The following is a 243,793-nucleotide window of genomic DNA, read 5'->3' as shown; positions in this document are numbered from 1 at the left end:
GAGCAAGGCGCAGACTTGGTAGCTCTCTCTCTCTCTCTCTCTCTCTCTCTCTCTCTCTCTCTCCGCCCCGCGGCCTCCTCTCCACCCCCCCCAAAAAAATCCCCGGGTATTTTTTTTTTGGTGGTTGTTGTTGTTGGCAAAATCGGATCCTCAGCTGCTAAACGAATAGCGGCTTGCGAGGGAGGGGGGCTGCTGTGGGCGGCAGAAGAGCGGCTGGTGCATCCGAGGCGTTGTTCGCTCGCTCGCCTCCTTTCTGTTGAACCTCCTCCTCCTCCTCCTCCTCCTCCCGGGTCTAGATCGGAGTTGCTGGTTTGCGCGGGCATGAGCCAGGATGGCCGTTCGTGGGGTTGGTCTCTGCCCTCGCGTGGAGGGCTTGCAAGCGCCTTAATTCCGCCTCCCCACCCCCATCCGTGGGATTTTCCTCGGGGTTGCTAGGAGCTGCGCTTAAAACTCGGAATCGCCCGGCTGCAAGCCAAGAGAGGGGAGTTGGCGCGGGCGAGAAAGCCGAGCCAAGCCAAGCCTGCCTTGCCTGCCCGAATTGCGAGCTTCCCTTCTTCGCCTTTTTTTGCGTCGGGCATCGGGAGCGAGCCAAACCTCGGGATTTTCCCTCCTCCCGCCTTTAGACGGCTGCCTTTTTAGTCTGCCTCCCCGCCTGGTCGGGATCCCCAAAGGCCGAGAGGCTCCGATTGGGGGGAAAGGGCTGGGCTGGGCTGGGCTGGGCTGGGGTGGGGGTGGGAACGCGTAGAAGAGAAGATCGCCCCCAGTCGTTGGCTTTGGGGGGGTCCTCGGAAGCTGGGGGGCAGAAAGATGGAGGCGGTGATCGAGAAGGAATGCAGCGCCCTTGGGGGGCTCTTCCAGACCACCATCAGTGATATGAAGGTAAGGGGGCCGGCGGGGCGGGGGGGGCACCGGATAAGGGGGGACGCGGTGTGTGTGTGTGTGTGTGTGTGAAAGAATAGCCCCTCGAACCCCGCCGCCTTTTGCAAACCTGCGCAGGAGAACGGCTCTCCTTCGTCCCACCTGACTCGAGGAAGTGGCTGGCTGGCTGGGTGGGTCGCTAAGCAGGCAGCGAAGCGCCAAATGGCTCGTTCCCAGCGCACGGAGGGAGCCCTGCCTTGCCCCGACCAGGGCCTTGGTTGGGCTCCAGGGGTGCCTCCCGGTGGCACCCCGTTTCCCTGCTGCTGGCCCAGGATTTCCCTGGTCTGCTGGAGTGCTGAATAAATGGCCTTTTCGAGCCGAAAGGGCGCAGCCAAAAGCCTCTGGCATCCCGAGAAAGAAAGCGTTTCGAGTCTGTGTATTGGTTATTTATTTATTTTTTAAGAGTTACACCTCCTCTCCGTCGCTCTGCTTTAATCTGGATCGAAGGGAAGGTTCGGCAACGTCGGGTGTGAACATCGTATTTACGCATTGTTCAAATGCTCGCGCTGCCCTTCCCGATGTCACGATAAAAGACGTGAGATACTGCAAAGGCATACGTTAGAAATGGATGTATTTTAACATGGCCCGAGTTTTCCGACGGTTTGACAATGGAACTTCCATAGTCGGTGGCAAGATACCTTTGGAGAATCAACTGTTGGGAGACTTAATGGAGCCAGGGCCGTTGGTTTTATGACTCCCTTTTCCACGCTTTGGGAATACCGTAAAAAGAATTAGGATGGGGTTTGCTGTGATAAATCATGCCAGTGCCCAGATGTTTTTTTGGGGGGAAAAAGACAACCTGAGTCCTTTCATGGTATGTGCTGGTTTTGTATAAAAGACGCTGGCCTGGTTTTTTTTTGTATAAGTGGCTGGCTGAGAAGTTATTCATGGAAATAGTTTTTTAGATAGTGAGAACCCAGGAAAGTCTGTCTGGGGTGACACTGAATCACTTGTTTTCTCTCTGCCTGGGTTGTGATTGTGGGGGGAAAAAATGAAAGGAGGGCACAATGAGAACACCATTGAATGAAAGGTAGGATAATAAAAAGCTAACAAATTAAAATTAAAACCAGGTGTTTTTTTAAAAAAGCTTTTTCCCAAGAGGCTGATGGAAAAAATGGTCTGTGGTCTTTCCTGCCCCAGTTCTGCTTGATTCTAGTGGACAACTTAAGTGCCCTCATTCTTATGCTGTCCTATTTGTCCACTCACCTAAATGAAATCCCTTAGTTCCTTTTGGCCAGTACTTAGACACAGCTGGACAGTGTGAGCCCAGAATTGCAGTAAAGGAAGTCACTTCAGCCATAAAATGCAATAAGTGTGACTTGTTCCCAGTGCTGTCCACAGTGAAGCCCAGTCACATTGGGCTCAAGGCTCACAGTTACCTGGCTTTTAGTTGTGAAGGGGGAAGAACCACATAGGCGAGGTGTGTTACGCATTTAAACTTTTGTGCATCTCCCTTTAAAGGCACATGAAAGATCTCTGAGCATTTGGCAAGCTGTGCCAGCCCAAGTAAACTGTAGGGAGCAAGAAGGGACAAGTAATAGTGATATAAAACAATTCCATATGGTCATGTATGTGTGGCAATACAAGGTCCATGATAGTGCCAGCTTCTGTTCAAATCCCTACGGATTAGTATAGCAAGGTTTTGTTTGCCAGGCTGCAGATCCTTAATATTTAAAACTAACTTGCATCCATTGAGGTCGAGGTGGGGTTGCAGAAATAATTCCCAGTTATTTCAGCTGAATTGCACAACTGAAAAGCTGAGATTGCAGTTGGAGAAAATGTGGAGTTTTTTTTTCTTTTTAAAAAAAGGGAAGCATGAAGCTGAAGAAATAAATAGTCAAAATTCAACTGACGGTGGCATTTTTGAATACTTAGAAGTACAGCTTTTAATAGCATGGAAGATGGATTCTTTTTATTTTCTCTCTCTGCTTCTTTTGGCAACCCCCCCTCCAGGATTTTGGAAGTGCATTGATTGGTTGAGTGGGAAGAGTCCCCATGAGCAGTGTTAATCAGACAGTGGGCCTAATTCCACTGTTTTCTTTTTTTTTAAAAAAAAAAGAACCTTTAAAACTGGATTCTTTTGTACTGCCATCTGAGCAGGTCTCTGCAGATGTTAACAGTGCTGCTTGCTTCCATAATGAATGGGAGGAAAAGTATGTCAGGAGTCTTGTCATAATGAACTCTTTGTGGTGTGGCTGAATCCCAGATCTCTCTTTGTTGAACGGCATGTAAAATCTCTGGGGAAGGAGGTCCAGAGCAAAACCTGTAATCATTTTCATTAAGTCCATTTCAGCTATGGAATTGCTTTAACAGATGCCTTCTTCCGCCAGATGGACTATAAGTAGGCAATGCTAAAAGCCGGAGCTTTTTATTCCCTTTCTTAAACAGGAAGCAACATCAGTTTGGGAAAATCTTGTTCTGTGGCTACTTGCAATTGATAGTGTGTACACCTGGAACGCCTCCACACCTGGGAGCATGTGTTTACTTATTTACTGAGGTCTGGTAACAGAAATAAATTGGAGCTACAGTAACGGAGTGCCATTTTGATCTGCATTTGTTAGGGGGAAAATTCATGGAGAAGTCAAGATTTTTGATCTGTTTTTAATCTTGTGATGTCATTTTTAGACAATATTTGCTGATACACTCCAGAAGGGGGAGCTGTGCTAGGCTCTTAGCAATTGCAGATCAGAACAGTCCTGTGGCTCCTTAAAGACAAGCAAATTTGCCACCCCATATAAACTTTTCTGGACTAGAAGTTGCCTTCTCAAATGCCCAGCCCTTTTGCTAAAGCAGGCCGTTTCCAACACATAGATCCAGCCCTACTGACTTTGCTAATTGGGGGCATGAGCAGGGCTTATTTTGGCTGTAATCCCTTGCACATATATTTGAGAGTAAGAATCATTAAATCCAGTGGGGTTTGCTTATCAGTACATGTGACACAGGAGTGAAGGACTTGACCTTTTTTTCCAGACACAGAAAAAAAAAAGAGAGAAAAAAAAGTGGATGGGTAATGGGTCAGATAATCGTACAAAAGTATTTTGAAAAGGCTGTGTGTCTGGCAATAGATTATTAGCAGGCAAATAGAAACAAAATGCAGACTCACTAGGATGCATGCTTGAACTGATGAGAGAACTTAAGATAAGATGTTTCTTTCCATGGCAGTATCAGCATTGCTTTGTTTTAACTAAATGGCTGTATGGAATTGCACAATTCTAACAAAAACCTGACATATCTGGTTTTCTATTGTCAGGCAGAGTTAGCAGGCAGCTCCTTCCTTCCCCCTCAAGCCCACTTGACCCAATCTGTTTTCAGTGAGGGCAGTCCTTTTGCTGAAATAAACATGGGCCTCTTGGATGCACTTTAAATATTTCAGAATGTAGCTTTAAATATTTGCAGGTATCCGTTCCGCCTGACGGATTGAAAACCAAAGAACCTCTAGTATTACCTGTCACAGGATACCTGTGGGGTGTAGCTTTGACAAGTCAAGGCAAGGACAAATCCTGTTGAACACCGTGTCCTGTCCAAGCTTGTTGGACATGGTTTTAACTCCTCCAGTTGAGTTATCACCTTTGCGAAATAATGGATAGATTTATCTTTGTGCAGAACAGAGGCCTCCAAACTTAAATGGCAGTAGCATGTTAATTAGGCCCTCAAAAGACTTCAGTGTCTTAAAAATTCTGATTTGTTACACTGTCCTTCTCAGTTGAAGTATTGATTTGGGTATTGGTGCCCTTTTTATCTTTTTTCTGGTACTAAAAATCTGCCAGCTGTCCACATTCTAAGTTTTCTGTTTTGGTAACAGTCTTCAGATTTCATTTTTAACCTTTCCTATTGATCCTAAATACTGACAGGTTAAGCCAGTGCTTCTCAACCTTGGCAATTTTAAGATGTGTGGACTTCAACTCCCAGCCTTATTTTCTGGGGCATTCTGGGAATTGAGGTCCACACATCTTAACAATTGATATGTTTGAGACGCACTGTGGTAAGCTGTTTTAAGATGCACAAGAAAATGTGGACAATATTTTAGCTAAAGAACCTCTGATAATTCTACTTGCTACTCACTGAATATTCTAATTTTATTGAAACAAAAAGTTTGGAAACTTTAAACATAATTTCAGATGTTACAGATCTTAAAGTAGTTTTTAGTTTAGATTAAACTAAACATTCCCTCTTTTCACAAGCTTTGTAATAGCAAATGACACTTCCAGGATTAAAAATGTCAACTATATACATATATGTACTGTGTTGAGTGAACCATCCATATATAATTTATTCAACAAGCCATGCTAGAACATGGTTGAATGTGTTGTGCAAGCTTAGGTTGAGTGCCAGCTGAAGAACTGCATTGATTATGGATTTATATGATCTGAAGAAAATCCAGAGTATTGAAAAGTAGCTACTGTCTGAAAACTTGGCAGAAATTTCATGCTCTTCTTTAAAAAACAACAACACACACCTTGAAATAATTCAAGGTTGCAGTACATTGAACTGGGATCCCCTGAACATAGAAATATACAGGTCATATGGTGTAAAGTTGTGGTAAAAATTGTCACTGAGTACATAAATTGCTGACCTCTTACGGGCACTCTAGTTCAGGCATGTGAAACTGCTGGCCCGCGGGCCGGATGCGTCACTCCGAAACTGCGCCCACCCCATTGCCGGCAATGGGGAAAAACTCGCGATATGTTGTGCGACATCGCGAATTTGACATGCCTGCTCTAGTTGGATCCCATTGCAACTTTTTTTTAAGTGTGTGAGAAAATGCTGCTTTCAATGTTTTAAACTCAACCTAGTCTCATTTTCCCAAGTTTATGTTGGATCAGGGTCAAAAGAATTCTCCCCAACATATGCAAAATCACCAAATAAGGGAAGTTTTATAGCCCAATGTGTTTTAAACATCTTTTCTTCCAAAGGCTATTTTAAGGAATAGAAAAAAGGGTTTTAGCCTGAGGGGGTAACCACTAATAAGATAAAAATGATTTGCGTCCACTCCTACATTCACTGAAAGGCAAGAGAACTTTTCACTGTGTGAATACAAAAATGTGGTTAATATTTTGTTGCCTGTCTTGTCTGCTTAACATTATGTTAGCCTATAGTTAAAGAAATAATAATTCTGGTGATAGTTACTCTGTCCTAACTCCCTTAATTAGGGTTCGTATGGGCAGGTGCATCAAAGATTGATAACTGGTTCCAACCAAATGCCCCAAAGCTGCTTTTCCAAAAGGCAAGTGGACTTTCTTGGGGTTTTTTTTCTTTTCGTTTTGCTTCTCATCCAAGAAGCTTCTTCAGTTCTGAAGTGAAGAAATGTCTTGGATGAGAAACCAAACATTTTCAAAGAAAAAAACCAAGAAAGTCCACGTGCCTTTTGGAAAAGCACCTTTGGACAACCGTGATTGAGAATCTCCATAGACATCCTAACCAAAAGTTTATGATTTTGCTTGGTGGATTCTTCTAAGCATTTGAGAACCCAGTGGTAAAAACCCACCCGTGTCCCTGTTAACACATAGTAATATTGGGAACAATGGCTCAGTCTCCATTCTTGCCTTGAGCCATATATTCTAAAGTGCATTACTTGCAACTCTGTTTTTTCTTTAAGGGTAGGGTTGAGGGGCCTTTTTACTATTTTTATTTTGTTTGAGGTCATTTTTACCTTCAACAGTCTTTTGTCTGTCTTAGCTAAATAGACCCTGATCACTGAAAAAGTATTCACTGGAATATTTTCCCCTTTGCCACTGAATGCTATTAGAACATCATTTATTTATTTATTTATTTATTTTTATTTTAATTCCATTTATATCCCGCCCTTCTCCGAAGACTCAGGGCGGCTTACAAGCTTAGCAGTAGCCTTCATTCTATGTATATGCCTGCTTATTAGGGCTTTCACACACCCCCCCCAAGCGGCATTATTATAAGAACATAGCATGGTGGTTTAATGATGAAGACTCCTGCTTCCCACTTGGAAAGTTGAGAGTTCAATCCTAGGTGATGGCAGGTATTTCTCTGCACACAAAGAACAAATTTCTGCTGTGAACTCCACATAGGCATCAGGAAGGGTATCCGGCCAGCTCAGCTCAAGTACCCTGACGCTCCCCCAAATTAAGGGATTACATGGTCGTAAATGGGGAGTTTATATATAAAAATATGAATGTACAACTAGTTCCAGAGTGAAGTTTTAATTTCATTTATTACATTAAATGAAACAATCTAACATGCGGTAGGCCAGTATAAAAACCCCTTTACGTTGGTAAATTAAATATGGACAGCTCTGCAATTTAAATTTTGGCTCCTATCATCACTGTGGAGTTCTTACCACAGGGATTGTAAAGGTACATCTTGACCCACTCAGCAGAAATTTATGGAGCCTTCTTTAGAAAAGTGGGATCATTGATGCTTATCTCCCTGGATAGATTACAAAATCATTTCTAAAATTCTGGATCTCCATTGGTCTATATATAGAGACATTGTCTTGAGAGCGAGAAAATTTAGGGCAGTAGTGAGTCTTCCCAAGAATAGCCATGCGCTCAAAATAACTCCAGGAGCTCAGCATATAATCTTTTTGAGAAACCCACAAAGCATTCCAGAATAACATCAGTTATCTGTAGGCCCAAAATTGGCATTTATGACTCCAGTATCAGGAAAGCACTGGATCAAATAGAGGTCCATGGGGCGTAGCTGGACAAAATCTATTGCTCACTCAGAAGAACATTAATGGTTATCTTAAGCACTGGATGAATCTCCATATGTCTGGATGAATACTCCACAGAATTGAATTTTGTGAATTGAAAGTGGAACTTTTTAAGCTCAATGAACATTGCACTTATCTGCCAGAGAACAAAACACAGTTCTTCACATTAAGATGCTCATGTTAGCTGCTAAGGATGACACAGAAAGACTTTTTGTCTGTGTCAGGATCTGTACTACTTTCCACTGTTGAGAGCTCTGCAGTACCAGTATTAGGGTATCTGTTCATCCACATGCAGTGGACCATCAGCCAGACAAAGATCTCAACATAAAAGCAACATAAAAGCAATCCATAAGAAGATGACTTTGATATTTTGAAACAGCCATGTCAAAGCCTGAATTGAGACCCCATGAAAGGGTGGGATCAGGGTCCCAAATGAGCTGTTCATGCCAGAACTCAAACGTGGAAGCAGATCATCACCATGGAGGAATGGATTAAAATTCAAACCAGAGACATGAATCTTCCCAATTACAAAAAAGTGTTTGCTTATCTAGTTATTACAGCAAAAGGTGGTGAACTCAGCCTGAATTTAAAGGGATTATTACCCGTTCACACTAACATGCTGTATTTTGGATGACTTGGTTTAAGAAAAAAAAAGCAACAAACAGAATTTCCGTTCATCTGGTTAACCTCTGGTAACTATAGTGGCAGAGAAAAACAAAATCTTGAAAGGGGGCAAATACTTTTTTGCGGAGCTGCAGTTATTCTCTTCTCAAACCCGTATTTTTCTTTGTTAATGCTTACTTTGGAAAAAGCTACTCTGAACACAGCAACACTTATTTTATTTATTTTATTTTATTTTAATTCCATTTATATCCCACCCTTCTCCGAAGACCCAGGGCGGCTTACAAGCTTAGCAGTAGCCTTCATTCTATGTATATGCCTGCTTATTAGGGCTTTCACACACACCCCAAGCGGCATTATTACAAAGTCAGCTTAATTGCCCCCAACAATCTGGGTCCTCATTTTACCTACCTGGGAAGGATGGAAGGCTGAGTCAACCTTGAGCCTGGTGGGACTCGAACCTGCACTAATTGCAGGCAGCTGGTGTTACTTAAGGAGGCTTGTGGACTTCAGCTCCCAGAATTCCTCAGCCAGGCACGCTTAGTATGAAACATTCAGCCTTTGCTGCATTGCAGGTAGTCCCTGACTTACAATTCATCGCTTAGTGACCATTCAGAGTTACAACAGATTCCCCCAAAGATGGTTACAACACGGATTTGAAGTTCCAATGGCCATCTCACCACCCCCACCCCTGCAGTCACTGAATCTTATTCTGGGTGCTTGGCAGTCAGCCTGCATTTACTGCTATTTGCAGCGTTTCATAGTCACTGACCAAGATTTATAGGTTGTTGGGGGGGTTTTTGCCACAAACCACCATTTACTTCCAGTTTCTGGCAGAAAATGTTGATTATGGACAATGGGTTTGCTTAACGACTGTGGCATTTGCATTGGGACCGCCACATTTTCTTTATGACCTCTGCAGTTACTTAATGACTGCTGCAAAAAAATGTTGTAAAATCAGGTCTGTCAGACCTGTTTTAACTATTGGCACAAATTATGTCTGTAATTCTGGGCTCATTTATAAGTTATAAGTCAAGGACTCCCAGTAGTTGTTATTCACAGAATCTGCAGCGTGATTTTTCACACACAGTTTATGTTCTGTTAGTATAATTATGATGCTTATAATAGTGGATGTGTTGTGTGTGTGGGGGTGTCGTCCTATATACCATTTAATTTTTAATAGCACAGAGAAACAGACACACGTATAATATATAGAGAGAGAGCAGTTGCATTTTAACAATTCACACTTTGATTTTATCACATTACATTGACCTGTCCTTATTTCTTTATTCTGCAGTTCTTTCCTCCTCCTCCTCCTCCTGGAGGAGATTTTTTTTTTTTTGCCAGCACATTGTATTGATTCAAAATACAGCTGATTGTTCACTTGTTTGTTTGTAATTATGTGCAACCAACTGGTGTTCCTTGTTCTGCATTTCTTCGCCACTATAAACAGCTGCAGTATGTTTCTTTTCAGGCTTGGAAAGAGGGGAGGAGGGGGGGGGGAAAACACCCTTCTGATTTCTCTCCTCTGATCTTGAGTGTTGATCTTGGAAACAATCAACTGAGCAGCTGTCGCACATCAGGGTTTCTTTAAACCAATGGCATTGCTGAGTAAACGGGGTTAGCTATTTTTAGATATTCGGGCAGTTGCTGTGGATGGAGGAGGCATACTCCCTAAGGAACAGAAGACAACTTCCAGAGCAAAATCTTCCCTTCTTTGCATCATGTTCTAGAACAGGGGTGGGCAACTGTGGCAATTTTACGACCTGTGGACTTCAACTCCCAGAATTCCTGGGAATCCTGCTAGGGATGCTAGTTGAGGGATTCTGGGAGTTGAAGCCCACAGGTTATAAAGTTGCCATAGTTACACACAAACACACACACGCGCGTACACACACAGACGATCTAGAAATATGGGTTTAGTTCAGCTACTATTCTACAGTCATTGTTAGCAGCTCAGGCCATTGCAACAGCTTTCGGAAATAAAGGCAGTCCTGGATTTACGGCCACAATTGGGACTAGAATTTGTTAAGTGAGTCGTGCCAGATTTTATGACCTTTTTGTGCCACAGTTTGTCACACTCGTTAAGTGAATCACCCAGTTGTTCAGTGAGTCCAGTTTGCCCCATTGACTTGGCTTGTCAGAGGTTGCCTGGGAAGTATGCAAGATTGGAAAATGCTGTTCTTAAAAGGATTTTCTTCGCTGCCGAGTCCAACATTATACCCCAAAAGAGTTTTACGCAATGAGTTTTTGCAAGGAATTCCTTGTCAATTGCTATGGGAATATATATTAGCCTTTGATAATGTTTGTGTAGTTGTACACATAGGGAAATTAATGCATGGAAAGAGGGATGCTTGATCAGATATAAGCTCTTTAATGTTGCATTGTGGCTCTGGAGGGCTCTAAAACAACTTATCTGAAGTCAGTTAAATGCATCGTACAATCATAAGACATGGCATCAGAAGCCCAGTGTTTTTTAACTTTTTTAGGATAATGGCAGAAGGATGACCCAAGTTTAGTAGCTTAAAATTATAGGTGATATAGCTAATGTTGAAAATTTTTGCATCTCTTCATCAAGCTGGATCATACCAGGATAAAATCTGTTAAAGCAAGTACTTATCAAGGAAGGCAGGCCAGATGTATTAATTAGATATTTTTAGATATTCAGGAGCTCAGCAGAGCATATGCGATGTTTCATTTTCCTAGTTTCTGCTACATCAACCCTGTGAGTCACAAATCATGGGACGTTTCATTTAATGACCAAAAGGAAAGCGAGGTTGTAAGCCGGTCATGGTCCCGTGATTTTCCAGTTGGCAGCTGCAGCACTTGTAGTCCCCAATTGAGGACTGCTTGTATAAGCCAACACATTATATTGTTGTCAGTAACATCATTGAAATTTCATGGATGGGCATTTTGCCAAATTGTTAAGAACTCTGCTTCACCTTGTGATTCCCCCCCACTCCTCAAATTGATAACTAGATGGAAAGGCATTGCGAATCGGAATTTCGTGAAAAGACAGATGGTTTAAAACAGGGGTCCCGAAACCCTGGGCTGCGGCCTACTACTGGGCCTGGCTTATTCGAATTGGGCTGTCCAAGTATTAACCTTGCTCAATAGTAGTAACTGTGAGAGGGATCTCGGAGTCTTAGTAGACAATCACTTCAATATGAGCCAGCAGTGTGCTGCAGCTGCCAAAAAAGCCAACACAGTGCTAGGCTGCATTAACAGAGGGATAGAATCAAGATCAACTGAAGTACTAATACCACTTTACAATGCTTTGGTAAGGCCACACCTGGAATACTGCATCCAGGTTTGGTCACCACGATGTAAAAAAGATGTCGAGACTCTAGAAAGGGTACAGAGAAGAGCAACCAAGATGATTAGGGGGCTGGAGGCTAAAACATATAGGGAACGGTTGCTGGAATTGGGTATGTGTAGTTTAATGAAGAGAAGGGTGAGGGGTGACATGATAGCAGTGTTCCAATATCTCAGGGGCTGCCCCAAAGAAGAGGGAGTCAAGCTATTCTCCAAAGCACCTGAAAGCAGGACAAGAAGCAACGGATGGAAACTAGTCAAGGAGAGAAGCAACCTAGAACTAAGGAGAAACTTCCTGACAGTTAGAACAATTAACCAGTGGAACAACCTGCCTCCAGAGGTGGTGAATGCTCCAACACTGGAGGTTTTTAAGAAGAGACTTGACAGCCATTTGCCTGAAATGGTATAGGGTTTCCTGCCTTAGCAAGGGGTTGGACTAGATGACCTCCAAGGTCCCTTCCAACTTTATATATTATTATTATTATTATCATTAAGTGGCTGACTGGAATGCACACACAGTTCAATTTGTGTGGGTCGGCCGCCGGCCCGCCAGTTGCATGACCCAGTTCCCCTCTCCCTTCAGCCTGCCTGCCAAGCCACAAAAGGTTGGGGGCTGCTGGTTTTAGAAGAACCATGAGAGTGGCAAATCTTTTACAGATTGGAATTTGCTCTTTGCTTTCTGTTCTGCAAGTGGCCTTTCCCCTCATTGATTGAATGAAATATTTATGCAACAAATGTCATGCAACAAAGTAAACCCATTTCTTAATCAGTGAGCAATGCACAAGTTGATGTATCTCTGTGGGCAAAGTTCTTCTGTACAACATTTTCATATGTTCAGTTTAGGTTACAAAGGTTCAAATCACCCTGCATGGTAGATTTTTCTTTGAGCAACAAGATGCTGCTTCTTAGCTGATTCATACTGGCTGGGGATTTCTGGGAGTTGAAGTCCATATCTTAAAGTTGCTGAGGTTGAGAAACGCTGGTACAGGTAATCCTTGACTTAAGACCATAATTGAGCCCAAAGTTTCCATTGGTAAGTGAAACATTTGTTAAATGACTTCCGTGCCATAGTTTTTAAGTGAATCACTGCAGTTGTTCAGTTAGTAACACGGTTGTTAAGTGAATCTGGCTTTCCCATTGATTTTGCTTGTCAGTTGGTCACACAAGGTGATCACATGCCCCCAGGATGCTGCAACTTATAAATATGAGTCAGTTGCCAAGTGTGTGAATTTTGATCATGAGAGCATGGGGACGCTGCAGCGGTCGTAAGTGTGAAAAAATAAACAATATGACTGGTTGTTTAGTGACTGTTTGAAGCTATAACGGACCTCCCAAAAGATACTTACAACTCAATTCTGAAGTTCTGGTAGCTACCCCCCATCATACGTATGGCCGTTTGCAGCATCCTGTAGTCACATGACTGATTTATGAGGGTTTTGGCCCAAGGTGGCATTTACAGGTTTTGGCAAAAATGGCCCATAGTGAACAATGGATTTGCTTAACAACCACTGCAAAACATCATAATATCGAGTTGGTCATAGGGGTGACCACATTTACAACAGTCAATGTATGACTGTAATGGGCAGGCCGTAAATCTAGGAGTACCTGGAATACATTGGAGGAAGAGGGAAGAATTGCAAATAGTCAGGTGTTAAGTAACTATAATTTTCCTTCCCAAAATTGGAAGCTATAAAGGCAGAAAAACAATTGAGGGGAGGCTTGGGTAGTATGCATGGAAACAGCTTGTTCTGCAGGAAAAATGAGTGTGCTGCTTGTGCAAACAAATAAACTTTTATTTATTTAAAATACCACCCCCCCACCCCCGCTCAGTGAATCACATGGGCAGATTTGCCCTGAGATGATCTGTCTGATTTGTGATTTCTACCCCACCTAGAGCAGATGCCTATTTAAGATAATTGTTTCTACAGCTGCAATCCACAACACATTGCCAACTCATGCAATTCTGATATCCCACTGAGGATAGCTGGCAAAAGTATAAAAAGAGGGGCTCTTTCCTTAGCATCTCTAATAAAGGAGAATATTCGTAGCTCAGGGCTGACACGCTCTCTGAGCTTGCTTGTTTTCTTGCAGAGCTTTCGTCGTTCCAGATCAGCGTAGATCGCGCAAGTCGAGCTGCATGTGTGCATGCTGGCCCACCATTCGTGCAAGGGCTGTGTGCACATACATGTGTGTGTGCCAGCCCTCGGCTTGTGCAGCCCAGTTCCCCTTACCCCCTCCCCCAGCTGGCCCAGGCCAACAATCAAGTAAACGGCCAAAGAGCCAACAGTAAACAGTCCAACCAAAGAATCTCTTAAGACCAACACTGACAGGCAAGTCGCTAGAATGGAAACTGACAGCAAACTGCATCCCATACCAGCACTGATCATGTTACCTAGTTTGGGTAATGAAAGGTCTGCAAGAAAACAAGCAAGCTCAGAGAGCAGCAAGGACCCCTTAGCATTTCTAAATAGAAGCCATATTTTAGGGGTGTGTATAATTCAGCTAGTAGGGACGTGGTGGCTCAGTGGGTTAGGACGCTGAGCTTGTCGATCAGAAGGTCGGCAGTTTGGCGGGTCGAATCCCGAGTGCCACGTAACAGAGTGAGCGCCTGTTACTTGTCCCAGCTTCTGCCAACCTAGCAGTTCGAAAGCACGTAAAAATGCAAGTAGAAAAGTAGGGACCACTACGGTGGGAAGGTAACAGCCTTCCATGCACCTTTGGCGTCTAGTCATGCCGGCCACATGACCACGGAGACGTCCTCGGACAAGCGCTGGCTCTTCGGCTTTGAAACGGAGATGAGCACCGGCCCCTAGAGTCGGAAACGACTAGCACGCATGTGCGGGGGAACCTTTACCTTTACCTTTTTATAATTCAGCTGTGGGAAGCTTTTCTTTTCCTAATTTCAGATAGCAAAGCAATTTTCTTCTCTGCTCACGAAAGAATGTGCAAGAAATTCGTGGTCAGAAAAGGCCAGGCACGAGATTAGTGCTCATGTCTTTTTGAGTCATAAAGTTTTCCTTTAAATCTCTTTTATTCCACAGTTAGGACAAACAAGCCAGAAAAATGCATTTAGGGCAACTGTATCTTTGGAGATATTGTTGCAACTCCAATTGTATATCAGCTAAATACAGTTGATTTAATTTAATCAAGGTTGTGTAAATTCAAGACTAATTGAATCATAGCAATTAACCTGAATTAGTTATCTCTCAATCATCCACACGGGATGAATTCATCTCCATTTTAACCTGTTTGGTTGCTTTAATAGCTTATGGCTAATAAGAATTTTTTGATCTTTAAATTTAATACAGAGGGATAGAAAATAAGTAAATTATTGTAGGGTAATTTATTTGGAGTAAAAGATTGTGATGTGCATAACAGCATAGCTGATAGGTTTAGAAAACAAAGTGGGGGGAAAAAAAGCAACATTCTACATACATCTACAGTTCTAGTACAACTAACTGAAATAAGAGCCTTCTTTTAACCTAATTAGGATGGTATGTTTTTTAAACCTTGGTATTTACAATGTGATAATATTCCTTGACATTAGGATTATGCTAGTGCAACCATTCTCAAATTGGTGTTCTTCAGAAAGTTTTCATTTAGCATATTTAAATAAGATTGTTTTCTTAATGACGAATGTCAATATTCCTTTGGTTTTAGACATGTTTCTTCCTGTTTCAGAAGAAGATGACTTGAGTAGTACTTAATCAAAATACAGGTTAGGGGTGAAAAACCTGAGCCCATCAAATGTTTGGTGGCAATAGGTAGCATTGCCCTTTTCATTTGTTATTTTGTTCGAGGTTGAGTTTTGAATCACCTGACATTTGAGTCATCTGATTTTGGTTTGAGAGAGAATAATTGCTATATTAGGTTGCATGTGTTATTTCCACCTGGATTTTCTTTCTCAAGTGAACATAATGAAAATGCATGTTAACTATGAAGAGAAGCAGAAAATTGCATTGTAGTATAATGAATAAGAGATTAATCTTCTGTTTGATTGATTGGAAGAATTATCACAGCCAGTTGGCACTTGTTAAGTGAAGGGGATAAAACAAAGAATCATAAAGCTGGAAAGACCTTGGAGGTCTTCTAGTCCAGCCCCCTACTCAAGGCGACATCCTTTTGCCATTGCACTCAAAAATTTTTTTAAAAAAAACTCCAGGGATGGAGCACCCACAGCTCCAGGAGGCAAGCAACTCCATTGATTAATTGTTCTCACTATTAGGAAATTTCTCCTTAGTTCTAAGTTGGATCTCTCTTTAACAAGTTTTCACCCATTACTTCTTGTCCCACCCTCTGGTGCTTTGGAGCATAAGTCAATCCCCTCATCTCTGTGACAGCTTCTCGAGTACTGGATGATATTGTTAAGCGAATGGGAGGATGTTGCAATAGATTTGTAAGAATCTAGGTTTTCCTTTTTTTGCCTGGAAGAAAATGTCTATACACCTACATTGATACCTACAAAGCCCCCTCTTCATTATGTATGCTAAGTGTGCGGTTGACATAGTTGTCCAGTTTATGAGCAGCAGAGCAAATAAGGATGCTGTGGGTGCACTTAATGTGATCCTCTGATGTTGCTGAACCTGTGGTACATTGGTTTAAGTTCTTGAGCTACAACAGGCCTGGTCAAGGTCCTAGTTTACCTCCCATCATGAAACTCAATGGGATGATCTTGGTCATCCACTCAGCTCAGCTCAATGAGTTGATGATAGGAAGCAAGGTTGGAGAAGTCTATGTGTGTTGCCTTGACTGTCAGGTAGAAAGGCAGGTTATAAATCTGAGGATTAAATAAGTAATTAGGTAAAGGATTAGACTAAATGTTATGAAATCTAATACAGTGAAAACATAGGCAAACGCTTCATGTTGTGTTAAGAAACAAAAACAGGAAGAAAAAAAAAGCCCTGACAAATGAAGTGGATGGTTTCGAAGCTCAGTGAAAATGCACCAGAGAGAGACAAGAAATCTGATAATGCCTGAATGAATTGCTGTTTTGTTTGGTGCTTGTGCTGTAAGAGGTGAGGCTGAGGCCAGAGAAGGGAGTCTTTGCCTGCTTCTTGGTACTTCAAAATCATCAACAGTTGACAGATCTTTTGCTCAGCCCAGAGTTGCTCCGATCTGGTTTCATGATTATCCAGAAGTGACTGATCCTTGACAGAATAGTGTCTCTGTTTAATGGGTCTTGCAGTGTCTCCTGGGAAAAGCGGAATGATTCAGGTGTTGTCAAATTGCCCCAGAGCAATTGCAGCCTTCTGTCAAAACCAAATCAGAGTTGGGCTGAGTTTGAGGGGAAAGGGGATTAGGAGGCTGGGAGTGGGGTTAGGAATTGACTTGCCCTCGTTGCATTTGCTCCAGACGTTGTGGTTCAAAATTTGGGTGTGGGGGAAAGAATTGTGGTTCATACTTAGAAGAATGCATTATTTTATTTATTTGATTTTTTATCCTCTTTATTATTGTTTACAAATAGCTCAGGATGGGGAACATACATAATATTCCTTCCACCTAGTTTCCCCACAACAACAGTCCTGTGAGGTGGGTTGGGCCTAGAAAAAATGACTGGTCCAAACTCACCGTCTCCTGGTGATTGGTCCAAAGTCACCAGGTCAGCTTTCATGCCCGAAGTGGGACTAGAACTCACTGTCTCCTGGTGATTGGCCTAAAGTGACCCATTCAGCTTTCATGCCTGAGGCAGAACTAAAATTCACTGTCTCCTGGTGATGGGCCTAAAGTCACCCAGCCAGCTTTTATGCCTAAGGCGGAACTAAAATTCATTGTCTCCTGGTGATGGGCCTAAAGTCACCCAGCCGGCTTTCATGCCTAAAACGAGACTAGAACTCACCGTCTCCTGGTGATTGGTCTAAAGTCACCCAGTCGGCTTTCATGCCTGAGGCGGAACTAAAATTCACTGTCTCCTGGTAATGGGCCTAGCCGACTTTCATGCCTAAAACGGGACTAGAACTCACCGTCTCCTGGTGATTGGTCTAAAGTCACCCAGCCGGCTTTCATGCATAAAACGGGACTAGAACTCACCGTCTCCTGGTGATTGGCCTAAAGTCACCCAGTCAGCTTTCATGCCTGAGGCGGAAATAAAATTCACTGTCTCCTGGTAATGGGCCTAAAGTCACCCAGCCGGCTTTCATGCCTAAAACGGGACTAGAACTCACCCTCTCCTGGTGATTGGCCCAAATTCACCTAGCCAGCTTTTATGCCTAAGGCCTGGAATAGAACTCAGTCTCCTGGTTCCTAGGCCCATAATGTTAATACTAGACCAAACTTATTCTTTCTGTCTCAAATATACCAAATAATTTTGTTTTATATGTTGAGTAACATTTAACAAAGTTGGTTAACATATAACAAGGTCTGGCTCTAGAGCCAGGCCTCTATAATGAGTTTTTCATAGTGTAATTAAATGAAGCTCCATAGAAATAATGCACTTTTTCCAAAAATTTCACTCTGTTTCCACAGCTCCTGGTGTGATATTTTTCTCCACACATTATTATAATTTCTGCAAATTTCACATCTCTTTGTACTAGAAAGCAAACGACTATGCAAGTAGGCCAGTGGGGGTTAAACTGAGGATAATTTGTCATTGCTTGTTTGTGAGTTGGGGATCCCGTTTGGGGCTGCTGCTGAGACACTTGCGCAAAACAACAGTCTGCTTTTTTGTGGGGATACTGCAATAAAATTATTTGAAAATTATTTGAGGGGTAATTGGGTCAAACAGCTTAACACTCACTCATATATACCTTTTCCTGTGTTGCTCTTTGCTGCCAGTTTAAAAATGCCACTATTAAAAATGCCACTATTAAAAATTTGTGAATACAGGTAGTTCTCGACTTATGACCGTAATTGAACCCCACAATTTTGCTCATAAGTTGGGATGTTGTAAAGCAGGTCATCACATGACAGTGTCCAATTTTATGACTTTTTGGGGGCGCCTAAAGTGAATGTAGTCATTAGCTGAACCCATTTTTATGAGGTAGTTTTTGTTGGAAACCAGAAGTAAATGTTTATTTCCATCATCAACATTGTAAATCATGGTCATGTGACTACAGGATGCTGCAAATGGCCATAAATGCAGGCAGGTTGCCAAGCACCCAAAATGCAATCATGTGACCTGGTGAGAGCAGGGACCCAGATATTTAAACTTCAAATCTGGGTTGTAAGTAATGTTTTTGAGATTGCTAAGCCAACCGGTCATAAACTGAGGACAACCTGTATCTGTATGTTTGAGAATTGGATGTCTTTCCATTATGGCTGATGATGGATTTAAAATTCCATTTAACCAGGTTCTAGCTTGGTTAGAATGAATTTTAACAATTTTCAGTTGGTGGTGTGCTGGTGTGTGAATACACTGTTTGCCCCAACCCCTTTGTAAAGTTAAAGAGAAATGGTTATTCCTAAGTAGCCTCCATTTTTATCTACTTACAGTCAAGATTAGTGTATGAATTTGATAGAAAGAAATTATTCTGTGCTGATATAAACTTGTTTTTCATCCTGGGTATTTTAAGAACAACATGATCAATATTATCTGTGTGTTTGTTTATTGCCACTGTGTATTTCTCTCTCTTTCTCTCTCTCTCTCTCTCTCTTTTGTAAATTTGCTTAACTTTTCAGAAATGGGGGGATTATTTGTAGTGATCAAAGTTTTGTCCTTTTTCTCTTCCAGGGAAGTTACCCAATTTGGGAAGATTTCATAAATAAAGCGGGGAAACTCCAGTCTCAACTTAGGTAAGCTATCCTTGTATACTGGCACGGGCAGTTTCATGTGGTAGCAGGGCCAACCTCACTGTTAAAAAAAATGGGTCTTCAAAAGTTGTAGACGTTTGTGAGCCTTAATTTGCAAGCAAAGCAGTGGAATTGGCTGTGCAAAGTTAGTTTGGGAACGGCAAGGCAGAAACATGTTCAACAATGGATTTAGTTTTAACACACTTTTAGTATTGTATTATTGGGCATAATTATTTAATTCTTTTTAATCTCTTTTTTAACTTTTGTATTTATATTTTGATATTTATTGCCCTGTACACCGCCCTGAGTCCTTCGGGAGAAGGGCGGTATAAAAATTTAATTATTATTATTATTATTATTATTATTATTATTATTATTAATAATAATAATAATAATAATAATAATAATAATAATAATAATAATAATGAAGTAGACTCCTAAAGTACCACAAAACTTGAAGTATTCTTTTTTTAGCCGTTATTTTAGAGAAAACAGGACAGGTGGTGGGTGGAATAAGGCTACTATGAATTGATTTATCCAATTTTAATGTTTATTGTTTTTAATATTTTTGACCTTTTTTTATATCGTTTTATCATGTAAGCTGCCCTAAGTTGCTTGTTAGTGAGATGGGTTGCATATAGATTTGATAAATAAATTTTATTTGCTATTACATTCTAGGGCAGGGGTGTCAAACTCAATTTCACTGAGGGCCGCATCAGCATGGCGGTTTCCCTCAGGGGGCCGGGTGGGTGTGGCCTGGGTGGGCATGGCCTACTGGGTGGGTGTGGCTAGAGTGCGTATGGCCTACTGGGTGGGCGTGGCCAGCTCTACATCGTTGGCATCAAGGGTGCCTATGGGGGCCTGGGCAGGAGCGGGACAGATCTGAGGGTCTCTGGCAGGAGGAGGGTCTCTGGGCCAGGGCCAAGGCAGTGGGGGCTGTTCCCTCCCTGTTTCCAGGATGGCTTCGCGGGCCACACGAAACCACTTCGCGGGCCGGATCCGGCCCCCGGGCCTTGTGTTTGACACGTCTGTTCTAGGGGCATGCTCCAGATGCAACAGAGTAGGTAACTTGGGGACTGAATATGGCCACAAAATTGATCATTCGTATCATATATCAGTGTTTGTACCTTTTTAATTTTTGATTATCAGGCTTTCTCTTAAGAAGGCCGTGTTAGTTTTCTTTAATCTGTTGCATTAGCCCAGGGGTAGGCAACCTTGGCTCTTTTATGACTCGTGGACTTCAACTCCCAGAATTCCTGAGCCAGCCATGCTGAGGGAAAAGGGAGAGTTTCCAAGCTGAGCCATGCTGGCTCAGGAATTCTGGGAGGTTGAAATCCACGAGTCATAAAAGAGCCAAGGTTGCCTACCCCTGCATTAGCCTAAGGGGCTTAACCAATTTTCTAAGCATGGATTGTTTAACCATGCCTTGCTAACTAAACCACAGTTAACATGCTTAGACATTTATTGTCACTGTCTAAGATATCCATTCATTGTAGTTTATTAACTACATTGCATTTAACATACGAAAGCATTTTGTAAAAGCTGAGCAGGCAGACACCGCAGAAAGGAATTTAAAAGATTTTACATCTGAGTAATGCTGACTGGTTGGGTTTAAAATTAAAGGTATTTAAATTGACAGTCTAAGTTAAAGGAAAATGTTATAAAGCTAATAGAAGAGAATATTTTATCTCAGGGTTGAACTGCGGGGTACATGGTACTCTTTGAACCTGATCGTTTTTTGTAGACATTTCATTACCCAAGTAGACAATATCATCAGTGCACTGATGATGTTGCCTAGTTGAGTAATGAAACATCTGCAAGAAAACAAGCTTAGAGAATACCAGAATCCCACAATGATAAAGCTTCTAGGCATATTGATCCTTGTTTGATGCATGTAATGCCTTACAGAATCTTTTTGTATCTTAATTGTCAGTAAAACTGATCTTTTTCCCAGCTGGCCACTGGGAACTAAAAATTAGAGAGGAATGAATTATGCAGTTAGTGAATAACAGGCATATCTGCCTTATATCCTGTTTTTATGAGGATTTAAATGCTTTAACACCAAAAAAGGAAAGGAAAAGAAACCGGTGGCAAAATCTGGAATATTACTTGCTCCCTGGAATTTATTTTCCCTAGCCAAAAAATCTAAAAGAGTTGGACGAAGCCATGCAGACTGGTTAGTGCAGGAATCAGAATGGAAAACTTCCAGACATATGACTCCGCCAGCCTCTTGTGAAGAAGAAGCTACTGTTAAATTATTCTTTCACTTATTTTTTTTTAATGTTGGAAAACTACTAATTCTGTCTGGGAAAGTGTAACTTTATTTAGAACGAGTGGTCGAGAATGCTAATGGAACAACTTTAATTGATGTGAGAAGCCAGTTGTTTCTACTAATAAAGGATTACATGTGAGAAATAGTTATGGATTGGCAGCTATTTTAGAGGGAGGGAAAGAACATGGGAGCTAACGTAAAGTAGTAGTTAACTTATTCTATCAGGCTAACCAAGGTTTCTAGTTCATCATCAGTCTTGGGAACTTTGGTCTAGTCCTTTTGCTCAATTGACCTCACAGAGTTACTGTGCTCGTTATCATTAACTCATATGGGTATGTGTAGTTTAATGAAGAGAAGGGTGACATGATAGCAGTGTTCCAATATCTCAGGGGCTGCCACAAAGAAGAGGGAGCCAAGTTATTCTCCAAAGCACCTGAAAACAGGACAAGAAGCAATGGATGGAAACTAGTCAAGGAGAGAAGCAACCTAGAACTAAGGAGAAACTTCCTGACAGTTAGAACAATCAACCAGTGGAACAACCTACCTCCAGAGGTGGTGAATGCTCCAACACTGGAAGATTTAAGAAGAGACTGGACAGTCATTTGTCTGAAATGGTATAGGGTTTCCTGCCTGAGCAGGGGGTTGGACTAGATGACCTCCAAGGTCCCTTCCAACTTCTTCTTCTTCTTCTTCTTCTTCTTCTTCTTCTTCTTCTTCTTCTTCTTCTTCTTCTTCTTCTTCTTCTTCTTCTTCTTCTTATTATTATTATTATTATTATTATTATTATTATTATTATTATTATTTGGGGAAGCTTGGAAATTGAAGAGGACCACAAAGATTGCATGTCTATGAAGATTCTCAAACATCCAGGACATGGTTGTCCCAAAGGTGCTTTTTCCAAAAGGCAACTGGATGTTCTTGGTTTTTTTCTTTGAAAATGTTTCGCTTCTCATCCAAGAAGCTTCTTCAGAACTGTTCTTCAGAACTAAAGAAGCTTCTTGGATAAGAAGTGAAATGTTTTCAAGAAAATCCAGTTGCCTTTTGGAAAAAGCACGTCTGGGACAAGAAGATGGCATGTTTTTTTTCTACACCTACTTTTTTCCTCTCCAAATAGTCTCCAGGACTTTGTAATTCTTGGCAACATTTTTGGAATTGGTTTATCCTTGCCTTCTCCTTGGAATTACAACTAAGCAATTGACCTGAAGTCACCGACTGACTGGCTTTGAGCCTAAGGCAGGGCTAGAACTCACAGTCTCCTGGTTTCTAGCCAATTCTTTAACCACATCACCAAACTGGCTCTCCTTTTTTTAAAACTTGTACTACAGAGCAAAAAGAACACGTGGCTGTGAGAAAAGAGAACTAGGAGAAGGAGAAGCCAAACTTGTGATTTACAGGCTGAGTAAAAGAAGCTTCTTTAGTTCTGAAGAACAGTTCTGAAGAAGCTTCTTGGATGAGAAGAGAAACATTTTCAAAGAAAAAAACCAAAAACTGAGGTTTTTACTGGAAAAGAGTTATTTGGTTTGGGTGTGCTCTTTGCTGAAAAAAAGAAAGCAAATAGCGATTAGTATACTTGTAGTATAGTTACAGTAGTTTGCTGTGGTGACAAGTTGTAAAGGGGAACCTGTAAAATTGAAATGAAAGTCCGTGACAGAAATGAAGCCACAAGAATTTCCTCTTGCTAAAGGAAGATTTGATACCAATTGAAGCACACTAATTTTATGAATCCTCTGGTTATATCCAGGATTGTATAATCATTACTGGCATGGGTTCACATATAATTGATGGTTGGGGGAAATATGCTGACTGTAAACTGCTTAGAGAGTGCTATAAAGCACTCTGAAGTGGTATATAAGTCTTAAGTGCTATTGCTATTCTGAGCTATCATGAGCTTGTTAGGTTTGACGTTAGTGTGTTCTTGGCCTGAGCAAAGATCCAGGGTCAAAAGAGAAAATGTGATTTTGTGTGTGTGATTTTGTGTGTGTGTGTGTGTGTGCATGTGTGTGTGTGTGCATGGGGCACACACATCGCACCTGTTGAAAAAACTTTCAGAAGCTTCCTGTTTCTGTACTGGCACAGCTGCTTAGTACAGAGTTCCCCAACCTTGTGGACCAGCAAGGGGGGGGGAGGAGTGAGCAGCAGGCATGCACACAGGTGCATCTCCATTTGCACGAGCGGCAGGAGTGTGCATGGATACAATTGCCCGTTGCTCACACCAGTGGGGATGCACGCTCACCCGCCACTTCCACATCCTGGTTCCGAATGGCTCAAAGCCCAGAAGTCGGCCGCTTAGTATGTATTCTTGGCTTTAGTTTAGTTTAGTTTAGTTTTATTGGATTTTTATACCGCCCTTCTCCCGAAGGACTCAGGGCGGTGAACAGGGCATATAATAAAAATACAAAAATACAAAAGTTAAAAAAAGAATTAAATTAATGCCCAAAATAAAACAATAGGAATATACAAATAATTAAAACCCTAAATTGACTCCCCATCAGGCCAGGCCAGCTTGTTCGAATAAGTGAGTCTTTAACCCGCGCCGGAAGGAGCGGAGATCCGGTGCCATCCGGAGCTCAACCGGCAGTTGATTCCACAGAGCCGGGGTGCCCACAGAGAAGGCCCTCCCCCTGGGGGCCACCAGCCGGCATTCTCTGACCGGAGGCACCCTGAGGAGGCCCTCTCTGTGGGAACGCACAGGGCGGAGGGGAGTTGATGCCGGCAGCAGGTGGTCCCCGAGGTAGAAGCATTGTTCAAGATGCACCTAACAGGTGCTTCCTGTGCATCACAAAATCATTTTTTACTTCTTGAATCCCTATTGCTGTACTTCTGCAACCTGTTAGATAAGCTGAACCATAACTCTGTTTTGTTATGCTTGAAGTAACTCTCTTTATTTGCAATTGCCTATTCTAGTTCATTTAAAAAAAAACCATCATAATAAAATCATGGTTTACTATCACTCATGAAGCTGATCCAAGCTGTAAAATGAGAAAAGCAGACATATATTGGTTAACTTCCCTTTATTCCTCAAGTTGGAGATAAGGCACTTAAAATAGCACCAAAGTTAAGCTTGCTAGCAGCTGTAAAATCTTTAGTTTTTTTTTTACTGATTTCAGGATTTTGGATTTCTTTTTTGCTTCCACCTGCTGGGTGCGTTTTCTTTTTAATTCTTCCCCAAAGTCATGCCCCAGATTCCTTAAAATTTATATTTGAACATGCAATTAATTTAAGACAAAGAGAAGAAATAGTTCAGCGTTTTTAAGTTTTAAAGATGAACAGAGACCTACTTACTCACCAAATGCCTACTATATTTAGGGAGTGTCCTTTATGTCTTATTCAAGAGAGAATCTGGGTAGCTGCTACAAAAGGGGATCATGTGACCCTGGGACACATCACATGACTATGGGGATGCTGCAGTGGTCATAAGTGTGAAAAATGGTCATAAGTCACTTTTTGCAGTGCCGTTGTAATTTCGAACAGTCAGTAAGCAAACTTGTAAGTCGAGGACTATCTGTATATGTCACTATTTTGTATCCATTTTGGGAGAGGCTAGTTTAGTTTTGTTTTTAACCCCGCCTAGTAATCTGCTGAATCCTAATTTTACATCTGAAGCAGGCCACTGTGAGTTTAGTTTAGTTTAGTTTTAGTTTTATTAGATTTCTATACCGCCCTTCTCCCTAGGGACTCAGGGCGGTTCACAGGGCATATATAAATAACAATACAAAAGTTAAAAGGAAATTAAACCAGTGCCCAGTTAAAACAACAATAATAAATACTAAAAATCAATTTAAAAACCCATATTCCCCCATCAGGCCAGACCATATGCTATGACTTATCACAGTTTCCATATGCTATGACTTATCACAAACTGAACACAGCCTGAGTTAAGATTGTTAAAACCATCTTAAAATACTTAACTCGGGACATGTCAGTGATGACTTACTTTTCCTGCTCACTAGCATCATTGTAATACATCAACATGTACTTTGACACAGGCTTCCTTGGACAGATGCATGATTCAGAGGTTTTATGGATATCCTGTTTCCCTTCTGATTTCCATCTATTCCAGAAGGAGTTTTGTTGGACTGTTTTCATGATGGGTGGTTCTCTAGGATTTATTTTGCATTTCGATGTTCCTCGTGATATTCAATATTGTGTTGCCTCGGGAAGTTGTAGAGGACATCTAAAGTGCTCTAACTTAAATGAAAAGAAGCTCCTCCCCCAGCTCATTTACAGAATATGAAGCTTCTTGACCAAAAAGATTGCTTGATCTGCCAGATTGGTCATCTAAGATGTAACCCTCTTACAAAGGTGAAATGTTCTGCAACTGACTCATGAGACAAGCCTGGGTAAACTCAGTGTAAATGTAAAATTTCCATTTGTAAAATATAAGCTCATCAAAGAGATCCCGAAGGTGCTTTTCCAGGAGGCAAAAAGACATTTCATTTCTCATCCAAGAAGCTTCTTCAACTCTTGACTGGATGGTGGGGAATGGAAGGGTTTATACTAGATTCCTGCAAGGAGTATAAATCCTTCCATTCCTCACCATTCAGTCAGAGCTGAAGAAGCTTCTTGGATGAGAAATGAAATGTCTTTTTTAAAAAACAACAACAACAAACCAAGGAAGTCCAGTTGCCTCATGAAAAAGCATTTTTGGGATAACTATGCCTGGAAGACTGAGAATCTCCATAGACATCATTAAAGAGCACTCCAACCTAGAACCGAGGAGGAGTTTGCTAACAGTGAGAACAATTAATCTGTTGACTCCAGACGTTCTGGGTGCTCCATCACTGGAGCTTTTCAAGAAGAGACTGGACAATTATTTTTCTAGGATTGTATAGGGTCTCTTGCCATGGCAGGGGATTGGATGGAAGGCCTCCAATCTCCCTTCCAGCCCTATTGGGCGATGTTCTAAATAGTCTTTTGGATTGATCTGCTCCCAAATCCTTGTAGGTCAGGTGTCTGCCACTTGTTTGATTGAAACAGATAGATATTTGTATGTTTCTGTTTACCTTGCTGTTATCTAAAATAAGACAATAGTACATCTTTTATGTAGTAGCAAGATTTGATAAGGCAAAGATGTACCCTGAATACAGAATATTTTTGTTTCCAGAAGGGAAACAGTCTTATGAATCTTAGATTGATAGAGTTGGAAGGGGCCATTTAGGACATTAATAGTCCAGGCCACTCCAGGTAAGCATCTTCAACTGATGATTATCTAACTTCCAGTGGGGCACATTGAGCAAAGGAGAGCCTTTTGGGTCATGGCATTTGCTGTTAGCATTCTAGTTTTTAATCATTTAAACCCATGATTTTATGGCATTCTCTTTGGAATGTCAAGATCAAGTCTCGACTAATCCCTGGCAATGACATATTTCCTACGGTTAAAAATATTATATCCAGCTCATCTTTGGATGGGATAACTACACTAAGCCATGATATACTAAATTAGCCTCAGTAGGCAGAGTTTACACAATGCTGAGTGCCAGCTATGGCTTATAAACCAGAAAGGTTGGGTTGTCATAACACACTGGGCCCCAGTGAGCATAGACTGCCTTTGTAAATCCCCGTAGGTTTTGCTGAGCTACCACTTAAAACTTAGCTTGTTGAATAAATCCCATATAGCTAGATAGGTTTATAATACTAAGCTATGAAGCGTGTTTCACTAAGTGCACCAGTGGGGTTTGCATAGCAGAGTAAGTCAAAAGCAAATGAATCACATACTTCAGTGTAATGTGCAAACCCAGTCAATAAAGTTTGCACTTTTGAGCATCTGGTCTATTCTTTTTTAATTATACAGGTAGTCCTTGACTTACAATTACAATTTGGACTGGAATGTCAGTCGCTAAGCAGTGTGGTTGTTAAATGAAGCATCCTATGACTGGCTCTGATTTTATAATCATTTTTACTGCAGTCATTATGAGAATCAGTCATTAAATGAATCTGACTTTCCCAATTGACTTCGCTTGTCAAAAGACTGCTGGGAAGGTCGCAAATCATGTGACTGAAAGTCACTGTGTGTGTGTGTGCATGTGTGTCTATGTATAGGGTTTTCCTATTTGAACAGGGGTTTGGACTAGAACAGAGGTCCCCAACCTTTGGGGCACCAGGGACCGGTTCCGTGGAGAGAGGTTTTTCCGTGGACCAGAGGGGGCGTGGTTTTGTGTGTTGCCTGCATCCCACAGATGGGGCTTTGCTTGTTTGTGCAGACTGGTTGCTGGCATGCCGCGGCCTGGTACCGGTCCACGGACTGGGGGTTGGGGACCCCTGGACTAGAAGACCTCCAAGGTCCCTTCCAATCCTATTATTCTATGTTCTGGCTGTCATAAAAGTGAGCTAATTGCCAAGTTCCTGAATTGTGATCATGTGACTGTGTGGGGTATATGCGACACATCACAACATTGAGGACGGATTGTATGTCACTTTTTCCAAGACTATTGTAACTTTGAACTGTCATTAACAAATGGCCATAACTGGAGGACTCCCTTTACTACTGTATCTCTTACGGCAAAGTTTTAGAGATTAAAGAAATACAGGTAGTCCTTGACTCACGACCACAATTGAACCCAAAATTTATGTTGCGAAGTGAGAAATTTGCTCAGTGAGTTTTGCCCTGTTTTATGACTGCCCTGTTTGTTGTGAATCACTGCAGTTGTTAAATTAGTAACTCAGTTCTTAAGTGAATCTGGCTTTGTTTTTTCAAAAATGGATCACAGGACCCTGGGATCCTGCAACTGTCACGAACCATTTGTCGAGCATCCGAGTGTAAGTCAGATGACCAGGGGGATGCTGCAACGATCATAAATGTGAAAAATGTTCGTAAGTTCATTTTTTTCAGTGCCGTTGTAACTTCCAATGGTCACGAAACGGACTGTTCGAAGAAAAGGACTGACTACCTGTACTTTCCACTATTACTTATTGTCCCTTTGAAGAGCAAATAAGGGGGGAAATGAGATTGAGAAGATCATTGCCATTTCTTTGTTCCACATACAAGCTGCCTTTTTACCGTCGAATAGTATTTTTCTTTTTCTTGCGTAGTGACCCAAATAGACTGCAACAATCTGTTTCTAATATTACTCTGGTCTGTTTGTATTCTAGGACGACGGTTGTAGCCGCAGCTGCCTTCCTGGATGCCTTTCAGAAAGTAGCAGACATGGCAACCAATACACGTGGTAAGCAGATGTGTCTTTCTTTTTTTTTTTTTACCTCAGTGTGTACGTGGTCTGCCAAACCTGTAGGTGCTGTCTCACCCTTCTGGTTTTTTTTTTAAATTTGGCTATTGGAACCAATGGCGTATCTGTTAAGACATCTGTGAATATTCAGTTTTCCCTCCCCGAGCGTGAATATGTGGCACTGGCTTGAAAGAATATAAGCCAGAAACCTGTCACTGAAACTTGTTTGGTGTGAATAACAGGCGTGTGGTTTCATTGGCCATCTGAATAAGCTATTGTGGCTTGAAACAAAAGGGCTGCTTCAGTTTATTGGAAGAGAAATTTATTGGGGCAGATGAAGTCTTGAGTCTTGATTTTTCGAAAGAGTTGGGAGGAAAGCCACCAATCTGTTAAACGAGGCGCAGTGTAGATATATATCCTGAATATTTGTTTTCTGAGGTTTTCGCGGGTGCCTGTATGTGGATCCTTGGTTTTTCGGGTTTTTCCCCGCGTAGAATTAAAGGTGTAGGCGCAACGTTTCGACGGAATCCCATCCGTCATCATCAGGCTTCTGCTTCCTTCTTCTGGGAGAAGCATGTGGCTGTTTGTTCCTCTTTTTTAAACTGCCAGAGGGGGTGTGTTCTGTGGAGGTGTGCTCTGATTGGGTAGGGGACCAAGTGTGTTCTGATTGGGTGGGAGTGTGTTTTGAATGGTGGGTGTGTTCTGATTGGGTGGGGGTGTGTTCTGAGTGGATGGGCTGGTCTCAGCTGCCAGCTCCAGACCTGAGCTGGTGAGTTGTGCTGCTTTTGTTCGGCTTCGTGTTTGTGGTGGTGCCATGTTTTTATAGTGGGTGTCAGTTTGTTTATTGTGTGGTTTGGAGGGGTTTAAAGTGGCTGATGTTGCAGCTGTTGCAGCTGTAGTTAGGTTTCTGTTTTGTGGTTGTGTGTCTTTATCGTTGTGGGTTCGGATTTGCTTTTTGAATGGTTGTGTGGTGGTGATGTCATGTGATGTTATCATGAGTTTGGGTCTGGTATCATTCTTGGTGGTTGGGCTTCGTCTGTCAATCAAGGCGGGTTTCCAAATGGCTGGTAGACGAGAGGTATCATCTCGTTTATTCATGCTGTGGGGGCGTTTTTCTATCTCAATGGCTTCTCTGATTATTCTGTTGTTAAAATGTTCAATTTTGGCGATAGTTTTGGTTTTTTTAAAATCAATTTCATGTCCCGTGGCTTCAAAGTGTTGGACCAGGGATGAAGTTTGTTCTCCTTTTCTGAGTGAGTTTTTGTGCTCTTCAATGCGTGCACTTATTCTTCTGTTGGTTTGTCCGATGTATGTGGTGGGGCAGGTGGTGCATGGGATTTCGTATACTCCTTGGTTTTCTAACCCAATTATGTCCTTGGGGTTTCTTAGGATGGTGGATATTTTTCTGTCTGTGTAGAATGCTGTTTTGATGTTGTGTTTTTGGAGGACCTTGCTGATTCTGTCTGTGGTCCCTTTTAAGTATGGGAGGAGGGCTTTGCCATTTTCTTGTTCTCTGTCTTGGGTTTTTGTGGGTGTCTCTCTTCGGATTAAGTTGGTAATCGTGTTTCTTTGGAATCCATTGGCTGTTAGTACATTAGTGAGAGTGTGTAGTTCGGTTTTTAGGTGTTGTTCGTCAGCTAGGTGTTTTGTTCTGGAGATGAGTGTCTTGGCTACGGAGTTGATCTGTGCTGGGTGGTGGTGTGAGAGTGCGTTCAGATAGCGGTTTGTGTGTGTTTTTTTATGGTAGATAGTGTGTCCTAGGGAGCCGTTGGATTTCTTGTAGACTAAGACATCAAGGAAGGGAAGTTGATTGTTAGCTTCTGTTTCCATGGTGAATTGTATTTTGGGGTGTAGGCTATTGAGGTGTATGAGGAAGTCATCCAGTTTTTCTTTGCCGTGTGGCCAGATTACGAAGGTGTCATCTACGTATCTGAGCCAGAGTTTGGGTTTGTGGTTGGATTTTTCTATTGAAACCCTCGCTCTAGAAAAATCCAACCACAAACCCAAACTCTGGCTCAGATACGTAGATGACACCTTCGTAATCTGGCCACACGACAAAGAAAAACTGGATGACTTCCTCATACACCTCAATAGCCTACACCCCAAAATACAATTCACCATGGAAACAGAAGCTAACAATCAACTTCCCTTCCTTGATGTCTTAGTCTACAAGAAATCCAACGGCTCCCTAGGACACACTATCTACCATAAAAAAACACACACAAACCGCTATCTGAACGCACTCTCACACCACCACCCAGCACAGATCAACTCCGTAGCCAAGACACTCATCTCCAGAACAAAACACCTAGCTGACGAACAACACCTAAAAACCGAACTACACACTCTCACTAATGTACTAACAGCCAATGGATTCCAAAGAAACACGATTACCAACTTAATCCGAAGAGAGACACCCACAAAAACCCAAGACAGAGAACAAGAAAATGGCAAAGCCCTCCTCCCATACTTAAAAGGGACCACAGACAGAATCAGCAAGGTCCTCCAAAAACACAACATCAAAACAGCATTCTACACAGACAGAAAAATATCCACCATCCTAAGAAACCCCAAGGACATAATTGGGTTAGAAAACCAAGGAGTATACGAAATCCCATGCACCACCTGCCCCACCACATACATCGGACAAACCAACAGAAGAATAAGTGCACGCATTGAAGAGCACAAAAACTCACTCAGAAAAGGAGAACAAACTTCATCCCTGGTCCAACACTTTGAAGCCACGGGACATGAAATTGATTTTAAAAAAACCAAAACTATCGCCAAAATTGAACATTTTAACAACAGAATAATCAGAGAAGCCATTGAGATAGAAAAACGCCCCCACAGCATGAATAAACGAGATGATACCTCTCGTCTACCAGCCATTTGGAAACCCGCCTTGATTGACAGACGAAGCCCAACCACCAAGAATGATACCAGACCCAAACTCATGATAACATCACATGACATCACCACCACACAACCATTCAAAAAGCAAATCCGAACCCACAACGATAAAGACACACAACCACAAAACAGAAACCTAACTACAGCTGCAACAGCTGCAACATCAGCCACTTTAAACCCCTCCAAACCACACAATAAACAAACTGACACCCACTATAAAAACATGGCACCACCACAAACACGAAGCCGAACAAAAGCAGCACAACTCACCAGCTCAGGTCTGGAGCTGGCAGCTGAGACCAGCCCATCCACTCAGAACACACCCCCACCCAATCAGAACACACCCACCATTCAAAACACACTCCCACCCAATCAGAACACACTTGGTCCCCTACCCAATCAGAGCACACCTCCACAGAACACACCCCCTCTGGCAGTTTAAAAAAGAGGAACAAACAGCCACATGCTTCTCCCAGAAGAAGGAAGCAGAAGCCTGATGATGACGGATGGGATTCCGTCGAAACGTTGCGCCTACACCTTTAATTCTACGCGGGGAAAAACCCGAAAAACCAAGGATCCATATCCTGAATATATATATATATATATATATATATATATATATATATATATATATATATATATATATATATATATATATATATATATATATATATATATATATATATATATATATCTCTTTGGTAGAATTGAAGGTGTAGGAGCGACGTTTTGACAATTTTTGGTAGAATTGAAGGTGTAGGAGCGACGTTTTGACGGAATCCCATCCGTCATCCTCAGGCTGCTGGCTTCAGCTTCCTTCTTCTGGGAGAAGCATGTGGAAGCATATATATATTTGTATTCAGAATTTGCCCGTACTGCTGTGGAAATTGTGGGAAAATGCAGCTCCTCAGGTCTTCTCCACAGTATTCTTGCTAAGCAAAATGTCTGGAGAAGAAAGGAATAGAAACGAACGTGATTCATTTGCCATAGTCTTTCGAAGAATCAGGGACCAGGCATGCCTTGAAATGCATAAAGCTGTGAAGGAACTTGTGCAGGACACAATTTTTAGATGTTGGTTTCTGTCGCCAATGCACAAAGACATTTTTATGGCCAAGGGCCACTCAGGACTTTGTTTCTGGGAGCTACAATGTGGGTGGAGCTATTTTTTCAGCAATAGGAATGTTGTCGTTTTGATGTGCCTCTTTTTATTATTTATTTATTTATTATCTGGATTTATATACCGCCCCTCTCCCGAAGGACTCGGGGCGGTGTACAGGGCAATTAAAACACTATATACAACACATAATATACAAAAATTAAAATAAATTAAACCAAGTATTTATTTATTATTTTATTACATTTATATCCCGCCCTTCTCCGAAGACTCAGGGCGGCTTACAAGCTTAGCAGTAGCCTTCATTCTATGTATATGCCTGCTTATTAGGGCTTTCACACACACACCCAAGCGGCATTATTACAAAGTCAGCTTAATTGCCCCCAACAATCTGGGTCCTCATTTTACCTACCTCGGAAGGATGGAAGGCTGAGTCAACCTTGAGCCTGGTGTGATGCGAACCTGCACTAATTGCAGGCAGCTGGTGTTACTTAAGGAGGCATTAGCCCACTGCTCCACCAAGGCTCTCAACAATAAAACACGTTCTAAAATTTAAAATTTAAAATCTAAAATCCCAGTCCCTCAGTCCAGGCCGGCAAGTTCAAATAGCCAAGTCTTCAGGTCGCGGCGAAAAGAGCGAAGGTCGGGAGCCATCCGGAGCTCAACAGGGAGTTGATTCCAGAGGGCAGGCGCGCCTACAGAGAATGCTCTCCCCCTGGGGGCCGCCAGTCGACATTCCCTGACCGACGGCACCCTCAGGAGGCCCTCTCTGTGGGAGCGCACAGGACGATGGGAAGTTAACGCTGGCAAAAGGTGCTCCCGTAAATAACCCGGACCCATGCCATTTAGGGCTTTATAGGTCATCACCAGCACTTTGAATCTCACCAGGAAGACAACTGGAAGCCAATGCAGCTCGCGGAGTAGAGGTGTTACATGGGAGTATCGGGAGACCCCCATCACAACTCACGCGGCCGCATTCTGCACTAGCTGGAGCCTCCGAGTGGTATTCAAGGGCAGCCCCATGTAGAGAACGTTGCAGTAGTCTATCCAAGAGGTCACGAGTGCATGAGTGACTGTGCGTAGGGCATCTCGGTCCAAATAGGGCCGCAACTGGCGCACCAGGCGAACCTGGGCAAAAGCCTCCCCCCCCCGGTCACAGCTCCTATATGGTCTTCTAAACTGAGCTGTGAATCAAGGAGGACACCCAAGTTGTGAGCCCTATCTACGGGGGGTAACACCTCACCCCCTATAGATAAAGATGGAATAGAGTGGACAACCCGAGATGCCGGTATGCACAGCCACTCGGTCTTGTCGGGATTTAGACAAAGCCTGTTCCTCACCATCCAGACCCTCACTGCCTCCAGGCAACGGGACATCACGTCGAGGGCATCACTGGGTTGATCTGGGGTGGAAATAAAAAGCTGGGCATCATCAGCGTACTGATGATACCCCACCCCAAAACCACGAATGATCTCACCCAGCGGCTTCATATTTTTAGAGCCTACACTGCAGTTTCCCTCTGTTTCATAGTTCATCACAGCAAAAAAAAAAAAAAAAGAGTTCTTCCCTGAGGGGGAAAATGTTGTGACAGTGATGAAACTTGTAGCTGTGATAGATTGTGCTGCCTTAATAAGACAGAGGTAGAGAGGCAAGCAGGCAAAAGGTCCAGAAGAGGAAGGCTTCAAATCTGATTTTGGAAAGAAGCAGATAACGGGTGAGAAGGCGGCAGACGGACAGGGGCGCATCGGTAAAGCAGAGAACGTAACCGTAATTTAAAACTATAATGCAGATTTTCCAGCTGCTGGAGGTCTATAGCAGTGATGGTGAACCTTTTAGAGACTGAGTGCCCAAACTGCAACCCAAAACCCACTTACGTATTGTCGGGTGCTGGGTGGGCGTGGCCCATTGGGTGGGCGTGGCCCATTGGGTGGGCGTGGCTGCAGTGGTAACGGCAGACTGGGCGGGACTAAAAAGTTCAATCAATTCCAACTTTGCGAGATCTTTTTTTTCCCTACAAGAAGTTGAAAATGATTGATTGATTCTTTTTTTTCTTTTGCACACAGCGGCGGAGGCCTAAAGCGAAAAGGGTTTATAAAACCCAGCTGAAGGCCTAGGTCTGGGACGACGGTGTGCGTGCCCACAGAGAGGGCTCTGCGTGCCACCTGTGGCACGCGTGCCGTAGGTTCACCACCACGGGTCTATAGAAAAGCCTTATGGTGCTTCATGGGAGGAGATGGGGCCGAGATGCCACCCCAGTGTTTGGAGGAGGGGGTTTAAGGGTGGGGTTGGTAACTAGAGGTCCCTGAGAGGTATGCTACTCCTATTCCCGTTCTAATTCTCCCTAGGATATATGTATTTATTCCTAGTATTTCTGTGTCATTCTATTGTAGTAGGCTCCATGTAGTGCATAAATAGAGATGAAATATATTACAGTAGTGCTAATCAGCAGAAATGGATCAGAAAGGAAAGCTAAGATCTGTCAAACAGTCTTTCTCGCAGCCAAAGTCTTACCTCTTTCCAGAAACTCTAGAAGAAGGCAAATATTGTTATGTGGGGCAGTTTATTCCATAGAGGGCCATGATGTGGACCGCTGTTGAGATGACCCTGGTCCAAGAGCCCTATACAGGTAGTCCTCGACTTACAACAGTTCATTTAGTGACTGTTCGGAGTTAACAACGGTACTGAAAAAAATGACTCATGACCATTTTTCATACTTGTGACCCAAAATTCAAACACTTGGCAACTGACTCACATTTACAGTTGCAGTGTCCTGGGGTCATGCGGTCACCTTTTGTGACCTTTTGACGACCAAAGTCGATGGGGAAGCCAGATTCACTTAACAGCCGTGTTACTAACTTAACAACTGTAAGATTTCCCCAGATTTTAGAGGAAGGGAAAGGCAATCTCGCATATGAGAAAGTAAGCAATGCTCTGCTGGATTGGACCTCCTGCCCATCTAATCCAGCAGTCTGCTCTCACCGTGACCAACCAACTACACAGGAAGGCCTACTAGTCTCCCAGCAGATCCCACTGACTTCCAAGAATTTTACTTTTTTAAAGTAAATCACGTATAGTCAAGGCTATGGTCTTCCCAGTTGCAATGTATGGCTGTGAAAGTTGGACCATAAGAATTGAGGCCTTTGAACTATGGTGCTGGAGAAGACTCCTGGGAGTCCCTTGGACTGCAAGGCAGTCAAACTGGTCAGTCCTAGAGGAGATCAACCCTGACTGCTCTTTAGAAGGCCAGATCCTGAAGCTAAAACTCAAATACTTTGGCCACCTAATGAGAAGGAAGGACTCACTGGAGAAGAGCCTAATGCTGGGAAAGGTTGAGGGCAAGAGAAGAAGGGGATGACGGAGAATGAGGTGGCTGAATGGAGTCACTGAAGCAGTAGGCGTGAGCCTAAATGGACTCCAGCAGATGGTAGAGGACAGGAAGGCCTGGAGGAACGTTGTCCATCGGGTCACGATGGGTCGGACACAACTTCCCAACTAACGACAACAAAAGTAAATCAACTTGGTAGCCAGCACCACATTTTATGGTAAAATCTCTTGGAAAGACTTAAGGTTAAGAATAACCTAATGTTGCATTACGTGTTTGAGGCACTGCCTTCCTTCCTTCCTTCCTTCCTTCCTTCCTTCCTTCCTTCCTTCCTTCCTCCCTCCCTCCCTCCCTCCCTCCCTCCCTCCCTCCCTACCTACCTACCTACCTACCTACCTAAAAGCTCCTGTAGCTACTTGCCAGAACTTTAGCTACAGGCTTTTCGTATAGTATTATTTTTAGGTTTATCTGCTTATGTTTCAAAATGGGAAAGGATGTACGTAATGCACCTCTCAGAGGGTAAGTGCATTTGAAGCTGACTCACCAGCACTACTTAATTGATCCCATCCAATATGAGATCCACTGGAAATGCCTATTCATTGCAGTCCTGTCATTTGGCTTTTATTGTGGGTAGGGTGGTTTTCTCCAGTCCTTCTAGTGCCTTGCAGATCTTTTGAGACTACACGTCCCAAACTTTCATACTGGCTAGGAATTCCGGAAGATGCCTTGCCATAAATGTGGAAGGTTGTACCCATTGGGCAAATACGAATGAAGGATTTTGAGTGTCTTCATCATCAAGAAAAGGTTGTGGCAGACCCTTGATGCATTCCTTTGCTAATTAACAAAGCGTGACCTTTTGTTTATCTTAAGGTGCTATATTTCAAATCCATGTGTTACGTTTGTTTTACAACATTCTTTCTAAGGTTGATATAACTACTATTTAGCGCCACCACTGGTTTGTTTGCCCCTTTGGAAGTGGGTGGCCTTCGCAGATCAGCAATCTAAAATGTATTTTCAAAGGCTGCATCTCATAGATCTGTGGTGGCAAACCTATGGCACGCGTGCCACAGGTGGCACGCAGAGCCCTCTCTGTGGGCACTCGCGCCATCGCCCCAGTCCTAGGCCTTCAGCTGGGTTTTATAAAACCTTTTCGCTTTAGGCCTCCACCGCCATGTGCAAAAAAAAAAAAGTTCAATCAATCAATCAATTTCAACTCACAGGAAAAAAGATCTTGCAAACTTGGAATTGATTGATTGAACTTTTTCGTCCCACCCAGTCTGCCGTTACCACTATGGCCACGCCCACCCAGTGGGCCATGCCCACTCAATGGGCCACACCCACCTGACACCTGACAATATATAAGTGGGTTTTGGGTTGCAGTTTGGGCACTCGGTCTATAAAAGGTTCGCCATCACTGTCATAGATTCTCCTTTCAAATATGTAAATATGCTTTTTCTGGAAATGTAAATAATACACAATTGATACTAATTCTGGGAGTGTCAAATTAGGTTCAAGTTTTACGTAGCCCAGGGGTGTCAAACTCGCAACGTCACCTGACGTGTCGCGACATATTGCGACTGTTTTTCCATTGCCGGCAATGGGGTTGGCGCGGTTTTGGCATGACACGCACCCTGTCCGCGGGCTGGCAGTTTGACACCCCTGACCTAGCCTGTTAAAAAGAAGGGCAAGAATAACTGTGGCCATTTTCTTTCAGAGACAAGAATATTTCTTCCTAGAAAAAGTTCTCAGTTTAAGCTGATAAAAAACAGCCGTCATTTTGTGCCTGTTACTTCTGACTCAGCTGTAACATTCTTTGATTTTCACTTAACGTGATAAGAGAACCCAATTTCTGTGGTTTAAAAATTGGCTTAGGGCTTAGTATGACATAACCAAGCTGGTTGTGCTTAGCCAGCAATTACAGTTAAAACATATCTGGCTTAATAGGATGATGTGCCCCATTGTTACATTGCACAGTAATTGCTGCATATTTCATGCATATTACCAGCAGCACATTTCAAGATTTCAGTGATGTAACATATTTGTCTGTTTTTCTTGTAAAAACAGTGTTGTCTGTCACATGATCACGTTGATCTCTCCTGTTGGTCTCCCATTCAAGTAACAATCAGGTCCACCTTGCTTAGCTTTTAGAGGTCATTCAGTGTTAGCTACATGCTATCATCTAGTAAGTGACATGTATGTAACTTATACTATGTATGATGTATGTGTACTTCAGTGTTTTTTGGGTTGTGGATAGGTACACTGAGGAAAAATTAGCCAAGTCAAGTTGTGCATACTATAAAACTATTTTACCAGAATTTGATGTAACCGATCACATGCTACAGATTAAATGTCCTCTGCAATTTATGTCATGGGCAAAACAGCATCATTCCGCCGATTACACAAATTATATTATTTGCATCAGCTTGCTTCCTTGTGTTGATGATGCCATCAAGTAAATTATGTGCATCCCATCTGCTTTTTGATTTGATTTGATTTGAAGACTTTCTTGAATAATAGCCGTACCTCCTTTGCATTCATCTGATAAATCGAGCTTCGCTTTGCATTTTCGTATATAGGCAGTCCTTGATTTACAACTGTAAAGGAACCTGCCCATCACGGTTGTAAATTGTGACAGTCATGAAATGGGTGGGTCACAACTTTTTATCCCCATAGTTAAGTGAACCAATGGTTCATAATGGGGACAGCCTTGCTCAAAACCGGAAGTAAGTGCCAGTATTTAGCAAAACTGTTGTAAAATGTAGGCACATGATGCTGGAAATATCTGTAATTGTGGCTGTGTTGCAGAGTGCCCAGTGTTTGGTCACATGACCACCCATCATCTATTGCAGACATGTCAAACACAAGGCCCGGGGGCCGGATCCGGCCCGCGAAGTGGTTTCATGTGGCCCATGAAGCCATCCTGGAAACAATGAGGGAACGGCCCCCACTGCCTTGGCCCAGAGACCCTCCTTCTTCTCAGAGACCCTCAGATCTGTCCCACTCCTGCCCAGGCCCCCATAGGAACCCTTGATGCGAACGATGTAGAGCTGGCCATGCCCACCCAGTAGGCCATACACACTCTAGCCACGCCCACCCAGTAGGCCACGCCCACCCTGGCCATACCCACCCGGCCCCCTGAGGGCAACCGCAATGCTGATGCGGCCCTCAATGAAATTGAGTTTGACACCCCTGATCTATTGGAACATTGAATCTGGGTCATAAGTAGCCCCAAAGTAAATCAGTCAAAACATTGAATAGTTGCTTAGTGACTAATCATACATACATCGAGGACCTTTTGTGGTTTATTTAAATTTGTAACCCTCTTTCTTATAAATAGATTCCACTTGTGGGTAATGGTAATGACATAATATGAGCAACAAGCCCATTCCAAAATACTGAAAACTACAAAAGAAAAAAGGGAAGATTCTCTTACTGCAGTTCCTCAAACGCTAATTTTTCCACGGTATTTTTGCTTGTTTGAGTTTCTGCTAATTTCTTCCTAAGTAATGTTTTAATTTTTATCCCTAATATTTTGCAGTTGCCATTGAGAACCTCTTTGTGTTGTGTATAATCTGCCTTCTGCTAGAAACAAGTCAAAAATCTGCCCTGGGTTTTAGCTTCATATGCATCCTGTATGGTCCTGGTTTCCATAACAATTTGTCTATGAATTCTTCAAAAAGTGAGGTCCAGACACAATTTTAATGTGAGATTTATGCTTACGTTTCATTTCTTTACAGTTCTGTAGCATGCCATTTCCAGTGAGTTTCTTCACATAGGATGATGGTTCCTGTAGTGATGACTATCTAGGAATAGGTTATTATTAAGATAATTGGGTATAATGATTTTAACTTCATATATGCTGCTTTTTATTAAGTTTATTCCTGGAGGAAATGCATTATGTTATGCATGACACAAGCTTAAGTACCAAAGATTCTGTTTGCTTTGCTTTGCTTTGTTTTGCTTTGCTGGAATAGACAAATAAATTAAGCTGTCTTCTTATCCCAAATATAATGGCTTTAAGGAGGCATAGTTGCCGCAAGTGCAAATTTTTGGACAAAGCTCTTGCTTTGGTGGAATTTGGGTTTATAAAACAGCACTGCAATGATAAAACTTCCTCTTTCAGTTAGTTCTCTCATCAAAAAGCTTTAGCCGTCTGCTCAGATGTTGATATGGTGGCCTTATTTATTTATTTTTATTTTAATTCCATTTATATCCCGCCCTTCTCCGAAGACTCAGGGCGGCTTACAAGCTTAGCAGTAGCCTTCATTCTATTAGAAGACATCGTTTTGGCCTGGGAACCATTTTGTCATTTCCTGTCCAGCCTGAAGAAACTTTGGAGGGGGAATCAGTTTTGAAGTTTTGAGAATTCGGTTTTGGAATTTCTAGATCGGGGCTTTCTGACTTTGGCAAGTTTAAGACGTGTGAATAAGATGGGTGAACTTCAGCTCCCAGAATTCCGCAGGTAGCCATGCTGGCTGGGGAATTGTGGGAGTTGGAAGTCCACACATTTTAAACTTGCCAAGGTGGGAATAAAGCCCTGGTCTAGAGGGAGGTTTTAAAAGTGAGAAATTGGTGCCCTAAACCTTACAGAGGCTTTAAGACCTTGTTAATACCTCAAAGGGACGCAGTGGCTCAGTGGGTTAGGACGCTGAGCTTGTCGATCAGAAGGTCGGCAGTTTGGCGGGTCGAATCCCGAGTGCCGCATAGCAGTTACTCGTCCCAGCTTCTGCCAACCTAGCAGTTCGAAAGCACGTAAAAATGCAAGTAGAAAAATAGGGACCACTACGGTGGGAAGGTAACAGCATTCCGTGCGCCTTTGGCGTCTAGTCATGCCGGCCACATGACCACGGAGACGTCCTCGGACAAGCGCTGGCTGGCTCTTCGGCTTTGAAACGGAGATGAGCACCGCCCCCTGGAAACGACTAGCACGCATGTGCGGGGGAACCTTTACCTTTACCTTTTAATAAACCCTCAGATCAGCTGGTTTTGTTTTTTTTTGTTAAAAATATTCAGGCACTCACTTTACCTGTGACTTAATTTTTAATTGGATTTATATCTATCTCTTCAGGGTTCAGAGCAGCTTACATGGGGCATGGGGTTCTCTCATTTTATCTCCATTACAAAAAACTGTGAGTAACCTGGACTCATCCAGCTAACTCCATAGTTGAATGGGATTTGAAGCAGTCCAAGTCCTAAGGCGTTATTAACACCTGTATCACATTGTCTTGCCTTACTTTTCATACCTCCAGGCTCCAAAGTGGTGACGGGTACCATAATCAGTTTGGTAATGACTCATTCCTGCCTTAAATAAGACTTAATTTCCAAGTTGTTACCTGCTCTAGGGAACACCCCTTGGCACTCATCCACTGCATTGCATCCTTGTGTAGGATTTCAAAGGGCAGTGCAACAATACTCCCACAAAATGACATGGAAATACTGTCTGTGTTTACAAGGTGTGGTGTATTTGACTTGCATGGAAGCATTCATTTTCTGTGAGTAGTTTAAACAAAATTGCTGACTTACTCTTGCCTAATGCAAAAGAGAGGGATACATTGCAAATTTTATTTTGAAACCCTAATGAGCGGAGAGCTCTCTTGAACGTTGCTTATTGTAGTTACTGGAAGTTGCAATCTATTTTAGGGCCCAGCCAATCCTGCTGAGAAAAGTGTTTTATTCTTGACAGTCAGCAGGAGACCTCATGAGCTGTTCATCAGCTTTTATGAGCATTATTATTAGCAAGAAACAAAATGGCTGTATACAATAATCCTGTATACATTTATTATTAAAAGGTAACATGACCAAACTACTATTACGATCCATGTTTTATGTCTTCACCACATCTGAAGTTACCTGGTATGGCAATAAAACATTTGTAAGCTCAAAATCTGAGTTGGTGGGCTCAACAAAACGTGTCCTAGCTCTCTTCTCTTTTAACACACCTCTTAATTTCGTCGTAGACACAGAGCAATTTTAGAAATGTGTGCGCAGTAGAATTTCTGATTTGATGAATTCTTCTCCATCCCAACCATATCTTTTTTTTTTGGTCCAGTTTATCCAGTGGGCTTTGTTTCTTAGGATTTGCGAAGGAGAAAAAGGTAGTGTAAAGAAAAATACCAGTACCTTTCTTTGGGGATACTTTTCCAAGTTTAATCAAGTCATGATATCAGTTGGGTTAGCAGCCTATTTCAGGGTACAAGCTTTATTTTTGTTGTAAAGAAAAAAAATGACCATAGAGGTAACCTATATAGATCAAATCTGCCTTCACCCTATATCCAAAGACCATGGTGGACCACCACCCCATTCATTGATCAGTACTGCCCAACGTGGTGCTGGAGAATCTTGTTGTTCAGTCGCTAATTTATGTCTGACTCTTTGTGACTCCATGGATCACAGCACGTCAGCCCCTTCCCCTGTATTCCACTGTCTCCTGGAGTTTGCCCAAATTCATGTTCATTGCGTCCATGACACTATCTAATCATCTCATTCTCCGCCATCCCCTTCTCCTTTTGCCTTCCCTCTTTCTCAACGTCAAGGGTTTTTTTCCGCAAGGAGTCCTCTCTTCTCATTAGGTAGCCAAAAGTATTTGAGCATCAGCGTCAGTCTGTATCCTTCCAAAGACCTGCCTTAACTGCCTGCATAAAATGTATATGATTTATTTCCATTGTTCTCCCTGCCCTGACTTGTTTTTTCACTTACCCAGTGAAGACCTTTAAGCAATGAAGACCATGTGAGCATTGAAAGCGTGTGAAAGGATTGAACCCATGTTCTGTTGAACCATAGTATTATGTCTCGGGCTGTTGGGGGCAGAGCATACAATGCCTTAGGTTCTTGTTCAGTTTAGGCCAGACATGTCAAACACAAGGCCCGGGGGCCAGATCCGGCCCGCGAAGTGGTTTCATGTGGCCCGCGAAGCCATCCTGGAAACAGGGAACGGCCCCCACTGCCTTGGCCCTGGCCCAGAGACCCTCAGATCTGTCCCACTCCTGCCCAGGCCCTCATAGGCACCCTTGATGTGAATGATGTAGAGCTGGCCATGCCCACCCAGTAGGCCATATGCACTTTAGCCACGCCCACCCAGTAGGCCACGCCCACCCTGGCCATACCCACCTGGCCCCCTGAGGGCAACCGCAATGCGGATGCGGCCCTCAATGAAATTGAGTTTGACACCTCTGGTTTAGGCCTTGGTTCAGTCAGAACTGAAGTTGATATTCTTTTGATTGGCTGTATTAAATATTCATGCAGAAGAAGCTTGGAAGATACATTAAGGACCATTGTTTCCTCTGCTACTTCCGTTTTGCCCCCTTCCTGTGTTTCCAGGAGTTTGAATTTATGAGACTGATGCGAAGATTATTTCAAAGCGGAGTACTCCCTCCAGGATGGACAATTGATCTTCAAAGAACAATTGTTAACAAATCCTTTGATACTCCCTTTGGTGTTTGTATTTTTCCTCCCTGTTTTTCATTACAGCATGCCTTTTGTTTTCTTTAGCTTTTTATTCTGTATTATTGAGAAGTAGAATTAGACAGGGTCTCTTAACCTCTCCGTGAATCACCCCAAGAAAAGTAGACAACCGTGCTCAGCAGATGATGATCAAGGTGTGTGTGTGTGTGTGTGTGTGTGTGTGTACTTAACTATTTAATGTTCCCTGCACTCCTTCATAATATGTTGAACAACTTTGCACTGCACATGTTTATTGTTGCAAAGAGTTTATGTACTTTTTTTGGGAAAGGATCTTCGATTCCTTTCTTGGATGAATGACTGATCAAGTTGTGAGAGTAGACTTTGATGCCCAGAGTAACTTCACGTCTGAAAAGTAAATCTGATATAAAGTTGAATTTGAAAACCATTTCAGAATTGCAATGGTGCTGAAACTTGTGAATTAGAGTACATGGATCTGTACCATATGCCAGCTTGACTTTTTTTTACATATAGAATCTGCAGTATAGAATCTCTAAATCTCTAAAGGGAAAATTAGAATTCTAGTACCCGTCTAATTTATTGTAACTTACGTTCATAATGATTTATACAGGTAGTCCTTAACGATCCTTTGTTTAATGACCATTCAAAATTACAATGGCACTAAAATTACTTAAGAGCAGTCCTCAGAGTTACGACTGTTGGAGCGGCCCCACTGTCATGTTACCAAAATTTGGATGCCTGGCAACTGGTGTGTGTTTATGATGATTGCAGCATCCCTAGGTCATGTGATTGCCATTTGCAACCCTAGAATCAGGGGTAGGCAACCTTGGCTCTTTTATGACTCGTGGACTTCAACTCCCAGAATTCCTGAGCCAGCCATGCTGAGGGGAAAGGGAGAGGTTTCCAAGCTGAGCCATGCTGGCTCAGGAATTCTGGGAGTTGAAGTCCACGAGTCATAAAAGAGCCAAGGTTGCCTACGCCTGGCTTAGGGAAAAACTAACTCACCTTCTCAAATAAATTATATTTTAAGCTAACATTGTGGTCTCGTTCCCCTTACATACAGTTTCAACAACTACTCTTTCCTGCAAGATCTTGAATTGTCCAGTAATGAGCATTTACCTAAATTTGATAAATATTTTTTTTTACAGTATCTTGGATGAGGACCCCACACCCACCTAATCTAGTAGCATGGGAACACCTCCCTGGAAAGCATCACTTAACATAACCCAATAATTAAAAAATGAGCGATCTTAAACATGTATATTTCTGCACTGGAAAAGGTTTGGTTCAATGAATGAACAGTTTATAAAACCCTGCCCAGCTTTTCTTTTCTCTTTGTTTGCTGACAATGACTGTTTAATTTGATCTTCTTGTAGGAGAAGGAATTAAAGAATGAAAGAAAATCAGGGTATTTCATCTTCAGTTACAATTGGAATCCAGTGACTTGCATTTTCGGCTGAAAAAAAATGTGTATTAATCTTAATTAGTGGGGGAGGAAGCTACCCACAACATTACAGGCATGCTGTCTATTCTTATTCATTGATTATTATTTTTACTTTAACTGAGACTAGAACTAGCTGAGTTCATACAGTCCCAATTAATACAGCCCAGGAGCTTTTCCTGGGAGGATATTTCCAGTTCAATAGGTTAAATAGTCACTATGGTAACCAACATGGATGTTTTTTTTCTTCTGTGGACCTTTAAAAACATATTACAGAAACAAACTCCAACTTTCTTCTTTGGCAGCCTTGAATTCTTCAAAAAGATTGTATTAAGTAAAGGTGTATATTGCAGAAACAAAAATCTGGAAAAATTTTGTTGGAAAAATACTATTTTGTATTAAAGCAATGGGATGCAGATTTGTGCTAGTTGAAATGAAAAGAATGTGCAGGGCAGATTACTAGTATACGTAAATCAGACATAAATGTAGGAGAAAAGCAGGCAGAATTGGGGGAGGAGTGAAACATGTCATCAGCTTAGAGTTGTTGAGCTCCCACAAGTGGGCCAAATCCAGTCCCTCCTGCATTCCATTGACTTTACCTGGTGCTAATTTAGTGTTGATCTTTAGTTGACAAGATTCTAGCCTTATAGGCTTGAATAAATCTTGTATGCTGCAATCTAGTGGATAATTCTGATTCTTTGCACCTGACAATAAATATCCTGATGTCCTTCAGATATTTTAGACCAAAAACTCATGCCACCTCAAATTGTCTGCCATAATTCCTTTATTTGCAGTAATCTCTATTGGTTTCTCTTGAGATGTTGACTAGGTTCAATGGCTTGCAAGGTTTTAAACTTGCATGAATCTAGCCATTGTGGTTTACAGGTAGTCCTCAACTTACAACTGTTTTTGAGCCTAGAATTCTGATCGTTAAGCAGGTCAGCTGGTGACCCTGCCCAATTTTACAACCTTACATGTGGTGGTTCTTGAAAAAGCAGTGGTCATAAGTTAAAAGTGGTGGTCATTAAGCAAATCCATTGTTGGAAGTAAATGCTAATTTGTGGCCAAAACCCGGCATAAATTGCAGTCACGTGACCTTAGGATGCTGCCATGACTGTAAATGTGGGTCAGTTGTTGAGCGTCCAAACTGCAGTCATGTGACTACTGGAGGGGGTGGAGTCAGAAATTCAAACGTGGATTGTAGGTAGCCCTGGGAAGGCCTGTCATAACTTCAACTGGTCACTAAACTAAACAATTGGTCATAAGTTAAGGGCTACATATATAAACCTTTTTTTATTGTAGTCTGCAAACTCAGTCAAATGTGGCATAGTCAATACAGGAGTTGACTGAAGCAGGCTTAATGTGACCTGACAGCACGTTATGTATGATGTTTAGAGACTTGGATTGGGACTGAGGATAACTAGGTTCACGTCTGCTCTTAGCCACAGATGCTTAATGAATTATTTTCCCATCCTAGCCTTATAACATACGTGAAGAGTCTCTTTTCTTTGAGCTTTTGGAGAAATGCGAGAGATAGTGACGATGATAAATACCAATAATAGAGATGGCAATGGGATAATCTAGTCATTCCTGGCCAGTATATTCAATCCATTGCCAGCTAATCTTTTTTTCTTAAGATTAAGGTGACGGTAAATTTTTTGCCTGTAATGCGTGGTGCTTATTTAGAATAGAATAGAATAGAATAGAGTAGAGTAGAGTAGAGTAGAGTAGGAAGGGACCTTGGAGGTCTTCTAGTCCAGCCCCCTGCTGAAACAGGAGAACCTATACCATCTCAGACAAGTGACTGTCTAGCCCCGTGGTGGCGAACCTATGGCATGCATTCCACAGGTGGCACACAGAGCCCTCTCTGTGGGCACGCGCGCTGTCGCCCCAGTCCTAGGCGTTCAGCTGGGTTTTATAAAACCTTTTCGCTTTAGGACTCCTCCATGTGCAAAAAAAAAAAAGGTTCAATCAATCAATTTCAACTTCTCGTGGTAAAAAGAAGATCTTGCAAAGTTGGAATTGATTGATTGAACTTTTTAGTCCCACCCAGTCTACTGTTACCACCACAGCTGCACCCACCCAATGGGCCACACCCACCTGGCACCTGACGATGCATAAGTAGGTTTTGGGTTGCAGTTTGGGCACTCGGTCTCTAAAAGGTTCACCATCACTGGTCTAGCCTCTTTTTAAAAAATCTTCAGTGATGGAGCGCCCATGATTTCTGGAGGCAAGCTGTTCCACTGGTTAATTGTCTTCACAGTTAGGAAGTTACTCCTTAATTCCAGGTTGCTTCTCTCTTTGATCAGTTTCCAACCATTGTTTCTTGTCCTTCCCTCTGGTGCTTTGGTGAATAATGTGATCCCCCCTTCTTTGTGGCAGCCCCTCAAATACTGGAATACTGCTATCATGTCTTCCCTATTTCTTCTTTTCTTTACACTAGCCAAACCCAAGTCCTGCAGCCGTTCTTCATATGTTTTAGTCTACAGGCCTTGGATCATCTTAGTTGCTCTTCTCTGAATTTTTTCCAAACTCTCAACCTCCTTTTTGTGATTTGGTGACCAAAATTGGCTGCAGTATTCCAGGTGTGGTCTCACTAGGGTTTTATAAAGCCGTACTAATACCTCGCGTGATCTTGATTCTATGCCTCTGCTTATGCAACCCAGGATTGTATTAGATTTAAATTTGGAAATTTATCCAATTGAAGCTGCCTGAATTACTTGATTTATTCTATTCTCTTTAATCCTGAGCTGTGCCCTTTTTTCAGATTTCTTAATCAAAATGTTTGTGACAGACTCGGGCCCTTGTTTATGTCAGGAAGATGGAAAGATTGGAGCTTTGTCAGCATTTCACCGACTAGACAGACGGGACACTGCAAAAGAGGAACTCTGCCCAGCACTTGGAAAGGAAATCTTGTGCTTTGGTTTAGGATATTCTCCTCCGCCCCCCCCCCCCACGCCTGGGACCCATTGCAACATTCCCTAGATAATCATTTGCATAAATAGGGCCTAGCTGCATGAATCCAGTTGAGCTGTTTTCAATTCCCTTGATGGTGATGGCCCAAAGTGCACCATTAGCAGTCATTTTCTGAAGCTTGCAAGCTAAACAAAGGGTCATGCTTTGCATTTAGAGATAAAAACGCTTTGTGTAAAAAATACCTTGTGATTAAAAGCAGCTTTCTGCTTTTCCCCCCTCTCCCCTCCCCCCCCCATTTCTCTTGCATAGGTCATGTCTCTTTTAGTTTAAGACTTATATTTCAGGAACTTTCTCTCGCAGCTAATATTTTAAAATCCTGCTTACCTTCCTGGTCTTACCAACCCTTTTTTTTCAAAGTGGGAGGTTTCCTGCTATCCTAAAACAAATCTTCAAGGGATGAAGATGGGTGGAAGTTGAAAGGAAACCAAAACCTGCATTTAGGAAAGAGTAAAATTGCCAGCTTTTTGAAATGCTTGAATTTTACTTCTGACCTTAAAAAAAAGATTGGGGGGGGGGTTTGTGTGGGATCTCAATTTCTAAAATGTTTACAATTAGGGCTATTTTCCCCAAAGAAAGCAGGGCTTTGTTACTTTCAAGTCTTGTTTCCCCATCAATTTTTATGCGCCAGAAATCAGGTAATGGGTGCCATGGCAACAGTAATTGATGCAACCAAACTGGAGAAAGTTTTCTTTTCATAAATCTGACACATGGGGTAGCAACGGTTGCCAAAAACATGTATTTGCTAATTATTAAAGGAAAACAGCGTGTTTGTTGTAGTTTCATTCTTACTTCTCAGCAGTTAGTGTCCATGTTGTCTGCAATTCTTAAGGCAGTATACAGATATTAAATAGCCCTTTATTTCATAGTTAAATCTGTCATTTGGGCATCTGACGGTGGTGAATGCCGTATTCTTCCTTTTATTGATTTGGGGTTCCGTAGGAGATGACCAGGCTGAGTCAAATGCGTCAATAGTCATGAAGCTCTGAGCTCCCAGAAGAGATCTAAGTCCAGCCCACCTTAAATTCCTTCTTATCTCCCGCTCATTTCCCTTGACTGTTAGTTGGCCAGATTCTTGCAGAGAGCTTAAGCTTACAATAAATCTTTATACTCCTTGAACTGCCTGAATCTCCTGATTTCCCTAGTGCTGGACAAGTTCCCTGTATTTAATGGATACCATAGAGTTGTAGGCTTGCAAAAGAAGGTTAGAAAAACACTCTGTTTCTGCATTTTCTACATTGCATGATTTTATACACCACTGCCAAGAATCTGCCTCCATTCCAGGCTAAAAATCCCCCAAATTGCTGCAGAGGCTTTGGGTAAGTGGCCTATTGTGGCTACATAAAGATTTTGGCTGTCCTTCTTTATACATGTAGTCCTCAACTTAACAACCTTTTGTTTAGTGACCGTTTGAAGTTACAACGGCACTGGAAAAAAGGGACTCATGACTGTTTTTCACACACGACCATCGCAGCATCCTCACAGTCATGTGATCAAAATACTGGCTTGTATTTATGATGGTTGCTTGGTAACTGGCTTGTACTTATGACGGTTGCAGTGTCCAGGGTTATGTGATCCCCTTTAGCGACCTTCTGACAGTGAGGAGGCCAGATTCACTTATCAACCGTGTTACTAACTTAACAACTGCAGCGATTCACTTAGCAATTGTGGCAAGAAAGGTCGTAAAATGGGGCAAAACGCACCTAACTGTCTCGCTTAGCAACAGAAAGTTGAGGACTGCCTGTACCTTTTCCAGCTTTTCAATTTTTTCCTGATCTTCCTTCTTTCCTTTCTTTTTCTTTTTTTTTTTTTAAAAAAAATCTGCATCAAGCTTCATCACTGATTTTAGGTCAAGGAGCTTGAATCAACAATTTTGTAAGGAAGAAGCAAATATTTCAAGGAATTGTACAAAGGAAAAAGATGCAGCCAAATGAAGCATAAATGCCGGCCAGATTTCATTCATATATGCACACAAAAATCCCTCTTTTAAAAAATCCCCCTCCCTTTTTTTTGAAATCAATTCTTGGCGCAGCCTCTGATTTGTGATGCAAATGAAACCATAAAAATTGAATTGGATGGGCAAAGCCATTTTGCATCCTTCTGCCTGCACTATTTGCGTGCAAAATAAGGTCAGGGATATAAGAAGTCCTAAGATGATGGGTTTGGGAAGCTTCACTTAATGGTTGGCACATCAAAAGCAGCTTTGTTTAATCCTTGAACACAATGGCCAGTGGCACTGATTTTCTTGCTTAGGCATTTCCGTCTCTTGTGATGCTATCTTCCTTCCAAAGCTACTCTTGAGCCCTGCTCTCTGATGTTCCCATTATCCCTGGAGGATTAAGGTCTCTGTATATTTTAACACATTCCTGTTGTGGAAAAAGTCTTGCTCAGCAGCTGAGGTTTGTTCCATGCATGTGGCAAGCCAGCTAGCAAGGTTTATCACTGTGGAACACTTTACTCATGATGTGTTCCTTATTTGTATGCTCAGCTGCATCGTATGCACTCTTTATTTTTCTGTGCACCAGGTTTTTCACGAGCCAGTTATTTATCTCGCTGTTTGGTAGCAACAATCAACGTGTCACAACAAGGCTTCCCCTCTGTAGCCACCTTTTCTTCTCCTTTCCTTCCTTTCATTCTTCCCCTCCTTTCTCTCTCCCCCCCCCCTCTTCTCTCCCCTCCCTTCCCCTCCCCTCTCCTTGCTATTGGTTTCTTGCATTACCTGTACTCTGATGACTGGAGCATTTTCAAATACTGAAGGTGGACTGCATTGCATTGTCTATACAAGCCCTGTTTTCATTTTCACAGGCCAACGGGCTTTTCCTCCGAGCCAAAAGATACATTGCAGAAAAATCTCAAGACAATTAGCTTTTATGGTTATTTTTTTTTTCAGATGCTACCTCTGATTGATGAGGATTGGATTCCAAAAGTTGAGGAATGTTTTTATGCCAGCGTCATGGATTTGGCGCATGGGCAAGCAGAATATTTTTGTGTGATTGAATTGTTGCTTGAAAAGTTCAATACAAACATTGCTGCCTTCTGCATTATTAAAAATATATTTGTTTTTTTAAAAAAAGTAATTATTTCCACATGAAGCAAATAAGCAGGGCTTTATGGTTCATGACCGGAGAAAATGATTTTAAGGTACATTTCATCATTGTATTGATCTTTGCAGCGATCAGCGTAGAAAGCCTTGGCTGTTTCATGTATTCAGGATATCTACACTGACTGTATATTGGAAGATCATAGAATTCATGTTTGCTCAAAGCTCCATTATGAGAAGGTTAAGTAAGAGAGCTAAGGGATCTAGTTTAAACTTCAATAAGTAGAGTTTTTAATTTCCTCTGTGTGAAATCAGTTCTTCATTAATTTTAAAGCGGCACACTGCAGCAACAGATTAGCTCACTACAGAATTCCATTTATATAGGTCAGCCATGTGAAATTCCCATTTTATGAGACCCAAATCCCATTGATGAATGAAGATTATTTAAAATATTCGCAGTTGTCGACTAATATGGATTGATGAGTGCCTGTTTTCAACGGTAGGGCCAACATCCTGTTAAAAATAAAAGGGCATTAATTTGTAACCAGCTGGCGTCTCCCTGGGTAACTGGCAGCGGGCAATGGAAGCTGCTTCTCTTTGCAATGATGGTGTTTGGAAAGATTTTCCTCAGCTCATATCGCAGCACCTCTTTCTAAGCAAAATGGGGGGGGGAGAAATTTGCATTATTCCCTGCTGCGAGTGTCTGTGCTTAGGGACTGGTTACTATAGAAACTAATATTGAAGAACTGACTGGGAGTTCATCCTTGGAGTTTGTCTGAGCTGATTTCACAGTATGGTGCAATCCAGTGTGTTGTGATTCCTGCCCACCCTCGTTTCTTTTCCAACAGGAAGGAAACACCACACGATATTTGACTTTCGCGATAGAGGCACCAAAGAGATTGCTGGCGGGAAAGAAGAAATGGCAAGACAAATGAATGACAGCCCTTTGATTGAGATTAATTTTGGTGCGAAATAAATGGATACATGCAAACCCCTGGGCTTCACTGAAAAAGTTGTGAATCCTCTGTGAATTCAAGGGTGTAGGGAGGGGTGTTATCCACCCCTTTTCTGACTCTTGCCCTCAACAGAGAAGAAGAACAGATGGGATACAAAAAAAACAGTATTCCTATTTGAGGCAAGACAATAGATGAGCCGTGGTTGCGCGGTGGTTAGAATGCAGTATTGCAGGCAGACTCTGCCCACTGTCGGGAGTTCTATCCTGACGGGCTCAAGGTTGGTTCAGCCTTCCATCTTTCCAAAGTCAGTAAAATGAGAACCGAGATTATTGGGGGCAAGATGCTGCTTAGAGAGGCTGTAAAGCAGTGTGAAGCGGTATATAAATCTAAGTGCTCTTGCTAAATGCTATCTTCCCTTGGCTGTATATTCTTCATTCTTCTGCCGATTGAGGGCCCATCATGTGGGTTTGCATTTTTTTGCCTTGTGACATCTCAATAAATGATGCATACATATATGTCTGGGAAAGAGAACAACATAGATAGAATTGGTCCTCTCTCTTGCCCCCCTCCCCCCCAGGAAGTTATATTGGACTTTGACAATGCTGTCATTGATATCCAGACTACATATTCTCCTTATTTGGGTCATTCAGAATAGCACAAAAAGGACAGTGTTGTCCGTCTGCTCAGCTCACAAGCAGCAAACTGAGTGCTGTTATTTGATTTTGAGTTCTGATGATTATTTTTTATATAAGTACCAACTTTTGGTCGATTATGAATGAACTATACATTCATTAAAACATAAAGGTTTTGCAAACAGATGAGTTTTTTAGTCTGGGGATTTGGGGAGAGACACTTGGCTTACTTGTATATATTGACTGAAAATTGTTATGTTAACAGGAAATCCTTTTCTCCCTCTTTTCTGATGGAATTTGGGTATAGTGTGGGTCTCCTCTTGAAGGATGATTGAAACACACCCTCATTTTATAGGTGAAATGCTCATGCATTTCACCATCTGCAGTTCCTACTTACAGTGGTCCCTCGGTACTCATAGTTAATTGTTTCTGGGAGGCGTGATGTATACATAGCACATTTGTCCCATAAGGAATAATGTAGTGAGTCACAAGGCAACCAAGTTCTAGCTTGAGTACCAAACAGACAGTGACTACCAGGACAAAATGTTTGCATCAAAAATGCGTTGAGAACCAAATTTGATGAGTTCCAAAGCAGTTGAGTACCAAGGTACCACTGTATTCAGCTATGGGTTGTGTTGCAGTGTCGTCTACAATAGAAAAAGGTGTTATTCCATCAAACTGAATTCTGAGTTTCTGTGCATTTCACACTTGGGCAGGGGCATGTCTCTGAGAGTACACTGTTGACTTTAGTTAGGCCAACTGAAAATAAAATTTCAAAATAAATTGTGCATAAGAAACGGATGACACAGATAATCATAGACTGGGGAATAAGACGAGGATAGCTGGAGGCATCTGTGGTGACGAGGGTTCACTTTCCAGCTGCACCTGTAAGAATGTGCATGAAGTATCCTTACACATTGCAATTACCAGTTGTACGACTAATAGTCCTGTGGGGGTGGGGGGAAAGAATTGTTCAGTAAATCTACTAGCGGATAACTCAGGCTTAGATGTTGTCTGTTTGTGCCAGTAGATATGATGCCACCGTGATCCTTGCAGTGAGGAGGACTAACTATAATTCTAAAAGCACATCTTGTGGTTAGCTTTTTAGTGAGCAGAAGTTTTTCTGAGCAATTAACAGATGAGAAGATAAGAATGCTGCTTAAGTTGACAGCTTGCTGCAAATAGTTGTTTCGGTTAGTTCTTCCTGAACTTGGAAGACTGTTGGGGTTTCTGGGTTCTTTTGCAGTCTCCTCTTAATAATGGTCTTTTAAATACCCCAATAGCCAGAATAGACTCTTAAGATTCTGCTAACAGATAGTCCTCAGTTTACAACCAGAATTAGGACCAGAACTTTTGTTACTAAGCAAGGTAGTTTGTTAAGTGAGTTGCTTGTCATGATTGTTAAGCAAATCGCTGCAGTTGTTAAGTCAATCACAGAGTCGTTAATTCCCAAAGATTTTGCCTGTCGGGAGCCAGCTGGGAAGGTCACAAATGGCCATCACATGACCCTGGGATGCTGCAATTCTTGTAAATACATGCCAAATGCCTGGACTTTGATCATGTGACCTTGGGGATGCTGCAGTGGTCATAAGTGTGAGAGAGCCTGTTATAAGTCCCTTTTTTCAGTGCCATTGTAACACTGAATGGTTGCTAAATGAAAGTCTAGGGAGATTCTCAATCATCCAGGTCATGGTTGTCCCAAAGGTGCTTTTCCAGGAGGCAGCTAGAGTTTCTTGTTTTTCTTCGAAGACGTTTCGCTTCTCATCCAAGAAGCTTCTTCAGCTCTGACTAGATGACGGGGAACGGAAAGATTTATACTCCTTGCAGACAGCTGGTCATTTGCATTCTTTTAGAGAGTCATAGAGGCCACTTGGAGGTATACCTGTGTCCTCAGGGTCATTTGAGTAGTGCAAATGGGTGTGGAGCCTTTTTGACTGCAGGATGTTTTCTCCCCTGTGTCCCTTCACTGTTGAAGACAGGCACAGGCTGTTGGGGATGAGTCTGTGTTGTCTGAATCATACTGAAGCACAAATGTTTCCTGTTGTCTGCAATGTTTTCTGGAAATCCGTTCACACTTACCATTCAAACGACGCTAAATGAATGTTTGTGAGTCGAGGATTACTTGGGAATCAATGGATGGATTTCATAAAAGTGGTGTGGTTCTTGCCCTACATATGAAAATTATACATGGTCTGCTTAAATGGTTGCATCATCCCCATTAACAGAAACATACTGCATCCAGTTTTGGTCACCACACGTTACAAAAGAGATGTTGAGACTTTGGAAGGTGCAAAGAGCAGCAACTGTGGTAACTAAAGGCCTGGAGACTAAAATATAGGAAGAACGGCTGCAGGATTTGGGAATGGCCAGTCTAGCGAAAAGGACTAGGTGGGACATGATAGCAGTGTTCCAGTATTTGAGAGGCTGCCACAAGGAGGAGGGGGTCAATTATTTTCCAAAGCACCAGAAGGCAAGACAAGAAACAACGGATGGAAACTAATCGAGGAGAGAAGCAACCTAGAACCAAGGAGAAATTTCCTAACAGTGGGAACAATTAACCAGTGGAATGACTTGTCTTCAGAGGTTGTGGGTGCTCCATCACTGGAGGTTGTTAAGAAGAGACTGGACAGTCACTTGTCTAGAATGGTTTAGGGCAGGGGTGTCAAACTCAATTTCATTGAGGGCCGCATCAGCATTGTGGTTGCCCTCAGGGGGCCGGGTGGGTGTGGCCTGGCTGGGTGTGGCCTACTGGGTGGGCGTGGCTAGAGTGCATGTGGCCTACTGGGTGGGCGTGGCCAGCTTTACATCGTTCGCATCAAGGGTGCCTATGAGGGCCTGGGCAGGAGTGGGACAGATCTGAGGGTCTCTGGCAGAAGGAGGGTCTCTGGGCCAGGGCCAAGGCAGTGGGGGCCGTTCCCTCACTGTTTCCAGGATGGCTTAGCGGGCCACATGAAACCACTTCGCGGGCCGGATCCGGCCCCCGGGCCTTGTGTTTGACATGTCTGGTTTAGGGTCTCCTGCTGGAGCAGGGGGCTAGACTAGAAGACCTCCAAGGTCCCTTCCAACTCGATTCTGATTGAAAATGGTAATCTCTTGAAGGTCTTTAAGTCTTTGTATGTGGAACCTAGTGGCTCAGTTAACACATGACGCTAGACCACAGTTTGTTTTAACTATGCTTTCTTGAGTAAATCACAGAGATTGAATTCACACAACATTCTGAAAATGAAACAAAATCCGATGAGGTGAATAAATTACTAAAAGATTGCCCAGTTTCATGGTGTGTGTGCATTTTGTCTAGACAATAAATTGAAGGCTTTATTTTTTTCCTTTTTGTTTTGAGAAAGTAGGTTGGGAAACCTATTAATTTGCTCTGTTTATTTTTGATGCATTTAGGTTCCACCGCATGGATTCTGTGGGTGGCTAACAAAATATGTTCTTTACTTTGTTGTTCCTTCTCATCCCTTCAGAAACCACCAGAAAGCTTTAGCAAATCCATTTGGCAACTCATAAAATGTAATTTCAGATATCAGCAGAAAACATTGAGCGAATCCCACCATATGTTTGGGGGGGGGGAACGATCTGTATCTGTTTTGGGACATGTTGATTAGATCAAGGAGAAGTTGTAGAAAATTCATCTACTTATTAGGCTGGAAGCAAATAACATTGGAAAATTAAAACTGCGTGGTTGAAGCAGGATATTCAATATTTCTACTCTCTGAATAGGATTTACAGATAGTCCTCAACTTACAACGGCACTGGGAAAAAGGGACTTACAATCATTTTCCACATTGTATTTGTGGAACTGTTTATGTCGTCTTCATTGAAACTAGTCTTCAAATTTCATGTAATCTCTGAACAAGATAGATATGTCTATTGTCCTTTTAATTGTGCATGTGAATGGATGGAATCTAGTCTCTATTTTACCCCTCATTTAAAAAAAAAAACCTGACGTTCTTTCTAATACATTCAAAACCTAAACCAAATTTAGGTTGAAATTTTACAAGTGGACCCCAACTTACAGCCACAATTGGGACGAGAATTTTCATTGCTAACCAAGGAGGTTGTTAAGGGAGTCATGGCTGATTTTATGAGCTTTTTTTGCCACAGTTGTTAAGCAAATCACTGCAGTTCTTAAGTGCATCATGTGATCATCAAGTGAATTCAGCTTCCCCCATTTACTTGGTTTATCAGAAGTCAGCTGGGAAGGTTGTGGATAGTGATCACATGACTCCAGGATGCTTCAACCCTCATAAATCTATGCCAAGATCAGGGGTAGGCAACCTTGGCTCTTTTATGACTCGTGGACTTCAACTCCCAGAATTCCTGAGCCAGCATAGCTCCCAGAATTCCTGAGCTGGCTCAGGAATTCTGGGAGTTGAAGTCCACGAGTCATAAAAGAGCCAAGGTTGCCTACCCCTGGCCAAGATGCTAGGCGACCAAAATGTTGATCGCATGATATTGGGGCTGGTGCATGGTTATCAATGTGGAGACCAGTTATAGAACACTTTTAATGTTCACTAAACTAAAGGTTGCAAGTCAAGGACTGTCTGTCCAGAAGCTGTTTTTATAAGCCATCAGTAAGCAAACTTTCCGAAGATGGGGATAATTACAGATAGTCCTCAATTTACAACAGTTCACTTAGTGATAGTTCAAAGTTACAGTGGCACTGAAAAAAAATAGCAATAGCAGTTAGACTTATTATACCGGTCCCTTCCAACTTATTATTATTACCAGTGCTTTTTTTGTAAAAGAAAAAGGTGCCGGAACTCGCACATGTCATACTGCTAAGCTTGTAAGCTGCCTTGAATCTTCGGAGAAGGGCGGGATATAAATGGAATTAAAATTTAAAAAAATTAAAAAAAAAAATCCACCCGCCTTGCCTACCCTACAAGGTTCCATCCAAAAAAGGTGCCGGAACTCCGTTCTGAGCGTTCTATGAGAAAAAAAAGCCCTGATTATTATTATTATTATTATTATTATTATTATTATTATTATTATTATTATTATTATTATTATTATTATTATTATTACCACTTCACAGTGCTTTACAGCCCTCTCTAAGTGGTTTAGAGAGTCAGCATATGGCCCCCAACAAGCTGGGTCCTCATTTTACTATAACCATGGAAAGGACGGAAGGCTGAGTCAACCTTGAGCCGATGAGGATCAAACTGCCGAAATGCTGGCAGCTGGCAGTCGGCAGCCTGCAAAACTCCATTCTAACCACTGTGCCATCATGGCTCATAAGTGACTTAATAACCATTCTTCACAGTTATGACTGTTGCAGCATCCCCTTGGTCATGTGATTTACATTTACATGCATGACCACAGACTCACATTTATGACAGTTGCAGTGTCCCGGGGTCACGTGATCACCTTTTATGACCTTCTGACAAGAAAAGTCAAGGGGGAAACCAGATTCACTTAACAACCGTGTTACTAATTTAACAACCGCAGTGATTCTCTTAACAAATGTGGGAAGAAAAGTCATAAAATGGGGCAAAACTCACTTAACAAATTTCTCACTTAGCAACGCACATTCTGGGCTCAATTGTCATTGGAAATCGAGGACTACCCGTATTCTGGTATTACTAATTTGGTTTCTCTTAGCAATGGATATGATATCACTTGTAGCAGCATTCAGTCAACACATTAAGCCAGAGAAGCCACAGGGTGACATAAGCTTTGGGAAACTAATGCGGTGCGTGAACCCAGCTATTTATGGTTTAGTCAATAAGCAGTGGTTTAAAAAAATCCAGGTGGTGTTTTGTATTCCTGAGACATTTTATTTTTGCAGTTAGAAATATGAATGGTTGAGAAAAGAGGGTTGTTTTTATTGTTAAGTTATTGTCTTTGTTTTTCCCTGAGTCAGTTGAGGCATGCAGTCATTAATCAAAGAACACTGCAGTATCACAAAACAAAATATATTAGCAGCACAAAGAAGAGAGAAGAAGATAGTACAAAGGCCGCTCTGGTAATGCAGCTGAAACTGCATAATGCAGAAACTGATTTAACATCTTTAGCACAAATTAGACCGCGCTGTTGAGTTTGCTAAGTAGCTGGTTGATGGCATGCAGAGATGGTCAGGTAGAATCCTCATTCAACTTGTGTATGACATGTCAAGGGCTCTACCATCCAGACTGAAGGCCAAAGACAAATTAAATTTATTAGATGGAATTAAAAATAAAATTAAGCTAAATGAAACACAGAACCCTCCATTTATTTAATAATTCTCCCTTGCTAGTCATGCTGGAAGTTATAATTTGGTGGAAACATATAGTGACTATGAGCTCTTTCCAGGCTTGTGAGGGGTACACGGTCACTCATATTGTAGATTACTGTTTCTCAATTTTGGCACCTTTTAAGGTATATCAACTTCAATTCTCAGAATTTACTAGCTAGCTTTGGGAATTCCGGAAGTTGAAGTTCACATCTTAAAAGTTGCCAAGTTTGAGAAACACTGTTGTAGAACCTGGCACCTGGGCATAGAATCATCATTACTTTCAGTATTGTTACCAAAATGCAACACAGCTATTTAAAAACTCAAGTAGGGAGAATATTAGAAGGTGTGAATGAACACAAGTGTTGTTATTCTTGTAACTAAAACTTGTTGGGAAGCTGTTTGCATGCCTTGCATGTCTTCCAAGAATTTTAACAATTTCTGAATTTACAATTTCGAGGAACACCCATTAAGTCTTTGCCTTGGCACATCTGATTTACAGAATTCCTGCTATAAAAGGATTTCAACTCGAACTGTTTCTCCTGTGTGTTGGCACAACTCTGGTTTGCTGTTGTGTGGCATTGCGTAGCTTCTTGATTGCCTCCTACTTGGTTGCCTACTACAAGAAAGGTGACGTGGTATGGTTTAAACCTTGGAGACTTCTTGACAATACCTCTTGGCATTTGTAACTGTTCAGGGTAATTGTTCCTCTAAGATGAAATTCATTGGAACTGAATTGCCAATTACTTCTCCCAAGAATTCTCAGAGGTAAAGTTGGATGTGGAAGGGAGATTTTGCTGTTGAACCTCCTGGTCAGTTTTGCAATTTTGGAGCTTCCTTAAGAAAACAGTTTAAATGTTGCATAGGATAAATGCAAACAATTTGGTATATTGTCAAGGAAAGATCTGGAATGCTTGAAAGTATTGATTTAGCACCAAATGGAAACAACTGTCTCCAGTTTTACTGTTATTTTATAGTATAGGAAAATAATCTTCTTGCCTGTGAAAGCAAGGTTTTTTTGTTTCTTTAAACTATACTATTAGAAGCAACTAAATCTGCATTTTTCAATATTTTGAGAGCATGCAGTTCTTTAAAATAGCAATGAAATGACAATACTTGAAATAGCACAAAGTTGTTTTTATGTGCGGAGCATTTAGAATGGGAGATTCTCAGTCATCCAGGTCATGGTTGTCTGGAAAAAGAATGGTAAAAGAATGTAAATGACCAGCTGTCTGCAAGGAATATAAATCTTTCCATTCCCCACTATCCAGTCAGAGCTGAAGAAACTTCTTGGAAATATCTTCAAAGAAAAACAAGAAACTCCAGGTGCCTCCTGAAAAAAACACCTTTGGGTCTTCTGGAAAAGAGAATCTCTAGGTGGTCCTGGACTTACGACTGGCTACTTAGCAAACATTTGAAGTTACAATGGATTTTTAAAAAGCTACTTATCCATCTGTGAAGTTTATTTATTTAGCGCATGGCATATCATACATCATATTATATCATAATCATCCGTGGGTTTCTAACTGCGGCACACACACACACACACACACACATATACCCCCCCCCCGGGTCACGTGATCACATTTGGAGCACTTAGCAACCGGCTCACATTTACAAGTAGTCCTTGATTTACTTCACTTAGTGACTGTTCAAAGTTACAACAGCACTGAAAAAAGTGACCATCTCTCACACTTGCAACCATTGCAGCCATTCCTATAGTCACGTGATTTACATTTGGATGCTTGGCTACTGACTCACATTTATGACGGTTACAGTGTCACGGGGTCATGTGATCACCTTTTGTGACGAGCAAAGTGACTGGAGAAGCCAGATTCTCTTAACAAAGGTGTTACTGATTTAACAACTGCAGTGATTCACTTAACAACTCTGGCAAGAAAGGTTGTGAAATGGGGCAAAACTCACTTAACAAATTTCTCACTTAGCCACGTAAATTTGGGGCTCAATTGTGGTCGTAAGTTTAATTCCATTTAATTCCATTTATATCCTGCCCTTCTCCGAAGACTCAGGGCGGCTTACAAGCTTAGCAGTAGCCTTCATTCTATGTATATGCCTGCTTGTTAGGGCTTTCACACACACCCCAAGCGGCATTATTACAAAGTCAGCTTAATTGCCCCCAACAATCTGGGTTGAGGACTACTAGTACAATGTCCCATAATCATGTAACCACAATTTGCAACACTTTTGCAGAAAATTTGGGGGGGGGAAGAGAACATCTATCGGATAGGCTGGATTTGCTTAACTATGTCTTTTGCTGAATGACCAATTTTACAACTGTTTTTGCGGCAGTCATAAAACAAGTCACCATGCTCATTAAGTGAATCGTGTGGTCGTTAAGCGAACCAGATGATTAAGCAAAGCCAGCCTATCTGATAGGAGAGATGTGTGTGAAAACGAACTTAAGTGGGCAACCATGGCTACTTTGCGACCTATGGACTTCAACTCCCAGAATCCCTTAAGTCAGCAGGCCATAAAGTTGCCCTAGTTGCCTGAGCTAGAGTGCTGGAGGACTGTGGCAGCTATAGCAACCTCGGCCTTAAAACAGCGGATCCGAATTCTCAGTTTCCCAGGACCTGGTGCATATGTTCTCTTGAAAAAGGAGCTTGTCAGCTGCTTTTTCCCCAAAAGTTATTTAACTTCCCATTTTAGAATGCAGAGCTGGGATTTCTTGATGGCTCCCACCATCCTGTTGCCATGAGGTCTCCGATCAGCCAACATCAACTAGGTGCTGCCAAACAGCCCGGCTGTCTTCCCCTTTACCTTTCTTTCATTTTGGCCATGGAGAAGCCATGGCAGTTGTTTTGGTAGCCTAGGGCAGGAAGAGAAATAGGATGAGCAGCTGGCTCCCTTTATGCTTCCTCACATTCCTCCTTCCTGTCTCCTTCCTATCATTAGTTGCTGTACCAGGAAGGGTGGGTGTGGGTGTGGGTGGGTGTGGACGTGGATGCAGGTTGTGTCCTTATTGATGCTTTGCATAGTTGGTTAAAAACATGGAAGGAAGGAGGGGAGAACAGATAGCGATGGAAAACTGGATTTTTACAGCTGTGCCCATAAAAGCTTGGAGCTGTGTTGTAAGGAGGAGGAGGAGGAGGAGATGGTGTGGAAACAATGCTCTATTAAATAGTATTTTGTATTAAATATTTGGTGTAAGAAATTTACTTGCTTGCTTTGAATAATGGGGTGCAATTGGTAACTTCTAAAGAACGCTTACGATTCTACAATTCTTTTATCTCTGTAGGAACACAAATGATTTTCAAAATGCATTACAATATATTTTTTTTTAAAAAAATAAATAAATCCAAAACTAGAAATGGATTTTAAGTGGATTCATATGCTTGGTCCTATTGAGTTCTCTGCAGTTACTAATACATTAAAAAGGTTTTCTTGCCATTTTTTTCCATTATCATGGATGTTAACAGTTTAGTGACACTTTGAGGTTACAATGGCACTGAAAAAAGTGATTTATGATTGTTTTTCACGCTTACGACTGTTACAGCATCCCCATGATCAGGTGATCAAAATTCGGAGACTTGGCAACTGGCATGTATTTATGATGGTTGCAGTGTCCCGGGATCATGTGACAAGCAAAGTCAATGAGGGTGCACATGCTCACTGCCTGTTTCCATGGCCCATTTCCAAATCCCTCACAGCCCACAAGTTGGGGATCCCTGTCTTAGGCTATCTACAACTGTGTGTGTGAGGGGTGCCTATGAAGACTTCCTGTTGCATGAAATTGTTTTACCGCTTAGTTCAGGGGTGTCAAACTCAATTTTATTGAGGGCCGCATCAGCATTGCGGTTGCCCTCAGGGGGCCGGGTGGGTGTGGCCTGGGTGGGCGTGGCCTACTGGGTGGGCATGGCTAAAGTGCGTATGGCCTACTGGGTGGGCGTGGCCAGCTCTACATCGTTCGCATCTAGGGTGCCTATGGGGGCCTGGGCAGGAGTGAGACAGATCTGAGGGTCTCTGGGCCAGGGCCAAGGCAGTGGGGGCCGTTCCCTCACTGTATCCAGGATGGCTTCGCGGGCCACATGAAACCACTTTGCGGGCCGGATCTGGCCCCCGGGCCTTGTGTTTGACATGTCTGGCTTAGTTGGTGACAAGTACAATATAGTGTCCGTACTGGATCTGAAGCACCATGCCAACTTTTGAATCAAAATCCTTCTAGATGGGATACAAACATAAGAAGCCGCCTTGCGCTGTCATTTCTTCAATTTGCATAGTCAGCTAATAGTGGCCATAGCGGAAAGTAGAACTCTATTCCACATACAAAACATAATGTTTCATCCCTGCACTGTAGGCCGTCTTTGCAGACTTTTGAGAAAAAAACTAAGATCCTACCGTTTCCTTGACGTCATGCATCAGTAATTTGGGATTAGGGTTTTCCACTCCTATTCATCAAAAATTCTGGAGAGGAAAAAGAGAGCAATCTGACACTGTTGTGTGTGTGCTTTAGTCCATGCTTCCTTCCAGGAGGCAGTTGACCTCTTGTCATCTCTAGGTATTGTGCTAATAAGGTGTCTTTTGTGACGTCGCTCCAAGCTTTTAAGTATTCCTGCTTTTAGTAAAGTGATGGGTAGAATTATCAGGAGACATATGGCCTCTCCAGATAAATAAGTGGAATTGGTAAGTGAGCGAGGAGCCACGAAGACTGTGTGTAACTAATAATTCAGCTATCATGTTAAATTATACCTGGTGAATAATTTTGAAAATGACAGGGAGAAATGGTAATCTGTTGTTTAAATTAACACACTATTGTGCAGATGAATAGGTACATGTGCCAAGATGAAACTGTAATTAGTGCTCTAAACTGAACCTTGTATTTTTCAAGTGTCTCCAACATAGTCTGGAAAGAAAAGCCAGTACGGGAACTAAAATCTGATTAGATGGAGGGAATAACAGATCTGATCTTGTGTTTAAAGAATGGAAGACAGAACAACAAATAAAGAATCAAATTTCTCTGTGATCCCTCCATTGGAGACTACAAAACAGATCAACTTAGCCATGGTCTGTTTTTAAACCGTACAAATGTAGAATTTGCAAGCAGCATGATTTCATCTCCGGCCTGTTCCCATCAGCCTGATTTTAATGTCTTGTGTAGTCTTAATCTCAGTTAAAAATTGGGTAAAAAAACAAATAGGACAAACCTAAGCTTATGCTAGGGATGCGGTGGCTCAGTGGGTTAGGACGCTGAGCTTGTCGATCAGAAGGTCGGCAGTTTGGCGGGTCGAATCCCGAGTGCCGCGTAACAGAGTGAGCGCCTGTTACTCGTCCAAGCTTCTGCCAACCTAGCAGTTCGAAAGCACTTAAAAATGCAAGTAGAAAAATAGGGACCACTATGGTGGGAAGGTAACAGCGTTCCGTGCGCCTTTGGCGTCTAGTCATGCCAGCCACATGACCACGGAGACATCCTCGGACAAGCGCTGGCTCTTCGGCTTTGAAACGGAGATGAGCACCGGCCCCTAGAGTCGGAAACGACTAGCACGCATGTGCGGGGGAACCTTTACCTTTACCTTTACTTTAAGCTTATGCTGAATTTAATACTTCTTTGGGGAGCACAAATAGTCCTCGATTTACGACCAATTGCTTAGCAACCATTTCAAGTTAAAACAGACCTACCAAAAGCAGTCCAATTTTGAAGTTAACAGTAGCTGCACACGCACACAAACGCACGTATCATGTGATCGCGTTTTGGGCGGTTGGCAACTGGCTTACCTGTAAGGAGGCTTACACCACCTCACAGTTATATGACTTGCGATTTTTGACTTCTTTTTTTGTTGCCAGTTTCCAGAGTTTACTTCTGGTTATTTGCCAAAAAAACACACACACAAACCCATTGAGTAAAATTGATTGATTTAACAGCTGAAGTATGTACTTAATAGCTGCTGTGTTCACTCAACAGTCATGGTGTTTGCTTAATGAGGTGAGCCGTTTAACGACTGCACCAATTTACAACCGGGCTCAGTTGCAGTTGTAACTTGAGGACTACTTTTTATCTGCCTTATCTTTATGATTCCACCTGGGGCTGCACCCTTTTAGCATAATACACAGACAGTCCTCAGACTTACAACAGTTCATTTAGTGACCATTTGAAGTTACAACAGCATTGAGAAAAGTGACTTGACTGCTTTTTCCACTTGTGACCGTTGCAGCACTCCCATGGTCATGTGATCAAAATTCAGATGCTTGGCCACCGTCTCATATTTATGACAGTGTCAGTGTCCTGGGGTCTCCTTTTGCAACCTTCTGACAAGCAAAGTCAACGGGCAAGCCAGATTCACTTAAAAAACCGGTGTACGTCTGCCTCGCTTAGCGACGGAAACTTTGGACTCAATTGTGGTCGTATGTAGTTTCATTGGACAGTAGAAGATTCCTTCTGTGCACATTCCCTCCATCATTTTCATGTCCGTTTATGGACATCTCTATCATCACTGTTCAATATCGCTGCTCTTTCAAAGGAGATTCAACTCCATTCTGTCTTTTTTAACAGGAATTTGCGCAGGTGATTAAAGCTTAAAATGATCTCCCTTTTAATGAATGGGATTCCTTGGATATAATCTATATTTAACTGTTGGAGTAATGTTGGGATGTCTTTCTGGACAAGAATAAACAACTGTTGCATACTTGACAAATAACAGCTGAAGGAGGCCAGCAGGCCCCTTGTGGTATTCTAATAGGCCACCAATGCTTATTCTACTCTAAGCATTAGTGACGCGCACAAAAAGACTATGGACAAATGGTTGTGGGAATACCAAACATAGTACTTCAAACAGCAACAGGTTCTCATCAAGTAGCTAGTCAATTGTTACTTTAACTGGTGGGTTAAATTAAGCTTCAGTGGGCAGCTGTGGACTAGTTAGTTCATATGCTTTATCCACAAGCTACTTATTCATTAGTACAGCTGGAAATTAAAAATACGGACACCCATTGCAGAAAGCTATTTTAAACTATCTAGAAATTTGTATTTTGTATTTTTCTACCCACGGTCATCTCAGGGACTCTGTAACATTTGATATCTCTTAGAATAAACTGATTTCATCTGAATATTAGGTATCTGTGTAATTCGAATAAGAATTTATCCAACCTTCCCATTCTTTTTTTTCCTTTTGAGTCTGCAGAATTGGCGTTTTTAAATTTATTTTACATTTATACCCTGTTCTTGTGTCTTGATAGTTAATAATAGTTACATGGCAGTTAACAATAGTTAGAATGCCCGTAACATAAAATTAGAATGTTAAAATAAAATCATCCATTAAAAGCAATAAACTGATGGAATGATTTCATTCTCTATAGCAGGGGTGTCAAACTGCTGGCCCGCAGGCCGGACACGTCATCTGGAAGCCACGCCCACCCCATTGCCAGCAATGGCAAAACCATCCCGATACATTGTGCGACGTCACATGGCGTCGCGAGTTTGACATGTCTGCTCTATAGGATCTCTGAGACAATTATGTTTCTAAAACATATAATGTAGCAAATAAGGCAGAGCAAAAAATATGAATAAAATGGTTTTGACTTTCCTTCATTGCAGATATAAATATAAATTCACATTAGAAAATTCACATTCGGAAATGTGTAAAATAGATAAAATTAAACTTTTATTTTAAGTTTACAACATAACTAAATTATACTGTTATCTACCATTTTTTCTAATTGTCACATCCATGTCATAATTTCAATTTTCTGTCATACAAAAAGTTAAAGGGGGTTTCCAGTCAGCATTAAAATTAATATCTTTCTTTAACGAGAAAGAGAGAGAGAGAGAAACTTGTATTCTGGAAATTATGGTCCCAACATATCTACAGGCCACCAAGTTAGAGAAATGACTTTCCAGAAGGATCTTCACAGTCAAGATAATTGGCACTATCAAGATAGGGAACAAGCATCTTTATCATTTATCATTCTACATTGTAGAACTGTTCAGAGGGTTAACCAGCCTGGGAACAGGTGTATCTGTTTTCGGCATTTCTGCTTTGAATCTGGTAGGGGATATTCAAAGAATTGGCATGGAGAGATCTTACCACACCCCTGGAGAGCAGATGGTGGTAAACTTCGTTTCTGATGAGGCTGCAGGGGAATTGGGTTAATTGAGGATTAAACAGATCTCTTTGCCTAATTAACAGCCAAAAGATATTATTGCTGATTTGTGTCATAATATTGTATCTGGATGCCAAGTTCCATCTTTGTAATTAAATTTATATCCTGCCTTTCCTCTAGGGCACTCAAGACAGGGCCCTCCCCACGTTATCTACACAAAAAACGGTCTTGAAAGATAAATTATGTGTAAAGAGGACTACTGACTGACTCAAGGTTACCATTAAGCTGAAAGTCAACTTTAAATTTGACTTTGGGTTTCACCAGAGAGCTAATTGTCTAGTACATTAGCCTCAGACACTTTTAAGTTGTTTGGAGGTGTTATGTATAGATAACTTAAGTGCAAGATTTATGACTGGGTAATGTCTTCCTTAGAATTAATCAAGCAGCATAAAAGGATTTGCAAATATTTGAGTTTTCCAGAACCCTCCACTATGCAAGATTTTACAAAGAGGGATAAAGCAGAAGCAAAAGTCCTAACAATTCAAAATATGAATTTTGGGTTTTGTTTTAATGAGTCAACACAGGACCTACCAAGGCATTTATAAATGTGACAAAACTACTCTGGATTAATATGAACCATTTTAGATTGGAATGTAGGGATCCTGATGTATATTTCTGAAAACCAATATGCTTGGACAAGTGTGGATATAAAAAAGTTAAAATTTGATGAGAATCCATCACACAGCTGGAACTGGGCAGAGCCACGCCTAGTAACATGTTCAACTTGTAGGAACCATGAACTCTTGATGGCCTGCAGATTGTGGTCCTGTTCTTTGAAGAAACCACAGCCTCATGATGAGGCAGATATGATACAATCCCAGAATTGGTAGACTTCTGGGGTTTATTTGAATCATTGATAAACAGACCACAGCTTAGCAACACAGGTAATCCTCATTCACCAACTGCAATTGTGTTGGCAACTCTTGTCACTAAGCAATATGGTCATAAAGTGAAATGTAACTGCAACCAACTTATGTCAGTTCTGTGGTCATTTTGCCAATGAGCACATAAAAGTCATGTGAACACAACTTGTGAGTTTCTGCTGGCTTCCCCACTGACTTTGCATGTCGGAAGCCAGCTATGAAGCTTCATCACTTCAGTCCTGAAGTCAGCAAAATTCCATTGAAGCCACCAGAAATTTGTTTATAGAGAAGAGATGGGCTATGGGAAGAAGAGGTCATTAGTTGTATATTAAGAGAAAGTGATAAGTTACTAAAATTGTTTAAATTTGTTGTGATGGAAGAGGGAAATATTTTTTTATGTAATTGTTTTTTCTTTATTATTTGTTTTCCATTTTTCTGGGTTTTTTAATTTCTGCACCTCCCCATATTTTTTTATATTTAAAATATTTTTTGTTAAGATTACAATTAAAAAAAAGCAAAAACTAATATAAACTATAGAAAATACACGACTAAAGAAGAAAAATGAAAAGTGCAGAAAAATTTAAAAAACAAAAGAAAAAAAATAACAGTCCTCCTTCATCACGACAAGTACCAACAATTTTGGCAACGTACCACCATCCCTTAATATACTGTAGAACAAACGCTATCTTCCCATATTTCATTTGCTTCAGTATCTTTTAATAATATTCTCAACTTTGATTTCTTTTTGTTTTCTTTGTCTCCTCTCAGCAAATCCTTCAAAATTTTACTGATCTATTTTGTAAATCCAGTTTAAAAGAAAGTTATCCAAATCACTCTTCTGATTTAATTTTTGTATGTCTGTATGCATTTTTAATTATCCAGATATCAATCGATTTCATTTGTACATTCAGTATGTCATCTTTTGCATATCATTCTTGAAGCTTGCCATATTTACATGTATATTCAAATCAATTTCAGTTTAATTCGGTATAGCTTGTTTTTCTTCTGTAATAGCATTTGCATAGCATCCAGCTATAATGTTAGACATTCTTAAAATTACTTTCTAAGTCCATAATTCACAAATCTCCATAAAAACATCTGGTGTTAAGAGTGTTTTGCTCCATTCCGTACTAAATTGTTTAATTTGAGTCTTTTTTTAATTGTAATATTTAGTTTCTTCTGGTTCCCTCTACTGTCCAACATACAAAATCCCATCTTACCATGTTATTTTTCTAAAAAAACTAAAGCAAACACAGTTTCCCATGGGAAGGATTCTTATATTTAATTACAAACTCGTATTCCTTTTTTAACTTTCCAGAACCAACACTTTAAGCATTCTTTTGCTGTTTCTTTCAAAAATGCTATTCATCTAAATCCTGAAACTCATACTTAAAGCTTCGTTCATCAAGGAGCAGAATGCAATAAAAGCTTGCCATTCCAGAAGTTCTCAATATTTTAAAAACAGTAAAAATTCCAAAGGTGATTAAAAAATGAGGCTCAGTTCAGCTTTTTGTCCATAAAAAGGCTATATTATGACTGAGCTAAAACATGGTATCGCTCGGCTCCCAGCCGTCGACTCAGAAGCTGATTACAAAAATTTCAGTTTCTGTGGCCTGCTTATGAGGAGTGGGTGCATGTGGATTATTTCACACTATCCACTTTCTCCGGAGGGATTTTATTGGCCAGAATCCAGCATCTGACTGCGGTTGTACTTAGACAAGGAAATCTAGTTCTCCGTGGCCACACTGGAAGTCCCCCTGCAACTTTTTTTTCTTTTTAGTTTGTTTTTATTGTAGTAATAATTTTTGACAAAATTACCACTTTAAAAAAAAGAAAACTGGCTATGGGGGATCACAGATCGTGATCAAGTGACTGTGGGATCCTGCGATTGTGCCCCAATTTCCAAGCCCTTGCATGGTGACTGTGGGGACACTGCAGCGGCTGTAACTTTGAGGATCAGTTGTAAGTTTTCTCCAGCACTGTCGTAACTTTCAGCAGTCTCTGAATGAGTGGTTAAGTCCTTGACTTAACAAACATTCGTTTAGTGATTGTTCGAAGCTACAGTGGCACAGAAAAATGGGACTTAACGATTGTTTCTAACGGCCGTTGCAGTATCCCCACGGTCACATGATCAAAATTCAGATGCTTGGCAACTGGTTCATATTTATGACGGTTGCAGGTTCCCGGAGGCCATGTGATCACCCTTCGCAACCTTCCGACGAGCAAAGTCAATTGTGAAGCCAGATTGACTTAACAACCATGTTACTAACTACACAACTGCAGTGATTCACTTAACTGTGGCAAGAAAGGTTGTAAAACTCACTTAACTCTCTTAAGAACAGAAATTTTGGGCTCAGTTGCAGTCGTAAGCTGAGGACCACTGTACTTGGAATTACAAAGTTAGCCTTACAATTTGCTTTGGAATTGGTTCACTTAAGGTTCACACGTGCACGAACGGCATGTCTGCACAGGAATTCATCTTGGTGCAGAGGTCATGCTAATCTTGTGCGCACCATTCCAGTTTTTGCATATGTACTGTACTACCAGAGCTGCATGTTGGAGAGGATTAACAATACCCTTAGTGCAGACATGTCAAAGACAAGGCCCGGGGGCCGGATCCGGCCCGCGAAGTGGTTTCATGTGGCCCGCGAAGCCATCCTGGAAACAGTGAGGGAACGGCCCCCATTGTCTTGGCCCTGGCCCAGAGACCCTCCTTCTGCCAGAGACCCTCAGATCTGTCCCACTCCTGCCCGGGCCCCCATAGGCACCCTTAATGCAAACGATGTAGAGCTGGCCACGCCTACCCACTAGGCCATATGCACTCTAGCCACGCCCACCCAGTAGGCCACGCCCACCCAGGCGACACCCCCCCGGCCCTCTGAGGGCAACCGCAATGCAGATGCGGCCCTCAATGAAATTGAGTTTAACACCCCTGCCTTAGTGGATTGCATCACATTTCCAAGTTCCTTTAGGAAATGTAGCTCCTGCTCCAATGCTAGATATTATTTTCCCATACCATCTGCACTTTTATGCTTAGCGGGAGTCAAAAAGAAATTCTGTATATAGGGCAATGTTCATATTCAGCAAATCCAATCAGAACAGTGTTTCTTCTCTGCAGATTAAATCCCTTTTTGAGAGGGGGCTGCATTGAAGATTGACTTGGGCCCCTTGCAGACCGAGAGCTGTTGATATTAGCAATCAGGAGACTTTGTATGGCAAATTACGCCTTCTCCTCAATCTTTTTTTTCTTTCTGTGTGTTGTGTTGTAAAAAGAAACAAGTGCTCTAAGCCTACAAATGGAAGACTGTGATACGATGCTCCAATTACCAGGTGCTGGTAAAAGAAAGGATTTAAAAAAAAAGGTTAAAAAAAAACACTCTTGCGAGTCGCTGTGTCAGTTTTTCGAAATAAAAAGGACAGGTTATAACACAGGGGTCAACAGTATGGTACCTAGCCATGGCAGGATGTCATAATATGCCTATTTGACAATTGCAAATCTTAACCAAAACATTAGAATGTAATCACCTTAAAATAATTGGGAGTCTCATGAGATCAACAACATTTTACAACCATGTGTATTTCTGAATTAGGGCTATATTGTTGGATAGAGTGTTAGAAACATGAAAATTCTGCCTGGAGGAATGAAATGCAAAGATGCGTGAAAGGCTAATTTAGACTTGTCCGCAACTGTGTACAGCCATCAACACACACCTACTCGGTGAAAGGGTTGATGGGTAAATATAAGTTGCCAATGGGACTACGCTCAAACCTCCCAAATCCTAACTGAGCATTCTGTGGAGGTGCACATCGTACGTGCTGATTGGTTGATCTGACTTCCTATTCTGTGCTTTACTGTTTGAGCGCCCCCTAGCCAAAACGTTACATTTGCAGAAATATTATGGAATCACCTATGCCAGGGGTCCCAAACCCCCAGTCCCTGGACCGGTACCGGTCCGCACAAACAAGCAAAGCCCTATCCTTGGGATGCAGGCAGCACACAAAACCACGCACCCTCCGGTCCATGGGAAATTTTTTTTCCACGGAACTGGTCCCTGGTGCCCAAAAGGTTGGGGACCTCTGACCTATGCAATCATTCTGGAGCAGGGGTGTCAAACTCAATTTCATTGAGGGCCGCATCAACATTGCGGTTGCCCTCAGAGGGCCGGGCGGGTGTCGCCTGGGTGGGTGTGGCCTACTGGGTGGGCATGGCTAGAGTGCGTATGGCCTACTGCAGGGGTGTCAAACTCAATTTCATTGAGGGCTGCATCAGCATTGTGGTTGCCCGCAGGGGGCCGGGTGGGTATGGCCAGGGTGGGCGTGGCTAGCATGCATATGGCCTACTGGGTGGGCGTGGCCAGCTCTACATCATTCGCATCAAGGGTGCCTATGGGGGCCTGGGCAGGAGTGGGACAGATCTGAGGGTCTCTGGCAGAAGGAGGGTCTCTCGACCAGGGCCAAGGCAATGGGGGCCGTTCCCTCACTGTTTCCAGGATGGCTTCGCGGGCCACATGAAACCACTTCGCGGGCCGGATCCGGGCCTTCTGTTTGACGTCTGTTCTGGAGTAACATGCACTATGGAGAAGTCTGCTCAACCCTTAAGGTTGCTCCCTTATTATTAGTGGCCATTTCAAAACCTCTGGATACAGATAGACCTCAACTTACGACCAAAATTAAGCCCAAAATTTCTGTTGCTAAGTGAGACATTTGTTGTAAATTTTTATGACCTTTCTTGCTACAGTTGTTAAGTGAATCACTGCAGTTGTTAATTTGTTGTTAAGTGAATCTGGCTTTCCCATTGACGTTGCTTGTCAGAAGGTTGCAGATGGTGATCACATATGACCCCGGGACACTGCAGCTGTCATAAATATGAGTCCGTTGTTAATCATCCAAATTTTAATCGCAGGACTATGGGGACACAGCAATGGTCATAAGTGGGAAAAACAGTAATAAGTCACTTTTTTCAGAGCATTCGTAACTTTGATCAGTCACTAAACAAACTGCTGTAAGTCGAGGACTACCTGTATTAAAGTTCCATTGTGTTTGCTGAGAATAACTTTATGATCAGTCCTCAAACTTAATGACTGCCACAGCTTTCACACAATCATTTGTGTGCTTCACAGCCAGCTTCCAAAGAGCAGAATCAGTGGAGAAGCTGGCAGTAAAATTGCAAGTCATGGTCATGAGATGTCTCACTTAGTATCTGTGGGTGATTCACTTAATGACTACAGCAAAAGTGAGTGTCAAGGTCACATGATATCTTAATTGTTTAGCAACAGGGTTGTCAGTCCCAAATGTCATTAAGCGAGGACTGTCTCTAAAAGTGGTGTCAAAGTCATAATGATTAAAAAATAATTATGAAAAAGATAAACGGTTTTTTGGGAAAGGCTTCAACTCTAATTTGAATATGGGAATCTTTCTCTGTTTGTTTTAGATGCCATACATTCTCATAAAAATACAAAGATTGCCGTGCTTATCCAGAAAAGAAGAATAAATCCCAAATCTTCCTAGATGAGATTTCTGTTTAATTGTGTACTGACAAACCAAATAACATTAGCAAGTGTAGGACCTTATCTTACGTGTATTCCTAGCATATACTTTTTATATTTCTGGTTGCAGGGACGGGTTTGTCTTGGTTTTCAACTATTCAATTTATTTTTTGGCAGTCAGGTTCACATTTCACACTAACTAGTGCTTTGTTGTGCCAACTATAATTACTTGGGAGTCTTGTGTTCCATTAAGCCATAAGCTGTATGTTTTATAGTCCATAATGTTTGAGTTCACACATGTCAGACTAAAACCAGACCAAAAGCATCATGTGCAAACTAGGTCAAAAGATACTAAGCACATTTCTTCAAACAGCCATTTTAATTCAGTAACATGTTATTAAATTTATAGCGGCATTAACATGCTGAGGCTTTATTTTATATATATACATATATACATCAAGATATAGGTAAAGGTAAAGGTTCCCCCGCACATGCGTGCTAGTCGTTTCCGACTCTAGGGGCTGGTGCTCATCTCCGTTTCAAAGCCGAAGAGCCAGCGCTTGTCCGAGGACATCTCCATGGTCATGTGGCCAGCATGACTAGACGCCAAAGGTGCATGGAATGCTGTTACCTTCCCACCGTAGTGGTCCCTATTTTTCTACTTGCATTTTTACGTGCTTTCGAACTGCTAGGTTGGCAGAAGCTGGGACGAGTAACAGGCGCTCACACTCTGTTCAGATTTGGTGCTTTGGATATTTTTTAAAAGCTTCTGTTTTGTTCTCCAAATCTTCTTCCCTCCAGGAGAGGAGAGAAATGTGATTTTCTGACTCTCCTTCATGGTAAATTAGCAATAATCCTTTTGGGCTATATGATTGCTGTGCTTTTATCAGTAAAGTTGCATATTGATGGTTTTCTTTTTCCCAGAGAAGCTGTTTAGTGATGGAATCTAAACAGTCACTGGAATGTCATCTGTCTTAGAATAGTAAAGAGCGTTGTAGTGTTTCCTTTATCAACAGCATATTAGCGTACAAATCTTCCAAGAAGCTAATTAGTGTTACCATTGACCACCTTCAGTCATCCATATGGTAGAGATGAGCAGTTTAAGGCCCTCTGACCTCTTTTTGTGACCATCTGAGTATCTTTCTGTCCTGATGGCTACACATCAGTGACCTAATTTCCTGCTGTTTTGTGGTGAGCCACAGATTTCATATCTGATTTAAAACCAGCATATCGCAGTTAAGAAAAACTCCTGTGGAAAATATTGTCTCTTTGACTATCCCTAAATGTTAAATACCGCCTTTCTCTAGAGCACAGGGGGGCAACTATGGCCCCTTTACAATCTGTGGTCTTCAAGTCCCAGAATTCCTGAGCCTCTTGGCTCAGGAATTCTGGGAGTTGAAGTCCACAGGTCATAAAGGGCGCATAGTTGCCCATTCCAGCTCCAGAGCAGAGGTCCCCAACCTTTTGGGCGCCAGGGACTGGTTACGTGGAGAGTTTTTTTAGCACAGGGCTTTTCAACCTTTGTACCACTTTTAGGATACGGCAACATCCGAGTACCACCAGTCGCCTAGCTCCTGCCATCTCTTGCTTAGGCTTGTGCGGTGCTGCCACCGGTTCAGCTCATTCCCCTCCCCCGCTACCACTTTTCTAGGATGGTGGCGTACCACCTGCCAGGTGCCAATGTACCACAGGTGGTACCCGTACCACTGGTTGAAAAGCCCTGTTTTAGCGGACCGGAAGGGGCATGGTTTTGTGTGCTTCCTGCATCCTACTGATGGGGCTTTGCTTGTTTGTGCAGACCGGTTCCTGGCATCTAGAGGATGATTGCTCTGACCTCCATTTAGGAAATCCATACAAGGTGGAATGCAAGCAAGGCCACATTAAGTGGAGGCACTGTGGCTCATGGACTTTAGTACAAAATTTCTTTTTATGTGCTCTTGTCTACACCTTCTCCTTTCACGTGCAACTTCCCCCATGTGAAGGTAGCTTTAAGAATAATCTTTCACTTAATCTGCAATTGATATTTTAAAAATCATTATAGAATGCAATTCAAATTCTTCATTATAGTGTACAGTCACCATTTTATGGCTTATGGGCAGGTATGCTTGATATCAAATCAGTGTAAGTTCTCTAGGGGTTGGGAGGCACCAGTGTTGCTGCTATTTAAATTAAAGTCAGCTTTTATTCAGTGTCAACATGACACAGCAATATAGCTATGTAAATCTTGGTTGATTTCAAGTTTCTGTAAGCTGGTTCCCTCCAGTTATTTTGGCATTACTCTTCTGAGAAGTCTCAGGTCTCATGCTTAACAGCCAGTTGGGAATTATGGAACTTGTCCTAATACATCTGGAGTCGCCAAGAGTGGGAAGCTGAGGTGCCCAACCTGAATGTTCAGTTTTTAATTTTTTTAATTATAAACTGCCTAGATCTTTTCTATATGAATAGCCAATGCAATTTCTTACAAAGCAGATGAGACTCCATTTTTTACTAAGGAGAAACTCATTCTGGCTCTTTAATCACTAAATGCAGATGTATTTAGCAGGAGGAGGGTGCATTAGTGATGTACTATATACTTTGTTTTATATCGCTCTGTTGTTCAAACTTTACTTAAAACAGTATTTTTGTTTCAATGCACTAGTATGGTATACAGGGCAGTCCTTGACTTACAACCATTGTTTAGTGACTGTTCAAAATTACAGCAGCCATGAAAAAAATGTCTTATGACTGATTTTCACACTTAACAACCTTTGGTAGCATCCCCAAGGTCACCTGATCAAACTTCGTGCCTGGCAACAGGCAAGTATTTATGACAGTTAATCATAATCATAATAGTAAAGTTGGAAGGGACCTTGGAGGTCATTTAGTCCAACCCCCTGCTCAGGCAGGAGACCTATACCAGGGGTGTCAAACTCAATTTCACTGAGGGCCGCATCAGCATTGCGGTTGCCCTCAGGGGGCCGGGTGGGTGTGGTCTGGGTGGGCGTGGCTAGAGTGTGTATGGCCTACTGGGTGGGCGTGGCTAGAGTGCGTATGGCCTACTGGGTGGGCATGGCCAGCTCTACATCGTTAGCATCAAGGGTGCCTATGGGTGCCTGGGCAGGAGTGGGACAGATCTGAGGGTCTCTGGCAGAAGGAGGGTCTCTGGGCCAGGGCCAAGGCAGTGGGGGCCGTTCCCTCACTGTTTCCAGGATGGCTTCGCGGGCCACATGAAACCACTTCGCGGGCCAGATCCGGCCCCCGGGCCTTGTGTTTGACATGTCTGCCCTCTACCATTTCAGACAAATGGCTATCTAGTCTCTTCTTAAAAACTTCCAGTGTTGGAGCATTCACAGCTTCAGTTGCAGTGTCCTGAAGTAATGTGTTCACTGTTTATAATCTTCCCAGCTGACTGGACAAGCAGAGTCAATAGGGGAAGCCCAATTTGTTTCACACCTGCATAAGTCACTGAAGGACAGCAGCGATTTGCTTACAACTGTGGCAGTAATGTCTTGCTCGACATAGAAATGTTGGGCCACTGGCAGTCAAAAGTTGAGGATTACATGTAGTGCAGGAATTCTGGGAGTTGAAGTCCTCAAGTCTTAAAGTTGCCAAGGGTGAGGATCCTTGACTTAGTGGATAGGTTGTTGAATTAGGATTAAGAAGATCTGGATTTCTTCAGCCTTTGAAGTTCTCTGAAGGACTTAGAATCAGTTATTACTCTCAGGCCAGCCTACCAAACAGGGTTGTTGGGGGGAACAAACTGAGGAAGGAAAGGCAGAATATACACCTAAAAAAGCAGTTAAATTAAAATCTTACCCCAGACGTTGGAGGAATATTTGGAGATTTGATATAATGAAGCAGCTACCTACACCAGTGGTTCTCAACCTTTTCTTCAACACGGACCCCCTTTAAATACCTTTTGTGGCTACGAATCATGGCCACAGTCCCCGTCCCTCCCCAAGACTTTTCAAGATTTAAAGCACTAGACTGCACTAAATATTTGCAGACCCCTGGGGTGACATCACGACCCATCAGGGGTCTGCAGACCACAGGTTGAGAACCATCAAATATTAACTCCAATCCATTGGTTAAACCTGAATCTGTTTTTAAGTTTTAAGGCAGTCATCTTTAAATGATGAGACCACCTGCTTTTGGGCTTCTGGTTTTTATGAGTGATGAAGCAGGTTATTTGCTGCCTGAGATAAATAATAGCAGGCTGCTTTCCAATTGGTGGAGAACCAAAACCTATTTTATCATTGGCAATAGGACAACATCTCCTTGTGCACCTCCAGATGCTAAATCTGGTCAGAGCTACATCCTGAGTGTCTTACTCAATTAACAAAAACAAAAAACAAAAACCATTTCCAGCTATCAAATGGTAGATTTAGTCCTTCTGATACACCGTTAATTGCAATTGAACATTTGGGCAAACAACCATATTTGAAACAGGACTTCAGTCTTCCTATAAACGTGGGCTCCATTTCTGCGCAGGTTCTTTGATTTTAAACGAAAAAGGCACTCTCCTTCAAATTCCAAGGAAGCATTTACCCTTTGTGGATATCTATTTACTTGCTAGATTTATATCTCACCTTTTATGCAGGAGTTCAAAGCATCGTGTATGTCAGAACTGGGCATGTTACGCCCGTGGGCCACATCCAGCTCATGAGCTGTTTGAGAGCAGGCAATGTTGGCAGCAGGGAGCAGGGCATTGATGGTGATGGTGGGTCATCGGGGCAGGGCATCAGTGGCCCTTCCCAACAGTCCCAGTTTCTCATGTGGCCCCTTGGGAAAATTAATTGCCCATCCCTGATGTATTGGATTCCCTCCTGTCATTTTTTACCCATAGCAACCCAGTTTGGTAAGTTGGGTTGAGAGATGGAGACTGGCCCCAAAGTCATACATGGAGCCTCCATGGCTGAAGTGGGTTTGAACCTAGATCTCCCTCTATTACACTGTACAGGTAGTCCTCGACTTACAATCCGATGCTTCACAACCATTAGTTATGACCAACTTCCCAGGGCTATTTAGACCTGGATTCAAAGTTAATGAGGGCTGCTTCCCCCCCCCCCCACACACACACATCCCCCCAGGTCTTATGATTGTATTTTGGACATTCAGTAGCCAGCCTGTGTTTATGACCGTTTACGAATTCTGTGGTTATGGCTGTGATTTGCAACTTTTTTTTTCTGGAAATCATCATTTACTTCTGGTTTCTAGCAAACAAATAAACAAAACAACCCCACCCATTGGGTACAATGGATTCGCTTTACAACCATTGCAAAATTCGTGAAATCAGGTGGGGTCGTGTAGTGAATCACTTAACAACCAGCATGAGTTAGTGATACTAATTCTGGGATCAGTTACATAAGTTGAGGACTACCGTATCCCTTTGCTTGACCAACTGAAGGTTTTATAGACCTTTGGAAATAGATTTTGAAATTTGTTTTCTTCCTGGTCAATATCATATCCTTTTCTTCTGGTATGCAGTCTTTGTTAATGGCTACAACTAGACAATTCAGAAATGTCCTTGACTAGCACTGATGAGGTAACCTAGTTTGGGAGTGAAATGTCTGCAAGAAAACAACCAAACTCGGAGAGCACCAAGGACCCCCCCCCCCGATTGTCCTTATCAAACTTATATTAAACTTTTAAAATTGCTTTAAATAATGGTATGTCCTTTCCTATTTTGGTGTTGAGTATGGAATTTGTTTATCATTCTAACCAGTTTTCCCAAAGCTTTAAATTAAAATACAAATATTTGCCTTGAAGCTCTCTCTGAATGTATGAAAGGGAATACTCTCTGTGTGTGTATATGTATTGAAAAGACAAGAACTTGAGTCCCTGATCTATCCCTTTACACAAACACAAGTCTTGTGTGCTGCATTTTTCCCCCCTCTGTACCCATTTAATTTCTTCTGACAAAACCTCCCCTGTTAATCCATTTTTGGGAAGAAACCCTTCTTTTTCCACCAGCACAAATGTGAAAGAAGAGAAATGAAGCTGTGTCCTCTGCTTTGAAATGCTTTAAAGAAAGATTTGGCTGTAATAGGCCGTTTTAAGTTCCATACACATGGATAGTGCATTCTTGCCTCAGCTCCAAGCCATAGATACATTGAAAGTGCCCTCTATTTATTTCATTAAAAAGGAAGCTGCCCATGAGATGTGCTGATTGTGACTGTGCTCCCTTAGTTTTCATTCACAGTGTTTTTGTGTGTTTTTTCCACCGAAAGAATAAATCTGGTCTGTTTTGCCCTATAATATGTAGTCAGTTCTTTATATGGGCTGAGATTTGAGGGCATGGATTCCTATTTTGGACCCAGTGGGGGATTGTTATCAGACTTACTGCATTTTTTTAGAATTCCTTCCTTCCTTCCTTCCTTCCTTCCTTCCTTCCTTCCTTCCTTCCTTCCTTCCTTCCTTCCTGCCTGCCTGCCTGCCTGCCTTCCTTCCTTCCTTCCTTCCTTCCTTCCTTCCTTCCTTCCTTCCTTCCTTCCTTCCTTCCTTCCTTCCTCCCTTCCTCCCTTCCTCCCTCCCTCCCTCCCTCCCTCCCAAAATATAGCATTTGCTCTCAGATGGCTATTACCTACTTTGCAAAGGCTGATAAATGTTTATAGCCCCCAGATGTCTTGGCTGAAAAATGGAAAGGAGTTAAATATGCATTTGAGACCTGAGCTTGAAAAACTGGAGTTGTTTAAACAGAGTTCTTCAGAAACCTGTTCTTCCTCTCCCCCCCCCCCCCCGGCCTTCCTCCCAGGTTTCTGAAGAACTCTGTTTAAAACAAGTCCAGTTGTTTCCCCGTATTAAATTGTAGATTTTAACTCTTTGGAACACAGATGTCTTCTGGTCTATAAGGCACGGCACATAACTGGTGAGATTCATAACATAATATTTTTCCAGAATGGTATAAGATCTGCTGCCATCGGTGGGGGGTTGGACTAGAAGACCTCCAAGGCCCCTTCCAACCCTATTATTCTATCTTCTAGAATAGATTCTGGTTGAAAAACAAGCAACCATCCCACAATCATTTCCTCAGGGTCTACAAATTCACCCTGGTTAAACCAGGGATTCAGAACAATCTAGGGCAGGGGTGTCAAACTGCCGGCCCGCGGGCCGCACGCGTCACAAGGAAACCACACCCACCCATTGCTGGCAATGGGGAAAAAGCTCCGATACGTCGCGAGACGTCACATGACGTCACGGGTTTGACATGTCTGATCTAGGGCATGAAACCCTAAATTGAATCTGTCCTGTTCTTTAACCAGGACCCAGTCCTTACAGGGAACCTTTTTCTTTTTGTTCCTTTAAAATTGGAACAAGAGTCACTGACTTCCTCTTTCGAGATGTGAAAGAGGAAAAGAAAGAATGGCACGCTCAAGCCTTATAATGGGGTTATTCATATTACAGTGGAAAACATTTCAAAACATGTTTGAAATGGCCTTTTATCCAGCAGGCTTTTTCCTTAAAGTAGCATATGTTTTGTTTTGTTCTCTTCCCGACAATTAAACGTTCCTTTTAGCTTTTCTGTATTATTCCTCTGACTCTCTATTGTTCAAATCGGTATGATCTATTTTTCATTACCCAGATTTCATTTATTAAAAATATATATACTTGTGGGGGTTCCCATAATTCAGCAGTTGTAAGTCTTCTCCCGCTATATAGAAAGAGGGAGGAAATGATAGATCTAGGTACGGCAATCTGCCTTGCACGAAATGCTTCAGAAGCCCACGGGGCAGTTGCATAGCTACTGAACTACCCATCAACATTAATACTGATCTTTTGTTATTTGTGCTGCTGCTTGTTAACATCTTTGTATTTTTCTTGGGCAAAACCTTTCTAGCAGCAGCTGTCATTTTGTATAGGAAGACAGGAAGAATGAAATCTGGTGTACAAGGTTTGACTTCTCCCTTTCTTCTTTCTCTTAAGGATTCAACCCCCAAACACAATATCCCCTTTAAAACAAGCGATTTTTCAACAGAAGTCTTTGTCTGTGAGCATGTGGAATATGTAGGTTCACTCAAAGTCTTGTCAGAAATATGTGCCCTGGTTCTGTATAAGATATTGCCTATCGTGTATTTTAAATTTTCAAAAGCTACAATTTGGCGTTTTCTTAAAAAAATTAAGTACCCAGTGTGTAAAATTCCCAGTTATCTATAGCGTTCCCTTTGGAAAAAGGATTTCCACAATATTTGATAAGTTTTGCTTTGTTGACTTTTGTTTTTAAAACAGAAACTTTACCACAACTGTAGGCATTTTTCTGATGTCTTGTGAATAAAACCCTTTATAATATTGGCATATTTTTACAGTAAAAATAATGCTGCCAGTGGTTTTCAATTTCTGTTCTCTCTTCTCTCAAGATGCAACGTCAGATGAAGCTTGGCGGGGGGGGGGGGGAAACAATGGAACAGATTTCCTACAGAAATGTATTTTGTTTGAGAAACAAAGTGATGCCCACTTAAGGGAGTTGAGGGGAAGAATATGTTTGAAACAAATGATTACTCTGTTTTCTGCCTTAGTTTGACATACTTTTAATGTTTCTTGAATATACTGGGATAACAGTGCCCAGACCTGTTGAACTGATTGCTGCGGCTTATATGCCACTGAATAAAAAAAACAAAACAACAATACCACAAGTGATTTACAAACGTACACAAGAATTAAAAATAAGTGAACTCAGAAACCCAAGGTAATTCACCTTCCTTCTGCTGCAGCAAAAATCCTATGTGAAAGGGTGAAGATGATCGCATTGCTTTGCTCTGCTGCACATAGAGATCACAAATTCATTTTTAAAAGCGTTGTTAAAAATTCTTAGCGGTACTATTTTGGGACAGATTAGCAGTTTCTTGTATGGGGAACAAATTCCATATTTCTGTTGCCTTGATGATTTCCACAGGAAAAACAGAGCTGTTTTTTTAAAAAAATACTCTATTATATGTATGCAGTATGTATTGAAGTCAAACTGGGATATTTTTAGTGGTTTGGAGCAAAATTGTGGCCTTTTTGTTTTTGCTAGGTGGAAATGCTTGAAACACAGGCTTTATGGTGTTTGCCTTCCCCCCCCCCCAGAGGGTGAGAAATTTCTTCTACATCTGCTTAGTCTATTTTAAGACTTACTCTAGTTTTCCTTGTGTTTTCTTGTACTTTATGTCTGAAGATTGCCAGAAATATTCTTGATTTCCAAAAATTGTATTCAGAGGAGTTCCAGAGATATAAAGTAGGTTGGGAATACAAGCAAAGCTCTGAAGTAAGTTGTATTACTTTGATCTGAAGACTGAATTTAATAGAGTAACAGAATAACACGGGTGGAAGGGACCTAAGAAATCTTCTTGTCTAACCCTCTACTCAGGCAGGAAACTTTATACCATTTCAGATAAATTGTCCAATCTCTTCTTGAAAACTTCCAGTGTTAAAAGCACCCACAATTTCTGGAGGCAAATCTTTCCACTGATTAAGTGTCAGGAAGTTTCTCCTTAGTTCTAGGTTGCTTCTCTCCTTGATTAGTTTCCATCCGTTGCTTCTTGTCCTGCCTTGCGGTGCTTTGGAGAATAGCTGGACTCCCTCTTCTTTGTGGCAGCCCTTGAGATATTGGAACACTGCTATTATCTCACCCTTCTCCTTCTTTTAATTAAATTAGACGTACCCAATTGCTGCAACTGTTCTTCAGTACAACACCTTCTCTTTTGCAGCAAGGTTGACGGAGTGTGCTCTTGAGCAGTTTTGAGTATATCCAGCTGACTGAAATATTCTAAGGAAATAGATTTCTTGTTAAAGCCCATGCAAGAATTTCATGGATGTTTGACTTTACGCTCCAGTGGTGATAATTAGATATGTGACCCATTTTTATTCTGCTGCCTCGTAGGGATACATAGCCTCATTACAAACAGTGATGAGCGAAGTGAGGGGAGAAACGAGTTGCATTTTCTGCTCTGAGGGGTTTTTTTCCTTTCTTTTTTTTAAGAAGGTGCTTCAAAGAGCTTCAGAAAGCTTCAAACCTGCATTATATTTCCAAGTAACTGTTTCCAAAAAAAACCAAAAAACCTTCATGGAATGCGATCCGTTGAGATGGACATAAGAATATTTTATTGTGGAAAAGTAGTCTGCTGCATAGAACCCACTCGTATGTCCACAGTGTCTGGATTTATTGTCTAATTCAATTCAGTTCTGCATGAGAGAACCCTTACACTATGAAAGCTGTGTGCCTCAATTTCCAAATGTTGGTAACGAGAACAGAAAAGTACTTGATAAGTTATCACTGGAAGGAATGTTAAGATCGGGCCGCTATACTAGTTTTAGTTTCTCAATTTTATTATTATGATCCACTTTATTTGACAAAAAATAAAAGCGTATTTAAAACGCAGTAGTCTAGAAACTATTATGGGCGGCCAAAATAAACATAGTGGATATTTATGACATAGATATAATAAACCATGATGGATGTCTGTACTCCCATCAATCACAGTCACATGACTGGCGGTGTGTGTGTGTGGTGTGTGTGCATGCGTGCGCGCGCTTTGCTGGAACTATGGAAACAGGTTGTAAGTACCCTCGGAGAGGTCCATTGTAATTTTGAACGCTCATTACACAACTGGTCATAAGTTCAGTAATAGCTGTATACCAGACTCTGTTGAATACATCTTTCTACATTTGAACAGGCATGTTATTGTCAGGACTCTTCATTCAGAAAAGTGTTTAGACATTACACTGCACTAAATGGGCCATGCATTTCAATTCCCCTCAATCTTTACAGGTAGTACTTGCCTTAGGATCACAATTGAGCCCCAAATTTCTGTTGCTAAGCAAGACATTCAAGTGAGTTTTGTCCCAGTTTACAACTTCCCTTGCCAAATTGTAAAGTGATTCTGGCTTCCCCGTTGACTTTATTTGTCCGAAGGTCGCAAAAGGTGATCACATGACCCCAGGATACCACAACAATCATAAATATGAGTCAGTTGCCCAGCATTTGAATTTTGATCACTTGATTATGGGGATGCTGCAGTACCCTTAAGTGTGAAAGATGGTCATAAGCCATTTTTTTTAATGACGTAAGTTTGAACAGTCACTAAATAGTTGTAAGTTAAAAACTATCTGTATTGCTAAGTAACCACAACTGTACTGTTAGATTACACAGTGTATATGTATGTGATACTATATTAAATATATATTATATATATATATTATATTATTATATATATTATATTATATTATTATATTATATTATATTATATTATTATATTATAATATAATATAATATAATATATTATATTATATTATTATATTATATTATATTATATTATTATATTATATTATTATATTATATTATATTATATTATATTATATTATATTATATTATATTATATTATATTATATTATATTATATTATATTATATTATATTATATTATATTATATTATATTATATTATTATTATATTCACATAAACCTGTACTGTTGGATGAAATATGTAAGTGATGTATATTCTTTCCCTCCTTTTTATAAATTTCATTTCATTTCATTTATTGGATTTCTATACCGCCCTTCTCCCTAGGGACTCAGGGCGGTTCACAGGGCATATATAAATAGGTATAAATAGGTATACAAAATTTATATAAATAAAACATCGTTTAAAAAAAGATAATAAAAACCAACTTAGGAAACAAAAAAAAGCTCTCAGTACGTTTTATAAGGGAGCTCAGTTTGTGTCAAATGTAGGAGCCCGAAAGAAGATTTTTACTTCCTACTCTCAGAGCAATTGTTTTAATAATCCAAGTAGAATTCTACCCCCATCCCCCCACTTTTGTAGTCAAATGTGAACTGTCCTCAGTGCCATTTTTGGCTGCATGGGCCAAAAATGAATTGGAAGTGAGCTTGGAAAAAAATCTTTTTCAACACTCTCTTCAGTGCAGAATTTGCCTTGACAGAAATTATGGGGAGGACAGAAAGAATGTGTAAAGCTGTGCTTCCTGTTTTGTTTACAGAAAAAAGATTTTGTTTCTTAAAACTTGTGAGTGTTCTATAAGGGACAAACGAATCCATATAGTAGATGAAATGACCACCTGCTTCTTTAACAATGTTTTATCTTTGGTCTGCAGAACATTCTTGGTCTCCGGGATAGAACCAGCATAAAGGGGTAACTCCACCATCCCCTGACTTACCACACTTCTAAATGGTAGTGCAAAACGGGCAGTAGATTAAGAGAACATCCAAGCGTTTCAAGATTGAGGTGCAAATTATTTTGCACATTGTTTTTTCATTCCCAGTCAGACATTGGTTGTCACAATGCAGTATACAATGAAGGAAAGAGCAACCACACCCAATTGAGGTCAGTACATGCAAGTGAAAGGAAGGACTTCCTTGACAAAACAGGAAGAAATCTTAAGCCCTGATTTTGGCATAAAAGAGGTGCAGTTAACTCTTTCCTGTCATCTTCCATGCTGTATACTAGTAATCCTCCAAATTTTAAAAGGAAGAAAACTTCATGGGATTTCAGAAATCCTTATTACTAAGGTTCTGAATTCTCTGTTGTATACTGAGTTTGTGGAAACAGAACCTTGCTCTTTGTGATGGGTTCCGAATCATCCCATTGTTTTCGCAAAATAATAATAGTAATAATAGAGTTGGAAGGGACCTTGGAGGTCTTCTAGTCCAACACCCTGCTCAGCCTGGAAACCCTATACTATTTCAAACCAATGGTTGTCCAGTCTCTTTTTAAAAACTTCCAGTGTCGGAGCATTCACAGCTTCTGGAGGCAGGTTGTTCCACTGGTTAATTGTTCTAACTGTCAGGAAGTTTCTCCTTAGTTCTAGGTTGCTTCTCTCTTTGGTTAGTTTCCATCCGTTGCTTCTTGTCCTGCTTTCAGGCGCTTTGGAGAATAGCTTGACTCCCTCTTCTTTGGTGCAGCCCCTGAGATATTGGAACACTGCTATCCTGTCACCCCTAGTCCTTCTCTTCATTAAACTAGACCAGGGGTAGGCAACTTTGGCTCTTTTATGACTTGTGGACTTCAACTCCCAGAATTCCTGAGTCAGCTGACTCAGGAATTCTGGGAGTTGAAGTCCACGAGTCATAAAAGAGCCGAGGTTGCCTACCCCTGAACTAGAGATACCCAATTCCAGCAACCGTTCCTTATATGTTTTAGCCTCCAGCCCCCTAATTCATCTTTGTTGCTCTTCTCTGTGCTCTTTCTAGAGTGTCAACATCCTTTTTTACATCATGGTGTTCAAAACTGATGCAGTATTCCAAGTGTAGCCTTACCAAGGCATTGTAAAGTGGCATTCATACTTCACGTGATCTTGATTTTATCCTTCTGTTAATGTAGCCTAACACTGTGTTAGCTTTTTTGGCAGCTGCAGCATAGTGCTGCCTCATATTTAAGTGATTGTCCACTAGGACTCTAGAGATCCCTCTCACAGTTACTACTATTGAGGAGTACTACTACTACTACTACTTACTACTGTTAAACAATGCTTGACTCAGATGTTTCTGTTGATATGGTACTGGGTTGAATGTATGAAAGGTGTTGCCTCAAAGAGGACTGGATATGTTAATCCAGAGTTTGTTTTAAGATAGTTATGGATTTCTTGCTTGCTTTGTCTCCTATATGATATCGTATGAGTTGGCTGAAATAGTTTGTCATAAGACATCACAAGACCATTGATCATTCTCTTTTAAAAAAAACAACCAGTACAAATTAGTAATTAAGAAAACTAACTCATTGTATTTGGGTGTATCTATAGATGGTGCTTGTCTAAGGGATTTTAAAGGTGGAGTCTTTGTTGATTTAAAGTTGTACCATTTGGGGTGGGGTTTTTTGCTGCCCTTACAGGTAGCCTCAGCCTTTGACTGTAACTGAGCCCAGTCATAAGTTGTTGTTGGTAGTTAAGTGGGTCACCATGTGACCACACCGGATTTTACATACTTTTTTTTTGTGCTGGTCTGAAAGCAAATCCATTTTATCCAATGGGCAGTTTTTGCAAGAAATCAAAAGTAAATACCAGAAATGGGCAAAAACTGGCAAAAATCACAGTCATGTGATGGTTGGACGCTGCAAAAAGCTGCAGAGAGTTACCCTGTTGTTCAGCACCTGAAATGCAGTCACATGATCATGTGGGGTATGTGGCCATTGGAGGTTAGAAAGTGGGTCATAAGTACCTTTTGGGGCGGTCCACCATAACTTTGAAAGGTTGCTAATTGACCAGTCATTAAGTGAGAACTACTTGTAATCTTGATTGCTCTCTCTTTACTGAAAGAGGTTTGCTTGAATTTGTGACATGCACTCTGCGTAGCTCAAATTCCATATTTTGACCTATGCATTTTGTTCTATAGCTGTGTCAAGCTGGCTGGGGAATTCTGGGAGTTGAAGTCCACATATCTTAAAGTGGCTAACGTTGAGAAACACTGCTGTCCCCAATTAGCTACATAAGCTCTGAACCTCTGTCAAATCCTTCTACATCCTATTAACTTCCAGATGCATCTGATTGCAAGTTCCCTCATCTCGGCCAGCATAATAATTGGGTGTGCTGGCTGGGGCTGATGTGAATTGTATCTTGTCCACATCTGGAGAATGCCAATTTGGGAAAGGCTCCTCTTTAATCATTCTGTGTCCTAAGATGTGTTTTAAATGAAAGGGAAAATGAAACTTGGGTGGTTCAAAGGCAAGTAAAAATGAACAAGATGTCAAAGATCTGTTCAAGGATTTGCTGTCTGGAAGCATCATGTAGCAAAACCAATATGGCTTTTGTCCTTCACTTTGTGCGGAATGTGACGGGTGGAAAGCCACCTGTTTAGAAGGCCACAAGTCTGCACAGCAGATGTTTTCTGCATTCCTGCTTACAAATTGCAGAAATTTTACAGCAGAGTTCCTTTCTGGTATTCACCTTCTGTTTTTACAATGATAAGAAGGACTGATTAAAATATAGTATTTTTTTAGAAACCTATTAGAACTGACTTTACGTTTGTGGACAATCTGTTGATTCAGCATTGTTTTGCAAAAAACAAAACAAAAACCCAAGCAAACAAACCTCTATCAGTGGAATTTCCAAGTCTTTTTTGCCAACTGGTATCCTTTTGTTGTTGTTGTTGTTAGTTGCGAAGTCATGTCTGACCCATCGCGACCCTATGGACAATGTTCCTCCAGGCCTTCCTGTCCTCTACCATCTTCTGGAGTCCATCTAGGCTCACACCTACTGCTTCAGTGACTCCATCCAGCCACCTCATTCTCCGTCATCCCTTTCTTCTATTGCCTTCAATCTTTCCCAGCATTAGGCTCTTCTCCAGTGAGTCCTTCCTTCTCATTAGGTGGCCAAAGTATTTGAGTTTTAGCTTCAGGATCTGGCCTTCTAAAGAGCAGTCAGGGTTGATCTCCTCTAGGACTGACCGGTTTGATCGCCTTGCAGTCCAAGGGACTCGCAGGAGTCTTCTCCAGCACCAGAGTTCAAAGGCTTCAATTCTTTGGCACTCAGCCTTTCTTATGGTCCAGCTTTCACTGCCATACATTGCAACTGGGAAGACCATAGCCTTGACTATACGCACTTTTGTTGACAGGGTGATGTCTCTGCTTTTTAGTGTGCTGTCTAGATTTGCCATGGCTTTCCTCCCCAGGAGCAAGCGTCTTTTAATTTCTTGGCTACAGTCCCCATCTGCAGTGATCTTGGAGCCCAGGAAAATAAAATCTGTCACTACCTCCATTTCTTCCCCATCTATTTGCCAGGAATTGAGAGGGCCGGATGCCATGATCTTGGTATCCTTTTAATGAGAGCTAATTTGGTGTTTTGGAATGGTTAAGAGACAGAGCTTGCTTAAAGGAGAACTGGTTGTCTCCTAGTATTACGTGGTGTTTTTCTAGCAGCATTGTGCAAAATTGAGTACTGAAATGTGATAGCTGAGGCATATTTCTTATGCCTAGCTTACAGGTAGTCCTCGACTTACAACTGGTTGCTTAGCAACTGTTCACAGTATGGTAGATCTCCCAGAGGAGACTTATGACCAAGTTCCAACAGCTGCCTTCCCATGTTCACGTGGCTATATTTGGGACACTTGCCAACTGACCCACATTTGTGCTCCCTTCCAGTGTATAGTGGGTCACATAGCCACGTTTTACTATGGTTTTGCCAAAACTTTACTTCCATTTTTTTTCAGCAAAACTCCCTATTGTGAACAATGTATTCACTTAGTGACTATGGTTTCACTTAACAACCATGGTGATTTGCTTAACAATTACCGCAAAAGTTGTAAAATTGGATCAGAATGGTGACAACCCGCTTTACGACCATCGTTGCTTATGGACCATAATGGGCAGGCTTCATTACAATCATAAGTCAAGGACTACCTGTATTTATTTATTTATTAAATTTGTTTGGCCCATGTGCTCTTCCTGATTTGTCCAGAGCAAAGTGTCCTATCTGCCATTTATCTTTTATTTTGATATGAGGCCATCTGAAAGAAATTTTACTTGCGTTGAATTTGTGTAAGTCAAGGACTGTGCATTTTTTTGGGAGGAGGGGGCGGGCTATCCCCCAAAACACCTGGCCAAGGTGACAGCTTGACTGGGCTGGATTTCATTTACATTTATTCAAATGAAATATTGTTAATATTAATAATCTTGGGCATACTGGATTTCATTTCATTCCCCTCCGCCCCCCCCCCCCCTTGACGTGCTAAAATGTACAGCTCGCTAGGAATGTTTGGGAGTCTAGGTCTTGAAGGTTACACTGGATAACATTTGGCCTGCTAGTAAGCCTGGAATTGTATGGCCCTGATGTAAATAATGAATTAAAAACTGTGTTTATGCAGTGAAGATATATCTTAAGTAGGAAAAAAAAGTATTTGAACCCAGATTGTTGGGGGCAATTAAGCTGACTTTGTAATAATGCCGCTTGGGGTGTGTGTGTGAAAGCCCTAATAAGCAGGCATATACATAGAATGAAGGCTACTGCTAAGCTTGTAAGCCACCCTGAGTCTTCGGAGAAGGGCGGGATATAAATGGAATTAAAATAAAATAAAAATAAATAAATAAAATTTCTCATCCAAGAAGCTTTTTCAGCTCTGACTGGATGGTGGGGAATGGAAGGATTTATATTCCTTGCAGAGAGACGGTCATTTGCATTCTTTTAGAGAGTCGTTGAAGCCACTTGGAGGTTTACCTGCATCCTCAGGGTCACGTGGGCAGTGCAAATGGGTGTGTGGAGCCATTTTGGCTGCAGGATGTTTTCTGCCCTGTGTCCCTTCACTCTTGAAGACAGGTGCAGGCTGCTGGGAAGGAGTCTGCGTTGTCGTCCCCCGGCTGGCGACTTCCAGATAGATATGCTGGACACCATCTCTACAAATTTCCAGCCAACCTGGCCATGAGGTCCAGCACTTCTGGAGGACATCAACTCATAGACTCATCCCACAGTCTTAGTGCTTTGGAGGTGATTCCGTGTCCCAAGAAAGGCATGGCTAAATCAAAGCGGTTTTCTTCACTACTGCATAAGTAGGATAAGTAGGATATTCCAAACCCTGGAGGGGAGACATTAATAGAATGTCTGTGTCCCCTCTCCACCCGTTCTTTTTGATGTGGTAATAAGGGGGAGTAATTGAAATGTGTCGATACATGCAGGATGGTTTCTGGTTTTGCTGGGGGCGGGGGACATTTTCTGCAAAGGGGCAGGGGGAGTGATGATGTCCCAGTAATTGTAGCTAAATGAACATGGGCCGGATGGCTCTCAGCAGGCTGAACCTAATTTGTCACAGCTGTCCGGGCGATCATGTCAGTTGGATGCCTTCAGGAGTCATTGGCTGGAAACCCTGTTAACATTTATTGAGATGGAATATTTGCTGAGCCCGCGATTTGCATTGGGGGCAGCTTCCCCTTCCCTAATTGCCTGCTCTGTTTGTGTGTGCCAGTGGATTTAATAGGCTGCAACTACATACTGCCGGAGCTTAATGGATGCAGTCAATGGCCTCTTCTATTTGTAGGAGATTTTTTTCACCCATTTTTACCAGGGGATGAAAGGAGTCCAACAGGACATTGCTAGCACCAGAGCACACAAGGCTGAATTGACCTCCTGAATTAGGCAACCTAGATAACCTTCTAATAAAGTACAGGCATTATTTTTTGCTTTGACTGGGTTCACTGATCAGATGGATCCACAAACCACAGTTTACAAATCACAGAGGCTGCATTCACGAAATCTGCTAAACAGGTAGTCCTCGAGTTATGACTGTGTAATAGAGCCTGCCTGACACAGTCATAACTTGCGACAGTCGTAAAAACAGATCGGTCATGTGAATCTGCAGTTGTTCAGCGAATCCGTGGTGGTTAAGTAAACCAATGGTTCACTAGGGCGTGATTTTGTTGAAAACAGGAAGAAAACACCAGTGAAATACAATCGTGTGACTTTGGGACACGGCCAACAGCTGTAAATGCTGTCTGGTTGCTTCAGATTCCACTGGGAAACTTTGCATTGGACTAGAAGTCACTTACCTATCTAAACCAAGGGTCTTCAAACTCGGCCCTTTTATGACACATGGACTTCAACTCCCAGAATTCCTCAGCCAGCATGGCTGGCTGAGGAATTCTGGGAGTTGAAGTCCATGAGTCATAAGAGGGTCAAGTTTGAAGACCCCTGATCTAAACCAACAGCTGACTCTTAGAAAGGTCAACAGGAAGGAAGTTAATGGTTGACTTTTAGTTCCCAAGACTGCCTTAGCTATATTACGGTAAGAGGGTTAAATCTTTTAGCATATTTCAGGTGTTTTGGTTTGTGTCTCCCATCATTCTTAGCTGTTTTTTTCAGGAATGAGAAGATACAATACCAGGCATATTTGCAGGATTGGCTGATCTGCTTGACACAAAAGATAAAAGTCATCCTGAAAACCATGGTGGGGTGGAGAATTAAACTTTGCACCTTTGGCATCTTCAGGCTGTGCTCTCTCTCACTACTCAGTGCTTTTCTCAAATTCCCAAACTCTTGTGTTTTTGAAGGCACAGCTATTTTGCCTTGAGAAGTAAACCAGGATACCATTCAGAAAGGAAAGTATGTGATAGAATCTGAATCGCCGTTCTGCCATTGTGTGTTTTAAGTCATCTTTTGTGTGTCCTAGCAACATTTGTTGTCTTCATAATTTGGACCTTGCAACACCTAAATTATTTTCCCTTGGAGAAGTTGCCTTTTAGGTCTCCATATCAATTACCGCTTTCAAGAAGGCATTCTGTGAACACTTAACTCATTCAGTTCCATTGAAGTTGGAGACTCTCACGTTTTCAGGTGAAGAACAGCCTTAGATGTCTGCTCCTAAACATCAGCATGGAAAAATGATAAAACATGCATCATGACATCTAGCATAAACTCCTCCCCTTTTAATTTCAGTTATGAATAGAATATAGCTCTTGCCTTTTGTTGTCATATGGAAATCCACAGCCTTAAGCTGTGAAAAAAGAAAATGGAGCCATTATTTCACATTTGGGCTATTTTGCCTGTCAGTTGTCTAATTCACAGGTAGGCAACCTTGGCTCTTTTATGACTCGTGGACTTCAGCTCCCAGAATTCCTGAGCCAGCTGGCTCAGGAATTCTGGGAGCTGAAGTCCACGAGTCATAAAAGAGCCAAGGTTGCCTACCCCTGGTCTAATTGCTCCGGGCCAGTTATTTGGGATGACAAAGTGGTAATTAAGGGTAGTTTCTTCACTTATTAGAAAGGTCATTTGAATTATTAACAATTCAATCAGATCGATATATGTTGGACTTGTATAGGTAGTCCTTGACTTATTGAGTCCAAAATTTCCATTGCTACGCAAGATAGTTAAGTGAATTTTGCCTCATTTTACGTCCTAAATTGCCACATTTTTAAAGTGAACCACTGCAGTAGTTAAGTTAGTAACACAAGTCAGTGTGGTTTCATCATTGACTTTTCTTGTCAGAAGGTCACAAAAAATCAGCACATAACCCTGGAATACTGCAACCATCATAAATACATGCCAGTTGCCAAGCATTCAAATTTTGAATACGTGACCACAGGGATGCCGCAAAGCTTATAAGTGTGAAAAATGATCGTGTTACTTTTTTCAGTGCCATTGTAACTTTGAATGGTCACTAAATGAATGGTTGTAAATCGAGGACATCCTGTATTAAGATACTCCTTTAAGTAAATACCTTTTGGATTTGAACAAAATACAGATATAACTGAGCTACTCTAGACCAGGGGTCGGCAACCTCGGCTCTTTTATGACTCGTGGACTTCAACTCCCAGAATTCCTGAGCCAGCTATGCTGGCTCAGGAATTCTGGGAGTTGAAGTCCACGAGTCATAAAAGAGCCGAGGTTGCCGACCCCTGCTCTAGATCAAACCTGGAGTTCCACCAAAAAATTTTTTTTTTTTGAAATCCTTCTGAAGGATTTGGAATCCAAGTGGCTCTTTCATGAGCCTTGGAGCATTATGGAAAGGCAGATCTGCACACTTCGTTATTTTTAGTTTTCCGGTAGAATACCGTGGAAAGAATGTAATGAGAGATGGATAAACTTTCTAACCACAGGGAGCGATTCATCTTGCATTGCATTCTCCGTTTGCAGTGCTTTGGTGAAAGGCTTCTTATTTTGCCTTTTGCTGCATGTATCATTTAAGCCAGATCTAAAGTACAGATATTTGCTTTAAAGTAATTACTTTTAGCCAGAATTTAAAGGAGAGTAGCTCCAAATTTCCTGCATCTATTAAAGCAAAATTGAAGAGGCTTAATTCTTTGAAAATGGTAAATCATGCTTGAAAAAATTAACACTGTTTTATCATGGTAGTAAATTTGGGAACATAACACGGCCAGCTTTCCAAAATCTCTTTTGACTTGATGCCTGAGTTTTGCTGGATAGTTTCTGGTCCATTCCAGATCAAACTGGGTTATTTTTTTTTAAAAAAATAATTTTGAGTTGCTGAACTAAATCATGTTACTTTTAAATAATGATTTGCTGAGAAAGTGAACAGGATCCCCTTTTAAGCTGATTTGAGCTCCTGAAGGAAAAACTGACATAAATCTAACACAGTGAGATAACTTTAGTAAGGGAAGGTGCTTTAATCTCAGATTAAAACTCTGAGTCATTTCACTTATTGATTGATTGAAGCTGTCCAAAGCCCCTTATTTTTAAGTGAGGGTGTCTTACTCTAATTTCCGGTACAGATTATTCTCTAGTTTAATTTCCCTTGAGAACCTGTGCATCTTGCCTGTTTAAAATTGTGTGTGAAAACCCATCAGCACTAAAGTGAGCATAACCACCCTATGGGGACTTTTTCCTCCTATTACTTATTACTTACATTGTCACCAGTGGATTCTAATGGGCTGTTAAAGAGGCTTCTCAGTTTACATAACAATGCAATTTTTCATAACGGAGGACCTAGCCTGATGAAGCTGGAGCGTTCATATTCTTTCTTGAATTGCTTCTATTTTTCAAACAGATAAATGGGGAAGGAGTTGTGCTCTGTGACCTTAGATGATTCAAGAACTATTGTCTAAAATTGATTTAACTATGAATAATAATAATAATAATTAATAATAATAATAATAATAATAATAATAATAATAATAATAATAATAATAATAATAATAGAATAACAGAGTTGGAAGGGATCTTGGAGGTCTTCTAGTCCAGGGGTGTCAAACTCAATTTCACTGAGGGCCGCATCAGCATTGCGGTTGCCCTCAGGGGGCTGGGTGGGCGTGGCCTACTGGGTGGGCGTGGCTAGAGTGCGTATGGCCTACTGGATGGGCGTGGCCAGCTCTACATCGTTGGCATCAAGGGTGCCTATGGGGGCCTGGGCAGGAGTGGGATAGATCTGAGGGTCTCTGGCAGGAGGAGGGTCTCTGGGCCAGGGCCAAGGCAGTGGGGGCCGTTCCCTCACTGTTTCCAGGATGGCTTCGCGGGTCGCATGAAACCACTTTGCGGGCCGGATCCGGCCCCTGGGCCTTGTGTTTGACATGTCTGTTCTAGTCCAACCCCTGCTCAAGCAGGAGACCCTGGCCTATACCATTTCAGACAAATAGCTGTCCAGTCTCTTCTTAAAAGCCTCCAGTGTTGGAGCACCCACAACTTCTGGAGGCAGGCGGTTGCACTGATTAATTGTTCTCACTGTCAGGAAATTTCTCCTTAGTTCTAGGTTGCTTCTCTCCTCTGTTAGTTTCCACCCATTGTTTCTTGTCCTGCCTTTGGGTGCTTTGGAAAATAAAACCTGAGGGAATAATGATGAAATGCAAGAAGGCGATTGAGGATTCTCTATAGCAGCAAAACTTTAGAGAGTTGGTCCTATATGTCACTATAGAGATGGTTTTGGATTTTTGGGTGAAGAAAACATCTGGAAGTATGCACGAGGTGAAATTCAGTTGAAATACATTAACTTTTCCCAATCAGGCATGGAAATAGTTGGAGCTTTATTTCCAGGTTTCCAGAGATTTAACCTGCTCAGTTTATTTTATATTTGTTTATAATATTTATTTGCATGTAGCCCACCTTTATTATTTTTTACAAATAACTCAAGAACAACAAACATATCCATTCACAATGTAAACATATCCATATCCAGCATACCTATTTTGCCACAACAACTGTGAGGTGAGTTGGGCTGACAGAGAGTTATTGGCCCAAAGTCACCCAACTGGCTTTCTTGACAAAGGTAGGACTTGAATTCATGGCCTCCTGCTTTCTAGCTTGATGCCTTATCAAGTAGACCAAACCGGCTCTCAAGAGGAATGTTTTATATTGTGAATGGAGAGTTGGAGAACTAAATATGGTGGTGTTGTTTTTTAATGTATAGATGTAGCCTCGGAAAAATGCATTGACCTATGAGTTTGTTTGTTATATTAAACAGAATGTAATTACCGGTAGTCCTCAACTTACGACCACAATTGAGCCCAAAATTTCTACTGTTAAGTGAGTTATGCCCCGTTTTATGATGTTTCATGCCACAGTTAAGTGAATCATTGCACTTGGTAACTTGGTTGTTAAGTGAATCTGGCTTCCTCATTGACTTCGCTTGTCAGAAGGTCACCAAAGGGGATCACGTGATCCTGGGATTCTACAAACCTCATAAATATGATTCAGTTGCCAAGTGTCTGATTTTGATCACCTGACCATGGAGTTGCTGTAACGGTTGTGTGAAAAACGGTCATAAGTCACCTTTTTCAATGAAGTTGTAACTTTGAATGGTCACTAAACGAACTGCTGTAAGTCGAGGACTACCTGTATGTAAATGGGCTCTATTTCCCTAATGTGTGTTCGTGTTCTGAACTTGTCTGTTTCTGCACCAAGGAGACTTAAAAGAAATGAAACCTGCATTTAAAACTATTATCTGGCTTATTATTTTTCCTGGCAGATGCTTCCAAGATATTGCCATGGTTTCTCTTTTTTCTTTTTCTTTTGTTATTATACGGGGGAAAAAAGAATGAATAATTATATAAAATCTAACAATTCCATCAAGTGGCTGACAGGCCATTAAAAAGCTGCTCTCAGTGATAAGGATTGTTAAGTAATTTTAATATGTTGGGTTATTAGGTGGGAATGTATTTTTCTCTGGTAGGGATTATCTAAGGTAGATTTCATTCTCATTATGAGTTGGCCAGTTGCTGGATGATAAAACAGTGCATTGAAACATAGAAGATTCTAGTGTTTATTTCAATTATTCCTGTTTGGAAAGTTTTGGGGGCTAGAAAAGGGCTCTGGGTGAAGCAAAAGAAAGCTGCTTTCCCCACAGAAGCTGCAGATGTTATTAAATAAGGTGCACCAATATTCAGATTCAGTTTTAAGTATTTTGTAAACGCAATAGAAAATTTAAGAGCAAGAACATCTGTTTTTTTTCTTCTTCATTCCCTCAGTCTGGTTCCAAGTAACTTCTGTTTTTAAGGTGGGATGCATCAGATGTATTTTGAGTTTGCTTCCTGCCTGCCCTGAAGCTCCCTACCAGAACCTTCTAGAAGAGGAAGTATCTGGAGCTTTATATGTTTTTTTTTCCTGGCTGAAATATTGTGGACTTGGTTGGGAAGTAGCTGTTTAGTATTTTTGTACAGGAAGGGAATTGAACTTCTCATTTGGGGTGAACTTTAGCTGACAAGGGTGGAGCCTTCCTTGCATAAGATTTGGAGCTGAGGGCAAAGTTCAATCACGTTTCTGTCATATAAATTTTAGATTTTGATTGACTCGAATTGGGAGTGGTGGGCTGGTTGGATTTTGTGGGTGGGAAGAGAATTCAGAAAGAGGAAAGAGAATTCAAATTGAGGAGTCCTTGGTGCTCTCTGAGCCTGGTTGTTTTGTTGCAGACATTTCATTACCCAAATTAGGTAACATCGAGGACTGATAACGTTACCTAGTTCAGGTAATGAAACATCTGCAGGGAAACAGCCAAGCTCAGAGAGCACCACGGACTCCTCATTTCAACCCCGAGCTATAATGCAGGTAGTCCTCAACTTAGGACAGTTCATCTAGTTCAAAGTTCAAAGTTACAATGGCACTGGGGAAAAAACAACTTATGACCGTTTTTTCACACTTAACAAACACTGTTGCATCCCCATGCTTACGTGATCAAAATTCAGACACTTGGCAACTGACTCATATTTATGACGGTTGTTGCAGTGTCTGTCCTGTGGTCATGTGACCACCTTTCGAGACCTTCTGACAAGCAACGTCAGTGGGGAAACCAGATCCACTTTACAATCATGTTACCAACTTTAGCAACTGCAGTTATTGACTGTGGCAAGAAAGATTTGTAAAATGGGGCAAAATTCCACTTAACAGAAATTTTGGGTTCCATCGCGGTCGTAAGTCAAGGACTACCTGTATTCTCCTTTATGAGAATGGAGATTATTTTGCTTGATTCTCTGAAAGACACAGTGAAGTTAAATTTTCTTCAAACCCAATAGTGGAACTGAGCCCGGTCAAATTTGGCCTTGTTGATCACTTTTGGAGCTGCCTGTTATCACTCAGCTGTTCTCAGAAGAAGTCTCCCAACCCAACTGTCCAAAGGTCTGACCTTGCCATATTTTGCAAGGCCATCCGAGATCTCTACAATCAGCATGCAGTGACAGTGAAAAATGGAAGCATATTAGAAGTGTCTAATTGAATTTTTGCATTACAGAGACGTGGTGATTTAGAGGGTGGCAAATTGCCTGCTGCACTGCCTTTGACCACAATAATAGTTGGTGGTGAGCTTAAGGATGCTGATATGAACATCTAGTAGGCTCCCTAGTTTGGTCTTTAAAGATGTCCTACAGAGCTTGAAAATGTAAAGATTTAGAGAAGTAGCAGGATCAGGTTGAATCTCTTAGCGGTTTATAGTATACGTCAGGGGTAGGCAACCTTGGCTCTTTTATGACTTGCGGACTTCAACTCCCAGAATTCCTGAGCCAGCCATGCTGAGGGGAAAGGGAGAGGTTTCCAAGCTGAGCCATGCTGGCTCAGGAATTCTGGGAGTTGAAGTCCACAAGTCATAAAAGAGCCAAGGTCGCCTACCCTTGGTATAGGCAAGTCCTCAGTTTACAACAGTTCATTTAGTGACCATTCAAAGTTACAACGGCACCGGAAAAAGTGATTTATGACCATTTTTCACACTTATGAGCATTGCAACATCCTCATTGTCATGTGATTTTACATTCAGATGCTTGAGAATTGGTTCATATTTATGATAGCTGCACGTGATTCCCTTTTGAGGTCTTCTGACAAGCAAAGTCGATGGGGAAGCCAGATTTACTTAACAACCACGTTCCTAACTTAACAACTGCCGTGATTCACTTAACAGACGTGGCAAGAAAAGTCGTAAAATGGGGGCAAAGCTCACTTAACAAATTTCTCCCTTAGCAACATACATTTTGGGCTGAGTTGTGGCCAATAGAAGGAAAGCAGTGGGTTGCAGAAGAAATCTCTTTGAGATGCCTCCTCCCTGTCCCCTCCCTTGCATTTTGGAAGATTTATAGGTCTTGAGTTTACAGAAGCTTAGTACACATTTTCACCTTAACTAATTGAAACAAGCAGAGAAAATTAATTGGTGGAGAAATCATCCGTTTGCTGCTGATTTTGGTCTATGGAGAGGCCATCAAGATATGGCTTGGGAGAACTTTAGTTATTCGTCCTGTGGTTGCCTTCTCCATTGCAGTTTCTCCATTAAAGCAGGTAGATAGACTTTGTGTTCTCCAAATTTCCCTTTTATGTCTGAAAGTGGATGTCCCAAGTCTTGATTTTGGTTATTTTTGTTAGAAAGATTCAGGCTTCTGTACAGGCAGTAAGTGGCTCTCATACGTATGAATTGAACCCAAAAGAAATTGATGGATCAGCAATGAACTTTACTTTCTGCTCTCACTTGGGGGTTGTGCATTCAAATTAATAAGGCATGGAATAAATTTGGAGAATCTGCTTCAGGAATAATGCAGCCTTCCCCGGGGCACTCTAGGTGCATTAAAATTGCTCCAACAGCATAGGAATTACAGTCCCCAGGTATCATGACAGGCAAAGCCATTATAATGCTCCAGAACAAGGCTGTTGAAGATGGAGAATGCTCTTCTTAAGCTGGGAGCAGATAATACAATTTACTGCCAGCGCCTGTAATGTAGTGTCGCTCTTTTCCAACCTTGTTAGAATGTAAACTCTAGGACTGTGAAAGTCGAGAGAGTAAATTATATAGCACTTCTTAGTGCTAGAGGCGTTTCCAAAGCAAATTCTTCCTTCTGTAAACAAAGATGCTTATTTTTTATAAATGTGGGTCAATGCGTGGAGAAGACCACGATCAGGGATGATAGCAGTGTTCCAATTTTTGAGGCGCTGCCACATAGACGAGGGGGACAAACTGTGTTCAAAGCACCATATTTTGACCTATGCATTTTGTTCTATAGCTGTGTCAAGCTGGCTGGGGAATTCTGGGAGTTGAAGTCCACAAGTCTGTTGAGGACACCCTGGTCTAGGGTACCTTCTGCTTGTGCAGGGGGTTGGACTGGAAGATTTTCCCAGGTCCCTCCCAATTCTCTATTATTCTGTTATTTTCCTTTGATGTAACCTTGCTGGATATTGGCCTTCACTAAACGTTAGAGGCCTCTGTGATCCCTTTAATAAACCTGCTGTTGTTGTCTGGGTTTAAATTAGTCTTGATGACACCAGACCATGTAAACAGCTAACATTTCTTTTTGGAGGAATGATTGCACTTAATTACTTCAGGAATCCATCCAAATCTTGATTTACTGCACATGTCCTTAAAATAAATAAATAAATAAATAAATAAATCTGAAGAGCGTTTTGTTGCTTCTTTCTCCTCTCCTAAAGTCCTTCTTTAGGGGAACAATTTATCAATTGCTGTTTGGAGTTGCAGGCTGGAAGAGTACGCAAGAGTACATATTTATTTATTTATTTATTTATTTATTTATTTTATTTTGTTATATTTATATACCGCCCTTTCCCGAAGGACTCAGGGCGGTTTACAGGGTGATTAAAACAAAAAATACAAAAGTTAAAAACAGATTAAAAAAAAATTACATCCGTCCCTGAACAAATAAAACCCCAGTTAAAATTAAAATTAAAATTCTCAGCCTGGGCCAGAGAGCTCGAAGAACCAGGTCTTCAGGCCCCGGCGGAACGAATGGAGGTCGGGGGCAGTCCTCAGCTCCACTGGCAGCTGGTTCCAAAGGGCGGCCGCACCCACAGAGAAGGCCCTATCCCTGGGTGTCGTCTGCCGGCAATCTCTTACCAGCGGTACCCTGAGAAGACCCTCATATGCAACTCAGCAATGATTCCTGCCTGAATGCTGTAGTAGCAGTTCTTTCTCTACTGCCATATAACATAACAACAGGGCTTTTTTTCCTCACAGAACACTCAGAACGGCATTCCAGCACCTTTTTTTTGGCAAAAAAACAAAAAAAAAAACCTCCCTGCATTGGCTTTAGGAGTAGGCAATCTTGGCTCTTGTTTGTGACTTTTTTATGGACTTCAACTCCCAGAAATCCTGAGGCAGCCACGCTGAGGGGAAAGAGAGAGGTTTCCAAGCTGAGCCATGCTGGCTCAGGAATTCTGGGAGTTGAAGTCCTTGAGTCATAAAAGAGCCAAGGTTGCCTACTCTGCACTAGAGGAGGACATTAAAATTATTCACAAGGTTACTTCTTTAGGAACTAAACTTTTAGAATCTAAAACAGCTAATTCAAAAAAGTCAACAGGAAAGAACCTCACATTTTTCATCTGCTTCTGTCTTTTGGAAGGTAAAATTAGATAACAAAATAATCTTATTTCCTATGTTAACATCTCTGCAATGAAATCAATAAAGGTAACAGGAAAGAAATGAGAAACATTTTTCTCAATGTAATATGTCTAATTTAGCTGATGCTAGAAAAAAATAGTATCTTTTGTACACTCTTGAAAACTATTTTGAATCTATAACCATCTATTACAACTAAACCTCTTTAAATTAAACAATTCTTAAGAATGAAATATTCTTAATTTGGACTTTACTTTTACTGTTTGGACTGTTGTGTGTTTTGAAAAATAGATTATTTAGAATCTAGTTATGTTGCACTTCAGTCTTTAAATAATTAACCTAGTATATACATAACAATATATGATGTTTTCCATGGTGAGCTTAACATCAGTAACAACCTTTATTAAAAAGGCTAAAATAATTTCTGGTGGTATTATCTGTACATTAAAATTTTGTTTAGTCACAATCTTTCAAAAGATGTTGCATATGTGCATAAGTGCAGTCAGTAGCATACGCCTTTTTAAAAACATCAAACATGCAAAGAAACAAAAATAAGTCCAAAATATCTGTATTACATCCAGAAATGCCAACTTTGCAACCAATATTTCTCATCCATAACAATGGCACCCTAAGGATACCTGCATACATGCAAATGCTTCTCTGGGATCAGTAACGCAGCAGGGATTGCTTTTCCCTTCCAGTAACAGATTGCTGGGAAATACCAAACATGGCCTTGAGAATTCCAATGTTTGTTACAAATTTTTCTGGATGTGGTTGGAAAGAGGCTGTTTGGCGCCGGAGACCACTGCTACAAGAAACACAGCTCTGGGTTGGGGTTCAGAGCAGCTCCGGGTGGAGGTTTAGCACGGGCCACAGCATGGCAACTGCGGGGAGGGGAATCCTCACGGCGGCCGTGGGGAATCCCCGTGGCATGTGGCTCCCAGCCGCAGGGGCCGGGGTGCAAAGGACAGGCGGCGATGCCGTAGCAAGACACCGGCATTGCTCCCAGTGACAGCACCTCTGAGTTCCGGCACCTTTTTTTTTAAAGAAAAAAAAGCACTGCATAACAGTATTCAGTTCTTGAAGCATGGACCAGAAATGGGTTGAAAGTGGGTTGAATTGATTATGGTGCATCTTCCCCTCACTAAAGAAACCTTTTGTGGTGCAGTTGCCCTTCAGATTGTTGCATGCAAGATGTGTTGCTGGGTGATGAATAAAAATTATGCCAATGCAAAATCTATTCTAAGGCAACCAATTAAGTGGCTGCTCTTTTCATTCCCAGCCTGCAGAGCCATCATCTGCAAGCCAGACCATCTCAAACAAAAGGGAAAGGTTGTTTCAGGGATATTTTGCCCATGTTGCATGATCTACTTAGGTGGAACTTTTCACTAGTTTTGAACGAGCCCATATTTACACTATGGATAGGTATAAATAATGAGTAGTATTATTTCCATGAAACCTTAAGATCCTGTTATCGTAGTAAATCAGTCAGGGAGAAGAGCAACCTAGAACTAAGGAAAAAATGTCCCGACAGTTAGAACAATTAATCAGTGGAACAACCTGCCTCCAGAAGCTGCGAATGCTCCAACAGTGGAAGTTTTAAAGAAGAGACTGGACAGTCATTTGTCTGAAATGGTATGGGGTTTCCTGCCTAAGCAGGGGGTTGGACTAGAAGATCTCCAAGGTCCCTTCCAACTCTGTTGTTGTTGTCTTTGGTAGTCCTTGCTTTACAACCAGAATTACTATTGCTAAGCAAGGCAGTGAGTCACATCCAATTTTATGACCCGGTTGGTAAGTGAGTCACTACAGTTGTTAAATAAATCATATGGGTGTTAAGCCGATCTAGCTTCTCTTCCCCCCCCCCCCCCATTTACCTGGCTTGTCAGAAGGTCACACATGGCAATCACATGTCACCCAGGACACTGCAACCGTCATAAATACATGCCAGCTGCCAAAGGCCTGAGTTTTGATCACATGACTATGAGGATGTTGCCCTGGTTGTAAGTGTGAGGACCAGATCTTTTTAGTGCTGTCATAACTTCAAATGGCCACTAAATGAATGGTTTTAAGTTGAGGACTATCTGTGCAATGTTTTCATCATGGTTTATGGTTCAGTTTACAACATTGATTAGCATGCAGTTGCTCAGGAGAAGGAAAGAAAGGAAGATCTTGGAAGATAGGAGGGAATGGTGTAGGACACGGGTCTTCAAACTTGACCCTTTTATGACTTGTGGACTTCAACTCTCAGAATTCCTCAGCCAGGCACGATGACTGAGGAATTCTGTGAGTTGAAGTCCACCAGTCATAAAAGGGCCAGGTTTGAAGACCCCTGGTGTAGGACATCAACGGAGAGAAGAGAGATGGAGAGGTCAGGGGATGAGCAAATCAGTGGGATGTGCCAGGCTGGGACTGCTAGAGAAAGAGAAGAGATGATACCCACCAGCTTGCCTTTCTTTCATTTTAGCCTTGTGATGCAGTTCAGACTTCCCCAACAACCTTTCTGGCTTTGGGGACTGGCAGGGATGGTTCTGAACGAGCAGCAGGCATGTGTGTACATGCACCTCCATTTGTGCGAGTGGCAGGACAAATGGAGCGTGCATGTATGCGCTCTTGCCCGCCACTTCCACGGCCTGGTCCCCAAAAGGCTCAAGGTGCAGTAGTGGGCTGTGGCTCGGGGGTTGGGGACCCCTGGTCCAGGCAATTGTACAACCAGGAATACTAGATGTATATTGTAAGGTTTCATTAATAGACTCTTGCAAGTCTGAAAAGCACCACTTCCTTCATTCACTTCCTTACTCTCATGAAGACTAGATCCCCTCTGAAACACCTGTTTCCCTTCATACTCAAATTTTGTTTATCAGCCCATTGTCTGTGCTTTAGTTTCTTCAGGGACATTCCCAAATACCATTATATCTCAGCTGTCCAGAACGGCTCTGCTTTCTTTTGCATACAGAGCACAGAGCAAAACAGCTCCCATGTTGTTCCAGGCCTTGACTAAAATGTGTGTTTCGGTTCAGATGAGCATAATCTAAAACCAGCTGTACTAGGCACTGATCACGGCGTGCCCAAAACCTTTTTGCAATATTTAGAACTCAAAGCAACTCTGTTTTCTTTACTTTTTTGCTCAAGGATTACATAGAACAGAGGTCCCCAACCTTTGGGCACCAGGGACCGGTTCCGTGGAGAGAGGTTTTTCCACGGACCAGAGGGGGCATGGTTTTGTGTGCTGCCTGCATCCCGCAGATGAGGCCTTGCTTGTTTGTGCAGACCGGTTGCTGGTATGCCGCGGCCCGGTAGTGGTCTACAGACCGGGGGTTGGGTACCCCTGACAGAACAAATGAACAAAACTGTGAGTTTTTTTTAAAACTAATTTATTACAAAATGTAAGAAATAATGAGTCTTCTTTTTTTGTGGGGGGACACGAACATACAATTATAAAAACTCAACAAAAACAGTACAGGTAGTCCTCAATTTACGACCACAATTGAGCCCAAGATTTCTGTTGCTAAGTGAGATGCTTGTTCAGTGAGTTTCGCCCCATTTTACAAACCTTTCTTGCCACAGTGAAGTGAATCGCTGCAGTTGTTTTAAGTTAGTAACATGGTTGTTAAGTGAATCTGGCTTCCCTATTGATTTTATTTATTTATTTATTTATTTATTTATTTGTTTGTTTGTTGAATTTATATACCGCCCTATTCCCGAAGGACTTAGAGCGGTTCACAGGGCAATTAAAACAATACAAAAAAGAATAAAATAGAATTAAATTTTGCTTGTCAGAAGGTTGCAAAAGGTGCCCACATGACCCGACGACACGGCAACTGTCATAAATATGAGTCAGCTGCCAGCCATCTCAACTTTGATCACATGACCATGGGGATGCAAAGACAGTTGCGTGAAAAACGGTCATAAGTCACTTTCAGGGCCGTTGTAACTTGGTCACTAAATGAATGGTTGTAAATTGAGGACTACCTGCACAGCGTGGGTTCATATCCATGAAGAAAACTTTTCATCCTAATGTAGAAGCATGCTGCATTGGCCTTGGCCATCATTAAACAGGAAGCTTCAAGAAAGTGAGGCAACCTAGTTTGTATTAAATTTATCAAAACCATGCAGAGGTCCAGAGAGTGCACTCTGTAATGCTCAACTAACAAAGCAGCTTAGATTTTGCATTTATGGAATTGAACCTGAAAGAGTGTTATTAGTGATAACTATGTGAAGCACACAGCATGTGTATCTTGCTGATGTCATGTCTAGGTCTGTCCTTCACAGCAGTAGAATCCAAAATGGTGCCTCATAGTCTGAACGTGTGGTTTTATAACTGCCACTTTCCCCATCTTACTCTGCTTGTCCCCGCCAAAAGCAGCAGGGATAAATCCAATGTCTACTGTTTTACTGGCTAATGGTAGAGAATGCCTTTAAAATACACAACGTATAGGCCAAGCAAGGAATTTAAAAAGCTACTTGTGATTTTGTGAACATTTGAAACGTTGCAACTTGTCCGGTTTCTAGGTTCTTAGCTTGGAATACTTTAGAATTTTCCAAACTTAAAAAAAAACCATTGGGGCATATCCCCAATTAGTTCCTTGGAAGCTCTTTAATGTTCCTTAATTTTTAGCACGAGGATGTTGCATTTCATTGAGATAACATGCGTTTCATGCCTGCAAATGCTCTTTTTCTCCCACGTAGGACAACTGGAACTGTATTACAGGTAGTCCTTGACTTACAGCCATCCATTTAGCGATTGTTCGTAGTCAATTGGACTAGAAAAAGTGACATGGCAACTGTCATGTATTTATGATGGGTAGCAACATCCCAGAGTCACGTCATCACACTTGTGACCTTCCCAGCTACGTAGCTTTTGACAATCAAAATCAACGAGGGAAGCTGAATTTACTTAACGACTGCATGATTCACTTAACAAATCACAGCAGAATGACTGTGATTTACTTGATAATTGTGGCAAAAAGGATGTAGAATGAAGCACGAGTCACTTAACTGCTTTGCTTAGCAGCGGAAATTCTGGTCCTAATTATCATCTTAAGTTGAGGACTTACTTACATTTATTTGATTCCACATCTTTAATAAATCAAGAAATAAATGGTGGTCTTACACATGGAGTCATGAAGATTTTAAGCAAGAACAGAACGTATGTCAGATGTGCTGAACAGGTTGAGGTTGAGCACTAAACCAGAGTTCTCCATAATAATAGTTAGCTAATTCTAAATACCAGGTGAATCCTTCAAACCCCTTTCCTTCAGTTCTGCAGTCCGAATTTTGAGCAACCTCCTCTCAGTGCCAAGATCAAAAACCCTTTTATTGTAGATTGGAAGTTCCTTTTAGTCTTATTACAGTAATGGACAGTTTATTGGCAAGAGGTAACAAGCCATTGTATAATTCTCCCAGAAAATGGTTTATGAGGTCTGTTAAGCATGTGCCAAAAGATTGAAGCTTGGCTTTTTTTTTTCGCCCTCGTGATGAATTTGTTTCCTGAATCATTAATTGGCTGGAGCAAATTTTAGGTCATCTTGACCTAGAATGTTCCCAAATTACCTAATAATACAACATGCTGGCTTTAATAGGAAGAGGGGGAAAAAAAGAAAGTCAGCAATCATTAAATATTGTGGCATTGATTCAGTCAGAGCTAATACGATCCTGATTTTCTCTATCAAGAAAGAATTGATAGAAGTGAATATTTGTAGCTCAGGATTAAGCTGTGGGGTCCTTGGTGCTCTCTGAGCTTGGTGGTTTTCTTGCAGATACTTCATTACCAAAGTAGGTAGCGTCATCAGTGCTATCATGCTATCATTCATTAACTACTTTGTTAATGAAACATCTGCAAGTAAACCATCAAGCTCAAGAGAGCATCAAGGACACCAAAGGAAGGAGTCTTGGTTGAGCTTCTCATTGAACGTCCTAAAGGTAAAGGTTCCCCCGCACATGCGTGCTAGTTGTTTCCGACTCTAGGGGTCGGTGCTCATCTCTGTTTCAAAGCCGAAGAGCCAGCGCTTGTCCAAGGACGTCTCCGTGGTCATGTGGCCGGCATGACTAGATGCCAAAGGTGCACGGAAGGCTGTTACCTTCCCACTGTAGCGGTCCCTATTTTTCTACTTGCATTTTTACGTGCTTTCGAACTGCTAGGTTGGCAGAAGCTGGGACGAGTAACAGCCGCTCACTCTGCTATGCGGCACTCGGGATTCGACCTGCCAAACTGCCGATCTTCTGATCGAGAAGCTCAGCGTCCTAACCCACTGAGCCACCGCATCCCTTATTGAACGTCCTACAGGCAGACAAAGTTGATTCTCCACCTGGAGGTTGGTAACCTGGTACATCCCCTGTCACCACAGAATGTCTGCAGCTGTTCTCTCTTGGCCTTCCCATACCGGTAGTGGCAACAGAATGGAAGGGAATTTATATCAGCCCTTGGCAACCATTTTACAGAAAATAAAAGTACAAAACAAAACAAAACAAAAAAACCAGTCACTGAAATGGGAAAAGGGAGGGGGGAGAACCCTCACTTCCTGCTGGATCTCTTATTCCTTTCATAGACTTGGGCTTTCCCCATTGCAAATCCTGGGTCCATTTTAATGGGAGGAAGTGCATAATAAATACATAAGTAGACATGCACACGGTTGTGTTTTGGGTTCCCCTTTCATAGCAAAGCTGTCAAGCCATAGATGCCGAGAATTTAAGCTCCTTTAACACTGTCTTTTATCTCCATGCAATATTTATAAGGAAGAGTCATGTAGACTGGGCATGGCTGTTAAAACAAAAGTGCTTGTGTTTGAAACACATTCATGGATAGAAATGCCAAGTGTTGGGGAAATGTTTAGGGATCCAGTAATAACGTAAGTGGGAGGGAAGGAAGGAAAATTGGTATTCACTGTAATCTCTTTTTTTTCCTGTTGAGTCTGCATGTTTTCAGATGATACTTATTTTGTGTTTAAGGGTTGCATCCTGTTTCTATTGTCTGACTCTTTTTCCTGCACTTAACTTGCTAAGAAGATGGGAGAGAGAGAGAGAGGAAGAGAATGAGTGGTAAAGGATGGAGAGGCAGAAGGAAACAAATGAATCCTCCTTGGCTGTGGCCTTTTATTGCTTAACTATTTGAAGCTTCTGGTGTTAAGCTGTAAATAACTAAAGCAACAAAGCAAAAGAATACCATACATTCTTTGACAATGCAGTTGACTCTGCCTTCGTTCTTGTATGTGCATATCCTGCAAATACGACCCTTTGAAATCAGTGGGGTTGTTCTAAGCAAATAAGATGGAGAATTACTCTTTTAGTGTTAGCGTTTAGGGCAGATTAAAGAATGTTTGATGGTTAGCCAGGAGTGACAGCAACTTTGCAGGATGCTTTTATCTGCCTGTCTATCTGATTTCTATAGCTGCCCATCTCATCAAACAACAACAATTTCCCATCAGTTGCCAGTTTCCTAGGTGAAAATGCATCAAAGTGCATCCCAGGAGTATCCAAACATTTGGGACTGGGGACATAAGTACAAGGGTGAGGATACATGGTTAGTGGAGCCATTTGCAAAAAAAACGGTTGCTTCAGGAGATATTCATAAAAATGGGTGCCAGGTTAGATGTAACCAATCAGAAAGCATTTGTTAGTCTGGTGGACTAATCTCAACCTTATCTCAAGATATTCTACAATCTCCATGGAATTTTTGAGGTGCTCATGGACATTCCTCTAATAAAATGTGATGCTAGAACTTAATGGCTTGTTTTGCAGCGGTCTTTCTTTCTTTCTTTCTTTCTTTCTTTCTTTCTTTCTTTCTTTCTTTCTTTCTTTCTTTCTTCTTCCTTCCTTCCTTCCTTCCTTCCTTCCTTCCTTCCTTCCTTCCTTCCTTCCTTCTTCTTCTTTCTTTCTTTCTTTCTTTCTTTCTTTCTTTCTTTCTTTCTTTCTTTCTTTCTTTCTTTCTTTCTTTCTTTCTTTTTTTCTTCCCCTACAATAAAATGATCAGAGTTTCAGCTGATAAATGTGTAAACATACATTTATTCTGTCCCAATTTGAAAACTATATTTTGAATGCACTGTGAGAAGCTGTCTTGATACAACTCATTGTCCCAGCCAAAAGTAAATCATCTGGTTCCTTTGAAATATTTCAGGCTATATCTCCATGAAACCCCAGCTAGAATCTTCAGAAACATGGACATTGTAGCTCAAAATAACCATACTTCACTAGGTTGTCTACTCTTGATCAACACTAAGTGGCTCTTAAGATTGGATATTCTCCTACCCCCAATCCATAGAGATTAAATGTGAGATGCCTTCAACAAAATGAATAGTGTGTTCATCAGATCGAGTTGTGCAATTCTTATTTAGAAATGGCATCAATGAAATAAAAGAGATTGTGTCAAGCATGATACCAATATACCAGTATTTGAGGGGCTGCCACAAAGATGAGGGGATCACGTTATTCTCCAAAGCAGCAGAGGGCAGGACAAGAAACAATGGTTGGAAACTGAACAAAGAGAGAACCAACCTAGAATTAAGGAGAAACTTCCTGACAGTGAGGACAATTAACCAGTGGAACAGCTTGCTTCCAGAAATTGTGGGTGCTCCATCACTGGAGGTTGTTAAGAAGAAGCTAGACAGTCACTTGTCTGAGATGGTATAGGTTCTCCTGCTTAAGCGGGGGGATGGACTAGAAGACCTCCAAGGTCCCTTCCAACTCTATTCTATTCTAAGATGAACATGGCAGAAAGACATGTCCACACTGCCTTTCAAAACTAGCCAAGGCCCTACCACTTAATTTGGCATAGCCAAATACATCTGCATATTTTGGCCAAATGCCCGAATTTTGAATATGTGACCTTGGTGCTGTAAGTGTGAAAAACAGTCCTAAGTCATTTTTTTCAGTATCACTGTAACTTAGAACGGTCACTAAACCAATGGTTATAAGTCAAGGATTATATCGGTATAGGAAACATTCAGATTTTCTTGATGATACCCTTATAAAGGCATTCTAATTAATAGCCTGCAAATCAAAACTTCTACTGAAGCTTGAGTGTTAATTGTACTTTCTTGTTTAATGATAAGGCACATTGCCTCCCTGTGCCCCAAAATATATTATAAAATAGTCCAAATTTCACGGAATGTCATGTGAAAAATGTCCAAAGCTCCTCACCAATCTCATCATTCTTCCTTCTCATCCCCCTTCATCACTATCCTTTTTTAATTAATTGAATTGTAAATGTTAATTTTAGTTTGCTGTAGGTCCATGGCTGCTGCCTTCTCAGCCTCTAGATTAATTTCAGCTTTACTGAAAATCTAAAATTATTTAGAGATACCAGCAGAGACTCCTCAAGTCTCCTAGAGTCTGAAGTCACCCATCGGTGAAAAAATGAGAACAGGTTCGTGAGGGTGAAAGAAAAAGCATATAAAATTCCTAGGATTCTCAGAAAAAAAAGGAGCGCCCACCTGTAGATAGGAAGGAAATCACGATACTTCTGTGGCATTCTTCAGTGACGCTACATTAACTTTAATGGCATTGCAATTTTTCATAGTTAACATGAAGACAAGGCTCGGGTAAAAACGAAATGCACCTGGTTCAAAGGTGTATAAAACGGAGTCAGAGAAAAAATGTGTCAGTGGCTGGACTATTTTCAATCATAGTCCTATTTCTGTCTGGTGCTTATCATAAACAAGGGTTGGATTGTCTTGGTTATGATCTGATCTTCTTCAAGGAAGTCTTACCTTTTCCCCACTGATTCAGCAAGGCAGTTCTTGCTAAGTTCTCATGTCCTTTAGAACAGCACCATCTACCGTTGACGTCTATGTTTACGAGCAATCAAATTTACAGTTTCTTGACTGTACAGGAAGCTGGAGTTGTGAATTGGTTTCTGAATGAGAAGGAGTCACACTTTGTATCCATCACATAAACAAGGAGCAACTAAGGCAGGGGTGTCAAACTGCCAGCCCATGGGCCGGTTGCATCATGCAACCGGCAATGCAAAAAAAAAAAAAAAAAAAAAAAGTCACGACATGTCACGTGACTAGTTTGACACCCGTGAACTAAGGGATTAGATATATAGTGACTCTATGAAGACTAATCTAATTTCTCTCAGTTCCTGTTTTATGTTCTTGATAGTTGACAAGTTTAGAATGCTTAGGCTTCATCATCATAATTTGATGTGGGTTACAAAGATTTGCGTAGCATTTTGTGTGCTCAATAGTCGGACTGAAAGATATTGGCTCTCTTTTCTGTCAGAGTTTATTCGTGATTATTGTGGTTCTCAAAACACTTGCTTAACTGGGCATTTTAGAACAATTTATATGGATAGTTTGCAGCTCAGGACTCTATAAATTATTAAAATGTTAACACCTTTAAGAAGTCCCCTGATTTTATCTTCCAAATGTGATATATAACTTTCAAAAATATTATCTCACAGTCTCCCAATTTCTAGCGTGGCCTTTAACCATTACAGCAAATTGGTTGTCGTGTCTTAAAAACTCTTTCATTCTACTTTATTTCCAGTTCCATATACATCAAAATGTATTTCCTTTTAGGCTGATTCTGTGCTCCCCAGTTATCAGTCTTGGCAGGATCCAAGAATTTGTATAACGATATTATGAATTTCTGTAGCACCTCCATACGGTTTGATCAGGTTCTTGAACCCCAATGCTTCATACCCTCAGTCTGATGTGTGTTTTGCTTATTTTCTTTGCCAGAATGAACGTGTGATGCAGGTTTTTGTAAGTAAGGCTGTTTTTGTTTTTTACTTTTTCAGGTGCTACCAGAGAAATTGGCTCTGCTTTAACCAGAATGTGTATGCGACATCGAAGCATTGAGTCCAAGCTCAGGCAGTTTTTCAAGGTGAGTTATGCATGTTGCCAGCTGACAATCTGGAGTTTCATTAGATTCTGGATGGCATTCAAAATTTAATTGGTATTCAAGTCTCTTTCATTCAGGACCATATTAATCTGTTTACTGGGGCTGACTTCTAGTTAACCTCCAAATTTTTGTTGCTGGGAACACCCTTTCACTTTCTCTTACTGTACAAATTGGGCTTTGTAAAAGGGAAAAATGTAACGCTCCATTGTGAGAAGTTAGGCTTGCTTGCTCTGTATTTTCAAAGTAGTAATTCCTTTTTCAGACATTATTGTAACTCAGCAGTGAGTGAAGAATGGCAAAATGCATGATTTCCATATTTGAGAACATTGATTAGTGTTCCAAAAACATTTTTCCCCCTCTCTGGGCTTATTTCTGGTAACTCTTGAGTAAATTGGGGAGTTGTTCTTGCGTGATGATTAAGAGGTTGAGTAAAAAATTAGGGAAGTATTGCAGCAAATCTAAATTGTGCTTCGTTGTCACAAAAGCAAGGATGCACAGATTGAACCTCTCTAGAGTTTTTGGATTTGGCTTGTATCCTTCTTGCAGAGATGCCACAAAACTGTCATTTTTTTTTAACGTAGCAGATGGGGAAAATTATCAGATAATGGCAAATCATAATATTAACTACAAGTAATTGAATTTAGATTACATGCCTGTGTAATTAAATCAGATTTAGCGTTTGATTTGTCCTGGTAATTTCTTTGTCCTGAGCATTCCTATTTGCAAACCCACCACTGACAGGTTAAGTGTGTTCTTTGCTCACCACTTTTGCATTGAGTGGCCTTGGGCTAAACCAGTATTTTTCAACCTTGGCAACTTTTAAGATGTCTGGACTTCAACTCCCAGAATCCCCCAGCCTCTCAGTCTCAGACAGGCTGTCATTTACTCCATAGGCAGCCTTGAGGCAATACGTGAATCCTTTCTTACAGAATTGCTAAGCCTGATTTATGCGGCTGTGATTGAATTGGACTGAGGTTTTTCTGACTTCTGGACTTTTGGTTCGTGCGTGGGAAAAGCATGCCCTTAAAAGGCTTAGAGGGAGATGCAGATTGGTTCTTCTCCTGCAGGATTTGATTCCTCTTTGTGTTTTCTCAACAAAATTAGTGCTTTAATTGACTGTCTGATAAACCCACTTCAAGAGCAGATGGAAGAATGGAAGAAAGTGGCCAATCAGCTGGACAAAGACCATGCAAAAGGTAGTTACATGCAAGCGGGACTGGGCTGCGGTGTGGGGCAGAATTTGTAGAATAATATGAATAGAGAGCATAGGCAATAGCCTTAAAAAAACCAGAAGGATGTCAGCCCAATAAAACAACCAGATTAAGAAACCAACAGCATAGGCTATCTGAGAAACCGGCTCACCCAATGGGATTAGCCCACCCTACTCATACCAATATAGGGACGCGGTGGCTCACTGGGTTAGGACGCTGAGCTTGTCGATCAGAAGATCGGCAGTTTGGCGGGTCAAATCCTGAGTGCCACGTAGCAGAGTGAGCACCTGTTACTCATCCCAGCTTCTGCCAACCTAGCTGTTCGAAAGCACGTAAAAATGCAAGTAGAAAAATAGGGACCACTACGGTGGGAAGGTAACAGCGTTCTGTGCGCCTTTGGCATCTAGTCATGCCGGCCACATGACCAAGGAGACGTCCTCGGACAAACGCTGGCTCTTCGGCTTTGAAACGGAGATGAGCACCGGCCCCTAGAGTTGAAAACAACTAGCACGCATATGTGGGGGAACCTTTACCTTTACCTTACTCATACCAATAGGGGCATGCTGCAGTAACCGTCAGCCAAAGAATTTTAGCTGGCAGAGTCCATAAGTAGAGCTTTTTCTGCCATAGCTCCCCCCCAAAAAAATATCCTACCCCTTGAGGTTAGATCTGCTCCTATCCTTCTGGCCTTCTGAAAGACCTTGAAAACATCGCTGTGCCAACTTACCTGGGACCCCAGTGGGGGGGTGTAGTACATTGGAGGTGGCTGATTCACTACACACTACACTTTGTCAAGATGGGCAGCATTCAAGATAGGTAGATAGGTAGGTAGCCAGATAACTAGATAGACAGTCAGACGTACACCTTGACTTGCGACCACAGTTCAGCCCCAAATTTATGTTGCTAAGCGAGATAGTCGTTAAGTGAGGTTTTCCCCCATTTAATGACTTTTCTTGCCACAGTTGTTAAATGAACCACTGCAATTGTTAAATTAGTTAACGTGGCTGTAAAGTGAATCTGGCTTGCTCTTGTCAGAAGGTCACAATAAGTCATCCACATGATTCCAGGACAGTGCAACTGCCATAAATATGAACCAGTTGCTAAGCATCCAAATTTTGTTCACGGGACCACACAGGTTGTCAAAGTTCCAACTGATGAACCCAACTGAGTAAGCACCAACAAGACGATCCAATCTCTTTTTATGCAAAACTTTATTGAGTACATCATTTTGGCACAAATGAAAGCAAAACCAACTCTTGATATTTCCCGCTCAAACCACTATAATTAAAATATAGAATCCTCCCTCCCCTTGTTAGTGTAGGTCACACTGTCCAATCAAGTCTTGAAATACTGTTATGGGAAAGTGTCTCTGTGAGCTGGCAATGCCTGTTGAAACGTTTTTGGTTCCCACGGCTTGTTGTTAGGAACCTGCGTTCCGCTTCCCTCTCTCCTCCCCCCTAGCGTGTTGACAAGCTGAGAAGCAGTAATGGTGGCAACATCATGCGAGCGCTTCGAGCTTGTCACAGGTGCTGCTATAGTCATATAAGTGAAAAACAGCCATAAGTCACTTTTTTCAGCACCGTTGTAACTTTGAACGGTCATTCAACAAATGGTTTTAAGTCGAAGACTACCTATATAGAGATGTCAGAACTACTTTGATCATAACAGCTAGTCCAGGGGTAGGCCACCTTGGCTCTTTTATGACTCGTGGACTTCAACTCCCAGAATTCCTGAGCCAGCCATGCTGAGGGGAAAGGGAAAGGTTTCCAAGCTGAGTCATGCCGGCTCAGGAATTCTGGGAGTTGAAGTCCACGAGTCATAAAGGAGCCAAGATTGCCTACCTCTGGGCAACAGAATCTTGCAAGTCTGAATGTCCTTCTCTCCTCCCTCACATTCTCTCCTTGTGAACGAAGGAGGGGCTTGGCTAATACATTTTCTCAAATTCTTTTCTTGACCCCGCTTTTCTTCCCCCCCTGCAGCTTTTCTTCCTGTGTCCTTCAAGGCTATTTGCTGTTTCCCCTACAGGCTGTTAAAATCTGCCTGCTGAGGAGTTTGTTCCTTTCAGACAATGGCTCCCACAATGTTAACAGCAACATTCCCTAAACAGTTATTGCTGAGGCAAGACTTCAGCTGTCTCAGAACACGGAACAATAGTCTTCATATACAAGAAGGCACATTCCTGCAGGATATTAAGAAAATTTTTTCCTAACAATAGAAACTGTTTTAACAATCCAGCCAGTTGCCTGGTGCTGGGCAGGAGAACTTGAAACCCTGATATTGTCCCCAAATCCTTTTTTTTTTTGCAGCAGAAGATCAAAGGTGACATTTAATGAGATGGGAAGCAGATAAAAATTACAGTGTAGGCCTTAAAATGTACCCTGTAAGAATGTCATATTTCAAGTAGCAAACCTTTCAAAACTTCCCTAAAAATACTCGCCACTCACATATTGACAAGTTACACTCAAATTGTGGCCTTTAGCATCACAATAATTGGTCCACCATCTCTCTTATATCTATAAGGTAAGGTTCCCCCGCACATGCGTGCTAGTCGTTTCCGACTCTAGGGGCCGGTGCTCATCTCCGTTTCAAAGCCAAAGAGCCAGCGCTTGTCCGAGGACGTCTCCGTGGGCATGTGGCCGGCATGACTAGATGCCAAAGGGGCACGGAACACTGTTACCTTCCCACCGTAGTGGACCCTATTTTTCTACTTGCATTTTTACGTGCTTTTGAACTGCTAGGTTGGCAGAAGCTGGGACAAGTAACAGGCGCTCATTCTGTTACGCACACTTGGGATTCGACCCGCCAAACTGCCGACCTTCTGATCGACAAGCTCAGCATCCTAACCCACTGAGCCACTGCGTCCCTTCTTATATCTATATATCTATCTATATCTAGGTGTAGATATAAGAAAGGCACAAAAGGTCTTCCTTTAAAAATTGGATAGACATTTGCTGTAGATGCTTTAACCTGGATTCCTACACTGAGCAGTGAGTTACCCTCCATGGTCTTAACATTTTCAACATTATGATAATGCACAATAGTTTCTGTTGATAATGTGATGGCCTTTTAAAAAAGCAAACAGATTTTGCTCTGATCACCCAGTTTACGATTTATCCTCTTCTATATGCTGTATTTACGCACATGCTCTATACCAGAGCTCCCCAAACATTCTGGGTTGGTAGCGCGGAGGGAAAGGGAGGAGCAGGAAAGTGTATGTGCACATGCGCACGTGAATGCACAAAATGGAGACACGCAGGGTGGTGGCGCTAGCGCCCATGTTCATGCGCAAGCGGGCTGCACGCACCCACGGCGGTGCTGGCACCCACGTGCATGGACAGCCATTCTGGTGGTCCACAGGCCACCGACCGGTATTGGGTCACGGCCCACAGGCTGGGGACCCCTGCTGTGTACGTACACACACACACACACACACACACACACACACACACACACACACACACACATCTGGCTTTTTAAGCATCTGCTGAGATGAATGAAGTCTCGAGTCCGTTTTGTAATAAAATTGTCAGTATCTAAAGTGGCACAAAATATTGCTTGATTTGTCCTATATTTTGTTTTTGGGTACAGGAGGATAGGTATACATTCAAACTGCTGGTCAAAAAGGGCCCTGCTTGTTCCAGATCATAAATTGATTAGTACCGTGACCTTATTCTTCTATATAAAAAAGGAAGGCATGGCAATCTGTTGCAATTGCTAAGAATCCCTTCTGTGATTACTTATGACTCCCTGTAACCTCAGTTGAGGGACACAGTGGCTCAGTGGGTTAGGACGGTCGGCAGTTTGGCAGATCGAATCCCGAGTGCCGCGTAACAGACTGAGCGCCTGTTACTCGTCCCAGCTTCTGAGATGAGCACCGGCCCCTAGAGTCAGAAACGACTAGCACGCATGTGCGGGGGAACCTTTACCTTTACCTTTTAACCTCAGTTGATTATGTTTTCCTATTCTTTCTTGACCTTTGTTTGTGCAAACTATTAAATGCATTAGGGCCTTAAAATGAAAGTTGCTCAAGCTTCAATCTCGTATAAGCTTACCTTGGCATAAGCCCACTGAATTCAGCACAGCTTATGCTTTTGCAGTACTACTATTAAAATTCTTCTCCAACATTGCAAATTTGTGTTTCTAGCACCATTGCCCATCAAATATGTTTATATACAATCTCTCTCTTGCTCTCACTCTCTTCATAGAATACAAAAAAGCACGCCAGGAAATAAAAAAGAAATCTTCAGATACCCTGAAGCTTCAGAAGAAAGCAAAGAAAGGTATGGTTCTCTCATTTTTCCTTCACTGTCTTGATAGAGACCTGATCAGAAGGTTCCACTTTTATCCCGAAGCAAAAAGTTGCAAAACTATGACTCCATATAGCTGTTGAGCTGGCTTTCAGTTCCTCATCTGTGATCAACCCTGAGTGACATCCTTTGTTGAACTTGCTAGACAGAACTATTGCTTCTCAGTGGAATGCAAAATTGGACAAAAAGCTGGTTCCACTTAATTCCAGAGCCACCCTTATTAGTACATTTCAATTTAGTGGAATTAGATTATGGAAGTACACACCTTCTTAAAAAAATGAGAATAAACAAACAAGTAAATAAATCAAGTTTACTGCTCCAGAGACGTTGAAGAGATAAGTCTAGGACTGCCGGAGGCCCGAAAATGAACACAGACATGGTTTTTTTAATACCAATTTAATTTTCATCCGCATTTCTGGGACCATAGGAGTGCTTCTTGCAACATCAAAGGCATGTTGTTTATTCAAAATTGAAAGCTGTATTTGTATATTATGATTTCTTAATTAGAATAGAAATGCTACTGAGAAATAATAAGTTAGAAAATTATGGGGACATACTCCTACTCCAAGTATGTAAACTTGGTTGGATAATTCTTCCCTTCTGTTTCAAGAAATTGGTGAGTCTGTGAAATAGGACACAACATTTTGCTCACAAGAAAAGGAAAGAAGAGTTCTCTTCTTCAAGTAACACGTACATTTTAGTATTTAAACGCTCCCATCGGGAGCCCCAAAGTGATTGGCTTGCGAGTTTTAACTGCGAAGTTACAGAATACAGAATATCCGTAGTTGGAAGGGACTTTGGAGGTCTTCTGATCCAATCCCCTGCTCAGTCAGGAGACCCTATACCATTCCTGTCCAATGTCTTCTTAAAAATCTCTTGTGATGGAGCATCCACAACTTCTGGAGGCAAGCTATTCTACTGACTAATTGTTCTCACTGATAGAAAATTTCTCCTTAGTTCTAAGTTGGGTATCTCTTTGTTAAGTTTCCATGTGTTACTTTTTGTCCTGTCCTTAGGTGCTTAGGTGCTTTGGATTAACTGCCTCTTCTTTTAGTTTACTGACGTAGCTTTTGAGAATCTTCTTGTGATTGCAGAGGGATCAAAATATAATATAAACAAACAGATAACAGCTTCTTTTTGCAAAATTAATCAATCTGTTGAAAATCACAAGTGTTGGACAGCAGTAGGAAAATTACTGGAATGCAACAGTTATGCTGACTGCCACATAGTATGGCCAGAAACCCATTTATACGTTTAACAAGATTTTTACACTTCCCCAATTGATCTCTGAATGCTTATAAGCCATGGTGGTGTAGTACTTAGACTGCAGTATTGCAGGCTAGTTCTGCTGACTGCCAGCTCTCTGCAGTTTGGCAGTTTGATCCTCATTGGCTCAAGGCAAACTCAGCCTTCCACCCTTCCGAGTTCGATAAAATGAGGACCCAGATTGTTGGGGGCAAGATGATAACTCTGTAAACCTCTTAGAGAGGGCTGTAAAGCACTGTGAAGCGGTATATAAGTCTTAAGTGTATTGCTATCAAAGCAAAATCTTCATATAACAGTGCTACATAATAAAAGCAACTGTTCATCCTTGCAAGGCATTCAGATTGTTAAAAGACAAGTTTAAAATTTTTGAGTTGACTCTAAAATCAGAAGTGAGGGTACCAGCTGAAACTTTGGGGTTGATGTACTGGTAAAATCCTTTTGGTGTTCCATTTTTAGATTGTGCTATTCCTATGGTCAATGCTTTTGGATTGCTGGGAATTTATTTGACCTGGGCAGAATTCAGTGTGGTTAAGGCAGTAGAACTGCAAGAAATCCTTGCTTAACAACCATCCATTCAGCAACTATTCAAAGTTACAACAGCACTGAGAAAAGTGACTTATGACTGTCCTGGGATTTAAGACCATTGTAATATCTCCATGATCCAGCGCTTGGGAATTGTTGTGCATTTACAATATTATTGCACCATCCTGCAGTCACAGGGTCACTATTTGCAACCTTCCTAGCCCGTTTCCAATAAGCAAAATCAATGCAGAAGCCATTTAAGGCCTCATGCCATGGCCACGTGATGCCTCGCTTAACGACTACAGCAAAAAAAGGTTGTAAAATCAAGTATGGTCACATAATGACACAGCAGCAGATTTTGTGTTCCCTATTGTGGTGGTAAGTTGAAAATTACCTGTAATTCACGCAGATGTTTTAACATTTTTTCATCAGTTAAACCACAAATACCTTTTAATGATGGGAGTTAGTGCCTTGGTTTGAAGTCAGTTTTTCCACTGAAAACCCTGCTGTTCTACGTTCAGCTGCCGGAAGATGGCTTGTACAGTGAAAAACTACTCTGAGGTTATTGGGTAGGGAGAAGAATTTCCATATCTCCTACTGCAGGCTGAATATATGTGGTTCTCTGAAAGTTGCTGACCTAGCAGCCTCCAGAATCCTTACAATCAATCATGCTTGTGGATGCTCCTAAGAGCTGCAGTTTAAAATCATCTCGAGGGCCGCAGTTTGCACGCTTCTGATTTTGATACTATTTTGAATCCAGTTCTGTAAGTGTTAAGCCCATCCTGAACTGTTTAAGCCAGGGGTCTCCAACCTTGGCAGCTTTAAGACTTGTGGACTCAGAATTCCTCAGCCAGCGGCTGTCAAAATATTTCAGTTATATCTTTACTTTTTAAATCAGTTATATCTGTAAAGGTTTATTAGTAGAACATTAAGTCTTTGCTTTTGCTTGAAATTGAGAAGGTAAAAAGTATGAATAAATGACTGCAGTGTTGAATTTTGTGAAGTCCAAAACTACAGTATGTTAAGGTTTTTTTTTTAAACAGTATTGTTTGGGTCCTGATGTAGGATTAGTTCTAGCGCAGTGTTTTTTAAACTTGGCAATTTTGATGAATGGACTTCAACTCCCAGAATTGAAGTCCACACATCTTAAAAGTTGCCAAGTTTAAAAAACACTGCGCTAGAATCTTGTTTGAACAGAAAGTACATGCTGGCAGTCCTCAATTTATGTCCACAATTGGGAGCAGAATTTCTGTTGCTATGCACGGTGGTTGTAAGCAAGTCGCACTTGATTTTATGGCCTTTTGGTGTTGTTAAATGAATCACGGCAGTTGTTAAAAGTGAATCACATGATCATTAAGCCACTGCTGCTTTCCCAGCTGCAGAGGAAAGCTTTGCTGGCTGAGGAATTCTGGGAGTTGAAGTCCACGAGTCTTAAAGTTACCAAGGTTGAGGATCCCTGGTTTAAGCCACAACGGATAGAATATGGCAATGAAAACAGGAAGAGTATTACTTCACGATTACAGCGATAGAGGTAGTCCTCGGCTTAACGACCACAATTGAGCCCAAAATTCCTGTTGCTAAGCAAGACCATTGTTGAGTGAGTTTTGCTCCATTTTAGGACCTTTCCTGCCACAGTTGTTAAGTGAGTCACTGCAGTTGTTGAAGTTAACTAACATGGTTGTGAAGTGAATCTGGCTTCCCCATTGACTGTACTTGTCCAAAGGTTGCAAAAGGTGATCACATGACCCCAGGATACTGCAGCCGTCATAAATATGAGTGATTTGCCAAGCGCTTGAATTTTGATCACCTGATTATGGAGATGCTGCAACGGTCAGGTGAAAAACGGTCAAAAGTCACTATTCAGTGCCATTGTCACTTCAAATGGTCCCTAAACAAACAGTCAAGGTCTACTTGTATCAGCCTTCTGAGAGTGGAGCAGAACTTCTTGGAACTGAATTATCTTGTAGCTTTTCCAGATAAGCCTCGGTTAGGCTGAGCCTGCCCTAAGTAAGAGGTAAAAGTTTCTTTGGGCCAAGCTTGACCTGTGGTTACTGGATGAATGCGTCACTTTTATTGCAACAGGTCAGAATTATTTTGTCCTTGCCGTCTTCTAGTCTACAGTATTAGAATTTCCTGCTAATATTGCTTTTAATGATTAATCTGCTAATCTGCTCTTCCCCTTTGTAGATTTAACAAAGTCAGCGGTTTATTGGAAATTAAACATTCCAATGTTCTGCCTTTGCAGCCCATGTTCACCTCTCTTAACCTAAACTTTAAAACTTCACACTAAAAAGGTCTCTCCATTCATTCAATTTGGTTTTAGCTTAAACCAGTAGGCAACCTTGGCTCTTTTATGACTTGTGGAGTTCAACTCCCAGAATTCCTGAGCCAGCATGGCTCAGCTTGGAAACCTCTTCCTTTCCCCTCAACATGGCTAGCTCAGGAATTCTGGGAGTTGAAATCCACGAGTTATAAAAGAGCCATGGTTGCCTACCTATAGCTTAAACTCAGGATAATATACAGTTGCAAGAAAAAGTATGTGAACCCTTTGGGATTATGTGGAGTTTTGCATGAATTGGCCATAAAATGCGCTCTAAACATCATGTAAGTCACAACAATAGAAAAACACAGTCTGCTTAAAATAATACTACACAAACATTAGCTGTTGTCATGTTTTAATTGAACATAAGATGGAAACATTCACAGTGCAGGGTGGAAAAAGTATGTGAACCCCTAGCCCAGGGGTCAGCAACCTGAAACAGTGAAAGAGCCACTCGGAACCGGTTCCCTCACAAAAGGGAAGGTATGCTAAGTTTTTTTTTAAACAGTATTGTTTGGGTCCTGATGTAGGATTAGTTCTAGAGCAGTGTTTTTTAAACTTGGCAACTTTGATGAATGGACTTCAGCTCCCAGAATTGAAGTCTACACATCTTAAAAGTTGCCAAGTTTGAAAAACACTGCGCTAGAATCTTGTTTGAACAGAAAGTACATGCTGGCAGTCCTCAATTTACGTCCACAATTGGGAGCAGAATTTCTGTTGCTATGCACGGTGGTTGTAAGTGACTAGCACTTGATTTTATGGCCTTTTGGTGTTGTTAAATGAATCACAGCAGTCGTTAAAAGCAAATCACGTGATCATTAAGCCATTGCTGCTTTCGCAATTGCAGGGGTCTTCAAACTTGGCCCTTTTATGACTTGTGGACTTCCAACTCCCAGGCACGCTGGCTGAGGAATTCTGGGAGTTGAAGTCCACAAGTCATAAAAGGGCCAAGTTTGAAGACCCCTACCCTATTGATTTTTTTTGTTGAAAGGCAGCTGAGAAGATTTCAAATGGGGATCAGATGAGCCCAGGGTGCAGCAACCATGATAAATACATGCTAGTTGCCAAACACCCAAATTCTGATCACGTGATTGTGGGGATGGTGCAACGGTTATAAGCATGAGGGCCAGTTGTAAGTAACTTTTTTCAGTGTCATTGTTACTTCAAATGGTCACTAAACAAATGGTTGTAAGTCAAGGACTACCTGTAATATATTGAAACTAGCACAAAATCTAGCGTAGGCAAGTTCAGCGCTGTAGATCTAAAATCACATTTTGAGAAGAATTTTCAAATGTTTAGTTGTAACTTTCTTCTCTCGTATGCATTTTCCCCCCACCCCAATTAGTTTTTAGGTCAGCTGCTGAACTAGACTTTTTTTAATGGTGGGCAATTATAGTATCCCCTCCTATCAAAAATGGGTATCCATTTTGGATGTTATTGACAGATGCAAAGAGGGTTATAAATGGGGAGTTATTTTACTTTCTGGCAAAGCATTTCCAAAAGTCTTCAACAGAAAGCATCTCACTGGGAAAATATATTGTCCATGGCAAAGTTCTTTTTCTCGGTGGGCAATTCAAAAACAACATCTGGAAGTACTTGTAGCTAAAAATGAGCAACCTCTTTAAAACCCTTTAAAGAAGAAATTAATTTGGGGGAGGAAGGAAAAAAAAGAGGGAATCTAAGTCACTGCAATGAATACCACTGCATACCACCTATCACAGCTTAAAAAGCAGTTGGTGAAGATGGCATTGTGAATCAAAAACAACAAAAAGAAGCATCAGTGTCTGTGGCATCAATTCTTCACAAGCTTCAGTAAAGAAAAAAGCAGGCAAACAAAGTGAAAGTGAAAATGCAATACAGGCACTCCTGGGCTTATGATCAGTTGCTTAGCAACCATCAAAGTTATGATGGACACTGGCAAAGGTACTTAAGACCCAGTTTTAAAATTCTGCCTCCCCGGTCATGTGACATTTTGGGTGCTAGGCAGCTGACCCCCATTTACAGCCGTTTACAGAGTCCCTCAGTCACATGGCTGCAATTTATGACATTTTTGCCCAAACCCAGCATTTCCAGTTTTTGGCAAAAAAATATACCCCGCAGCGAACAATGGTTTCATTTAACCACTTCAGTTAACCATTTAATGACTACGATTAAGAAAAGATAAAATCGGATCAGTCGTGTGATGACCCACTTTGCAACCATCACGACTTACAAATATAATTGGTAGGCTCCATTGCGGTTGTAAATCAAGGACCACTTATCTGTTAGATTTAAGCCTGGTTTTTTCTAGATCTGTAAAAATATAGTTATGGCAGATTTGCAGTCAACTTCGGAAACTATTTCAGCTGTTCCAAGAATACAAAACACGTGGGATAAATTTTTTAAAAAATCGCACACACAATACAGAGAGAAGTGTCTGGTCAGCTCCAGTTTTGTTGGTTTAGCGCCGATGAATTGTTATCAATGAGTTTGAACAAAATTGCTTGGAGTAGAAGTGGCAATATTGAGCCCAGAAAGCAAACGATATCCACAGCAGCAGGCATCGCTAATATATGTAATAATTGTGTTGGGATGCAATTGCTGCATAGTACGTTATTTTAATCTCGATTGCCTTTTGTATTCTTCATTTATTTGGGGGGAAAAATTGGCTGCTTATTATATGCAAGAACCCTAGATGGCCAAGAAACATTCGTAAATCATAAAAAGAAAAGATGAAAACTCCTTTAACACAACATCAGGGAGAGACAGTTCCATTTTGTAGGTACAGCTACAGAAAAGCTTGGCCAGAAGATCATATTTAATAGAGGGGACCTAGAGTGATCCCACCCTATCTAATCCAATTGGGATGGGTTGATCTCTTCTGGAAGTGGTGACTGCACAAGTAACCTGGCTATAAAGGGGATATTGAATGGCAGTCGGATAAAAGCCAGGAACCCATGCAGGTCACACAGCATGGATAAAACACAGGCAAACTACTGAAGCATGCGGAATAATAGTATTTATAATCCAATTTACCTAGAGGATAGAAGTTTGAGAAAGCGGTTTGATGGCTGTTTTCAACCCGACTTATTGAAGATTTAATACAATCCTTTGTTTTCCCTTTTCTGTTTCTAGTCTCCTTTCCTATTTCTTTAACTATAATTTTTTTGAACCAGGCAGGTCTTGTGCCAAATGGCAAGGTTCAATTTGTTACCCAACATTTGCGAATCCATTTCATGAGATTATTTTCAAATTCTAACTTAGGACATTTGGACTTAGCTTGGCTGGTATTTTCTGGTTCTCTTGGACATTGGCGGGGGGGGGGGGAGGAGGAGAAGAGCCAGAATGTGTGAACAGACAAAAAAAGAGGATCATCTTGAGTCATGATTTTAAGGATCAGAATATGGGTTTTTTTATGGTTCCTGTTCCAATTCATCAAGATGAATCAGGTTTAGTTGACACATAAAAAGCTGAAGGACCATCACCACCCCATGACTCGTAACTCAGAAAAAGACTTATGCAAAAGATTTTGTTGGAAAAATGGAGCTGGGATCAGTGTGTTTCTCTTCAAGCTTAGAATGATGATTGAACCCTTGGAGTGCTGGAACGCTGGTTTTGACTTCTTTTATTTTCCTTTTTTTTTGTGTGTGTCAATTTTTGCATCCTGCTATTTCCCATCATGCTCAGCTTTCTTGACAGCAGAGGCACTGGGTAAGTTTCACCCTGCACTCTTCCTGGTGGCTGGTTGGGGTCATTCTGGCGGTGGTCACTTTATGGTACTAGTGCAGTGATAGTGAACCTTTTGGGCTCGGCGGGTAAGAAACACAGACACACACACACACACACACACACACACACACCCTGAACAAAGGAGAAACAGTTTTCTATCTATCCCCCCACTGTCCTGGCCATGCTGAACAGCAGCACTTGGCAGCAGTGCCAAGTCTGGACCTGAAGTGGAGTCACCGCTGCCCTGATGCCACTCAAAAGACTGCCTCACGCCATTCTCCAGGATCTGTCACATGCCACTTACCTTCAGGCCATGTTCTCTGTCCCTTGACAGCCCCCCTGTGGCACACCTGTGGCTGCTCCAGCTTGCACGAGGCCTTTTCCTTTAAGCAGCTGCAGAGAATGCTCTTCTGTGACCTCTCCCAAAAACTGCATGAAAGCATGCCCCCCCCCCCATTCTTACACAATTTTGGGAGGCTCCAGAGGGCACACACAAAACACCCACGAGACCACAGCCCTCTCATGCAACTTTCAGCAGATCTGGAGGTTGCGCAAGAGCATACCTCATTCTCAAGCCACCTCCGTACCGTCCAAAAAGCACACAAGAACGGGATGCGTCTTTCAGAATAGTTGTCAGGTGAATGCTGGTGTGTCACCCCAAAGAAGGGTGCTGCTAAACGACAGAAATTCTGTCCTCAATTGTGATTGTAAATCAAGGGCTATTTGTAATGGGTTTGTGAGCATATATGTCCCACAAACCGTATGCAGTGTATCCGTTTCTTCTAGAACAAATATATACATCAAATTAGATTATGAGTCAGGCATTTTTATCTGTTGCCCCTGAATGGTTTGACATATCTCTCCTCTTCCTTCTGTTGGCATTCTGAATGGCTTCTCTCAGAGGTAATGGAGAAGTAATGGATACGTATAAGTGATTTGGTATACGTGCAAAGTAACTGGTATAGATATATGCTGTATCCTAACCTTACCCTAGGCAAGGAGATCCATTAAATTCTGGGAATATGCTGCATATTGATAAAAGAAAAACTTAGTCGTGAAATTTGACAGGAAGAACTTTGACTGAGCCAGCCACATATATAGATGGAAAGCTAGGATTTTTGCTTCCAACAACTATTGCAAGTCTCCCTCATCCTTAGGTAATTGATAACGCTGATATTAAATACTGTAAGAACCTGAAATTGATGGTTTCTTAAATTTCATCCTGATAGTTGGAAATTGATTGAACCACAGACTTGAAACTCCTGTACATCTAAGCTCCTACTTACTTACATTCATATGGTATCTCGCAGGACTTAACTGGAGAGTTTGGGCCTGAATTAGTATTTTTAAGTATATATCTCCAACATGCACAGTTGCACTTGAATAGCCAGATAACTCTAGTCCAGCCTCAGTTTAGTTGTTCGTTTCTTTGAAATTCAGCTAACAATTGATGTAACTTTGGTGGATCTTAAAAATTGCAAGCAACCTTCAGTAGAGATTGAATAAGTCTGCAGGAAATGGCATTCCCATCATCGGTGATTCTTTGAACAATTGTGGTTAGTGGTAGCTGAGTGACTTTGAGCCCCATCACCTAGGACAAGGGTAGGCAACCTTGGCTCTTTTATGACTCGTGGACTTCAACTCCCAGAATTCCTGAGCCAGCATGGCTCAGCTTGGAAACCTCTCCCTTTCCCCTCAGCATGGCTGGCTCAGGAATTCTGGGAGTTGAAGTCCACGAGTCATAAAAGAGCCAAGGTTGCCTACCCCTGTCCTAGGCAAACCGTTCCTTGACAGGAAACTGAGACATGATTGGTGATTGATTCAGCCTATCAAAAGGGCTCTTATTCTAAGGTGTAATCAAGCTTGTTCTTGGTTGGTGGCTTTCATGGTGGAAATCAAGGCTTTAACAGTTGCTACATACGGTCCCTTCAGCTTCTTGAATTAATTATGCTTCTTGATAGTTCTAAGAGTGTGATGATTTAAGATGCAAAAACAGTAATATTTGGAAGAGCCAGGAGGGAGAAAAGAATTGTTGGTATAAAGGAAGTGAAGTTACACATGTAGATTCAGAGATTATATTCCTATAACAAACTTCAAGTATTTATGGAATAAGCCCACTTCCAAGGTTTGCACAATGCGCTATTTAAATTAACCTAGTTTCTTGAGTGAGTTTACATATTAAACCTCTAAAAGTCATAACCAAAATTAACTCCAATCAAGCTTAGCTTGTTGTGCAAATTTAATTACTGAGTGTTTATTTGACCTGGTTAAACATGTGTAAATGCAGACAACAGGGTATCTGGGCTTCAGAATATTAATCCTTGTAATCCTTCATTTCTTGGAACTATATTTTTTATCCATATTATTCTACAGCTGAAACCTCATGGAACATTTTTGTTTAGCCGCATGTAAAACCTGCTGCATTTTTAATCCACAGACTCAACCTCACACTAAGCCCTCTGAACCATCTCACAACTTTAGTTTGTCTTCTTTTGCAGTGCCCTCCACATCTCATAATATCTTTTTTTTTGGGTTAATACCTTTGCCTTCCATTGTTTAGCTAGGATTTAGATACAGTATTAACAAATATAATCTGGAAATTAAATATAAACTTCGTAAGATGCTATTAGCATATTAGAATAATATAAAATGTCATTCTAATACTCTTAAATAATGCTGAAAGGGTATTTGACAGGAGATAAACACTATTCATACATTGGAGATACAAATATTTGCTTTCTTTGAAATGTTGCCACTTAAACTGAATTCGTTTACCTGTTTATTGAAATGTGTTTTTCTTGTTAAGATTCTTTTCCTCTTTGTCAAAAATCTGCAATAAGTCAGGACACAGGTACACATAAACAGGTGGATAAGCACACACTTGTAACACACACCAACTTTTTCAAATTTTGCTTCTAAAGTGCGAGTGACTTAAATTGGGGGTGGCTAGCATTTGTTTTTTAGAATGTGTATGGCCTCTGTCTTATCTCTGGAAAGACCATAAATCCTTTCAGAGTTGTTGCATAACCTTCATATAGGTCAGCTACAATGGCACTGAAGAAAGTGCCCCCCAAGCCACAGCCAAGCAAGACACCTGCCTGCCTTCCCGGCAGCACTCTTCCTCTTGTCTGAGGTTTTCATTGTTATGAGCATTTCTGTTGAAGATTGACAGTGGGGGTGAGGTGGGGGGTGTTTGGTTTTTATTTCCCCCCCTCTGCTGGGTAGTTGCAGCAGGTTTTGGTCACTTCACATGACTCTGGGACACTGTGACCATCATAAATATGAATCAGTTGCCAAGCATCTGAATGTAAATCACAAGACCCTGGAGATGCTGCAACATTCCAGCTGATCGGTGCTTTTTCTGGGCTTAGCAGAAGCGCCAGGATTAGTGCCGAGCTCCAGCTGGAGCCTGGCGCTGATCCTGGCGTTTCCACTGAGCCCTGACAGCCCCGAAGAAGCACAGATCCTGGTGCTTCCGCTGAGCCCTGACAGCTCTGCAGCTCCAGCCATCTTTCGCTCAGGCTTGTGCAGTGCTGCCACCGGTTCAGCTCATTCCCTTCCTCCACTACCACTTTTAGGATGGTCGCGTACCACCTGCCAGGTGCCAGTGTACCACAGGTGGTACCCGTACCACTGGTTGAAAAGCCCTGGTGTAAATGCTTTGTGTGCAGAATATAGCAAATTAATTTTGCAGCATTTCTACTTAAATGGAAAAAAGGCACAAGTAATGGGGAAAATTAGAAAACCTGGGAAGACAGTGTAGGTCAAAATAAAAAGCATTTCTAGGAAAGAAGGATAAAGTAGAACACAGCTTTCCATATTAAACAAAACATTTTGCCTTGCCTTCTTTGACTCAGCATTGCTCTGTATCAAATTCATAATGCACCACAAAACAACCTGCAGTCTCTCTCATAACTGTATTGCAGAAGACAACTCCTATTGTCCATCTTCGTAAAAGAACATAAAATCTGATGTGCTGAATGAAATCAAAAGTCTATCCAGAAGATGTATTGCATTCTAGCGTTTCTCTATCTGCTTGGGAGCTTTTCATAAGCACCAGCTGCTGAAATTTTTCTCCATTAAGTAGTATTGATGGTCCTAGGGCAGGGATCTTCAAACTTGGCCCTTTTATGACTTGTGGAGTTCAGCTTGCCTGGCTGAGGAATTCTGGGAGTTGAAATCTACAAGTCATAAAAGGGCCAAGTTTGAAGACCCCTGCCCTAGGGCCTTGATCCCAAAGGAAGCATGTAATCATCATGACTGATCACCAATGTTAGTGGTCTTTCAATTCCACCTTAAAGTTACCTAAATTGGCTAACTAAGAATGTGCTGTCTTTGATTGTGTCTTACATAAAGCGTGCTGCTATCTTTAATACTAATGCTGTTCTGCTTTATTGAGTCACTCTCATTTCTAAAATTATAAAGAAGGAAAGTAAAACTTTTGTATCCAATTTTATTGTGCCCTAATCTTTTCATTTAAGAAAGCCCTAAACAGCTACTCCACATCAAGGCTCCCCTGAATTGAGTTGGAAAACCACCATCAAATGTCAAAATAGATAAAATATTTATCATTTGATTGGGAGCTATGCAAGGTTGGTTGGAAGATTGGCAGCTGTATAGATGTTATAAACCAACATATAAATAGATTTTGTTTTTGATTGTTGCCTGAAAGGCAAATTTTAACCTTTTTAAACATCTACATGCCATCATTTGAATAAAAATACAAGAAAGCTTTGTGTATACAGTTGCATTAGAATCCTGCTTTAAGTTAAAGGTGAAATTCATTGCTGTTGATTTAGACAAGGTTACGTTGGTTGATTTTGATGTGACAGCCAATCACTTGAGGTGCACACACGTACGTTGCCATTGTTGTGAGTTTGGCTGCATGGAAGAAAATGGTCCAAATATTTACAGATTATATTGACAATTGTTTGGCACTGAAACAACTTTTGTTTTTCCTCTGTTATGAATAGGTAGAGGAGACATCCAGCCCCAGCTGGACAGTGCACTGCAGGATGTGAATGATAAATATCTTCTTCTTGAAGAAACAGAGAAACAGGCTGTTAGAAAAGCACTGATTGAAGAACGTGGCCGATTCTGTTCATTTATTTCTATGCTGCGTCCTGTAATTGTGAGTTCCATTCCCAACACTTTTATTGCTCCTGTATCTTTGAAAGAAAGTGAAGTATTTCTACAGTAACATATTGTATTTCCAATTCCTGTTTTTTAAAGTATCCATAATACTTCTCCCCTCGCATACACAGTTATGCACAAAAAGAGTGCGACAAGATAAGATAGATAGTACACATAAAACAATACGCAATATACTGTAAACAAGAGAATAACAGAATTGGAAAGGACCTTGGAGGTCATCTAGTCCAACCCCCTGCTCAGGCAGGAAACTCTATAGCATTTCAGACAAATGGCTGGCCAGTCTCTTCTTAAAAACTTCCAGTGTTGGAACATTCACAGCTTCTGGAGGCAGGTTGTTCCCCTGATTAATTGTTCTAACTGTCAGGAAATTTCTCCTTAGTTCTAGGTTGCTTCTCTCCTTGACTAGTTTCCATCTGTTGCTTCTTGTCCTGCCTTCAGGTGCTTTGGAGAATAGGTTGACTCCCTCTTCTTTGTGGCAACCCCTGAGATATTGGAAGACTGCTATCATGTCATCCCTAGTCCTTCTTTTCATTAAACTAGACACCTCCATTTCCAGCAACCACCTTTTATATATGATTTAGCCTCCAGCAACCTTTATGTGATTTAGCCTCCAGTCCCCTAATCATCTTTGTTGCTCTTTTCTGCACTCTTTCTAGAGTCTCAACATCCTGTTTACATTGTGGCGACCAAAACTGGATGCAGTATTCCCAGTGTGGTCTTACCAAGGCTTTATAAAGTGGTATCGTGAAGATTTTCATGACTTTCATAAAAATATTTGAAAGAGCGTTGCATAACTCTGCTGGTCCATATTCTGAAGAGTCACTACTGTGAAGATCCCCTTTTTCACACACACTTTGAAAGGGGGTTTTCTGAAGAATATTATAAAGATCTTCTGAAGAATTGTATGGCTGGATTTGATGATCAAGATGCAATTAACACAATTATGTGCAGAGATGAGAAGCATCACTTAATGGTTCAAAGTATTTTTTTCTTTTCTGTACAGTTGATGTACAGTACAAGTAGATTCTTATTTCAGAATATTTCTTGAATTCATTGGAACTTCAAGTAGACATATGTAGGTGTACGTAATAAAAGAATGACATACAAAATTGGTGAGCATGAGGTTCTTGCACAGTTCAATAAGATAATGTCCTACCTTTGTAGATCAATTTAAGGACATGCAGTGAAAGTTCAACCCTTAAAACACCTTTCCATTCATTCATTTTGGTTTTATTTTATTTACCTGGCCCTTTCGATTCCCTGCGCACCCTTAGATTTATTTATTCCATATTTTCTGTGCAACCTTTCATTCTAAATATTCTCAGGCAAGGTAACAAATACATGAAAAGTAAGTAGCTAGTTAAGAATTGCAAATAATCAAGAGGCATTGAAAGCTGGGAATTTTTAAAATTAGTTACTTGGCACTGATAACAGCAAATTAGATGACAGTCAACGCTTCTAGGACAGAATTCTCATCATCTGTTTTCATTTCTCTCTCATCTACCTCCCTCTTCCAGAACAAGAAGTAATTCCTGTTGTGCATCAAGGTGTCCTGAGAAATTAGTAGAAAAATAGAATAGTTATTTGGTATGGCGGAAGTGAGAGACTTAACCACTTAGTTCTTCTCTTTGCTTAGCTAGCTCATCTGGGAATGAATCCATTCTGTCAAAGATCCTTGTAAATTAGATCTCAATACTTTAAATATGTATCTTATGGAGGGAAGAGATGTAACTAAGCTGTGTGCTATTAAACTATGCCAGGGCTTTGTTACTATATGTAAATAAAAAGAAGGGCACAATGGCTCTGCGGTTAAAGACGCTGAGCTTGTGAACTGGAAAGTTGACACCCCAGGTTTGAGACCTGGTTGTCATCTGACAGAGTGAGTGCCCGTCCCTTGAGGCAGCTCCTGCCCACCTAGTTCGAAAGCATGCCAATGCGAGTAGATAAATAGGTACCACTTCAGTGGGAAGGGAACGGCTTTTTGTGTGCCTTGATGTATAGTCAGGCTAAGTACATGACCACGGAAGTGTCTTTGGACAGTGCTGGCTCCTTCTGCTAGGAAATGGAGATGAGAACCACCCTCTAGAGTCAAACATGACTGGCCAGGAGAAACCTTTACTTTTATATGTAAATGAAATTACCTCTTGCTTTCTTCCTCCTTCCCCAAACCAACAAATTTGAGAAATAAACCTCCCCAAATTCATATACTTAAAAGGTAAAGGTTCCCCCGCACATGCGTGCTAGTCGTTTCCAACTCTAGGGGCCAGTGCTCATCTCCATTTCAAAGCCCAAGAGCCAGCGCTTGTCCGAGAACATCTCCGTGGTCATGTGGCCAGCATGACTAGATGCCAAAGGCGCACAGAACGCTGTTACCTTCCCACTGTAGTGGTCCCTATTTTTCTACTTGCGTTTTTACGTGCTTTCGAACTGCTAGGTTGGCAGAAGCTGGGACGAGTAACAGGCGCTCACTCTGTTACGCGGCACTCAGGATTCGACCCGCCAAACTCCTGCTAGCGTGTTTTAAGGTACACCTCAGGGTTGTGAGAATAAAGTATTGGGAGAAACATAGATCCACCCTTCTGTATTTCCATGTTGTGGTAAGGCTACCCTCAGTTGACAGAACTCAATACACCACAAATTTGACTCGATAAGCAATACCAGATTCTGTATTTTAAAAAAAAAACACAATCTTGCAGGAAGAAGAAATATCAATGCTAGGAGAAATAACTCATCTACAGACCATATCAGAAGATCTGAAAAGCCTTACCATGGACCCACACAAGCTGCCATCATCAAGTGAACAGGTACACTTGTTTATTGGGACTCCTGACTCAAAAATAGTAAGGTGCTCCTCCATTTACAACCATTTATTTAGTGACCATTGCAATGGCACTGAAAAAAAGTGACTTATGGTCATTTTTCTCACTTATGACCGTTGCAGCATCCCCATGGTCACACTTCAGATGCTTGGCAACTGGCATGTATTTACGACAATTGCAGTGTCTTGAGGTCTTGGGAACACCTATTGTGATCTTCTGACAAGCAAAGCCAATGGGGAAGCCAGATTCACTTAACCGTCTTACTAACTTAACACCTGTAGTGATTCACTTAACAACAGTGGCAGGAAAAGTTGTAAAATGGGACAAAGTTCATTGAACAGTTGTCTTGCTTAGTAACAAAAAAAAGCGTGCTCCTTCTTTTCATTCATTTGGGGGATTAGGCGGAAACAAAAATCTCAGTCAATACACCCTCAGAGATACTACGTCGTTTGATTTTTGCAAGAAGAACTGGAGTATTGGAGCAGGTTTTTTGAATGCAGTAAGTTGGTTTTGAAGCAGAGGTTGTGTTATAGGTTTCATATAACATACAAGAGAGCCAGTTTGATATAATGGTTAAGGCGGGAGTGTTAAAACTGCTGGCCTGTGGGCCGGATGCATCATCCGGAAGCCGCGCCCACCCCATTGCCGGCAATGGCAAAACCGTCACGATACGTTGTGCGACGTCACGTGACGTCACGAGTTTGACATGTTTGGGTTAAGGCATCGGGCTAGAAACTGAGAGAAGGTGAGTTTTAGTCCCACCTTCGGCACAAGGTCAACTGGGTGATTTTGGGCCAGTCACACACATTTAGCCCTAGGAAGGAGGCAATAGCAAACCACCAAAACCAAAATCTTGCCAATAATACTGCAGGGATTAATTTAGGGCAGTGATGGCGAACCTTTTGAGACTTGAGTGCCCAAACTGCAACCCAAAACCCACTTATGTATCATCGGGCCAGGTGGGTGTGACCCTTTGGGTGGGTGTGGCCAACTGGGTGGGCATGGCCCATTGGGTGGGCATGGCTGCAGTGGTAACAGCAGACTGGGTGGGACTAAAAGGTTCAACCAATGAATTCCAACTTTGCGAGAACTTTTTTCCCCCGCGAGAAGTTGAAATTGATTGATTGATTGAACCTTTTTTTTTTACATGGCGGTGGAGGCCTAAAGCAAAAAGGGTTTATAAAACCCAGCTGAAGGCCTAGGACTGGGGCGATGGCACATGTGCCCACAGAGAGGGCTCTGCGTGCCACCTAGGTTTGCCACCACAGGTTTAGGCCATCACCACAAATCAAAATTAACTCAAGAATTCATTCAGTAATTGCCTAGTGAGAAAGAGAGCTCATCTCGGTCCATAGTCCATTGTTTTCATTGGAAGATGTGAACACATAGTTTGGATGCTGTTCTGGCATACTGTATAACAAATTTGTCTTGGTTTTTATTTCATCTAAATATTGGGTGTATTTATCAAAGACTTTAAAATACTTATTCAGGGATGCACAGTTGAATGTTGCAATGCATAATCTATGGGCCAGTTATGACCTCTTTTATTCTGTTCACTCAATTATCAATGTTCTGTAATGTGCTTAGTACTGTGTTGTCTCTGATGTTTTTTAGAATGTTTTCTTTATTTTGCATCCCTGAAAATCCAACCCTCACTTATTTTATAATTAAGCAGTACTCGGAATAACCCAAGACATACTGATAGTTTCCTTTGGTTCATAGATTATATTACATTGCTATCAGAGAAGTGGCTAATTATTATTAGCAAAGAGCAATGTTTCTCAATCGTGGCAATTTGAAGAGAGGTTGTTTTCCATGGACCGGAGGGGAGGTGGTTTCATGTGGTGCCTGCATCCCACGGATGGGGCTTCGCTTGTTTGCATGGCCCAGTTTCTGGCATGCCACGGACTGGTGCTGGTCCACGGACTGGGGGTTGGAGACCCCTGAGTTAGAAGACCCCGAACCAGCCTTTTAAAATCATTCTTGATCTTTCATGGCGGTTTTTGTTTTTTCTCAGGTAATTCTCGATTTGAAAGGTTCCGATTATGGCTGGTCCTATCAGACTCCTCCTTCTTCTCCCAGTACCACTATGTCCAGAAAATCCAGTGTGTGCAGGTAAGTGTGGTACACAGTGTTTTTAAGATTTTAAATTTGGGCCAGGAAAACCCAACCTCGCATCTGTTCTTAATGGAACTCATTGTGTGTTCGTTACCCTCTCAGCCACCCAACTTTGCTTATCGGGGAGATGGACAAATTCAATAAACGAATAAAAAATAAACTTCAACTGTATGGGAATTTAATTAGGGGTGAACCCCATGTACATTTCCTTCAGCAAACAGGGTGGTAGGAAAAAACAGGATAAAATGCAGTAAATAAAATGAAATAATCCTGTTTCTTAAGGAGCCTTTTTAGTGTGTTCTATTTGAATTTGAACTTAGAACAGGGGTGTCAAACTGCCGGCCTCTGGGCCGGTTGCATCATGTGGAGGCCATGCCCACCCCAGCTCTGGCAATACAAAAAAAGTCACAATACGTTGCAACACGTCACATGACGCAGCAAGTTTGACACCTGTGACTTAGAACATTCAGCAAGTCTGAAGCCATCTTTTTGGAACTGATTGAGCCATCGTTTCTGCTGACTTTTGTCAACTTTTCCATTATTCATTTGTGGCACTGAAATTAGTTGGGCTTCCAACATTGCAGTCCCTGTGTCCTGACCCAGATCGTGTAGGTAGATGCAGGCAACAGTAAAGTCTTTTATTGCACTGCTAAACCACGACAGACGGCCCTCTGGGGGTTTGATAAACCTCCACCCCACTTTTTCCCCAAAACCAGCAACCCACCATCAAGTGTAACTCAGTCCCACCAGCTGAGTCCCAATAGTCACTGGAAGCAAACCCCTCAAACAGGAAGAAAGGCGAAGTCCACAAATCCAGTGCAGACGTTGCAGAAGCAAAGTCCATAAGCCCCAAGCAGAGTCGGAGTCTGCAAAGCAAGATATGCAAATCCAGAGGCTGAAACCTGAGTTGGAGGCTAGAAGTCAAAGTTTCCCACAGTCAGGGAAGAGTGCCAAGACAAGCAGTTGTTCCCAATGTTCCCTGGCCTCTGGTTAAATCAGCCCAAGCTAGGCGTTCCTTGCGAGGAAGGGTGGGGCGGCCTCCTCATGAGCAGCCTCACAGACCACCTCTGAGCTTCCCTCCGCTCCACCCTCCGTGCCCTCAGATCGGGTGGGGAAGGCAGCTGTTCCTTTTTCAGAGGGGATTTGTTGTCTCTCATCACCGTTGCCTGTCTGCAGTTGATCTTCCCCTGTGTCTGAAGTTAGGCAGCTCCCCAGCCGGTCAACCAGTTTCCCCCAATGCTGGAAGGGCCTGGGACAGCATCATCCTTAGCCCTTGGACTCTCCAGACGTTCTAGGGGAGATGTGCCATCCCCGTCAGATGGTCCTGGTTCCAACTCCGTCTCCGAACCAGGATCCATCATGGGCATGATACCCTAGTACCGTGGTGGCGAACCTATGGCACGGGTGCCACAGGTGGCATGCAGAACCCTCTCTGTGGGCACGCGCGCCGTCGCCCCAGACCTAGGCCTTCAGCTGGATTTTATAAAACCTTTTTGCTTTAGGCCTCCGCCGCTGTGTGCAAAAAAAAAAAAGGTTCAATCAATTTCAACTTCTCGCAGGAAAAAAAAGATCTCAAAAAGTTGGGATTGAATGAACTTTTTAGTCCCACCCAATCTGCCGTTATCACCGCAGCCACGCCCACCCAATGGGCCACGCCCACCCAATGGGCCACACCCACCCAATGGGCCACACCTACCCAATGGCCACATCTACCCGGAACCCAACGATAACATAAGTGGGTTTTGGGTTGCAGTTTGGGCACTCAGTCTCTAAAAGGTTTGCCATCACTGCCCTAGTACTTAGCATTTTAGAATCCCGAGGTGTCTCCAAATCTGGTTGACTGTTCATTAGAATTCTGTTGATTTGCCCCTCATGTTGGAGTGACTCAGAAGGCGTATGGTTGAGGATTCTAATGCTTCAAAGAATTTTACCAAAAGCGGCTTGAGAAAATTAAAAGGCATCTTTCAATCGAGTCGGTTCACTGTTTAATTGAGGATTCAGAGTCTGCTCTTCCTTGCCCTGCTTTCCTGCCCTTGGACACTTAAGGTGGAATAAAAGCACGAGAACTAATTATGAAGGAACTTTTAATTGCCTAGCAGATTAAAGTATCCGAGGGCATCAAACGTCTCTCAAAACGGTTGGGATAAAAGTTGTTTGCTGTTAAGATGCAATAGCTGTGAACTGTTCAGCACTGTTTTTAATACGTTAGTTTTGTGTGTCTTGGAACGCTGAGATGCCTTTTCAACCTCCTGCAAGAAACTGTTTTTCTCTTGGCTAAAACAGTTGACCGCATGCACACCTAATTCCTCGCTTCTCCCCAGGTGTATTGAAACCGTACTTTTCTCCTTTTCTCCAGCAAAAGGGAAAAACTTCCTGCTGTCTCTTCTGTCCTTTCCTTTCTCCCTAGCCCCGAAGCTCTCACGTTATTATCACTTTTATTTTACAATGTTTGCCTTCTAAATCACATAGATTGGAGGTGCTCTGGCATCCCTGGCATGAGAGAGAGCAGTTCATTTTGCATTTCCTTGCAAAGCTAGCTGTCCGTGCATGCCTTTGTATAGTATCTATATCCAAGAGATCTATAGATATTTATGTTGATGGCAGGAAACACGGGCTTTTAAAAAATGCAGTATCCTGAAACGTAAAAGGAAAATGGCAGACTGAAAGTCTACGGGAAGTCTAATGGCCAAAGTAGGCAAGATGATGGTGTTGCAAGGGGATGTGTGGTGTTGGCAGTGGCTACATAAGCCACGTTGCTCCTTCCCCTTTCAGACTGGCCCTCCAAGAGGCTGCCGTTAACACCTTAAAATAAATCCGTAACAGTTTCCACTTATCTGCCATTCACTTGTGTTATCTGAGTATTGGAGTCAACAAGATTAAAAGCAGGGGTTTCAAGGTTTTGAGAAGGCCCCCTGCAGACATCCCTGGAAGTCTTGTCAAGGAGTCAAGAGTCTTGTCAAATTGTTGGGCCAACCGCCGGGAGAATCCCAGGAGTACTAAAACCTTTTAGAGCATCATCGACGGCACACTGGGCCGTCCTTGAGAGGTGTGTGAACTGGGTGGCCAATAATGGCCCAAGACAATCAACTCTTCCACGCCATCGGTGGGCAGCTTAAAATTTATACTATAAATGGGGTTTGTCTGTTCTGGTGACAAGCTGGTAGATGAGATGAAGGAGTTCAGGAAGGCAATTGAGGATTCTGAGTAAGGGAATGAGAATAAAATACATTTGATCCCTTACACTAGGGATAGGCAACCTTGGCTCTTTTATGACTCGTGGACTTCAACTCTCAGAATTCCTGAGCCAGCCATGCTAGCTCAGGAATTCTGGGAGTTGAAGTCCATGAGTCATAAAAGAGCCAAGGTTGCCTACCCCTGATCTACATGAATTCCACAGTCTGTGATAGATCCTTTGCATCATTCACCTTGATTTTACTGAGACTTGCATAGGAGAACTATCCTGCTGATTGTTCTGAGTATAGATATTTCCTGGAAGGGCTACCAATTGAAATTTCCACCTGCCTGTGAAATATTTTATTTTATTTATTTATTTAATTTAATTTGTATACCGCCCTTCTCCCGAAGGACTCAGGGCAGTGTACAGGGCAATAAATACCAAAAATACAAAATACAAAAGTTAAAAACAAATTAAACAATTGTGCCCGAATACAATAAGTTAATTAAAACAGTAATTAAAACCCCAAACCCATCAGGCCAGGCCGGCTTGTTCAAATAAATAAGTTTTTAGATCACGTCGGAAGTAGCGCAGGTTTTGAAGAAGAACCAAATTGTGCAGGCAGTCTTCAACTTACAACCCCTCATTTAGTGACCATTCAGAGTTAAGCGACTTACGACTTATGACCATAACAGCATCCCCATGATCACATGATCAAAATTCGGACACTTGGCAACTGGATCATATTGATGACGTTTGCAATCTCCCAGGATCATGTGATCCCCTCTTGTGACCTTCTGACAAGTCAGTGGGGAAGCCAGATTCACTTTAACAACTGCGATGATTCGCTTATCAACTCTGGCCAGAAAGGTCGTAAAATGGGGCAAAACTCACTTCACAAATTGCCTTGCTTACCGATGGAAATTTTGAGTGCAATCGTCCTATGCCGAGGACTACCTGTATTGCAGCATTCCTCAACTTTGGTACCTTTTAAGCTGTGTGGATTTTTAATTGTGTGCACTTAGCTTAGAGCAAGGGTAGGCCACCTTGGCTCTTTTATGACTCGTGGACTTCAACTCCCAGAATTCCTGAGCCAGCACGGCCCAGCTTGGAAACCTCTCCCTTTCCCCTCAGCGTGGCTGGCTGAGGAATTCTGGGAGTTGAAGTCCGCGAGTCATAAAAGAGCCAAGGTTGCCTATCCCTGGCTTAGAAACACCCGGGTTGAAAAACGCCACTGAACACCACTAGCTAGAAAGAAAATTGTTCACTTCCACTGCTAGCTATTCCCCTGGAAGAAAATTCTGAGACATCCCAGGCAACCACATAGGGATTATTATTTTTAGGTCCGGTTGTAGATTAGAATACGAGCATCACCCCCTGATTTGCCATTTTCTGTCTGGTTACTAAGGATACTGCAGCAAACTTATGGCTTAAAACTACTACTTCTGGTTTCACCATCTTATGATTTGCGCATGCCTAGCCGGGGATCCATGGGACGTTAATTGTATTGTGCCGGTTTTTCTCCCTACCTACCCCTTTCTTTTTGTCTTGTTTCGTTCCCCTCCTCCCGCCCCCTCCCCCCCACTTGCCCCCATTCTCTTCCTTTGTATCTCACAGCAGTCTGAACAGTGTAAACAGTAGTGACTCCCGGTCAAGTGGCTCGCATTCTCACTCACCCAGTTCACACTATCGCTACCGCAGCTCCAATCTGCCTCAGCAGGCACCAATGAGGCTCTCCAGCGTCTCCTCGCACGACTCTGGATTCATGTCCCAGGACGCTTTTCAGTCCAAGTCGCCGTCCCCGATGCCGCCCGAACCCTCCAACCAGGTATGTCTTCGAAACCCGTGTGGTGGGGACGGTGTTGCCTTATCTGGTAATGCCTGTGGGAGAAAGGAACCCTAACTTCAGAGACCCCAGGAGTCCCTACCCCGTGGTTCCCACATTCTGTAGTCAAAGTTAAGTTGGTTATCCGTTTGCTTCATTCTGATTCTCCTTCCCTCATTGAGAACTGTATCTACGTTTTGGCTTAGAAAGTCTTATTATCCCCTCCTACAGCTTAGGAGAGTTAGCTGAAATTAGCTGGTAGTTGATAAAGAGAAGCCTAGAACAAGTCGTGTCTCCCGAAGGGAATCTGTCTCATCCAATCAAAATAGAGAGCCCTTTTATGTCTTTTAACACAGAGGTTCCCCAGCCTTTTGGGCACCAGGGACCGGTTCCGTGGAGAAAGGTTTTTCCACGGACCAGAGAGTGCATGGTTTTGTGTGCTGCCTGCATCCCACAAATGGGGCTTTGCTTGTTTGTGTGGACTGGTTGCTAGCTTGCCACGGACCTGTACCGGTCTACGGACCGGGGATTGGGGACCCCTGTTTTAACATACCACATTTTGTAATAACCTTGAAGACAGACGTAGCAAAATTGGATATGCAAGCAACTAGAATAGAAGATTCAGGACAAGTAACAGCTGCTTGTCAAGATTTCCTAGTGCAACACACACTCAAACTTAGATTTCATATTGCACCCAAATTCTTACAAATTGTCTTAATCCAAGTTCCCTGATTTCAAGAACTGGCATTACATTAGTATGTTGGGTTTGTCTGAGGCCATCTTAATTGCTATAGGCAGGAATGAACAACCTGTGGCATGTGAATGAACTATTACTACAGTTCTCAGCAGTCTTAGCCATTACAGACAAAGGTACATGGATTTCTAGCTCAGTATGAGCTTATCAATATCTATGCTACAGGTAGTCCTCGACTTACAACACTTTGTTTAGTGACCGTTCAAAGTTACAACAGCACTGAAAAAAGTGACTTGTGACCATTTTGCACACTGAGGACTCCTGCGGCATCCCCATGGTCATGTGTTCAAAATTTGGTTGCTTGACAACTGACACATATTTATGACCGTTGCCATGGCCCAGGGTCACGTGATCACCTTTGCGATTTTCTGCTGAGCAAAATCAATCTGGAAGCCAAATTCACTTAACAGCCGTGTCCGTAACTTAACAGCTGCAGCGATTCACTAAATAACTGTGGCAAAGAAAGGCCGTAAAGTGAGCAAAACTCACTTAACAACTGTCTCACTTAGCAACAGAAATTTTGGGCTCAGTTGTGGTCGTATGTCGAGGACTACCCTGCAGTGGCTTATCCGTCTCTGATAAGAGAATATTGAGAAATAATCGTTTTCAGAATTGTGCAAGCTTGAAGCCAGGAGCATTTGCAAGAGTTTGACAAAAGCTACGTTCGACACCAACAACCCTCTCTTTTGGATGTGCGTGTGAGTGACATCATGATGCATATGTCAAAAGGCGAGGGTTTTGTGTCACTGTACGAAGACCCTGTTTTCCTCCTTCAGCCCCCTGGAGATAACTGCTTCTTGTGGGCCCACGTTTGCCTTTAATGCTATGTGTAATCTCTGAAAGTCTTGAAATCTTTTAACTCTTGGTTCTTAAAAATAGCTACCCAAGAGAAATTTTGCTGCAATAGAATAGGGAAATTATTAACAGTGAATAATTGTAGTAATGGTTTATTGAGTCTAACTTCACCTAGATGCAAAATTATATTAAACTAAGACCTGTCTGGTACTGGCAGTTACCTGTCGTATTTTAATTGACACGTGCATAGTCTACACAAGACACCTTATAAGTAAGCTTGCAGAGATCGTCAGCATAATTGAAGCATGCAGACAAAAGTATATTTTTCCTCCCTTAGTATTGCGTTCGAAGTCCTGCTGGTTAGACAGCGCTAACTAACTTGGTTGACAGATTTCTCCAGAAGCTGTTCATTGTGCGCAATTTGTGTTATAACCAACTGACAAGCCGTAACTTTGCAGTTTGTGTATTGAAGGGCTAAGTGTGACAAAGAAATAGTCGTGCAATGCCATATGTTGTATTTGAAAGCAAAATATTGTCTCTAACAGAAACACTGTGGTGAAAACCGCCTCCCACCCACCTGCCTTTATGATGCTTTTTATGTATTTTTAATGTCTCGTTCTCTGTTGCTGAGGGACAAAAGAATGCATTCCACAGGTCTCGCAGCTCTTCCAAAGAGTGGAAGAAGAGGGTTTTTTTCATGTTACATTTCAAAATTATCCCCTATTATTGGGCACTTTTGAGGTGTTGTTTAGACTGTAAGAAAAAGGTTGATTGACTCAAAGAGGAATAAGTATTTCTGTCCGTTAGTGTATTTGTATGAAATCCAAGCAATTGTATGGGGGGAAGAAGGCCAGGTGAGAATTTGCTTCCTGTGTCCTTCCGTAGTTGAAGCCATAGTCTGTATATGTGAATAGTACCCCTTCCTTCCTTCCTTCCTTCCTTCCTTCCTTCCTTCCTTCCTTCCTTCCTTCCTTCCTTCCTTCCTTCCTTCCTTCCTTCCTTCCTTCCTTCCTTCCTTCCTTCCTTCCTTCCTTCCTTCCTTCCTTCCTTGTAGGATCCTGTGATTTGCTCTTCCCACAATAAACAAGACAGTCCACGAACTGAGCTGTAGCTACTTGCCAAGACTTTAGCTACATGCTTTTCATCTACTAGAATTCTCAAGTTCACCTGCCTATGTTTCAAAATGGGAAGGAGTGTCTAATGTGCCTTCCCAGAGGGTTTAAGTTTGACTTAACCCTAAGTTCTGGCTTAGCGCTTGAATGAAAAACCATTAGGAAGTCCAAATGTTGAAGGTTAGATTAGATTGCAGAGTTTCAAAAAAAAAACCAACAACCCCAAAAACCAAACCCAAGTGAATTGGCAACCTCCTTGTACATAGTTACTAAACATACAATATGGAGGTTGCATGTAGTCATCAGGAATTCAACTGAAAACTTGAAGAAAATTTCATTTAGAGATGGCTTTGATCAGGCGTTGGGTGCATCGTTCAAAGATTAATTTGTAGAGTAATTTGGTGTACCCCTGAGCAGACTTTTAAGATGTGCTCTGAGTGAATAGCAAGATATTTCAGAAATGGAAACCTGGTTTCGTCTTGTGCTACTGGAGTACTTCACCCCTCAGTCTCTTTCAAGAATCGTCATTATCAAGTAAATTGATGTAGTGTTAGCCTTGACCTGTCCTGCTTCCTCCTTACGGTTCTGCCCAGCATAGATCTTCAAAGCTAAAGGTGACCTTCAGCCTGGTCAGAGCTGGGTTTGCCTGCCTGCCTATCCCGTATGGTACCCTTGGAATAAGTCATTCCCACCTTGAAGCATTTGAAGCAGCCCTACAAACTCTGCAATCGTGTCAGCTTTTGCTCTGAAGGGTTGCTTTGCTCTTTCTGCGGGGGTAACTGGCTCATGCCTGTTCCTTGCTTTCATCCATAGTGAGAGGGACCTTTGCTGTGGTCTAGAACAAGGTGTGCTGTTGGAAGCAAGAACAGGGAGTCTCACCTGTAGAAGATTGATCAGTGGAAGGAAGTGAGCATCCTTCTTGGTCCTTCAGCGGGAAGGCAGTGTTGGAGATACTCACATCTTGCACGTTTTGTTTGTGATTTCGTGAAATGATATGGCACCTTCCCCGAGGTGTTGCCTTCCAGTTGTATCAAGATGACAAGTCCCCAAATCTGCAGCCAGGACATCCAACTCGTCCTCCAGCCCTTTGGGAGGTCATTAAGCTGATCCGCTACGCTGCGAAGAATCTACCATGTAGAACCCATTGCTTTGGTCCCTCCGCACTCTTAAAAAAACTTATAATCGTGTTTAATGCTTAAGATTTCTTTTTTTTCCCCCCTAACACTCTGCTTTTCTTCTCTGTATGTTTTCGTCCTTTGCTTTTTTTGTTTTGTTTTTGTTTTTAATTTGTTTCATTGGCTTGTCTTTCTTCCCTTTTTCTTCCTTTTCTCTGTTGGTTTTGGCTTTTTCTTTATTTTTTTGAACCCCAGCAGAATTCGTCCAGCTCGGCCTCTTCTGAAGCCTCTGAAACCTGCCAGTCAGTGAGTGAGTGCAGCTCCCCCACCTCTGTCAGTTCAGGCTCCACCATGGCGGCTTGGGCCTCCACAGAAAAGGTGAAAAAGACTTAATTCTCGAAGATTTCGTGATTTGGTTTTTCCAGGCTCTGTAATATTCACAACTGCCAAGAGTAAGAAGCTGTAGATGAGAATGGAAAACGTCCAGCTTCTCTCTTTTTTAAAAAAAAAAAACACAACAAAACAAGTTTATTTGTTTTTTCAGTTAAAATCTACATATTTAGAAAGCTTCATGATGACTGGGTAATCAGAGATTCAGTAACAGAGTTTTCAGTACATAATTCAGGTTACATTATCAAAACATCCTTCTCAGTTTCCCTTCACATTTCATACAACCAGTTTAAACTAATAAATTTCTAGAAATAGCATGGTCTGTTGAAAAAATTGTCAATTCAATTTCATTGAGATAATCTATGTCCTGTTATTAAAGTTTACCTAATTTTAATTTTAATTATATTATTCAAATTTAGCCTTTAACATCCCAAATAATATTCACAACCCAAATTTCCCTTATTTCATTACAGCAAAAACTATAGCATCTAAAATGTACACAGTGGCTGAATAGCTATGTTCTACCTAATCACCACAGAAAAGGTGAAAAAGACTTATCCTGAAGACTTCATGATTTGGTTTTTCCAGGCTCTGTAATATTCACAACTTCCACAAGAGTAAAAAGCTGTAGATGAGAATGGAAAATGTCCAGGTTCTCTTGAAAGGTTGAACAGACTTGTGAATGAAGCCATGGTAAAAGCTGACCTTGATGTTGGCTTTTAAGCTTTGCCAAAGAAGTTCCCCCAGTTCAGATTCAGTTAAGGAGCTTTTCCAGATGTCCCCAGTGCAGGTGGTACTTGACTTACAAAATGTTGACCATTTTGAAGTTACAACGGCACTGGAAAAAGTGACTTACGACCTTTTTTCACAGTTAAAATCCCCACGGTCACGTGATTTACTCTTGCATGCTTGACAGCTTGACTCACATTTATGACGGTTGCAAAGACCCAGAGTCATATGATCCCCTTTTGTCACCTTCTGACAAGCAAAGTCAATGGAGAAAGCAGACTCACTTAAACAGCCGTGTTAACAAATGGGGTGAGAAAAGTCATAAATTGGGGCAAAACTCACCAAATTTCTCACTTAGGAACATAAGTTTGGGGCTCAGTTGTTGTAAGTCAGGGACTACCTGTAGTGGCAGCCATGTCCTAAAGTGAACACAATTAAGGCTTGGGAGACAGAAATTAATGTTTTCCAAGGCACTTGAAAAGACTTCTGTAGCATGTAGGGATATTGTTATGAGTACCTTTCTGTCCAAAAATCTTACCTTTTGAGAAATAAAACAGTAAGAAAATGTCCTTTTTCTAAAGAGGGAGGCCCAAATCTGGAGAAAATAGACTTTTACCATCTCAGAATGTAAATTCCAATTGTCCATTTTTCCAAATTCACCTGGAAAAGCCAGATCCTTTTGGCAGGTGTACATATATCTGCCCAGCATCCTAGAGGTCAAAGTGAGGGAGGGGACTGGTGGGGTCCATACTCATGAGCAATTTCCTCTTCCATTCCTCCTGTCGTTTCGTTTCGTTTTGTCTTGTCCGCAAACAAGTCATTTTCTGAAGCTGAGCTACTGGAAGAAATGAAATACATGGATATCCTGAGCTATCAGGCCCAGGAAGAATAGCCTTATATTTTACAGCAGTATGTCAAATGTGGATTTATATTAGGATATGTTGCTTCTGATAGTACCTGTATCACAGATTGATAGATAACTACTTTGCATACAGTAGTCTCTGAACCTGTGGCATTCTCAATTGTTTAAAAACCAGTACCAGGCAGTCAAAGGGATAATACAGGTAATCCTCATTTAAGTGACCTTCCCGGTTACAAAAGTGATGAAAAAGTAACTTTGCAAATAATCCTCACGTTTACAACTCTCATAGGACTGTAAAATAAAGAAGAGTTGATTGTAAAATTGTGATGTTTCGCTTAACAAACCAAGTTGACAGAACAATTAATCAGTGGAACAACCTGCCTCCAGATGTTGTTAGTGCTCCAACGCTGGAAGTTTTTAAGGAGAGATTGGACAACCATTTGTCTGAAATGGTATAGGGTTTTCTGCCTGAGCAGGGGGTTGGACTAGATGACCTCCAAGGTCCCTTCCAACTCTGTCATTCCTTTAAGAACTTGACCAGAGAGGATCTTTATTCTTTTTGTTGAATGATGCTCCTGAGGGTGTTCTCATTCACAAAAAGAGCACAGCCTTTCACTGCCACGTGTCTCCTCACACCGAGTTACGAAGTGCTCCTGCCTCTGGGGCACAGCTGCGGTCCAACGATTCAGCTCCTGAAAAATGATCTTGTTTGTTCTTGTTCTGGTTCTCTCTTCCAGAACATGGTTGCCTAAGTTGAGTGTCATTAACAAAGCATGAGCAAGCACCGGGTTGCGGGTGTTGACTAGCCAAAGGGACTAGAACCATTGAGAGCATTTCCCCTTCCTTTCTCCCAGCAATGCATGCCTGTTTCACTTTGTGCTCCCCCATATTTGGACCTATTTATATTAATTTCTCTCCTTTTTTCCCCTTTTCTTTTTTTATTGTTCTTTTTGTTTGTTTCCAGTTGTCTAATGGGTATTATCACTGTAGTTTACCCAGTGGCTCATCTTTAGCCCCCGTTGGTGTGGGTTCTTTCCCTCATATTCCGTCTGTGTCTCACGCATGGACCCGGGCCACCTCCTCCACCCTCCTTCCAGACTACGTTCATTATTACACCATTGGGCCAGGCATGTTACCATCATCTCAGATTCCTAGTTGGAAGGTTTGTGTTTCTTTTCGTTCCTGTTAGAGTCTCTCCTTGTCATGCCTCACAACCCCCACCCCACCCCTTGCAAGAAATTGCTTCTCAATTCTTAACTTAATTCCGGGTGGACCTTTGCTGCCTTCAGCTCTCATCTCCCATTCTGAGTTCTTGATCTGGTGGTGGAATTCTTCTCCTCCGTCCTGCTTTTCCAGTAATTAAAAAAAAGCTATTGTTTGGATCAGTGGTCTCCAAACCTGGCAACGTTTAAGACTTGTGGACTTCAACTCCCAAAATTCGCCAGCCGGCATGGGTCTGAGGAATTCTGGGAGTTGGAAGTCCACAAATCTTAAAATTGCCAAGTTTGGAGACCCCTAGTTTTGGATGAACATGCTCCCAGCTTTGTAATCTATGCAACCCTTTGACTTTTCAGATGGTTTATGAAGTGTAGCGGTTGGTATTTGCAAATGGGATTTACATATAATTAATAATGTATTTATTTTGTATCTTGCCTTCATTATTTTTACAAATGACTCATTTTCCCCACATCAACAATCCTGTGAGGTGGATTGGGCTGAGAAAGAGTGACATCATCCAACTGGCTTTTCATGTCTAAAGCGGGACTAGAATTCACAGTCTCCCACTTTCTAGCCCAATGCCTTACCTGCCTATGTGGGTTACCGATACTATAAAGCACAATCTGTGTTCCTTTTCTTTCAGCAGTGATCCCACTAGTAAATCCTTTAAAAGTCCTCCCAAAAACCTGTCCATGATTTCATCATTCCTGGAGACTTTTGTTAGGTTACTTCTGTGGGTGCAGAGTTTTTATTGCCAAATCTCATTCTTCATGGGAATCACATTCAGAACATCTTGCTGGTATCAAATGTCATGAGAAACTGGCCATTGTAAATCACTTTTGCAATAGAGTTGGTATCTAAAGATACTTTTAAGTTTTGAGAAAGCATGAGGAAAAACAACATGATTTCTGGGAGTAGGAAATACAGAGGGAACTGCTCCGGAAACTCCAGAGGAACATTTGCTAGGAATATTGGGACTCTAGCTTCCAGGTTAGCCAAGTTGCTTAGGAATTCTGGGAAATGTAGCTTAGGAATTCTGGGAAATGTAGTCCCAACTAAAAGACTTTCTCTGAAATATGAAAAAACAGAGAACTAGAAAACAATGGTTGCAGAAACTGAGTATTTTTATTTTATTTTATTTTAATTCCATTTATATCCCGCCCTTCTCCGAAGACTCAGGGCGGCTTACAAGCTTAGCAGTAGCCTTCATTCTATGTATATGCCTGCTTATTAGGGCTTTCACAGACCCCCCACAAGCGGCATTATTACAAAGTCAGCTTAATTGCCCCCCACAATCTGGGTCCTCATTTTACCTACCTCGGAAGGATGGAAGGCTGAGTCAACCTTGAGCCTGGTGGGACTCGAACCTGCACTAATTGCAGGCAGCTGGTGTTACTTAAGGAGGCATTAGCCCACTGCTCCACCAAGGCTCCTATGAGTGTGTCTAGTTTAATGAAAAGAAGGACTAGGGGTGACATGATAGCAGCGTTCCAATATTTGAGGGGTTCCCACAAAGAAAGAGGGGGCCAACCTATGCTCCAGGGCACCTGAAGGCAGGACAAGAAGCAATGGTTGGAAACTAAGGAGAGAAGCAACCTAAAACTAAGGAGAAATTTCCTGACAGAACAATTAACCAGTGGAACCACTTGCCTCCAGAATTTGTGGGTGCTCCAGCATTGGAGGCATTTAAGAAGATATTGGTCAGAAATGGTATTGGTATCCCCTGCTTGAGCAGGGGGTTGGACTAGAAGACCTCAGAGATCCCTTCCAACTCTGTTACTCTATTATTCTGTTTATTTTAAAGGGGAAAAACGGTTTTTTACACCAAGGCACTCCTCAAAAAACCCCACAAGTTTTAAATGTGGACATTTGCCTCTAGATTCAAACCTACCCTGGAAGTGGCCATCAGATATTGAAAAACGGGGGGGGGGGGAGGAACTCATTGCACTTTTGAATTGAAAACCCCTCCACCTAAATAGTGTAAATATTCATTGGCAAAACACTTTTTTAAAGCTTCCTATACACCATTTATGCATACATGGTTTGATTTGTCTTGGATGATTGCAGGTTTTAAGATAAGTTACAGGTTTGATTCACGGACTCTGAGCTTTGTTAATTGATGGCCAGACTAGAGTAGACATTCGGTCCAAGAATGAGTAATTGCCTGTCAGCATTTTCTTCCCTTGCTTTCTCCTTAGCATATCAAGCAGATGCTTGTCAATGACAAACTTTTATTTATAGGTCAGAGATATCTATTTAGCAGAGACCCCCAACACATTCCACGTTTCAGTGGTCCAAAATATTACATTTGTAACCCTGCCCGATAAGGCAGTATTCTAATAGAAGAGAATATACGTAACTCAAGGTTGAAGTGAGGTTGGTTGTTTTCTTGCAGACATTTCATTACCCAACTAGGTTACGTCATCGGTACTAGAAGGGAGTGGGGTTAGGGTTAGGGTAAAATTTTATCTTATATTAAATAGCAATTCCTATTTTAAACTTGCTGGGAAACCAGACCTGAAGGAGAGGGGAATTGAGAAAACTAAGAGATCTACTGGTTGTGAGATTAGTTTTTAGCCTCCTAAACATGTATTTCAAGCTACAGGTTGTTGGAAGACTATCTCACATTCAGTCAACCTTTCATGGCCAGTGGTGATGGAGGATGATGTTGTTGGGATCATCATTAGTGGCCCATTTCCTTCCCACTGCTGTTTCTATAGTGTGGGTAGTTCTCAACTTACAACAATTCATTTAGTGACCATTCAAAGTTATGACACCGAAAAAAGTGACCTATGATCATTTTTCACGGTGTTATGACTGTTGCACAGGGTCCCTGTAATCCGCGTGATCAAAATTCAGATGCTTGGCAAGTGGTTCATATTAATGACACGGTTGACGTGTGATCCCCTTTTGTGGACCTTCTGAAATTAGTGGGGAAGCCATATTCATTTAATAACAGTGTAACGTAACAGCCGCAGTGATTCACGTCACAACTGTGGCAAGAAAAGTTGCAAAATGGGGCAAAACTTTACTTAACAACTATTTCACTTAGCAGCAGAAATGTTGAGCTCATCTGTGGTGTAAGCTGAGGACTACCTGTGCAGTTGAAAATACTAAGGATGACCCTTGAAAAATTTGCAAATATATCCATCTCGCCCGCATTTAAACTGGCCACTAAGTCTCAGGAAAAGGGAAGGGGCTCCATTGTCTGATGCATATTGGGTGTTTTTGTAAGAAGGTTGTGGGTCTGGAGGGAATCTGTGTAAGCTTTGAGTAATAGAGCTTTTTTTCATAGGATTGGGCTAAGCCCGGTCCTTATGACCAGCCCATGGTGAACACTTTGCAACGCCGCAAGGAAAAACGAGAAGCAGACTCTCCAGTGGGGGCTCAGAGTGGTCCGCCACTGCCCACAGAAGATCCTCAGAGGACCCGGAGCATGACTGTATCAGCAGCCCCAAAGGTGAAACTCTGCTTAACTCATGAGCTGATGTGTTGCTATTAAAAAGGTTCAAGGCACATCCTTGCTACCAAACCTCCCCTGGTCTTTGCTTTTAGCTTGATGTGATATGCAAGCAAATCATGGTTAATCTTCACAGCTCAGCACAATGTGTAGGACATCTAGGTCTACCTCCCCACTAATGGGTGATGTGGCTTGTTTGGTTTTTGGCTTACATTCTTTTGAAATCCAGCAGCTTGACAAGCCCAGAGTTGGCCGATTGTCTGGCTATATAGATACAGACAATTCTGAATGTTTTTTTTAAAGTGAGAAAATTGAAGCTTAGTTTACACATTATGCTAAGCTTCTTGTTTTCTGCAAATCGGGGCATTGGGTTGTTCTACAACCAAACTTAAACAATAATGTTGCCTTCTTCAACTAGGTATCCTTCAACCGTGGTGATAGATTTCTTTTATGGCAACCCAGATTAGCCGAAATATTTTGGGATGACAGAAAGTGTATTCCCAACACAGATGGAGAGAGGGGCCCGGGTAGGGCATGGGGTGTGCTTAAACCCGGTCTGGGTTGTGAATCAGAATCCAAGTGAAAAGAGACAGCCAGACTTTGCAGGAGGAGAGTGTTCGTGTGTTGTAAGGATATCCTAATCCTGTGGTGGCGAACCTATGAGACACATGCCACAGGTGGCACGCAGAGCCCTCTCTGTGGGCACGCATGCCGTCGCCCCCAGTCCTAGGCCTTCAGCTGGATTTATAAAACCTTTTCACTTTAGGCCTCCACCACCGTGTGCAAAAAATAAAAAAAGGTTCAATCAATCAATTTCAACTTCTCGCAGGGAAAAAAAAGGTCTCGTAAAGTTGGAATTGATTGATTGAACTTTTTAGTCCCACCCAGTCTGCCGTTACCACCGCGGCCACGCCCACCTGGCACCCAACGATACATAAGTGGGTTTTGGGTTGCAGTTTGGGCACTCGGTCTCTAAAAATGTTCGCCATCGCTGTCCTAACGAGAGACCTTCCTTGTGTTGATAGCAAGGAGAGGAGATGGAAGCCTGTGAAGAGCTGGCCTTGGCTCTTACTCGGGGGCTACAGCTGGACATTCAGAGAAGCAGCAGGGATTCCTTGCAGTGTTCCAGCGGCTACAGTACTCAGACCACCACACCTTGCTGTTCTGAGGATACGATTCCCTCACAGGGTAAGAAACGGGACCCTTCGGCGTCTCGCGTTTTTCAGCGCTTCTTGATTTTTGCTAGGGCAGGTCCCTCACCTTTGATTTCTTTTCCTTTGATCCTTCTTACTTTATATTAGTTATTATCTTCCTTTTTAAAACTCTTAATAAACATCATATCCAAGAAAAAAAAAGGAACTGTGTCGATTTAATACATTCACTGGATATTGCCAAGTTACTTTTGAAGATTTGCTGTTCTGACTCCCCTTTTTTGCCTTCCTAGTTTCAGATTACGACTACTTTTCTGTGAGTGGAGACCAAGACACTGAGCAGCAAGAATTTGACAAGTCTTCAACTATTCCAAGGAACAGCGACATCAGCCAGTCCTACCGTCGCATGTTCCATGCCAAGCGTCCAGCTTCCACTGCGGGCCTCCCAACCACCCTTGGCCCTGTGATCGTTACACCAGGCGTGGCCACCATCCGACGGACCCCTTCCACCAAGCCAGCGGTAAGGCGTGGGACCATTGGTGCGGGACCAATTCCCATTAAGACCCCCGTGATTCCCGTTAAGACTCCATCTGTGCCAGACGTGCCGGTGGGGCTTCCTGGTTTCCCGAGTGGGGCAGAAGAAAGCTCTGAGCAAAGTCCCGAGGCTGGAGGGGGCAGCACCCCCACCGTATGTACCTCCTTGTGGAGCGGGCAAGCGCCTGCCAGCTTTCCCGCCACCATTCAGAAGCCGAGCAGCACAGAGGATCAGAGACCGGCGGCGGCTGAAAACAAAGGAGAGGAGAATGAAAGAGAAGACGTCAGCATCACGGCTCCCCCATGCCAGCCCGTGCCCCATTCTGGTGGGCAGAACCCAGCGGAGGCCCCACAGGGCGAAGACATGCTGAATGCTATCCGCAGGGGCGTTAAGCTGAGGAAGACCACCACGAACGATCGCTCAGCACCCCGTATTTCCTAGACACTGAATCATTGCCCAGGTTGAGTGAAAAGAGGTGGACCTACCTGATGACATCAACTTTTGTGTCTCGGTCCATTATTGTACAATCAAGATTTTTTTTCTAGGAGAGACAGCTGGTGACGGTCTCTTAAAATGGGGAGGGGAGCTTAGAATTGGCCAGGTGAAATGCTTAAAGGAACATCTTCCCGACTATTATTATTTTTTTTCTTTTTTGTAAAGCTGGCTGATTATATTTTCCCCTGCACATTTTCAAGGTCTCCGTTCCTCTTTTTTTTCTCCCCAAAGGTGCCAAAATCCCGCTTACCCTTTTAATAACTCTTTGTAAAATGTATTCATTCACAAAAGGATGGCTGTCAGAAATGTCCAAGTAGTTAAATTTTAGCGAGGGCGTGGGGGTCCCCGGTGGTGATGCAGTTCTCCCTCTTGGACAGTTTTGTGGAGCACCTTGTCTATCATAGTTGGAGTCTCAAATTGTGTTCGTTTTCTTGTACAAAGTTCCTAGCAAGAACACAACTCCTCACTGAAATACAGTGAACTGTTCCCCTGCTGCAAAAGCAGGAAACGGAAGCTGATTAAAGCAATATATAATGGAAGAGAGAGAGAGAGAACGGCTTGTATTTGGTTAATTTTTAGGGATTAGGAAGGGAGGGGCTTAATTTGTTGCACAAAATGTAGCCTAGCAGGTAGTTTCATTGTAAATGCGTCCAAATAAGCCATAATGAATTACAGTGTTCATTTAAGTAAGGTGTTTCAAAGACTTTTGGGTACTGCCTGCTAGGTATTTTTCCTGTGTTGGCCCTATGAAAAGGACCGTGTTAAGATTACTTGCTTCTGTAAACCATGCGGTATGCTTTAATTTCCGGCCATCATGAAACCTCGTTATCCGTTTTTGTACCATCTTGGCAACAGGCTTAAACTTTGCATTCCTCTCTTCACTTTGTGTTCCTTAAAAGAAGTAAACAGAACACAACATAAAGACACTGTGAAGGCAGAAGGGTGTCTACGTTGATACAAAAATAAAAAATAAAGAGCAAAAAAAATTAAAAGAAAACCAGGGAGCTCTTAATTATAACTTTTTACCTTTTACTGGCTGTGCCCAGCAGGCTGGGTAGCCAACTAAATGGAAAACCTTCCCCAGTACTTTTAACAAAACAACTCATAGATGGATGGGCAACTAACTGGGAACTCCAGTAAAACTGCAAATGTTTCTTTTAAGGGGGACTGTTTTTCCAAAACCAGTTTGGGGTTGTTTTTTTCCTAAACACAAAATTTGGGGATTTTGGAAGGGACCGGAACACTCTTTAGATTTTATTTATTACAGTGGGAGGGGCATTCACAACTGGTTTTCATTTTTTTTTCTTTTCCCCCCACAGTAATTGGGGAAGGGGGGAGCACTGTTGTTAAATTTATAAATAAGATTTTTTTTTCTTAACATGGACATTGCCGTGGTATTTTCCGTTTCATGGGGTCAGTAGAAATGTGCATAACTCAGGCACCCCACCCCCGGTGTTTTTAAGTTTTGTGGTTTTCTGTTTTTTAAAAGCATTCTGCAGTCTAACTGGATACCGTCTGCCTTATTTCTACACGGGCGATGCTAGCAGAATTCTTGACTTCAGAGGGGTGTGTTTGTGGTTGCAGCGATGCGCCACTCATCGCGGAAGGAGCTGGGTTGTGAGTGCGCGCACACAATCTACTCTGCCATGGACGCTTGGGAGATTCGTATTGGCTGCCATCTTGCCTACGTAAACTTCTTATGCTTTAAATACATAACTGCATTGGATGTGAGATGTATTGTAATCCTGTTTATAGTCACTGTGTTCTATATACATTTACACAGCTGTGGTTGCTTAACACTTTTTCATTAGGGCGTCGGAAGCGAAAAGTTTAAAAGAAAAAAAAAAGGCATGATCCGAAATAACAAGCTTTTCTTCCTTCAGAAAAAATAATAATAAAAGTGCTGTCAAACTAACCCACCTGTTCTGAAAAAACAACGAGCAGATGCTCTCTGCAAATGATGCTCCGAGATTTCATTTTTCTTATCCACTTGAAAGAGGGAAGAAAAATGGACAAAAAGGGTGCAGGCTGACAAGCTGATTTTTTCTAAGCTTTTTTCTCCTTTTTTTTTTAAAAAAAGGTGTTTCTGTTTAGGGGGCTCAGGCACGCCCTTGCATTAACCCCCTTGCTTTCTGTGAAGCTCTACACGGGAGGTGATTTTTTTTTTATTTTTTTTTTTGAAAAAGCAAGTTGAGAAAACATTTTGGATGAAGCTGTATTTGAAAATGCAGCCGCCTTCTTCCTTTCAATACCAGAATTAAAACTCAGTTAAAATAATAATAATAATAATATTGCCAAAATTCAATGTTAACCTGTGGCAAACCACTTTGAATAGTACTGTTGGTTTTTTTTTTTTTTGAGGTTTCTTTCCCTTTTCTCTCTTTTGTGTTCCTTGCCTATTGTAACAGCAGCGTCACAAATGTAAAATGTTTCTAATGGTAAGTTCTCGTGGTTTAGTTGCTAGTTTGTAACGAGAGTTGACCTCTCTTTTCCCCATGCAGTGTTTTTGTTCCGAACTGCTAAAAATAAAAATAGCTGTTAACTGTGCTTCCCTTCTACCTTGTAATGAATGCTTCAAGCCTATATTACAAATAAAGACCTGCTGATAAACCTGCTTCTGGAGTGGTTTGTGTCTTTTGTGTCATCCAAGAAATCCTGCAGGATCTTTTTGGTCCCCTTTAATTATCAGGTGTGCCAGGCAATCTTCTCCGTGTTATGCCCTCCAAATATTCTGCAGTTTCTGAAAGTTGGGATCCTATAAATTTAGGGCAGGGGTAGGCAACCCTGTAAGGGACGCAGTGGCTCAGTGGGTTAGGACGCTGAGCTTGTCAATCAGAAGATCGGCAATTTGGCGGGTCGAATCCCGAGCGCCGCGTAACAGAGTGAGCGCCTGTTACTCGTCCCAGCTTCTGCCAACCTAGCATTTCGAAAGCACGTAAAAATGCAAGTAGAAAAATAGGGACCACTACGGTGGGAAGGTAACAGCGTTCCATGCACCTTTGGTGTCTAGTCATGCCGGCCACATGACCACGGAGACGTCCTCGGACAAGCGCTGGCTCTTCAGCTTTTTTTTTTAAATTTTTTTATTTTAATTCCATTTATATCCCGCCCTTCTCTGAAGACTCAGGGCGGCTTACAAGCTTAGCAGTAGCCTTCATTCTATGTATATGCCTGCTTATTAGGGCTTTCACTCACACCCCAAGCGGCATTATTACAAAGTCAGCTTAATTGCCCCCAACAATCTGGGTCCTCATTTTACCTACCTCGGAAGGGTGGAAGGCTGAGTCAACCTTGAGCCTGGTGGGATGCGAACCTGCACTAATTGCAGGCAGCTGGTGTTACTTAAGGAGGCATTAGCCAGATTCGCTTAACAACCAGGCTACTAACTCAACTGCAGTGATGCACTTAACAACTGTGGCAAGAAAGGCCATAAAATGGGGCAAAATTCACTTAAAACGTTTCACTTCGCAACAGAAATGGGCTCAGTTGTGGTCGTAAGTTGAGGACTACCTGTACTGAAGAAAAATTATTTTGCAAGGAACTGATTGTTCAGAAAGTTTTGGAGGCTGGGCTGTATTAGCTTCATTTCCAGGATGAGGCTTCTAATGTCATGGTTCTGACAGATGAAACTCTTTGAAAGAACTTCAAGGCATTGTTGACCTTAAAGAATCTTTATTCGAGAAGCATAGCATCGGCACTAACATAATCGAAGCCAAAAACTGAATCCGCCCCCTTGAGCACATAGTACAGGGGTGTCAAACTCAATTTCATTGAGGGCCGCATCAACATTGCAGTTGCCCTCAAGGGGCCGGGTGGTTGTGGCCTACTGGGTGGGCGTGGCCAGCTCTACATCGTTCACATCAAGGGTGCCTATGGGGGCCTGGGCAGGAGTGGGACAGATCTGAGGGTCTCTGGCAGAAGGAGGGTCTCTGGGCCAGGGCCAAGGCAGTGGGGGCCGTTCCCTCACTGTTTCTAGGGTGGCTTCGCGGGCCGCATGAAACCACTTTGCGGGCCGGATCTGGCCCCCGGGCCTTGTGTTTGACATGTCTGACATAGTATCAAAGCACAATTCCCTCCTCCAGTTAACAGTCATAAATCACATTCCCCAATTAGTTTGAAGCCCGGACTTCTCCTCCAGCCCACCAATTCTTATCTCTTATTTCAATAAACTTGGTTCTCACACTAGGTCCAGTGTTATTATATCTAGCTAGATTCTCATGCACATCCCCTCCCCCTCCCAGCAACATCTAACTCTAAAAGCAAAAAGAAAAATGGCTGCATCTCCTTTTGTCAGTGCAAAAACATCCGATTTTAGCGTTGACACCTGTGCTTTAATAAGTATGTGGAAAACATTAAGACAACCTCTGGCAAGTAAGGCGTTTGCCATTTTGTTCATCCTTAATCAAAGCAACTTCTGCAAAGCTCTTTGTTCTTAATTAGGAAAGCTCAACTCCTGTGACCTCCTGCTGCCTTTGAGCTCTCAGTTAAGGATCAGAGATGATTTCACAGGTACTCAAGGACCCATCTAGCCCTTTAAAAAAGCCTTATTGCAATTCTCTCTACATGGGGCTGCCCTTGAAGTGCACCCGGAGGCTTCAGCTGGTGCAAAATGCGGCCACGTGGGTGCTTATGGGAGTATCTCGATACTCCCACGTTACACCTCTCCTGGGCGAGCTGCATTGGCTTCCGGTTGCGCTCTGGGTGCGATTCAAGGTGCTGGTAATTACCTTTAAAGCCCTACATGGCTTAGGCCTGGGGTACTTGCGAGACCACCTGCTGCCTGTCAACCTCCCATCGCCCGGTTCGCTCCCAGAGTCGGCCTCCTCAGGGTTCCGTCGGCCAGGCAATGCCGGCTGGCGACCTCCAGGGGGAGACCCTTCTCTGTGGGTGCGCCGACCCTCTGGAATGAACTGCCTCCAGAGCTGCGGATGGCCCCTGACCTTCGGTCCTTCCGCCGTGACCTGAAGACAGGGTTGTTCCAACAAGCAGGCCTGGACTGACCATGGTTTTTAATTTGGTTTTTATTGTGTAAATTGTACCGTATTTCTTATATTCATTGTTTAATTCTTTTTTAATTTTTGTATTTTATGTCTCTTAATTTTTATTGTTGTGAGCTGCCCTGAGTCCTTAGGGAGAAGGGCGGCATATAAATTTAATAAATCCTAATCCTAATTTTAATAAATCCTAGCAACTTTTAATCGGGGTAATCCAGACCTCATTACCTGTGCCACAGGAAGCATGATTTTCAACAGGTCAATCCTTATGTATGTATGTATGTATGTAAACCATTTCTTACCAGCATCTTAGCATCTTAACCATTATCCTCAAAGCTCTTTGACCAACTTATTAGTATTAGACTACTACATTAGAAGCATTAGAAGGCTGCATTTTTGTATTCTGCTATAAGACAGATGCAGACAGAATCTGGCCAGGGAGCAGTTAACGCTGAGAATACACAACATGCTTATATTTGGAATAAGAACTGCAAAATTAAGAGTTGGGATCAGTGGTCCAAGGCAGTGGCCCCCAATCTTTTGGGCACCAGGGACCAGTTCCATGGAGAGAGGTTTTTCTGCGGACCGGAGGGACCGTGGTTTCACATGCTGCCTGCATCCTGCGAATGGGGCTTCACTTATTTGCGCGGCCTGGTCTCTGACATGCCGTGGACTGGTGCCGATCCATGGACTGGCGGGGTTGGGGACCCAAGGCGATTCTAGCTTTTCCAAGCTGTATTCTATGTACTCCAACTTCAATGGGAAAAGGATAAGAGCCTTTTTTCTGTCATGTATGCGCGCGCGCACACACACACACACACACACACAGTGACAGGATTACATAATGGATTCCTTTTGTTAACTACATCCCCTCTAGGCCAACACTGTGGAGCCGGGGTGTCAAGCCTGCTCGCATCACGGGCCATATGGTGATGTGAGTTTTCCGCCTTTGCGGTGCTAGGATGGTGTGGGCTGGATGTGGCCTGTGGGCCACGAGTTTGACATGCCTGAGTGTAAGTGAAGTATCCTGTGACTTACCTTAAGAGACGCTGCATGTCTTGCTTCTCAGAGAAAGACTGCTAAGGTAATCTGTATAGTAATGGCTAGGCAGGCAGGCAGGCTCACAGCTTGGTTTATATCAGACTTTATTGGGTTTGCTAGTACAGTAAAGCAACCGACCGGCTGCAGAAAGCTCACGGACCATTTCGTGGGGCTACACGGGCATTTCAGAAAGGAGCTTTTACACTGGGAACCTGCGAGGTTTAGTGACGTACTGCCACCAGAGAGGAGGCAGGTGTCCCTCTTTACGTGCTGGAGGAAGAGCTTCGGTGGTGGGACCTCCTGGTGGGGTTTCTTCCTGAAGCTGCTGAACCTGTCAATGAGAAACAGGCTTAGCCACCAGCCAGGGCCTGCAACATTTTTAATACACTTGAGGGGGAAAATTCTTAATTTAGGACACGTCTTAAGCAGCGTTTCCACATTACAGGTAGTCCTCTACTTAACAACAGATCATTTAGTGACTGTCCAAAGTCACGCCATTGAAAAAAGTAACTCGTCACCATCTTTCACACAAGCATTATTGCAGCATCTCCACGGTCACGTAATGCAAAGTTGGAGAATTGGCAACTGACTCATGTTTAGGAAAGTTGCCGTGTCCCGGGGTCACCTGATCACCTTTTGGGACCTGACAAGCAAAGTCAACGGAGAAGCCAGATTCACTTCACAACCGAGTTACTAACTTGTCATCTGCAGTGATTCACTTCACTGTGGCAAGAAAGGTTGCAAAATGGGGCAAAACTCACTTAACTGTTGCTTAGATACTAATTTTCGGCTCAATTGTGGTTGTAAGTTGAGGACTACCTGTATAACTAATGCATGACATTCTATCCAACAAGGAAACCCTCAGCCATGAGGTGGTGATGAGGCAGAGATGTGTGTGTGTGTGTGTGTGTGTGTGTGTGTGTGTGTGTGTGTTGTCTCAACAAGGCATCTGTTGTGATTCAGGGTCAGCCTGTGGGTTCGGCAGTTGGGTCGGACGACTCAGAGGAGGAGGGGGGTGTTGAAGACCTTGCTGAGGGGGTTGAAGATCTTGCTGATGATAGCCCTCAGGCAGGCCCCTCCCACTTGGTCACCATGGAGACCCAGCTGCGTGAGCCTGACAGTGTGGATGAAGATGACCCACAGCTGGCCCTGTTCAAGGACGCCCGACGCAGGAGGCAGTCAAGTAGGAGTAAACAGAGGAAGGCAGTGGGGCTTCTCGGAAGGAGGCTGAGAGAAGCCACGCCCTGAACTCTTTATAAAGGGAATGTGTGGGGAGGGCTGGTTTGCTGAAAGCAACCGCTCAGATAGTGTTTCAAAGCTCCGGTATCTTGGTTCGTGTCTTGTTTGTTTTAGTAATAAATTTGGCAGACGTTAATCCAGCCTCTTGCCGTTTGTAAAGGGGTTGCCTTTTCTGCAAGGCCGGTAGCAGGCTGGTACAGAACAGCATCTGTGTGCCTTTCAGACCACTTCGAACATTTGTTATAGAGGTAGTCCTCAACTTACAACCATTCATTTAGTGACTGTTCGAAGTTACAATGGCACTGAAAAGGGTGCCCTATTATTATTTTTCACACAACCATTAAGCAGCATCCTCACAGCCACGTCATCAAAATTCACATGCTTGGCAGATTGGCTCACATTCATGACAGTTGCAATGGCCCAGGGGCATGTGATCACCTTCTGTGATCTTCTGACAAGCGAATCCAATGGGGGAGGCCAGATTCACCAGTTTGCCAATTTAACCATTACAGTGATTCACTTAACAACTGTGGCAAGGAAGGCCGTAAAGTGGAGCAAAACCCACTTAGCAATTGCTTAGCAATAGAAACTTTGGGCTCAATTGGGGTCGTACGTTCAAGACTACCTGTAATTCAAAAGAAGCTTCCAGCAACAAGGATTTGCTTAATTTCTTGGAGGGAGGGAAGGAGGGAGGGAGGGAGGATGTGTATGTGTATGTATATGTATATGTGTGTTGTTTTGTAAGATAGCTGCAAGGGGGAGGGGGGAGAAACTTCGATAGAAGCATTTTTAAAGGCAAATTATCCCTGTCAAGCATGAAAAGCCTTAATACGGCAGTTCGTAAACTTAATGCACCCCGAATCCAGTTTTTAAAAACCAGCAACGGTAACAATGTCACTATAATCTGCAAACAGTCTCTCTAAAGACACTTGGGAGTGTTTTGACTAAAAGTTCAAAAAATATAGTAATATTGCTATAAAAAGTCCCCCCCCCTCAATCCATTTAAATGCCTGTTTGGAAATTCAGGGATGAATAGAAAAGAATAGTGCTGTTAGAAGTTGGGAGATTGCTCTAAATGGACAGAGGCAGAATTAATGCATCGAATGCTAGACCAGCGCAACGGGTCAAGTTCACTTTGATGTGAACTTAGGGATTTGGTGACTTTAGGGATCTCGCGTGCTTCAGTACTAAAGGCAAAAACACGCCTCGGAGAAGATGTCAGCATTTAATCACGTTGGCACTTTCTCAAAGAAGCCATATCGTTTTCCAAACTTGCAAGCAGCCACATGATCCCAGTGAAAATCTGGAATGAAGGAGCCAAAGGGTAGGGTATGTCTTTGTATGATTGTCATTCTCCAAGCACATTATTTACCTGAGCCCAGGTGGCTATGTGAGCCCCAGAAAAGAGATGGAGGAGGAAAGAAAAAAACAAAGAGAAAGCAAGAGGGAGGGAGGGAGGCAGGGAAGGAAGGAAGGGAGGGAGGGAGGGGAGGAAGGAAGGAAGGAAGGAAGGAAGCAAGGAAGGAGAGGGAGGGAGGGAGGGGAAGGAAGGAAGGAAGGAAGGGCAGGGAGGGAGGGAGGGAGGGAGGGAGGAAGGAAGGAAGGAAGGAAGGAAGGAAGGAAGGAAGGGAGGAAGGGAGGGCAGGGAGTGAGGAAGGCAGGAAGGAAGGAAGGAAGGGCAGGTAGGGAGGGAGGAAGGAAGGGCAGGAAGGAAGGAAGGAAGGAAGGAAGGAAGGACGGGGAGGGAAGGAGGAAGGAAGGGCAGGAAGGAAGGGCAGGGAGGGAGGGAGGGAGGAAGGAAGGAAGGAAGGAAGGAAGGAAGGAAGGAAGGAAGGAAGGAAGGAAGGGAGGAAGGGAGGGCAGGGAGTGAGGAAGGCAGGAAGGAAGGAAGGAAGGGCAGGGAGGGAAGGAGGAAGGAAGGGCAGGAAGGAAGGAAGGAAGGGCAGGGAGGGAGGGAGGAAGGAAGGGCAGGAAGGAAGGAAGGAAGGAAGGAAGGAAGGAAGGAAGGAAGGAAGGAAGGAAGGGCGGGGAGGGAGGGAGGGAGGGAGGAAGGAAGGAAGGAAGGAAGGAAGGAAGGGCAGGGAGGGAGGGAGGAAGGAAGGGCAGGAAGGAAGGAAGGAAGGAAGGAAGGAAGGAAGGAAGGAAGGAAGGGAGGAAGGAAGGGCGGGGAGGGAAGGAGGAAGGAAGGGCAGGAAGGAAGGAAGGAAGGAAGGGCAGGGAGGGAGGGAGGAAGGAAGGAAGGAAGGAAGGAAGGAAGGAAGGGAGGGCAGGGAGTGAGGAAGGCAGGAAGGAAGGAAGGAAGGGCAGGGAGGGAAGGAGGAAGGAAGGGCAGGAAGGAAGGAAGGAAGGGCAGGGAGGGAGGGAGGGAGGAAGGAAGGGCAGGAAGGAAGGAAGGAAGGAAGGAAGGGAAGGAAGGAAGGAAGGAAGGAAGGAAGGAAGGAAGGAAGGAAGGAAGGGCGGGGAGGGAGGGAGGGAGGGAGGAAGGAAGGAAGGAAGGAAGGGCAGGGAGGGAGGGAGGAAGGAAGGGCAGGAAGGAAGGAAGGAAGGAAGGAAGGAAGGAAGGAAGGGAGGAAGGAAGGGCGGGGAGGGAAGGAGGAAGGAAGGGCAGGAAGGAAGGAAGGAAGGAAGGGCAGGGAGGGAGGGAGGGAGGAAGGAAGGAAGGGAGGAAGGAAGGGAGGAAGGGAGGGCAGGGAGTGAGGAAGGCAGGAAGGAAGGAAGGAAGGGCAGGGAGGGAAGGAGGAAGGAAGGGCAGGAAGGAAGGAAGGAAGGGCAGGGAGGGAGGGAGGAAGGAAGGGCAGGAAGGAAGGAAGGAAGGAAGGAAGGAAGGAAGGAAGGAAGGAAGGAAGGAAGGAAGGAAGGAAGGAAGGAAGGAAGGGGAGGGAGGGAGGGAGGGAGGGAGGGAGGGAGGAAGGAAGGAAGGAAGGAAGGAAAGAAGGAAGGAAGGATATACAGCATGCTGAATCTGAAGCTCCCTTGGTAAACAGGACCAGTCTGGTGAGGCTTTTGATAAAGACCTTTCTCCTCTAAGGCGCTCATTTTACTCTTTAGCTGTCCACTCTAAAAAAGAATTAACACTTCCGGCTCCCCCACAACCCCAAGGACTAAAGGACGCAGAACAGTAGGTGATGATGGTCCATGAGGGGGCATTTTAAGACCCGTATTCCAAGGTCTCACCCAACAAACTCCACTCTGTGACTTGCTTCAAAATTATTTCACGTGGAAAAGTAATTGTAAAATAAAAGTCCGATAACCAACCTCCTTGTCCCAACTTTCCAGGCGCAGCTTCTTCCATTGTTCTCTCTTAGCAAAGTAATCTGGGTACATTGCCTTCTCTGATGGATGCCACATGTCTAGGACCCATTCAGGTGACTACAAGGCAGGAGCATAAGAACAAAAGGTTATCCACTGTTATCTTTCAAGGAATAATAGTCGTCTTCTTGCTCTTTTATGTAGGTTTATTATGTACAGTCTCCTTCTAATAATGGTTAGACCAGGGGTCTTCAAACATGGCCCTTTTATGACTTGTGGACTTCAACTCCCAGAATTCCTCAGCCAGCAAAGCTGGCTGAGGAATTCTGGGAGTTGAAGTCCACAAGTCATAAAAGGGCCAAGTTTGAAGACCCCCGGGTTAGACTGTGGTTGTTGGTCTGCTTAAACCAATGTTTGTCAACCTCGGCAACTTTAAAGATGTGTGGATTTCAACTCCCAGAACTGTTCAGCCAAAATGCTGGATGAAGAATTCTGGGAGCTGAAGTCCATACATCTTAATGTTGCTGAGGTTGAGAAACACTGTTTAAAACCAAAATGATAAAGACTCCAAAGATACTATTTCCTGCATTGGAAGTCTTAGTTCCAGAAAACTACTGGATTATCTTGGTATGGCAAGTTTAGTAACTTTTAAGAATCAGAGCATTTTAGAAGAAAAAGTTATTCCTACCTGCAGACTAAGATAAGAGCAATAAGTATTTCGATGCTCATAATGCTTTTTCCTTCTAATTTTGGATATTTACTTAGGCAGCATGTTTCTATGTAGTATCAAACAAAAAAATTTGGAGGCTTACACAGGGATAAAAAAAATACACCTGTGGTTTGAAAATAAAAATGGCAACATAATAATGCAATAGTAAAACAATCAAAATTAAAAGATAAGGTAGGAACAACCAATCAGGGCTCCTGGAACAGCTTTACCTGCAAAAGTTCCAGAAAAACCATCCAAAGGGGGTTGATCTAGCCTCATCTCACAGGAAGGCTGTTGGTGCTGCTACAGATATTTTAGAAGTAGAAGGCACATTTTAATGGCAGGGTGATGTCTCAAGACAATTAGATCCTTGTCTTAACAACTATTCAGTGCATAAAACAACTGTCCAGTGATGTGGAGAATGTGCTACCTCCAGATCACTTTGTGTGGCTCAAACAGCCTCTGGACATCTAAAGCACTGGCTGCAAACATGAAACACCGCTGTATACAGAACTGTCTGGTGGTCCTCTTGAGCTTCTGCAGTTTGGCACCAACTTTCTAGAACCTTTGGTTCCTTCATATCCCCTATTACAGGGGTCTTCAAACTTGGCCCTTTGAGGACTTGTGGACTTCAACTCCTAGAATTCCTCAGCCAGGCACGCTGGCTGAGGAATTCTGGGAGTTGAAGTCCACAAGTCATCAAAGGGCCAAGTTTGAAGACCCCTGCCCTATTAGCTCTCTCTTCAAACTGGAGGTCAAGCAGAAGAGCTCCTCCAGGCATAGTGTGCCCTGCCCCTGAGTTTTCTCCCATGTCTTTAGGATCTTGCCAACTCAGATGGAGGCTGGGCCACTGATGCTCATTAATGTTGAGGTCTGAACAACTTCCCTGTGGCCTTCATTCATGGATTCTTCCTCAGAACTAAAGAGCAATTTTGTATTTTATGAGGAATCTCCTACTTACTCATGACAGTTACTGAAAACTCTTGGGATTAAGAATGCCAATATTTTGCAACATATGCAGGAACTGATTATGCGTAATGCCTGCCCTGTCGTCTCCTGACCTTGAAGCAGTCGTATCTCTCATAGCTCGTGCCACCTGGGGAATCAGGAAAGATGTAAGGCTGAGGATGTTGCTTTTCCCAAAATTCTTCTTCAGCGGCCATCAACAGCCTGGTTGCTTTAATCATGTCTTTTTCATCCTTGTGCTCATCAAACCGTGCTCTCAGCAGACAGGCATTGTATCTAAATTTATCCCTGAGAATATCAAAGATAGCATTTATTCCAAGAAAGAATAAACCATAACTATCTTTTGAACTGATGAATACTTTTTGCCTTTTATTTAATGAATGGGGAATTTCACTCATTGATTCGACATCTGAGGATGACAAGGGCGCACCTGCTCAGCTTTCTTGGCAAGAATTATAAGGCTGGAAGGGACCCTGGAGGTCTTCTAGTCCAATAAACTACCCAAGGCAGGAGTCCTCACACCATTTCAGACAAAATGGTTGTCCAATATTTTCTCAGAAACCTCCAACAATGGTGCACCCACAAGTCCCAAGAAACACTTCTTAATGGTTTCACTACTTGAAAGAGTTCTCACTGCCAGGAAATTCCTTGTTTCTAGGTTGGCTCTTCCTCTGTTGAGCTTCCACTTCAACTTCTGTCCCCCACCCCCGCTGTTTTGGAGAACAAATCAACCCCCTTCTTCCCTGTTACGCCCCTTCAAGTATTGGAAGGCTGCTATCATGTCAAGAGCATGGAAGAGGTTTGCCACTGACTTCTTCAAAGCTGGCTGGGTAACTTTGGGCCAGCCACTCAAGCCCAACACATCTCAAAGGGTTGTTCTTGTAGGGAAAATAGCAGGTGAAAGCATAAATAAAAGTGGGATTAAAATATAGCAAGAACACACTCCTGAATGAAGGCGAATATACGTGTCCCAGGATAATGTTGCCGGATCCAATCTGGGTCGGTCACCGGGACCAGATGTTTTTGTCTTCCGAGCTTTTGGCCTCTTTCTCTGAAGATGGGCTCCCGGCACGAATCCAAAAGCTCAGAAGACAAAAACCTCTGTTCCTGGTGATCAACCCACTCTGGATCCTGGAATACACTCCTTAAAAACTTGCAAGTAGATAAAGTATGTAGAATGGCCACTAGAGGGCCCTAATAGCCAAATATTGTCCTATAGTGCAAAGGTCCCCAACCTTTTTTTATTTTATTTTTATTTTATTTTAATCCCATTTATATCCCGCCCTTCTCCGAAGACTCAGGGCGGCTTACAAGCTAAGCACGAATCAAATGTGCTTAGCAATAGCCTTCATTCTATGTATATGCCTGCTTATTAGGGCTTTCGGGCCCCCCCAAGCGGCATTATTATTACAAAGTCAGCTTATTGCCCCCAACAATCTGGCACCAGGGACCTGGTTCCTTGGAGAAAGGTTTTTCTACGGACCAGTGTGTGTGTAGTTTTGTGTGCTGCCTGCATCCCATGGATGGGGCTTTGCTTGTTTGTGCGGACCGGTTGCTGGCATGCCGCGGCCCAGTTCCGGTCCACGGCCTGGGGTTGGGGACCCCTGCTATAGTGAATCAAGTTACATGATTTATACTCAACTGTAAACAACCATATTACATTTTAAATGGATTAAGGGGGGGAGGGTTCCTCCTAAATAAGTGGAACTTTTGTTATTGGGCATCAGAGTTGCCTTTGGCGAGATGAGCAGCATGTAAGTTTAATAAATATTTTTTTTTGTAGGGCTGAAAGTACTATATAGTGCAATACTTATTTCTGAAGCTAAATTCTTTTGTTTTCCTTCATAGAAGAAAAAAACGCAACCTCCTACCTCACCCCGTCATCCTAATTTGCCTGTTGTTGTTGTTGTTAGTTGCGAAGTCGTGTCCGACCCATCGCGACCCTATGGACAACGTTCCTCCAGGCTTTCCTGTCCTCTACCATCTTCTGGAGTCCATCTAGGCTCACGCCTACTGCTTCAGTGACTCCGTCCAGCCACCTCATTCTCTGTCGTCCCCTTCTTCTCTTGCCCTCAACCTTTCCCAGCATTAGGCTCTTCTCTAGCGAGTCCTTCCTTCTCATTAGGTGGCCAAAGTATTTGAGTTTTAGCTTCAGGATCTGGCCTTCTAAAGAGCAGTCAGGGTTGATCTCCTCTAGGACTGACCGGTTTGATCGCCTTGCAGTCCAAGGGACTCGCAGGAGTCTTCTCCAGCACCAGAGTTCAAAGGCCTCAATTCTTTGGCGCTCAGCCTTTCTTATGGTCCAGCTTTCACTGCCATACATTGCAACTGGGAAGACCATAGCCTTGACTATACGCACTTTTGTTGACAGGGTGATGTCTCTGCTTTTTAGTGTGCTGTCTAGATTTGCCATGGCTTTCCTCCCCAGGAGCAAGCGTCTTTTAATTTCTTGACTACAGTCCCCATCTGCAGTGATCTTGGAGCCCAGGAAAATAAAATCTGTCACTACCTCCATTTCTTCCCCATCTATTTGCCAGGAATTGAGAGGGCCGGATGCCATGATCTTGGTTTTCTTAATGTTAAGTTTCAACCCAACTTTTGCACTCTCCTCCTTCACTCGCAGCAAGAGGGTCTTTAGTTCCTCTTCACTTTCTGCCATTAGAGTGGTATCATCTGCATACCTTAGGTTGTTGAATTTGCCTAGTTCAATATATATATATTTATTTGCAAGTGCTAATATGTTGAGCCCAACAAGAAGAACCAAGCGCAATATGCAACGGTGTCTATTTAAACCTTGCTTAATAAACAAAACTGGCTCGTCTGACAGTATGTTTTACCAATATCCCAGTGAGGTTAACAAGCCATTATTATTATTTTTTTTTAACTGCCACTCACTTAACAAGATCTATTTCCTGAATGAATCCCAGCCACTTCAACTCTCTTATCTCCTAATCAGGCTGGGCAATCTGCCGGATTCAGCAAAGCACGGCTAGCCCAACCACGGCCCGATCCCGGCCCCGCAGCCTTTCTGTCCGTCTGAACCCAGAGGTGTCGTGGGGAAAAAAGAAAAAAAAAAGGGGCCACCGACACGCGGGTTAACTCGGCTTAGGATCGGCGCAAGAAAAGCGCAACGGAGGAGGGGAAAAAAGCGCAGAGGCGCCGGTATATTAAAAGAGAAGAGAGGGCGGGGAGAGAAAAGGCTCTTCAGAGGCTGCAAATCGCCCCCACGTTAAGACTACAACGCCCAGACACACCGGGGGTCGGCGAGGGTTGGGGATGATGGGGATGGGTGTCCTCTCGCCAGTCAGGAGGCAGCGGAGGCCCGTGCGGGCTGCGACGCGGGGCCGGCAGGCCGGCGACTCACCGATGGATACACCAGGACTCGAGGTGCCGCACGGCTCGCTTGTAGAGCCGCAGCACCTTCTGCCGATGCGACAGGTAGCCCGCCATTTTGGCGGCACCCCCGGTCGACTTTCAGGCCCGGAACTGGGGGTGGGTGGGCGGGGTTTGTAGGAACAGCGCCGCAGGGGCTGACGGGAGCGCGAGGACGTCCGTCCTCTAGAGAGAGAAAGGCTAGACCAGGGGTCGGCAACCTCGGCTCTTTTATGACTCGTGGACTTCAACTCCCAGAATTCCTGAGCCAGCGTAGCTGGCTCAGGAATTCTGGGAGTTGAAGTCCACGAGTCATAAAAGAGCCGAGGTTGCCGACCCCTGGTCTAGACTCTAGAGCAGGGGTAGGGAACCTCGGCTCTTTTACGACTCATGGACTTCAACTCCCAGAATTCCCGAGTCAGCAGAGCTGACTCAGGAATTCTGGGAGTTGAAGTCCACGAATCGTAAAAGAGCCGAGGTTGCCTACCCCTGCTCTAGAGTGACACGCCGCCACTGAAGCCTCCCTCACGGGCTCTTGACAGGCGCCATCGATACGGAATGTGCCCGACGGAAGGCTGTGTGTGTGTGTGTGAGAGAGAGAGAGGGAGGGGGCTCAGGAAGGGTGTCTCTTTATAACCCTCGGGAATCTATAACGGTTTTTTACGGTTTATATTTCTTAGTTTCCTATCTCTAGGAGTAATCTTCCCTCCTCCTCCTCGTCCTCCTGGGGCGGATATGACGTTAGCTGCTTGATATGAACCCATGGAGATAACAATTAGAGGGGCCTCTCTGCCGCCCTTAGGAGAATCACAGTATCGCAGGGTTGGAAGGGACCTTGGAGGACATCTAGTCCAACCCCCTGCTCAAGCAGGAGACCCTTAGAGAATCGTAGAATAACGGAAGAGACCTTGGAGGACATCTAGTCCAACCCCCTGCTCAAGCAGGAGACCCTTAGAGAATCGTAGCATAACGGAAGAGACCTTGGAGGACATCTAGTCCAGCCCCCTGCTCAAACAGGAAACCCTTATGGAATCCTAGAATCACAGAGTTGGAAGGGGCCATAGAGGTCATCTAGTCCAATGCCTTGCTCAGGCAGGACACTCTTACAGAATTGTAGTATAACAGAAGGGACCATGGAGGGCATCTAGTCCAACCCCATTCTCAAGCAGGAGACCCTTAGAGAATCACAGAGTTGGAAGGGACTATGGAGGGAGAGAGTCTAGTGGGGGTAGAATATTTAACTGGCAGATTAATATTATATTTAGATGTAATACATCTATAATATATAATATAGTATTAGTATAGCATAGGGACGTGGTGGCTCAGTGGGTTAGGACGCTGAGCTTGTTGATCAGAAGGTCTGCAGTTTGGCCGGTGGAATCCCGAGTTCCGCGTAACAGAGTGAGCGCCTGTTACTCGCCCCAGCTTCTGCCAACCTAGCAGTTCGAAAGTTCCGTGCGCCTTTGGCGTCTAGTCATGCCGGCCACATGACCACGGAGACGTCCTCGGACAAGCAGGGGGAACCTTTCCCTTTAATTGTATTGAACTGCAATGTGATGTAATTTTCATATTTTGTGGATGCATTTTGTGTGGCTTGACGTGTGTCTGCAAGACCAGAATTATATATATGATATACATGATATAATACATAATAAATATAATATTAGGGTAGAGTTGTACACACACAACTCTAAAATGAGGACCCAGATTGTTGGGGGCAATTAAGCTGACTCTGTAATAATGCCGCTTGGGGGTGTGTGTGAAAGCCCTAATAAGCAGGCATATACATAGAATGAAGGCTACTGCTAAGCTTGTAAGCCGCCCTGAGTCTTCGGAGAAGGGCAAAATAAAAAATAAAAAAAAAACAGAGACGCGGGCCAACAGATACCGAGCGGCCCATGCAGAAGGCCAGGAGGAGGAAGGTGCTGCTGCGGAGTTTGCTCTTATGAAACGAGACGGACTTGACTCGGATAAGCCATTTTCAGACTTAGGATTTTTTTTTTTCAGCTTTGCTGTTGCACTGAGGCTCGGTGCTGCGTGCAAAACCATCTCGCTGGAATCCTGGCGGCAAGAACGCCGCCGAGCGCCATGAAGGCGGGCACTTCCTCTTCCCTGGGACGCCTGTTTCGTTTCCGGACGTTCCGCTTCCTCCTGGGCGACAGCCGCGGTCGCAAAGCAACCGGAAGTGAGGGGCGGGCGCGCAACGACTCCTCTTCGTCTGCCTCTTTGGAGCGAGCGAGGACCGTGCGCGTGGAGCTCTGCCGCTGTCGTCATGAGCCGCTTCAAATTCATTGGTGAGGGGCGGTTGCCCCGGAAACGCGGGGACGGCGCGGCGTCCCGGGCGTCCTCGGGCAGAATGCGGGTTTGAGTGGCCGTGGGAATGGCACGTGCGGCCCGCGAGCTCCGGCAGCTCCTCCTGGGAAAAATAGCAATTTAGAGGAGCCGGGAGGGAAGCCCTCGGAGCTCGCTGCCCTTGGATCTTTAGGGCTGTCTTCTCACAACCTGCTGGTTGTGGTTAGGGAATGCTTGTTCTGGATTGGCACAACTCCTAGCTCAGGGGTAGGCAACCTCGGCTCTTTTATGACTCATGGACTTCAACTCCCAGAATTCCTGAGTCAGCATAGCTGACTCAGGAATTCTGGGAGTTGAAGTCCATGAGTCATAAAAGAGCCGAGGTTGCCTACCCCTGTCCTAGCTAGAGCCACATCTGTCTGCACACAAAATGCTGGTACACACACACAGAGAGATACAAAATTAGCTTTAACCAAGGTTAGCTGGTCGTGAGAATGCAACCTTTGACTTTTTTTCCCCTGGACCTGTTGGAAGGGCATCCTAGGAACGGAGCCAAGAGGGTTTTAATTAAAGGTCTCTTTGGTCAGAGTTGAGCTGCAATGATGGATACTTTGGAAAGACGCTGAAAAGCAAAGATTACATTTGCTGCAGGGAGCAAAGTTATATTCCTGCACCAACTAATGACTGCTTTTTCTTTTAACTAGATATTGCTGTTAACTTAACCGATCCTATGTTCAGAGGTATCTACAGGGGTACCCAAAAACACACAGGTAAAGCTTTTCATTAGTTTATTCCTAACACCTGATGCTGGGATATATAAATGCATAATAATAACAACTATAAGTAGACCTTTTCATGCTGTATTTTCTCAGGACCCTGAAGAGGAAAGAAATCTCTAAGATGGAGGCCTCCGTGTATTTTCTTTGAGGTTCATTCACTTGATTATGGAAGAAAAGCCACTTGCTCTACTGTCGGTCTTTTTTTCAACTGTTTTCCATTTTTCCCAAGCTGACTGATTATGTGTCGAAAATATTTAAGTGTTAGCTGTTGTAATAGTACCTCCAGAGAACAGTCTGATTATACTTCATCACGTCAATCAGGAGTGTCCAGCCTTGGCGGCTTTTTGTGGACTTCAAGTCCCAGAATTCCTCAGCCAACACGTGGAGAGTTGAAGTCCACAAGTCTTAAAATTTGCCAGGGTTGGACACCTCTGAACTGAATGATTGAAGTGCTGATTGAAGGTTGGACAACCCTTAACTGAATGTTCGAAGGTTGGACACTCCTGAATTAAATCATGAAGTTCTAGGTATTCATAATTATTTTTGTGGCATATGCCATTATTTAGAACCATCAATTTTTCTTCGTTCGGCTTGCCCCGTGATCCAGCTGTCAGATCCATGTGGTGCAGCTATGGAAGATACAGCATTGACCAAAATGTACATTTACTGTCAGTGTAATTTCTCTCTGCTTCATCTACCTTCTCTCAAGTAGCAAGAATTTCTATTTCATGTCTATGGTCGATGTTGTTCTGAATTTTTGAGCATGGGAAGATAAATACAGGCAATTCTTAATTTATGACCATTTGTTTAACAACCGTTTGAAGTTATGGTGCACTGAAAAAAGTGCCTTATGATCAGCCATCACATTTAGAACCAATGCAGTAGCCCCAGTCACATTATCAAAATCTGGGGCTTGGCAACCAGCATGTGTACAGGTAGTCCTCATTTTATGACCACAATTAAGCCCAAAATTTTATGTTGTTAAGTGAGAAATTTGTTGAGTTTTGCCCCATTTTACATGGTTTAGTAACATAGTTGTTAAGTGAATGTGGCTTTCCCATTGATTTTGCTTGTCAGAAGGGGAGGACATGACTTGGACACTGCAGCTGTCCAGGGATAGGGCCTTCTCAGTGGGGGCGCCTGCTGTTTGGAACCAGTGGAGCTGAGGACTGCCCCCGACCTCCGTTCATTCCGCCGGGGCCTGAAGACCTGGCTCTTCGAGCTCTCTGGGCCAGGCTGAGGATTAATTTATTTTAATTGGGGTTTTATTTATACAGGGATAAATTTAATCTTTTTTAAACATGGTTTTTTAACTTTTGTATTTTTGGTTTTTAATTACCCTGTAAACCGCCCTGAGTCCTCCGGGAAAGGGCGGTATATAAATGTAATAAAATAAATAAATAAATAAATAAATAAATAAATAAATAAATGTGAGTCAGTTGTCAAGCATCTGAATGTAAATCATGTGATCCTGGGGATGCTACAACGGTCATAAGTGTGAAAAATGGTCATAAGTCACTTTTTTCAGTCCCGCTGTCACTTCACACGGTCACTAAACAAACCGTTGTAAATTGAGGACTATCTGCATCACAATTTGTGGTCTTCCCAGGGGGCTCCCAATAAGTCAATGGAGGAAGCTGGAGTTGCTTGTTATTTCAAATATTCTTCTAAATCCTCATCAGTCATTGCTAGCTCTGATCCCATCAATTTGAAGAACGCTGAAGTTCTGTTGGAAAATATATCAGTGCTCTACATGTATTCCATTTATACACAGCAATATTTTTGTTGTCAAAGAGTTGAAAAGTGTGGAATACTACTTTTGTGCACAAGATGATTGCAATGTTTACTGTTAACGAAGCTTTGAACACAAAAAACCCCGCCAGGAAATAGAAATTGTGAACAGTTTGATCGTGTTTTTTTAAAAAAAGGGATTTTAAATTTAATATATTTCTATATGTCTGTATATATTTGCAGATGATTTCTTGGATGTAATAGACAGAGCAGTCAAAATTGGGGTTCAAAAGGTAACTTTGGCATTAAATGTTTTGTGTTTTTTTATTTTCCGAACTGTCAGTTTTTCCTTGCTCATGTTGACTCTCAATTTATGCCCCCCAAAACATATTAAACTTGGCATTGGGAAATTAGCATTTACATGTTGTTGTTTTTCATTTCAGCTCATTATCACAGGTGGAAGTTTGCAAGACAGTAAAGATGCCTGGCAGCTGGCCCAAACCAATGGTAATTTCTTTCCTTGCATCATGTACCACCACCCTTAAGCGGAATGCTTGAATTATCCCACACTGTATTTGCTTAAAAGGAAAGTGAAACTTTTCCTGCACCTGTAAATTAGGAAAGTTGCTTATCTTACCATGACTGGGAAGACAATATGTGGGGGATCAGTGGTCACATAACGAAAACAAGTGCTTGACATAGGAGGAGAGTCCGGAGATGGAAACCACAGGTAGCCCTCGACTTAACAACCATTCGTTTAGTGACTGTTCAAAGTTAAAATGACACTGAAAAAAGTGACTTGTGACTGTTTTTCACACTTACAAACCATTGCAGCATCCTCATGGTCATGTGATCATAATTCAGATGCTTGGCAACTGGCATGCATTTATGAGGGTTGCAATGTTCGGGAATCCTGCGATCCCCTTTTGCGACCTTTTGACAAGCAAACTCAACAGGGAAGTCAGATTCACTTCACAACCATATTACCAACTTAACCACCGCAGTGATTCACTTAACAACTGCGGCAAGAAAAGCCGTAAAATGGGGCAAAACCTACTCAACAAATGTCTCGTCTAGCAACAGAAATTGTGGTCGTACGTTGAGGACGATCTATATATACAGACAGAGCAGGTGATCGTTTAGCCTTTACGTTTTAGTAGAGTCTGCATCAGTTATATCCACACTTTTCATGCGGTCTGCTTTCAGAAATGTTTTACTGTACTGTTGGCTGCCATCCCACGCGCTGTGGAGAAATCGATCAGGGCAATCCTGACCGGTACTTAGAGGAGTTGCAAGATTTAGCTGAGAAGAACAAAGGGAAAGTTGTCGCAGTTGGGGAGTGTGGCTTGGGTAGGTATTAACTCGCTGGCTTAAGTGCGTTATTTGTTCCTGGCAGTCTTTTGAAAACTTCTTCACTGTCTGTTTTCCCCTTGACAGACTTTGACAGATTGGAATTCTGCCCCAAAGGCACCCAGCTCAAGTAAGAAATGGGTTTATTGTTTCAAATACATCGTACTGGCCACCCTGTCCTTTTTAACCTCTGGTGTCCTACCGTTCTGTGGGGATTTTCTCAGGAACGTCCGTTAGAAGCCGTAAAACGTTTTCAGCCTATTTTAAGCGGAAGAAAAAGTAAAGAGCAGTTTACTGTTTATCCTCAAACTGAGAGTCCAAAAAAAAAGAGATTCTCCGTTTCTGAATCCTATTATCCGTCTTGACAACAGGTGTTAGTGCTTGTAACGGCTGCCAAAATTTTCGTTTTGGATCTTGGGCTTCTCATTCGGATAAGACAGAAATGGTTGTAGAATTGGATGGCTAGGATGACAGAACCAGGCCTCAAGTTGCATCTCTGGGTGGGATGTGAAAGCCCAAAGGGCAATCTGTACTTCTCCCCAAGGGTTTGGGAAAGTCCACATCCTAGCGCATATTGCCATTTTTTTGTGTGTTTGTGTGTGTGTGTGTTTTCTCTCTCTCCTTCCCTCCCTTCAAGCTGTTGCTGCAGGATAAGATACTACTAGTGAAGTGGGTATCTTTGCTCAGGAATTAGTCAAGAAAAGCTAAATGAAATGGAAAAAATAGTTGTTAGGAACAAAAAAAGTAACGCAAAAGAATGTTTTTACTAAACCAGCGTGCCCCCCACACACAGGGGCTGGTTCCATGGAGAGAAGTGGGTGTGGTTGTGTGTGCTGCCTGCATCCCACGGACGGGGCTTCGCTTGTTTGCACGGACTGGTTGCTGGCATGCTGTGGAACGGTGCCGATCCACAGATTGGTCTTGGGGACCCCTGTACTAAACTTTAATGTGAGGAAGCTACGATTGTCTTGCTGGATGCCTTGCCTAGCATTTGGCAAAAGGTGATTAGACGTCGCAGTGCTCACAATAAAGAGATGCTCGCCATCCCGCTTGTCCTCGCGTTACAGGTCGTTTTTGACTTACAACCACAATTCTGACCAGAATTTTCCTTGACCTTTTTGCCTCAGTTGTTAATTAAAGCCCTGCAGTTGTTAGGTAAATCAGTCAGATGATCAAAACTTGGGCGCCAGGCAACCTGCATGGTCACGTAATCCCCATTTGCAACTTTCCCAGCCGTAAGTTTGCAAGAACTGATTGTCACTTTTTTCAGTTCTGTTGTAACTTCGTTGGCTAAATGAAAGGTGGCAAGTTTGAGGACTTCCTGTAGCAGGTTAGCAAGATGTAGAATGTCTTGGTCTACAAATATAGGTACATGTTTAAAATATTTGCCTCTTCAATGGAAGATCACAAAACAGATCTGGAAAGTGAGTTTTTCTGCACATCTATGGCATTTTGGAAACTTGCGTTAAATCACGGCACAGCTAACACCCTTTCACAGTTCAGAGGTAATTTGGCTGTTTTCTTGGGCATTTGGGTCAGGACTATTAGAACTCCTGTTTGGACGAGGGTAATAAAACGTGATTCCCAATCACTGGTTCTCTTAAAATGATTTGAAGTCAATTATTATTTTGTTTCTGAATTATTTTTTTTACGGATTTATTGCTTGTCATCCAGAATCATGTTAGAATTCAGCAGCCGTATAAATACTATAGATTCAGTGATTGATACATAGAATTTTTATTTTCTTTCAGGTATTTTGAAAAACAGTTTGATCTAGCTGAGCAAACCAAATTGCCGATGTTTTTGCACTGTAGGAATTCGCACCCAGAATTCATAGGTGAGTTTGGTTAGAAAATTAGAAGAATAAATGTGTACTTTTGAGGGAACAAAAGTTCTTGAGATCCTAAAATCAAATTATTTTTTTTGCAGGTATTATGAGACGAAATAGAGAGAGGTGCACGGGAGGAGTGGTAGGTGCAATGCAGCTATAATGTTTTTCAGCATTACCCTTTTTTGTGATTTAAAGTCTGTTGCTATATTTGCATTACAAATAAGTTAAGACATTTCTCTTTGTGTTTGTATTCTTCACCCAAACCTTGTCTTCTAAAAAACTAGTGAAAGAAGTGTTTAGATTAGATCTAGCATAGAGCCAGGTTTTTCTTTGTTTGTTATGAATTGGGATTTCTGTGATCTGAATCTTTTTATTTTAAATTTGGCAGTGTCCTTCCATGCATTGGGCAAAACGTAGGCCTTGCTAGCCATGTTTAGAAGTTGAACTAAGATAGACTGGGGTACCTGCATTTGGTAGGGTAGCAGAAAAAATGACACAGCTGTGAAAAAGAGAGCAACCACGTCATCTTCCTAAGCGGAATTGCTAAATTTTCTCACACTTTTCATGCATGCACAGCTGCCAAATGACATCCAGAAAGAGCAAAAAAAAAAAATAATAATTAGAGGGAAATGAGAGAAACGAGAACTGAGTACAGGTAGTCCTCAACTTATGACCACTGCCTTAATGACAAAGTTATGACAGACTTCCTCAGGGACACCTATGATCTGAATTTCTGATAGCTATCCCTTCCCCCCTCACCCCGCGCAGTCACATGACTGCATTTCAGGTGCTCAGCCGCCGGCCCACATTTTTGATCATTTGCAGCGACCCCCATGTCACACAATCAGCATTTCTAGATTTCGACAAAATCAGCCCATAGCAAACAATTGGTTTACTCAAAAGCTATCACAGAAAAGGTCATTAAGATCAGATTGGCTACAGGGGTGACCCGCCTTATGACTTTCACAATGATTGCGATGAGCAGACTCAATCATGGTGATAAGTTTAGGATTACCCCATATTAACAAACATTTACCTTCAGTCTTATGATATATGCTTCTATTTTTTATAGGTTCACTCTTTTGATGGCACCAAAGAAGAAGCAGCAGCTCTAATAGATCTTGATCTTTATATAGGGATTAATGGTTGGTAAGTTATTTTAAGCATTAACTCTTCCCTCAAGCATTAATTTTTAGCTTGGTAGGTATTGTTTGTGACTTTTTAAAAAATAAAAAAGGCAGATCATTAACCACGTAGTACAGAGATGGGCAATTTATGGCAACTTTAGGACCTGTGGACTTCAGCTCCCAGAATTCCTGAGCCAACTGGCTCAGGAATTCTGGGAGTTGAAGTCCATAGGTAATAAAGTCTTTGTCTTGCCAGGGATATGAAAAATATCAAGACCTTATTTTTGAAGCTTGAGGCAGGAAATGAGAACAAAAGGTGCTAATAGCCTATCCTTGTTTGATTAACTTTCTAAAGCACTTGCAATTATGTTACTCACTAAAAGGTTGGAAATAATTTTGAACACAAAGTTACCCGCTTCTATCCCACGCCCACCTGACAAAATACAGAAAATGAAAAAGGGTGAACAGGACATAAAACTATGTGACATTTAGCTTTAGAGGCCTTAGAAATTCTGTGTAACCAGAGGTGCAGCAGAATTCAACTTTTGAGCGGACAGGCATTGTTGCTCTCCCAGTTTTTAATTGGGGGAAAAAAAATCAGTCTAATGTAAATGGGATTGGAAGCACAATATTGGAGTATGCTCAATACTGGTTCCCAAAACAAACATTATTCACTGAATTTTGGGAGCGGTTTCTTTTTTTAGGAGCTCCCAACAGCAGTTAAGTGATACACCTTTTTGTCTAACAAACGTCTTAACGTTATTTCCAGTTCTCTGAAAACTGAAGCCAACCTGGACACGGTGAAGTCAATTCCCAGTGAAAGGTTAATGATAGAGACAGGTAAGTTACTTTGCTTTCACTAATTTATCATTTTCAAAACTCTCTTACATCTGAGATCTATTTGGCTTGTAACCTCAAGACGGTACCTCTAAATCATAGGCCAAATGCAAAGTTAGCTTAACACGATTATCCGGATAGCTAATTCACTGATAGAGAGGGAAAATGCCTTTTTTCTTTTAAATTTGTCATTAGTCATTTGGTCATATTTAGCCGACTTTTTAATTTATTTCCAAAGTGCCTTGTGAAAGATACATATTCTATGTATAAGGAGGAAATGAGACAAGCAGGAATGTAAGTTCAAGTTTCTGAAATTAGTTATAAAACTACCACTTTTTTAAAAAAAAAATTATTCTCTGTTTAGATGCTCCCTGGTGTGGGGTGAAAAACACCCACGCAGGCTCAAAATTTGTAAAAACCACATTTCCAACCAGAAAGAAATGGGAAGTAGGACACTGCCTAAAGGAGAGAAATGAACTTTGCCATATAATGTAAGTACTGTTTGCTGTTCCTGTTAAAGAGTTTCAGTCCAGCAGAGATTAGTCATGATTGTCCCCTTGAAGCTGATCTAATGAGTTAGCCATGACAGGCTCAAATTACACTGCTTTAAATGGGACGTGCCGGCGTCTCACTCTATCTAGGTCGTAAGGAGAGAATATAACACTTTGTAAAATGTATTTCCTGAGCTTCCATTTCTTCAGTGCAACATAACATGAGATTTGTTTGGTTGGAGCATTATCTAGACACCATCTATTTTCGTTTTAACAGCAGCCAACAATCTGGCACTGAGAAGTATTAAACTACTATTGCATCAACCCCACAAATTCAGGCTAACCTTAATTGCTTCAAAAGGCTCAATAAAACATACTTTTAAATTAACCACTATTACCCACCATTCCAGGCTTTGGTCATAAACAAAGCTTCCAGCCCTTTCCCAATCGTAAGGAGACTGAGAAGCATACAAGTTAGGCTAGATTCATTGCTGTTTTGTTAAATCATCACTTAGCATGCCATTTAACGAATGAAACTCCAAAACTAATTTCTTTTTTTTAAAAAAAATAAATCACAAATATGGCTTACATATCTTTCATGCAGTTTTATCAAAAGTTGTCATGAATTTCTGTAAATTATTTTTTGTACATTTTGTTTCATTGTAGCCAGATACTGGAAATACTAGCAGCAGTTCGTGAAGAGGAGCCATTAGAACTGGCCAATATTATGTATAACAACACTATTAAAACTTTCTTTCCAGATATGTAAATCCAGTTAATTCTGTTCATAAAATAAAATAATCTAAATCTACTCCCTAATTCTGAAATCATTATTTAAAAGTATGTTTGCCATGCAGGATGGTTTGATTAAAAATGTGTGTGTGGAAATCCTCTCTTTTATTGTGAAATTTCTGGCATTTTAGAAATGTTTTCCCCTGTAACTCAGATAATTTTATTGTGTAACTGCACAGTAACCATATTTCTGCTCAAAAAAATTGTTATAGAGTTCCATAAATAAATGTATTTCCTTCATTCCCCAAGTTTATTTTCCTCTATAAACAAATACTAGAAGGAATGGTATCTTTTATGGAAACCTAAACTTTTCATTTTTAGCTATCAAGCTGGGAATGATTTTGTGTTATGATTTCAAACAGAATGTTTTTGAACTTTTGTCCAGGGTTGAAATGAAGAGGGATTGAAATGTCCCTCTTTATGGCATTCCATTTTTTTTAATCTTAAAAGCCATTGGCTTTTAAACTATCAAAACGTGAGAGGCTTTGGATATAACATACACACCATAATTTCATCTTAATTAAGGAGTGTTTTGTTCGGCTTCTTAAAAAAATAGGTGAAAACATTTTATTCCATGTACAATAATGTACATAAAGTTTCAAAGTGGTCGCAAAAGAGACCAGCATTAATACCAGCCATATTTACAGTAGCACATCACAGTAAACTGACAACTCATTCACAGATTCAACATTTTGGACATCGCGTTCTTGTGCTTAGTGGATGAAGGGAAGCTTTTATTCCAATGCTGAACGCCACAAACACCCATGGGGCTCAGGATTTGCCATTTTAATTCGAGCACAAGATCAGGGTTGGTACTGAGAGGGCTGCTCGGGTACTGTGGCACTAGACTGAGTTGAGCTCTCTGCCTCTTCCTCGCTCTCCGTACTCTCGTCATTTAGTTCGTCTTCAGCAGCAGCCGCTTCTCCCCAGGCGGGATTTTCATCAGGGGCGACAAAGGCGTTGTTGTTGGACAGATTGGGGTTCTCCTTCTCGTCAATGTCAACTTTCTGATGGCACATTGGGCAGGTCTCCTGGATGTAAAGCCATTTCCGAAGGCAAAGCGCATGGAAGTAATGGTTGCAGGGAGTAATGCGGGCGGACGTCGTAAATTCGTGGTAACAGATGGCACACACGTCGTCTATGTCCTGCAATCGCTCCCCTTTGACCTCCGGGAGGGAGTTGATTTTCTTTACAGCTGTCCTGCGATTTATGAACGTCTTCCAGCCATTCTTCGCTTGCAGGTAAATGTTGAAGTAGGCATGCAGACACATCATACAAGCCCGTATTTTGCTTCCTGATTCAAAGACCATGGTGTAAGCACCGTTGCCAAACATTATTACTCCAAATACAAATTCAATAATATTGCCCGTCGACCTAACATAGTAGACGTAATCATCCAGCTTCTCCCATAAAACATTATAGTAGCCGTCGATCATGAACAGTACGTACACAGTAATAGAAACAATGACCTTGAGGCAGAGTTCCACACAGAAGGCTGTCACGGCAAACAGCCACGTATTTAGTGCATAGTGATGCCAGAGGATATAGCTAAGCAAAATCGGGAGGAGGAAGAGGCAAGCGGAGACAAAAAGCACGGGGAAGTGTCTGCGGAGCGAGGAGACGTGGGAGGCACTCAGGGACATGAGTACAGGGTCAGTCATGCCGTGGATAAAATGCAGCACTGCCGTCAGCAAAAGGCACATGTTTCGACTTAAGCGGACCAGTCTCTCCTCCGGCTTTAGCCCACTTAAGCCAGTCTGGAGGGCTAAAATAAAAAACAAGACTGGCGCCACAAAACCAAGCCTCCTATCGTCCTCATCTGTGGAGCCAATAAAGGCCAAAATCCCCAGCCCCAGATAATGAGCCACCGATGAAATTACAGCACTCATGCCTAAGACGGTTAATGTGGAATCGCATCCGCTGATGATAAGGCTGCAAAGTAACTCCCAGAAATTGTCCCAAGTAATCGTGTAGAATTTCATGCTTGGATCCATTTCTGTCGCTTTAATGACGTAAAGCAGCATGGCCGCTTGAATTACGAGTCTCGATAACCAAAAAACCCGCAACACGTCTGGAAAGCGAATCCTTTTCCACGTGTCTTCCAGCAACAATTGTAATCCATAAATGCGATACATGTGCCTTATGAGAAGATAGACATACCTTGTGGAATAGTAGACCCATTTCATTTTAGTAAATAAAATAGCCAGGCTGTGTAATGTCAAAATGGAACCCGATGCAAAGACTAAAATCTGCCTGAAGTGCAAAGGTAAATCAAAGATCAAGCCTACGATGGGAAGCAATAAATCCAGGATGATTAGCTGAGAATATATGGAGTCAATATTTAAAAGCACGACATAACCAATCCCAAAGGCAAGCTGAAGGACAGAGAGTGCCATCCATAAGGAAGGTCCTTTATGAGGAAGGAGCTGAACTCCAAAAGGTGTCGTATAATAGGCACTGTGGAAGTTTATGTGCAAAAAAGCGTAATAGTTCACCAACACTGACGTTGCAGCTAGCAGGAAAGCACAGCTGATCATGTAAAACTTGAAAAGCGATCGTTGTGACAGAATCAGGACAACGGTGGACGCCAAGATTCCTACAGGAAAAAAAAGAAAGTAGTAGTTAACTTATGTGCATATTTTTCAAGAGTATTCAGTTAGTGGTTGCAAATGTTGAACACTTAATTCACTGAACAAACAGAGAAGCAAATCCCAATAGACCAGAATTTTAAATTATGTATGTGCTTCCTCCAAACAATTGAAAAGCATGCTATGATACTGACTGAACAACAAGTGGATGGCAGCTGTTAAGTACAGTAATTACATCTATTCCACTGTGATCCCCCTATCAAGTCCAATGTTTGTGGTAAAAATGGGATAGAAGAAAAGAGTTAGAAGTTCAAATCTGGGACCTATCTTTGTCCAAACTGAGCTGTACAGAGTGAACTGGTATCAGATGATGCCTGAGTTAAACAGATATTTTTTTTAAAAAAAATTTGACAAATCTTAATATGTATTATACAGGACACTTTATGATTCTACAGAAAGGTAAATAGAAAAATTGGAACATATCACGTGCAAGGCAGTACAATAATTATACCGTGATTCATATTGCATCCTGTTAATTGCCTGCTACACTTGAGCATTTTTCTTAACAGATGCTATATATTTTTTGTGAATGTGGGGCAGACATACACGTATGTTTGTTTCCAAGCTTATGTCTATAAATTACATATACAACTGATTTAATATCCATTCGGTAGGCCACCAGGTATGCCAAATTACTAAATCATTTCATTTTATAATCTGACTGAACCACCTTAGAACTAACCTCCAAATCAAAGAGAGGGCAAGGATCACCCACAAATTTGCTCCATGCAGAATCTCCCTAAAAAGTGATTGTAAAATACAGTAGTTATCTCCGGTTCTGGGAGCAAGGGAGTGGAAACATGTTGTCTAGGCCAGGGGGGCCCAATCCCTGGTCCGTGGACCGGCACCAGGCCACGGCATGTGAGAAACCGGGCCGCACAAACAAGTGAAACCTCATCTGTGGAATGCAGGCAGCACACAAAATTACACCCCCTCCGGTCCATGGAAAAACCTCTTTCCCCAGAACCAGTCCTTGGTGTGCAAAAGGTTGGGAGCTACTAGCCTAGGCCACAGTTCGGAGCCTTCAGATACTGGATTCACTCTAAAAGTCTAAGGATTAAAAAGAAAAGCTTTAGTTTTTGTAAAACAGGAGGACTAGAATGTGGAAAGTTAAGGGGCTAGGACTCAGGTAGGCAACCTTGACTCTTTTATGACTCGTGGACTTCAACTCCCAGAATTCCTGAGCCAGCTTGGAGACCTCTCCCTTTCCCCTCAGCATGGCTGGCTCAGGAATTCTGGGAGTTGAAGTCCACGAGTCATAAAAGAGCCAAGATTGCCTACCCTTGGGCTAGGTCAGGGGTCGGCAACCTCGGCTCTTTTATGACTCGTGGACTTCAACTCCCAGAATTCCTGAGCCAGCATGGCTCAGCTTGGAAACCTCTCCCTTTCCCCTCAGCATGGCTGGCTCAGGAATTCTGGGAGTTGAAGTCCACGAGTCATAAAAGAGCCAAGATTGCCTACCCTTGGGCTAGGTCAGGGGTCGGCAACCTCGGCTCTTTTATGACTCGTGGACTTCAACTCCCAGAATTCCTGAGCCAGCTATGCTGGCTCAGGAATTCTGGGAGTTGAAGTCCACGAGTCATAAAAGAGCCGAGGTTGCCGACCCCTGGGCTAGGTGAACTTGAATATTTTCTCAGAGGTATTTTTTTTTTAAAAAAATACACGAATATTTTGAAATTAACTATAATACTCCTGTGGGAGAGTTTTCCTGGTTGGAAAATAAACCGATCAGAAGAGGGGACTCTGAAGACTGACTAGAAGGAACCAGAGAGAATTAAGTATATAATAGAGGATGTAGAAGAATATATTTTATTAGATAAACAGACTGATCTGATCTGAATGTGGATTTAGACTTTTAAAAACATGCCAGATTGCAAAAGTGACATGGAAAAAGATGCTGTGGATCAAAAAAAAAATGGATTTAAAAATGCCAGAATATAAGAGTGACATGGATGATACAAGGGATTTAGAAATGAAGCCAGCTGATGTCTGTATACTGTAATTAAAGAGGATATACAAATAATAAATGGTTTGGAAAGCTTTCTTATCTTGGATTTACAAAAGGGACATGTTAAACTGCTGAACTACTAAAGCTGATCCTGAAAGAAGAAGAGAAAATGATAAGAAAACAATTTCTGGAATTTGTTGGGATTAAAGATCAAGCTTTTTAAAAGTAAACAGACTGACTATAAAGTGAAATTATTTGAGCAGGGTTAAAATATATATGCTGTGATTTCTTGTAGTTGTTAATGGGATTTTATTTATTTATTTTTGAGCAGAACTGAAACAATGATGCTTTAAAGTTCGGTAAAAGAGAATATTTATAGCTCAGGACTGAACTGTGGGATCCTTGGTGCTGAGTTTGGTTGGTTGTTTGCTGACATTTCATTACCAAACTAGGTAACATCATCAGTGATGCTATCTAGTTTGGTAATGCAATGTCTACAAGAAAACAACCAAGGACGGAGAGAACCAAGCACCCCACAGCTTTAAATATCTTTTTATAAAGGGGGGGGGAGAGATGTTCTTCTGCTTTATTTCGTAAGAAGAAAATTCTGGTCCGTTCCACATCTGGGTAAATGAGCCAAGGACGCCAGCTTGAAGTGGAGGTAGCATATATTTTGACAGCAGAAACACAAACGCACAATTTAGCTGATGAAAAGCGGGCTACCAAATAAGAACACTGGGAGTGATAGTACTTAAACAAAGAGTGGATTTTGAAGTAGTTAGATATGTAAATTGAGGGGCTCCTGCCCTGGGGTGTGTAAAGTCAGGGAGGGGTGGTGGGAAAGGTTGTTTCTTACCCTGGGGGGTGGGGATGATCTTAGATTTCTTCCTTGATTGGAATTTTATGATAAGATAACCTTTATTGTCATTTTTTTTTACTGTGGGCACAACAGCACACATAAAAAACGAAATTTAGTTGCCCGCTCTCAAAGTGGAACACACACATGGCACACACCTAACCATACTATATACATATATGTATAGAAGACCCACACCCCTACATATACATAAGGGGTATATGAGGGATCTGGTATCAGGGTGCATTATTGTGATAAAATATTCCCCTTATTTTGAGGGGGTTCCCTTCATGTTTGTTTGCTAATGCTTGCTGACTTCCTGGAGAGACCATGCTTAAACTATTACAGCTAAGTGAAAAAGATTTCTTCATATCTTTACTTAAAGTTGCAGGTAGATCAGAGGCAGTTGGGGTGATTGTGTGACAAGGTTAAAAGGGTGTGTGTGTGTGTCATAAAGGTACTTTTATTCTTCCCACAATTTTTTAGAGAAAGTGATAAAATTATGACATGGATTTATTTAAGATTAAAATATATACGTCACTTTATGGTAGCTGGACTGTATGAGTTTTTTTATAATTTGATCATTGAAAAGGGATGAGAGACATAAAGATTTTTTTAAAAAAAATTAAAGGTGTTAAGTTACTGAAATTGTTTATACTTATCTAGAGGGAGGTTCAAAGTAATCTTTTAGATGTATTTTTCTTATTTTTCCTATTTCCACTTTTTTCTTTTTATATTTTTCTTAGTTTTAATTAGTCTTTTATCTCTATACTTCTAAACTTGAATAAAACTATAATAGAACATAGAATATCAGAGTTGGAAAATACAAAGAAGCTCGCACTTCTTCTCACTTAAAGTAACTTTCAATTATATGGCTATTTTTTATTTATTTATGGTTACTGAAGATTTTACATAGATCAAAAGACAAATCTAAAGAAAGCGCTAGAAGTGAAAGAAGAACATGGCAGCCATAAACATTGACAAACCTATATTGATTCAGGACAGAAGCAGGAAGAACATATTTCTACAAGAGTTTTGCAACGCGCCAGGCTGTAACAGGATAAGGCTTGGCAACATAACTCAGATTTCTTATAAGCCTTAAGAGAACACAATTTCCTAACATACAATTGCGGATGAAAATCTGGATCTTGCCTCAGAAGGAAGCATTTGCAAAGCGACACGATTTTTGCTTTAAACTTGCCTTTCCATGTATCTAGAAACTAAAAGTTGACACAAACCCTACTTCTGTTGTTACCTTCCATAATTATTTCTGCCTTATGAATGCCAATTCAAACAATCTTAAGTATCTATTAGGAACTAAACAAAATTTACATGAAATTTATCCAGGCTTGTCTCATGAGTCACAGTTGCAGAAAATTACATTAATTCTGAGAAGAGGGGTGGTGCCGAGGTAGTCCTCAACTTACAACCATAATGGAGGCCGGCAATTACAGTCATAATGGTCGTAAAGTGGAGCACGTGACCAACCTGATTTTGCAATCTTTTTTGCAGTGGTTGTTAAGCGAACCCATTGTTCGCTATGGGGCATTTTTGTCAGAAATCAGGAGTACATGCCAGTTTTTGACAAAAATGTTGTAAATTGTGGTCACGTGACCATGGGCTGTTGCAAGTGGTCATAAATGTGAGCCAGATGCCAAGTACCTAAAAATGCAGTCAAATGATTGCTGAGGGGTGGCGGTTGGAATTTCAGAACCAGGTTGTGTAAATATCTTTTGGGAGGGTTAGGGTTCCATCGTAACTCTGAACGGTCGTAAGTCAAAGACTACTTGAACCCAAATCTTCCAACCTGAGTCAGTAGTGCCTTTTACAACTTCTTAATAAATCCAGGAATAACCCTTCCTTCCGAATCAAAGCTGGTGAAACATCCATGATTAGATGCAGTAGCCCTCAACTAACAATAACTTGAACTGGAATTTCTATTGCTAAGCAATGCTATCATAAAGCACAACATCACACAACCACAGCAATGGGGACTGCCCAATCCCAGCTTGGACTATCCTAGTCTCCAGCCTCAGTAAGCTCTCCTCCTCTTGAACTCCCCCCTCTTCCCTATTTTACTCCCCTCCCTCCATCGTTGCCCTTTGGGCACTCTTCGCAGTGATGGCGGAGCCTGCAGTGCTGGGGCTCAAGTAAAACTCCAACAGTCTCAGCTACCACCATCACTGACCCTCTACTTCAGCCCCGCCGCCACTATGAGCACCACCAGTGATAATTGCTGGTCCCAGCCTGCCCCACTGCCAGCCACCTCTGCTGCCCTCCATCTCCCAGCTAACCTTTGCCATCTACTTCTTCCTACTGCTGAGGTTGCACCTAGTCTGCCCCTTTCTTCCTGAGGCAGCGTAAGGCCTTCTCTGAAACTTGCATGGCCTTCTCCTAGCCATGTATGGCCTTTCTGTGAAGTTTCTGGTGTCTTCTGAAGCCTTGCAAGAGGGCCAGGTGCTTGTCATCAGCTGAGGAAGATGGTGAAGGTCAGCTGGGAACAGCAGGCCGGTCAAAATGGCAGAGACCAGAGGTCAAATAGGTGGGTGGGGGAAATTGAAGTACCCCTATGATCGTTAAGCATCGGTGGGATGCCAAGTGCCCAATTTTTGATCATGTGACCTCGCAGGCACTACAATGGCCATAACTTTAGGGACTGGCTCCTAAATACCATTTATTCAGCGCCACCGCCACTTCAAACAGTCGCTGAACAAACGGTCATTAACTGAGGCCTAACGGCAATACCTAAATGCAGTCTGGATTTCATTGCCACAAGCTGAAGTTTCAGCAACAAAACTTGCCAAGGTTAGTTTATAGTTCATGATGTAAATTCAGAGAAAGCTAGTCATGCTTCAGCCCTGCGCCCTTCATTTCAGAGGTGGCAAAACATGCTTAAGTATTTTGCCATGAGGCCTCTTACTGATAACATAGTTTAGATTCAAACACAACTGCAACCCACTGCACAGGTTACCTACATGATAATCCGAACAAACCACAGGTGTTACTTCTGAACAGACATGGATAGGTTTGTAAGGTAAAAGACACACAATGGTTTGATTCTACTTAATGGACTACAAGGTGTTCTAGTCCAAGATTTTATACCAGGGGTGGGCAACCTCGGCTCTTTTATGACTCATGGACTTCAACTCCCAGAATTCCTCAGCCAGCCAAGCTGGCTCAGGAATTCTGGGAGTTGAAGTCCATGAGTCATAAAAGAGCCGAGGTTGCCTACCCCTGTTTTATACCATCAGGGTAAAATGACTGTCCAGTCTATTTTTGAAAACATTCATTGATGGAACACCCACAACTCCAGGAGGCAAGTTATTCTGCTGACTGTTCTCACTGTCAGAAAATTTGTTCTTACTTCTAAATTTGATGTAATAAGCTTCCACCACCCATTATTTTTAATCCTCCCCTCTGGGGCATTGGAGAATAAGTCAATCCCTTTCCTCAAGCAAACTCCTGCCAAGAATATTGTGTGGAGTAAACAATTATGCCTATTTGCTTATGTAACCATCTACACTCTTTGCTTTCTAACAGACAAGTATTACCAGTTTTCAAATACTCAATTTCAGATAATTCAAATTAAATTAAAAACATAAGAAAAAAAGAGGGAAACGAGAAGTTTCTTATCTTTGGAACTTCTCTTTCTACCTGAAGCCTATTAAATTGAATTATCAACAGAAGCTACATCCATTTTTCCTTACCCACCATCTCTTACAAAGGCTTTACAGATAACACTCTATTTATCTCCTAATCCTCTTGAGAAAATTACCATTTGCACATAGTTCACAAGGGGAACTAATCATTTACACGGCGCTCCTAACAAAGATTATCCAGTAATGGAGCAAGTAAATTTCATTTAGCCAGAAATTCGTTTTCGAAGCACTTGTGACAAAGCTTCCCAATCGTACAAATGACATATTTTGATGAGATTTATAATTCCAGCACTTCCTCCTCCTCCCTCCTTTCCTTCGGGAAAGGGCGGTATATAAATCTAATAAAATCTAAATCTAAAATCTCCACCACCACCAAAACCAAGACACAACACATCTATGTTAAAGAGTTTCTGGCCTGAGCGGCCCTTTGCCACCCCGTGACTGTATCCTCCTTTAGGCAAAAAATAAATAAATAAATAAAATAAATCAAAATGGGAGCGTCCCAAGAGTGACTCGGGAGATCTGAACGCAGGTTGCACAAGGAAGAAAAAAAAAAAGGTGGCAAATACAAACAACGCCACAAGCCCCGACCCGCCAAGAGAGGAGGCCGCCTGGCTTGTCATCCTCTGAGCGCCCTTGACATTCCCGATCCCAAAGGCTTGAACCATGACACTTCCCCAGACTTGTTTGTCCACTGGTCGTTTCAACACCTATTTATAGGGACGCTGGGAATGGGGAAATGCAAAGGGGAGGGTAGTGCCAGCCAGGCCGAAGCTGCCCGGGATAAAAGTGATCGGGGGTGGGTGGGGAACACTTTCTGCAAGCCGCTCTCCCCTCCTCCTCTGCCCCAGTGAAAGAGGGGAGAAGGGCCAGCCAGAGCGTCCACGTTCACACGTGACAGTGGAAATCGAGAGGGGGAGAACGGGGAAAGGAGGGGAGGGGGGGCATTCCGGCCGACACCATTTCCCCAGCCAGCCACCCCAGCCAGCCACCCCCGACTTCCGCCAGGCCGGGCCGGAGAGGGAGCTCACCCAGCAGCCGCAGCAGCCCTCCGAGGAAGCCGGCCCAGAAGGAGTCACTGGAGAAGACCGGGGGCGAGTTGAAGATGGTGTCGATGAAGAAGAGGGTGGGCACCCGCAGCATCACCTCCACGCCGACCCGGAGCCGCGGGCCCAGCAGCTCTGGCGGCGGCTGAAGGGGGCCCGGGGCCGCCATCCCCGAGTCCCCGCCGCCTCCTGTCCGTCTCTGGGCGGCTGGCGGGGAAGAGGTAGAGAAAGGGGAGGGTGATGATGGTGGTGGCGGCGGCGGCGGCGGCGGCAGCAGCGAGGGCTGATGCTGCTTCTAACGGCCCCGGCTGGCTTCGCTTTCCCCGCCAGCCGCGTGGGAGCCCACCCGCGTGGTCGCCGCGCGTGAGGTCGCCGGCGCCGCCATTGCGCCCGGCTCCTCTCCGCCTCCCGCCCTCCCTCCGCCGCCTTCGACGCCGCCTCGCGCCGAGCAGCCAGCGCGCGCCCCCTGCGGCGGCGGCACCAATGACGTCGCCGGCGGCGCCCGAGAGACGCCCCTGCGCGGCGAGGGGGCGGGGCCTCGGCGTCCTCCGTCACAAAGATAGGCCCCGCCCCTTCCCAGGAGGAGGAGGAGGGAGGAGGGAGGAGGAGGAGCGAGTGGAGGTTCGTGCTGGTTTTTTCCTTTCTCGTTCCGGCTCTGGCGGCGCCTGCTCCGTATTTATTTATTTTATTTTTTATTTTAATTCCATGTATATCCCGCCCTTCTCCGAAGACTCAGGGCGGCTTACAAGCTTAGCAGTAGCCTTCATTTTATGTATATGCCTGCTTATTAGGGCTTTCACACACACACCCCAAGCGGCATTATTACAAAGTCAGCTTAATTGTCCCCAACAATGAGTAACAGAGGGGGGAAGGGACCTTGTAGGTGGGTCATCTAGTCCGAACCCGCCTAAACCTCTTGCCTAAACCCGTGTTCGAAGCTTTCCTCCACTTATTCCAGGGGTCTTCAAACTCGGCCCTTTAATGACTCGTGGACTTCAACTCCCAGAATTCCTCAGCCAGCATGCCTGGCTGAGGAATTCTGGGAGTTGAAGTCCACGAGTCATAAAACGGCCGAGTTTGAAGACCCTTGACTTATTCAGAGGACCTTAAGGGTTACTCTTGGGTGGATGAGGCGTTATCGCTTTCCCATCCCGTTGGAAGGGCAGCGATGGGCGCGGGAGTGATGAGTCTCCCTCTCTTGTTGGTGAACCTCCAAGGAACCGAGCAAGAAGCCTAATGGGACTCTCTCATTATTTTATATATAGTGGTACATATTTACGTATGTACATAAAGATACATACATACATACAGGCAGGACTTTTTTTTCTCATAGAACGCTCAGAACGGAGTTCCGGCACCTTTTTTGGATGGAACCTTGTAGGGTAGGCAAGGCGGGTTGTATGACATGTGTGAGTTCTGGCACCTTTTTCTTTTACAAAAAAAGCACTCTCATCTTGGCGGGTGCAGGAGGCGGGATGGGGGGGCGCTGCTGCGGTCACGGGCGCGAGGGGTCTTGGCGGCGGGCTGCCCCCACCCCACCCTGAGCTGGTGCAGTGGGAGCAGCGGGGCTGCGTGGGGCAGGCCAGGTGATGCGTGGCGGGCCAGGTAATGCGTGGCGGGCCAGGTGATGCAGGGCGAGGCGACGGTGGCGCAGGTCAGCCACCAGCCTGGCTGCCACGGGTGAGCACAAGGAGTGAGTGCACACGGACTCCGCAGAGCCCACCTCCCGCTCCTCGTCCTCTCTTACCTAGTTGAGATGGTGGAGTTGGGCAGCAGGGAGGTTTGCAAACATCCTGCCAACTCACCGTTGCCGCAGACAACTTGCCGGTGCAACGTTTGCCGGCCGGGTCTTTTGGTGCCCTCAGCAGCAATTCCTATTGGCTTTCGCGTAGCATAGCTTGTGGGTGGGAGAGAGGGAGTAGCATAGCTTGTGCAAAAGCTTTTTTTTGGCGCAAAAAAAGGTGCTGGGAGGCCATTCAGAGCGTTCTTCTGAAAGGCTCTAAAGATATGGTTTTGCCAGTGGGCATGGCAATCCCAGAGGGACGTGGTGGGTCAGTGGGATAGGATGCTGAGCTTGTCGATCAGGTCGGCAGTTTGGCGGGTCAAATCCCAAGTGCCGCGTAGCAGAGTGAGCGCCTGTTATTCGTCCCAGCTTCTGCCAACCTAGCAGTTCGAAAGCACGTCAAAATGCAAGTAGAAAAATAGGGACCACTCCGGTGGGAAGGTAACAGCGCTCCGTGCGCCTTTGGCATCTAGTCATGCCGGCCACATGACCACGGAGATGTCCTCGGACAAGTGCTGGCTCTTCGGCTTTGAAACGAAGATGAGCACCGGCCCCTAGAGTTGGAAACGACTAGCACGCATGTGCGGGGGAACCTTTACCTTTACTTTTATGGCAATCCCAGATTGATATGGAGCCCATCAAATTTTGTTTGAATGTTGTCACCAGAGGAATACGATTGTTTTAGGTTTTGTATTAGGGTTTTATTTCTGTGTAAGCCATCCAGAGTCACCATGAGTGAGTTGGGCGAGGGCAAGTGAATAAATCTGGAATTTTGAGAGCATGTGGGCACACTCACAAAATGGCTGCCATTGGGCGGGAGTGCCTATTCAGAAATGATTGCTATGGTGGCAATGGCCAGGTCAGAAAGGAAATGGGTAAGCTTCTCTGCCACCCTTTCTAGCTCTTGATGATACTCCAATTTGAATTTCTTCCTTTTTCGGGCAGGCAGGCACATTTCCAAACAAAACATGGTTTGTAGCCAACCAACATTTTATTTCCCAGGAATGGCCGTTGGCCCAGAAGCACTTTTATGAATAACAGTTATGCTGGACACTTGTTCTTTGCTTTACGGCATGCTCACTTTCCATCTTTTTTTTTTCTAATTAAAAATTAGAAATTAATGGGTTTTTTTTAAAAAAATGAAAAGATGAAAATCAAAAATTTTAGACCACCAAAAGAATAGCAAAACAAGTACCTTAAGGTGCTTAAATTGTGACAAGTGTCCCATGAGGACTAGTTCATTAATACAGCAGCCACAACACTGAAGCAGCTTAATAAAAAAAAAAAGTAGTGGATTGAAAATGAAGAGTATCATCATAAGCCATTAAACAAATTATAATTTAAAAACTTTTAAGGTAGAGCCGTGAAAGTAGCATATTACTTTGGTTGCTTGGCTGGCAATGTATTTTATTAACCAGAACACTTAACATTAGGGACTGATCTACTGTGTAATTTTCCCCCCCCAAGATCATATGTGGGCTGATAGCACTTTGGAACTTCCATCTATATTATACTCTTTCTCACTTTCCTCTCTCTTTCCTTCTGTCTTTTTCTGCTTTGTTTTTGCTTCTCTCCTCTTTTTGTTGGCTAAACCTTTCCTTCCTTCCTCCCTCCCTCCTTTCTTTCTCCTTCCCTCCCTCTCTTCCTCCTTTCTTTCTCATTCCTTTCCCTCCCTTCTTCCTTCTTTCCTCCCTCCTTTGTTTCTCCTTCCTCTTCCTTCTCTCCTCCCTCCCTCTCTTCCTCCTTTCTTTCTCATTCCTTTCTCTTCTTCTTTCCTTCCTCCCTTCTTTCCTCCCTTTCTTTCTCCTTCTTTCTCTCCTCTCCCTCTTCCTCCTTTCTTTTTCATTCCTTTCCTTCTCTTCCTTCTTCCCTCACTCCCTCCCTTCTTCCCTTCCTCCATCCCTCCTTCCTTCTTTCCTCCCTCCCTCCTTTCTTTCTCCTTCTCCCTCCCTCCCTCTCTTCCTCCTTTCTTTCTCGTTCCTTCCCTTCTTTCTTCCCTCCCTCCCTCGCGAGATCTTCCTTATTCCTCACTTGCTCACCATCTCTCTCAGTCTGTGGCAAATATTTCAAAAAGCAGCCTAGTAACATCTTTCCAACTAAGGAATTTGATTAAAAGGCAGAAACTTTAATGGCGGGACAACCAAACTAGCTCCTCCTTCCTTGCCTTCCTAAGGGCAGCCCCAGCCCACTGTCCCTGTCCAAAGCTCATTACTCTGCTGCTCCTGTCCCAAGACCCAGGTGCCACCCGAAAAACGGCGGCACCAGGAAGGATGAGAGCAGCAGAAATTCCCAAAGAGCACTGGCTGCTACCATGCCATTCTCTTCCAGGACTGCTTGCCATCTCCCAGCTTCCGTATCTCTGAGACCTTCAGTCCTTTGGTCTTCTTATTGGACAATGTTCTCAGCAGTTAGGAAGTCTCACTGTGAGCCAAGAAAATGACTTGGAAGGCTATATTTGCTGTGATCTGGTCTGCCCAAATGTCACTTAGCTTTCAGAACAGTTTCGGTAAACCTACTAATTAGGTAAAGGTAAAGGTTCCCCCGCACACACGTGCTAGTCGTTTCCCGACTCTAGGGGCCGGTGCTCATCTCCGTTTCAAAGCCGAAGAGCCAGCGCTTGTCCGAGGACGTCTCTGTGGTCATGTGGCCGGCATGACTAGACGCCAAAGGCGCACGGAATGCTGTTACCTTCCCACCGTAGTGGTCCCTATTTTTATTATTTATTTATTTATTTTATTAAATTTATATGCCGCCCTTCTCCCTAAGGACTCAGGGTGGCACACAACAATAAAAATTACAAACATAAAATAGAAAATTTTACGACTTGCATTTTTACGTGCTTTCGAACTGCTGGGTTGGCAGAAGCTGGGACGAGTAACAGGCGCTCACTCTGTTACGCGGCACTCAGGATTTGACCCGCCAAACTGTCGACCTTCTGATCGACAGGCTCAGCGTCCTAACCCCCTGAGCCACCGCATCCCTTTCACTAATTAGGTACCTCCCACCATTTCTCTTCTTCTAGCGATACATGGGACATTCACATCCCTTTCAAAGTATCTTGGTATCCACCTGTGCATATATCCAGTTTTATTCATTGCTTTTGCTTTGGGTTTAGCAACAAGAACATATTTCAACCATTTGGAAACACTCTGAATTTCCCTAATTTAAAGAAAGGACTTTGTTTCTTCTCAGATTTGTGAATCTTGAATAATGAGTATATCTAGTTTAAGGGCACAAACTACTATGAATCAGGAAGTCTAGCTGCCTGAAAATAAACTATAATTATAGGAATCATTGTTGTTCCATTCAGTCAAAGCTGCTGACTCATGATGACACTAATAACTAAGAGTATTATCTAAGAAATTTATTCATATTTGGTAAGGGTGAAAAGTCCACATGAAGTCTGGGAAAGATTTGCGAGCAGAAAAATTGTTCTGTCAGCTTGGATACATGCCAATACATGTGAAACTACATACTGGAGTCATTTCAGTGTAGATCAATAATACTGGGGTTGATTAGGGAATAGGATCTCTTGGATACTTACCTGAATATCTACTCAATTGCCAAAATAAAAAAAGCCTATGATTGGGCAGTTCTAATAATATCCATCTTGCTTTAGCAAAATCATGTCCAGGTAGTCCTCGGCTTACAACTGTTTGTTTAATGACCATAGTTACAGTGGCACTGACTGTGTTTCACATTTACAACCATTGCAGGATCCCCATGGTCACATGATCAAAATTTGGATGCTTGTCAGCAGTTCTTCCTTTCTTTCTGTCCTATACCCATCTTAGTGTTTCACATTCTTGTTCTCAGGAATCAGCTCCCATTTGGGGTGTATTAACAGAATAAAAGAGTTGGAAGGCGCCTTGGAGGTCTTATAGTCCAAGCCCCTGCTCAGATAAATGGTTGTCCAATCTCTTCTGAAAAACCTCCAGTGTTGGAGCACCCACAACTTTTGGAGGCAAGTCGTTCCACCGATCAATTTATTTATTTATTAATTTATTTATTAATTTAATTTGTATACCGCCCTTCTCCCGAAGGACTCAGGGCGGTGAACAGGGCAATACATAATAAAAACAAGATACAAAAATTAAAAATTATTAAAAAGTAATTAAACAGTGATGCCCATAATAAATTAGTACAGATTAAAAGTTAAGGCCAATTTATAAAACCCAACCCCATCCCATCAGGTCAGGCCGGCTTGTTCTGTTTATGTGTTTTTATTTTGTTATTAGAGGCTGTAAAATATGTAGACTTGGGACTTGTGTATAGAACAATTGTGTAAGAAACAAACAAACAATAGCAAATAATGAGGTCTGAAATTTTCCGTAATCATACTGTAAATATTTAAATGGTGTCCTTGCTTTTTTTCTTCTTCCTTGATTGCCACTAGGTGGCAGATTTAATTCACGCGTAAATAAATATGATTATTACAGTGAAATTTATGAAGGCAGGACAAGAAGCAACGGATGGAAACTAATCAAGGAGAGAAGCAACTTAGAACTAAGGAGAAACTTCCTGATAGTGAGAACAATTAACCAGTGGAACTGCTTGCCTCCTGACTGAGGAATTGCGTGCCTGACTGAGGAATTCTGGGAGTTGATGTCTACAAGTCATAAAAGGGCCAAGTTTGAAGAACCCTGTGTTAGAGTAATTCTACAGGTAGTCCTCGACTTATGACAATTGAAACCATAATTTCCATTGCTAAACACGGTGAATGTTAAGGGATTCACTTCCAATTTTATGACCTTTTTTTAACACAGTTGTTAAACGAGTCACTGCAGTTGTTAAGTGAATCACACAGTCATTAAGCAAACCCAACTCCCCACCCCCACCCCATTGACTTGGCTTGCAGAAGCCAGCTGGGAACTTTGCAAATTGTGATCTCACGGCCCCAGTACTCTGCAACTGTCACAAATACACACCAGTTGCCACGGGCCCAAATTCTGATCATGTGACCACGGGGTGCTGCAACGGTTAAGTGGGAGGACTGGTCATAAGTAATTTTTTTCCCCCAGTGTTGTAACTTTGAATGGTTGCTACACAAATAGTTGTAAGTTGAGGACCACCTGTAGGGACTACCACCATTTGGGAAATCAGGAAGGCTGCCAATGTGCCCAAAATCTCAAGGTTTGGAAAAGGATTTAAAGTAAAGCAGGCCACTTCAGTGAAGGGTTGCAAGCATGTATTACTAGCAAGAAGAAATGTAAGTCAACTTTTGGGAACATTTGACACTGCTTCCTCCATTTTTGTAATAATACAAAAAGTATTATTAAATAACCTTAAATCTAGGAATCAATTAAATCAGAGTACTTCTACCAATGAAGGAGAATATTTGTAGCTCAGGGAGGAAATGAGGGGTCCTTGGTGCTCTCTGAGCTTGCTTGTTTTCTTGCAGATGTTTCATTACCCAACTAGGTAACATCATCAGTGCTGCTAAGGAGTGCGGTTTGCTGTCGGTTTATATTCTGGTGCAGTGATGGCGAACCTTTTAGAGACCGAGTGCCCAAACTGCAACCTAAACCTCACTTATTTATCACTGGGTGCTGGATGGGCATGGCCTACTGGGTGGGCGTGGCTGGCATGGGCGTGGTCTACTGGGTAAGTGTGGCCAGCTCGACATCACTTGCGTCAGGGGCACTTGTGTTGGGCTGGGCAGGACTGGGCCAGATCTGAGGGTCTCCGGCGGAGGGGGGATGGGACCGGGGCGAGTGCTGGGGCATGGTCCACTGGAGGAGCCTCACTGATATTAAAGGTGGTGGGGGAAGAGATGACATTAAAGGTGGGGGAAGAGATGATATTAAAGGTGGTAGGGAAAGATAATATTAAAGGTGGTGGGGAAGAGATTATATTAAAGGGGAGTGAGGAGTGCCTGCACTTTATATTTAAAACTACCCTTTAATTTCAACTCAAGCCCATATGGGCAGCAGAAGCATTTTCCAAGCCTCTGGACTTGCATTCATGGCTGTGAGGCGATTTTGGGGTGTGCCAGTGGCCCAATCCAGGTTCCAGAGGCCTGGAAAATGCTTCTGCCCCCCGGATCTAGGGCTGCAGAGCGACTTTCCACCCCACCCATGGCCGATCTGGATGGCAGAAGCATTTTCCAGGCCTCCAGAGCCTGGATCCAGCTGCTGGGGTGCTGCCTCCACCATCCAGCCCGGATCTGCCCAGCATCTCTTGCAGCTGCTCCCTGACTCTCAGTGCAGAGAGAAAGAGAGCGAGACGGCAGGCGCACGTGGAGCGGTGGAGGGGAGCATCCTGGCCCTGTCTCCAAGGCGATGGCGTGCGTGCCCACAGGGCACGCCACCACGGTTCTAGTGTCTTGCCTGCCTGTCTGGGTGGGTGAGGGTGGCCTTATGGATTTCTTTGGCTAACGGCTCTTTGGCATCCCAGAGATGCTTTTTCATGAGGCAACTGGACTTTCTTGTTCTTTGTCAATTTCTTGATTGGGGTTTTGCTTACTTGATTGTTGGTCTGATGTTGACCTTGGAATTAATCTATGCTGATCTGAGTGCTGATTGCTGGTGGAGAGGTGCTGGAGTCTGTTTCTCTTTTGGGCTGGTTGATTGTCTCTTTTGCACAGTCTATAGGTGTCGTTAATGTCTATGTGTCTATTGGTGGCTGATTTGTCAGACTGCCAGCCTTCTAGAAATTCCCTGGCATTTTTGATTTGGCCTAATCCCTGTTGTGATTCAGGGTCAGCCTGTGGGTTCGGCAGTTGGGTCGGACGACTCAGAGGAGGAGGAGGGGGGGGTGTTGAAGAGCTTGCTGAGGGGATTGGACAGCTTGATGAGAGCCCTCAGCCAGGCCCCTCTCATCTGGTCACGACACAGACCCAGCTGTGTGAGCCTGACAGCCTGGATGAAGATGACCCACAGCTGGCCCTGTTCAAGGACGCCCGACGCAGGAGGCAGTCAATCAGGAGTAAACAGAGGAAGGCAATGGGGCTCCTCGGAAGAAGGCAGAGAGAAGCCACGCCCTGAACTGTATTTAAGGGGGAATGCGTGGGAGGGCTGGTTTGCTGAAGGCAACCGCTTGAAAAGCTCCTGTTTCTTGGTTCGCGTCTTGTTCTATTTGTTTTTGTAGCAATAAATTTGGCAGGCGTAATTCCAGCCTCTTGCCTTCTTGTAAAAGGGGTTGTCCCTGCCTTTTCTGCAGGGCCGGTAGCAGGCTGGTACAGAACAATCCCTAAGACAGCCCCAACTCACACAGACAGGCAAGACACCAGAATATAAACTGACAGCAAACAGCACTCCTGACCAGCATGTAATGAAACGTCTGCAAGAAAGAAAGAAAGCTCACAGAGCTCCGAGGACCCCTGAGAGTATTTCCGCTAGGATATTGAATTGAAATATATAACTGGCCAAGAGAAAATGTGGAAACTTGTACCTCTTCATATTTCAGGTCCCGCTGAACAAAATACAAACGACCTTTTAAACAAAGCAATCCAGCTATTGATATGTTTTCTAATACTTGCTGGGATTTCTGACGGAATTTTTATTTCCAGTTGCTTTAATGATTTGACTTCGTGCTTTTAACAAAAATTTCCCAGAGGCTAACAAGGGGTAATGTCCTATACGTTATTCACTTGCTCATTTTAAATGCTTCAGAGAGTCTCCGAAAAGCTGGAAGCGTAATCCTATACTTGTCCACTTAAAAAAAAAATATCCGCATATATAAACTCTTACTCCTAAATGGCACGGAGACAGAACAAATGAAAAATTGCGCAATAAAGTGGATGCAAAACTTTAAAAGAAACAGTCGCAACACAAACACAACGAACCCATTTTTTTTTGCCAGAAATTGGATGTAAACACTGGTTTGGGGCAAAAAATGTCCTAAATTGCCACTTTATCTGATCATGGGACATTGCAAATGGCCGTAAATGAGGGCCAGTTGCTGAACACCCCAAATATGGTCACAGGACTGTGGGAGGTGGGATAGCTGTTGGAAGTTCAAATCCGAATCGTAAGTTCTTTTGGGGTCCATCATAACTTTGAACGGTTGCTAAGCAACTGGTCATTAAGCAAGGACTAGCTGTAGCGCCAGTGACCTGATAGTGCAGGGGTCTTCAAACGTGGCCCTTTTATGACTTGTGGACTTCAACTCCCAGAATTCCTCAGCCAGCGTGCCTGGCTGAGGAATTCTGGGAGTTGAAGTCCACAAGTCATAAAAGGGCCACGTTTGAAGACCCCTGTGATAGTGCATATAAAATATTATTGTATAAACAGGACCAGCAACAAAATGTCACAACATGGGGAGACTTTTCTATTCGGAATTCCATGGGTGACATTCTATCCTTATCTCCCTGAACATTTGCTATAATTACAGATAGTCCGTATGATTATAGTTGAGTCAAACATTTCTGTTGCTAAGTGAGACAGCTGTTAAAATGAGTTTTGTTCCATTTTATGGCCTTTCCCGTCACAGTTGTTAAGCGAATCAATGCGGTTGTTAAATTAGTAACACGGTTAGGTGAACCTGGCTTCCCCATTGACTTTGCTTGCCAGCAAAAGGGGATCACACGACCCTGGGACACTGCAACCGTCATAAATATGAAGCAGTTACTAAGCATTTGAAGTTTTGATCATGTGACCATGGGGTTGCCCTGACGGTCATAGGTGTGAAAAAAGCCATAGGTTACTTTTGTCAATGCCGTTGTGACTTTGAACAGTCACAAAATGGATGATTGTAAGTCCAAGGACTATGTGTGATAATCGAATGTGCTCAGTCATCACTAAACTGCTTTATGAGAGCAAACAAAGCCACAAGGTCCTAAACGCTCTTTGAATCTCTGCAGACCTTGCTCATTTTCCTTGCTTGTTTGTAGTTCCCTAGTTTTGCTTTGCCAGTGTTATTTAGGTTGTGCGATGGCCTTAAGGGTGGCAATGACAGGCAAGGCCTAGTTCAGGGATAGGCAACCTTGGCTCTTTTATGACTTGTGGACTTCAATACCCAGAATTCCTGAACTAGCCATGCTGACTCAGGAATTCTGGGAGTTGAAGTCCACAAGTCGTAAAAGAGCCAAGGTTGCCTATCCCTGGCCCAGTTGATTGTTTTGGCTAGAATTGAGGATAGCAATCAACAGAGGTATGGAATTAGTCTCCTTTTACCGCCTGAAACATTTGCTCATGAAATCAGGAGGAGTCTGGTAGCCTCTTTTCCAGCTAAGACATTTAATTAAAAAGCTTCTGCTTTCAAAAGCTGCAACTCAGTTCATAAGATGCAATAATGATGTCTCTGATTAATGAAAGCCAATGAAAGTTTACGCCCCTTAATAACATTTGCCTGACTTACAGACATTCATGCCTGAGTCACCCCCTGCTTGTATTACTACAATGCAGTCTACATGAGCCTGTCCTTGAAGTGTATTTGGAAGCTTCAATTGATGCAAAATGTTACAGCCTTGGTCATTATATTCAGCACACACACACGACAAGGTCAAGGTCCCGACTGCTAAGGCGTCTCAATTGGTAGGGCCCAGGAGCAGAGCCTTTTCTGTTGTGGCGCCCACCCTCTGGAATTTCGTTCCTCTGGACAATAGATTGCCCTCATCCCCTTTGGCCTTCTGTAAGGCCTTGAATGTGACTCTGTGCTTGAATTTTGGATGCATGATGCAACCCATTTCCTGGCTATCTTGAAAGTTTTTTCTCAGCTGCTGTATGTTTTAGGTTTTTATATATGCTTTTATCTATTATAGAATAAAATGGAACGTTTTTTAATATTGGTACCTGCCTAGAGTCATATATTTTAGATGGATGGCTGTATAAATTGAATGAATGAATGAATGAATGAATGAATGAATGAATGAATCATATTGTTGCTCAGGGGCTACCAGACTCAATCTTGTTTTTGCCACCATAGACTACCATGTTCTTCTTTTACAATCTGAAATGTATCCATTCTTTGAAAATGAATGATTGGTGTCTAATGTGGTTAGTATTTGTCAAATATTTTAAATTCTGTTTACACAAATGTGAATAACTGTGTGGCCCATAGTGGGTAGAGAAGAAGACGGGACAAGGAGGACCAATGAAATAATGCAGCGGTCCCCAACCTTTCCAACTTGGCAGCCTAGCCTGGCATGGGGTGTGTGTGTATGTCATGTGAGTGGCAGGCACACAGGTGTGCACACAACTCCAATTGTATGAACAGTGCACATACACCTTCCACTTGCAAAAATGGAGCTTTGTGCAAAAGCAGAGCTTCACAAGCAACTGCAGAATTATGGGTGGTCCATTAAAAGAGGTCTTCAAAAAAAGATTGGACAGCCATTTGTCTGGGATGAAACAAAGTCTCCTACCTTGAACAGGGGTTTGGACTAGAAGACCTCCAAGGTCCCTTCAGCCCTGTGATTCTATGATTCTGTAATAGATGAGTGATGCCTTATTCATTTATAAAATATTTCTGTTCTGCTTTTCCTCATATCGGACACCAGGGTGGGCTCTTACATACACAATCAATTGCTTTTAAAACCCAGAATTTTAAAACTATTATCCAAGAGCCCTAATGATAGGTGGCTGTAACAATTTTCCAATACAGAAGCAGATGGAAGAGAAAAAAATAGTTGTGTAAAGAAGATACTAATTTATAACATCCTTTTAAAAAAAAATCTAAGGAGATAGGAAAAAGGACAGATCTTGTTTGGTACATTCCCAGATTAAAAGTCTGAAAGAAGAAATTACAAACCACTTTCCTACATGTGGGCAGCGTGGTGGCTCAGCGGTTAAGACACTGTGCTTGTCAGCCAGCACCCCAAGGTTTGAGACCCGGGCGTCACATGATGGGGTAAGCTCCAATTCTTGCTCTTGCCAACCTAGCAGTTTGAAAGCATGCAAATGTGAGTAGATAAATAGGTCCCACTTAGGTGGGAAAGTAACAGGACTCTGTGATGCCGGCCCCATGAGTGCAGAAATGTCCATGGCCTGAGCACTGCCCTCTGTAGTCAGCAACTTTTGTTGTTGTTAGTTGTGAAGTTGTGTCTGACCCATCACGACCCCATGGACAACGTTCCTCCAGGCCTTCCTCTACCATCTTCTGGAGTCCATTTAGGCTCACACCTACTGCTTCAGTGACTCCATCCAGCCACCTCATTCTCCGTCGTCCCCTTCTTCTCTTTGCCCTCACTCAATCTTTCCCAGCATTAGGCTCTTCTCCAGTGAGTCCTTCCTTCTCATTAGGTGGCCAAAGTATTTGAATTTCAAATTCAGGATCTGTCCTTCTAAAGAGCAGTCAGGGTTGATCTCCTCTAGGACTGACCGGTTTGATCGCCTTGCAGTCCAAGGGACTCGCAGGAGTCTTCTCCAGCACCATAGTTCAAAGAGTCGGCAACTACATGGGCCTTATCTATGAAGTCACCAGCAATCAATCTGCACCGGCAGACTTTGCCTTTATATTCCTAGCAAAACATCTGGACCGCACCCAAGGAAATAATATAGATTTTTCCATGAAGTCAGCAGGAGTGAAGCTTCACCTTTACACAGCCCCACACCCAAGAAGGGGACAATGCAAGAGAGGGTTGTCCGATTTGGGTTGCCGTGATCCGGCCCACCCCAAGATCGATCCAGAAGTTGAGGCTTTTGGCTGCCACTTAGCGGCCACCCGGATTTTTACAGCCAACTATGACAATCCCTTGGACTGCAAGGCGATCAAACCGGTCAGTCCTAGAGGAGATCAACCCTGACTGCTCTTGAGAAGGCCAGATCCTGAAGCTAAAACTCAAATACTTTGGCCACCTAATGAGAAGGAAGGACTCACTGGAGAAGAGCCTAATGCTGGGAAAGATTGAGGGCAAGAGAAGAAGGGGACGACAGAGAATGAGGTGGCTGGATGGAGTCACTGAAGCAGCAGGCGTGAGCCTAAATCAGGGGTCTTCAAACTTGGCCCTTTTATGACTTGTGGACTTCAACTCCCAGAATTCCTCAGCCAGCATACGCTGGCTGAGGAATTCTGGGAGTTGAAGTCCACAAGTCAAAAGGGCCAAGTTTGAAGACCCCTGGCCTAAATGGACTCCAGAAGATGGTAGAGGATAGGAAAGCCTGGAGGCACGTTGTCCATAGGGTCGCGATGGGTCGGACACGACTTCGCAACTAACAACAACAACATGACAATGAATGCTCCAACACTGGAGGTTTTTAAGAAGAGACTGGACAGCCATTTGCCTGAAATGGTATAGGGTTTCCTGCCTGAGCAGGGGGTTGGACTAGATGACCTCCAAGGTCCCTTCCAACTTTATATTATTGTTATTGTTGTTAACTAAAAAGCAAACGAGGGGCCGCGGCGATCTGCAGGGAGGTGGGCGTGGCTGGAATCTCGTCCTCTCCCCCCCCCCCACCACCACCTAATTAGGAGCGGCGGGGAAGAAGGCGGAGACGAAAAGAGAAGTCTTCTCTCTCTTCCCATTGGTTGGAAGACGTGGGGGGGGCGAGGCCGCGGCCATTGACAAGACGAGTCCAGTGCGCCTGCGTGGCGCCCGCCTGCCACCTCCCTCGTTTCAATCCCGCTTCACGGGCGCGGCGGGAGCTGCTCGCCGGAGTTCGTTGCCGCTGCTGCTGCGGTTGCCGTTTGAGGGGCGATGCGGCGGCTGGCCGGAGCCGTCCTCGGGCTCTGAGCCGCCGGCACTGCCGGGCAGAGCGCGGCCGGGGGAAAAGGCTCGGGACAGACTCATGAGCAGCGCCTTCCCAGCGCCCGGGCGTCGCCGCTGCCGCCCTTCTCCTTCCCAGCGCCGGTAGCCGGCGGGCGGGCGGGCGGCATGTCGTCGCCGACGTGGCTGAGCTGCCGGCTGGCGCTGCGCTTCGGCTCGGCCGGCTCCTCCGCTCCGGCGTCCCGCCTGGGCGGCTGCCGCTGCCTCCTGCTGCTCCTCCGCCGGCGCCTGAGCGCCCTCCGCCGCGCGCCCCGGCTCGAAAACGGAGTGGGGCTCCCGCCCGCGGCCTCCTGCTTGGGCTCCCCGCGCCCGCTGGGCACGCACCCCAAGAAGGAGCCGGTGGAGGCGCTGAACACGGCGCAGGGGGCCCGCGACTTCATCTACAGCCTGCACTCGACGGAGCGGAGCTGCCTGCTCCGGGAGTTGCACCGCTTCGAGTCCATCGCCATCGCCCAAGGTGAGAGGGAAACGGAGGAACGCCCGTGCACGTCTGAACGAGCCCGGGAGCCGTGCTGGCTTGCCCCACCCATCCACCCGTTTGAGGGATAATAATAATAATAATAATAATAATAATAATAATAATAATAATAATAATAATAATAATAATAATAATAATAATAATAATAATATAAGCAGGCATATACATAGAATGAAGGCTACTGCTAAGTTTGTAAGCCGCCCTGAGTCTTCGGAGAAGGGCGGGATATAAATGGAATTAAAATTAAAATTAAAAATTAAAATTAAATCTCTTGGGAGGGGTGGTGGTGGTGGTGGTGGGGGAGGAAACCAGCGAGTGTCAGCCTGGGAAAGCGCGTTTGGAGTGTGCGCGTGTGTGTGCGCGCATCCCGCGTGCAGGCCGGCTTTCTTGGGAAGTCGAGTAAACACGTGTACGCGCGCAATCCCCGAGATGGAGACCCCCCAAAAAAAGAGATTAGTTTAGGAATGTTGGCTCTTTTTTGAGGGCTTGGCGATTTTCCTAGGCAACCCAAACTAAGCCCCCCCCCCCCCTGGCTCCGGGGATGCATCGGCTCTTATTTGCATTTCGTAAGCCAAGGCTTCCGAGTCGTGCACGCCTGCATTTTGCTGTAGGAAAATATTCTGCTCCCTGCGGATCCCCCGGTGCGCGGCAGCTGATGATGGTTGGGCACGTGCAGTTGTGTGTATGTGTGTGTGTGTGTGTTTTGCTTGCCATTGCTTTTCCAGCTGAATCCCACGCCAGATGAGAGTTAAGTTATCCGACCGGCTTCTGTGCCCTAAGTGATATCTGAATGGCCTCTTCTCATATTTTCCTTTAGCCGTGCCAGACGATGGTGCAAGAAAACGCTCGGTGTGTAACTTGTTTGCCTCTTCCAGCAGATCTCTTTTATTAAAAAAAAGGAACAAAACCTGATTTCTAGAGGTGTAGTGTGTTTTCAATGTTCAGGTGCTTTAGAACGTTTTTTTAACAGAATTGGAAGGGACCTTGGAGGTCTTCTAGTCCAACCCACTGCTCAAGCAGGAAAAACCTTATACCATTTCAGATAAACAGGGTAGTTGTCCAGTCTCCTCTCCTTGGTGGCACAGTGGGCTAATGCCTCCTTAAGTAACACCAGCTGCCTGCAAAGTTCAGGTTCGAGTCCCACCAGGCTCAAGGTTGACTCAGCCTTCCATCCTTCCGAGGTAGGTAAAATGAGGACCCAGATTGTTGGGGGCAATTAAGCTGACTTTTTGTAATAATGCCGCTTGGGGGTGTGTGTGAAAGCCCTAATAAGCAGGCATATACATAGAATGAAGGCTACTGCTAAGCTTGTAAGCCACCCTGAGTCTTCGGAGAAGGGCAGGATATAAATGGAATTAAAAAAAACAAACATCCAGTGTTGGAGCACCTACAGCTTCCGGAGGCAAGTTATTCTACTGATTAATTGTTGTAACTGTCAGGAAATTTCTCCATAGTTCTGGGTTGCTTTTCTCCGTGATCCATTTTTAAAGCTTTTCTGCTGCTCTATTCAGACTCTGTCTTATGGTTCGTTGGTGTGTCTGTTAGTGTCCAACGGTGTGTAGGGACTGATAACTTCTTAGCACATTTTTTGATGGAGCCTCCATTTGTTGATGTTTTAAGCAGTAGAATTTGAAAAGGTACTAGTCTAGAGCATTTACAGAATTTGCTTAATATCAGTCGGGAATCAAAGCCAACTTTAGATCCCTGTTTTGAAAATTAAAACTTTAAAAACTTGAGTTAGGACATTGAAAAATATTGTGTGAAGTGTTACTGAAATATGCACAAAATACAGGGGAAAGTAGTATTTTGACCGAATTTTTTCACCTTTAATTTCTTTGGCTTCTTTTTTTTTCTGCACTCTGTATAATGTTGCTCATCCCAAAAGGGAATATAAATGTATGTTCAGAACACCTGAATATTCACGGTCATTGCCAGTGTTGGATGTGGTTCTTCCTCAAATGTAATTAATTGAATTTTTTACTCCTTGTTTCTGAAAATCTGTGTAGACTACAGCTTTCTTCAGTAACTTTTAGCCCTGGTAATTAGAAAGGAGACATACATCTGTCAGAGTGGTACTAAGCCATATTGCAGTTGCTGATGTGGATTATTCCTAGCTTTTTTGTGCTAATTGGCAGTTTGTAATTAGCAGCTAACAGATATACATCTCTCAGTGGAACTTGAAGAGAGCTGCCACAGTAGACATACGTGAGTTGTTCTAGAACGGGTAGGCCACCTTGGCTCTTTTATGACTCGTGGACTTCAACTCCCAGAATTCCTGAGCCAGCCATGCTGAGGGAAAAGGGAGAGGTTTCCAAGCTGAGCCATGCTGGCTCAGGAATTCTGGGAGTTGAAGTCCACGAGTCATAAAAGAGCCAAGGTGGCCTACCTCTGTTGTAGAAGACTGCCCATCCTTCAAGTAAATTGTGTGAGGTGGCAGAATACAGGTAGTCCTTAACTTACAACCATAACTGGACCCAAAATATCCATTGCTAAACAAGGCAGTTGTAAAGTGAGTCACACTCCATTTTATGACCTACACATGGAATACTACATCCAGTTTTGGTCACCACGATGTAAAAAAGATGTTGAGACTCTAGAAAGAGTACAGAGAAGAGCAACAAAGATGATCAGGGGACTGGAGGCTAAAACATATAAGGAACGGCTGCTGGAATTGGGTATGTCTAGTTTAAAGAAGAGAAGGACAAGGGGAGACATGATAGCAGTGTTCCAATATCCCAAGGGTTGTCATAAAGAAGAGGGAGTCAAGCTATTCTCCAAAGCGCCCAAAGGCAGGACAAGAAGCAACGGATAGAAATTAAGGAGAGAAGCAACCTAGAACTAAGGAGAAATTTCCTGACAGTTAGAATAATTAACCAGTGGAACAACCTGCCTCCAGAAGCTGTGAATACTCCAACACTGGAGGTTTTTAAGAAGAGACTGGAAAGCCATTGGTCTGAAATGGTATAGGGTTTCCTGCCTGACTAGAAGACCTCCAAGGTCCCTTCCAACTTTATTGTTGTTGTTTTTATTATCATCATCATCCTTTGAACCCTTCTGACAAGCAAATTTAAGAGATTTAAGGTGCTGGTACTTACCTTTAAAGCCCTACATGGCTTAGGCCCGGGATACTTGCAGGACCATCTGCTGCCGGGAACGAATTCCCATCGCCCAGTACGCTCACACAGAGAAGGCCTCCTCAGGGTCCCGTCGGCTAGACAATGTCGGCTGGCGACCCCCAGGGGGAGGGCCTTCTCTGTGGGAGCGCCAGCCTTGTGGAACCAGCTCCCCCCTGAGCTTCGGATGGCCCAAGATCTCCAGTCCTTTCGCCGCGGCATCAAAACACTCCTTTACCACTTGGCTGACCTAGACTGACGGATTTTAATTATGTTTACAATTTTAACTCTATTCTTTAATTTATTTTAATTTATTTCAATTTTTAATTTTAATTTACTGTACAGAGACCTTTAAGTTTTGTTGTTGTTAGCCGCCCCGAGTCCCTCGGGAGATAGGGCAGGATATAAGTCCCATTAATAAATAAAATAAATAAATAAGTTCAATGGGAAAGCCAGATTCACTTAACAATTGTCAAGAAAGATCATAAAATGGGGCAAAACTCACTTAAATGTTTTGGTTAGCAACATAAATTTTGGGTTCAATTGCGGTCGCAAGTCAAGGACTACCTGTATTTGTCAATGTCTTAAGATGGATGATAGATTATGAGTTTAGAGCAACCGCTTTAAGTTGTAAAGCATTAGAATATAAATATGATACTTGATTGAGGATTGAGTTTAATTGGGGCAGTTTGCAGCAGCATTATTTAAATTTTATAGGACAGATTGGATTCACATATGCTACATCGTAATATAATTCGTTTTTGTTTTGGCTTATAGTGTTGCCTGAATTGAGCCATTATGGTTTAAGCATCATGACTGAGTGTGTGAATTTAGCCTCTACAAATAACATTTTATAAAGTAATAGAACGTACATCTCTAGCTGCTTATAATATTCACTTCAGGAGAAACCAAAAGGGAAGAGTTCAGTTAGTATTAAAAAAGAAACTGATTAAAAAGAAGAAATCTGACGCATTTAGATATAATTAAGGTACATTAAAGGGACACGGTGGCTCAGTGGGTTAAGACACTGAGCTTGTCAATCAAGATAGGCAGTTTGCCGGGTCGAATCCTGAGTGCCGCGTAGCAGAGTGAGCACCTGTTACTCGTCCCAGCTTCTGCCAACCTAGCAGTTCGAAAGCACGTAAAAATGCAAGCAGAAAAATAGGGACCACTACGGTGGGAAGGGAACAGGCTTCCGTGCGCCTTTGGCGTCTAGTCATGCCAGCCACATGACCACGGAGACGTCCTCGGACAAGCGCTGGCTCTTCGGCTTTGAAATGGAGATGAGCACCGGCCCCTAGAGTTGGAAACGACTAGCACGCATGTGCGGGGGAATCTTTACCTTTTTACCTTTAAGGTACATTAATTTGTACTTCCAAGCTATGTTAGTATAATGTAGCAAAGATAGTCTAATGGCATCTTAAAATGAACAAATTGGTTTTTGCCGAATATGGCTAGATATTTCCAGTGTCGTAGCACTTAGGTTGCGTTCACACCTCATGCTAAACCTTATTTAATGTAGTTTGCTTCATTTTGAACTAGCCTGATATTGATATCAAATCATTGTGATTTATAGATTAGGATTCTAAATAAAATAGGACCCTGCCTTAGTCAAAAAAAATGTTGGTTAAAGCAAATGCTGGCATAGCATGGTGTGTGAATTAATCTTAACTTTGAGCGGTTGCATTAAATTACCAGTTACATATGTGAGTTGCATCACAGTGCAGATAATGCCCACTCAGCTTTTTCCAAAACAAATGACAGCTAATTATGAGTTTCCGTCTGCATACATGTGATTGTGCTGAAATCTAAAGTAGTTATGAGACTGTTATTGTCACATTGATTTTTCACACTCTTTTAAAAAAAATGGACAGCTGCCAGCCAGCTGATAAATTCAGAGCAATTCTTACCTTTGAAATGGAAAATATCAAAACTGCTTGCTTTGCTTTTTTTATCTTCATCTGTTACAGACTATTAACTGCAAGCTACTATGCCTAAATTGTATTTTATGTAGTTAGGAAGTTGCTTGCATTTGACCTTGATCCATATAAAGTTGTCCTTGAAGGAATTGAATGGCTTGACTGTTCCTAGACTTGCGTATTATTATTAAATCTTGGAGGAATGCTCAGTAGAAGAAATACTTTCCATCTCCTTCATGTATGCTTGTGTGTTCTTAATCTCTTAGTTATAGGGGTTTTTTTTAAAGCTAGAACGCTTAAGTAATTTTTCTAGATTTTAAAATCCCAACTGCAAGTTTTGCTAATATGCTGCCAGTCTGAAGCCTATTTAAATTGATGTTTGTGGGGTGTGGGACAATGGGAGACAAATGTTGAAACTTGCATCAGATACCAAGAGCAAGTACATAATTTGTGTGATGCATTACCATGTCCATGTTGCTATTTTTTTATGGGTGGTTGTGATTTATAATTGCTATTGCCTGTTCAGAGGGCTTTTATTTCACTATTTTTGTTATGTTTCCTCACACTTTACTTAGTGAGAAAATATGCAACAAAGGTGCTGGAATAAGACTCCTCCGAACACCTTAGGAGAGAATTAGCAGTAAATTGGTTCTGCTGAAAAACCTCTTATCTGTTTTTGCCTCGAACCTGTACCTTCTCCATCGTGGAAAGTCTGCACCTATTTTTTTCCTGGATATTTATTCATTTGCAATGATTTACAAATGTTGTTTTGGAATTTTAGCCTGTCAGTATTTGAAACTGTCACTAAGCCTTCAGTCTTATATATGGTATTTAAAAAGGGCATTGGAAGAAATACTGTCTTAGGCATCCAGGTAAGTATGGAAAATGCAAAAAAACCAATGGAGGTCTTTTAGTTGCTTCATTTCTAAATAGCTTAACCTAATCTTCATGGAGTGAAGTGCTTTTTTTTGATAGAGGAATAAGGGCAACAGATGTGTGAATCCACTTCGCAGCACTGAGTTATTTAAAAATAGCAAAGGTGGGATAAAAATAAAATCTTATAAGTATTCCTTCTCTTCTTTTGCGGAATTGATAGGAGAAAGAGCTGGTAGGTTTGGTGAGTGTCCAAGCATCCAGGAGTACATAAGTAAGGTAGCACCCAAAGATGAGCTGCTGAGAGAATGCTCGAGACAGCAGCAGACAGATGTGGGAGGAAGATCACACAGAGGAAGTGCCGTGGCTAGACCAGACCTCTGCATTGAGAGACACTGGGAAATCCTACCAGGGGTTAGATCGTAGCAGCACAAGACCAGCCTACCACACCAGGCAGGATCCAAGGGGTAGACTGTGCTGAGAGGCCTCAGAGTGGCAGGAACAGCATACACTAAATGGCACAACAAAAGAGATGGCATTGTGTACAGAAAAATTTGCACAGTGTACAATCTAGACCAGGGCTAGGCAACCTCGGCTCTTTTATGACTCATCAACTCCCAGAATTCCTGAGTCAGCTATGCTGACTCAGGAATTCTGGGGGTTGAAGTCCATGAGTCATAAAAGAGCTGAGGTTGCCTACCCCTGGTCTGGACCAATGATGGCGAACCTTTTGTGAGTGCCCAAAACCCACCTGCCCCGCCTCCATCCCACCCAACCGCAGGGCCACCCACTGCCTCTACGGTCCGCCGACTGCCCAGGTGGCCCTGCAGTGTCATGGCAGCCAAGCCCGCGCCCCGCAGCATCTGCACACAATGGTCCGCGAGGGCAGAGTGTTGTCCCTGCTGCCTGGCTGCCATGTGCTTGGTTGCGCTGTTCCACACGGGCTGCACCTGGGGGCGACTCCTCTGGGGTGTGTGTGTGGGGAGGCGGGGCTGGGCTGGGGTGACAGCGCACTTTCCCATAGAGAGGGTTCTGAGTGCTGCCTCTGGCACATATGCCATAGTTTCGCCACCACTGATCAAGACCTTCCCAACTCCAGATGGGAGATTCCACAGAAGGTTGTAGAGAGAATAAGAGAGCTGTGAATCTTCCAGATACTGACCTGACAGGTACTGGCCAATCATCCAGACATTGTGGTAGTAAACAAGGACCAGAGGATAGCAGTGGTGATGGATGTAGCAAAGCCAAGAGACAGCAGCATCAGGTCGGAGGACTATGAGAACCTGGAGAAGTACCAGGGACGGAAAGAGGAATTAGAGAGGAGGTGGAAAGTAAAGGCCAAAGTGGTCCCTGTGGTGGTAGAACCACGCCAGGCTGTGAATCTTAACCTGGGAGAGTGGCTCCAGCAGATCATTCGAACAATATTAGAGCTCTCTGTCCAGCTATTGTGATGTTAGGTACATATGAGATACTGCACAGAACACTCAAATTCCTAGGCATCTGGTAGAGCAGAGGTCCCCAACCTTTTGGGCACCAGGGACCGGTTCCGTGGAGAGAGGTTTTTCCGTGGACTGGAGGGGGCGTGGTTTTGTGTGCTGCCTGCATTTCGCAGATGGGGCTTTGCTTGTTTGTGCGGACCGGTTGCTGGCATGCCGTGGCCCGGTACTGGTCCATGGACTAGGGATTGGGAACCCCTGTGGTAGAGAACCTGAGGTTGAGAAAGCCCCAGACCATTCAAAGGGGTGAGAAGAGAATGAATACACACACACACACACACACACACACACACACACAAGTCTATTGGAAAGGTTTAAATTTTTTAAATTATTCCAAAAGCATACTAATGTTTGTTACTTTTAGGATCAATAAAATATCACACGGTTCTGATTTTGGATAGCATTTTGAACAGTAGAAAATCAAAAACATTTGCATTTATTCTGAAGTATCACAATAATCCAATAATGTTCTTGGAAACAGTAGTAGTGGCTAGAAAATTTCTTTCTATAGTTTTGTATCGATCTAGTATAACTAGATTTAATTTTGTACCACTGTTATTCCTTTGGTACATTTACATCGAGGAATCAAATTAGGTCATAAATTTTTCAACCAGGAAGTGTAAAACAGTTTTCATAATTTTCTCTCAGAATGCCTAAAGTAGATCAGAATTTATTAAAATAGATGAAATAAAGACCTATCTTGGTTTAGCCAATAAATGGCTTGTAATAACATATAGGCATAAAAATAGGAACAGTTGAACAGCTTTCCTGAAAAGGTGTTATATGAGGGGACATGGTAGCAACTCAGAACTAGAGAATTTGATTGCAGATAGAAGTGTCCCTTACTTTGGTTAAAAAAACCTATTCAAAGCATAATCAGACATAATTCTTTTTTATATTAACCAAGTTATAGTAATTACCTAATGTGAAGGTCATGCTAAAGTAACATGATTAAATGACACACAGATCCACATAGGTGAACCATACCATAATATTACAAATATTGCAAAGAATAACGTAGAAAACTATAGAGCAAGGGTGTCAAACTCGCAACATCATGTCATGTGTCGCGACGTATCGTAACTTTTTTTCCATTGGCAATGGGGTGGGCGCGGTTTCGGCATGACGCATCCGGCCGGCAGTTTGACACCCCTGCTATAGAGCTTTACTATTCCACCTTGCAAAAACATTACTTCAGGAGTGTGCAACCTTGGCAAGCTTAAGACCTGTGGACTTCAACTCCCAGAATTCCCCAGGGATGTCTGGCTGGGGAATTCTGGGAGTTGAAATCCACAGGTCTTAAACTTGCCAAGGTTGGATACCCCTGACTTACTGATCATTTTTGCATTAGGATACACGCAACTAATCACAGATCTTGCAGCTCATTATTGTCCAAACTCTGGAAACTTTCCATCACATTGTAAGCATTGTAGGGAGATGGGGGTTATTTTACTTAATATCAGACCAGAAATAGAAACTGTGAGAATACAGCTTAGCACTACGAGTTTATAAAATGCAGCATGTAATAGAATCCTTATGAATTCATATTCTATCTGGAAATTGAAGTTCCATTCTCTAAAGATTGTGATGGGACAATATTTGAGGAACGTGGTTTTTTTGTTTGTTTTTTTGTAGTCTGGGCTTTTTAAAACCAAATATTTGCCAGTAAAATTGATGGTTGTTGCTGGCCTGCTGGCAGGCAGTTAAAACACCTGTTTGCCTTACGGATTTGTTGACAAATCACTCTTAACTGCTCCAAGGTTTTTCCCAATATACAACTGAAACCTTCTCCCAATGTCCTAGAATGATGAAGAAGCTTCTGAATGAAAAAAATGCTTTTAAGTACCTAAAAAGTACAACACAGGACTTAGTTTCCAGACTACAAATCATCCTAATTATCCTCCTGTCTTTGTTTCCATTTACTTGGCTTCTTAAAGTCAGTTAGAAACTGTGTGGACTCAGGGAAAAATAAAATGGGGAAATTAAAAAAAAAAACGTATTTCCTGTAGTTTGGGGACTACTACTGATGTCTCCTAAAATTTAGTGTTCCCTTTGGTATTTGGTTTTTTTGTTTGTTTGTTTGTTTGGCACGTAGGCAATTGCTGATTCATTCACTTCATACAATGCCAGTTAGCTAATTCTGAGGCCACTGGGGAGGTCAAAAGTGGCCTTTCTGTCTTCTCGGACTCCTGTGCCACTATTCTGCTTTTTAAGAGAAACATTTTTTCTCTCATCATAAACGGAGGGCTTTGTAATGACATGAGGCACTCACTGGTCCCTCTGAAGATACTGATCCCATGTCTAAGGTGAGGAGGTGTGGACTGAATATCAGTGTTATGTATGCAGGCACCTGCATAGCAACAGCCACCAGGGGGCGTTGGCCTGAATGGTTTTGGCGGGAAACCCAGTTTCGGCGGGAAACCTAGGGCCAACCCCATTGGCTGTCCGCTTACCTGGCTAGGTATTTAAGGAGGCCAGGTAGCCCTCATTCCTCGGTACGCTAAACTCCCCCCCAATAAAGAGCTGAACACGTACTCCGCCTGGCGTCTCTTCCTTGCGTCGGACCCACTACATTGCAATCAGACAAGTCTGTCATTGAATTGGTGGGGGGGAAGGGTAGGTCAAGAGAGAGTGCCTGCCCATTCATGAGCTTTGCATTTGTTTTGAATTACAGGTCACTAAGAAAGACAAGAAGGGACGCGGTGGCTCAGTGGGTTAGGACGCTGAACTTGTCGATCGGAAGGTCGGCAGTTTGGCGGGTCGAATCCCGAGTGCCGCGTAGCAGAGTGACCGCCTGTTACTCGTCCCAGCTTCTGCCCACCTAGCAGTTCGAAAGCACGTAAAAATGCAAGTAGAAAAATAGGGACCACTATGGTGGGAAGGTAACAGCGTTCCGTGCGCCTTTGGCGTCTAGTCATGCCGGCCACATGACCATGGAGATGTCCTCGGACGAGCGCTGGCTCTTCGGCTTTGAAACGGAGATGAGCACCGGCCCCTAGAGTCGGAAACGACTAGCACGCATGTGCGGGGGAACCTTTACCTTTACCTTTTTAAGAAACACAAAAAAAAAGATTACATGTATCTATATACTGGTACTACTCACTTGTCTGTCAGTAACCTTCAGTTAGCCCAAATGGTGCATCATAGCCCCAAGGTTTTGAATCGGGGTACCTCAAATCATCTAATTTAAAAATGCATACAAAACTGGGACCCATTAGTACCATGTAATTGAAATTTCAAGGAACTTTACACCAGTTATATTAACAAAGTTGAGATCTCCGCAGTGCCGCCATACCACTGTTGTATTGCCCATTGGTTTGCACTGCTAAATCATTTCCAACTTGGAAGTGCAGGCAAAATTGTTTTGGCTGCTTGCATATTTTTTGTTATTTGGTCAAGCCCTAGCCCCCAGCAACTCAAGGCATCTAAAGATATATAGATTAAAACTGAGAATAAACCTCAAAATAGCATCTGGAGTGAACAGCGGCCATTGTCCCCCAAAAGAGACAAGGAAGTCCCCAGTCAGCCTAATTCAAGGGCTGGGGAAAGAGCCATGTTTTTAAGGCTCTTTTAAAACTGATAAGGTGGAGACAAAATGCCTACCCAAGTCCTACTAGATGACATTGCGGAATTGATGGAACAAGGAATAAGCCAACTTGTCAAGATTTATAAGATGGGCAAAAAAATAGGAAAGAGGTAGTCTCCCAAATAACCTGGCCCTGTGCCGTGTGGGACTTTAAAGATGTCAGCCACCATCTTAAATTGCCAGCCACCATCTTAAATTGCGCCTGGAAGTCAACCAGTAGTATGGGCATGATGCACCGGCCCCCATCATTGGTTGTGTTGCTACATTCTGGATCACCTGTGCCTTCCAAGTGGTTTTCAAGGGCACATTGCAATGATACATCTCAAAGTGACCAAATAAATGATTGTAAGAAGTGCCTTCTGGTTCATAAAAGGGTGCAGCTAGTGCCAGATACCCCATGTGAAGGCCCTCCTGGCCTCAGCTACCACCTGTTTTTCAAACTGTAGTCGTGGAACCCCACATTGCACACAAGACCTAAACAAGGTAATGTAGCCCCGTTCAGGAACAAAGTTGGAGGGTTCCCAACACCAGGGAGCCCAGACAATCACAACTACTCACTCTTGCCAGGTTCGGCTGAGCTTGTTCCTTTATAACCCAACTCTCTCAGCATCTAAGCATTGGGACATTGTAACAGCATTCCAGTCAAAGGACAAGATATATAAATGAGGCATATTGGTGATAATTGTCCTTGATCCAACAAATGAACTTACCCAGTGGCCTCTTGTACATGTAAAACAGATGTGGTGATGAGTGTAGATTTTGTTAGGTAGCAGGGTTATTATCATTATTATTATTTGCCCTACTCTTGCTCAATTGAATGGCAGACTGATTGGTGCATGAGTTTATAACGTTTCAAGAATGGCTTTGGTAAGGAAAAACAGGATAGTGGGCGTCTGTGGTGAGCTGGTGGGACTGAAAATGGTGTGTGAAAATCTCCCATCATCACCTGGTCAGAACAACAAGATGGGTTGGAAGCATGGAAGACAAGTTGTACTTGTCATTGATTGTTTATTATTTTAGTAATGAACTAATACTGCCTTAGAATTCAAGTCAGAAAATCTTCACTATCAACTAAGCTATTTCCTGCTACAACTCACAAATATTTCAAATCTTTTTCCATGAGAATTCATGTTTCTGTGCAAGTGTTTTTATGGAGTGCAGGGGACCAGATTAAATGACAATAGAGTTATATATTTAATTTGGTGAAGGAGGAATGAAAGTTCATTTTCAATTTAATGTTCCATCCTACAGAGCAAATTTCATAATGACACAGTGAAAGGATGCAAGATAAACAGTATTTATAAGGAAGTAATGCCTATTAAAGTCAGTGACTGTTACTTTTAAATAAATAAACTTGGGATTCTAGGTTTGGATAATGAACTTTTAAAATGTTCAAGTGAAAGTAAAATAACATGCTGTTTCTTTTGTATGAAAACTTTTTAGCATCCAGATTTCCTAAACCACTGGTACCATTTAAGATGTCAATGAAACAGGTAGCATCAGCAGAACTACATAGGGCTTTGGGTACAGTAAATTTTGCTATTGATAAATAAGGCATGATGTGAGTAAAAGGTGCTGGTCATGTAACCTTACATGAACTTACTAATGTTTCCCCATCTAATTATCTGGCATGTGCTAATATAAATGCGTTTGGTTAATTCTGTCTGCATCAGCATTTGATTTCTTTCAGAGTAACAGTAAGGAGATAAGGGCTTTTGCTTCTAAAATCAAAGTTATCCTAATTAACTGCCAAACTGGTCTACAAGAATCACAAGCCAAATTCTTAATCAGAATTTGCTTGCAGTTTAGTTTAAACTGATCTCACTTTAATTAAAGGACTTACTTCGGTGTTTTAAGCAGGTACAGTAGTTTTTAGATGAAGTGAGAAAGGCTGTATCTGAAAAGTTTGTATATCCTGATAAGGCCTGCAATGTATGTTTTACTATGGGTTATTTTCAGTTTAATTTAGGAAACTGACATTTTGACACCTTTTTGTCTTGACTGGATGTACTAGCAAACCATGATTTGAAGAACAGTCAGACCTAATGAGCTGTCATTTTGTTATGAAGCCTGCTTGGAATAATTGGTTGGACCCTAAGAACAGCGGCCTTTTTCTGCTACTTGCTTGTTTCCAAGATTGTCTTATTTATTAATAATGTTACTCTAAAAGATTTTTTTGAAGAAGTGGCTTTGGATCATATCTCTTTTTAGTGTTTGCATGAGATTTAGGAACTCGCCCAAGTGGTTTAATGTGCTCTTTAGCATTTGAAGCAAATGGTTGTCATTGTAACTTGTAGAAATTAATTCCATATATAATTACACTTAGTATGAATAAAGTTACTGCTGGTCTTCAATGATTACTATAACCATGAAAACAGCTGCTTTTCTCTGCCTGCTTTTTCTGCACTGGCTGTAATTTCATTCATTTCTGATGTGTTATTTTTTATGAATGGAAAGTCTTACATCACTTTTACTCTTGTTGTTTTCAAGCAAGGTATTAATGCCCACCTGATAATTTTCTTAAATTTTTCGGCATGTGTTCCAGACAAAGCATGATTCAAATGTGGGTGACCCAGAAGAAACTGGTTCACAACTTGATAATACAAGCACTTCCTTATTCTTCCGCTCCATTTACTGATCCAAGCTTGCCATACAAAAATGCAAGCTATAGATTATATTGTTCTGGTACAATACCAAACTATTACCAAGAGTTGATGTGATTGTAGCACACAATGGAAGAGAAAATAGAGGTAGTCTTTGACTTAACAATCATTTGTTTAACAACGGTTCACAGTTGTGATGGTGCTGAAAAAAAATGACGCAGGACTGGTTCCCACACTTAAGACCATTGCAGCATCCCCACTGTCAGGTGATCAGAATTTGGGCACCTGGCAAATGGCAGGTGTTTACAATGGTTGCAGTGTCCTAGGATCATATGATTGGCATTTGCAACCTTCCTGGAGGGTTTATAGATCCATGGTGGCACAGTGATTAGAATGCATATTGCAGGCTGACTCTGCTCACTGCCAGGAGTTCGATTCTGACTGGCTCAAGGTTGACTCAGCCTTCCATCCTTCCGAGATCAATAAAATGAGGATCCAGATTGTTGGGGGCAAGATGCTGACTCTGTAAACTGCTTAGAGAGGGCTGTGAAGCAGTATATAAATCTAAGTGCTACTGCTATTTCCAACAGGCAAAATCAGTGGGGGGAATCCATGACTGCAGCAAAAAAAATGATAATCAAGCACGACTCACTTAATGTATCACTTAGCTATAGAAGTCCCAATTGTGGTAATAAGTCAACGACTACTTGGAAGAAAAATTGAAAAAAAACATAGAAGAATATACATTTATGTATTTTGAATGTGGGTTAATTTTAATGTGTAATATTAGACAGAAAATACGGTATCTCAGCTCATAGGATTTTTTTTATCTATCTTTGAATGATAACTAACCTTTTTATATTAATGAGGCCAAAAGAAGGAAGTTACTGTTAAAAGTTTATGTTTGATCAATATTTGCATTTCCATGTAAAACCTGCAAATGAAACCATTGAAGCCTTTGTTCTCATAATCAGTTTCCAAGAGAATATTCCACTTTTGAAATAAGGTTAAAATATTGATTTGGTTCCTATGCCTCTTATCCAGTAGTGCAAATTTCCTTTATTATACTGTGCCATTTTTAAAAGATTCTTGAATAAAATCTTTCTTTGTACAAAGAGGGAAAAAAATTGCTTTTGTTGTAATGTATTTAAGATTCTCACCATCAAGTGACATTCTGGCTTTTTCTTAAGAGACAGATTGGTGAGAGAATACACATTATATTCTGAAATAGTACCATACTGAGCCACAGAAAGTAAATTCAGGGAATATAAAATCCTTTGATCTGTATATGTAGATTTCTTTATAATTTCTTTCAGAGGCTCTGAACTGGCATGTATTTATTTTGCATTGTATTGTTTCTATTTTCTCCTCTTACTCCAGGAGCTTTACATGGAGAAACAGGTTAGACTGTGCTAAATAGTCACCAGAGCTAAATTTGATGCAATATATAATTGTGTGTGCACATTAATGGACTCTGGGTCTTGCTGAAAGTGATTTGTGAATGAAGCCACCGTGGTTTGCAAAGAAGGAGTCATAACTTAATGTTACTGATGACTTGTTTGAAACATGATTAAATTATATCCATTTGCCATAATTTTTTGCCAAACATGATCACAGTACTTTTGTTCTTAAATCATAATCAACTACCCCTATAGGCTGCTTATCACAAAAATGGGTTTAGGGCATATGTCTATATATTGCTTTAATCAAGTGAATCTAAGTAGCTTAAAAAGAAATATACTACACATTGCAAACAGAAATTAAAATCTTTAATGACCCGCAAATCTTAAACTTCATGACATCCTTAATTCTCTAATATGACTGGTGAATATAAGTTACACTGCCAATTTTTGGTGATCCACTGCTTAAGAAATTTCTTTCCATAATTAAATCAGTTTTATTTCCTGAGTAATCCTTGAAGTCAGTTGAAATTGATAAAGATTTCTGACATGGAGCTGTTTGATAGCCATAAACTAATGTTACAAAATTATTCAGGGCAGTTTAATATTTTTTATTGTACTGGTTTAGGAATCAAGGTAGTTCTGCCTTCCCTAGCTAAGAATGGAATTTATCCAGGTAATGAAAGAATAAATGATTTTTTTTCCACAGTCTGCTTCTTTCCCATTCCTTGAATATGATAAGCCATTTTAAATTGTGGGATATTAACATAGCGGTAACAAAGTTAAGAAAAAATGTGTCATATTTGGTGACTGAAGAGACAGTTCTTTTAATTCCAATTAAGTCTGTGGAGAATCTACCTTACCTATATTTTTTCATCAGAATTATTATTTTACGTGTTCACATTTAAACAGTGCTGTGTACAAAATAACTAGCCAAATATGTCTGTGCTTATACTTTCCTTTCTTTAAATTTAGAGAAGCTGGAGGTTGCACCACCATCCACTGGACAACTGAAGCACGGTAAATGTACTCTAAAAAAAAGATCAGATATTTTCATGGGTTAAGGAATTGAAAGCCTCAAAGAACTGCAGTGTTACCACTTTTAGTATTTTGGCTGTTACTTTTCACTTTTTGGGGGACAGTGTTTGCTATGCTAATTCAGTGTCTATAACAGAGTGGATCTCTTGAATCTTTCCTCATCTGTCACCCAGTTACAAATTGGCTAAAATTACTTGTTTAGCTGTGTCCAGAGCAATTTTTGTCACTGATTCCTCTATGTATGTGTGGCTTTTTCCTCTGTATCACCCAACTGCAGATGGAATTATTGAGAAAGTACCCAGAATGAATCTGGCCTTTCAAAGATAATCACTTTGGTGTTTGTGATCGCTGCATACAAATTGCTGGTATTTGTGTTCAAGAGAGTATGAAAAGCCTCTTCTGGTTTGGGTTATTCATAGAAACAGTGTCATGCCTGGGATTTTAAGCACATTTCAATCCTTATTTGGATTAATAATAATGTCATGTTGTTTGATATAATTGCAAATGGTGATTAAATACTTAAAACATTGTACACCTCTCTCTGTTCTAGTGTTCTTCCACAATGCACTACCTTTTGTAGGCTTTGGATTTTTTGATAATGCCATTATGATTGCTGCGGTAAGTCATCTTGGTACCAGTCTTTATATGCTCTGAAATATTTCTGTTGGTAGCATTGCAGCAATGCAGCATTGCTAGTTTAGGTTCTGCTTTATTTTTTTTATTTTTTATTTATTTTAATCCTATTTATATCCCACCCTTCTCCGAAGACTCAGGGCGGCTTACAATCTAAGCACAAATCAAATGTGCTTAGCAATAGCCTTCATTCTATGTATATGCCAGCTTGTTAGGGCTTTCGCCCCCCCCCCAAAGCTGCTTTATTACAAAGTCAGCTTATTGCCCCCAACAATCTGGGTCCTCATTTTACCTACCTCGGAAGGATGGAAGGCTGAGTCAACCTTTAACACACCATTACAACAATGCAGTACCATGCATATTGCTTTGGGGGTCTTCCAGAGGAATTGGGTGAGCAGGTGGTGCCCCCTCCCCCATTTTACACTTGGGTTGTTTCCTACAAGTGATTCCTGAAGTTCTGTCTACATAATGTGAGGATAATAATGAAACGCTCTTTGTCATTTTTAGGGCACACAGATAGAGTTATCAATAGGGATTGTGCTTGGAATTTCTACCATGGCAGGCAAGTAATCAAGGTCATTGCTGTTTATGTGGATTTATTTATCATTTATTTATCATTTAAGTTTATGTGCGCAGTGAAATTGATATTGACCTGTCCTTCTGTTTGGACAGAACTTTTTGATTGCTTTTTTTAAAAAAAAAACAGATTAAAGGATGAGTCATTTGGCATTAGGCCATTGTAGGATGTTGGATTTTGGCTAAGTCTGCTGTTACAGTTTAACAATCTATAGTTTAGCTTGATACGGTATATGTATCCAGAATCTCCGTATGAAGAACTGGCCTCCTCATTTTGCTTCCAGCTTTTGAAGAAATTTGTTTGATCTTTTATGTGTTATTTAATAGTTTGACTTTAGAAAGTTTGGTGTAATTCTGAGACATAGAATATTTTCTCCAAATAAAATAAACCCTACTGTACTTAGTTTTAAATTCAGTTTTAAATATTGGTTTGTCGTAGACAAACCAGTGTTGATGATCTTGCTTTGGAGAATATAAACAGTGTTTTGTTGGAGCAGATTAAAGATCTGTCATATCAACATTCCCTTCCCATAGAGGCCAGTGGGATAGGTGCAGAAAATAACGCGTAGCTTTCATGATGCTTGATTTCTAGTTTGAGCTAATCATCCATACATATTTATACTAAAGAATGGAGAACAGAGATATAGTCATTGTGAGACATTAAGTACTTTACAATTCATATTGTTATACTAATTTCCCTGGTATCCAGCTCATTTCTGGGCCCAAATCAAAGTCCTTTTTTGACTTAAAATATCTTCTTAGGAATTGCCCATCTAAAAGAATTTTTTCCCCTAAAGTTCCTCTTTTGAGGACTGTGTTTCAGATTCTCCCAGCCAAATAAAATAAAATAAAATAAAAATCTGAGAGAGCCTCTTCACTTTTAATAGCAATAAACTAGAATTGCTTATTCTCCTAGAGATCAACCATGGCCAATTACTAAACAATTTTGTAAATTACCCTGCTAAATTTGTGATGCTCTAATACCTGTTTTTTTAAATTTTCATGATGGCTGATTGATTGATGTTATGTTTTATTTTATACCATGTTGAAAAGCAGCTTTTATGAGCTATATAAATATATCCAATAATAGTCTTCAGAATAATTTTACTTTTAAGCAATAATACGGTTACAAAATTTGCTGGATATTTCTACAGTGTGTTTACTAATTTATATAATACTGTAATTTTCCAACTTTCTAGCTGCTGCCTTGGGAAATCTTGTCTCAGACTTAGCTGGATTGGGGTAAGTTTAGTTATATATTTTTCATGAACATACAGTATTTTTCTATAATAGAACATTTGAAGCTCAAAATGCCTTGCTAGTCTTAGCTCAGAATGATAGCTGGAAAAGCACCCGAATAACTAGCAACCTTGTTTGAACATGGAAATGTTTTGCACGTTCCCTCGTGTTTTTAATTTTGATATATTTTATCGGGATTTGAGGATAGGCTGGTACAGAGTAATGAAGCTGGAACGTGAAGTACAATTCAAGTTAGGGTGTTGGAGCAAAGGGTGTACCTTCATAGATTAGTGCCTGCTGTCCTCAAGTTCATATTTTCTCATTCTGTTTTGAATTCTTACCCAGTTCTCAAATCAGGTAATAATATGTGAAGAAAAATGGGAATTTGAGGAGCTGACAGTAGAGCAGGGGTGTCAAACTCAATTTCATTGAGGGCCGCATCAGCATTGCGGTTGCCCTCAGGGTGTGGCCAGGGTGGGCGTGGCCTACTGGGTGGGCATGGCTAAAGTGCATATGGCCTACTGGGTGGGCATGGCCAGCTCTACATCATTCGCATCAAGCGTGCCTATGGGGGCCTGGGCAGGAGTGGGACAGATCTGAGGGTCTCTGGCAGAAGGAGGGTCTCTGGGCCAGGGCCAAGGCAGTGGGGGCTGTTCCCTCACTGTTTCCAGGATGGCTTCGTGGGCCGCATGAAACCACTTCACGGGCCGGATCTGGCCCCCGGGCCTTGTGTTTGACATGTCTGCAGTAGAGTGACCAAAACAGCCATGTAGTGAAGAACTGTGTTTTTACTAAATTTATATTCTGCTTTTCCAGGGAAAATTTGGCATTTGAGGAGGTTTAATAAATTTAGCATGATTTAAGTATATAATGATTCAAAACAAAAAATATTTCACATTAACTGTTTTAAAAAAGGCAAGAATGATAAAAAAATTTGGAAAGGGAAAGGGGGCTTAGGTTTTTGCCACCTGTGCTATACTTAACGTTACAATGTTTTATGTGCTTATGAATCAATGAATATTGCATTCAGGATTAAAAATGCTCCGTTTTCTACTCTGTAATTTATTGGTACTGAGTTGTCAGCACAGAATTTTATGCAACTTGACTCTTTACCGTAATTGCTCACTACTTTTCTACGGTTAATTAAAATTGAGCAAAACTGGTACCGTTTTTCCCCCAGAGATTCATGTGCTCAATGTAATTGTATTTTACTCCCAAGTCTTGCAGGCTATGTTGAAGCTATGGCCTCCAGATTGGGCCTTTCAATTCCCGATCTTACACCCAAACAAGCTGATATGTGGCAAACGCGTCTTAGTGCACACTTGGTGAGTATGTGCATTTATGGATGAGAGCTCAAGTGAAACCAAGACACAGAAAAATAGCAATATTGCCTAAATATTAGAATTTGGATACCAAGTATGTGTGCGTTACTACCTATTATTCCTGTGGGGATAAAAATAGAAACGGAATCTTCATAATCTGCATGCAACTGGATGCTAACAAGAGGATTTCAAATCCACTTAATTGCACATTATTTCCCATGCAAAGTGATGAGCTCCTAAACTGAAAACCTCACCCTGAACAACATAAATGATGTTAATTGGATGTTCAGTATTGGATTTGATCCTAAATGAACATCCCATTCTCTTTATTTCTCCCCCTTCCCCCCCTCCTTTTTTTTTAGGGTAAAGCTATTGGAGTGACCATTGGCTGCCTTTTAGGAATGTTTCCATTGTTCTTCCTTGGAGAAGAAGAAGACAAAAAACTGGATGGAAAAAAATAACCTTTTTACAATATTTATCTATACATATATAAACTAATGTACCTCAGATATACAACTATGCTGTCCACGTATATAGGGATTTAGAGACAATAACAAGCAGCATGCTATTTTACAGAAGTACTTAACTTATTGTGGCTTTGTCTTAGTAGCATCTTTTTATAAGGGGTTTTCCTTTTTTTAAAATGTAAATGTGTTGACATGCAATTTCACTTAACACTGATGGTTGATCTTTGCCATGTCTCCCTCTGTGTTGGCTTCCTTCACTTGGATTGTTACTTTAATTACCTGACATTGATGCAGTGTACAGCTTTTGGGTTTGCATAATTTCTTAGCCTTCGGAAACGCATGGCACAAATGGCCCTGGATATTCACAAAATCTTCCACTCAGACTTTAATGTAGTTAGGTGTCAGCTGCCTTAGGAAATATCATGCTGTAACTTTCTTGCTTTTATTTGTCTTGCGGCAATATTTGAGCCCAGGTGCCTAAAGCAAAGCTGGTTAGAACAGGGGTCTTCAAACTTGGCCCTTTTATGACTTGTGGACTTCAAGTCCCAGAATTCCTCAGCCAGCATGCCTGGCTGAGGAATTCTGGGAGTTGAAGTCCACAAGGGCCAGGTTTGAAGACCCCTGGGTTAGAACAAGTGTTAACCTGTGGAAGGAGTGATGGAGAAATATTTTGGCAAGGCCATTGTACAGACTCATTTTATGGTCAAGTTTTTTCCCCCCTCGGCAGAGTATGTCACTAAATTATCCAGGTGGCAGCTTAAAGCGACTGTACAAGTTGATATTGCCAATAATAGCTAGCATGCAATCCAGAAGATTTTGGAAAGTGTCTAAAACATCTTGCCTCTGCAGCAAGTATCGGCCGTCTTCATTCTCAGATTTCCATTATTGAATATTCTCACCCAATTGTTTGTGTGCATGTTTGTTTTGCCACAGTATATTTGAAAACCGGGCTTAGCCTTACCCAACCCATGAACTTCCAACCTTGCCTATCTTTCTAAAGAAGAAACAAGCATAATATTAATCAGGCCAAAGTTCGTTCCTGTTCTGAAGGCATTAAGAAACGGGATAAAGTTTCTGTTGGATGTAGAAGGGAATGTATCTGGCATGGTGCCGAACAGAAGAGCCGTGTGAAGGGGAGAAGTTGGATATAAGATGAGAGCAAAGGGTAATTTAGAAGAAAAATAAAGCAAAATATTAAACCTTGAAATATATGGCTGCCCCCCCTCCCCCCAAAATGCGCTGATTTTAATGTAAAACAAATTTCTGCCACTGTTGCATGTTTTTCTGCTGTAGCAATTCAGGAGTAATGATATATGTGTCCTTGTCTGTGAATGTCAATGGGGGAGAATGGTAATCTGGTGGTCTAAAATTGACACTGTCTGGACGAGTGATTAATCTGTGCAGAGTTTAATTTACAGAAATAAACTTGTTTACTTTTCATTTAATAGGGTTTCTTTCATTTTGCCTTGTGCTTGCAGTTACTGCGCAGTATTCAAAGGAACTGAAACTTCCTAAAGAGCATTATGTTTTCTTGATTATGTGGTGGGTATATTCTGAGCATTTTGTTTTTATTAAATAAAGAGGACCATTTGTTCACGTGACGTTTCCAGTGAAATATATTTATTGAAAGACCTAAATAGCCCATTTGATTACAAAATCATGTGCCTCGTGCTCTGTCTAGATATTTTGCAACAACTCAGAATTGGCAAAGGGTGAACCACATACACTTCCCAACTTCCAACACCAAGAACTGCACTGCTAAAATTACTGACAAATTGCTATATTGGAGGAACATTGCAATCATTGCTCATACAGGAGGAACCAAGCCCGAAAAAGGAGAACAAGCTGGGTAACATTATTTGGGTTGGCTTTAAATTCCCACAAAAATGTAGAGGGAACAACACTGAAACCTATTCTGGTCCTCTATAAATCATTTTTAAAATACAAACACATATTCTAAATAATGCCAATCCCCATCTCAAACTTCCATATAATTCCTTCTAACTGGGTGAAACTACTTAGTGCATATATTTTATTTATTTATTTATTTATTTAATTGGTTTTATATACTGCCCTATTCCCGAAGGACTCAGGGCGGTTTACTTTCTGGGAGAAAGTGGATAAAAATCCTATAAAGGTTAGTAAAAAAGAGGGCATCGCCTTGAAGTAAATCACAGTCTTGCCTCTAAGCATGTGCATTGATTGAATTCACACAAAGCAATAAGCTCAAATGTTGTACATTTGGAATTTTGGAGCAATTGAGGGCTGCCATTGCACAATCTAGGAAAACACAGGTGATGTAACACTTGTACACAGATACCATATGGAGACTCCTGTGTGGCCTGAAGCATATTTTGGCCTTCGAAGCCGAAGAACTGCACATCTCTTCAAAGCTACTTTGTACATTAGTGAATTGAATCAACCAGCTATTGTGGTTCAGTAAACCATGATTAATAAACCAGCTTAATGTGGTTAAATAATGCTCCTTTATAGGTTTGTCTTCAGAATATTCAAAGATCTGCATGTAATAGTAAATACAATTATTTTTGGTAGCTCAGTGCATTAATTTTATATCAATACTTGCTTCATTATTAAAGAAGTATATATTCCTTTATAGGGACGCGGTGGCTCAGTGGGTTAGGACGCTGAGCTTGTCGATCAGAAGGTCGGCAGTTTGGCGGGTCGAATCCCGAGTGCCGCGTAGCAGAGTGAGTGCCTATTACTCGTCCCAGCTTCTGCCAACCTAGCAGTTCGAAAGCACGTAAAAATGCAAGTAGAAAAATAGGGACCACTACGGTGGGAAGGTAATAGCGTTCCGTGCGCCTTTGGCGTCTAGTCATGCCAGCCACATGACCGCGGAGACGTCCTCGGACAAGTGCTGGCTCTTTGGCTTTGAAACAGAGATGAACACCGGCCCCTAGAATCGGAAACGACTAGCACGCATGTGTGGGGGGAACCTTTACCTTTTTATATATTCCTTGTCTCACACTGAATTTTCACACTGGCTTCAAGAAGTTGCATATAAATGGTACATACATATTTAATGATTTTTATTTTTATTTCTGTTGACATACTCTGCTTTTTTCCTTACCTTTGGCTTAGCTTTTATATTATACCATTTGAAGGAATTGAAAATGTTCTTCAGATAGATAATACTGATTGGACACAACATTCCCTCCCATATCTTTTGTTACCGAAGAAAATAAAACCTGTCCAACTTAATATTTTGTGTTCATGAAGTATGTAACTTAATGGTACATTTGTTTATATTTTGTTACTATGTATCAAATTGTCGAAGTGGAAAACATCTTTAAGAAAAGGAAATTAACTACTTATCTGATACTGTACATCAGATCTGGGCATTTTATGGCTTCGGGACACATCTGGCCCTTTGGTTGTCCCTGTCCAGTCCACAGGAGGTTAATTGGAAATTAGAAATCAAATATAACTATGCCAGGGGTAGGCAACTCAGGAATTCTGGGAGTTGAAGTCCATGAGTCGTAAAAGAGCCGAGGTTGCCTACCCCTGCTCTATGCCATGCATGCAATACAACTGCATTGCTTTATTTTGAAGGCCACTGCTATTTTTCTTTTTCAAATTTAGTATGTGCATGCATGCATGCACACTTTCACAGCCCTATTTGGCCTTCCACAACAATCTCTGTTTCTCTTGTGGCACCTTGGGAAAAATCAATTGCCCACCCTTGCACTGTATGTATTCTTGTATTAAGCGCTTCTTGCTGTCATACGTTATAATGAATAGTGCCAGTTATCATGGCAGTTCTATTAAGTAAGTTAAGTAAGTGCTACTAAAAATGTGCCATCGTTGTCTAGGCAACATCTCCAAACGGGTGTAGAATCAAAGCCACAAATTTAATTACTAACCGTTGACAGAAATTCAGTATTCCAATTAAATTTGCCCAGACCTTTTCATCAGCAATGTTATCTAGCAGTGCAACAGATATGGCCCCACAAATATGCAAAGAGTGGGCACGTAAAACACAGCTAAATTTCCCGGTATAGTAATTATTTTTGAATATAAACTAATAGGTAATCAAAGCCAGCAACCATTTTTTTTTATTGAAAAGTTTTAACATACAATTTTTCTTTAAAAATCCCCCCTACCCCCTCCCTCCTCCCCCCCTACCTCTCCCCCCTCCCCCCTTACCCCCCCCCCCGACTTCCCAGAGCTAAATACAAGGTATATATATAAAAAGCAATCATAAACAATCATATACTAACAACTATAAACTCTAAAATCCATCACTCTCTAGCTTATATAGGATAAAACAAGCCTTAGTAATATTAAATATGTATAAAAAGAAACTAAAATAAGAAAAGAAAAAAAACACGAAAGAAGACTTATTCAAATGCTACATAAAACTTCTTAACCCTATACTTGTTCTGGATAAACTCAATCCATTTTCTCCATAATATAGTGTTCTTGCGAATGATCTTTCAAATAGGCCGAAATCTTCGCCATCTCTGCCAGGTCGGAAACCTTTAAAGTCCACTCTTCTATGGTCGGCAGTTCCTCTTTCTTCCAATACTGACCTATCAAAAGTCTTGCTGCCGTAATTAAATTCAACATCAACTTGGTGTCCACAACTGTAGCGTCTGTAATTATTCCCAACAAAAAAAGTTGCGGACAAAAAGCCAGCAACCATTGACTGAGGCTGTCCTCAAAGCAATATTTGTACTTTTGGAGACGTTTTTGCTGCTGTCCTGGCCGTGAAGACAGAACCTAGCATCTGGAAATTAAGTTGCCTGTTGACCCTTCAGTGTAATCCTGAAATTAAAACGCCATTTTGAAATCTGTATTGTAGATGATTCTCATTTATGGTTTGTGTGCCAGGGTTGTGCAGAGATTGGTGGAATTTGGGTCAGTTTGATCGGTCACTCTGCTTCCATCTGAATGCTAAGAAGGTCTTAAAATAGGGTTGAGAATGTAATCCTAGCAAGGGAAGCCTGTATTTGTCATACTATTATCTAGCCCCACTGCAGATGCTTCAGTAGTTGGCAGCACACACATTCTATTCATTGGAACAGTAAACCTTGTCACACAGAAATTTATTCCTCTTTACTGTTTTCACACAAAAAATTGGCTAAAAGCATTACACATTTCAATGGCTTTCTTATTTGGAAATGGGGTGATGGTAGTGCTCTGTGTTCATGAAGATATTAAGTAAGTCACATCTGATTTTATGAACATTTTTGCCATGGTTCTTAAGCAAATCCACAATACTTAAGTGAAATATGCTGCCGTTAAGCGAATCCAGCTCCTCTGCTTGTCGGAAGGCGGCTGGGAAGGTCATAAATGGTGATCATTCTGGGTTGGGGGGAGCTGTGGCAAATGCATGATAAGCACCTGAATTACTGCAATGGCTGTATGAGGACCAGTCATAAGTCACATTTTTCAGTGCCGATGTTAAACAGTCCCCAGACAAGTGTTTGCAAGTCAAGAACTACCCGTATCTTTTCACATTAAATACACATTAAATGTACAGTATTCCAGCTACCCCTTTCTGGACTCAGATAACAACCAGTCAAAGGCATGGTTAATGTTTGGATGGTAGACCTCAAGGACCAACAGAATTGAAGATTAGACTTGAAAGTGGAGCATATTCTGGAAAAAGGGAATGGTAAAAAGCACACCACTTCCAAACGGCTGTCAAGAAAACTTTGTGGATGTGAAAGTTAACCTGGAATGAAGTTTGACCAAAGAACTTTGTATTACAGAATAACAGAGATGGAAGGGACCTTAGAGGTCTTCTAGTCATCTCTTAAAGACTGCCAGTGTTGGAACACTTAACAACTTCTGGAGGCAAGTTAATCCACTGATTTAATTGTTTTTTTTTATTGAAAAGTTTTACAGTACATTTTATTTTTAACAAAACAAAACCCTTCCCAACCCCCTCCCCTCTTCCCAACCCTCCCCAACACCTCCCTCCCTCCCCGACTTCCCAGAGCTAAATACAAGGTATAAAAGTACAAACAATTATAGTCTACCATATGCAAACAACAATAAACTATTAAATCTATCGCACTTTAACTCTTATAAAATAACTACAAGCAATATAAATATCACATCAATATTCAAATGCTAAGTGATTTAATTGTTGTAACTGTCAGGAAATTCCTGCTTAGATCTAGGTTGCTTCTCTCTTTGGTTAGTTTCCATCCAATGCTTCTTGTCGTGCCTTCGGATGCTTTGGAGGATAGGTTGACCCTTTCTTCATTGTGGCAACCCCATAAATCACGAGTGTCAAACTCGCCACATCACATAAAATGTTGCGACATATAGCGACACTGCATTGCCGCCAATGGGGGTAGGCATGGCTTCGGTATGATGAAACCGGCCCACGGGCCATCAGTTTGACACCCCTGCCATAAATATTGGAATGCTGCTATCATGTCACCCATAGTCCTTTTCATTAAACTAGACATACCCAGTTCCTGCAGCCGTTCTTTTTATCATAAAAATCCCAATTTTGAAAAGAGTATTGAATCAAGGCTAATTGATGCCACCTTGGAGACCTCTCCAAAGATAATACATGTCCAGCAGATGGATTACAAAGGAAGGCACGTTGAGCAATAATAAATATTGTATCATTTAACACATTTCTGTCATGCACATGTTCTGCTTGAGCGTAACATTTCATCCTTGGTTTCTGTTGCACGGAGCAAGATTTGTCACACTAAGAGGGAAGGCTTGTGCAACTGTACAAGTATACTTTTTTTGTTGGTATATTTACTTCTCCTGGGGTTAACTAGAGGTTACTGGTATCCACCAGGAATTGACTGATTTATGGCTACTAAGCAACATACCTGTTGGGATGCGCAATCACGGCATCGTTATGAATGCATATGCTTCCGCTGTTGTCTTGAGTCATGTCTGTAGCATTGACACACCCCAGATCCTTGTTTTTCAACCTTAGTAACTTTTAAGATTTATGGGTGTCAACTCCCAGAATTCCCCAATTCTTGAAGTTGGAGTCCACACATCTTAAAACGTTGCCAAGGTTGAAAACCCCGGCCCTAGATACTGTTTTTGATGAGACTAAAATGCTAGAAAATCGCCATAATCATATAAAACCTTGTTTGAAACAGATTTGGGTTCTGTTCAAGATGTTCTTTTGAAATCCCAAATGGATTATTGTGGCACTATTGCCAGTTGCGAAGCACCCAAACTGCAATCTTGTGTGCCCATGAGATGCTTGGGATGGTCATAAATGGAAGGGTTGATTGATTGCAAAGCTGGGTGTTGTTGTTTTTACACCACCGTTCTAACTGAACAGTAGCTGAACAAGGCAATCAGTAAGTGAGGACTTCCTGTATTAACACTATTAATTGGAGTACTTATTCAAATTAATTGCCTGTACCATAAGATACTTAGCTGTAAAATTAGTTGGCCTCCAGTCAATTCAACTGAGTTTCATTCCGGGAATTAACTGCCAAGCTCCACACATCCCCTCTAACTTCCCTGTCTCTGTGTTATTTACTGATCACATTTCTTCCTATGCCCCCTTTTTTCACTTTGCCTTATCATTTGTCTTTGTAAGCTAAGAAGCGGTGGTAAGGATGCCTCTGGACATTGCAATGTCCTTGAAAGTGCCAGGACTTGGCTCAGTTATTTCAAGCAGCTGGAACACCAGCAAAATACGGAGGCTTTAATAATTCTTCAAGGAAGAGAACTTTCAGTTTGCATCAATAGGTTTTGCAAAGATTCCCACTGCTCCAGAAGATACAAGCAGTCCTCAACATACAACCACAGCTGAGCCCAAAATTTATGTTGCTGAGTGATAACAGTGGTTAAGTGAATTTTACCCCGTTTTATTTATTTATTTATTTATTTTATTACATTTATATACCGCCCTTTCCCGGAGGACTCAGGGCGGTTTACAGGGTAATTAAAAACCAAAAATACAAAAGTTAAAAACCAAGTTTAAAAAAGATTAAATTTATCCCTGTATAAATAAAACCCCAATTAAAATAAATTAATCCTCAGCCTGGGCCAGAGAGCTCGAAGAGCCAGGTCTTCAGGCCCCGGCGGAATGAACGGAGGTCGGGGGCAGTCCTCAGCTCCACTGGCAGCTGGTTCCAAAGGGCAGGCGCCCCCACTGAGAAGGCCCTATCCCTGGGTGTTACCCGCCGGCAATCTCTTACCGGTGGCACCCTGAGAAGACCCTCCCTGTGGGAGCGCACTGGACGAAGGGAGCTTGATGCCGGCAGCAGGTGTTCCCTCAGATATCCCGGACCCAAGCCATGTAGGGCTTTATAGGTCATCACCAGCACCTTGAATCTCACCCGGAGGGCAACCGGAAGCCAATGCAGCTCGCGGAGTAGAGGTGTTACGTGGGAGTATCGGGAGACCCCCATCACAACTCGCGCGGCCGCATTCTGCACCAGTTGAAGCCTCCGAGTGGTCCTCAAGGGCAGCCCCATGTCTGCCTGTCTTGCCACAGTTGCTAAGTGAATCACTGCAGATAACATGGTTATTAAGCGAATCCAGCTTCCCCATTGACTTTGCTTCTCAGAAGGTTACAAAAGGTGGTCACATGACCCCGGGATGCTGCAACCATCATAAATACATGTCAGTTGCCAAGTGTCCACATTTTGATCAGGTGCCTGTGGGGATGCTGCTATAGTCGTAAATGTGAAAAGTGGTCATAAGTCACTTTGTTCATTGCTGTTATAACTAAATAAAAGGTTGTAAGCTATAGGTTGTACAGATTATAGGTTGTAACTACCTATAAGTCTGGTCCAGGATATAGCTCTGGAACAAAAGCAATTGTCCCATTCTGCTCAACAGTAGGACCGAAAATTTTTCCCTAAGTATTCTTCATTTTCCAAGAAAATCCTAAGATAATAATAATAAGTTGGAAGGGACCTTGGAGGTCATCTAGTCCAACCCCCTGCTCAGGCAGGAAACCCTATAACATTTCAGACAAATGGCTGGCCAGTCTCTTCTTAAAAACTTCCAGTGTTGGAGCATTCACCACTTCTGGAGGCAGGTTGTTCCACTGGTTAATTGTTCTAACTGTCAGGAAGTTTCTCCAAAGTTCTAGGTTGCTTCTCTCCTTGATTAGTTTCCATCCATTGCTTCTTGTCCTGCCTTCAGGCGCTTAGGCCTCCCTCTTCTTTGTGGCAGCCCCTGAGATATTGGAACACTGCTATCATGTCACCCCTCACCCTTCTCTTCATTAAACTACACATTCCCAATTCCAGCAACCGTTCCCTATATGTTTTAGCTTCCAGTCCCCCAATCATCTTTGTTGCTCTTCTCTACTCTTTCTAGAGTCTCGACATCTTTTTTACATCGTGGTGACCAAAACTGGATGCAGTATTCCAGGTGTGGCCTTACCAAGGCATTGTAAAGTGGTATTAGTACTTCACATGATCTTGATTCTATCCCTCTGTTAATGCAGCCTAGCACTGTGTTGGCTTTTTTGGCAGCTGCAGCACACTGCTGGCTCATATTTAAGTGATTGTCCACTAGGACTCCAAGATCTCTCTCACAGTTACTACTATTGAGCAAGGTACCACCTATACTATACCTGTGCATTTGATTTTTCCTACCTAAATGTAGAACCTTACTTTTTTCACAATTGAATTTCATTTTGTTAGATGAAAGAGTAGGTTAATTGTGGTTATTTCTAAACCAAAGCTGCAGAGAACTGATCAATGCTGGTGTATTACATCCCCAGAGTGGTCAGAGTTAAACTTTTTCTTTCTTTTTTTTAGAATGGAGTAATTCAGAAGTGTGTTTCAAACTTAATTAGCCCTTTAAACACCCTCTTCCAGAGGAAATGTGGGTTAGCTCAGATGTGTTTAAGATATTTAAATTGATTTTAAGTATGACAAGAAGTGTAGGCATTTGCTTTTCTCCAATTACCCTCTCCAGAAAAATAAAGCAAAAAAATTTCTTTGGGATATCTTGGTGTCGCTGGCATAGATGTGGGTGTGGATTTGTCCACCATTTCCACAGTAGAAAAAGATCAGTAACTTTTTCTTGGGATTAGAAGATTATCCTTGCTGTAGGAGTCTTATAAACCAGGAGTTTATTTAGGGTGGTTTACTTGGATTAAAAAACTGCAGAATGCCTTCAGAAAGATAATTACACATTACAACGCACAACAGCCCTTACTGCAATAAAAGGTCTCTGTACTTCCACTTAGAACCCATGACTCATCTTCTTAACAAGAACCTCATTTCTTTTGTTTAGAGATTTGTGATGTATGATTATTATTGTAAACCATGTAGAGATGTGAATAATTAGGTCCCACTTTTGAGAATCACTGAAGAATGAGATGAACAAGTTTCTGCAAGCTAGTTTTGTTTCTCTGGTTCCTATGCTGGAGTCATCTGATTCCACATTAAAGGTAGCCTTCACTCATTGTGTTTAAAATGAAGACATAACGGATGTCTGAATGTTATTTTTTTTCTGTTTTATAATGTTACATTTGATGTAAAATCAAATTTTGGCTCTAGACAAATCAAAAGAAATCTTTTTCTGAAAGCGACTTACCTCACTCTTAAGAATCGAAGATTCATTAAAACATTGATCTGCAACATCCAGAGTCTGGTGCAAATGTGTAGTCGGAAGTAAAAAAAAAAGTGAGCCAGGAAATTATATTGGGATCCTTGACCTTCAAAGAACTCACAGTTTTATTTCTTGTTACGCCAAATGTTTGTTTCAGCAGAATCATTCTGGGCGGGAGCATGGATTGAATCCTTTGGTTGCTCTTGATAACAAAAGCAGAAAGCCTTGCCACACGCTCATCCTACACACTTCTAATTATGTTGTACTGCATGGAAATTACAGCCTAGTACTTTTGGCTGGCATTCCAGCTAATTGGCTATCCTGGTCCAAGAAATTGGTAGATGTAAATCATTGCTGATCTTGCCTGCTATGCTCAAACCAATTTCCTGTTGTACTGTGCCAGCAAAATATCTCCCTACCATTACACTGAAATACCACAGTCTGGAGCCAAGATATCAAGGGGCCTAACTGTGCAGATTGATATTATGTCCTCGAGCTGGGTGTTCACTAGCCTACCAAGAATTTAACACATATACCAGGCTTCCCCGAAAGTAAGGCGTGATTTTTTGGGGGTAGGTCTAATATAAGCCCTACCCACCCAAAATAAGCCCTAGTTCGGGGCCGAGGCACATAGTAAAAAATTAAGCTAGGGCGGGGGTGGTGTGTGTGGAGCTGCTCCACGTGCCCCACACCCATTTAACTGGCAGCCAGGCCTCTTCTCACCAGCCCGCTTCTTCTGCAGCCAGCCCTGCATTTCTCAGTCACAGGCCTTTCTGGAAGGCCTCTGCAGCCGAGAACCAAGCTATGGATTGAATCTATTGCTCAGTTCTCGGCTGCATAGACCATCTAGAAAGGCCTAACTTCAAAATGCAGGCCGGAATATAGCTGCAGAATGATTCTGCTCCTTTAGCCCCAGAAGAAGTGGACCTCTTGGGTGGGGCTCTCGGTGCTGGAGGTGAGTATAAAAGGCACTCTCTGAAAATAAGACCTGGTGGTTCTTTTGAAGGCAATTTTTTTTTCCGGGGAAACGGGTATGTGCAACTCCCCACACACACACACATACACACCCATATATTGCAACTGTCAAGAAAGACAATACAGTCCTATACTGCATTAATAAAGAGACAGAATCAAGATCATGTGAAGTGTTAATACCATTTTATGATGTCTTGGTAAGACCACACTTGGACTATTGCATCCATTTTTGGTTGCCACAATATAAAAAAGTTGTTGAGACTCTAGAAAGAGTGCAGAGAAAAGCAACAAATTTGATTAGGGGACTGAAGGCTAAAACATAAAGAGTGGTTGCTGGAATTGGGTATGTCTAGTCTAATGAAGAGAAGGACTGGGGTGTGTGTGTGTGACATGATAGCAGAGTTCCAATATTTAAGGGTCTGCCACAAAGAAGAGGGGGGGGGGGGGTCAACCTAGTCTCCAAAGCACTTGAAGAGAGGTCAAGAAGCAATGAGTAGAAACTAATCAAGCAGAGAAGCAACCTAGAACTAAGGAGAAATTTCCTGACAGTGAGAACAATTCATTAGTGGAGCAGTTTACTTCCCCCCAAAAAATTGTGGTTGCTCCATCACTGGAGATTTTTAAGGAGAGCCAATTTGTCTGGAATGGTCTAGGATCTCTTGCTTGACCAGAGGGTTGGACTAGAAGCCCTCCAAGGTCCCTTCTCACTTTATTCTGCATTTTATGTATGTGAACCCCACTGTCAAGGTTCCGACGTATGGGCTTTTCAAGTGACTCTGAGGCATTGCAAAAGAGATCATCAAAAGCAGCATCTTTTTAATTAAGGCTGCTAACATCAGTGACACCCAGCTCTTGCTCTACATGTTTACCAAATATTTCTTGGAGAATTAAAAAGATGCTGCTTTTGACGATGTTCTTTTGCAATGGAGCTTGCTTTATCTAAAAAAAGAAACAGGTGCTTAAAATGCAAAGTGCTCTCTTCCTTTCAGTAAGAAATTCCAAGGCTCACATTAGACTGACAGTATGAATATGTTCTGTGGCCTCTGTCTTCATCCCTGTGGGTAGTTTGGTTAAGCTTGATGGAAAGTAGCTTTAGCACTTTGTAATGCAGCAGCTGTATGTGTGGTTTGCCTCAATAGGAACAGAGGGGAAATGGCCATAAAAGCAGAGTCTCTTGATCAGCTATTGTTGATGGTCTTACAGAAAATCAATGCACCAAAGAAAAATGTTTCTTTTAGCCAACTAGAAAAAGGAAAAAAAGAGAAAAAATGGCATAACAGAAAGCGAGCTAGCAAAAATCAGAGAGGACCAATAGTACCATTTTCAAAATTGTATTCCTGCAAACTAGAGTGGGCAACCTTTTCAGGGACCAGATCCAAAAATAATTATAAATAATAAGATAATTACACCCCAGATTTAATAATGAAACCCCAGGTTTTTTTTAACAATTGTCAATAAGCAAGACAAAAAAATATATATCTAGAAGTTGGATGTTGCAGAACCTGGAGACAGAATAGAAGAGAAAGAGAAAGAGAAGAGAAGAGAAGAGAAGCGGAGAAAATCACAAACTACAAAGACCTGCAAATAGAAATAGAATGATTATGACAAAAAGATAGTACCAATAGAGATAAGCTTCTTGGGTGCAAATCCCCCCAAATCCAGAGCATCACTTGAACACCGCCAGCATTAACAAAATCACCATCAGTCAATTGCTAAAGACAGCTTTACTTGGAACAGATAATATTCTGCGACAATTCCTTTAACAACAATATCTGCCTATCCCAGGTCTTTGGGAAGGACCCAATAAGTGGATAAAAATGCCAAATTCATTCTAAACATCTGGCTGACTGTGCAACCAACCATAATACCTATGTTTCACAAGGAAACAAGATTTTGTGAACACACAAGGAAAGAACCATATAGAAAAAAATGCCTGTTTTCTGCTCTCCGTAGCAAAACAAAGGAATCTTTAAAAGCCAAAGGAAATTAAGTTAAAAGAAATGTCTCTGTAAACTTCACAAACGTGTGTACATATGTCATACATATAGATGTACAAATGTAGTTTGTTCCTCTCCAGCAGCTTGTACTGCTAAGTTCATGACTAATCAGTTGGAAAATATTTTTATTTCCTTTTAAAGTTTGATTTTAGTGCTAATATCAATTTCCAGAGAAGCAACCAGCCTGTGAATTATGCAGCCTTGGTGGAGCAGTGGGCTAATGCCTCCTTAAGTAACACCAGCTGCCTGCAATTAGTGCAGGTTCGCATCCCACCAGGCTCAAGGTTGACTCAGCCTTCCATCCTTCCGAGGTAGGTAAAATGAGGACCCAGATTGTTGGGGGCAATAAGCTGACTTTGTAATAATGCCGCTTGGGGTGTGTGTGTGTGAAAGCCCTAATAAGCAGGCATATACATAGAATGAAGGCTACTGCTAAGCTTGTAAGCCGCCCTGAGTCTTCGGAGAAGGGCGGGATATAAATGTAATAAAAATAAAAATAAAAAAATAATAGTGTCAGAACGATAATCCTTGTGTCATGTTATTGTGCAAATGATCCTAGTTAAGAACAGGAAAAACCATGGATTCACAAGACACCAAGTAACAAAAACTCAATTTAATAGAATGCATAAAATGTGATCTGGCAAATATCTGAGTATACAAAGGTATGAAGATATGAGAACTTTAGGTAGAAACCCAAGAATTTGGTAGACAAATAAATCAGTATCTCATACAAGGCTGCCACTTGGGATCTACTGTAGCAACAAAGTTAGAGCAAATGAAATTTTCATTTAGTTTATTGTTTCTTTAGTGTGGCTAATGACCACTCAATGTGACAAACAGTGATACAAAGATATTAAGCAAATACAACAAATAAAATATGATCATGATCAAATTAGTGGAAGGGAAGATTATCTGGGGTATCTAAAATATATCACCTGGCCAGGGCTGAAAATCAATTCAAATTATTGCTAATATAAAAGAGAACAAAAAACCTTTACTATCTAGACTAGAACTCACAGTCTCCTGGTGACTGACTCAAAGTCATTTGGATGGCTTTCATGCCTAAGGAGGAACTAGAACTCAGTCCCTTGGTGACTGGCCCAAAATTATCCAGCTGGCTTTCACATCAAAGGCAGAACTAGAACTCATAGTCTCCCAGTGATTGGCCCAAAGTCACCCAAATGACTTTATCCAAAAATGACTCAACTTATCTGTGGTCATTATAAAGGAACCAAGGCTGGAGAATTGGAAATCCAGAGGACGTTATAGATTTGGTAAGCATTCTGGTGGGCTGCCTAACGAGTTGTTTATGAAATCACAGGGGTTATTTTAGAAAGAATTGTGATTGGAACTCTACTGAATAGGGAAGAATTGCATTCCCAAGACTTTATTTTCGAGGCTCCAATGTCTTTTAATTTGCCATTATACTTGATCTTCAAAAAAAAATCACTCATTTTTGTCCCCAAATTATTTTCTTGTTGCCCTTGATATCTTTCACTAATTTATAATAGAAGACTTTTCCTCTTGAGTTATTTATTGCCTCACTACACTCTTAATCTGCAAGCCTTATCAGCAACCAAAAGGGACTCAGGTATGCAAGTTTTCCTCCAGAATATATGAAAGAAATATTTTTTTTCTCCTCTGCACCAAAAATAAAATTATATAGAAGAATGGAAAGAGCTCTGCTGAACTCCATTTTTAATTATCCAGTGCAATAAAACAATGAATAACAAAAATCTGTTTTTTTTTCTGATAACAAATATAAATTGTGTGCAGTTTTATTTCACTGCCTAAAATGAGAGGAATCAGCCAATACACCATAGATAATTTCCTTTTATTAAATTTCTAATTTAATTCTGCATGGTCAAGATTTAAGCATAAGATAGGATAAAATTTGGTGGTGGTATGGTAGTGGTGATGTTATCCATTAAGTCGTGTCCGACTCTTGGTGATTCTATGGGCCAGGTCTCTCCACATCTTCCGATCTTGCATGACTTCTTTGAGTTCATCTATGCTCTGGTTGGGGTCAGTTTTGTTGGTGGCTGTTATGGGGACATAACAGAAGGAAGAGGTTGCTAAGGCAAACTAGAGCCCATTTAATCTAATGGTTAAGGTGCTGGCCTTGGAATCAGGAGACTGTGAGTTCTAGACCCTCCTTAGGGATAAAAAAAACCTGACTTGTTGACTTTGGGTCAGTCCCTCTCTCTTAGCCCAACCCACTTCACAGGATGGTTGCTGTGGAGAAACTAGGACAAGGAAGAAGTATTTAGGTACGTTCTCCACCTTGCATTATTTATAAACAATAATAAAGGCAAGATAAAAAATCAAACAAACAAATATTTCTGCTATGATTAGGTGCAATGAGGAAAAGTTTGCAGATACAGGTTCTTTAGGAATTGTGGTGCACTTTGGTACAACCCGGGGAGGTGGGTTGGGCTGAAAGAGAGTGACTGGCCCAAAGTCACCCAGCCAGCTTTCACGTCAAAGGCAGAACTAGAACTCACAGTCTCCTGGTGACTGGCCCAAAGTCACACAGATGGCTTTCATGCCTAAGACAGGACTAGAACACCAGTCTCCTGGTGACTGACCCAAGGACACTCAGCCAACTTTCATGTCAAAAGGTAGAACTAGAACTCACAGTCTCCTGGTGACTGACCCAAAGTCACACAGATGGCTTTCATGCCTAAGACAGGACTAGAACACCACTCTCCTGGTGATTGGCCCGAAGTCACCCAGCCGCCTTTCATGTCAAAGGTAGAACTAGAACTCACAGTCTCCTGGTGACTGGCCCAAAGTCACCCAAATGCATAGGAATATAAAAATGGAAGGAACTTTGGAGATCACCTGCCCATGAGTACAGAATGTCAGGAAGTGGTCTCAGGGGTGGCAGGACCACTGAAGCTGTGACTCCTAGCTGGGACAGGGGCTCCAACAGATCTCAGGAACGATATCAGGGCTCTGCCCAGAAGAGAACAGTGTTAGGAACAGCTAAGATATTGCACAGAGTCCTCAAATCCCTCTGATTGAGGACCTGAGCTTGAAGAAGATACATGTAGGACTACCCGTAGGGTTAGAGAAGGGATTTTTTTTTACTGGCCCTTTTATTAATATTAAATACAAAGACGCACTTAATGTCACACCTTGTTTGATTATCGAGACAGGAAAATGAAGATCTGTAATGAAGGATATTTCACATATTCAGCCCTGACAATATAATTAGGGGGATAATAAAGAAGGACTTTATGGTTCATTCTATAAAAAGGATCACTGATGTCAGATATTTGATAGCTAGCGGCACAGATGGCTTTAAAAATAGACAAGGCAAATGCACCCTAAGCATTTAGTGCAATATCAGTGACTGGAGCCCTCGTGTTCATAATAGGTAATAAAAATCTGCTGAATTGATGCTGCGGGCAACAATATGTAGAGCCCCAATAGGGGAGTATTACATTGGAGATGGTTGATGCAACAGTATATCTCACCTCCCCACTGCTCATCTTGCTCTGACCCACCCCATCTTTTAGTCATAATTTGTAGCTGAAATTTTTATTGCAGTTAGATATAGGCATCTGTATAATTTTATTTTTTTTAGTGTTGTAAACCACCCAGAGTCACCTTGCAGCAAGATGGGTGGCAAATAAGTAAATACATTAGGAATAATTGTTGTGCTGTCTGTGTAAGCCTCCCAAATGCACCATGTTGCTTATTCAGCAGTACAGGTGGTTCTGGACTTACAACCATGCGTTTAGTGATGGTTCAAAATTACAACAGCACTGAAAAAACAGACTTATGGCCATTTTTTGTACTTATGGCTGTTGCAGCGTCCCCATAGTCACACGATCAAAATTCAGACGCTTGGCAACTGGCTCATATTTAGGACGGTTGCAGGGTCCCGGGATCATGTCATCATTGCGACCTTCTGACAAGCAAAGTCAATGGGGAAGCCAGATTCGCTTAACAACGGTGTTACTAACTTAACAGTTGCAGTGATTCCCTTAATAACTGTGGCCAGAAAGATCATAAAATGAGGCAAAACTTGAAGTGGCTGGAACAGACCACTCGAAGACAGCTGGTAACTTCAACAGATTTATTAAGACAGAGCGAACAATAACAGGAGCCTTTCGGCTTTTTATAGTCTGGCGCCGGTCGTCTGGTCCAATCGCCGGCCGGTCTTTTTCCCGCTTTGCTTCTGCTCCAATCAGCTCCGCGGAACGCCTGACAGTTCGGTTCCTCGTGCTGGCGGCATGTGTTGCTTTGACAGCTGAAAGCTGTCAACTAGTGCGCCTGCGTAAGTCGGGAGTTTTGACAGCTGTCAAAACTCCCTCGTGTTCGGCTGTCAAACACTTTACCTCATGTTCGGCTGTCAAACGTTTTTCCTTATGTTGCAAACCGATTGCGTTAACACATTAAATGAACTATATACATATAATACACCCCTTACCCTTCCCCTGGATCGTTTCCACCCCCGTGTGTTTGTTTGTTGCTCCCTGCCCATTCATAGTCCTGTAAGTAAGTCGGTGGTTTTCTCGATCGGCTGGACCGTCGTGGGGGAGCCTCATCTCCGAGTTCTCCTTCCTCCTGCGGTTGTTGTGGCTGTGCCTCTTCGGATGGCAGAATACTAGGTATGAAGGGGGTTAAAAGAGGTTGTTGAGATGGTAGGGGTGTGTTTTGTGGCTTGCGGATTCGTATTTGGTCTAGGTGTCGCCGTAGTTGGCCTTGTGTGTCAGAGTGGATTAAGTATGAGACAGGTCCGGTTTGCTTTATTATGACCCCTTGAATCCATTTTTGGTTGCCGGAGTAATTTCTTGCCCAGATAGTTTGGCCTGGGAAAAAGGTTCGTGGTGCGGATGTTGGAAGTTCTTGGTCATTAGGAGTTCTATCTGGGTGCAGTCTGTCTAATCTTGTTATTAGCCTCCTGCCCCATCGAAGCTCAGCC

At 42.3% G+C, this 243,793-nt stretch overlaps 5 protein-coding genes and 1 long non-coding RNA gene across 9 annotated transcripts; 3 read left to right on the top strand and 3 right to left on the bottom strand.

Moving 5' to 3' along the window:
- The first annotated feature begins 243 nt into the window (after nucleotides 1–243).
- MTSS1 (MTSS I-BAR domain containing 1) lies at nucleotides 244–155,828 on the top strand. Its single transcript, XM_083357612.1, is given in 16 exon segments — nucleotides 244–879; nucleotides 19,206–19,267; nucleotides 28,626–28,699; nucleotides 112,070–112,146; nucleotides 112,148–112,155; nucleotides 113,278–113,369; nucleotides 117,590–117,664; nucleotides 130,481–130,638; nucleotides 133,358–133,465; nucleotides 135,498–135,595; nucleotides 140,391–140,601; nucleotides 144,633–144,752; nucleotides 147,320–147,517; nucleotides 150,869–151,033; nucleotides 152,059–152,221; nucleotides 152,478–155,828. Coding segments are annotated over 16 exon segments (2,364 nt in total). The 5' UTR covers nucleotides 244–807; the 3' UTR covers nucleotides 153,161–155,828.
- Nucleotides 114,754–132,171, bottom strand: LOC310637256. The gene is made up of 3 exons (XR_014491897.1): nucleotides 132,080–132,171; nucleotides 128,283–128,337; nucleotides 114,754–114,916 (listed from the first exon to the last, which is right to left on the bottom strand). It is a non-coding gene; the product is annotated as an uncharacterized lncRNA (long non-coding RNA).
- Nucleotides 155,829–159,237: 3,409 nt separating the features above from the next.
- Nucleotides 159,238–168,911, bottom strand: NDUFB9 (NADH:ubiquinone oxidoreductase subunit B9). The gene is made up of 4 exons (XM_083357611.1): nucleotides 168,777–168,911; nucleotides 165,508–165,700; nucleotides 163,744–163,857; nucleotides 159,238–159,580 (listed from the first exon to the last, which is right to left on the bottom strand). The coding sequence occupies exons 1-4, from the start codon at nucleotides 168,860–168,862 to the stop codon at nucleotides 159,449–159,451; spliced, it is 525 nt and encodes a 174-aa protein (XP_083213737.1). The 5' UTR covers nucleotides 168,863–168,911; the 3' UTR covers nucleotides 159,238–159,448.
- Nucleotides 168,912–170,657: 1,746 nt separating this feature from the next.
- TATDN1 (TatD DNase domain containing 1) lies at nucleotides 170,658–180,033 on the top strand. 3 transcript variants are annotated; one of them, XM_083357606.1, is made up of 12 exons: nucleotides 170,658–171,078; nucleotides 171,781–171,846; nucleotides 173,830–173,879; nucleotides 174,030–174,093; nucleotides 174,793–174,936; nucleotides 175,024–175,066; nucleotides 176,688–176,773; nucleotides 176,866–176,906; nucleotides 177,840–177,916; nucleotides 178,664–178,734; nucleotides 179,096–179,222; nucleotides 179,889–180,033. In XM_083357606.1, the coding sequence occupies exons 1-12, from the start codon at nucleotides 171,057–171,059 to the stop codon at nucleotides 179,989–179,991; spliced, it is 894 nt and encodes a 297-aa protein (XP_083213732.1). In that variant the 5' UTR covers nucleotides 170,658–171,056; the 3' UTR covers nucleotides 179,992–180,033. The 3 variants fall into 3 exon arrangements, with proteins under 3 accessions (XP_083213732.1, XP_083213733.1, XP_083213734.1); XM_083357607.1 differs by lacking the exons at nucleotides 170,658–171,078; nucleotides 171,781–171,846 and adding an exon at nucleotides 172,451–172,512; XM_083357608.1 differs by lacking the exons at nucleotides 170,658–171,078; nucleotides 171,781–171,846; nucleotides 173,830–173,879; nucleotides 174,030–174,093 and adding an exon at nucleotides 174,118–174,316 and having other exon boundaries at nucleotides 174,421–174,936.
- Nucleotides 180,034–180,557: 524 nt separating this feature from the next.
- Nucleotides 180,558–190,598, bottom strand: RNF139 (ring finger protein 139). Its single transcript, XM_083359391.1, has 2 exons — nucleotides 190,157–190,598; nucleotides 180,558–182,610 (listed from the first exon to the last, which is right to left on the bottom strand). The coding sequence occupies exons 1-2, from the start codon at nucleotides 190,338–190,340 to the stop codon at nucleotides 180,818–180,820; spliced, it is 1,977 nt and encodes a 658-aa protein (XP_083215517.1). The 5' UTR covers nucleotides 190,341–190,598; the 3' UTR covers nucleotides 180,558–180,817.
- Nucleotides 190,599–204,450: 13,852 nt separating this feature from the next.
- TMEM65 (transmembrane protein 65) lies at nucleotides 204,451–227,297 on the top strand. 2 transcript variants are annotated; one of them, XM_083357609.1, is made up of 8 exons: nucleotides 204,451–205,057; nucleotides 217,509–217,589; nucleotides 221,044–221,088; nucleotides 221,657–221,724; nucleotides 222,247–222,301; nucleotides 223,515–223,557; nucleotides 224,774–224,879; nucleotides 225,239–227,297. In XM_083357609.1, the coding sequence occupies exons 1-8, from the start codon at nucleotides 204,709–204,711 to the stop codon at nucleotides 225,335–225,337; spliced, it is 846 nt and encodes a 281-aa protein (XP_083213735.1). In that variant the 5' UTR covers nucleotides 204,451–204,708; the 3' UTR covers nucleotides 225,338–227,297. The 2 variants fall into 2 exon arrangements, with proteins under 2 accessions (XP_083213735.1, XP_083213736.1); XM_083357610.1 differs by lacking the exon at nucleotides 217,509–217,589.
- Nucleotides 227,298–243,793: the final 16,496 nt, after the last annotated feature.

Source organism: Vipera ursinii, assembly GCF_947247035.1.
Source record: "Vipera ursinii genome assembly, chromosome: 3".
Classification (NCBI taxonomy): Eukaryota; Metazoa; Chordata; class Lepidosauria; order Squamata; family Viperidae; genus Vipera; species Vipera ursinii.
Note: the sequence above shows the minus strand (reverse complement) of the source record. Positions and strands in the feature narration are given on the sequence as shown.

Coding starts and splice junctions, on each gene's coding strand:
- TATDN1 (XM_083357606.1), top strand. CDS start 171,057: ATGAGCCGCTTCAAATTCATTG. Junction 171,079..171,780: donor GAGCCGCTTCAAATTCATTG/GTGAGGGGCGGT, acceptor TCTTTTAACTAG/ATATTGCTGTTAACTTAACC. Junction 173,880..174,029: donor TCAAAATTGGGGTTCAAAAG/GTAACTTTGGCA, acceptor TTTTCATTTCAG/CTCATTATCACAGGTGGAAG.
- RNF139 (XM_083359391.1), bottom strand. CDS start 190,340: ATGGCGGCCCCGGGCCCCCTTCAGCCGCCGCCAGAGCTGCTGGGCCCG. Junction 182,611..190,156: donor AGGGCTGCTGCGGCTGCTGG/GTGAGCTCCCTC, acceptor TTTTTCCTGTAG/GAATCTTGGCGTCCACCGTT.
- TMEM65 (XM_083357609.1), top strand. CDS start 204,709: ATGTCGTCGCCGACGTGGCTGAGCTGCCGGCTGGCGCTGCGCTTCGGC. Junction 223,558..224,773: donor TCAGACTTAGCTGGATTGGG/GTAAGTTTAGTT, acceptor TTTACTCCCAAG/TCTTGCAGGCTATGTTGAAG. Junction 224,880..225,238: donor CGCGTCTTAGTGCACACTTG/GTGAGTATGTGC, acceptor CTTTTTTTTTAG/GGTAAAGCTATTGGAGTGAC.
- NDUFB9 (XM_083357611.1), bottom strand. CDS start 168,862: ATGGCGGGCTACCTGTCGCATCGGCAGAAGGTGCTGCGGCTCTACAAG. Junction 165,701..168,776: donor GAGTCCTGGTGTATCCATCG/GTGAGTCGCCGG, acceptor TGATATTCTCAG/GGATAAATTTAGATACAATG. Junction 159,581..163,743: donor TGGAAAGTTGGGACAAGGAG/GTTGGTTATCGG, acceptor TCTCATTGACAG/GTTCAGCAGCTTCAGGAAGA.